We start from the raw sequence: 219,998 nt of genomic DNA on the forward strand, positions 1-219,998 counted from the left end.
CTTATTTATCTCAAGTCTTCTTGTACTGGTTGCTTTTGGACCCTCTTTGTAACGTGAATAGAAATAAGATGTTATTCCTGAAGTACGCCTATTTCTGACTATTGAAAATTTTAGCTGTCTCAGGCACAGCCAAATCCAGGCCAACCCGGACCCTCCAGCCGCCTGTTGCCTAGTAACGACCGCCCTGGCCCCGCCCCGCGCCCTGGCCCCGCCCCACGCCCTGGTCCCCGCCCCGCGCCCTGGCGCGCGATCTCACAGCCTCCCTCCAGGTCCCGCCCCCGCGGCGCACAGTGGTGACGTACAGAGTCCGAGACACTTCCGGCGCGCTCGGCCGCCGGCCCCGTTAACCGGCTCCGTGGGTCCCGGGCGCCATGGCTTCTGTGGGGGTGTCTGTCGGCCGGCAGGCCGAGGATGCGCTGCAGCCACCCGCAGAGCCGCCGCTGCCCGAGACGAAGCCGCTGCCGCCTCCGCAGCCGCCGCCGCCGGTCTCCGCGCCGCAGCCGCAACCGCCGCCGAGGCCTCCGTCACCGGCCGGCGTGAAGGCGGAGGAGAACTGCTCCTTCCTCCCACTGGTTCACAACATCATCAAATGGTAAGGCTCGAGGGGGGTCAGCCCGCAAGACCCCCGCTGCCAGTCACGTTTCCGAGCTCCGGGGGCGCCCCGCGGTACAAAGGAGGAGGCCGACCCGGAGGGGAGCGGCCTCGCCGAGACCACCCCCAGTCGTCCCAAGAGTTCAGCAGACTCTGGCCCTGGGAGTTGCCGGGCCCCGTGCTGGCAGGCCCCGCTACGGTCAGACCACTCGTGTGCAGCCTGGTGGCCTGAAGCCAGTCAGGCTTCTCTGAGCCTCTTTTCTCACCTGTCATTAGGGGTATAGTACTCACTTCGGCGTCTTTCCCAACAGATCCAACAGATGTGTATCATATTACGTGTGTGGCACACTGCTAAGTGCTGTGGGGTGTACAGGTGAAAGGGCAGACTTTTCACCCCCACATTGGTAAGCAGTTAGAAGGGAAAACGTCGTGAGAGAGAATAACCCATAATGCAAAGAGATTATAGGGGTGATGATGGGAACATTACAGGAAACGGGTGCTGGCCGTCTGCCAGCGCTTACGGTGCCCTAACATGGGGTCACGGGGTGATTGTCTCCTTTTGGCCAGTCTTCAGGTTACCTAACTTTTCAAACTGACCCTTAGAAGAAACACACACACACACACACACACACACACACACAAAATCTTCCCAATCCCCACATTTGCCCAAATTATTTTTTTACCGTTATTTATGATAAACAAATTGTAAACCCCTGGGCTTAAAATTTTTATTCAGCCATTAAAAACCAAAACAAAGTAAATTACAACAAAGTTACTTTTACAGTAACATTCAGGTGAACATCAGTTGTGGTCCTGGATGTTTTGCTGAAATGGAATTGCTACTCACTACATGAAAATATTGTTACTGGCCCAGCTTGTTTGTTTGTTTGTTTGTTTTTGTGGTACGCGGGCCTCTCACTGTTGTGGCCTCTCCCGTTGTGGAGCACAGGCTCCGGACACGCAGGCTCAGCGGCCATGGCTCACGGGCCCAGCCGCTTCGAGGCATGTGGGATCTTCCCGGACCGGGGCACGAACCCGTGTCCCCTGCATCGACAGGCGGACTCTCAACCACTGCGCCACCAGGGAAGCCCCCAGCTGGGTTTTGCTTTTTTTATTTTTTGGTTGGGTTGGGTCTTCGTTGCTGCACGCGGGCTTTCTCTAGTTGCTGTGAGCGGGGGCCACTCTTCGTTGTGGTGCGTAGGCTTCTTATTGCAGTGGCTTCTCGTTGCAGAGCACGGGCTTCTAGGCACGCAGGCTTCAGTAGTTGTGGCACGCGGGCTCAGTAGTTGTGGCGCATGGGCCTAGTTGCTCCGCGGCATGTGGGATCTTCCTGGACCAGGGATTGAACCCGTGTTCCCTGCATTGGCAGGCGGATTATTAACCACTGCGTCATCAGGGAAGTCCCTCTACCGCTTTTTAAACAGCTGCAAAGCATTTGTTCTCACAGTAGATCTTGACTTCATCTGGCTTCACTTGGTGCGAACATACTGTTTATTGAGTAAGGCAGACCGGTCTGTCCTCATGAGCCTGTGATCATCAAGTAGCACTTCTAGGCTGCAGTGACATAGCAAACACAAACGCAAATGCAGACCCTGCAATCCCAGGGCAGTGCTTGATTATAAAAGCGTTATCCAGACCAACCCAAATATACTTATTCTGGTTTTAGGGAAAATATGGAAAAATGAAAATACATGGTGTATATTCTTGCACGCTGATAGAGCAGTTGGGTTGGGCTGGACTCAGAGATCGAGAAGTAACGTACACGAGAGAGAACATGGGCTTTGAAGTCAGATAGCCTTGAATTCGGGTCTGCCCGCTGACGCTTGCTTGCCTTGTAATCTTAGTAAATACGTAGCCTTTCTAGACCTTAATTTTTTTATCTCTAATATGTGAATAATAATAATAATGAACTTCAAATGGTGGGTTCAAATGATAGCTTTATGATGTACTGACCTTGGTGAAGCAGCTGCTCTGAGCCTCTTTTTCTCTTGTGAACGGGGACTAGTAATACTTAAGTCATAAGGTTGTTGTGAGGAGTCTCAAGAGCATCCTCCTGTGAAAGGTGGCGGGTTGGCCACATATGTTTGTCTCTGTTCCCTCTGAAAGCACAGTGAAGACTGGTTTTAAAGCATAAAACCGAAGAGGACGGGAGAGGAGATGATTGCCATAAAGCGATCGCCAAGGGCCAGTCCACCTCCCAGTGCCAGGAGCAGCCCGGAGCAGCTGCCTTTGGCCGTGGCCCCCTCCAAATCCCAGGAGATGGCACTGCCAGGGACCCCTGGTGAAGGGGGACTTAGAGCAGGAGGATTACCTGAAAGGCCGTTTGGACATGGACCCCCTCAGTCCGCTCCCCGATGCAAGCACACAGTGACGACCCTTCCACCTCAGCAGACAAGTAAAGGCGCACACTTTCCCAAGGTGGTTTTTAGGAAAGAGTCAGCTGGAGAGTGTCTGGACTGCGGGACACCAGGCGCACTGCAGGACCTGAGGGAAGGGAGCCGTCCTGAGGAGAGGGCTGAGAGCAAGTCTACAGACTGGGTGTTGAGACCCAGCCCCCGCCTTCACCACCCCCACCCTCGGCTTCTAGACTGGCAGCCAAAGAAAACAGACTCTCCCGGGTGTCCGATCCCGACACACAACCCCAGAGACATTGAACTTAGTTCATTGTAAGAAAGTAGATCATCACTCATACTCAAGAGTTTCCACTCAGCCTTTTAGTGTTTCACTGTTTGGGTTTTTAATATTCTTCAGTATTTATTTATACCCCATTTTTTTACTAAGGGATATAAAACAGTTATATTTTCTGTTGCCTTCAGCTTCCCCCTCCCCATCTGATCCAAATTGTAATAATCAGCATTTTCCTTATTGTAAGGTTACATCTTTTTCTTCCTTCACTCAGCATGGTGGAAGCAGTGTATTATACATGTAACCCAAATAGTGTTTACTGTTAAATCTTAAATATGTGGTTGGACAGCCAAAGCCACTAAGCATGAGAAGAAAACCCCAAGTAGGGGCTTCCCTGGTGGCGCAGTGGTTGAGAGTCTGCCTGCCGATGCAGGGGACACGGGTTCGTGCCCCGGTCTGGGAGCATCCCACATGCCGCGGAGCGGCTGGTCCCGTGAGCCGTGGCCGCTGAGCCTGCGCATCCGGAACCTGTGCTCCGCAACGGGAGAGGCCACAACAGTGAGAGGCCCGCGTACCGCAAAAAAAAAAAAAAAAAGAAAGAAAACCCCAAGTAAAAAGGACGGGACTGAGCAGCAGAGTGGAAATCCAATGCGCACAGAGAGAAGGGAGGTGCTGTGAGCCTGAGGAAAGGCTGGGATCTGATTTTAAACACTGTGTCTCGGCATTTGTTTGAGCTGCTAGGCTACTGAGGGTCAGGGCAGTGAGGGGGAGGAGGCCTCGTGGAGCCTGGAAGCGTCAGAAGGCTTGTTGGGGGAGATGCCAGCTGCATGTCTAGAAGTATGAAAGGGAGGGGAGGTGGGTGGGGTAGGACAGGCTGCCGAGAAACATCCCTGACCCGTGGGGGGTCCGCGGTTGGTTTGGTGGAGCTGGAGCATAAATCCAATGTAGGGAGGGAGTCGTGGTTGTCAGGCTGGTCTCACTTAGTGGAATTACCCGTCACCACGGGTACTTAAACCTTTGCAGGTCCCCCCGGGCGTGTTGGACGTGGCAGAGGAGGGTTGGGGGGCCTCACGCTAGGTCGGCCTTCACCTTCATTTGGGGCGCGAGGCTGGAGCTGGCCCAGGGGTCATCGAGGCCGGTCAGCAGGACCCCAAGCCCGCAGGGCCTCTTCCCACACATGTGCCGGTTCCAGTCCGCCCAGCAACCCGCCAGCCGCGGCCTGGCCTTGGGTCCTGATGGCCAGGAGGTGACCCCACGACTCACCTGCAGCAGCTCTGCCCTTCCTTGTCTTCTTCTTTGCTGAATCCGAGTGAAAAGGCCAAGTGCCCAGATAGGGATTGTTGGTAGGCTGTTTGAAGGAATTCTCTCTTGGGAGGAGAGCACGGAGCCCAGGAGGTCGGAGACTGTTTGTGGGTGGTCCTGAGGTTGTGCGTACACACACACGCACACAAACACAGAGTGTGAACTTGCCTGGGAGCCGAGGAGCCATCTGAAGTTTTTGAGCTCAGGCCTGGGTTTTGTAAAGCTAGATGGGACAGAGGGTTTTAGAAGGGGGAAAGGACTGGGTCCACAGGAATAGTGGGAAGAGGTGCAGGGGTGCCCTGAGGGGGGTGGCAGGTGGAGTGGCTGTGCTGGCGGGGGGCGGGGGGCGGTGGGGCACACGGCACACAGGGGTATAGGTGTGGGATGTCATCGCCGTTTGGATTGCAGGCGATCAGTTGCAAACACGCGCATACCTATCAACAGCCAAGTCATCTACCGTATAGTCGTGTACATCTTAGCATGGACAGACACCCAAGGTGCATTCTACATGAAGAAAGCGAGAATCAGAACCATGTGTGGAGTGTGGCCACATTTGTCAAAACAAACTGAAAAGTATGTGTGTGTTTGTGTGCTACTGACTATCTTAAAGCGATGTTAACAGAGCTTACCTGGGACAAGGGATTAGAGGGACTTCCCTTTTGTAAGCCTTGGTTGTCTGTCATTAAACATTCTTTTCCCTCAAGCCCTGTAACTGTCGTAACTTAAAGGCCCTACTATTTTAGAAAGATGCCAGCCACTGACGTTAGTGTGGGAAGAAGACTGGTCCCAGGGCCGGTCGGCGAGGAGGACATTGGGGGTGTGGGGACATGGGGCCGAGGGGGTCGGAGGTTTTGAGGAGGAAGAAATAGTTTCCCATTTCTTTCCCGAGTCGGATGCCACCAGGAGATCAAAGAAATGCCTCTCGGATTTGGGAGGACCTGACTTCAGTGACCTGGTGGTTCCTTCTGCTTCTGAGTCACCAGTGGACACACCTGCCCAGCTGACGCCAGTTTGCACCTGCAAGTGAAGCATCGTTCTTAGGCTTACCCGCTAGAACTGTGTGGTGTGCCCAAGCCCGTGTCTCCCACCGGGCGCCACCACGCATCACCCGGGCCTGCCCAGAGGACCGGCAGGAAGTGGCCCGTCACTCGAGCCACGCGGTGGTGTCCTGAGCGCCCTCACCTTGCCCTGGTTTGTGGATTTTGTGCTTCTCCACCCAGCCTGGTCTCCTTTGTTTCCTTCTGAGTCAGGTGCCGACCAGCACTGGCCACAGAGGCAGGCCCCCTGGAGCTCCCGCTTGCTCTCTGGTACCCAGGCCATCTCTTCTCTCGGCTGGAGTCAGGGTCCCGCTGCCTCCGCCTCAGGCAGCCTGAGAAGCTTGCGCAGCCGCCTCCCAGCTCAGCTTCCCTCTGGGTGGGCTTTATAAATAGCTCCTAATTTCCTCCCCTCCCTTTTTTTTTTTTGCATTTTTTTATTGAAGTCTAGTTGATTTACAATGTTGTGTTGATTTCTGCTGTACAGCAAGGTGATTCAGTTACACATATATGTACATTTTTTTAATATTCTTTTCCATTATGGTTTATCATAGGATACTGGATATAGTTCTCTGTATTATACAGTAGGACCCTGTTATTTACCTAATTTTTATTTTATATATTTTTGTTTGTTTTTACCTTGTCCTTTGAGACTTGTGTGATGTAAATCAGTTTTCTTAAAACTATATTTTAATTTCAAAACTCCCTTGGGACTTAAATTCGTAACGATGTGTTAGCACATATGCCATCCAAGTGGAATGATTTCAGAAGCCCAAGTGGTGTCTGTCCAGGGTTGTAGATCTGAGCTGAGACATAAAAGAATTAGAATATAAGGTGCTCCCTCGAAGCTGGGGTAAGGTGTACCACTGATGGTGTGTGCAAATTGAGGGCCTCAGATGGCAAGAGGAAATGTTTGGTTGGCCATTCATTCCCTAGAATAAACTATTGATTCTCCAAATCTTGCTTCCAAGTTCAAGCTATTGATAAATAGTGAGCAGGCCTGGTGCATCTCATTTGTCAGGAATGAGCTGTAACCGGCGGATCGCCAGGAAAGATGGATATTCTGTCTGCGTAAGCAGAGAAATGATTAATAAGAAACATGAACTGGCACCATCTGGGTTGAAATTTCCCATCAGGGATGAACGTTTATTAAAAAAAATAAACGATCATTGACAGTTTTCCCCTCTCACGCTACTCAGTGCGTGACTTTGAAAACAGCCTGTGAATCAGCTTTTAGATTTTAGTCTCAACTGCCTTGTTTTCAAAAGCTCATCCATCCATCTACTAACTTTTAAAAAATTTATAGGAGCAACTGACAGGCCGTTTCTTTGATCGTAGGTGAAGGTTTTTGTTCTTGTTGTTTGCTTTTAATTTAGTCATGACAGGGAGCATGGATCTCTGGGCAGCTAGTAATAGCTGTGAGGTGAAGAGTACGATCCTGCCTTTAAAATGAGCGTGACCGGAAGGCGAGGAATTTACACGAGTGTGGTGGGAGAGGACGGGTACCTGCTGAAAATTTTCCAGTAGCTTGTAACTAGTTTAAAATTTATGAATAGCTCTGTGGAAATTAGGATGTAAACAGGTTCAAGCATCTGAACATCAGCTAAAATTATCTTTTGCTCGTTGATAGTCTCCTGATTGGCCTGGAATGTCTCAAATTAGAAATGTGGTATTTCAGCAAGTGTTACTTGCTGTTTGTTACATGACATTGGTAAGAGTTTTTCATTCATTCAGCAGACACTTAGGAACTTATTTGCCAGGCGTCCACTCTTTCAGCAAATGTTGCCTCAGTGTGTGCAGCGCCCATGGCCCGGGCTGGGGAAGCAGCTCTGCGGGAGGGCTCAGCGTCCGGCGGGCACCTGCTGGGGGCTGGGGTGCCGCCTGCACTACGGCTGCACAGGCAAGAACCCGCCCCGTCCCCCGGGCGCACAGCCCAGCCCAGCCGGGGACACAGGCGACAGGCATTCTGACGTGGGGATGCGAGGATGGAGCTGTCTGGGCTGATGGTGCTAACACCTGCCCTCTGCCTCCGCAGCATGGACAAGGACAGCCCTGATGTCCAGCAGGACCTGAACGCCCTCAGGACCAAGTTCCAGGAGATGCGCAAGGTGGTCGGCGCCATGCCTGGCATCCACCTGAGCCCCGAGCGGCAGCAGCAGCAGCTGCACCGCCTCCGCGAGCAGGTCCGGACCAAGAACGAGCTCCTGCAGAAGTACAAGAGCCTGTGCATGTTCGAGATCCCCAAGGAGTAGATGAGCTGGCCTCCGGGACGAGGCGGGCACAGGCCTCCTGTCTTCCAGCCCTGTGGAGGGGGTCTCTGGTACTGCCTGCTTAGCTGAACGTGGCCCTGACTGCGGAGCGGTTGTGCGTGCTGGCCTCCCTGGGCGTCCTTGTGTACTGTCCCCACGGTCCAGATGCATAATGACTGTGTGCGTGCTGCCGGATGGAGGAGGGCTCCTGAGGCCGGAGGGGCGGGGCCGCGGCACGGCCTTCAGGCTGGGCTGGCAGATCCCGGGGAAGGGAGGCGGCTGCCCTCTGCCCGTCCCCTCCGCTCCCGGCCCAGGTGGTGGGTATCCAGGTAGCCAGTGTTGAGTGAGCAGCAGGGTGCGTGGAGTCCACTGGACAGTTAGGCCTGCACTCACATGGCAAGGGTTTAGGATAGAAAAAGGCCTTGGGAGAACGGCACGGTTCCTAAAGACTTGAGGGTGGCTTTTTGCTCTGGAATATTTGTTTCCTTCTGTGTTTGAGGGGTGGGTGTCACCATCCGTGGGCTGCCCACCCAGGGCCCTGCCGGCAGCCCCGCCTCCAGGTTTCTGCCTCCCACGTGTGGGTGGGTGGCAGAGGCTCTTGCTCCTCTGTCCCTTGTCACCTTCAGGCAGCTCGTTTAGCCATTTCATGCCCAAGAATGGCCAGACCGCCTCAGGCCACGTGGTCTCCAGGTGAACAGACCCCTTCCAGCTTCTCAGAGTCCTGTTCCTGGTTTAGCGCGGCTTCCCCTCTGGCCTCACTGCGCGCAAACAGGCGGCCATGATGTGCTCTCCGCTCAGAGCCCCTCGGGGTGGGGAGAACTCACCTGGCAGTCGTGCGGCCAAGGCCTGGTTCATAGATGCTTATAAACACCTTTGTTTCACCTAGACGGACGTTGTGTTAGTGTGACCAGACTGAGGTAAGAGCATCTCTTTCCTTCGCCTCTGAAGGATGCGGGACAAACGGGCTCATAACCTGTGCTGACCGAGTCGGGGGCTTAACAGCTGCCTGCCAGTTGGCAGGAATGTAGGTTGAAGATGTTTTGAGCAGGGGTTCTGTCCATGTCAGGCGTGCAGGGGGGTGTCAGGTTTCAGCGGCCTTGCCCAGAGGCGCAGGCTCTGAATTTAAGTGGGTGTCACCTGTTAGTCCAGCTCTACCATGGGGCTGTTATCAACTGAATCAGTTATTTTCTTGACGTTTCAGAGTAGTGTGTGGGCCGGTTTTAAGGCTCCGACCAAATACTGTGGGACACGAAGCTCAGAAACACCAGGCGGCCGGGCTCTCCCGGAAGGCTGCGGCGGACACGGGCTCCTCATGGGCCTCTCCTGTGCTCCAGAGTTGTGACTTGTGGCACTTTTCAAGCGTGTGATTAAAAGAACTTGTGCTCTGCTGTCAGGATGTCTTGGGTTTGTACTGAGAAATTCACAGTAGGACCTCCCCTTTGGATAGTGGAGAGGAAAACCTCTGCTTTGCTCGGAGGAGACAGAAGGAACTGTGGGCACCTCCACTCTGTGCCCCCGCGCCAGCCCCCAGCACACACGGCCACATCAGCTAGACCAACATGAACATGGGCTGACCCTCCCGGGAGTGGCATCCATCCCCAGGGTGCAGCTGGCCCGGGGGCCCCTGGGGCTGCCATTCCTCTTCTCAGAGGTGGGTTGGGCCCTGGTGGGGGGCAGTCCCCCAGAACGGTTGAAAGCCCTCCCCGGGACAGCATTGACACCTCACTTGGATGCCTGTTGGTGGGCACCATGTAAGACGTCGCCCGTGGCCCTCACAGCAACCCCAAGCAGAGGCGTCTGCTCTCTATTTCACGGGCGGAGAATTTGGGGCTTGGCAGGCGTCACTTGCCCCAGGCGTGCACAGTTACTAGTGGCGGAGAGAGCTGGGTCCCGAGTTGGGACTGCGTGCCCTCAACTGCTGGGAGAGGGGGTGCTGGACCCCACGTGGGTGGCGAGCGCTTCCTGGAGCCGGAGGGGCCGGGGCCGCTCATTGTGACTGGATCCAGGTGGCTACGTGGCAGAGCCTGAAGCCGACTCAGGATGAGGGTCCTGCACAGAAGAGGGCCCGAGGGACCCCTTGAACCGTCTGCGGGTTCCAGGTTTGGTGACGCTTTGTTGCCCTGGGCCTGTGCTGAGTATAGGATGGCGCCGGCCGGTCCCGGAGGCCCTTGGGGCTGGGCTAGTGGGCAACCTAGGCAGGTAAACAGCTGGAAAGGTGCATCTCTAGGAAGGACCCTGAAGTGCTTTGTTTTTGTCCTGGCGTTCTGAGGAGTGGCTCCCCAAACGGAAAGGCATCCAGTCAGCTGGAGCTTTTGTGGAGCCTTTTCTCCCAGGAGGGCTGGAGCTGTGTTCAGAAAGCCAGGATTATTTTCGAGCTCTGGGGAAGGGGAGTCTAATTCCACAGAAGTAGAAACCCGCCTCTCCCTTCTCACCCTTCCCCCTTCCCCCTATTTCTAAAAGCAGAGGAAGCATGGTTTTCCATTTTAAGTTATTTTATTTTACATTAAAAAACCAGTAACAAGACTAACTTCAAAGGTAAGGTTTTGTTCACGTCAGGTGGTGACACCAGAGCCGCCATACAGTGCAAGCTCTCTGTTTTGCTCTGTGCAGTTGCACACACGTGTAAACAAGGCACTCCCTAGACCCGACCCCGCCCGCAGTTTCAGGCCAGCTGTCATGGCAACCCCCAATCACAGATAATGCCCCGTTTTGTCCTGGCCCTCCAGCTGGCAGGACCCATTTCTGAAAGCCCAGTGGTGGCTGATTAACTCCCATTCCCACCCCCATTCTTAGGTCTTTGTGAGAAACAAGGCAAATTCAACCTCTGCTGGGCGGGTGGGGCTAGCGGGCGCCTTCGGGGGATCGGACGTGGGGGAAGCCCGGGCTCAGCTAGCTCTCTTTCCTTCCGGAGCAGATAATGGTCCCTTCTCGGTTTCTTTGAGTCTCCCCAGTGAACAGGCTGGAGTGCTGGGAAGGAAGACGCCCGTCCGCGCTCGCGCGCACGCGGCTCGGGACGCACGGCCCGGACACTTGACTCTTGGACAAGAGGGTCTTCTGAGGCTCTGCGTCCGCGCGGGGCGGGAGTTCCTAGCTGATAACGCAGCGTTCCTTGTCCTTGGTCTGGCCGCCGCCGCTGGCCTTCTCGCGGATATACATGAGATCGCTGTGCACGCTTGGCCTGCGCGCCCAGGGCGCCAAGATGCCGAAGGCGTCGTCCTGGTCGCCGCCCGCTCGCCGCAGCCTCTTGCCCCGCAGCGCCTTCTTGTGCAGCGCCTCGCAGTGCTGCGCCGATACCCGGCGGTGCAGGTCCGGGCTCATCTCGCGCGGCAGGTTGGCCATGGCGAAGAGCGCGTGGAACATCTGGTCCAGGCGGCTGTTCCTCTTGGCCGAGATCTCGAAGTAGGCGCAGCGCTGGGGGTCGGCGCCCACCAGCTGCTCGATCTCGCGCTGCTCCACCTCGCGGTAGAAGTCCCGGTCCCCTTTGTTGCCACAGATGACCAGGGGCACGTCCACGTTCTCCTTGGTTTTGTTCTTGAGGCAAGATTTGGTGTCGAGGATCTGCCGCTTGAGCCTCTGCACCTCCTCGAAGGAGTCGCGGTTGTCCAGGCTGAACACCAGGATGAACACGTCTCCTACGGGGAGCAGAAAAGGAGAGGGTGAGGGCAGCCGCCAGGGGACAGCTTAAGCGGGCTGACTTCGGGGCCTCCCGACGCCGGGGCTCCGGCCGCCGCGAGGGTCGCGCCGAACTCTCCGCGGCCGCGCCTCCAGCGCAGGCGTCCGGGGACGAGGGGTCCCCGGCACTGCGGCGGCGCGCTCCCTCCCCTGCCCGCTGCCCGGCCGTCCCGGCTCACCAGTGAGGATGGAGAGGCGCCGCATGGCGGGGAAGGGGTGGTTGCCGGACGTGTCGAGGATGTCGAGCTGGTAGATCTCGCCGCGGATGCAGTAAAACTTGCGGTGGAAGTCCTCGATGGTGGGCGTGTAGGCGTCCTCGAAGCGGCCAGTGAGGAAGCGCGACACGATGGCCGTCTTGCCCACCTTGGACGAGCCAAGGACCACCATGCGGTAGCAGTTCTTGGCCGGGATACTCAGTTCCGAGTCGCTCTGGCACATCTTCTTGATCATCGCGGCCAATTTCATTGAGCAGAGGGACCGCGGGGGCGGGCGCGGGGCCGCGAGACGAGTCGACTGTGGCTGGGGGAACGGGGCAGAGCTGCGCGGCTCGAGCTCGGGACGAAACCTCTGCCTCTCAGCGTCCGGCGACTGCCCTTATATGCAGCCCGCGTGGCCGCCCCGCCCCGCGCCCGCCCAGCCTCTGCGCGTCACGGTGCGCACGCTCGCGGGCCCCACCGCGCGCTCCCTCCACCTCCGCGGGCCGCTGCCCGTTCCCGCCCGCGGGGCTCGGGAAGGAAACGGTACAAGGTCTGCCTGCGGCTCCGGGCGCGCGGACCCTTCGCTTCTCCGCTGCGCGGGGCTCAGCGGCCCTAAGGGCGTCGGGGACACAGTCCCGGCTGTGCCTCTGGCCTAGGGCAAAGAACCCCCCACTCCCCTGCCACCGCAGCACTCACACGCGCACACACTCACTTTCTTTGGGACGCAGCTTCGCCAGAGAATAACGACACTGGGCAGCGTGATGGCATGTGCTTGCCCGGTGCTAGGCACCGCGTCCGGGCTCCGCCCATCTTCTCGCCAGCTCTGCGAACTGGCCCAGCGTAGGCCCCTTCGCGTCCCAGGCGGGTTTTGCTCCCGGGCGGCCGTGCCAGCGCGAGGTGGGCGCCTCGCGCTCCGGCCGCCAGAGTGCAGCAGAGGCCCCGCCGCCGGAACGGGGAGCCGTGAGCGCCACGCTCAGGGCTGGAGTCAGCGCAGCCAGAGCGTCCCGACCCCGCGTTCTACTGCAGGCTCAGCTCCTTTCTCCCAACCAAAGATCCGCTGGATCCTGGCAGGGGTTTTCAGCCAGAGGCTGTCCCGTCATCTTCCTGTCGGAGACTGGAAGGACCAGAGGTTTGCCCTTAGTCTGAGGCCAATGTCCCCTCCCCTCCCCATAGCATTTTGTGCCTCTGGAGTCCCGTGGGCCAACATTCCCATTTTTATAGTTGGGGGAGCTGGTCTCGAAGCCAGAGTGAGCCTGAATGCTGTGTGGGCATCACAGCAGTCTCCGGCCTTCTCTGGACCTCGGGTTCCTCTTCTGGAAGATGGCGGTCTGGCTCTGACTGGCTGAGAACTTGCCAACAGTGTAGGGGCAGGACCTAGTAATAACAACAATAGCAAATGACCCACGAGGCTGCAGGACAAGCCGGGGGGCGGGGGCAGCAGGCAGATCAGTAACCAGGAGTGGGCTGCTGCCGAAAGGCTGGGGAAGAGGCTGCCGGAGCTGGCCAGCTCTGGCCTGGAGCTCATGGAAAAGCCATCGCTCCCCGTGGTGACAGGCGAGGCACTCTGATTTGGGAGAAAGCCAGGGCTGTTAGCTGTTGCCACCCACCCATCCACGCATCCACGCAGGTCGGAGCTGTGGGCAATGCTGGGGTGCCAGCCCGCACCCCTAGCTGTTTACACAGGGCCTCTAGACTCTCATGGGCTTCTCGGCCAGCCCTCTATGACGAGGATTCCAGCAGAATCTCACACCCTCTGCAGGGGGGCCAGGAGAGTGTTTATTCCACGTATTCCATGCCAGGCATTGTTCTTAAGTCCTTCCTCGTGGCACCCGTGAGGGGTGGGAACTATTACTCTCTCCATTTTACAGGTAGAGAAACTGAGGCAAGGAAAGTGACTTGCCCAGGGCCCACAGCTAGTAACTGCAGGGTCCAGGGTTTGAACACAGCTCTCCCTGGGGTGGTCAGTGGGCCAGGACCCAGCCTAGGGTCAGAGCCTCCCTCCCCCGACCCCAGGTCCGGCCCCTTCCAGCTGGTGACAGTGGTGGGTACTGAGCCCAGCCTGGGTTCTCAACCTTCGATTCCTGGCACCTGGGCCCATCCCCACCCACAGATGCCGGGTTCTAAGACTTGTTCTCCCAGGTCAGCCAAGTTCATTAGGCCCTGAGCACACCTGTCGTTCTTTCCCCAAAGTGTGCCCCCTCCCTCCCACCATTGCATTAGTTCTAGGTTGTCCAGGTTTACGATGTTACCAGTGATCTCTCCTCCTATGCTTGAGCGCCTGCCTGTACCATTTCCTTGCAATGAAGCGATTTTCCAGCTCAGAGTGGAATGGGGAACCCAAACGTTGGGGGTGGGCTGGGGTCGGACAGCTGGACCCCAAGGCAGGAAGTGTCCACCACAGCCTGGTCTGCTGGCACAGAGTGGTTTAGAAGGTTCTTGAAAGCCGTATTGAGGAGTGCCGGGCAGGCCACGTCAGGGGGCGTGTGGATGGATGCTGTGCTGAGCGCCAGCCTGCCGCCCGAGCCCACCCCCAGCAGCTCCTCGCCCAGAGGGTCCTGTGTCACCCCGGCCCACAGCCACACCTGACGAAGAGGGCAGGGCTGAACGGAGCTGGGTTTCCCCTCTGACCTCGCTTCCTCGGCAGTTCCCTCCTCAGCTGCGGGCTGCTCCCATCACAGCTGACCCTCCCCACTCCGGGCCCACCCCTCACGGCGGCGTGACCCGCGGGTCAGAGGCCCGGAGGTGCTTGGTCTTGCCCTGACAGAGGGAGGGCTTAGGCCATGGGGGCCAGCATGTCCTTGAAGGCTAGGGAGGATGTGTGTGCAGCGGTGCCCGCGGAGGGGTGAGCTTCCTGTCCCTGAAGGTATGTGAGCAGAGGCGTTGGGTAAGATCAGCCTCTGTGCCTCCTGTGGCCCCTCGAGCCCGGAGACCTCTGGAGCCCAGACACCAAAGGGCACCCTTGAGGCGCTCCATGGCGGGGTGGGGGCCCAGCAGCTCCGGTGCCCAGGGCGGGCACGGCTGTGGCAGCCACTTCACAGGTGAGAACGCAAGGCTCAGGGCCAGGCGCACACAGAGTACACCCGTCTGCCATCCTGAAGGGAGGAAAGGCGAGTTCTGTGCCCTTGGAGGGCTGGGGGCTGTGCAAGGGAGGCCGGGCCCAAATGCGGGTCCTGCCCCGTCCCTGTGGCTCTGTGGTCAGGCCCGGCAACCGGCCCCGGATGGCCCCACAGCTGCTCCTTGTGGCCACACGAGGTCCACGAGGGATTAGGAGAGAAATGTCAGTACCCAGAGACACCAGGTTCAGCAGGGGGATGGGGGAGGGCCCAGTGCTTCCGACCCAGGAAGCCGAGGCAGGGCCGGTCCCGCTGGCCCCCCCCCAAGGGGCAGAAGTGGGGTGAGGCTGGTGGCACAGGAGGCCCAAAGGCCTGGGCAGTCCCCCCCATTCGGCGTGGATGGCGGCGCCGCTCCTGGCTCACGGACCCCCTCCCAGACCCCAGCCTGCCCCTCCCTGGCCTGGACAGACAGAGACCAAGGAGGGGCTGGGGTCAGGTGCCTTTATTGGTCAGGATGTGGTGGGTGGCAGGGGGCTCTGGGGCCACACGGCACCTTCCAGGCCCCCAAGCCACGTTTCCAAGGCACTGGACGGCCCAGGCCAGGCACCGCTCTCCCCCTCCCCTCGAGGGGCGTGTGCTCGGGGCAAGCCCGAGGTGGGGACCCCCACGGAGTGGCTGCGGTCCGTCAGCTCCTCTTGTGGGCCTGGGAGGCTTTCTGCCGGTAGATCTCAGCGGTGAAGGGCCTGCGGGGGTGGGAGAGAGGCTCACTCAGCTGGCGTCGAGGTTGACGCTGCCACCCAGGCCCCCCACCCGGCGTGGACAGGGTGAGGGGTCCGTGTGGGAGCAGGAGGGTCCAGCACCACCTGCCCGGCACCCGGGCCACCCTGTGCCCGCTCTCAGCTGCTCGTCTGCCACCCTGACGGTGACTCGGCGTGGCCAGCTGCCCAGGCCCCAGGAAAGGCCTTGGAGGGAGAGGCAGGGCTGGTGCAGGTGACGCGGATGGTACACGGCAGCCCTGGCCCGAGACGGCGCCTACTCACTCCTCGTACAGGATGGCGACCGTGTAGGTGAGCGCCACCACCGTGGTCAGCAGCAGGCCGGCGGGGCTGGCGTGCCTGCGGGGAAACGCGGGTCAGGGGCAGGCCCGGGTCCAGCCTTCTCTCGGACCGGGGTTCCACGGTCCAGGCCCTGACCCGGGGACTAGCTCGCCACTGCCCGTCCAGGCCTGGCTCCTTGTCCACAGGCCTCCAGCACCAGTCAGGAGCTCAGAACAGTGATGTGGGGAGGACGGAATGGCTGGCCTCCCCAAATCACTTGAGTGGTCAGCGTGTCTTCTGCACAGGAGGCTGTCCCGGGGCAAAAAACGCTCTCCTTGCCCACCAGAGGTGATGTTCTCAGGCTATTTTCTAGAAGTGGGTCCAGGGCCGCCAAAGCCAGGCGGAGCGTCCCTTGGGCCCCTTCACGGGCTCTCTCCTGGTGACTGCTGTGGGGGCTGAGCCCCTGCATAGACAGTCGGGGAGGAGAGAGGTGGGTGAGCTGGCTGGTGGAGCCCAGGAGCCAGAGGGGAACGTGAGCCCCAGGCCAGGGGCCCCGAGGCACAGGGGCTCGAAGACACACGAATACCCTTTGGGGACCCTCTGCCCTGCCTACTCCCCTCCCGCTGGGACATCACACTGTCCATCTGGGGGCTCCAGCAACAGTGAAGGGTAAGTGTCCCCTACGAAACCGCCAACTCCCGTTCCATGGGCTCCATTCAAATCAAGCTTGAGAGGCGGACCGGGCCGCTTGGCCCTCGGCACTGCCACGTGGAGATGCCAAGGCCACAGATGCTTTGGGGCTGAAATGAGATCTGCCCTCCTGAGGCTCTGCTCACTGGCCCTGGTGCTGTTTCCTGAGTGGGCAGGGCTTCCCCCGCACAGCCAGGCAGCCCAGGTGCTGGGGAGGGGCAGGCTGGACCCCCCCAGGGGACCTCAGGGCCAGGGCTCTGTGGCCACTGTATCCCTAAGGCTGACGGCCCCTGCCTGGGAAGCAGAGTTAACTAGGCTCTACGGAGGCGAGGGTCGGGGCAGCCGGTGCCTGGTCAGCCCCGACATGGGCCCTTCTCCGTTCCGTCCACGTGAAGTTTCCCACCTTCCAAGACCTGTCGCACCTAACAACCTATGTGGAGATGATCATCCCACACTGCAGATGAGGAAACTGAGGTCCACAGTGACCCACATGCCAGAGCCCAGGCCTGGCCCCGAGCCTAGGGCAGGTGGGGTTGGTCCCAGGGACCTGGCTGTGCATACTGGGGAGGGCGCGTCTCACTCGGGCTGACAGGCCCAGAGACAGAAGGCCCGGTTCCTGGTGCCCCCAGAATCTTGCTGCTCTGGGCCTTCTGGGGCTCCCACACACCTGGTTGCTTGGGTACCCGGAAGGCCCACCTGTGGGGCTGCAGGTCGGGGACAGATGGGCTGCGGAAGGCCTGGGGCAGCCCTGCTGGGTCAGCGTCTGGCGCCCCGGGTAATGGCTTGTCTCTAATGAGCTCTCAGACAGAGGGCTCCATCCCCAGCACAGCCGAGGCCCCCTCCTCATCACCGCATGGCTGCTGTCCTCCTGAGGGGTCTGTGGGAGCCTGGCCCCCCTAGGATCCCTCACGTGTTCCTGAGAGCCTGGCCTGACAGCGCTGAGGAGGCAGCGACCTCTCACTTCTGGGTGCCAGGCACTGCTGGGGCACAGAGAGGACCCAGTGTGTGGCTCTGCCCTTGGAGGCCCCGTCTGAGCACAGAGAAAGAACGTGAGTGTGTGTGAGTGTGTGTGTGTGTTGGGGGCATGTGGTCAGGGAGGACTTCCTGGAGGAGGGGACATCTCCAGTTGGGTTTGGAAAGACCCAAGTGGGAGGGAACATTGGGTGTGCTAGCAGGGCAGGCTGCAGGGGGACCTGCATGGGGTTCACCCTGCCAGTCTCATGTGGGAGATGCTCTGGGGAGTGGGTAAGTCAGGGATGTGAAGCCTGCCCCACTGGATCCCACTGCCTGAGTCCAGGTGAAAGGGGCCAGGCTGAAGGCAGGTGGGCAGGGGCTGCCTGGTCTGAAGTGGGACTGGGGTTGGGGGGTGTCCCACAGACCCACACATGCCCCTCTAGCTCCTCGTCACTCAAAGCCCAGTGATTGGATCCCGGGCCACCCCCGAAGGTGGGGCTGGGAGGGGACGTCTCGCTCGCTCCAGGCCTTCCACCATGGATTCATTCCTTTGGGTCCTGTCGCCCTTCTGGTCTCTGGGAGCACTGGTAACCTTCTAGGTAAGTGGTTTTCAAGCAGAACACTTTCTACAAAAACAACTTTCTATGGAAGAAGTCCTCATCCAGAAAATGGACGAACGGGAGCTGCTCTGGGGGGCGAGCGGCGTGATGCCCTGTGCCAGCCTCTTTGACGGCGGGCCGCTTGCTGGCATCCACAGCTGGCGACGCAGACGGAGGTCGGCTCGGGGCCTCATCCGCAGGGCGCGGATCCCTGAGCCTGGCCGTGGGCAGGGAGCCTCCCAGCCCAAACGTTCCAGCACCGAGTCAGCAGCCTGCAGGCCCCGGGCCAAGAACAACTTTTACAATTTTAATTGTTTTAAAAAATCAAAAGAATATTTTGTGACTCGTGAAAATTACGGGAAATTCTAATTTCAGTGTCCATGAACAAGGCAGTGGGGCCCCCAGCCACGGCCATTCCTTCACCTGCCTGCAGCCCGGGGACCTCCCACTCTTGTAATAGGGAGTTTACCGACCCCAGTTCTAGGAAGGGGACCCTGACCAGTGCCCTGGGCTCCACGGAGGCACGAGAGCTGACCCATCGCCCAGGAGGCACAGAGGGAGCCCGGGACTTACATGATGGCCCAGCCCAGGTAGTTGGCTGTGCTGCCCCAGTACATGGGGTTGTCCAGGACGCTGAATGGGAACGTGGTCACTCTGGTCTCCTTCAGGATCCCGAAGTAGTCGCCTGTGCACAGGGTGGGCAGGACGGGGGGGGGGGGGGTCACACCCTGGCCACCCCATCCCAGGCGAAGGGGCCTGGGGTCCCCAGGGGCCGCGGCACTGTGAGTCTCCACGCCCACCTGCTCCTGCCTCTGTGCCTTTGCACACGCCCTTACCCCTGCCTGGGGTGCCTATTGCCCGCTCCCTGCACACCTCTCCTCTGCCATCTCCCTCAGCTCACATCCCCTCCTGTAGACCCTTCCCCCCACACTGTCCAAGGCAGGCCTGCCTGCTATTCGCCGTCTCTGCCTCCATCTCCGCCCCCCGCCCCGGGCCCCACCAGCCGGCCTGGAGCCGCTCACAGGGGAGCCGCTCACAGGAGGCCTGGGGGAGCAAAGGCGGCCTGGAGCTGGTGGTAGCCGGGCCCCGGCCCCCCGCCCTGGGGGTCTTACCTAGGAAGGTCCCTGTGAAGCCCAGAGCCAGGAAACTGGAAAGGACAAACACGCCGCCCACTCCCAGGAGTGCCAGGCCCATGCCGTAGGCCAAGGGGTTGTCCAGGCTCTGCATCCTGGGCTGGCTCAGCATGGCCTGCGTGAAGCTGCGGGGCAGGGGACGGGAGAGACAGGTCACTGCTGTGCAGAGGGGCCACCCTGCCCCTCCCGCCCCCACCCCCTGGGGTCCCCAGAGTAGCCGGGCCAGGAGTGTCGAACTCGGTGCAAGGCGGGTGCCGAAAGCGAGTGAAGTGGGCTGCAGGGGGGCCGCCCGAACTACATTCAGCCCGTGGAGAACAGCGGCGCCTCCTGCCCCGAGCATCTCCCTGGCCCCAGCCCACGCCAGGCAGAAGGGGTCCCAGTACGTGTTCAGTAGCCAGAGGAAAAGCAGCCCCCTCCCCTCGCCTCCTCTCCCCGCAAAGGAAGAAGGGGGGCAGGGAGAGAGGGAGAAGCGTCTGTTTGAACAGCAAACAGGACGCCGTGGGCAGAGGCCTGCATGGTGACCTGTCAAACAGTGGCACACATGTGTCAGGGCACACCTGGCCACCGGTCATGCTGCCCACACCCCCTGCTCTCCACCCACCCCTCCTGCTGCCCGGGCTCAGGGTCACCCTGCAGCTCCAGGCTGAGCCGCTGGGATTGGCTCAGGGCCGCGCACACGCAGTGTTGTGCTAGGTGGCCGAGCCGTGCCCCCCTCCCCACCCCCAGCTCTGAGAGACCAGCAGCCTCCGCCCCTCCCCCTCTCCTGTCTGCAGGCAGTGGAGTGGGAGGGGCCGGGCGTGGGCAGCAGGTGGGCCCTGGCCCAGCAGAGCCCACCTGCAAGCCCCTGGCTCCTTGGCCACCAGAGTGCTAGGGACCACGCGGCAGAGCGAGTGTGTGTGAGTGGGGTGGGGGAGGCGCTCAGGCCTCCACGCGGATGACCCACTTCCGCTCAGCCCCCGCCCAGGCTGACCCCCGACCCCCAAACCTAGGGCAGCGAGGCATGCCGGGCCCCCCCCCCGTCCATCGCTAGGCCGCCTGCGGCCCCAAGTTCTAGTGGGGGCACCGCATGGCGACCCGATGGAAGCGCCGTGGGCTCAGGCAGAAGAGTGGCACTGGGTTCAGACAGGCCTGGGTGCCCCAGGCTGTTTTCACCCCTGTGATGGTGACACTGGGAGGTATGTGACCCGCTGCGCTCTGCCCACAGAGCTCAGGGACAGGGGAGTGAACTGAGGGTGACACCATGAGACGAAGCAGGACAGGCACGCTGGGCGGGGCCCGAGCTGTGAGCCCACGGAGGAGACGCGGTTTCTTTTGGGGTTTTCTGCGCTGGGGGTGCGAGTGGAGAGCCTTATCCATGTCTCTAGTTCTGCTTTTAAAACCTGGACTGAGCTTTTGGTCACCAATGTGACAAAGCTGTCTGCATTCTGCTCCCCAGAAATCCCGGAACATGGGTGGAGATGGGGAGGGGTGTCCCACTTGGTGCCCATTTCTATCCGCAGCCGATAAGCCCAGGGAACCCCAGCCGCTCGGGGACGTGGCTGCGACATCGTCTCGGGCTCGGGGCACTAAGCTCCCGGTTCTTCAACCCACACCAAGCAAAACTGTCCACGAGAGTAGCATCTGACAGGCTCACTTGTGTTTTCTAACACACATTAAAATAAGCATACAACCACAAAACCAAAAAAAATGTTCACATGGGTAACATTTTCCACCTGTGAAGAATCATGTGGAATTTAGGGCTCCGATGCTGTACTGATTCTGTACACTTGATCAACACATCACCTTTCCAAAGTGTTCCCCAAACCCATCACAGCCAAGAGAGGGTCTGTGGTCTTACAAATCCGCCCGGTTGGGGAAAGGAAGGGGGAGGAGCCCAGGCTGATAACCAGGCTCACCCTGCTCTGCATAACCCCACAACCCCTCCCCTGGAGGGTGGGCTGCCCTGTGAACACCAGGGGTGCCAGTACCTGGTGGTGCGAGGTCAGGGCATTTCACCGAAAATGTTACCCTGGGGCCCTTTCAAAGAGGCTTTGGAGGTCAGAGAGACTCTCCCGCTGGCCTGGAGGAAGGCGCCCGCCCTGCTGTGGGGAGGGCACAGACTCCAGGATGAGAGCCTCGGTCCTGCAGCCACAGGAGCTGAGTCCTGTCCCCCGCCCATGAGCCTGGGGGAGGCCCCACCTGATCTCTGTGTGCTCCCCCCGCACCGGCTGCCCGGCCTGCTCTGCAGTGAGCTGTTCCCGTCTGTCTGCCCCATTCACTGCTCCTTCGTGCGGCCACTCAGCCATCAGGCCTGTCCTGACCGTGTCCTTGAGCAGCTCCAGCTGGACTCTGATGCAGCAACGGCTGGCACCCAGATGGCCACAGGGACAGAGCCACCCGTGCTCACACCCCGCCAGTGCGCCGGTCCACACGCAGGCCCCTGCCCTCAGGCCACGAGCACACAGGTGTGGGGGGAGGCTTGCTCCCCCCAGCACAGCCCGGCTCCTGTCCGCTGTGCCTCAACCCGTGACTGACGGACACCCATTCACACGGTGAGGTCCTGAGCACCACAAAACTATACCTTAAGATGGCTGAAACGGTCACTCACACACACACACACCCTGCAGGAACCACACACACACACACACACACACACCCTGCAGGAACCACACACACACACACACACCCTGCAGGAACCACACACACACACACACACCCTGCAGGAACCACACACACACACACACACACACACACACACACCCGCAGGAACCACACACACACACCCTGCAGGAACCACACACACACCCTGCAGGAACCACACACACACACACACACCCTGCAGGAACCACACACACACACACACACACACACACACACACCCTGCAGGAACCACACACACACACCCTGCAGGAACCACACACACACACACACACACACACCCTGCAGGAACCACACACACACACACACACCCTGCAGGAACCACATAAAGCGACAGGTGAAGGGTGCTAGGGAAGGGGGCAGGACTCCCACAGAGCCCCTCCGCAGAGCCCCAGCCAGACCACCCAGACCTGTCAGCAGGGGGCAACCGGGAGGAGGACCTGAGAGGGGAGAAGAGGAAACAGGCCTGCGGGGGGCGGGGGGGGGGCGTCCTTTCTCTCCCCCCAGATTCCCTGGGTGGCCAGCTCAGCCAGACACCAGGCCTGGCCGGCACTGACACAGGGGCCTGGACGGTGGGGAGGGCGCTGGACCTGGGGTCACTTCCTCCCAGGCCTCCTAAGGGCCCAGGACACAAGAAGAAACAGGAGGGACAGGAAAAGGCCGTCGGCCCTCGGGGCTTGGCCCTCAGGGTACAGAAGCAGGACGGACAGGGAGAGGGGCTTGTCTAAAGCCACCTGCCTCTGCGGAGCGCTGGCAAAGGGGGGGCTTGGGTCGGGGCCCCAGGGGGCCCCCTTCAGCCCTTGGGCCGCCGGGCTCTCCATCGCCTCACCCTCCGCCCCTCTGCTGCCCCGGCCCCCGCCTGGCTGCCCACCTGGGCGCAGCCCACCTGCAAGGCGGGAGGGACTGTCAGCCTCCACCCCCCAGAAACAGCAGCTGGGGCTGGCCCAGGGTTCTGGGCCAGCAAGTACCAGGCCGAGGAGAGCCCGATTAGGGTTTTCTCTTTACATCTTGGACTCAGGAAGCCAAGAACGCAGAAGTCTAGAACCGGAAACAGCACATTCTGTTCGGGGAAAGGCAGCAGGTCCTGCATCCTAAACAGACTGATGTTTCGGGAGCTCTAGATGCCTCCTCGGTGACTGCCAGGAAGAAAGCGGCCGGCGGGGATGGAATGTGCCCACTCGGGCACTCACGCGTTCGCTCACCCGTTCATTCATTCATTCACTCATTCAGAAGGGCCAGAGTGTCTGCAAAGGCTCGTTAGGGAAGAAAACAGGAAAAAAAAAAAAAATCAATCGAGCCGAAGGGTAGCACCTGGGCTGGCCTGCAGCCCAGGTGGGGCCGTTTGGGTCGCCTCTCCCCCCAGGCTGAGTTTCTAGAGAGTAACTAGGGGAGGAAGGCCGGAGTGCAGCACAAACGCACCAGCAGCCAAGCCCGCGGGAGGGTTTCAGGAGCCGACACAGAGCCCGCCGGGCTGTCCTCTCCCCCACCCCCCGAGGTCACTGCTCGCTGCCCTCCATGCGGGCACCTCTCAGCCAGCAGAGCCGCGCGGGCGAGGTTAGCCCAGCTCAGAGCAGCCCCTGCACAGTGAAAGCCAACAGTCCATCCGTTCGCTCCCTGGTCGTCATCCCGTTTGCGCCCCCCACCCCCCAACAGCTCGCGGCTCCCGTTTTCCTTCCACGTCCCGGGTGCCGCCTGACCCCCCGCACGAGCCTTCCCGGGCGGCTGGGACTCTCGTGGAGGGGACGGGGTTCCGTGCGGTCGGGCTGCCCCTCCCGCAGGCGCGGGGGGCGGGGGCCTTACCAGTGGGAGCGCAGCACGTTGAGAAGCAGGATGGCGCCGCCCAGGGTGCAGCAGGCCAGGTGGGGGGACCCGAAGGCCCCGCTCAGCTTTCGGGTCTTATGTTCCCATCTCGCGACCTACGCAGCGGAGAGAGAAGTAGCCTGCGCGTGAGGCCTGCGCGGAGGGTCACGGTGCAGGGCGGGAGCGGGGTGGAGGGGTCAGGAGGAGGGGGGATGGGGGGATGCGGCTGGCAGCCGGGGGTTCTCAGCCCAGCCCCGTGGGGCATCCACCCTGCGAGTCCTGTACGGACGGACCACAAGGTGCTCCCGGAAGCAGCCTCTCCCGGCAAACACGACAAACACGGGGGCAGGGGAGGCCCTGAACCCGCGCGGCCCGCTGCCGCCCTGGCTTCCTCTGCCCACGGCCTGGCACACACTCGGGTCGCCCACTGCATGACACAGGGGACCGCGGAGGGCAGGGAGCCTGCGGACGTGGCCCAGCGCCACCATCCGCGGGGCGCTCCCACCGGGTCCGGGGCCCTCAGCCCTACCCCCCAGTGCGCCGCCAAAAACAGACTTTCCAGCTTTTAACTTTTAGCCACAGAAGCCTGCCTTTAGTTTTTCAAGCTCGTCACGCCTGAAATCTCGACCTTCGGCATCCGACAGCGGAGCCAAGTTGAGGGCGGCCCCTCAGCTCCCTCCCGCCTCTGCCGTCTCCACGGCTGCCTGCCTGTCCCTGTGGCACGAAAGCCAGCCGGGCCAACTTGCTCAAAGTCGCGGGGGCGTCTGGGTGGTTGAACATGGATGCAAAAATCCTCAACAAAATACTAACAGACAGAATCCAGCAGCACATTATAAGGATCATACACCAGGATCAAGTGGGGTTTATCCCAGGGATGGAAGGATTCTTCAATATACGCAAATCAATCAATGTGATACACCATATTAACAGACTGAAGGAAAAAAACCGTATGATCACCTCAACAGATGCAGAAAAAGCTTTCGACAAAATTCAACACCCTCCAGAAAGTAGGCATAGAGGGAACCTACCTCCACATAATAAAGGCCATATATCACCAACCCACAGCCAACATCGTTCTCAATGGTGAAAAACTGAATAGCTGATTCACTTTGTTATAAAGCAGAAACGAACACACTGGGACTTCCCTGGTGGCGCAGTGGTTGAGAATCCACCTGCCAATGCAGGGGACACAGGTTCGAGCCCTGGTCCGGGAAGATCCCACATGCTGTGGAGCAACTGAGCCCGTGCGCCCTAGAGCCTGCGAGCCACAACTACTGAAGCCCGCGGGCCTAGAGCCCATGCTCCGCGACAAGAGAAGCCAACGCGATGAGAAGCCCACGCACCGCAATGAAGAGCAGCCCCTGCCCGCCGCAACTAGAGAAAGTCCGCGCGCAGCAGCAAAGACCCAACGCAGCCAAACATAAATAAATAAATAAATTAAAAAAAAAAAAAAAGAAACTAACACACCGTTGTAAAGCAATTATACTCCAATAAAGATGTTAAGGAAAGAAAAGAAACAAGCCTGGGGTGGGTGGGATGAGGTCCGTTTACATGTCGGGAAGACGGGGCCCCTCAGAATTGACTGGGTGGGGGGGGGTCACTCAGCCACAAAGAGGAGCACCCGAGCGACCCCGAGACTCCGGGCCCAGGGTCCCTTCTATCTGAAGGGGCCCAGCTGTCCTTCAAACATGCTGTCTTTGTCACAAAACCTTGTTCCTGGTATGGGATTTCAAGATGCAGCTTTAAAGGCCGTTGATTTTTCCTCCCAGCTGACGAGCTAACGCTTTCAAAAGGACACTGAAATGGGTGGGAAACCGCGTAGTACCACGTCCTCACCCCTCCTGCAGGCCCGGTGCGGGAGCACAAGCCCCGGGGGCCAGACCCAGAGCCCCCCGCGTTTGTCGGTGCAGGCATGTTCCGCGCTCTCCCCCCACCCCGAACCGGCCACCCACCGAACGGGGCACGTGGACGAAGTGTGGTCCATCCAGAGGACGGCTGTCATCGGCTTCATGCAGCGCAGGAGGAGTCTCCATCCTCGCAAAGGCCTGGAGGGCAGAGCCCACCACGGTGACGAGTCAGAGCCGCGGCGGCTGGGCTGGGGGTCTGACTAGGAAGGGGCGGGAGAGGACGTCTGGGGAAGGAAGGGTTAGGGTCTTGATCAGGGCGGTGGTGACACAGGCGTATACATCTGTCAAGACTCAAACTACATAAGAATGTGTTCATTGTATACACACTCTAGCTCAATAGAGCTGATTCCTGAACATCCCGTCCCTGTAGAATCTGAGCTCTAGGGACAGATGAGAACGGACACACACGTCACCCACCCGGGCAGACTCTTCTGCTCACGACACGCCGGGTCCCGCCCCTGAAGGAGGGGCCTCTCCCCTGTATCCAAGGGGGCCGTGACCGGCTGCACCCCAGCCCAGAGCCCTGGGCAGCGGAGGGGGCCGAGCTTCAGCCGAGCGAACCGGGCGCCGGGACCTCCGGACTCCGGGCTGGGCCCCCCGCTGCTTTGCGGACGGTGGAGCGTCTTTCCACCAAAGGCCCTTTGGGGACCGCTCTGCCAGCCTTGGCCTCCCAGATGGCCCCCCAATGCCTGCTCCTTCACCTGGGAAACGGCGGGGTCATAACTGCACTTTCTGAGCAACCCAGAGACAAAAGGTGGGAGAGGGAGGAGGGGAAACAGCGAATCCGATTCGCCAACAGCTGTCTGCCTCCAGGCCGGCCAGCCTTAGACGGGTTGTTATTTCAAGGCAATCAATAAAGCAGCTGCCAGGAGCCTTGCTGGGTCCGAGGTTAATGTCCCGCCTGGCCTTCCTCGGGGCCCAGCTGCACACTTCATCGGATTAGGGGCCTGGAAGCAGGCAGTGGAGCTGAGCACAGGGGACTGGCCACCACGGGCTGGGCCGTGAGATGAGGCGGGTCAGCACCCCGGGGGCCGAGTGACTGGTGCGAAGCGGGATGACCAGACGCTCTGCCGTCACCCTCCTGACTTGGCGTGGCTTCTAGGTTGCCAGGACCCCAAAATGGAGATGCCCTGGCCCAGCCCCTGGCCCTACCCCACACTCACGTTCCCTCTCCCGAGGGCTGCCGGAGAAACACAGGCCCCCAGGTGAACCTGGATCTCACATAAAGAACAAATAATTCAGTACAAGTTGCCCCAGATGTAGCTCCCTTTTGTTGTTTCCCTGAAATCCAAGTGAACTGGGCTGGTTCTGCGTTTGCCACCTTGGGCCACCTTGCACGCACCCCGGGCAGGGTCACCAGCTCACCTCTGTAACGGGTAGGCCTCTTCCCCAAAATGTTGATTTTTTTTTTTTTTTTGCAAACCTCTCCCACAGAATCTGGGCCAGGAAGGAGGCTGCCGGGGCAGGAGGGGACTGGGATGGATGGAAATCAGGGGAATTTGGCCCTGACCGCCAGCCGCCAGCTGTACATTCCGTCAACCGAGTCAGCAGGGAAATGCGACAAACGGGCCAGTGACTCCTTATCCACCTCCCAGTGTGCGGGGAAGAGCCAGCGGGCGATGGATGGCCACACGCCAGCACCAGCGCCTCGTCCGGGTGGAGAGGGCCCCTCCCCCAGGGGCCCTGATTCCAAGAGCAGCCCCTGCGTCTTGGTCCCCTCCGGGTCCCACTCGGCCACACTGATGGTGCTGGGTCTGCCTGTAAAGGAGGTGGCTCTGTTCCCCACGGCAGCCCGGGGCCCGCGTCCTGGGGCTCAGAGGGCGTAAGGCGTAGCCCAGAGGTGTTTTGGTCAAACCCACATTATTTAAAAATATCTGTCCATCAACAGAGGAATGGATAAAGAAGATGTGGTACGTATATACAATGGAATATTACTCAGCCATGAAAAAGAACGCAATTGGGTCATTTGTAGAGACGTGGATGGACCTAGAGACTGTCATACAGAGTGACGTAAGTAAGTCAGGAAGAGAAAAATATCGTATATTAACGCATATACGTGGAATCTGAAGAAACTGGTACAGACGACCTTATTTGCAGGGCAGAAACAGAGACACAAACGTAGAGAACAAACGTATGGACACCAAGGCGGGGAGGAGGGGCGGGATGAATTGGGAGACTGGAACTGACATATGTACACTATTGATGCTATGTGAGAACCTGCTGCATAACGTGGGGAACTCAGTGCTCTGTGGTGACCTAAATGGGAAGGAAATCCAAAAAAAGGGGATATATGTATACGTGTAGCTGATTCACTTTGCTGTACAGTATAAATTAACACAATATTGTGAAGCAACTATACTCCAATAAAAAATAAATAAATAATAATAAAAAAATATATTTGACCCAACAATTCAACACCATTTAGAATTTCCACATTAAAACCCAGGCATCTGGGGCTTCCCTGGTGGTGCAGTGGTTAAGAACCCGCCTGCCAGTGCAGGGGACACGGGTTCGAGCCCTGGTCCAGGAAGATCCCACATGCCGCGGAGCAACGAAGCCCGCGCGCCACAACTACTGAGCCTGCGCGCCTAGAGCCCGTGCTCTGCAACAAGAGAGGCCACTGCAATGAGAAGCCCGCAAACAGCAACGAAGACCCAATGCAGCCAAAAATAAATACATTAATTAAAAAACAAAAACCCAGGCATCCAATTTGAGGTGAAAAATCTGGACACTGAGGCTATGGGGGCTTCCACCCTGCACGGCAACCCCGGCCGCAGCCACGCCCGGGGTGGGAGCAGGCGTCCCATGTGGGGTCGGGCTCCTGCAGGCTCATGCGGGGGGGCGGCAGGGAGACAACAGCCGCATGCCCGCCGGATGGGCAGCCCCGTTAACTGCAAAGCCGACTCGCCAGCGTCCACAGGGAAGGAGAAAAAACACGTTCCCAAGACACGCGAGGCCTTTGAGCTAGGAGCCACCAGCTTCGCAGGGCGCTGTGTCCCAACACTCAGAGGAGGCCTGCTGGGTTTGAGGCCCAGGGATCAGAGTGTTGACGGGTAACGTCATTGACTCAGGACCTGGAACTCCTGTGTGTGAGCCAGGGGGGTCTCCGCGGGCTCAGCAGGCCTGGACCCTGGCCAGTTGTCGCAGACTGTGTGCCCGTGGGCCGTGTCCTCTGCCTGAAACACCAGTGGTACTGACCACAGTCACAGGGACCGCATGCTCGCCCAGGGCCAGGCAACAGTGTGTCCCCTGGGACACCCTCACACAGGGAGGCTGACAGCCCAGTGGCACCTGTTAGAACCAGGACCCGCCAAGCATCCCGCACTGTCCGAGCATCTCACTGGGGACACAGTGAGCGTGGGTGACAGCAACTGAAACGACGGGGCATGGAGGTGAGGCCACAAGGACAGAGGTGGACCCTGGGGGGTCTTTTCAGGGCCTGTGGTCCACAGAGCAGAGAGTGTCCAGCGCTGGAAGCATGACAAGTCCTTCCTCTCGATCCATCCACCCGCCCACCAAGCGCCCATGTATCTGTACGTCCAGCTCTTACTGGGGGCCCTGCTGCAGGCCTGATGTTGTGCTAGAGTGTTCTCTTGAAAAGAAAATGGGGAAAAAACCCAGGAAGGAAGTGCTTGCTTTGATTGGTACATGTAATTTAACAGTGGTAACTCAAAGCCCAGATGGCTCCACGGGACAAAAGCCAGGGCAGCAGGAGGAACCTGTGCCCTGAGCACCTCTACAGCGCGGCGGGGGGGGGGGGGGGGGGGGGGCGCTGCTCTGGACCGCCCCCAGCTTCTCAGACGCCCCACGTGTCCGTGAAGTGAGGCAGCGGTCCCCACGCTCCTTAAAGGACTGACTGCTGGGTGGGGACCCAGCGCCCGGAGGACGGCAGGTGGGCTGGGTGCCGGGTCCCGGGTCCCGGGTTCGCCCACGAGCTCCTCTGCCTACCAGCCGTGTGACCTGGGGGCGTTGCAGCCCCTCTCTCTGCCTCAGTTTCCTAACCCGGAAGAGGGAGCCAAGCAGCGACGTCGCACCTCGTAGCGCTGCTGTGAGAGTCCGGGAGTTGACGCGTGTCTGGAGGAGACTGCGGCGCTGTCTGCCTCCTTCTGGGGGGACAAGCGGGGGCGGCGGGGTGCCGCCCACAGGTGAGGAAAGCCTGCTATGCCCGCGTCCCGGGCGGTGAGGGCCGGCAGAACTGGGACCACGCGGGCACCCGTCTGCCAGAACCTCCCCCTGCAGCCCCCGCGGCCCTGAACCCGGCAGGAGGGAGGCCGGCCACCGTCTAGTCCGGGCTCTCCACCTGGGGGCCTGGGCGTGTTCCGGGGCTCAGTAAACATCCCCAAACGGAAGCAAAGGCCGAGTGCTTTTGCATTTGTAGCTTTTGCTGAGAAGGAGTCAGCGTTTCCTTGCGTTTTTCAAAGGGGCCCACAGCCCAGAAGCACGAACCACCTGTGCACCACCACCCCTCCCGCTCGGGTGGCAGTCCCCTCCCGCCAGACACACAGGTGCTCCAGCCTTCTCGCCTTCTTCTTCCTGCCTGCGATGCACGCCACGAGCTGCCCTGGACCACCCAGCACAGCCAGAACCTCCCGCTCCCTGCACCTGGCTCCACCGTCAAATGACACCCCACCTCTGTCTGTGCTCAGTGTCATATCCGCACGCGATGCAGCCAACAGAGGGGGCCCCTGCGAGCGCTGATCTCCACGCGCGGGTGGACGCGGGAACGCACGACAGCTCAGCGGCCTCCCACCCAGCCTGCTGGGTGAGGGGCTTCCCTGCAGCGGGGCTCGGTGGGGCCCGCCCAGCTGGTTCCATCTAAAAGTGGGCGACGGCCTGGCCTGGAGGGACTGGGAAGGGTGGGAGCTGGAGGGCTCCGCGAGAGGGAGTCCCAAGCTGCGCCCTGTCGCACAGGGTGGCGTCCAAGAGCTTCCCCCAGCCGAACTGCCCCTTCACCACTGTCCATGAGCTCGCTCAGCCATCACCTGCTCACTGGACACCTTCCACCGGCTTGTCCAGGGAATACATCGACGCTGAGCAGCACGCAGTCTTCCCCCAGCAGTGAATTCCCATCTGGACTCGACTGCCTGGGAGACGGTCCCCAAATCCTACTGCCCACCCCAGACAACCTGAAAGCTTCCCGACACGGCATGACGGAGCTGAAGCGTCACCATCTGCAACTCCTAAATGAGGACCAGGAAACTCTATCATCAGGGACAGGGTGGAGAACCTGGCCGTGAGGGTCAGGCTGACCTCCTGAATCCACTGGTCAATCTCAGTGTCATGCAAAGTGGCGCTTCCTGACGGGCTGGGACAGGTAGCGTGACGTGGAACGTCTGGACACGGCACTTGGCAGGGCAAATAATCAAATACTGGCGATTTCACATCCTTCAACCGAACACGCAGCACGTTTACGAAAAGTTCTTTATAACTATCAGGTTCAGGAAATATAGAGGAACACGTTAAAAAGCATCACAAAGATATAATCGCCCAAACTCAGAAAATTCTACTGGACAAGTGATTCAGTTTCTTCCATAAGTAAATGACATGGAAAGAAGGGGTGGGACACTGGTCTGGGTAAAAAGGGCTCGGGAATCACATCGACTGAATGCAACGTGTAGACCTTATTCAGATCCGGATTCAAACACACCAACTGGAACAAGATACTTTTGAGACAATTGGGGAAAATTAAACATGGGCTGAGTACTGAATGGTATTAAGTCATTACTGCTGTCCTTTCTACTTCCAGCTAAGACGGATGAAGCTTAGCCTCTCACCCGAAACCACCCAAAACGGACAAATATACAAGGGCTTTCCAGACACCAGACATGAAGGAATGGAGGACGCTGATTTAAACCTAACCCCATCAATAACATTAAATGCTAATGGCCAAACATCTCAATTTAAAGGCAGAGATTGTCAGGACTTCCCTGGCGGTCCAGTGGTTAAGGCTCTGCACTTCCACTTCAGGGGGCTTGGGGCTGATTCCTGTCGGGGAAGTTCCACATGCCATGGGGTTCAGACAGGAAAAAAAAAAAGAAAGAAAAAGAAAAAGCAGAGATTGTCAGATTGGATAAAAAAGCAAGCTCCAACTGCATGCCGGCTCCACAAAATACACTTTGCTTATAAAGATACAAACCAGATCAAAGTAACAGGCTGGCACAAGAGACATCCTGCTAACACTGGTCAAAAGGAGAGTGAGTGGTTACATTGATTTCGCACAGAAATCAGAGCAAACATTATTACTGGGATAAAGAAGATCGTTTCATGATTATCCAAGAGGACATAACAACCCGAAACATCCATGCACCCGATGCCTGAGCTTGTGGTCCATGAAGTAAAACTGATAAATCTGCACAATAGAAATAGTTATTTCAATGCCCCTCTCTCCATATTGATAGAACAAGTAAGGATATAGATTTGAATACTATCAACCAACTTGGTCTACTGACGTTTATAGAAGACTTCACTCAACAACAGGAGAGGGACTTCTCTTGTGGCGCAGTGGTTAAGAATCCGCCTGCCAATGCAGGGGACACGGGTTCGAACCCTGGTCTGGGAAGATCCCACATGCCGTGGAGCAACTAAGCCCGTGCGCCACAACCACTGAGCCTGCGCTCTAGAGCCCGCGAGCCACAACTACTGAGCCCGCGTGCCGCAACTACTGAAGCCCACACGCCTAGAGCCCGCGCTCCGCAGCAAGAGAAGCCACCGCAGTGAGAAACCCGCACACCACAACAAAGAGTAGCCCCTGCTCGCCGCAACTAGAGAAAGCCCGCGCGCAGCAATGAAGACCCAACGCAGCCAAAAAATAATTAATTAAAAAAAAAAACCGGTAGAAATTAGTTTCAAGTGCGCACAGGACATTTACCAAGATAGACCACGTGCCGGGAAATAAAACTAGTCCCAGTAAGTTCAAAAGAATTATACATCACACAAAGTGTGTTCTCTGACCACAATGGAGTTAATTAGAAATTAGTAACAGCAAGATCGCTGAAAAAAATCCCCAAACATCTAGAGACTAAGTAACACATTTCTAAAAAAAAAGCAACTCACGGGAAAAAGAAGAAACAGAAAGGGCAACTAGAAGGATTTTGACTTGAACAAAAATGAAAGCACAACATACCAGCGTCTGTGGGATGCTGCTGCTTGACAGGGTTTATGGCACTGAACACCCACAGGAGAGAAAGAAGGAAGGTCTCCCATCACTGGTCTCAACTCCCACAAGAAACTAGAGAAAGAAGAGAAAATGAAACCCATGTAAGTAGAGGAAAGTTTGAAGTGGGAATCAATGATAGAAAATAGAAAAACACTAGAGAAAAATCAATGAAACCATGAGATGGTTCTCTGAAAAGATGAATAAAACCTCTATTCAGACTGATCTGAATAGAGATCAAGGGAAAAAGACACAAAGGCAAAAAAAGGAATACGTGAACAACTTATACCAATGAACTGGATCAAAGCTCACTCAGGAAAAGAAGCAGAGTCTGACCAGCACGCACTATACCCATCAACTATTTTAACATATAGTCAAAAACCTTCACGAGAAAAAGTTCCAGGTCCAGACGGCTTCACTGGTGAATGCTACCACACATTTAAGGAAGGAATAATACCAATTATGTACAAACTCTTCCCAAAAACTGAAGAGGAAGGAACACTCTCCAATTCATTCAATGAGGCCAGCATTAGCTGATACCAAAACACTGCAAGAAAACTAGAGAAAAATACCCCTCCTGAACAAAATGCAAAAATTCTAGACAAAATGTTAGCAAATTAGCAAACAGAATCCAACAACATACTAAAAGGATAATACATCATAACCGAGTGAGATTTATACCAGGAACAAAAAGTTGGTTTAACGTTTGAAAACCATTCAATGTAATTCACCACATAAACAAAGTAAGTAAGAAAAAACACTACGATCGCCTTAATAGACATGAACATTTGACAAGAATCCAACATACACTCCTGACAGAAACTCAGCACATGAGGAGTAACGGGAAACGCCCTCGTCCTAACAAAAGGCATCTGTGAAAACCCTACAGCTGACATCACCCCGGATGCTCCCTTAGACCAGAAAGAAGGCATCATGTGAAGTGAACTGTGACACATGGTCACCTACATAAACGCTGATGAACCTGACAAATAACGCCGGTCTGGCACCCCGAAACCTGTGAAGCTTCGCCAAGAATTTAAGAAAAGACCTCAATAAACGGAGAGATACAGAGTGTCCGTGGGTCCGGAAACTCAGTACTATGAAGATATCAATTCTCCTTGACTGGTCTACAGATTCAACGCAAACCCAATCAAAACCCCAACAGGCTTTTTGCTGCAAATCGACAACCTGAATCTAAAATTCTCATGAAAATGCAAAGGACTTAGAATAGGCAAAACAACTGAAAAAGGACAAAGGGAGGCTAAGTCGACAGGTTTTGAACCGTATCATAAAGCCACTGTGACCAGGACTGGGGTGCTGGTGCCAAAGTGGACAAACAGACCATCGGAACAGGACAGGGAGTCCAGAAATAGACCCACGTGTGTAAGGTCCACCGATCTGTGATGAAGTATAAAGGTCATTAATTCAGGGGGCAGGGGACAACGGCACTGGGTGTCGTGCGCAGAACTCAGACCACGTACAAAAATTAACACAAGTGGGTTATAAATCTAAACATAAAAACTGAAGCTACAAAATTTTTAGAGGAAAACAAACTAGAAAATCTGTATGACCTCGAGACACGCAGTGATTTCTTAGATACACCGCGAAAAGCACAATTCGTAGACGCGGAGATGTGATGAATGGTTGGGTTCCGGCTGACGGCTGGAGGGCTGGGCTGTTGTCGCTCTCCCCGGGGGGCGGGGAGCAGCCCCCAGCGCCCACACCAGCTGCCTTCCACCTGCACAAATGCCCGCCAGGCCCCCTCAGCCCTCCGGCGCGGCCTGCGGCATCCCCTGCCACCTCCTCGGCCTCCCTTCACCCACGAGACCGAGTCACAAGACCCCCTCCTGCTCCTGGGCCCTGGGTCCCCTGCGTCTCCTCGCCCCTGCTGACACCCCCGAGGGCAGATCCCGTCCGGGCAGGTCCCCAGGCCCCTTCTGCCCAGGGCGACCAAGGTCACCTCATCAGGGCAGGACACAACTGCCCCGCTGCGCCGGCCCCCCAAAGGATCACTGTTGTGATGTCGATTACTCACACTCTGCCCCGTGGCCACCTCCCCCATCCCTGATGTTTGCCTCTGCGGGAAGGAAAGGGACCCGGAGGCTCTGCCCCCGTGGAGCCCGCCAGCCTCGGACGGGCCAGCCCTGGACCGGGCAGGTGGGGGACAGACGGCTGGTCCAGATCCTGGCTCTGCAGCGGGGCCTCGGGCCAGGCACTACTCAGGACGTGGCGGGGCTGGCGAGGGTCCCTGCCGCCACCCGGCCTCTGGGCGGCTCTGGGCGCCTTTGTTGACTCGGAAGGTGATCACAGCTGTGACTCGGGTGGGACCTCGTCTTGGGGTCCAACCTGCCAATGCAGGTAGTCCGGGAAAGAGGCCTGGGAGCTTTCCAGCAAATCCATCAGGGGGGACGGCTCGGCTGTGAGGACCGCTCCCGACCCACCCCACCCCCGGGCAGCCCATCCTGTCTGAGCTGCTTTCCCTGTGCCTGCGACGGGGCAGTGCAGGAGGACGCCGGAGGGACCCCACCCATGCACATCTGGAGAAAGAAGGGAAGCTGCCCAGCCCCCCCACAAGAAAGCCCATCACCCCCTCAATAGGCCATGCGGCGGCCACGTGGCCCGAGAGCCCCAGGCTGGGGCAGGGGGCACCCGTGGACCCAGCGACACAGTCCTTAAGCAGACCAAATACCTGTCTTTTCAGTTTTACATAATACACTAACGGGGCTGGGAGAGTTGACTCTTTTTTCTTTTTTTGTGGTACGCGGGCCTCTCACTGTTGTAGCCTCTCCCGTTGCGGAGCACAGGCTCCGGACGCGCAGGCTCAGTGGCCATGGCTCCCGGGCCCAGCCGCTCCGCGGCATGTGGGATCTTCCCAGACTGGGGCACGAACCGGTGTCCCCTGCATCGGCAGGCGAACTCTCAACCATTGCGCCACCAGGGAAGCCCGAAAGTTGATTCTTTATTGAAAGATCCGCTCGCTCGGGGATTCATCTAAATGTGCTGGTTTTCCCCCTACACTTACAATGTTTGAGTTACGCACAGCTCTTCAGGGTCTTTTTAAAATTTTAAATGAAACAAGGCCCACCTGTAGGAAGCCACTGGGAAAATAGCCGTGGAGTGAGTGGCTCTTCAACTACTAACCAAATACAGTACAAAACCTGGTCTGCCTTATTTGGTCAATATTTACACGGACTTCAGCCTCGGAAAGAAAACTGGGCCGTGCTGGCGCTCAGCTGGGGAGCTGTCTAGATACGCGGGTTCGATAGGCAGCTGGGCCCCCTCTGGCATCACAGGCGGGCGGGCGGGACACGCCACCAAGACCAGTGCCAACACCAGTGTCGGCACAGCATCCGCACCTGCGGCCAGACGGCTGTTTCTCTTTTTTTTCCTGAGCCAAGAGTAGTTTATTTTAGAAGGGGAGACTATTTTCGGTCAGCTTTAGAGGTAAAAGTAAAATTCTGTGAGACACAGGACACTTCCCGTCGCCCTGGAAAGCTCCCCGCGCCCCCGAGGCCCCGCCCCACGGCCCCTGACCTGGTTTCTGCCCCGTCCAGCTTTCTCCAGCGCGTGTGGCCACCAGACCGTCCAGGGAGCTGTGCGTGGATGGACCATGGCTGGCTCACGCACCCCAGCTGGGAGCCCTGCGTCACGAGCTCTGCTGGTGTCAGCAGAGCTGCTCCCAGGATTGTGTGCACGCACGTCTGCTGGGCTGAGGGAAGCGAGCCTTCAGTGGTCTGGACACCTGTGCCCACCCAGCCCGTGTTGTGCGACCCCAGGAGGGTGGGCTGGGAAGACTGACCGGGCAATGGCAGGGGACCCTCGGGGGGCACCTCCCACAGTGCACAGCCCGAGGCCCAGGTGGGGGCAGGACGTGGAGCCGACAGCGGGAGCGAGGAGCCAAGGCCTGGGGCACAGAGATCCCTTCCTGAGCCTGGACAGAGTCACAGGAAGGAAGGGGGAGGAGTCACGAGACACAGGAAGGAAGCGGGGAGGAGTCACGAGACACAGGAAGGAAACGGGGAGGAGTCACGAGACACAGGAAGGAAGCCGGGAGGAGTCACGAGACACAGGAAGGAAGCGGGGAGGAGTCACGAGACAGGAAGGAAGGGGGAGGAGTCCCGGGCAGGGAGGGCGGGAGGGCTGGGGGTTGGGGGGGGGCTCTGCAGGAGGGCGGGCCTGAGCCCCTCTGCCCCAGACCGCTTTCATCTGGGAAGCAGGGAGCAGTGCGGAGCCCCCCTGTAGCCTTCCCGTCACCCGCTGAGCCGGGTGGGTGAAGACGAGACGTCTGCCCCCTCTCGGCCCTGGGACCCCCCAGGGGGCGGCAGCAGTGGGGTGTGGCGCCTGGTCCCCAGGTCCAGAGAGCAGACAGTGGTGGCATCTGTCAGGAGGCCACCCACTCGCTGGGCTTGAAAAGTCAGCCCCAGACTTGGGCTGCGTGGCGGGGGAGAAGGCAGATCAATATTTCTACAACCACATTCCAGGTGAAAACTGCAGTTCAGAGAGGGAAGGTAACCTGCCGCGATGCACAAAGGCAGGGCCGGGACTTGTCGGGGGCTCTCCTTGTGAGCCCCCTGCCCAGAGAGGATGGGCATGTGCCGGAGGGCTAGTGAAGCTCCACCAGCCAATGTCACAACACTGGTGCCGGAGCCCGAGGGTGCAGCTAATCCTCTTATCCTCCAGGGCAGGAACTGCGCTGAGGAAAGTGCTTTGCCTAATTGTGCTCCCTCACAGTTAATCCAGAAAAAGAGGCCCCGTCTGCATGGACTGGCGTGACACGGCCCGCGGGCCCCCCGGCTCGGGACGGAGATCACCAGCTCCGTCCAAGGGTGCTCACCTCGCTGTGGCCCAGACCCCAGCTCACCTCCTGGTCAGGCGTCCGGAGCTGGGAGGGGCCCATCTCTTGGCCATCACCAGCCTCCCGGAGCGAGCTGGGCCACAGCAGGGACACGACCTGGCCAGGGCAGGGCATCGCGCTTTGGTGGGACTGTCTTTCGTGGAAGAAAGTCGCGAGTGTGGTCTGAACCTTTCCACCAGGACAGCACCCACTCCTGAACCTGTGTGGCATCCAGGTGTGAGCGGGGCTGAGCCGGGCCTGGGGGCCCTTCCTGCTGTGCAGTCAGTAGGCCTGAGGCCACCGGGGCCACGATGCCGTCCCTTGGGGACGCTGCCCCGTCTGGGGGGACCTGACGCCAGGAGGGCTTGGGGGCGCGGTGCTGCTCGCTCCAGCTGCCTTCCCTCACAGGCTGGACTCCTCGCTGCCTCTAAACCTGTTCCTCAAACCCAGAGTGGTCCGCAGACCGGCCGCTTGGAAGGCTCTCAGGACCTGCCCCAGACCTGCCGAGTCAGAATCTGCGCTTTAACCAGACACCCTGGGATGGCGAGGCAGCTGTGCTGCTCCAGGACACGGTGGGGACCCTGCAGCCGCTTGCTCCCGACGCAGCTCCCCCAAAGTTGGCTTCGGGCTCCTCTGTGCACACCCACGACCCTGCTGCACACTCGACTCCTCGGGCGTGCTGGTGTGTGAGCCTCTTTCCCGTCTCCCCACCCACGGGATGACCCCTGGAAGGTGCTGTCCTAGAAGCAGCCACAGAAGGCATCACACACACACCCCTTGGGCCGTCTGGGGCTCAGAGTACAGCTGCAGGCAGACGGCAAAACCAAGCTCCCGCCTTCCTTGACCTCTCAGCTTGACGGGGCACGCGACTCTCTGGGGACCCTGGTGGCCGTCAGGTCCTTGTAACAACAGGCTTTGCGCCTCGGAGGAGAGAGCTCGCAGATGGAGCTCCTGCTTTGGCGAACCTCGGGAACGGCCTTCCCAGGAGAAGTCAGCACCTCTCATGATGGCTGGATGGGATCAGAGCACAGCAGCTACTGTGTGCAGCGCCCGCCCGGGGACCTTCTCAGTCCTCGCCGCCACCCACGAGGAAAGCACTTCAGTTTACACACAAGGGAAAAGAGGCACAGAGAGGTTAAGTGACTCACTCAAAGCCACACAGCTGGGAAGTGGGAAAGCCCAGCCTTGAACCCAGAGCCTGTCTCTAGCCACTAAGCCCCTGGGCCTCCGGGCTGTTCCCCCTGCCCCCCACCCCGATCTGCTGGCACCGATCTCCAGACGGGCTGGACTCCAACAGCCCCGCCAGCCCCGACGCCCTGCAGGGCTGGGCACGATGGCTCGGGGCCCAAGAGCCCTTTCCCACTGCACCAGGAGCTTCTGCCACGTGAAGCCTGGACGGAGACGCGGGCAGTTTACGGCCCCCCCCCCCAACCTTCAGTGTTTCTGTCGGTGGAGCCAGAAACACTCGTGGGAGGGAGGGGAGGCCGCGCTGGTGACGGAGGTGACGCTCCGGTGCCCCTTCCAGAGCCGCCACGGCCCCAGGCCCTTGGCCTCACCCAGCGTCTCCCAGTTCTGAGGGCCACCGGTGTCCCCAGCTGCCCCCGGGCGGCACGTCGCCGGATCCCCGCCCAGGCCCCACCCCTCAGAGCCTGACCTCTCCTGGGCACGTCAGGCGGGCCGGCCAGGACCACCGACATGGAGCCCAGCCCTACGGGCCACCCCCGGGCAGCCCTGCTCCGTGCCGGCGTCCCAGGCCACCCAGCGGCCACAGGCCCCGCGTCCCCTCACGTCCATCTGCCTGGACGCCACAGCTTCCCGCACGTCCCGGCCATCCGGAGGGGCTGCCCGCCGCCCTTCGCCTGCTGCTGGTCATGCTGAAGACCCTCCTCTGGCTGTCCCTCCCACCTTGTCCTGCATCCTGGGTCCAGGCCTCACCTCATCCAGACCCTGGACCCCAGGGCCTTGACGGCCTCCCCTGTCCCCGGGGCCAGGGGCGGGTGGCCAATGCCATGACTCACCCGCTCGTTCCAGAACACAGAACAAACCCTGCTCTTGCTTCCAAAGTTTGCTCACAATGTTCTCTCTCATGATAATGAGGTCCTGCTGAGGCAGGAAACGTCCTTAGCTTTGGGGATGCAACGACGCAGGGGCAGCAACCGTGCAGGATGTCCTGGGATCCGGGTGACAGCAGGCCCGTTCTCGCCACTGTTCCACATACTTAAAATTTGCAAATTAAAAAAACAGTTCCCTCTGCCCAGGAGCCTCCCGTCCTCGGGGGTCTCCACTCTGTCCCCTCCATCCCCTGGGCCACATGCCGTCTTCCGAGTCCCGGAGTCTTTTCTGGAGGCTCCCCCCTCCTCAAACAGCCTGGGAACCCCAGGGGGGGGCCTCTTCCTCTCCAAGCCTCCCGGGCGTCCTGCGCTCGCGGACACTGGCCAAACCCCCGACCTGCTAAGTGCCCACGTCCACAGCCGCCTCCGTGTGGGCGGTGGGCGGGGGCAGGCAAAGCCGTCGCTCATGGGGAAAGAGGGGAGCAACAGCGTCGGGGAGAGCGCGTCCCGCAGCCAAGGTGCGGCAGGAACCTGCAGGGCGCCACCCCGCCCCAGCCCAGCAGCCCAGAACCCACTGGACGCACATTCAGATGGCCTGGGTGCCTCACGGGAGCAGCGGGGCTTTCTGTGCAGAAGCAGATGGGGCCGTGCACACGCGGCCAGGCTCCTGCGGCCAGGCTCCTGCTGAGTCTGCCGAGGACGCGAGCCTGCGGGGCTGCGAGTAGCAGCCTGGAGCGGCCCGTCCCACACACGACCCCGCCGGCCACCGCCTCTCGCCCAGGGACCAGCACAAAGATGCTGGGAGGCCAGTGCAGCCCAAGGAGGGGGCGACCCCACCGTTCACCCCAGGCGGGGTGGGAATCAACAGGCACGCTTGTCACTCCAGGGTCTCAGCTAGTAAGAGGGGAAGAGGGGCTGCCATTCCAGGGGAGGGCTGACCCCGCCTGTGGCCCATGGCTTATGACCTGGAGGCCACCACCAAGTCCCAGCGAGCTCCTGATAATTGCTGAGCTTCTGTGCCGACAAACATGCTTGGTGTCCTCACAGCCGCTGAACTCAGCGCTGAGCTGGGATCATTCACTTTGCCGCACGCCGACCTGGGCCCTGTCCACTGGGCTCCATTTGGTTTCCTCTCCTTTTAAAGGACAGAAACGAGGTGGCCAGGGGCTGGGCCTCTGCACAAGTCTACATGACCTTCAGGACTGAGCCCGGCGGCCCGTTGAGGCTGGGGGGCCGTGGTTTCTCCAGGACCGGAGCTGAGCACCCCCCTGCTCCAGGTGCTGGGGGCCAGGCACGGCCTCCTGGGGCAGAGGTTCAGGACAATTAATCCAGCACCGAGAGGGCACCCGGGGGAGGTATTTACAGAGCAGCCGCGGCCAGGCCAGGCCAGTCTCCCCGCGCTGCAGGCCTGCCCCCCCGACCCCGGCAGCCAATGGGTACCGAGGAGACCAGGCCAGCGTGGCCTCTGCCCTCGGGGCCTCCAGTGCGGGGCAGATGTACTGGGGATGTGATCGCCAGAGAAGGGTGCTGGGAGGAAGAATAAATTGGGGTAGGGCCGTGGGGAGGCCTCTCTGGCAGGTGACCCTCACTCGAGGCCTGAGGGCTGAAAAGGAGACCCACACAGAGCACAGAGAGATGGGTCCTCCAGCAGGAACCTGTGGCCTGCAACGCCCCAGGGTGCTGTCCGGACCAGACCAGCAGAATCCCGTACAGCCGGCCAGGCCACGTGCCGGCCTGGGGGGTGGGGGGTGGGGGGCGGAGTGGGCCAGGGTTCACCAGAAAGCACCAGAGGCGCAGGGAGGGACACTGCAGGTGACAAAGCGAATGGGGGAGGAGCCGGCGGAACGAAGGAGCCAGAGAGAGGAAATCCGAAACCCCAGATGCCTGTGGGATCACTGGGGTCGAACAAGGAACCCCCGGCGGCCAGGGCCCACCGGCACCACCTGCTCCTCGCAGGAAGCCCGGCTGATCAGGACCCGCCGCCCACAGACCAGGCTCGAGGGCTGCTGCACCGGCAGGGAGCAGGTACGAGGCCAGGGGCCGCGCGGAGGGGCGCCCCACGGCGGAGGAGCAGAGCGGCGTGGAGAGGGCTGGGGGGTCATCTCGCCCGCGGCCCCCAGCGGCCCGGATACCCGCGGCCAGCGGCCAAATGTGTGGATGCAGGCCTTGAAGATGGGCGGGACGCACAGGTGCCACAGGCCGCGCACACGCCCGATCTGGGACATCCGTCCAGAAGTCTCCTGGACCCAGCACCGGGCCCAGCCCTCCGCAGTGACGGCAGCCTGGCCTTTTACTCTGGAATCTAGCGGGTTCCCACGACAGCTGCCGAGACAGCGCGGCGGTCCCCGTGTCCTCCGGCCGCCCGCCGCCTCCCAGACCCACTGCGCACTCGTTGGAGCCACAGCCGAGACAACCCACCCCTTTCCCGGGCAGAAGCCATGCTGTTCTGCCGGGTCTCAGGGCTGGGAGGTGCGCGTCCTGCTCACGGCCACACAGCTCCCAGAGGCTGTGACGTCCTCACCGCCCCCCACCCCGCCCGGCAGCTGAGAAACACAAAAAGGCTGCGTCCTGATGGAAACACAATCCCCTCGCAGAGCCCTGCGCCTGGGGACAGTCTCTCCTCACCGAGTACAGCCTGGGTCAAAATACCATGTTCTGTGCTAATCGCCACGCTTCCCCCACCGCGGGAACATTCTGGGGCCCTGAGGGGGGGCTTGTGGCTCTGTGTCCCCCGAGGACGCGGCAGACAGAACACAGAACAGGACGGCCCCTGCCCGCAGCACAACAGCATGACAGCATGCTCTCTCCGGAAGACCCCGCACAGCCTCCCGAGCCGCTGCTCAGCCCGGCTGAAGCAGGAGCCCCAGGGGCCTCGTGGATGCACGGCTGGGGCGGCTCAGGGACTCCTGCAGCACCCAGGGGTCAAGGGTCGCGCTCAAGCCACCAGCCAGTCAGCTTCGGGATGTGGGGCCCTGGGCCTCCCTGCCAGCTCCACCAGTCACAGCCACACGGTCCGGTGACCGGAGGTTCCGGGGTCCAGAAGCAGATCCTGGCCGTGTGCAGATAAGCAGGATGAAGACGTTTACTTTAGGGCTGTTTATGGGGCAAAGGGTGGCATCAGCTGCTCGTCCACTGGTGGGGCCTGCTGAGCGAATGACAGGACATCCCCACAAGGGGCTGAGAGAGTGCAGAGGCCTCTGGGTGTGAAAGTGAATGGCCTCCAAAATCCACTCAGAGGGGCTGTGAGGACAGGGCCCAGAGCTTAGGGGACCGTAACAAAGGCCAGTTCCCACCACTGCCCTAAGACCAGCATCCTCTGCTTTCCCGAACGAAAGGATGAGGGACCTGCAGGGGCTGCGGTGGGGGCAGGTGGGCAGGTGGGCATCTCAGGGCACGTCCGGGGCCCGGGGCAGGGCTCAGACAGCCGTTCTCACCATCCGCCTTCCGCAGACGGTGGACGGTGCACGTGCGTGGCCAACATTTAAACCTTCAACGTCCTAAACTGCAGAGAGACTAAAACAAGTGGCCGCGCCCAGGGGGAGGGGCAGACGGCAGGGACCCTGGGGTTGGGGGGGGTGGCTGGAGCGATCGATCCTGCATCTTCGAGGCCGACCAAGGGGAGGAGGGTCACGCCGCTCTTCCCAGGTGCCCCCCCGCGGGGAACGGTAACTCCCGCCTCAGGGGACATGTTCTCCCTTCACGCACGATCCTAACAAGCCCCGAACAGCAGGCAGGTGGCAGGTCAGGAGGGAGACGTGGGCAGGGGATGTGACAGCCGGCGAGGGGTCAGAACCACTGGACAGCCCAGGACCTGCCTCCCAGCCCCGGGGCCAACGAGCCGTCTGACCCCTGAGAAGGCCGGGGACCTGTGTGAGCTGAAAGCTTCCCTGCACACCAGCAGGTTTATTGCCCAAAGCAGGTTCCTCCCACGGTGCTGGACAAACGCACCTCTTCCACCCCATGACTTGCTCTGCAGCGTGGAGGCCTCTGCCCACCTGCTGGTCCGGCCCGCATCTCCGCTGAGCTCCGCCCGGGGAGGGGGGCCTCCTACCCGCCCCCCGAGGCCACGGGCAGCCCTGTCAGGTGGCAGGTGATGCTCCCCCAGGGAACGTGCTGGCTTCAGAGTTAAGGGTTGAAGCCGGGCTGTCCTCGTTCTCTCTCTCTCTTTAATCATCCTGCTGTTTTGACATGCACGCCCAAGGTCTAAAATTAGGCCACTGGATCTCACACCTGACTTTCCAAGCTCCCTGTTGGGGGGGTGGGGGTCAGCACTGACCCGGGAAGGTGTCAGATCCGTGTGGGGGAACAGTGTTTTCTCAACACGCTGTCCCAGCCCCGCCTGCTGGAGGGCTGCCCGCCTGTGCACCACGGCCCGCAGGGATCCAGCACCCCCACCCCACCCCCGGCCGCTCACCACTTCCACAAATTCAGGCCTGAAGGCGCCTGGCAGGCGGCGGGGTTAGAAAGGCTATGAGGTCCCCACCATCCCCACCGTGTCCTCGGGGCCGAGTGCTGAGACCCTCTGTGCAGGCCACACTCAGACGTGGGCCAGAGAACCAGGATCAGGGCTCCAACTGCCCCCAGACGGGGAGACCCGGCCAGTGTCCTCCACCTGTCACCTGGCCACGGGGTCGCCGTCTGCGCTCCGCTGCGGGAAGGCAGGAAGCACCTGCCCTTTTCCCTTCCTTGCCCATGAAGGTCCCTGCGACTTCCCCTGTCTCCTGAGGACCGCCCCCATGCCGGAACGCCTTCCCACGCCGGAACGCCTTCCCACGCCATCAGGGTTTGTTTCGGAGGGACCCGAATTCTGCACCCGTTAAGCCCACAGTGCTCCCGGGAAGGGCCCTGCCCCTGCTCATGGCATCCGTGTGGCCACCTCCGGGAGGACCACGGTCCTGCCAGCCAGGCAACCCCGGTGCTTTCAACCACACCCCTTCCTCTCCCCTCGTCTGTTTCTCGGGAAGCAGTTTGTGCAGGTATTTGGCCATCAGGACAGGGAGACAGCATTAGGAGATCGGCTCCCTTCACCTCCACCACCAGCCGAGGTGTGAGATCTGACCTCTGTCCTTTAGCGAGCAGCCTGACGGTCGATGGGGCCGAAACTTACATGCTCCCCACCCTGCTCCCGGGCCACCTGCCACGGGCACAGGGGCACTGATGCGGCACCTGGGCACGGCTAACGTGGAGCACCTGTCCCGGCAGGTATGGTGAGGTCAGCAGGGTGGGGGCCTGCCCCAGGCTGGGCCGGCAAGTGTAGCCCTGTGACTGCAAGACGGCATCACTGCCCAGGCAGCCCAGCCACGAGGAACGGCCAGGGCGAGGCCGACAAAGGGCACCAGGTGGCTGGAGAGGAAGGAGGGGCAGCAGCTGCCGGCCGGCTCCAAGCGAGGTTCTGTGCCTTTTTACAGATGAGAAAACCAAGGCTCAGAAAAGCGAAAAATCCTGCCCAGGTCCCGGCCAGGAGGCAACAGCAGCAGGACAGGCTGGTGTGCTCAGAGGCCCACGCCCCTCCCCGGGCCGCGAGACAGGCAGGGAGGACTCGGGGGCGGGCGGGGGGCACGGCTGCACCGGGCTCCTAGGGCCAAGCAGGCCAAGGACGGGCCCGAGGACATGCAGCCGCCCCTTCCAGGTGGCTGCCCCTCGTGGGCGCCCCACACACGGCCCTGCCCACAGAAAGTCCACGTGCCGTCATAACACTGACACAGGCGGGGCGGGGTGCACACCAGCCAGGAAGCCGGCGCGGGGCACGCTCGTGCACCCCAGGCTGCAGGGTCGTGAGGGCCTCTTCGGCCGTCAGGGCCCTAGGTCCTGCCCAATCTGGGCCAGGCCAGGCCGACACATAGGGCTGTGTCTGCACCAGGCAGGCCCTCCGGGGGGTGGGACGGAGGCGGGCATGATACACAGGAGCGGAAGCCGCAGCTCCCAGGCCCAGCTCTTGCTCTCACAGCTGTGTGACCCAGGCAGCTCAAGCCACCTCTCTGGTCCTCAGCTGCTGCTTCTGAAAACCCTGGGGTTGACCCGCCCCCAGCCCGGGTCTGCACATCAAATCTGTTGAGGGGTGGTGACAGTAATCCTCACTCCCAGGACGGCCATCACCGAGTGCGCCCCACGCCCAGAGCCCCCAGTCCCAAGGCTGTCCTGCCCCTGTCACTGCCGTGCAATCCCTCAGTCCCCTCCCCTCCCCAGGGCTGGTGGGGAGATACAGAGCAAGGCACCACACCCAACAGCTGACTGACCCTCGCAGGCGCCCACGCCCAGCCACCTCGCTCATGACCTGCAGGACAAGGGCTGGATTCTTCTTACTGTAATTCACAGAACCCCCTTCCCACCCGTTATTCACCTGGAGCCCTGTGGGTGGACAGGTGGGGCGCCAGGCGAACAGGTGCCCGTTATGTGCCAGGAGCAGGCCCCTGTATACACACCTGTGGAAAGTGTATGCTTCCCAGGCTATTTTTCTACCTAAGCCGCAGGATGACCCTGAAGGAGGATAACCTTGTCCAGCCAGGGGGCTGAGGGGCCCTCACCATCCTCACTGCGGTCCCCTCTGCCCACAAGCACAGCCCTGGAAGGCAGGAGGACCTCGCATCCCTTGTGCGCCGTCTGGTGGCCAGTTGGGGTCAGTCCGACGTTGAGCTGCAGTGGCCCTCACTGTGCTGCAGAGCCACCAGCCCCTGGGCCACCTGGGACCCTCTGCAGCAGGGGCGGCTGGACAGAGCGAAAGGTAGCAGAGGTGTGTACAGGCGGGGCGACCCTCGCTCCCTGCAGAGGCTGGTACCCAAGTACAGGGGCTGCCCTCTGAGGCTGGCCAGAGCCTCAGACGATAGGCACCGGAGCCGGAAGTACCGTCGGGGGAGCTGTGCAGGCTCCGCCCCGCCCTCTGCTGATTCCCTGCTGCATCCGGTGGCCTGGTTCTCCGTCCCTCTTTGCCCAGGACCCCTGTGTTCTGGCCCCCCGACTCTCGTGATCTCTGCCTCCCCAGAGCCCACACTCCAGGCTGACGCCTCTTTGGAGAAACTACAAGAATCTTAGATCCGGCAACATGGCGAGGCCAGGGGCCTGCCCGGAGGTGCTGTGGGCATCCATCGCCAGGGTCTTTGGGCCAGCACTTGACCACCTCGCTTCCTAGCCCTCCTGAGGCTCAGGGTGCCAGGGCAGGGGACCAGGAGGCGGGATCAGAGGAAAGGTGGCAGGAACGGGGCTCCCCGGGCCCCAAAGCGGGCAGCGGCCAGACACCACGGGGAGCCCACGGCACTTCCAGGCGCTACGCGGCCCGGCGTCGGCCAGTGACAAGCACACCCATTGCCCCTGCATCTCAGAGCCTCTCCCAGGCCAATTCCTGATTCCTGGAGGCGAGGAAAGGGTCACCAGCTACAAAACACTCTCCAAGATGTATCCCTAGGCCGTGGAGCATTTCTGGGCATAAGACTCTGCGACAAGTGAGAGCACGGGGCCTTCAGCTCAGGCAGCAGCTCTGGGAGTTTGCGCTGATGCAAGAGCCCTTCCAGACGCACCTGCACCTGGGACGCGCCTGCACCCAGGCGGCTCCCATGGCTGCTTCTCCTCTGGGCCAAGTATGCCCGGCGCTTCCAGACCCTTTCACACCCACTGCCCTCCCCCCACAGCCTGGCAGCCCCCCTTGAGAAAAGCTGGGCAAAGGCCACTCCTCCAGAACTAAGATGAGGCAGCTGAGGCCCAGGTCAGAGCAAGTCAGCAGGAAAATGAGACAAAAACCCAAGCTTTGGACATTTTCCCCGGAACGTCAGCTGGCCTCAGAGGAAGACCAGGGAATGGGGCAAAGCCAACGGCACAGCCAGCTGGGCACCGTGCGGCCAGCGAGAGGACCTAGCACCCCTCTACCAAGAGGAGGAACTGCCTGGCCCACGGCACCCCGGGCCACTCTGGGCTCACCTGCGATCACACTGGGCCTGCCCTTAACTCCAAGGCAGGAGCCCTTGGTCTAAGGTAGGAGGTGAAACGTAAACTCGCGAGCAACAGCGACCACAGATCTGCGGGTCAGGGAGGCTGGAAGGGAGCTGGGCCACGTCTGCTCGGGGCCAGGGCACAGGGAAGGCCAGTGAAGGCCTGGGAGGGAAACAGGAGGCAGGTTGGTGTGGCGGAGCCCTTCTAGGAGGGAGCAGCCCGTGCAAAGGCACGGGGGCACGAGGAGACCAAGCCTGCTGATGGCAGAGGGCAGACACCAGAGCTCCAGGGAAGGTCACAGCAGACACCCTACGGAGGTGTGGACGGGCCCTCGAGGCTGCGGGGCCTACAGGAAGGTCGAAGCAGGAGGGCTGATCTGTTGGGAACCCCAAGGGGAGGCCAGGTCATCAAACTGCCCCTCGTGCGGGAGGGGCCCGAGAGATGACCCACCAGGAGCCCTCCCGCCACTGCAGCCACCTTGTCCCACCCAAGCTGCTGTGCAGAGGCCGGTCGTGTCCAAGTGAAGCGTCGCAGGAGGCGTGTCCTCTACCCACACGGCCCCCAGCAGGACTCGTGAGGAAACTCAGGCTGCATCCCTGGAGCGTCAGAATCCGGGAAGGAGAGGAAGCCCAGCTCAGGTGGGGTCTCACCGGGGCTCCGGGTGGGAGAGCCTCCCGCCTCACCCCCTCAGCCTCCGCACGGTCCCGGCAGAAGGCAAGTTAGCCACGTTCCAGCCGCCACGTACGCTTTACCGCCACGCTCCTCGGACACCTGAAGTTAGCGCAGCTGCAGCCCGTTGCCCACAGACGACGCTGCTGCCTGGCACGGCTCTCCCTTCAGAGGGATGGGGCCGAGGGGCGGGCAGGGCTGCCTGCACCAGAGGACACACGCCTACTCCTCGAAAAGCACACCCACGCACACGCCACAGGACATCCTGCGCTCGAGCCGACGTCGCGGCCAGAGGAGCCAGCACGGGTCCTAGTGACAAGGGGCTGACTGTCCCCACTGCAGAGCCAAGGCCAGACACCCATCAGCTCTGCAGGAATCCAGCTCTGAGCACAGCTCGGGCGGACAGGGGAGCTGCTGTTCCACGGCGTCCTGGGCGACATCGGTCGGAACGGACGGCGGACGGACGGCCAGAGCCCTGTGCTCCCAGAGCCGAAGTCTCAGTGAGGCCCGGCCGGCCAGCCGGCTCTGCTCAGAGGAAAGCCCTTGCTGGGCCACGGGCCCTACCAGGAAGCCCCACTCAGCATCCCTGCAAACGCAGGATGCGCCTCGTCTAGAAACTCGGCACAGAGCCAGTGGGTACGTGGCCGTGCCCTCGGAGCCGAACTTCTGAGCCAGACGGGAGCAACGGTGTCACACAGCCTGTCCACACCCGGCCCAACTCCCCCGCACTCACACGGGCACACGCGTGTACACCTCGCGCACACCCGTCGCCGCCGGCTCCAGCACACAACCCGGTTGCAGGCCGGCACTCAGGGCCCTCCCGCAGGGGACCGGCTGGCCTGTCCCGTTCCCCACCTGCACCGCATCCCAGCTCCTCCAGCAGCCCAGCCTCCGGCTCATCCCCTCGCAGCCCCCAAGCCAAGGAGCCGCCCAACCCCTCGCCCTGTCTCCTGGACAAGCTCCAGACACCAGCTTCCTTGTAACCAACTCCGACGTTTGGATTGCAGGTCTGATGCCCAGTCTTACCTCGCTGCCAGCTCCAGGAAGGCACGCCGCCCCCTCCCAGGGGGCCTGCGCGGGGTCACCCCAGGGGGGCAGGGTAAGCCGAGTGGCTGCGGTGCTTCAGAGCCCAATGGGCCTCCATTCACAGATGGAGAAACCAAGGCCCAGAGGGGGCGTGAACACAGGGGCTGGGACCCCAGCCTCTGCCCTTGCTTCAGCATCCACAGCGTCAGCTTCCCGGCCCCTGTGGGGGTCCCCGGGGCAGCCGAGCCCACCCCACAGTGGCTGACACCGAGGCAGACACGGAAGCCACGCAGCAAACGCACACAAGGTTGCGGGGACCCCCCTCGCCCTGGCCTTGCCCACAGCGCCACCTACCGTCCTGCTGCCCCCCCCACCCGCTCCCTCAAGAGCCCGCGGCCGCCAGGACTCAGCCGGCAGAACGCCCCTGTGCCAGGGCCCCCCAAGGCGCATGGGGAGCGCCCCCCTTTCTGGGGAGGTGCGTCTCCCTGCAGACCAGGTGACCTAGCAGGACGAAAGGCTCTGGGCACGCGGGACACCCAGGGATAAAGCGGGTCAGCCATACCGCTCACACTTTGTCCTAGAAGGCGGGGTGCGGGGCGATCCCTGGCCCTGTGTTTGCGGGGTGAGAGCACGAGCGGAAGGTGGAGAGGAGCGGCTGGTGGGGCCACGCTGAGCAGGGGGACGGAGGCGGGGCGTGGGCAACCTCGAGCAAGGAGGGCAGGCTGGTCCAGACCCTGGCACAGGGCGGCCTTCTCCTGCAGGTGGGGGAGGGCGCATGTCGGGAAGATGTGGGCCAGGGCCAAAGAGCGAGCTCTCTGCGGGGTCTGGACGTGCCCAGGCGCGGCCGAGCACCGGGACGCAAGGTCCTGGCACTGAGGAGATTCTGGGCCAGACAGAGACACAGGTGACAAAGGAAACGCCCCAGCTGGTCCCTCTGCAGCACTTATTCTTCCCAACATTAACCCATCCGTGCACCTCGTGGGCTCATCCCCCCGCCCCCGCGGGCCACTCAGCACCCCAACAGCGGGCTCCCCAAGAGCACTTGTGGGGTGAGTGAGTGAAGAAGAGGAGGTCATGGCAGAGACGGGGTCAGGGACACCCCACGAGAGAGGGCGGGAGGCCCCCTGCAGGCACAGTAACAGGGGTGCTGGCGCCAGGTGGGCAGGCAGGGCAGCGCGTCCAGAGATGGCCCAAGAGCTGCGGCCCAGCCCCGGGCAGCCACTCCCCAAACCTGGCTCCACCTGGAGGCCCTGGGGCAGGTCTGCGCTCCCCACAGCCCTCGCCTCCACCCTGCTTCTGCACCAATTTCCACGGGAGGGTCTTCCCCATACGTCCGAACGATGCTGACATCAGCCGGGTGTGCTACAATTCAGCTCAATTCCAACACTCTCTACCTGGCTCGCAGGCCTCTGGAGACCAGCTCACCCACTAGATGACAGGTGTGTTAGGCAGGAAGCTACAGCACACAGACCCACAGCCAGGAGAGAGGCCTCGGCGGGAGGGGGCCTGAGGGGACGGAGCAGCTCTGGGGGGCGGGGGACCGGAGCTCGCTTTGTGGGGAAACATCTTCAGGCCTCCTGGGGAGCTCTGGCCCCTCCTGCCTGAGTGGCCCTGACCTGACACCGGCCCCGGCCAGAGCTGGGGTGGCCCGCGCCTCGCCCGCCCCACGGTGATTCTGCTCTCCCCCCACCCTCCCCGCGTCCCACCAGTGCACCTTCCCCTCCCGCAGCACCAGACAATGAAGGGTAAAGGGTGTGGCAGCTGGAAATCAGGCTTAAATGCTGTCCACGTCCTGACCTCAGAACTGGTGGAGGTTGCCTGCCCAGCAAAGAGGGGGCTTAGCTTGCGTTCAGGGTCTTGAGGTGGCAGTTGTCCTGGGTCGGCGGGGCCCTGACTGCTGTCCCCCCCCCACCGTTTCCCTATAGGAGGGAGGCAGGTGGGGGGAAGATGCTGGCCTTGAGGACTGGAGCCGGCTCTCCTGGAGGGGACCCTCCCCTGGAGCTGGGGGGCGGACAGCCCTGCCCACACCTGGATCTTGACCAGTACTGGTTTCAGGTTTCTGGCCCCCAGAGCCAGGGGAAAATATATTCCTGCTGTTCTAAAGTCCCCAGTCTGTGGTCATTTGTTACAGCGGCACAGGAAACCAGCGGGGCGTATGAAAAAGGCCGTGTGTCCATCCCGGAAAGACCAGTCAGTCTGTCAGGAGGGACGGCGTGTTGACTGCAGCCTCTTTGAGATGAGCAGCCTGCCCCCACCCTGCTCTCCCCAGATGAAGAAAAGGCCTAACTCGTCAACCAGATGCAAACAGGTCCGTTCTGCCCCAGGGACCGAGCGGCCACCTGAGAGGAAGACAGCTCGGAACGGCGTGTGCTGACGCCCGCGTTCAGCAGGCCGCCCTCGAGGTGAGCACAGGACGTCCACGCTCTGCATCGGCAGACGCCTCGGGGGCGGCCCGGGGAGCACGTCTACCGCCCCTTCCAGCCCACCAGAGATGCTGGACAGCAGACCAGAAACCCCAAGGGCTTCCCCCACATCCTGACAGGGGAGGGATGTCTCCGAGAAGGGCTGGCAGGAGGGACTGCTCAGAGCCCACTCCCCCCTACCTCCCACCCGGCCAGCCCTCCAGGCCCCCAGCCTCCGTGCGGCCCCGCACCCACAGAAGACCTGGGCGCAGACCTGCCTCCCGTTTCACTTGCTGTCAGCTCCTTCCTGCCCCCAGCACCCCTCAGCCCGAGGGCTGCAGATGACCCTGCAGGAAGCCTCGATTAGGAAAAGTGATGATGTTTATGGAGCACACCTGCTGCGGGGGGCTCCTAGGAAGGCAGCTGCCCTGTGTGTGTGGCAGGAGGGGAGCAAAGCCCCGCAGGGACCTGCTGTCCGCGGAGGCCAAGATGTCGTGGGACCCCGCGGTGAGGGGCTTCCCCGGTCCATGTCCTCCCTGGGTGCCGACCTCGATGGGGAAGCAGGACGATGCTCCCATGCTGGCCAGAGACAGACGAGCAGAGGGAAGAGCCACCCGTCCGTCCACCCATCCCTCTGCACAGCCTGTCCTGCGGCACTTACCACGTTCCAGAAAAGCGGATTGAAAGCGATGGTGAGGACTGCAGCCACAAAGTGGGGTTCTGAGGGGTCCACGTAGCCCAGCAGCCGGGTCATAACGCAGAGGTCTGCCTGCAGGGACAGAGCCGGCGTCAGCGGGAGACCTGCCTGCCCTGCGCCGCCCCACCTGGACAGACACGGGAGCGAGTGACAAGCCCCAGAACTTGGAAACAAAGTTACCCTCCAGGAACAGGTCAGGAGGCTTGGGCACGTCCAAGTCCAGCAAAGGTTACTACAATGTAATCTCATAAAACGGAAGATAAAAGCCGAAACGCAACCAGCCGTGTCGTTCCTGTTGGAGAGCGGCCGGGCCAGCAGCGGAAGCACAGAGAGGAACCAGCAGCTCTGAGCATGGGTGCCCAGCACGCTGGCGGGGCAGTGACCCCGCCGGGACCCGTGTCTGCATCACCAGGGTGACCAGGACCCAACAGAGGTGTTCAGAGGCCCCAGAGCCAACCCGAGGGGCCGACATCCGTGTGAAGATGCTCAGCCTCTGAGACCCAGGAAAATGCAGATGAGCTCTTCCCAGCCCTGGCCGGGGCACCTGCCCCGAGAGCTCACACACAGTGCACAGCTGCTCCTATCGGCAGCCCCTGGACCGGCGCTCCTGGGCATGGGGGCTCCCAACCCCGGCACCTGCCCCGAGAGCTCACACACAGTGCACAGCTGCTCCTATCGGCAGCCCCTGGACCGGCGCTCCTGTGTGTGGGGGCTCCAAAGCCCGGCCCCTGCCCCGAGAGCTCACACACGGTGCACAGCTGTTCCTATCGGCAGCCCCTGGACCGGCGCTCCTGGGCATGGGGGCTCCCAACCCCGGCCCCTGCCCCGAGAGCTCACACACAGTGCACAGCTGTTCCTATCGGCACGCGTGGAACAGGTGTGCACTCCGGGGGCTCGGGTAAACCAGATGCGCCGTCCCCAAAGCAGCTAAACCAGTGAACTGAAACAGACCAGGTCTGTGTCACACTGCCATGTTCTCAAACACATGTCAAATGGACAAGGACGCTGCAGAGCACCCTGTACCCACCACACAGCGCGGAGTGCCCCTCCCGTATGTGCAGAGGGCCAGCTTTGAGCCCCAGATTCATTGCCCCCTGTGACCGGGGCGGGTCTCCCCACCTCTGCGCTGTCGACCCTCCGGCCGGTCACTCTTTGTGGCCCCCACCCACTCCATGCCGGCCGTCCTCCCCAGCTGTGACAACTGAAAATGGCTCCAGACGTGGCCCAGATGTCCCCGGGGACAGAACTAAGACCCTGCCTCTAGGGACAAGAGGAGGAAACAGCTGGCTGCCTCCAATGCTGAGTTCCCCCTTTAAAAACCGTGAGACACTGCTGACGTTCTGCGTGGTCAGTGTTCACTGAGTCCCTGCATTACTCTTTGTATTTTTCTTTTTCTTTTTAGAAATTCATGGCAGCTCTCCACATGCAATTCAGAATAACAATAAGCCTCAACTGGAAGGTAAGTCAAGTCTTGGCTTGGGGTGGGGGGGTGTGGAATCCACTCCAGGCGGGCCAGCCGTGCCCAGGGTGCAGACCTGGGGGGCAGCCGGGTACATAAACCATGCTTCCTGCCAACGGCCCCCAGCCCCCGCCTGCCAACTGAATCACCACATCCAGCTTAGGGCCGCCCACAAAACATGCTTCTCACCAGTTACGGACTCTGATGACAGCAACAACTCCCACGGGAGTTGATATGGCATTTCTGCAGACAAGGGTGTCATTGTCAGCCAGACTCCCTTTTTTTCTTTTTCTTTTTTTTTTTTTTTTGCGGCACGCGGGCCTCTCACTGCTGTGGCCTCTCCCGTTGCGGAGCACAGGCTCCGGGCGTGCAGGCTCAGCGGCCATGGCTCACGGGCCCAGCCGCTCCGCGGCATGTGGGATCCTCCCGGACTGGGGCACGAACCCACGTCCCCTGCATCGGCAGCCTCGCAGGCGGGCTCTCAACCACTGCGCCACCAGGGAAGCCCCAAGCTCCAGATATTTTTAAGAATTCCACTGCTCGTCGTTCAGCAGACGCTGAGCACCCCGGGAGGCTCCACTCTGGGGGTCTGCGAGCTAAGCCCCTGCAACAAGGCCAGTGCGCACCTATATAAGTTCTCACACCTCACCTTGGGCCACCAGCCAGCAAGACGAGCGCCGCTGTCGTGCCAGCTCAGAGAGCCAGAGGCTCCCGGGGGCCAGGCCAGGCCAGCGCTTCTGGATTCCAGATTCCAGATTCCGGGTTCAGGCACTGGAGTGAGGATGAGTCCCGAACACTCCCAAGGAGGCCGGGCAAGTGAGCGGGAGAGAGACTGCTTCTTCGCCTTTAGGAGAGCAGAGGCGGAGGGGAAACTGAGGCACAGCGGTTAAGCAGTGACACTGGCTGAGGTGGCCAGCAGCAGACATCCGGCCTGGGCTCCCTGTTAGGGCTGAACTGGTCAAAACTGGAACCTCGGCCCCCGCCCAGGTCCCAGGGCCCTCGGTCAACCTCTCATCCAGGAAGTATCCGGTCACCTTGAGGGGGGATTTGCGTTGCCCAGAGAAGGGCCCACCGAGCAGGAAAGAATGACGGACAAGTCAGGTGGCAGCAGAGGGCCCCCTCCTGGCTTCCCGCTCCAGAGGCCTGCAGGTCCCGTCCTGGTTGCTGTCACCCCCAAAACCCGCTGGAAAGGGTGCCCTCCCGGGGCAGGCAAGAGCAGAGCAGGAGGGTCCCAGACCCCCGTCCCGTCACCCTGTACCCCTGTGGGCCACCTCGACTAAGGGGAGGGGCCCACCGGGGCCCACCCACCCTCTGCCCAACCTGATTAAAGCAGCGGAAGTCCTGGCCTTCTGCTCCCGGTAACCCTAACAACAGAGGCCCCCTCTGGCTCCAAGGCCGCGGAGTCCTGGCGCTGGAACAGAGAGGAGATGGGCTACCTACCGCTGCCTGGGCAGCGCTCCCGCGAGGGGCTCAGCAGCTAGAGCCCGTGCCGCTCACCGTGCGAGGGTCAACAGCACCCAGGGTCACATTGTGACATCCAAACAAACAGCAGGGGCCCAGGGAATCAAAGTCACATCGACCGCAGCTGGGACCCACGTACCGCTCACTGCCGGGGGAAGGGGACGGGGTGGGGGCAGCGGGGCGGGCCTCCAGCTGGACCCTCCGTCTCCGGGCCTTCTCGGTGATTCAGGAGACATTTACTGGGAAACTTCTGCTGCAAGCCCCGAGCCTGGCGCATACAAGAAGGAGCGGCCACGACCCCATGGCGGGGGCACCAGGCGCAGAAGGTCTCTGGGCAGCGGATAATCCAGGCTGGGCTGGGGGCTCCCCCTCACCCTCCAGGACGGACCACAGGAAGCTCCATGACCCACCTCCACCCCGGGGGATGAGAGGGGAAAACAGGTGCCAGGATACAAGGGGCAGAGGGTGCTCCCTGTGCGCCTGATGCCAGCGCTCAGACATGCTCTCTGGAGGGGCCCTCGGGGAATGCTCCCTTCTTAAGGAACAGCCAGCGAGGGGTGCGGCCCACACGCTGGGACGGGGGGCGAGACAGCACTGGAGACCACCTGAAGGCTCTGCTTTCCTACGGTACAGACAGCGGCCAGCGGCTGCCCCGGTGTTCCGAATCCATGACTCCTTCCAGGAAGCTGATTATTCACACTCTTCCTGCGATGAGCCTGTCCTGGGCCATGCGCCGCGAGGCTCTGAGGGCCCGTGGGGTCCCGCGTCCATGGGGCAAGGTGGGCCCTTCCTGGGAGTGGGTCTGGGGCCTCCTCTCCTCTGCGGGGGCCGTAAGCCGCAGACCTCTCTCTACATTCGCCCTCAGGGGCCCCGGACAGGCCCTGCTACGCTGGTGCCTAAGGCTATTTACCTAAGGACGCAGTTCTGTGTCCAAGGCAGTGGTGACAGGAAGCCAGCTGACCGAGCCCTGGGACAGGGCTTTGCAGAGGCGACAGCGCCTGTCCTGAGACAGGGCCCGATGCCCTGTGGGAACCTGGGTAAACTTTGACGGGGGTGGCCCCTCCTTCCTGGGACCATCAGGAGGATTAAGTGAGATGATACAGGAAGCTCACTTATTACTCTGTGACTGAGTCTGCCCACAACCCTGTTTTTGCCCATTTTTCAGACTAAAAAACTGAGGCTAACACGTGAAGCCAAAACGGGTAGGCAGAAAATCGGTGAGGACAAGGTGGGCCAGAGCAGCAGCCCCCGTAACAGAGGCGGCTCATCCCTCGCAAGTGCCCATAAAAGAAAAAGAAAGAAACAGTAAAAGTGTGTGTGTTCTTGAACCAAAGCAGAATCAAACTAGAGATCAGTACCAGAAAGATCCTTGTTAAAGACCACAAGTAGGGGGCTTCCCTGGGGGCGCAGTGCTTGAGAATCCGCCTGCCAATGCAGGGGACACGGGTTCGAGCCCTGGTCCGGGAAGATCCCACATGCCACGGAGCAACTAAGCCCTTGCGCCACAACTACTGAGCCTGCGCTCTAGAGCCTTTGAGCCGCAACTACTGAGCCTGCCAGCCACAACTACTGAAGCCCGCGCGCCTAGAGCCCATGCTCCACAACAAGAGAAGGCACTGCCATGAGAAGCCCGCGCACTGCAACAAAAAGTACCCCCCCCGCTCGCCGCAACTAGAGAAAGCCCACGCGCAGCAACGAAGACCCAATGCAGCCAAAATAAATAAATAAATACAATAAAAATCAAAATAAAATAAAGAACACAAATAGGGACTTCCCTGGTGGTCCGGTGGTAAAGAATCCGCCTTCCAATGCAGGGGATGCAGGTTCGATCCCTGGCCAGGGAGCTAAGATCCCACATGCTGCAGGGCACCTAAAGCCCGCGCAACAATTACTGAGTTTGCATGTCTCAACTAGAGAATCCGCGTGCCGCAAACTACAGAGCCCACGCGCTCTGGAGCCCACACACCACTATTAGAGAGAGAAGCCCGCACGCCACTACTAGAGAGAAGCCCGTGTGCCACAACAAAAGATCCCACATACCTCAACGAAGATCCCGCGTGCCACAACTAAGACCCAACGCAGCCAAAACACATAAATAAATATTTGTTTTAAAAAAGAAAAGAACATCCATACTGACAGACGGATGAGTAAAGCCCCACGATCACCTCAACAGAGGAGAAGAAACCGAGGTTCTGCCCGCTTACGTGACTTGCCCAAGGTCTGGACTGTGACTCAAAAACACTGAAGACAAAAATTATGTCCTTGAGAACTTCACACAGTAAGTCGTCCAGAGAAACGGCCTGCTGTTTATTCTAACTAATGTGATAACGCCAAAAGAGTTTGAAAAACAACTCAGTGCAGCAGGCAAACATCTCGCCCCGGAAGGCAGCTCCTACCTGCCCCTGGGATTTGCCTCCCAAATGGTCACAGATGAGTCACAAACAGGGACCGCGCAGCCCAAGGGGCCTGTCGCCCAGCATGGTCTCGACGCTGCCTGAACACAGCGGCCTTGCCTTCTGAAGAGCACCCACCCTCAGGTGGGCTGCACTTTACAGCTGACAAAGGTCCCATCTCACAGAGCAGGTAACTGAAGGGCCCCTCTTGACACCTACACCACCCATCGCTCACAAGGGCTGGAGAACCATCTGGATATGGGCATGAAAGGGGCCCCCCGACTGTGCCCTGGCAGCCTGTGCTCCCAAAGAAGCCAGCACCCCGAGGCCCCACTGGAGCCCTTCAGTCTGGCTCCATCGCCCACCAGCCAGCGGGCTTCCCTCAGCTGCCCAGCTGAGGAGCCTGGCTGAGTCCCGGGCAGGGAGAGCCTCGGTCGACGAGGCTGCAGCGGGGACGCGCCTCAGCCCAAGGGGGGACTTTCTAAGCTCAAAACAAAGCCCAAATTCCGCACCAGCTGGAGCAGGCCCAGGAGCTAGTGGTCAAGGGCACCGTGCCCATGCTTGCACGTCAGCATACGTGTGGCTGCTGAGGACGTGCGGTGCCACGTGATGAAATGACATATTTTACGTATTGGGTCAAATATATTGTCAAAAGTGATTCACCGATTCCTTACTCTTTCAACTGTGGCTACTAGAGGAGTTTAGATTCTCAGCGTGACATATTACCGCCAAGGGACGGCGCGGGGCCAACCCGCTGCCATCATGCAGCTCAGACGCCCAGCTGCAGAGAAACCATCCCGAGGATGACATCCCTCAAAACCAGAGGTTTTCACTGAGGAGGGAGGAGGGCTGCCAAGTAGGACAAATACACAACGTTCAGCGTTGTTGGCAACAGGAAGCTTAACTGTACCAATAGGGCTGCAGGGGAAAAAACGGAATGTTAGCCAACGAGGGTCACCCTGACCTGTCCCCTGAAAGGTTCCCAGATCGCTCCAACTGCACAGCCCCACAGGGAAGGGAAGAAGGGCAGAAAAGACCTTCCCCCCAACACCCAGGAAATCTCCCCCTCCCTCGCTGCTAGGTCTAGAACACAGGCCTTGCCTAGACCTGAGGGCAGGACCCTAACCCTGCAGCGGGGCCCACTGCCCCCTTGATTTCCACCAGAAGCCCCGAAGGCTTCCCCACTTCCAGTTAATGGTGCCCCATCCTTCCCCCATAGGTCTCACCCATGAAACATCCACCCCAAGCCAGGCAATGCCGAGGGTCCCCTTGGGCTAGGCTTCTCTTTGTTCTTGAACAGATACTCCTCCTCAAGGCCTTGGTCTGCCAGCCCCCCACCAGAGCACCTGGGCCCCCACCCCCCCAGGGCGTATCACTCAGGGCTCAGATCAGAGGTCACCTCCTCAGATAGGGACCGGCTATCTCAGGATCTCAACCCACCTCCCCACAAGCCAGTTTCTAAAACATTGACCAGTTTTATCTCCGGCAGAGAATTTTCAATTTCCAGCCTCAGTGGAGTGAATGGTCAGTGAGAGCCGACAAAGAATGCCGCCTGCCATTCCGGTAAACAAGGGAAGTCGCCCCCCATCAAGCCATCGGCTGCTGCTGCCAACCCCACAGTGCACCCTGAGGGGGGATTCAGGATGGAGAAAAACAGGAGACAGGCCCCAGGCAGTTAAGATGCAGTTCTGAGGAATAATTTCAAGGAGCCCAGACTCTTGCATCTTCCCACAAATAGAAAAGTGCTAAAATCCTGTACAAGATGTCTGCTTTTTTGTGTTTAGCAGTAGTCTTTTGATGTTCGATGTGGGTTTTCTTCCAGCAAAAACTCCTATATATCCTGGCTCCCCCTCAGAGCTACTGAGAGGCTCTTTCCTCGGCTAGAGTCCTCAGTAAGGTCCCCAACAGAACACAACTCGCAACCATTAGGTTGTGCGTTTTTCTTCAGTGGACACCTGCTCTCGATCGGTACCGGCTGTACCAATGAATGGACCACAAAAGGCGGCCTCGGGCAGGGACCTCTTGGGAGCTCCACGGGGAGTGGCTGACGCCGAAAAGGTTAATGTCTTGTCTCAGAGGAGACTCTAAGGGCCGGGGCCAGGGGCCCGGCTGGTCTTCAGAACCAGGTCCCGCCTGGCCCATTCCGGCCCGGCCCGTGCGGGGCTCCGCAGGCCGCGAACTCCCCGCCAGTCCACCCCGGAGGAGGCCTGTCCTCCGGCCTCAGCTCGGGGCACCTCCTCCCCGGAGCCCAGCGATCCCGTAGGTGCACACGTGTACGCACTCCCACGCGCGGTTACGGGTGCGGACACGCGCACTCGCACTCACACGCACGCAAACGCGGCCCCGCCCCGCCCCCGTTGCCTGGTAACGGCGGCACCGCCCGCGGGCGTAGGCGGTGGCACCGCCCGCCGCGGACCCAGCAGCCCTAGCGACCCCCCTCCTGGCCCGGCTGCCGGCGCGGTCGGTACCTTCCTGAAGTCCAAGTTGCCGAGGCCCCCGCAGCAGTCGGGCGCCGCCACCGAGCTGCGCATGGGCCCCGCCCGGCCCGGCCCCATCGGCCGCGGGCCGCCTTGCAGGGACCAAGCGCGGGCCTCGCGGCAGCCCCCAACCGCCAGGACCGGCCCCATCACGCCCGGGAAGCGCCGCCGGACGCGGCGCTTTCCCGGTGACCGCGCTTCCCCGGCCTTCTGGGAAATGTAGTCCCCGTCCCCGCGCAGCGCCGCGCTCCCGGGCTCGCACCGGCCTCTCGCGGAGCCGAGAACTACAAGTCCCAGGGCCGCCTGTTGCGGCGCCTGCCAGTCCCGAGTAGGCCACGCGGCTGCTGGGCACCCGCCCGCCGGACCCCGGACCCCGGCTCCCCACTCGGTCCGCCAACTGACCTGGTGTCCCTGTTCTTGGCCGGCTGCGGTGGGTCGTAGGTTTAAGTAGCGCGCTGCGCAGCCCCGCGGACCTGGACTTTGGCCGGCTCGGCCCCCCGCCCCTCCTAAGGCTGCCTGTGGCGGGGGGCGGGCACACCCCGCAGCTCCCGCCCCCCCACCCCGTTGCGACCCCTTCTCCACTGGCCCTCGAGCACTCACCGGGGCTGCCCTCACTGTCCCCTGGGAGATGAGAGCCGAGCAGCACAATAAAGGATTATAGCTTGATGCGGGCTGGGATGGCAACACGGGGGACACTGCCCTGGAATGCTCAGGGAAGGGCCCGAGGGAGGCCTGTGCGCAGGAGAAGGTGGCAGACATGCAAATTGCGGGGGTGGGAAGAGGGACCACCTGTGCAGGTGCCTGGAGACCGGAGGAGTTCTCAGTAATCCGGAAAAGGCTGGAGTAGTGGTGGAGGGGGGACAGCGGGAGGGAAGGGGTTTAGAAAAGTAGGTGGGATTTTAGCTGGTTGGGTCCCAAGAGAGCCCCTTTGGTAACTAGGTGTCACATACCTGGGAGCCCTGGCAGTCCCTCTGCTTCCTGATTCCGGCCCACTTCTCTCCCCCTTGGCCCTCAGCACCTACCAGCCCAGAGCATTTGTGAGCTGCCACCGTGTGCCCACCCTTGTGCTGACCACAGCCTCCCTAGGATGGGGCAGGCCCACCAAGAGACAGGAAGGATGCTGGCACCTAGCTAGCTAGGTGCACTAGCTCTGTGGTTGCAGGCAGCTTTCGTTTTCTCAAAAGTAAAAGGGAAATAGCTGCTGGTAAAACCCACTGCACAGGACCTGACCGTGGGAAGTGCTTGAGAACCGCTGGCCACGAATGGGCTGGGTGCACAGCAGGTGCTGCAGGGCTGGTTTGCCCACTGACCACCCCGTCAGGGTGTCCAGGCAGGGCCTTCCGGAACCAGACCCAATTCTGGAGAGCCCGCCAAGGGGGAGGGCCCCCAGGGAGCACTCCCCCCCCAACTACAGTCTGTTTCACCCAAGCCCCAGTTTTCTCCCCACCTACCAGGCCACTCTCCTCCCCCCCACCCCCCATTCTTTTATTAAGCCAGGAATATTAGTTTTTGTGTGTTTGGTTTATCTGGGAACAAAGAAAGGTAAATGTCAGAGGTCACACCATAGCTGATGCAACTAGAGGAATCCACTCCTCCACCGCTAACCCACCCCCACCACTCTGGCTCCATGAAAGGAACACACCCAGACGTGCAGAAGCCAAACTCAGCTTCCAGTGTGATCGATCGGGACTGTTCAGATCAAAACCCTCCTGCTGAAGAAATCTGGGGGCAGAAGTCTTGCCTGGCCCTTTGAAAACTCCCAGGTGTGAGCTTGCAGGGGTGTCCCCAGGCCGACCTCTCTCGGGGGAATATGCCTTTTCCGGCAACCCTGGCAAACAGAGAAGTCACTTCTGAGGCAGCGTGCTGCTCTGTCGGACAGGATGTTTGCTCCAGACACCGACCCAAAGTCCCTCTTGCTGCAGCTTTAGCAAACAGCCCCTTTCTACCCTCAGGGTTATCTCTCTTTGCCCCTTGATAGCTCTTCAGATATGGGAGCCATTTATCATGCGTGTCTCCCAGTCAGCTCCAGGACAAACATCTCCAGATGACCTCTCTGGCCAGGAGTTTGACCTTTGCTGGGAGGGGATCAAAGCTAACAGCCATTTCTTTGCCGTCCTCCCTCCCCCAGTGGCCCTGGATCTGACTGCCTGGCTCCCAGCAATCACCAAAAGCAGCTTTTATTACTAAAATTAACATTTGCTTATTGAGTGGCCTTGGGTAAAACCCAAACCCTCCCCTACTCTGAGTCTCTTTTCTGTTCATAAAATAGCTACGATAGCATCTCCCGATAGGATCAGCCCGGCATGCAGTAGGTTCTCAACAGGTGCCTGTCTCCCTCCTTTCCATACAATCAAGACTTGCCTAAGATCATACTCCTGACGCACCTGAACACGCTGCGGCTTAGGACTGCCCATGACGGGGGCCTAGCGGAGCCGGGTACTAGCTGGGAGGCCTGCGAGTCCCCGGGAGGACGTGGGTGAGGAGGCAGGCTGGGCAGCGTCCCCTGAGGGGTGGGAAGCAGGGGGAGGCTGGGGCGGTGGCGGGCACCGCAGGTCACCGGAAACCAGGTCATCGCGAGTTCTTTAAAACCAGGAGGGGACTGAGGGGCCGCGGCCATGATGCCCAGCTCCCCTCCTACATCCAGGCCTGATTGCCCCCACCCTAACCACGGCAGGTTCTGTAGGAGCCGGGTGGGAGCTGTGGCAGGGCAGCACCGCTCATAAAGAGTAAACTCTCCCTTCCGCCGGGGCTTGGGGAGGAGCCCCTTCCCCAGCGACCTCTGTTGCTGGGAGGAGGGCTTCGCGGCAGATTCACCTGAATTCAAGGCCCAGGAAGCACCAGCAATCGCTGCGGGCTCTTTGCTGGGCCTGGAGCACCCCAGGCACACTCTCACCTCAGGACCTTTGCACACGCTGTGCCTTCTGCCTGGAATGCTGCTCCCCTAGATGTCCTAAGAGCCCCTCCCTCACCTCCTTCAAGTCAAGGGCCACCTTTCCGCTCGACTGGACTTGTCAGCCTCCCCCCACTCTCCTTCCCCTTCCCAACTGTATTTCTCTCCAAAGCCCTTGTCGCCACCTAACAAATGTATTTGGTTTACTTATTTATTCTGTGTAGCATCAGTCACCCCCAGGAGGATATGAGCTTCCCGAGGGCAGGGTTTATCTGTTCCTACACCACTCTGTCCCTGGCACCTGGGTCACTTCTGGCACAAAGCAGGCACTCAATAAATAGTGAATGAGTGAATAGTTCTGCCACTCCCATGTTTGGGGCATCCTTGGGCAAACCACCTCTCTGGGCCTCAGGGACCCTGTCAGTGGAATGGGGAGGGAGAAGGATACTGGCTGTGTGGCCTGGGGCAAGCGACTTACCCTCTCTGACTCTCAGCAGATGAGAAAATCCTAACCATAAAAACAAGAGCTAAGATGTTTGAACTCTTGCAAAGCTGCAGGCCCAGCGCTCAGCACCGTTTTCTCTGGGCCTCATAACCACCCAGTGAAGGAGAGATGGCAAGCTGACTCATGTGGAAGGGACCACAGTCACACAGCCAAATGAGTGACGGGCTTGGAAACTGCCAGCCTAGAGCCAAGCCTGGTCTTTACCACCAGAATGGAGCAGGTGACCCAAAGCCCAGCACAGGACCCACTGCAGGAGCCAGCCCTGGTTCAGACAGTCAGTGCTCAACCCCACCAGATTTCTGCCCCCTTCTCAGCTTCTTTTCACCACATGCACCCTTCACGGGCCAGTTAAAGCTTCGTCTTTTCTGAGAAGCCTCACTGCTCCTATAAGGACGAGGGCAAAGCGTGATTCCTCGCCCACAAGGTCCCAAGTGGCCCAGGTGCAGCCGCCTCCCCAGCCCTTCTTGCTCCCTGTGCTCCAGCCACGGGGCCTTTGCACATCCCTCTCCCTCTGCCAGGCACACACTTCCCTCTCTTCTTGGAGAGCAAGGGCGTTTCCTGCACCTGCACACACTCAGACCAGTCAGGGCTCATCAAATACTCACGCAACAAACGAATACACAAGTGAACGACGGTCAAAACTGAATTTCAGTCCAGTGAAATTGTCCCTCAGAAATGGAGACAAAGTAAAGGTGTTTTCAGACAAAGGAAAGTTAAGAGAATTCATCCCCAGCAGGCTGGTCGGGAGCCTGGGAACGCTGGAAGGAGTGAAGAGCACTGAAAATTAGCCGTTAAAGCTAATCAATATTGGACGTTTGTAACAATAGAAACATCTTGTGGGAGTTAAAATATTTATCTTGGTCACTGAGAGAAAAGTCAGGGAAACCCCCATAGGGTTTGATTCCCCACAAAACCTCCTCCCATTAGCGGCAGAGTATACGTTCTTGTCAAGGTCACGCAGAGCATTGGCCAATGTCGACCACGTGCAGAGGCACATAGAGCAAATCTCGATAGATTTTGAAGGATTGCGATCACGTAGTTTATTCTCCCAAACACAGGTGGATTAAGCTAGAAAACAGGAAGGCAACTACCGCAGCCCCCAACATTTGGGAAGTACCCAAAACATTTTTTTTTAAACCCCAGAGACAAGTTCTAGCTGCTTCGAGTTCCCTGGACCCACCAGGCCCTTTACCTGGCTGGAGTGGGTCAGGCGGGGGACACGGCTTCGAGGAGCCTCTTGGAGGAGGGGCCTTTCCCGTTTAATCCCAGGTTCCAGGAGCGGAGGAGAGGGCTTGGGGTGGGGCGCTGGGTGCTCTGAGGGCTGCGGGGTGTAATAGGGGCTGAGCGTGTGCACAAGAACCAGCAGTCCTGGCCCAAAGCTCAGGGCGAGTGGAGTCTCAGCAGGTCTTCAGGCTGAAGACTGTGCAGGCTGCCCCTCGGGCACAGCCTGAGCAGGAGCTGGAAGCGACCATGATCAGCGCTGAGGACGGGCCAGGGCCTTGCGCACAGCGTCAGCTCCACGTGCAGAGTCTCGTTTAGGACTGTTGCCGGGAGCACAGAGGATACAGTCAGCCCAACCTCTTTCCACAGGTTTGTGCCTCACTTCCTCACCAGCATGGGATCTTATTATTCCAAATATACTTACATTAATTTAATAGTTGAATAATTATACCTTATTTAACTTGTTTTTTCCCCATTATATGTGATGTTGGACGTTTTCCCATGTGCTTTTCTTTTTGATCAGAATAGTGTTTCATTTGCACTATTTAACAGTGCACCTCCTGGGCTTTCTTTCAGAAAGAACTGTGAGCCTCAGTCTTAGCAATCTCTTGAACTTCTTAATTAAATGAATGGGGCCGTTGTAACTCTTAAGTGATTAAAAATTTTTTTTACCTTGAAAATTTTCCAAGCCACAAAAAATTGGGAAGAATTATGCAATAAACACCTCTATACCCTTCACTAGATTGACCCATTTTCATTCTCCAGCATTTGCTTTATCTGTTTATAAGGAGTTTTATTTGGGGGGGTGGATTTTTTTTCTTGGCCGAGCCACAAGTGTAGCATACAGGATCTTAGCTCCCCAACCGGGGATTGAACCCGTGCCCCCTGCAGTGGAAGTGCAGAGTCTTATCCACTGGACCTCCAAGGAAGTCCCTATATGGAGGGTTTTTTTTTAAATTTTTTAAAATTTATTATTTTATTTTATTTATTTTTGGCTGCATTGGGTCTTCATTGCTGCACACGGGCTTTCTCTACTTGCGGCGAACAGGGGCTGCTCTTCGTTGCAGTGCACGGGCTTCTCATCGCGGTGGCCTCTCTAGCTGCAGAGCACTGGCTCCAGGCGCGCGGGCTTCAGGAGTTGTGGCTCGCGGGCTCTAGAGCGCAGGCTCAGTAGCTGTGGCGCACGGGCTTAGTTGCTCCGCGGCATGTGGGATCTTCCCGGACCAGGGCTCGAACCCGCGTCCCCTGCATCGGCAGGCGGATTCTTAGCCACTGCGCCACCAGGGAAGCCCTGGAGTTATTTTTCTATGAACTATTTGAGAGCACGTGCAGACTCGTCACCCCTAAACCCTCCAGTGGATATTTCTCCTAGGAACAAAGACATTCTCCTGGGAAACCTCAATACCATGATCAGAATCAGCAGGTTTATGGTGGATACAGAGGACAGCTAACGCTGAGGCCACGTCCGAATTTCACCCGCTGTCCCGTTGAGCAGACTGGCCCTCAAGTGGGTTTTGTCTGGTGGTCTCGGGGCCAGAGCGTCCCCTCAGTGCTGCGACCTCTGAACCTGCTTCCAGCTGCCCTTCCCGGTGCCTGAGCTCGACCTCTGGGCATGGGCCTCTCCTCCGCAGAGATGCACGGGTTCAGCTATTTCCTTTCCTCTGTGTTATCTGCTCGGCCATCGCCCTGGCCTGTTGTTCTTACCAATTCACAAAACTCCTGGGGTTTCATAGTCCAAGTCAGGAGGGCAGCTCAGAGGCAGCCAGGGTCCAGGCTGTCACCCCAGCCCCTGCTGCCTGGTCCATGCGTCCCTGGTATGCTGGCATCTCCGACATCTAAGGGGAAAATCCCTACGGAGGAGCCAGTGTCCCAGCAGCCAGCAGACCCGCTGGATCTGTGGGAGATGCTGGGCCTCCTCCTGGTACAGCCTCTGCCCCTCGCAGGCCAGACAGGAGATGCCCGGGTCAGAACCTGCTCAGGTTCCTGGACAAGGGCAAGTGGGACAACGCTCTGTGCTGTGGGCAAACATGGGCATCCCTGGCCCTCACCCTGGAAATACACTCCCAACCCGAAACGCCCCACAAACCTTTCCAAATGACTCCAAGGAGGGGTTTGTGGGCCCCTGTTGAGAACAGCTAGAGAACACTATGTATTGAGGACTTCCTCTGAGCTGGCCTTGAGCCAAGCACTTGAGACACTTTATCCCGTTTGTACTGCCCAACTGTCCACTGTACAGATGAGAAAAGTGAGGCCTAGGAAGTTGGAGCCGGGACCGTGACCCCATAGGCCTGACCCTTGTGTCCCCCCTGTTCCCGCTGTCCACAAATGGAGGCCACATCACATGCTCGTGTGGCCCCAGGTTCTGAGTTAAGCCCAAGCAGGAGGTTGGATTATCGCTCAGCAAACACTGGCCCTCACGCTTCCCCCCTCACTGAGGGCAGAGCGGATGTCCCCGTGCCATCCACCTGGGCCTGGGAGCTGCTTGGGCTGATGCAACCATAGCGGGCAGGACATACAGAGCCGTTAGATGAGGCGAAGGCCCTGAATGTGGCCCATGTGATCTGCTCGGGCTCCTTGGGCTCCAGTGACCAGTGCGAGAAGCACATGGCCTGGACCTCAGAGCAAACACCCCTGGACAAGGCCTGGACTTGGCCAGGTCAGGCAGCACCGCAGCCTGAGTGTAAGTCTCGTGGCCGTAAGGCCCTGGTGTGGGCAGTCTTTCCGCAGCATCACTGCAGTAGTAGCTGACAGACACAGCCTGGCTCCAGGAGCATCTTGGGCAGGTGTTTCCCATCCGTGTGAGAGTCAACGACAGAACAGACCTTATAGGTTGTGGGGCGGGTGGGAGGGGCTTGCGCTCTCAGCGCAGGGCCCGGCGCACACACAGCATTTAGTAAACACTTGTCCTGCGTGACTACCGTCACTAGAGCCGCCGCTCGTACCGTTGGCTGTGCCGCCCGGGGTCCAGTGAGGAGACCCAGGCTCTGCCCTCGAGGACTCAGACCGTTGGAGGTTTAATGAATTGGAAGCAGAGTTAGCCTTCAGCTACAGGGGCAGCTCTCGGAGCACCCTGCCTGGTCCTGGAGTTGCCCCTCCCCTGATCCCAACTTGCCCAGAGGCATCTAAAGTGGGCTGCCTGGGCCCCAGGTGGCCACGTGCCCGGTGGGGAGGACCGGCCGGGTGACAGTGACCCACAGACCACGGGAAACTCAAAGCCAGCCTAGCCCCACCCCACCCCGACAGGCTTCCCCCTCTGTCAGCTCAACTCTGGGCCCAGGCCCTCGGGTGTGTGTCATGTGATGGTAGCGTTTGGGTCTGTTTCAGTGTGCGTGTGTGTGTGTGTGTGTCTGTGTGTTTCCAGGCGTGTGCAAGTCTGCTTCAGCATCCACGCGTGTGTGTGAATGGGTGTGTCAGTATGGTCTGTGTATGTCGGTGGGAGTGTACTTCTGTGTTTCCAGGGCCATGGCTCTGTATCTCTGACTCAGAGCACTGCCATCCAGATGCCAGGAGCTGACCGACAGCAGCTCCCCTCCTGCCCACGCGGGGACCGGGCACACCTGGCGTCTGCCCAGATGTGCACACATGCACTGACTGATGCCAGGCGGATGCCTTTACCTCTCTGGGCCCCCAGTTCCTCATGAGCTTGTTGTGAGTGTCAAAGGCAGCAGCCCTTTATCCAGCTCCGGGCAGATGGCCTCTGAGGACCATGCGAAGCTCAGACTTCGCTCAGGAAGAGGACGGGGTGAGCTGGGGGGCTCGGGAGGCGCGGGCGGCCTTGACGACCCTGAGCACACGAGGGGGGTCCCAGTGCCCAGAGGCCTGCTAGTGGCACCGCGGGGCCCAGGGCCACAGACTGCACCCTTCTCATGGCCACTTCATGTTTTATTCTGCTTTTTTAATTAACAGACCTTATTTTCAGAATACTTTTAGGTTTATTGAAAAATTGAGCAGAATGTGCAGAGAGTTTCCATACACTTAAAGAAGTTTTTGTACTGATATAAAATCAATCATTTTAACCGTGCTAACGTGTACAATTCAGTGCTTTTCAGCACATTCACAATGTCGTACGACCATCGTCACCAGCTCATTCCAGAACACTTCCGGCATCCACGTGGAGACACGAGCCCATTGGCTCCCACCCCTGCCACCTGTGAGCTACTCTCTGTCTCCATGGATTTGCCTGTCCTGGAAGTTTCATATAAACAGAACCAGGCGACAGGTGACCTTTCACATCTGGCATCTTTCACTGAGAGCAACGCATCTGAGGTTCTCCCACGTTGTAGCAGGTGTCAGTACTTCCGTCCTCTTTACGACAGAATGACATCCCACCATGTGGAAGGACCACGCTTGTTCATCTGATCACCTGCTGATGGACACCGGGGTCGCTTCTACCTTCTGGGGGCTGTGAACAGGGCTGCTGTGGACATTCACGTGCAGGTGTGTTTTTTTCATGGACACTTTTTTTTTATTTCTCCTGGCTATTCTCTAGCAGGGAAATTACGGACTCACATGGCAACTCTATATTTAGCCTTTGGAGGAACTTCCAGACCGTTTTCCACAGCAGCTGAACCACTTTCCGCTCCCACCGGCAGCACACGAGGTTTCCAGTTTCTCCACGTCTTCCACACTTACTTCTCGGTTTTGTGATGATGGCCATTCTCACAGATGTGAGGTGGTACCTCACTGTGGTTTTGATTTGCATTTCCCTGAAGTCTAATGCTATCGAGCATCTTTTCCTGCGCTACTGGCCTTCTGCACGTCTCCTGTGCAGACACGTCTGTTCGGATCCTTTGCCCATTTTACTTGGTTATTTGCCTTTATATTATTGAGCTCTAAGGTCAAGGGTAATTACACACCAGGAGTCTTTAAAATGGAAGGCGGGACATAGCTTCTCACAGTTGTCAGCCCCATCACTGGACACTAGCCCCTGTTGTGCGTCTCCAGGGAGGACGGAGCACGCCTTCCCCTGGGAGGTTGCTCCCAGGCAAACCCAAGGCCTTCCACCCAGTCAAGGGCTCTTAAAGTGTTTTTCCGGCCAAGAGCTGCTCTTCCTCTCAGCATCAGTGCTGCTGCCACCTCGTATGAACTGAGAAATAGTTACTGCCCGCTTCTTAAAAATAGAATTACATGCGCGTTTTCTCTGCCCGTCACTACACATGAATGACTTCTAATTTTCCATTTCTCGTTTGACTTCTCTTCCAGATTCCTTCCACATGCTGAACTCCTCCCCAGCGTCGGTGGGGGGAGCGGGGGCGGGCGGGGGGGTGTCTTCCAGGCACCTTGCCCGAAGCCCTCTCCGCTCCCTGGTCCCCGACCCAGCGCCCCTCCCCCTCGCCCCCTCCCTCCCCACCACAAGGAATCAGTCCTCAGAGTAACTGTTCCTCTGAGGCTCAGGCCTCATCAGCTCCCACCTGGACTATCAAGGTACCTGGCCTCCCAGCCTCCCCCGTTTCCAAAGCATCCTCCACCGACAGCAGGTGGCCCCTGCTCAGAGCCCTGCAGTGGCTCTACTGCCCAGACCGAGACCCAGTCCTCGCAGGCTGGCATAGGAGACCCTCCCGGAATCAGATCCTTCGCTCGTTGGTTCATTCATTCAGTTTTCTGAGCACCTACTGTGTGCAAGGGACTGGGACACAGTGAACAAAGGACAGGGCTTTGAGGAGGAGCAAGCCTCACAGGGTGGCCAGCGGTGCAGTGGGCCTGGGGGCGACAGTGGGGACAGAGAGGAGGGGACCAGACCCAGTGAGCAGGGGGCTTCCCAGAGGGGGCAGCTCCCCAGTACCCACTCCCGCTCCTGCCACTTCCAATCACCTCCAACTCCCAGAATGCACCTGCCGTCCTTGCAAACCCACCAAAGCCACCCCCCACCACCCCCGGCTCCCCACCCTTTGGCAAACTCTCCCAGCCTTCAGACCTAGTTGAAGTGACTCATTTGCCGAGTCCCCCACCCCCTGTACGGAGCTGATCCCTTGGTCCTGCCTTTAAGACACCCCCAGCCCCACTGAGACCCCATCACAACGTTGATCTCACCCAATTATTATGTTAGCTGTGACGTTCTGGGAACTGAATCGCCGTCTTGCTGTCCTTTTCTGCTGCTAGAGACACAGGGAGACACAGCCAGTCCCCCACCCCCCACCGAAGTCCAGGGTTCTCAATCAGGTGATCTTGCCACGTAACCACCTCCCCCAAGGACCCTGGGCGCCGTCTGGAAACACCTGTGGTTGTCACAGTTGGGAGGTGCTGCGGACATCGGGTAGGGCGAGGCCAGGGACGCTGCTCAGCCTGCTACAGCGCGGGGTCCGGCTCCACAGCCAAGATCATCCCGCCCAGGGTGTGATGGTGCGGAGGTCAAGGAAGCTTCTAACGCCGGGACAGCCAGGTGTGGTTTGGGGGAGGGCAGGCCTGGGGTCAGGTGGGCGTGGCGCTGGGAGACGCTGGTGCATCCAAGGCCCCGGACGGGGGGTGGGGGTGGAGTGGGGTGGGCACGTGACCGTGTCCCAGCCAATGAGCGGGAGGAGGTGGTGCCCTGCTTGCTTCCGGCCTGGCCCGGGCGCCCAGCTCAGTGTGACCCTCGTGCAGCAGCTGACTCTCCGGTCCCGGCCCGCGCGTAGGGAGCCCCTGAGACGCCGGGTGTAAACCAGGCCCAGACTCGGACCCGGACGTTCCTGGGTCCGCGGGGGTGTCAGGCGTGCAAGGCCAGGTCCCTGGGCTTTTCCAGCTGAAGCCCCCCACCCCGTACCCCGTGTTGACCATGAGCAACCCCACCTCCCTCATCACATTCTTGTGCAGTTTTTCCAACCCTGCCACATGGTCACGAAAGTAGGGTTCAATCTGATTTTCAGAAGAAAAGGGCTTTCCTGCACCCCGAGAGCTGGCAACAGTTCTTATCAGTTACACAATTTGTCTGTCGTGTCTTTCGGTGGACTGTGACCCCCTGAGGGGAAGGTCTGGGCCTGATTCACCGGATGTCACCAAGGAACAGCAGAGGCCCCAGCACAGGGCAGTCCCAGGAGCTGTTTGTGGACCTCTGAGCAGGGATGGCCCTCACAGCTGCCCACCCTGCCTTCATGTCTGTATCAGTTAGGAACACATTTACCTGCAGAACACCAAAATCCAACCAACAGAGGCTTAAACAAATTGACAGGAGGTTCGTTTTTCCACAAAACACAACTAGAGGCAGGCAGTTGCTAGCACCAGGGACCCCGACTCCACCATCCCTAATAAAACTGACCTCTCAGGCTTATGCTTTGGCCTCATAGTCACAAGATGGCTGCCATAGCTCTAGTCATCACACTTGGCTTCCAGACAAGCCAAAGGTAGGGGAAAGGTCAAGGGCCACAGTAGCTGCACCTGTCTCTTTTCATCAAGTGAGCGAAAGCTTTCCCAGAAATGCCCTGCAGCAGACTTCCACTTTAGGACTGATTGGCCAGAACTGGGTCACACAACCAGCATGACACACTGGGAAATTTGGTAACAAAATGACCATGACTGGCTTAGAACACCATATCAAAAACGAATGGAGGTTTTGTAAGCACAAAAGGAATAGGTGTTAGGAAAGAGGCCAACGATGTCCTCTTCTCCTAGGATCCAGAGGGCTTCCACGCCTGGTCTTCCGAAGGCCTGAGGCTCTGTGGGGATAAATCCGCGGGACCCTCCCACGTCCGCCCGCAGCTCTGTCCTGGTGCCTCTTCCCAGGAAGCCTTTGGTGTAACCTCTACAGCCTGTACAGATGGGCTCTCCCAGCAGAGACTATCCCAGTCACTCAGCAAAGCTGGACTCCGTCCCCAGGAGATGGAAGGAAAGTCCGTGAGTCATTCCCCCAGTGAAGGCGGTGGCTGAATCAGTGGATTCTGCAGAATAAACACAGCATTCTCAGTTACTCCTATCTGAGGGACTGTCACAGCGCTCCACCGTAGCTGCAAATAACCACTGGGCTCACAGGTAGAATCCAGAATTCCGAGGAAATGGAACTAAAAATAGCCGGAGGCAGGAGGATGTGGTCCCAGGCAGACAACGTTCAACCAAATGTGGGAAACAGAGGGAGGAGTCCGGGGCTGACAACAGGGTGACAACAGCGAACTCGGACCAGGCACCTACTGTGTGCCAGGTACTGAATGGGGCTCGTCCAGGCATCAGGGTCTCATTGGAGCCTCCAGCCAGCCCAAAGAAGTTCTGTCATCTCCCCCATCCACAGACAGGGACACCGGAGCTGTCAGGGGTTATGATGTGAGCTCTGTGTTCTCCCAGCTTGTGGTTCCCTGGCTGTACCTGAAACCCTTGCACCTCAGTTTCCTCATCTATAAAATGGAAATGATAGCAGTACCTACCTCATAGGCTCACTGGGAAGACTCGCTATATTAACACAAGTAAAGCTCTCAGAAAAGGGCTGGCAGGAGATAAGCCCTTGAGCTACATGACTGGAGCAAATCCCTTTAAACCTCAGTTTCCTCAACTCTTATATGGTGATAATACCTCCATTCTCATGGGGTTATTGTGATAAGACGGTCCGGGTGAAGCGTGAGCACAACTCCCAGTGGCTGGTTTATGAGCCCTGAGCTGCTCGTTCCCACCCATCGCTGGGCTTTGCAAGGCTGTTGTCTCCCACTCCACAAGCTTCCCTTTGACGCCTCCAAACCATACCTGTATGACAAGCTCCAGCTCTGGGTTGACCTTCTTGAAGAAACAAAAGAAATGTTTAAACACACCACTGTTGCTGGGAAGAGGACCTGCACAGATGCTCGCTGGGAGGTGGGCCATCAACCTCCACGTCCTTTTTTGTGGGATGTATATCAACAAGAAGGTAAGCACACCTGCCCACTCACAGCTTTAGGGGACCCACTCACCTGTGCACCTAGTGGAGATGTTTCTGGGACTCAGGGCCACCATGCCCAGTTGCACAGGTTGGGCACTGTGCAACCCAACAGGGGTACATTTGCAGACCTGGACATGACTGACATCCTCCCTAGGGTTAGGCGGTGCACAGCTTGCACAGTGATGCCTGGCAGGCGTGGTCAGTGTGGAACTGCTGTGTTTGGAAGTAAAGGAGTTTCCTTGAGAGATGGGAATGTTTGTGAGAAACAAGACAGTTTTCTCTGCTTCTGAAGGTCAAGTGAACTCTGGCATTTAAACACAGCTGCTGGAGTCACCCTACATTCTGTGTTTTCCTCCTAAGAAGGAAAGCTTGGCCAGGGAAACGTCAGCTCTGAGGTCCACGCCAGCCTCCGAGGAGCTGTGTTGCGTCGCCCTGTTCACCTGGGCGGTGGGACCCCCCCACCAACCCCCCGCCTCGTGCATGCAGGACCTGACTCCTCACAGGCCAGGCAGGCCCCGCCTCGCTCGGCCTTGGGACTGCCGCGCTGGGCCGCGCGGGCTGTGCCCACACATCAGGAACCTGCAGTGGGCACAGCGCCCCCCGGAATTGTGCAGACACGACCTGCCCTCCAGACTTGGGCTGGAATCCCAGCTCCACTGGGGCTGGCTGTGAGACTTCTCTGAGCCTCTGTCTTCCTCTGCAAAGTGGGAACTAGAGATGGAGCTGCTGGAAGGGATGGGGTGTGCGCGGGGGGCCCTGGCCGGCCGCAGGAGCTGGGTAACCGTAGCCCTTGTCATGATCCCTGTACTCATTCTTGGAACAGGTGGGAGACACGAACACCGACCCGCACGCAATCCCAGCCAGGCTGCACAGTCCTCCGAATGCCCTTGCTAAGCCAGCACGTCTTACTGACTCTTTTGTTCTTCCTTTGTAAGAAAAACACCTAAAATGCAGGAAAATGGAAAGAATGATAAACAGCCAGATTTCCATCACTCAGAGAAGTCCAGCTTCCAGGCAGGCAGCCCTCAGTGGGGGGACCCGCTCGGATAGAGGCAGTGCTCCCCTGCCTGCCCACCCAGCTTCCCCTGGGGATGGCCTGGGTGAGATTCGGGGGCCGGCGCTGCAGGAGGCAAGGGGGCAGCCCCCCTGGTTAATCTCACAAAGACAGAAAGGCTGGACAGCATCACGGAGGTGCCGAGAGGGTCATGCCCTGTGGTCCTCACGCCACCACCGTCAGCCCCCTTGGCCGTGACGGGAGGCTGTCCGGGCAGGAGAGCCCTGCAGGCCGTGTCCACCACTGTCCCCGGATCAATGCCAAGTGTTCGTCCTGTTGCTGCTGCAGCCCTGCGGGCAGCCTCTAGCAGCCCCTCCCATCCTGGGGGTGGGCGGGGACCTAGCAGCCCGAGGTGATGGTGCGGCATCACTGAGGGGACAGTTGTGCCAGGCTGGGGGCCCGATGGACCCTCGAGGGCAGGTGTCTACTGGGTATTTGGGTAAAGGAGGACCCTGGAGGGGTAAGTGAGGCCACGTATGTGACTGGCCTGGCCCACATGGGGCTCAGCAGTGTCTCAGGCTGGGGTCCCCTCGGAAGCAGACCCCAAGACGAGGGCTCCAGAGCAGTGACTTCTGTGGGAGGTGACCCCACCCCAGAAGCAGTGGGAGGAAGGTGAGGCGAGGAGGGAGTGCTGGCCACGCCAGCAGCTCTGGGGGTGAACCCAGCCCCCGACACTGAGCCCCAGGGGACGAGCCTGCACGGGGGCCAGGCAGGCCCAGCCCAGTTCCTGACTCTGCCGCCTCCTGGCCACTCTCCTGGGCTGGTTGCCGAGACTCTTCCCCTCGAAGGTGAGCTCAGGCCTCGTAGAACAGATGCGAGGGCACGAGGGGAACCACGCCAAGTGCTTGGGGCAGAGCCGGCCCTCAGGACGCGCTCAGTGGACACTCCAGAAACCCGTGGCGGGTCAGCTGTGATCCCAGGTGCCAGGGCGGGACCTTCCAGGCGGGGTTGGAGGCCAGCAGGAAATGCATTTCAAGTGCAAACCCCCTGAGGCCCGGTCCTGGCTGGTTTCGGCACCAGGCTCAGCGGGGGTGGGGGGGGCAGGGAAAAAGGGCCAGGAGACAGCGGTCAGAGTCTGGCCTGGCCCCGCGGCCACAAGGCCGGTCACCTCCCAGCACAGCCCCAAGCCCACCCCACCAGTGTCCAGAGAGCAGGTGGCCTCGAGGAGCAGGGGGTCCAGGCAGTGAAGCCTCAGGGAATCGGGGCTGCGGGGAGTCCAGACGGCAGGCCCTGAGGGAGCCACTGAGCCCTTGGCCCGGGAGGGGTCGGCACTAAGTGATGGGGGAGAGGCTGTGCCGTGCCACTCAGAGGACAGAAGCCAGCCTGCAGCCGGGTCTGCATCCTCGCCCTTGCCTCCATGGGCAGGTGCACTGTGGGGCCCGCAGTGGTGGGAAGGGGCCCCAAGCTGTGGACTATCCCGTTCTGACGCTCAGCTTTGCCAGAAGATACAAGCAGCTGCACATCCCTGCTGCTGGGACCTGCATCAGGTTCAGTGTGGAGCTGCAACCACACTTACGTGCTCAGGACGGAGTGGCGGACTGCTGTTCATTTATTGATTGAATGGTGAACCGGCCAACTGGGCGGCTACCACGGGCCAGGCTGGGGCCTGCTGGACGCCCTCACCCGCCGCCTTTAGGCCTCTGCTTCAACATCCCCTACCTGAGACAGCACCTCCACCCTGGACACGTGCCGCAGCTGAAACACGCCCCAGACACATCGACGTCCTAACCCCCGGAGCCTGTGAATGTTCCCTTTTACGGCAAAAAGAATAAATAAAAATAAAAAATAGAGGTTTCCAGGTGTGACTAAGTAGAGGATCTTGAGATGGGAGTTGTCCTGGGTCGGCGGGGCCCCGCCTGCTGTCCCCGGTTTCCTTATAGGAGGGAGGTGGGGCGGAGGGGGGTGAGATGCTGACCTTGAAGACTGGGGGGGGTGGACACCACGGCCAAGGGGGGGTCAGGCGCTGAAGCCAGAGCAGGTCTCCTGGAGGGGACCCTCCCCTGGAGCCTGGGGGCAGGCAGCCCTGCCCACACCCGCATCTTGGCCCAGCAGTACTGGTTTCAGGCTTCTGGCCCCCAGAGCTGGAGAGAATACGTTTCTGTTGTTTGTGTCCGTGAGTTCCAGCGGGAACAGGTACTCTCTCTGTCTCTGATTCCGCTTCCCCAGCTTCCAGCTCTTCTTCATCTGCAGGTCTCCTCCCAATGGGGGCTCCACACCGAGTCCCCTGCACTTGCCGTGGACTTGGGGCCAGGAAGCCCACAGTCCCCGCCATTGAGGGATTCGGGACCCTCTATTTTATCAACCAGACAGGTAGGGAAGGCAAGCCGTGAGGGGAGGGGAGCATGGATTTTCCTAGAAGACTGGTTTCCTGTGGGGTGAAGGCCGGGAGCAGATGTGAAGAAAGAGGTGGCCCTGCAGAGCTGTCATCTGAGTGGGGCTGCAGGCGGAACCCTGGTGTCTCTGGCCCTTTAGAAAATGCAGAAGGGACTTCCCAGGTGGTGCAGTGGTTAAGAATCCACCTGCCGATGCAGGGGACACGGGCTCGAGGTCTGGTCCGGGAAGATCCCACATGCAGCGGAGCAACTAAGCCCCTGTGCCACAGCTACTGAGCGTGCGCTCTAGGGCCCGCGAGCCACAACTACTGAGCCCACGTGCCTAGAGCCCGCGCTCTGCAACAACAGAAGCCACCGCCGTGAGAAGCCCGCGCACCGCAACAAAGAGTAGCCCCCGCTCGCCGAAACTAGAGAAAGCCCAAGCGCAGCAACAACGAAGACCCAACGCAGCCATAAATAAGTAAACAAATAAACAGATGAACAAATAAATTTATTTTTTAAAAAGGATAAGGGAGGGAGTCATTGCCAGGGGAGCAGCGCCACCTGGTGGACTGCGGGGGCATGACCAGCACTGCTCTTTGGGCGGCCGGTGGAGGTTGGTCCCTGGTGCCCCAGGACGCCAGCCTCGCCCAGGCCACCGACACTGTGGCGCTGGTTCCTCTTTTCCTTCCTCCTGACGGGGCTTCCTGGGTCTCTTCCCCCACACGGCCACCACCCCAGGTCCCTGTCTGGACAGGCCCATCCAGCTCCGAGCGCCTCTGACAGGTGGGTCCCATGCTGCCCCCTCCCCACCTGTGCTGACAACCAGGGCCAGGCGTGTCACCGACGAGGACACGGGGCAGCCACGCACCTGTCCTTCCTTGGGCCGGCCTGCTGACACCTGGCACCCTGCCCCCTTTCCCTTCCGGAGGCCCCACGTGGACGGCCACTCACATAGGGGTCGGCAAACCTGTAAAGGGCCAGTGAGCGGATGTTTCCGGCTCTGCATCCCACACGGTGTCTCTGGGACCACTGGGCCCGTGTCGTAGCCCTTAACCCTCAATTTGGACTTGGTTCCATCCCCTTACAGGAATCCCCAGGCCTGGGAAGCCAGTATTCTGGAAGAATTCCTCAGTTTCCCCTCAATTCTGCCGATCAGGCAGGTGACCCCTGCTCCCCGGGGACACTGACCCGGCCATGACCGGGAAAGATGGTGACCACGGTCCTCAGCCTTCCAGGTGACTCTGTGTAGCATCTCCCCCTTATAAGGACACCTGTCATTGGATTTAGGCCTCGCCCTATATCCACAATGATCTCACCTTGAGATCTCTACCTAAGTACATCTGCAAAGACCCTGTTTCCAAAGGAAGTCACATTCTGTGGGGCTAGGTGCCCATGACTTTGGGGGGAATGCTCTCCGGGACCACAGCCAGGATCAAACAGTAATCCATCTCTGGACCCCACCCCACCCCTCCCCACCCCTCCCCACCCCTCCTGCCCTCTCCAGGGCCAAGCTTCGCCCTGCCCTCCCCCCAAGCGCCCTCATACTTTGCCACCTGCCCATTCAGCCCCCTCCCCTCCCACCAGCCACCCCTAGCCTCTTCTGTTGGCAGCAGTGCTCCCTGGCCACCCCTACTGTGGGCCACAGCCAAGTGGCCCTCAGCACCCATCCCCCATCCCCACCTCCTTCTCCGCCCCCCTGGGCAGCGAGGCCAGAAAGCTGAGTCCCCGTTCCCGATCCCCTGCGGCCAGCTTCTGGGTTCGATATTGCTCTGGCCGTTCAAAGAGCTGATCCCCAGACCGGGAAGGAGAGGGAGGGAGGGGCTCCTCCCTGCCTGGGGGCGGGGTGTCGGCTCCAGGATCCAACGCTGGGGGCTGCTGTGGTGGCAGCGGCATCCTGGCCCAGCTTTGGCAGGGGGCGGGGGGTCCCCGACTCCCCACTGTCTGGATTGTAGCAGAGCTGGACGGTCTGCTCTGGAGCCTGACTCTGCAGGCCAAGCGACAGTCCTGTTCTAATTGCTGCATTAGTTAGGACACACGAGGTTATGCTGCCGTAGCAAGCAGCCCCGAAACCTCAGCGGCTTTTAAGCCTTAAGAGAACAAAGGCTGAGCGATGACTTTTCAGATACAACACCAAGTCGTGATCCATCACAGGAAGGATCGATGAGTTGGGCCTCATTAAAATTTAAAACCTCTGCTCTGTGAAAGACACGGTCGGGAGGATGAGAAGGGCGGAAAGGACGAAAAAGAAAGAAGTGATTTCTCGCTCACGCTGCACATCTGACCCAATGGGCAGGGAGACACCCCACGTCAGAGTCACCCAGGCTGCCGAGGCTCGATCTTGGTGAGGGTGGGCAGGTTCGGGCAAAGGGAGAGGGAAGAACTGCAATCCCTCTCTGGAAGCTGCTTCCTGGAGCGCGATTTCATTGGCCGGAGCAAGTCTCCTGCCACCCTGACTTCAAAGCGAGCGGGGGCGTCGTGCCACCGTGTCTAGTGCCAGGAGGGGAAGCAGAGCGCCCGTGGTGGTCACAGACGTCACGTTCTCCGGGGGGCCACACGGAGCCCTGCCTCATGCACACGACACACGCACGCCCACCTCCTCCGCACCCCCTGACATTCCGGCGCGGCTGTTCCTCAGCTGTTGAAAACAAGGGCCCTCAGTTTGGGGAGGGAATCGTTTCCAAAGCAGTCAATCAAACCTTCATTGAGAATGTTTGGTTCTGCTCTCACAGCCAGATGAAGGCCCAGGCGGCCGAATGGAACGGGGCCGAGAGTGGTGTCTCCGGAGGTCCCTCCATGGCTCTAGTGGAGGGTGGGAGGTCATGAGCCCCAGGCTTTGCGGCTGGATCAGTACAGTGTAATGACATGCAGTTAAACTGACCGGTTTTTAGTGTACACTTCTGTGAGTTTTGACAAATATGTAAAGCCGTGTAACCACCACCACCACTGTCACGACACGGAACACTTACCTCACCCCCAGAACGTTCCTGGGTGCCCCCTGGGTTGACCTTCTCCCCACCCCCGGGCCCTGGCAGCCACCGGTCCATTTTCTGTCCCCGTCATTTCCACGCTCCCAGAACGTCACGTAAACAGAATCACAGTTTGCGGCCTCGCGATCCGGCTCCTTCCGTGCGGCGAAACGCGTGTGAGATTCACTGATGGCTCTGCCTATCCCGCAGTGCATTCTTTTTTATTGCTGAATAATATTTCACTGTAGGGATGTGTCGCATTTGCTTATTCATTCATCAGTTGACGCACATTTGGGTTGTTTTCAGTTTGGGGCAATTATGAATAAAACCGCCACAAGCATGTGTGCAGACATATGTTTTCCCTTCTCTCGGGTAAACACCTAGGAGTGGAAAGGCTAGATTGTGTGGTAAGCGTATATTTAACCGTATAAGAGACTGCCGGACTGTTCTCCAAAGTGGCTGTGCATTTCACATTCCCACAGCCTTGTGTGAGCGCTCCCCCGGTCCCGTGTCCCGGATCCTCCCCTGAACTTGTGTTACCGTTTTTCCCTTGTAGCCGTCCTGGCGGCTGTGATGGGCATCGTCCCCTGCGCTCACCGTCCCTCTGTACCTCTTCTGTGCGGAAGTGTCTGCTCGGGTCTTTTGCTCACCTTGATTGTGTTGTTTGTCTTCTTATGAGTTGTGAAGGTTCTGGGTTTGTTTTGCCGAGCAGAGCTTGCAGAGGGGCCGGAGCAGAGTCACTCCGGGCAAGAGGAGAGGGGAGCTGTTTGCCACCAGCAGACAGCTTTGTCACCCACCTCTTTGTCACCCACCACTTGCGTCTTCCACACCAGTCCCCAGGCTCACTGGGCCTTTCCAAGGTGAAGAGCTGTCCAGGCTTCCTCGGCCTTAACTAAACCCCCTCCCCAGGCCTGGCATCCAAGGCCCGGCCGGCCCGGCCCTGTGGACAGCCCTGGTCCCTCTGTTCCCTCCCATCAATGCCGGTGACCTGACACGCCCCTCGCTGTGGAGCCCACACTGCTCCAGCACATCGGCCCCGCAGCACCTGAACCTCAGGGCCTTTGCACTTGCTGGTCCCTCTGCTTGCATGTCCCTCCTTCCTCTGGCCTCTGCTCACAGGCCTGCCCCCTGACCACCCATCACGCACTGTCCTTATTGGCTGACTTGCGTGTTGTCCATCTCCCATCAGGCTGAAGATTCCCAAGGGAAGGGACTTTGATCGCTGAGTCCACAGGGCCTGACACACAGTCAACCCTCAATAAAGACATGTTGAATGAATAACGTTGCCGTCCCTGGACTCACGTGAAGATTATGTGAAATATCGGGTGCGATTGCCTTTCACAACCTCCTGTGTCCACAGAGGAGGAAACTGTGGCTCAGAAGGGGTGCCCACGAGGGCCGCAGCCAGACACTTGGGCCACCCCTCGCCCACCCGGCCTCAGGCCAGAGACACACGCTGCGCACACGCTGCCCACATGTCTCCACGTGTAGATTCGTGCAGCTTTGCACACAGGTGTGGTGCACACACACACACGGGCGCACAAGCCACTCACGCCCGCGTCCCACAGCCCAGGCCCAGGTGACTGACAGCCCAGGACTCCAGCGGGCCTCCATCGCTATGACAACGGACAGTGCCAGCTCGGGCTGTGCACAGCGGCCAGGAAGGATTCAAACCATGTGCGTCACGGCTGTGGCGATGCTCCTGGGCTCCCCGCAGACCCCTGGTGCCAGCCCTTCCTGGCCGTGAGCTGACCTCTCAGACGTGTGTGGAAACTGCGCTTCCTCACCCACCTCGGGGACGAGGCTCCAGCTCCCCAGGGTCTCTGCCGGGTGCGGCATGGGCCCAGCGCTTCACACACGTTTTCTCCCTGCGTCCTCAATGTCCTCCAGATGAGCACTGCCAGGGAACCCATTCCACAGGTGGCAAACTGAGGCTCAGAGAGGGCAAGTCTCTCGCTCAGGGTCACTCAGCAGGTAGCCAGCAGGGCTGAAAGCTGGACCACTGCCCTGGGCCCCATCTCAGCAGCATGGTTTCTCCAGCAGCAAGCAGTCTGGCCATCCTTTGGAAGGTAGTGAGATCCCCCTCATGAGCGGCATTCAAGCAGAAGCTGTCAGAGTTCTTACCGAAAAGGATCTGGCTTCAGGACCAAGGGGTTGGATGAGCCGGCCTCCCATTAGTCTTTGAGTTGCAAATGACAAAAAAATTATTTGCTGAATGTAACTGGAAAGAAGCTAGCTTCGGACAGAGCTGGATCCAGCTCTCAGACGTCATCAGGAGGCTTCCTCTGGGTTTCCCTTTCTGCTGGTTTACTTCATTCTCTCATCAGCTTTCCCTGGCCTGCATGACCCCCAGAGCTCCAGATTTATATCATATGAGCTTAGTGCCCCCCAAGAGCAAGCCCAGTAAACGTTTGTCAAGTGAACGCTAAAGCACGGATAAGGTAGGGGTTTGAGTCCAGTCGAGTCCCAGCCCAGCCTCTGGGGGAGGAGCCCGGCACCCGTGGTCACTCGGACACAGCGCAGGGCCTGTTCCTCTGCGCGGAACACCACCGTCTCTAAAATGTCAGAGCACGGACATGGTGTTTGCTGCGCACCAGGCTGTGTCTTGAGCACTTTACAGATATTAACCTATAGAAACGGCGTGGCAGCCCTGTGAGGCTGTCACAGTCCCCATCTCCTGGAAGGGAAACTGAGTCACAGAGAAGTGAGGTGGCCAGCCCAAGGCAGGGCTGCAGCCACAGGGCCACTCAACATGCCGGGCTCGGGGGGGCTCCACCTCCTGCAGGGGCACGAGCGCTGTCCTGAAGCCCTCGTCTGCCCAGGGGTGCAGAGGACAGCACCGACGCTCACTCTGCCAGGCCGTCCTGGGGTTACTATGGGATGGAGCCTGGAGGAGCTGAAGTTTCCAGCAGCTGAGAGCTGGGTCTGGTCCCAGCCTTCCCGTCTGTAAAACGGGCAGGCCACTCCACTCAAAAGCGCGGCTCTCGTGTCACGCTGGACCCCCTGCTTTCCGTGATGTCCCCCGAGGTAGCCACACGTGGCTTCGAAAACCTGAGCTGTGGGTGGTGTGACCGAGAAACCACAGAAAACCTTTTTTTTTAATCTCCTTTAATTAGTGGAAATTCAAACAGCCCCACGTGGCTACTGACACCTCTGTGAGCAGCCACCTCCAGGGCTCCAGACGGTCGGTCGATCGAACGTGGTTTTTCATCTTGGTTTTGTTCTGTCCGCTAGTTACCCGCCCTGCCCCCACTCCACCAGGCAGGTGGCCCCGCATATCCTCTCCAGGGGAGTTTTGCTGGTGTCTCTCCCGGCCAGGAAGAGGCGGTCACCTGTCCTGACCCACAGCCCTGCCAGATAAGATGGCCAGACTCAGAGTGGCCTGAGTACCTTCGCGTCACTGAAGGGGACGGGAGCTCCAATGACGGCTGGGATCTAGTTTCCCGGCAGCCAGCTGGAGGCGGGCTTAGCACAGGATTTAAACTGATCTAAAGACAGGAAGGAAGCCGGCTGCCTGCGGCACACCTGCATTTTCAGCTGGGTCTGTACCAGGTACGCACACCTACTCCCTACCAGTGTGGGAGCGCTGCGCATCTGTGCCTCACACCCCAGCACGCACACTCACACACACACACGCCAGCGTGGACCCGGCCCTGCTCTGTGGGCTTCCTCCTGCCGAGCTCCCGGCAAGGGTCGGGGGTAACGACATCCTGTGCCCTCTGTTCCGAGGCCAGGAGGAAGCCAGCCGCCTTCTCCAGGGTGACCCCAGCGGCACCCTGACACCCAGGAGCTGGGCAGAGGTCAGGCATCCCCAGGAGCCCAGGCCTGAGCTCAGGGTCCAGTAGCTTTGGGCCTCGGCCACCTCCCTCCCCTCCAGCTGTCCCTGGGGGTCTGCAGGAGTGAGTGACCACCCCCTGCCCTACACACTCACCTCCCAGCTCCGAGTGAGCAGTGGGCAGGGAGGGGGCTCAGAGTGGTAGCCGAGAAGTCCTAAAATGTAAGAGGATTCGCTTCCCGTGGCCCCTGTAACACAGGCCTACAAACGTGGTGGCTTAAAGCACAGACATTTATTCTCTCTCGGTTCTGGAGGCCGGAAGTCCAGAACCAGTATTGCTGGGCCGAATCAAGGTGCTGGCGGGCACACTCCCTCCTCTACCAGCTTCTGTGGCTTCCTAGGCCCGGGGCTGTAGCCCCGCCCCCATCTTTGCCTCTGTGGCCGCGTGGCCTCCTCCCCGGCGGATCACATCCCTTCGGCCTCTCTCTGAGGACACGTGTGTGGCGTTTAGGGCCACGGGCATGATCCAGGACGATCTCCCCGCCTCAAGGTCCTCAGCTCAATCACGCCCTCAAAGACTCCTTTTGCTGTTTATATAAGTGACATCCAGGTCCCAGGGGTTGGGGCGTGGGTGTCTTTGGGGGCCGTTTTCAATGGGCCACAGAGAACCACGCGGGGTCTGAGCCGTGCCCGCTGCTGAAACTGGCTCTGGCCGTGACCAGTGCATGACCAAGGGGAGCCGTGTACGGCGACAGACCCCGGATCCTGTGTGGTACCAACGTCAAGGGCCTCAGGGGCCTGCGGTGCCTGCCTGCGGGGACCCCCAGAATGAAGGGCAGGGGGCAATGGGGCCGGGGGTGGCACTGGGGGGAGTGAGCACGGGGAGGACACCCGGGCCGCCTCCTACCTTCCCGAAGCCCCCTTGACGGGTCAGAAACTGGCAGGACCAGGCCACGGGACAGGCGCCACAGCTCCAGGTCCAGAGGGGTGGACGCAAGGTAGACCTGCCCCAGGACACATGGCAACAGGTGGCAACAGTGGGCCCCTCTGGTGACCCGGGCCCCGCAGTCCCCGAGCCAGGCTTTGAGCTGGTCTTGGAGGCTGGGCAGGATGTGGGGAGGAGGGGAGTGGAGGAAGCCTGAGAGCTGAATGGACCCATGGGTGCTTCCTGACTTCCAGAGGGAGAGGCCCGGGGTGTGAGGGCTCGGGGGGCAGATTCCTCCTTTCGGGGCCCCAGGACGGACCCCAGCAACCCCCGGAGGGATTGGATCCACAGTGCCCATGTTCACCCCACGAGTGTTTCTTGAGGGCCTGCCGCGGCCCCTCCCGGCCTGTTCCCTCTGCCTTTCGCCAGCTCCCAGCCCCCAGGCCCTGGGGGCTGCAGAGAGGAGGTGGGCAGGGATCTGCTTGGCTGGGGCTGGCGCCCCACCTGGGAAAGCAGGAGGGGTGGTGGAAGGAGTGAGAGCCCTGCCCTGGACTCTGAGGGCACATGCTCACAGCCGCGTGTGCAGACCCACGACCCCACCCTCACTCACCTGGGCCTGCGGACCTCAGACACCCACAAAGAGCGGGCCCCTTGCCTAAGGCAAGCACGAGGACAGTCGCTCAGGCCAAAGCCCCCGAGTGCCCTGGACTCCTCTCTTTCTGACCCTGTCAATTTTACCTTCAGAATATATCTGGGATTAGAACTTTCACAACCCACGGCCCACACCCTGGCCAGTCCTGTGGTTGCCCATCTGGACAGGTGTTCCCCTCACTCAGCGTCATTGCCAGAGGTCTCTCCGTGGCCACCCATGCCCTTCCTGACCGCCTCTGGCCCACAGGCCTCCTCCCATCCCCCTCATTCCGGCCTCAGGGCCTTTGCACCTGCTGTTCCCGTGGCAGGGCAGGCACTCCCCTCCAGCTCTCCACGACTTCCTACTTAAGTAACTCAGAGCCAGCTCCTCACAACTAGCCTGTGTATTTACTTATCTATGTCTCCCCCCACCCCCCAGAATGTCAGCTCCACGAGGACATGAATTTGTGTCTGTTTTGGTCACCGTTGCTCCCTGCCCAGTCCCACTCCTGGCACAAGGCAGACCCTACCGCCTGTGGACTGCAGGAAGCCGCAGATGCAGGTGGACACCCATGGAGATGGTACATGTGAACAGCACTGTGGCCCACCACGCCCGCCGGGCCCCAGCCCCTCTCCTCCCGTCGTTCAGCCCTGACACATCACAGCCGGGAGGGACGCGGGCAGCCCAGGTGCGGCTGCTCCACCGAGTGGAAGGGGAGGCTGAGGCGGGAGGTTGAAGCCCAGGACGTGGCTCCCTGCCCAGCCTGCCCCTGCTGGCTTGGCCACCTCCCAATCCGACTCCGCAGCCCGGGAGTGTGCAGTCACCACGCACGCTCCCACCAGCCAGGCCTCCAGCCCCATCTTGGCCGGAGGAGCTTATCACCGATGACTTTCCAGACAGAAATCGATAGAAAACGTTTTATCTCCTTCCCCAGGGGCAGCCGGGCCTGAGAGCAGAGCTGGCTCCGTTACTATGGTGACCCTCCTGGACCTCCCCACTCCCTCCCCTCCCCCTCCTCCACTCCCTCCCCTGGTGCCCCCACTCCCCTTGTCCCCTCCCCACAGCTCCCATCCTGCTGCCTGCTGGCTGCAGCATTGCCATTCTGTGGGCCTGAGAGGGAGCGGCCTCGGGGCCCCTCAGTCCACCCGAACGTGACCTTGGGGCCCTCTGCTTCCATACCAAAGTGTGGCTCTGGAGGCCAGCTTGGGCCTCATCCCTCTGCCAGGCACTGTCCTCCGTGTTGTGACAATCCTCTGATCATTCAGCTCAGTTTCCCCTCTGTACAATCAGACGGGGAACAGTTCCTCCCTATAGGGCACTATGGGCACCCTGGGCGACTGGACCTGTAAAGGCAGGGAGCACAGGGCTTGGCTGTGATCAAGAAACGCCAGCCACTGTAGATAAGCCTCGATCTGCACATCTGCAGAATGGGTACACGAGAGATTACAGTTGTCAAGTCTAAATGAGACAGGAAAAACCGTCTGGCCCTCTGCCTGGCACGTCCTAAACGGTGCATTCTCTGGAACGACCATCGTCCAGGCCCTGCTGTGGGGGTGGGAGGAGGTGGGAGGGACAGCAGTGCCCCACCCTCCACGGAGGCTCCCTGGCCATGGCCTCCACGTGGCCCGCCGTGGACAGTGATGCCTCACGGGGCCCACAGAACCTGTACTCTCCCTCCACCCACAGAGCTGTGTGGATTTTCTCCCTGCCTGCAGGCTGGGGTCGCGTTCCTCCTTCTGCCTCGAGTGCCCTGCCCCACGCGGTCCGCTAGGCCACACACCTCCGGGATGGGAGGCACCACGTGTGGCACAGAGACTGGAGCCAGACCAGCGGGGGTGTCTCAGCTCTGCCGCTTGGATAATGGCCGCTTGGCCACACTTCTGTGGCCGCTGGATAATGGCCCCAGAGATATCCACACCCCAATCCCCAGAACCTGGAGTGTGACCTCAGATGTCAGAAGGGACTCTGCAGGTGTGATTAAAGATCCTGAGATGTGGGGATGATCCCACCTTATGCGGGTGGGCCTTACACGTCATCACAAGTGTCCTTCCAGGAGAGAAGAGGGGGAGAACCGACACAGGCGAGGAGAGGTGACGATGCAAGCAGAGAGGCAAGGAAGCGGCCACGAGCCGAAGGGCGCAGGCGGCCCCTGGAATCTGAAAAGGGCGAGACACCACCGTCGCCTGGAGCCGCAGGGATGCTGAGCTGGACTCCTGACCTCCAGGACTGCGGTCTTAAAGCAGTAGGTCAGCGGCAGTGGTCACGGCAGCCCCGGGAGATGCCCTCTTGGTGCCTCTGCAACTGGAAAATGGGCTGATGCAGTGCCCCCTCCCTGGGCTCTTGGGAGGCTGACCGGAGTGGACAGTGCAAAGAGCTTAGAAAACTGAGAAGGATTGTTTTTAAAATGACTGTGCAAAAAGCTGGTCTGCCCTAAAGAGGACAGCACTCCTGCCCTCCAGGAACTAACTCATGACCTGGAGCCAGAGACTTACAACGAATAGTGATCTCTGGGAATGTGACAGGAGGGCCTCAGGGGACCGGGGAGGTCTGAGAGGGCTTCTTGGAGGAGCCCACTCTTTTTTTTTTTAAGATTCAAAATTATTTATTTATTTATTTATGGCCCCGTTGGGTCTTTGTTGCTGCGTGTGGGCTTTCTCTAGCTGCGTTGAGCGGGAGCTGCTCTTCGCTGCAGTGCGCGGGCTTCTTACGGCGGTGGCTTCTCTTGTTGCGGAGCACGGGCTCTAGGCGTGCGGGCTTCGGTAGTTGCGGCTCACGGGCTCTAGAGCGCAGGCTCAGTAGCTGTGGCGCACGGGCTTAGCTGCTCCGCAGCATGTGGGGTCTTCCCGGACCAGGGCTCTATCCCTGTGTCCGCCGCATCGGCAGGCGGATTCTTAACCACTGCACCACCAGGGAAGTCCGAGGAGCCCACTCTTCATTTGAGCCTGGAAAGGTGTGGAGGGAGAAGCCACACAAGGCAGAGAGGGAAGGGTGTCTCAGGCAGAGGTAGTGGCACGTGGGGATGCTCAGAAGGTAGGAGCTGAAGCAACTGAGGGACCTGTAACAGAGGGACCTGTAACAGAAGGTAGGAGCTGAAGCAACAGAGGGACCTCTGCAGGGCAGAGCCGGAAGGATGTGCAGGGGCCAGGCCAGCCCTGGGGTGTGTGTGGGGAGTGCAGGCCGGGGAGGGACACAGCGGAACAGAACAGGGCCACCGTGAAGAGGGTGGATGGGGGTGTTGAAACAGGGTGAGGAGACAAGTTACAGAGGCCGCGACCAAGCAGGGAGCAGAGTGTAGAACTGACAGGATTTCGGGACAGCCTGGACCAGGCGGGTGAGCAGGGGAGGGGCCGGAGAGCTTGGAGCACTTCGCCCGGACAGCCATCGTCCTAACTAGCGCCAGCACCTGGCTCTCACCACCTACACGCCAGGGGACGTGCCAAGTGCTGGATGTGCCTCATCTCAGCCTCAATCCTCACAGCCCTGAAATTGTGATTGGCCACAGTGTGCAGAGGGGAGACCGAGCCCAGACACAGAGCAGGGGGGCGAGGGGGCGGGGCGTAGGGGCTGGGAGGGCAGGGGTGGAATAGCTTTCATATAAACTCGGTAAGAAATGGTTTGGGGACTGCTTCTGTAATAGGTTTTTATTACAAGAAAGAAGTAAAGAAAGAAGGAAGGGAGGGAGGAAGGAAGAAAAATATTCATGTTTTATTAGTACCTAAGTGCTTTCATTTTCACCACTGGTAATAAGAAAAAAGTCTGTACAGCCTGAAAGTATGGCAATTCAAACCTCTGTTAAAGAAAGACCTGTGACCTGCACAACCCTTAGGACGGTGCACACGTAGTAACAGCTTAAAGCTGGAGCGGGGGGTCTATGACCAGGAGCTCAGCTGTATCGATGAGGTTTTATTTCTCGAGCTGACACTGGTGGATGCAGGGGTGATCACTGAATATTTCTTGTACCTTCTTGACTATCTTAAATATTTTACAATTAAACATTGGGAGTCATTGATGATCCCCGGCTGTCCACTAAAGCTGGTCTGAGGTCCCAGCTCATATCCATCTGATGACAGGACCGCTGTCCTTGCAGCCAGCCTGAGTCCCCTCCACCACATCCTGCCTGTTTGCACAGCCCCAAGGAGGGAACTTCCTCTGTCCTGAGGCAGTGCATGGTCTCCTCTGAACAGTTCTTATTGTGGGAAAGTTCTGCCTCATAAGGAGTCAAAATGCACTCGCTGGAAACCCACAACCTGCATGTGAGTACACAGGGCCAGGGCAGCCCTTCAGATCTTTGGAGAAGTCAGTCCCCTCCCCTCCTCACCCTCATTTTTCTTCTCCAGGTAAAGCAGCCTTAGTTCTCTTTGAGACAAGCGACAGAAAACAAACTTAGGCTGGTTTAGGTAAACAGGTAACCTTACTGGCTTGCGTGTAATGAGCTTCAGGTGTAGCTGGATCCAGGTGCCCAGCTGGTGTCTCTACGTGTGTTTTGACACTGCTCTCCTACATACTGGCTTTATTCTCAGGCCCACAACCAACCAGCTTAACACCCCCTGGAGGTTCCAGCAAAGCTCAATGCTTCCTGCAAAACTGCCAGTGGCCTTGGGTCATGTGGCCATCCCTGAACCAGCCACTGCAGCCAGGGAAATGGGGCACTTTGATTGGTTAAACCTGAATCCTAGGAACATCTCTGTGTACCGGAGGTAGCGTCAGCCCCGGCTGAACCACATAGGCAGATAGTGGGAAGGAATGTTCCCCCAGGAAGTCAAGGTGTGATAACCACCAAGAGACAGGTGTGTGAGCTGGGACAAAGGTTCTCTGTTGCAGAGATCCACAACGGCTGAGACAACGTCGGACTTTAGCCCTCCCTAATGTAGCTTCCTCAGGTAGGCAGGCTGGCTGCGCAAAGCTCAAGCTGGGCCCTCAGACGCACCTGCAGCCCACTCCGCACGCCCCACTCCAGGTGCCTCCCCTCCCTGTGCTTGGTCTTCCGTGTGACAGAGGGGTGGGGGGGGGGCTCCTGAACTGGGGATGTCCCCACGGAGGCGAGCCACCAGTAAGCCAGTCCCTCAGGGTACGGGAGTCTGTCCGGAGGTGGATCCCCCTTCCCTGTCTTCCAGCCCCGGGGACCTCTCTCCCTCGGCCGGGAGTCATTGTCTCCTTTTGGCCTAGGAGAAAACCGAGGGGGAGTTCCAGGCCAAGGCACAGATGCAAAACTGAGTCTTAAGACCCCTGGGGAGCGGGGAGGATATCTCAAACCCAGTGCCTTTGGGGGCAGTCGGTGATTTAAATGTCGGTGTGGGTAGTGGTAGGGCCGCAAGAATTTATAGTCCTTAAAGGTATTTCAACTCCAAAATCTTTAGACACTTTTCTCTCCAGTCAAAATAAGCCCACAGCCTGGATCCCACCTCGAGGCTGCAAGTTCGACATTTTGTAGCAGCACTGTCTTTACTGGGTGTCTGTGTTGGGCAGTGGGCCCACTCCCACCTTACCTCCCACCGCATCCCATGAGAGGTGACTAGTAGCTTCTCAGCAGAAGTCTCCCGGGGCCTGGCTCTGCTGACCAACCCCTGATGGTGCCCACAGCAGACTGAGCACTCTCCTGCTCAGAAGCCTCCCCTCCCTAAATTGGGCTACCCAGCCTTCTGAAGAGGCCTAAGGATCACCCTCCAGATCTCAGCTCACAGGTCACCTCCTCCAGGAAGCCTTCCCTGAATTCCTCAACAGGACCAGGTCACGACACTTTGTGCCTGGGCTCCACAGCACGTTTTTCACAGGTAGCTCTTACATGGCAACCCAGAACCTAACCCAGTGTCTGACCCACGGTGGGCACTCAATGAATATGCATGGGAGAGGTGAAAAAGCTTACCTGCTGTGTGACCTTGGATGAGGGACTGACCTCTCTGAGCCTCAATTCTTTCATCTGTAAAATGAGTTGTGATGAGGGAGCACTGAGAGGATGCATGGAGTGTGAGGCTGAATAACAGCTCACAGAGATATCTGGGTCCTGATCCCCAGATCCTGTGAATGTTCCCTTATGTGGTAAAAAAAAAAACAGGGGGTGGAGGGTCCTTGTAGGTGTGCTTAAATTAGGGTCTTGAGATGGGACAGTCTCCTGGGTTATCCAGGCGGCCCGAATGGAATCGCAAGGGTCTTATAAGAGGAGGCAAGAAGGTCAAGGGAGGAAGCAGGAGCTGTGACAACAGAAGCAGTTATTTCCTGCCTTTTCTGGTTCCTGGAGGTCACCAAGGGGGCACGAGCCATGACATGCACGTGGCCTCCAGAAGCTAGAAAAGGCAGGGAACGGACTCTCCTGTTGATGCTGATTTCGGACATCTGCCCTGCAGAACTGCAGAGAATAAAGTTGGGTTGTTTTAAGCCACTCAATGTGTGGTCATTTGTCGCAGCAGCCCTAGGAAACTCACACCCACGGAGAGCATCTGGTGCACAACGGGCCCTCAGAAAGGCAGTGGTTAGTGCCTAGACCACGCCATCTCCTCCTCCCCCGGGACACCCCCTCTTCTCACCGCCCACCGAGGTCCCTGGTGCCAGGCCTTCCCTGGGTTCTTCCCAGAGCAGGGGAGGGCAGGGAGGGCAGGAGGCTGGACATGGCAGGGGGTAGAAGCCCCTGGATGTATGGAAGCCCCGTTGCCCCTCCTCTACCTCGTGACCTAAAGCACTAACAGTGTTCACGGCCTCCAGGCTCCGAGCTCGACGCTCCACACTCCCACCTCCTTTAGTCCTCAGGAACCCGGGAAGTAGGTGCTACTCTTACCCCCATTTTACAGATGAGGAAATCGCGACTCAGCATGTCAACTGGTTTTTCCAAAGCCTCCCAGCTGGGCCCAGAGAAGCCAGACTTAGAGACGAGGTCTGTCTCCCCCAGAACCTGTGCTTAAAGCCACGCTGCGCACCCTCTTATCCCGCTGCTGTCCGGCTCTCAAGCTCGCCCTCGGGGGTGGTGGCTGAGTTGGGTGCAGGTCTTGGGTCTCGCTTGTCACCTTAGCTTGAGACACTGGACAGATGACTTCACTGCTCTGTGCCTCAGTTTCCTCGTGAACAAAAGCGGTGGGTTTGCCTCCTGGGGGGCGAGGGGGCCGTGGGTGTCAGGATCGGATGAGAGGACGTGTAAACAGGGGGACAGTCCTCTGTCACAGAGTAAGAGCACCGTACCCACCACCTGGCCTTACCTACAGGTGAGGAGGCTGATGTTCCCGGGACCCTGGCTCCTTGACAGCCGTCCCCTGCTCGTGGGACCAACAGACCCCGGAGGCTGGGTGGGAGCAGGAGGCCTTCTGCCTCGGCTGTGGCGAGCGGAGGCTTTGGGGCAGGAAGTCAGGCAGTCTGTAAGCTCATAATAGGTTCACTCACCCATTCATTCAGCATTCCTCTGCCCAAGCTCTGCCGATGGCACTAGAATTGCATCCAAGGTCCCCACCAGGCCCTGGTAGTGCTGAAGACCCGGGTCCTCCCTACGGCTCTGCCTGTCACCCTGCTCTCTCCTGCCTCGGGGCCTTTGCACTTGCTCCTCCCCCTGCCAGGAACGGTCAGTTCCGTGCTCACACCCAGCTAAGTAGCCCCTGTTCTTCACGTCACTAATGACTAGCGCTCATTTGTCCCTGGAACGATCTTCCTCACGTGTGGAAGCATTTGTTTGCTGTCTGTCTCTGCCCACCAGGGTGCCAGCCCCATGACGACAGGACCACTTGTCTCTGCTGATTTGGCGTCCAGCGAGGTGCCAGTAAGTGAAGAAATCCATGCTCGGCGGCCTACTGAGCTTAGAGGTCGGAACGTTTCCCAGACTGTGAAGGGGAGGTCACGGGAGGGCTGTGGTGGGTGAGGGCGGGAGCCTGGCCCAGGGACCCGGCCAGAGCCTGGGAGCATCTGAAGACCGGTGCCGGTCCACGTCCTCCGCCCGAGGTTCCGGCCCCGACCCCGGCCCGCGAGTGCTTGAGGGCCCCCCGGGTCCCCCCGCCAAGCCCCCTCCCCCCAGGCCCGCGGCGGGCGCTGGCCGCCAGGGGGTGCTGTCGGGGCGCGCGGCCCACCTGGCTCCCGGGCGGCGAGCGAGCGCAGCCAGGCGGCCGGGAACTTTTCTCCTCGCGCTCTCGCCGCCTTCTCCCCCCGCGCGCCGCCCGCCGCCCGCCGCCGGCTCTTCCTGCGCGGAGGGGACCGCATTTCCCCGCGGCCCTGCGACGCCAGCAGGCCCGGCGGTGCGCAGCCAGGGCCCGGTCCCCGCGCCCCGGGCGCCGCCCCTGCCCGCGGCTGTGCTCGGAAGGCGAGGTGCGGAGCGAGGCGCGGCCGGAGCGAGAGCGCGCCGAGCAGGCCGCCCAGCCCGCAGCCCGAGCGCCGGCTCGAGGAGGGGGCGCCGCGGCCCACCCTCTTTCCTGCCTGGCTGCTGGCCGGCCGGGCCGCCGCGCCCCGACCCCCATGGCCGCCCGAGTCTCCAGGCAGCGAAGTCGCAGCGCCAGAACCCGGGCCCCCGAGTGAGCGCGCGCTGAGGTGAGCACCAAGCGGCGGGGCGGGGGCGCGGGGGGCCGCGGGGAAGTGCTTTGTGTGCGGGGGGCGCGAGGTCACCGGATGGCCGTCCGGGGGGCTGCGGGGTGCGGGCGCGAGGAACGAGGGTCGCGGGTGCGGGGGTTGTGCGCGCGGTGGCGCCGGGGGTCAGCCGAGTGCGGGTGGGGACCGGGGCGTTCGCGCGGCGCCGGGGCCGGAGGCGAGCTTTGTGAGTGCGTCCGGGTGGGGGGTGGGGAGCCGACTTCTCCGGGGGGACTCGGGGCCTGGTGGGGCCACGGCGTGGGAGCCAGGGCCTCGAGAGACGGCGAGGGCCGTGGTGGGGAGGGGTGGCGCGCGGGGCTCTCAGCGGAGCCCGCGGCGGTGCCCCCTCGCGGGCGGCGGCGCCCGGGCCTGTGCGCAGGCCGCGCGACCCGGCAGGAAGCGGCCCCGGAGGCCGGGGAGCTCCGACGCGGGCAGGCCCGGGGCGCGCGGGCCTTTCGGGGTGACGTCACAGTGGGGGCTCCGGCCACGCGAGTCCCGTGTTCCCGGACGGACGGCTGCGCACCGGCCGTGTGCCTGGCTCCGCGGCTCCGCGCCTGGGAGGCAGGGGACCCGGGAGGAGGACGCGGGGACCGGGCGCAAGGCAGTGTCGCCGAGCGCGGCGGGTGGGGGGGTGTTGCAGGACGCGGGGTTGACATTTGGAGCCTTGGTCGCCGGGGGTGGCCGAAGAGGGGCGGAGGGGAAGCGAAACACCAGACAGGCCCGAGGCCGCGGCGGCCCCAGCTTCCTGGGGCGCCCGTTTTCCCAGCGAGCTGTTTCCCTTCTTGGGTTCTGGGTCGGCCTCAAATCCACGCCAGGGGCCGGAGTGCGGCCCGAGCCGTGCCCTGGTTCGGGGAGCCCCCGACGGGCGCGGCGCTGGGGCTCCGGGCCTGAATGGAGACGGCTGTCGAGAGTAACAATGCGCTACTGGGGGGCTGGGGGAGGGGAGACAGCGCGCCTGAATGGCGACCCGGGCCCCGGGCTTCCCAGGGTTTCCGCAGGCTCCGATCCGGGACCCGTGCGGGACCCTCACGGTTCCCTCCACCCAGAGTGCCCCCCCCCATTTGTCTTCCAACGCAGCGGCGTGTTGAGGATTCAAGGGCATTACATCTGGTTGCAATCCAGTTTCATGCCGCTGTTGGGCTGTTAAGACCTCGCGCTGACGTCAGAGCAGGGGAATTACTTCTTTTTATTTTATCTTTTTTTAGTTGTCTGCTGCCCGGGGAGGGGAGGGGAGGCGGGGTGGGTTAGGCGAGTTCTGATGTGGAGGCGCCAGCGCCGTGGGAGCCCCAGGCTGGGGGCTCTGCCTCTCTCCCCACACCGCATCCTTCATTCAGACCTGGCTCTGCCTGGGGTCAGGCGCACCCTGGGTGGGGGCAGCCCTCGCTGCAGACTCAGTGGAGGCCCCTCCCGACTGACCACACAGCTGCATTTCCAGAGGCTTCCCTGGGACGTGGCCTCAGGATCTGGAAGCTGGAAAGGAATCTTCTAGTTTCCCACCCCTCCCCCTTGACAGTGAGGGCCTCAGGAGTGTCCAGAAGGGAGTCCTTAGGAAAAGTGGCCTTCTGGGTAACACAGAGGAGGGGACACAGACATTCTGGTTTGGGGGAGGCTCAGCCCCAAAACTGTGGCAAAGGCTCTCACAGGCAAGGGGCTTGGGAAGGAGAATGTGTCCAGGGGTGATCCCGGCCCCAGAAGCCGCGTATGGAGTGGGCTGAGTGTGACCCTTCCCAACAGCCAGAAGCTTCAGTAGCTTCCTAAACAGAGGGGGGGGGGGTCACCTGCCCCGTAACGGTCTTTCTCTCCCCGTTGACCAGGAGGCCCCTGCAGGCAGGGACCCTGCTTATCCCTCCTTAGACTCTTTAGTCTGGACTGTGGCTTCCAAACCCTCCGCTGTGACCTATAGTAAGAAATGCATTGTAGGTCACAATTCCATTCACGCCCACTGTGTGTAACTGGAAAAAAAAGTTCAGTGACATAGCTCTTTACTCTGTTATGTACCCTGGTCTGATACTTTCTGTTCTAGTCTATTTGGTTTTTGTTGTTTTTTTAAATTGCTTTCTGTGACCCACTAAATTGATTTCACGATCCACTAATGGGTCCTACCCAGAGTTTGAAAAAACAGGCCTAGGAAATGAGTCTGCCTTCTATTCATTCAACAAACATTAACTGAGGCCCTGACAGTTTCTCTCAATTTCTTCTTTTTGAATTTCTCAGGTAGGACATGGGTTTGTTCTCATTGTGAACAATGCAAATAACCCGGAAGTACGCAGAGTACAAGTGCCCCCCAGGTAACCGCAGTTAACACCTCGAATATGGTTCGCTCTTCTCTTATGCATACGTGTATCATGTACACAAATACAGAGTTTTCTCTTACCCCAGACGAGACCGCCCCTCAGGCTCTTAGTGTCAGCTCCCTTTTCCTTCCTGTTGTCTTGGCGGGGTCACAGGTGGGGTGCTCCAGGGCAAGGCTTTGGGTGACTCCTGGCTCCATCACGTCCTGAATGAGTTGTTCACCTCTCTGTGCCTCTGTGTCCCCATCTGTGCAATGGGGGTAATAACAGTACCAGCCTCAGAGGACTGTGGTGAAGCTTTGACAAGTGAGTGAGTCCACGTCAGCCTGTGAAGCTGAGAACAGTACTTGTCCCAATAAACGTTAGCTGCCACTGTCACCATTACGATCACCACTGTCTTCCCATGGCCGTCCACGTTTGCACCTCGTTGCTTTAATAGCGCCTGTGGCTGGGCATGGATGTCCCGCCAGCGACGTGTGGCTCCGCAGGCAGGCCCTGGCGGAGCCCTGCACGCCGGGCAGCGTTCCTTCGGGAGAGGCACCGGGGCTCACTGGCCCACCAGGTATTTTCCAAGGGCCCACGGTTTCGAAGTTCTGTGCTTAATGCACCTGCCTCCAAGGTCACAGCCCAGGGGTGAGAACCAGATGGTACCCAAGGGGACGAGTGGGAGGTCGCGCCAGGTCTTGGCAGGAAGCAGGGCCTCGCGTGGAAGCACTGACAGGTGTTCTGGGGACAACGTGGGAAGGAGTGGGTCGGTGTCTTTGGCGGGACTTGGGCACGCGGGGAGGGGCAGGGGGGACCACGGAAGCCAGTTCCAGGATGGTGGGCAGGTAGCCTGAGCTTTAGGGTCCAAGGATGAGTATGTCCCAACTTGACCAGGGTTGGGGCTTTGTGGAGGTGCAGCTCCATGGCAGAGGGGGCTTGGAGCAGGTGCTTGGAGCACAGGTAGGTGATGAGGGGGCGTTCCTGGCAAAGGGAACACACCAGCGATTCTTCGGCAGCTGCAGCGGACATGGCCGGTGTCCTATGGCCAGGAGGCAGGACTTGGCTCAGAAAGAACGTGGTGGGAGAGGCTAGCTGTTGCCGCGGCCTCCTCACCGGCCTCCCTGCCTCCATCCTGCCCCCTCCCAGCGTGGGCCACACTGCAGAGCGACCTTTCTCAACCACGGCGGTGACTCCCCGGGGCTCCGGCTGCGCTCTGAATCAAGATCTGCTCCGGAGTCCCTCCCGCGCCGTGCGGGCCTTTCTGGTCCTCGCCTGCTCTGGTCCCACTCAGGCCCCGTCCCCTCCTGCCACAGCCGAGCCCCCTCCCAGGATGCAACCCTGGCGTTACTGCCTCTGTACGTTGGCCCAGGCTGTTCCTTCCACCTGGGCTGCCCTTCACCTTCCTCCCTGCGTCCCGAGACCCAAACAGACGTCCTGTCCCCTCCTTCTCCGACCTCCACGGCAGAACTGAGTCATCTCCCTTTGTCTATGGCTGAGGCATGGCGTTTATCACAGAATTATCGGTAATTCTGTCGGTGTCTGTCCTCCCCAGGAGGCCGGGGCACCCAGGCCCAGAGCTCGGCTGCCTCGTCTGTGCGGCCCCAGCTCCAAGGGTGAGGCCGGGGGGCGTGGGGCGCTCAGAAGTCTTCCCGGCAGGAAGGGCCGGGCGAGGTGGGGTGGGGGAGCCCAGCATTGTTTCGGGGGCCCCTGTGGGATCTTGGGGATTCTTGGGGAGCCAGTCAGGGGATTCTGTTCATCACCCTCAGAGGAGACCGGCAAGGCCAGAGAGGGGCCCCTGCTCCTTCTGGGGGGCTGAGGAGAAACTGGCTCGTCCTGTTTCCCGGGATTGAGGCAGAGCCGTGCCCCGTGCCTGGGTGGGTCACCGGGATCCGAGACTGGAATGTGACACCAGGGTGGGTGCCAGCAGCTGGAGGTGCAGATGGGGCTCGGCTGCCAGAGGAGAGCTTTTGCTCTACTGGTTCTCGAATCTGTGTGGATAGCGTGTGTGGTGGTGGGACACCGGTGGGGCTGGTGGGAAGGAGGAGAGGGCGACGTGGGAAGGACGCCTAGTCAGGAAGGACAGAAGGACAGGCCAGGAGCACCAGGGCTCTGCTGTGACCACCCGATCGTCGCTCACCCAGCAGACACCCCCTCCCCGCCACGTTTCTTCCCCTTGGCCCTGGGCTCGCCGGCCCCGGAGATGAGATGCTCAGGGCCAGTGGACAGCAGGCGTCCAGTTTCTGCATGGTGATCGGCCTCAGGAGGAGGGGGTCCCGCAAGCCCGGAGGGGAGCTGTCGGGAGGTGTAGGGGCCCAGTGGGGGGGCTGGGGCCCCTCAGGGTGAGGACGGGCCCCAGGCTGGGGGTCCCAAGGGAGCTGGTGCAGGCTACGCCGCATCTGGCCCCCCTCTCCTCCCGTCCCCTCCCTGGAGACATGCCTCAGTCCAGTCTGGGCAGCACGGCTGAGCAGGGGAGCGGCCCTGGGTTTGGAATCGGGACAGGGTTTGAGTTCCAGCTGCTGCTTCAGGAAAGTCACGCCCTCTCCGTCCCCCCTTCCCCCGTCCCCCGCCCCCACCACCCCAGCACATTTCCCCTCCTGTCCGAGAGGGGGCGGTAACTGCTGCATTCAGTGTGCCCTGTGATCTGGAAAGCATGGGGTCAGAAACACAGGCCAGCCCGGGTTCACATCCAGGTGCCACCGTCCTTTCAGGGGCTCCGTCTCCCCACCTTTGAAACGGGCACAGTCACAGGCCCCGAGTCACTGGCTGCTGGCCCGTGGGCTCGGCAGGGACCAGTACTCTTCCTGCTGAAGGACTTTGGGGGAAGAGGTCGCTGTTGTCACTCCTCCCCTAGCCTTCCCTGCGGTGACGTTGGCCAAAACCAGGAGTTCGGTGCCTGTTCCTTCCCCAGCCAGGCTGAGGTGGATGGATTGCGTGTCTCTGTCACCCGGTGGGGCAGGTGAGAATTACCGTTTTCCGGCCAGTTTCTGTTTGCAAAGAGGCTTTGCCCCGATGCTATAGGTGGACTTGGGCAGCAGTGTGACCACAAACTCATTCATTTCTTTGTGCATTCATTCATAAATCACATACTGAGTATCTCCCGCACACCAGGGTGCTGGGAACACAGCCGTAAACACAGACTTTTTGGCCGTGAACACCTTTCAGAGTTCAGCTGCCTGGGTTCGCATTCCGGCTCTGCCGCTTGCAAACTCGGACAAGTTACTTCTTTGCTTTACTCATCTGTAAAATGGGGGAAATGGCAGAGCTTGCCTCAGGGCTGTTGGGAGAACTAGTGAGTTGATGCAGATAAAATTCTTAAGACAGGGCCTGTTTTAATACCTAGAAATACACAGAAGGTGCTCGAGGATGGTTGTTTTTTATTCCTGCCCTGAAGAATCTCAGCGCCCGCTCGGCACTGAGGGAAGACGGTCCAGCCAGGGCCTTGCGGAGACGGGTGACACCTGGGAAGGGGGTGGCAGCCCTCCGAGCCCCGCCCTCGAGCCCCGGCCCAGGCGGGCCACTGCACCAGGTACCTCTGCAGTCAGACCTTCCGTGCGGCCCTGGGGCCAGGTATCTGCAGCAGGACCCCAGTGGGTGAGGCCTGTCCACCTGGGAAGGTCTAACTCTGCCTGCACCGGGCGGGCTTCAGACTTCGAAAAGTAATTTCAATATCAAGGGTTGAAGCTGAGCAGGTTTTCTGATTGGCATCCTCAGTTGCCAGAGGCCAGCAGACCACCTCTGGATGTCCTCAGGCAGGTTCCCCCAGCTCCCTGGGCCTCTCTTTCCTCCTTTATAGACAGCAGAAACAATAGTACCGACGTCATCGTTTCCCTTTTAAGAGGATTGAATGAGATGATGCCTGTGAAGCGCTCAGCTGTACTTGGCACATAGCAAAGTGCTTAATGATGTTGCCTATTAGTAATAATAATTCTCAGAAAATGTAAATTAAAAACCATCTGAAAGATTTCTTCTTGGGCACTACAGCTCCTTGGAGGTGTGACGTCGTCACCCTCCCACTAGCTAATAGGACAAAGAATTGTTACAGTGATGCAGAGACGTTGAGGCCCAGACAAGCTTAGCTGCTGACGCAAAGTCACACAGGAGCCCAGGGCAGGGTGTGGAAGGGGGAGCAGAACTGGGTTTTAGTCGGGTGCTCTCTGATGCTTTGAGAGTTATTCCTGCAGCAAAATGGTAACTGGTGATCAGCTCTGATATACAGCTGAGGTCCAATGGGCCTGTATTCTGGAAGCTTCTGGTCTGATAGGGAAGATGAAATTTGTACATGATTATGGTAAGAGGAAAAGAGGTAAAAATAAAAAAAATAAAAATCACCTGTTCTGTTGGGGGCAGAAGGGAGAGTCGTGCATTCACTCGTTTTGGGGGGCGGGGTGCCAGGCCTCAGAGCAGTGGTTCTCAGTTGTGGGTAATTTTGTCCCTCAGGGGACGTTAGGCACTGTCTGAAGGCATTTTTGGTTGTCTTCACTGGGTGGGGGATGCTGGCATCTAGTGGGTCGAGGCCGGGGACACCCCCCCAACAAATTACCGGGCCCCAAATGTCAACAGTGCTGATGGGGTTTGAGCAGCCTTGCCCTGGAGAAATGGGTGACTACATGACGGCCGCCCCTCCCCTTTTGAAGCCCACAGTCGGGTAGGGGAGTGGACCTGAAAGACATGATTCATAGATGTGGATTCAAATGTGGTCGTGTTGCAGCTAAGAGGGCGCTCCTCGCAGGGGAGGCCTTGGGGGAGGGCTTCCAGGCTGGGGGCGCGGGTGCAGCCCAAGCAAAGGCAGAGAAGCAGAAAGGCAAAGGTGTGTGGTGGGAGGGGCAGACGCCTGGTGTGTGTCTGGGGCGGCAGCAGACAATGACCCGGCCTCAGGGCTTCCAGAACCGGAAGGCCGGAGGACTTCTCCGCTTTGCCTGGTTTGAAGCAACTTTGTCTCCTAGCCTGCTGTGCTCTGGGGGACTGGTTGTGGGGGGGAGGAATGCTGCCCTCCGAGGGGTCCCAGCTCTGCCCCTTCCCTCATTTGCATCCATCTGATAGGTGGGAAAGAGAAGCAGGATAAAAAGAAGAGGAAGAACGATACTTTCATTTCAAACACAGATAGGGATGGGGAGATGGGAAGGAATTCGGTTTAGGGTACCTTTGAGAGGAGCACAGAAAATCCCCACCATGGCCCAAAATAGCACTAAAAACGGACGTTTTGCCAGGTCAGACTTAACCGAGTGGCTCTCTCTTGTCGAGTCCAGCAGGACGTGGACGGAGCTGGCTTTGTTCCCTTGGGGTGACATTGACCCCTGGGGCCCCCTCCCTGGCAGATTAAACAGAGAGGCCCTGGTCTCCTGGACAGGACAGGAGCCTGGGGAGCTCAGCTTGAGCGTTCCAGAGGGCCAGAGATGGTGACAGGGGGCACGCCCGGCAGCAGGGCCAGATGGGGGATGGTTCCTCTAATAAGTGTATGCCTGGCTCTCTGGCTGCCGAGAGGGATCATGGAGCAAAGCCGTCATTTAATGAGTGCCTGCTTTTCTGCTTGGCGCTGGGTGGTCCTCTGTAAGCCTTATTAACCGCCTCATACAGATTATCAAGGAAACCGAAGCTCAGAGAGGTTAAGTGACCTGCATGAGGTCACACAGCGACCAAATGCGATTGGAAACCACATCTCTTGGGCACCAAAGCCAGGCCCTGCCTGCTCCTTGCTCACTTCCTCATGGTGGTCACTCATCCAGTCAGCAGATAATCTCTGACTGTGAAATAGTACTGTGACCTGGTGGGAAATTTTAGAGTCGGAAGTGGGCTTGAATTCTGACCGGAGCAGTTTTAGTGTCTGGAAGTTGGAGCCTCCTTTCATCTGTCAAGCGGGCGTAACCATACCTTTATCCTGGAGTTGCTGTAAGGGTTAAACTCTGCATGGAAGGGGACAGGAAGGGGAAGAGGGAGGCCCGGGGAGGTTAGGACCTGCCCTGGGCCACCCAGCGTGGCAGGGCGCAATAAAAGAGCCCTGGGTAGAAGGAACCAGGCGAGATTGTGGTATCTCTGTGCATCGGTGTTGGGTTTCTTTATTTGAACCAGGAGAGAGGGCAGCCCCACTCTGCAGGTAGAAAAGGTGGTGTGGAATGCGGGTGTTTATTTTTCTTTGCCTGTGAAAGCCTTGTTTCAGCTCAGGCCGATAGGGCTTCCCAAGACACTGCAGAGGGTGCCTGCCATGCTGAGGGGTCTGCTCAGGTGCCTGCCTAGGGTGGGCACTGAGGGGGCACCTACCAAGCCAGGCTCCCAGTGCAGCCTGTGGACCCCCAGAAAGAGTGAGGGTGGGTGAAGACCGTGAAACCGGGGCGTCGCTCTGCCTCCTTGAATTTGGCCTTCCTGGTCCCATTCATCTCCTTATCTCTGACAGCCCCCTTGGGTTGCTGGGAAGTCAGGGGCAGCCTTCCTGATTGACAAACAAAACAGGCCTTGCTCACAAAAGGAGAGGGGAGGTTGGCTGGACCGCTCTGGCTCCCCTCCCCCTGTCCCAGCCCCTGGCTGCAGGCATCTCTCCTGCTCCACCCAGAAGACACCCTACATTCTGAGAGGCAGTGAGGGGGCTGCAAAGCCATTTTCAGTCAGATCGCCCTGGCTGGTCCCCAGCCTCCAGCAGTAAGGAGGTGGATTCTCGGAACGATGGGGTGGCCGCGAGACAGGGCTTGCTGTATGGTCGGCGCCTCCTTCCCTTCAGCAGGCTGGGAAGGCAGCTTGGAGAGGAAGCCAGGCCGGCAGGTAGCAGAGAAAGACATCGGATCCAGGGGGAGCAGCAGAGAAAGCAAACAAACAGGGCTTTGTGTGGTTGTAGATCGGCGGCTCAGAAGGGAAGCCGGCTGGTGGGAGGGGGAGGGGGAGGGGGAGGAGGGGAGTGCAGGCCGGGCCAGTGCTCTGGGCAGATAGGTGGCCGGACCAGCCCAGGCTGGGTGGCCACGGAGCAGGGAGTGCCACTGTGTGTGGACAGGCGTCTGGAGTCAGCCTGGCCGAGTCCCAGCCCTGCCACTTCCCTCCTTAACAGATCTGGGCTTGTTTGCCCACCTACCCGGGCAGAGCCACTCACACAGGACTGGGGAGATAAGTCATCCGGCCCGACTGGCCTGGCCTGTCGTGTGAGCCCCCACCCTATGGGGATGCAGGCCAAGAAGGGGTCAGGGTCTGCCTGGCGGGCTGCCAGCTTGGCTGGGTCTCCTGGGAGGGCACTGCGGGGGCCTGGACGGCAGCCGAGCAGAGGAGTTTGCACTGTCCAGCAGCAGATGCCTGGCGTGTGGGTGGGCAGAGGCCAGCATCTCGGGCCCCCGGCCCTGGCGCGGAACGTCTGCACTGTGGTGGAGGGGCCATCTCGGGGCCAAACCCTGGATCCTAGCGGGGCTGGCCCGCCTGTCCAGGAGCGCGCAGCTCCGCCTCGGGGAGGGCTTGGCAGGAGCGGGCAGGCCAGACACGCAGGCAGCTGCATTATCGCCTCCGGGGCCATGTCGTCTCCTCCCTGACCTCGGGAGGGCAAACGCCCGCGCTTTCTGGCCTCCCTTCGCTCCCGGCGGCGCCCCCACCGCGGCCGCGCCGGAGCCTCCGCGCGTCCGAGCGGATGAGCCCCGCTGGGGCCGAGACCGCGACACGGGGAGGGCGGGGCGGGGCGGCCGTTGCGTCGCCATGGCAGCGCCCCTCCCGGCGTGCCCCGCGCCGCCGCGGGGCGGGGCTTCCAGGCCCTGCCCCTCACCTCGCCAACCCGCGGCTTCCGGGAACCCGGGGCTGGGGGCGGGGCTTCCATGCCCCCGCCCCTCATTGCCCGCGGCTTCCGGGAACCGGGGCGAGGGGCGGGGCTTCCGGGCGGTCTGCCTTCGGCCGGGTTCTGCTCCCGCGTCCGGTACCGGCTGCCGGGGAGCTGCGGCCGTGAGTCCCGCGCTGCTCTGCGGCGCGGGCCTGGGGTTACCTCTGCCCCTCCCCCGCCAGCCGCCGCTCCTGTTTGGCGCGCCTTCGGTGGCCCGCTAGTCACTCCCGGGCTGCCTTCTCTCCCGGGGCACTCGCTGAGCTCTGCCCAAGCCCACCTGGCTTGGGCAGGCCGCCGGACGTGGTGCAGCCTTGGGCCTTGGAAGGAAGGGGGGCTCTGGGCGGGGGCAGTCGTCCTTGGCCTTTCCCGAGCCTCGCCCGGGGCACGCGCACCGGGAGGGTGAGAATGGGCTTCAGCAGCTGCGGGAGGGACTTGATACGGAAAAGAACTTCTCAGGCCTGAGCATTTTGTTAATAAAACCACCAGGTTATAAGCATGTTGATTTTAGAAAAACCTAAAAATACCGTAAGACAAGTAAAAATCTCCTATAATTCTACCCCCAGGACACACCATTGTCAACATTTTTTCTCTAGGCATGTGATAAACAACATGATAAATGTAATAAATATAAAATGTGGAATTATGCAATATATTTGGTTTTGTAAGGCACTTGGTGGTTTAATACCTTTTTTTAAATCACTATAGAGGGAGGACAGGCTTATTGTAGACTTTTGGAAAATAAGGCAAGTTAAAAGAAAAGCAGTTCACCCGAACTCCCAGTCTCCAAAGGCAGGTGCATTTGACTTTTCTTCGCACCCACCCCCACCCCCGTTCACGGGGTCTCTGTTTAAGTATGCTGCCACTCCTCCCCTGTGTCCGTCTGACATCCTGCTTTTCTCCCCTCCTGTTGTGGGACCTGCTCCTTTTTATTGAGTCTGTGAGTCTGGAGGGAACTGCAACCAGGTCTTGGGAGAGCTTCAGACAAGAGTCGGGCTGGGGGGCTGCTTCCTTACTTAGTTCGTCTTCTCCCCACCTGCCGACCCCAGGAGCCCTTCCCCACAGCCACTCACTCTGATCGGCAGCTTGGGCAGGGGCCACCCAGCCTGAACAGGTACGTTGAAGACTTGTGGCCCTCTCTGGGACCCAGGCTCCAGCCGCAAGGCCACACCGAGGTCTCAGACCTCAGCCTCATCCGGGGCCTCCTTTGCTCAGCACACTCGGACTCAAAGACCCCTTGTTGGTCCTATGGCCCACCTTCTGCTCCCTCTCTGCCTCCTAGGGGCAGGTTTCTGCGGCCCTGGGCTCCTTAGCCTCTCCCCGGGGGTGTGTGGGCCTGGCACCAGGCACAGCCTCCCTCTGCCCAGCTGCCTCTCGAGCTACAAGCTGCCCTTGCCCCTATCCGTCCCTCCTGCCAGGCCTTCTCTTCCCCATTCCTCAACAGTTCGATTCTAACACATCCCAGCCCTGTGTGAAACAGACCTTGGAAAATCAGAGTTGCCAAAGATGGATTGGCATTTAAAAGGCATCCAAGGGTTGGGGGGAAAAGCCGGAGAGGCAAGAGAGCACAGGGCCCTGTCCCTGAGCAGTAGCAGGATTTAGTGGATGGAAAATCACAGAACGCTCCCTTCCCTGGAATAACAGCCTAGGCAGAGGGGCGGCGGGTAGGGTACCAGACAGCATGCCCCACTGGCCACCACCTGCCGTCACTGCCGTGTGCTCTCCGAAGTGAAAAGATGCGGGAGGGATGTTGGGAGCCTGCAGCCAGTGGCCCTGTAAATTGTATTCTTTTAGCAAGTTTATTCATGTATAAAATATGTAAGGCCTGCTTCACCTCACCTGTAGCAAGGAGGCGGCCGGGTTGGGGCTGAGATTGATGCGCTGAGCGGTTTACTTATCTGGAGCTGCCCTTCTGGGCTGGGCACTGCCTGCCATGTGGAATTTAACCAAGTGGCAAGATGGGTGTGTGTCTGTTCCTGGGCTTGGGGGCTGTGTGTATGTGGCGTGTGTCTGTCAGTCTTTGGGGGGCTCTGTACATGGAGGGTGATGGTTCTCGAGCGGTTGCTGCATCCAGGCATGTGTGTGAGTCTGTGTGTGTCGCATTGCCGAGCGTGAGCTCGTATGTGTGATGTGTGTGTGTGCCTGTGCGTGTGCGTCTCGGTTGGGAAACGAGTTAAGGGGACAGGTTTTGTGAGCGTGTCTTGGGCGCTTACATGTGCGGTGGCGTCCACGACGTGGGGGGAGGACACGTGCTCCTCTGTGTGTCTGCATTTGTGAGTGGGGCCCCACGTGTGGCTGAGTCTGTCGCGTGTATGTGCGTCCTGTTTCCGTGTGCACGTGCGGTGTGGTGCAGGACTGTACGTCAAAGGCAGAGGCAGTGCCGCCGGCTGGGTTGTGGAGGACCGGCTTACAGCCCTGGGCACTGGGAGGGATTGATGCCTGGGGCACCTGTGTTCTGTGACCCCTGTGTGGCTGGGCCTCAGGCTCCAGGAAGGACTGGCCTCGGGGACTCAAGGGAGGCTGACGCCCCTGGGCCTCTTCCAGCAGAACCGGGCCTTCCCTGCCCTGTGACTCAGAAACCAGAGGGAACTCCAGGGTCAAGGTGGTCTGGGCCCACGTTAAACTGATGGGGAAACCGAGGTCCAAGGGCACACAGCCTGTGGTGGCCATGGCAGCCCGTAATGCCGGGCATGGCTCCGGCAGCACACCCCCACCCCGCCAGGCTTAAGCTTCCGCTTCTGTGCCTGGGGGCTTGGTTCCCAGCCATGGTCCTCTCGCACAGAGGCCAAGGCACAGAGCAGGCAGGGGTTCGTCGGGGGTCACTCGGCAAGTCGAGTCCAGCCTGGAGGCAGGCAGCGAGAACAGCAAGGAATGATGGGGAGACCCGGCTCTGGGGGCGGCTCTGCACCGAGGCGGCGTCGCCGTCCCTCCCCTAGCTGCAGCTCCCGGCCCAGACGCGGCCCAGTGGCATTCTCCTCAGCCTCGTGACAGCCCACAGCCTCCCCCACCTCAGCAGCTAACGCGTCTGTCACTACTTTCCTAATGAGGCTGCCGAGGGCCCCCCGGGACTGATGATACCTTTGCAGGCCAGCCGGCAGCTGAGAGGGTGGGCCGGCCTCGGGTCAGGCCCGGGAGGGGCAAGCCCCTTTCCTGCCTTCAGCCCCAGCCAGGAGGGCATCGAGGTCCGTCCAGGCCCCTGAGCCTGCTGCTTGGGGGCGGGGGGTGCCCGAAGGCTCTGGGGAGGCAGGAAAGCCCACACAGGCCACATTTTTCTTTGGCGCCGCGACCGTTTATAGTAACAATACTTCATCCGGCCGGTAGGTGTGTTTGCGGGCCTACTGTGTGCCGGGGCTAAAATCATCCATCATCTGGCTGTTCGTAAGCCCTGCCCTTGGGGAGCTGTGGCCAAAGCAGGAAAGACAGTAATCAACTGAGTTGTTTGCATCGTTACGCATTCCCGTGTGGGGATGCGCCTTTGTCACGAGCCAAGACAGAGGCATGGACCAAACTTGCAGAGTTTTTCTAACAGAGAGCAGGAGTCCTGTGCCTAGGCTGGGCCACACCGGCCCCTGCAAGGCTCAGCTAGGACTTGAATGAGTCAGGGGACTGAGACCCTTGCTGTGTGGCCCCAGGCCACTGCCCACCTTCTCTGGGCTCCCTAGGGGCTAGAAGTTCCCTTACGGCTCCATCACCTCTGACTGGAACTCAGGCAGCGGTGTCTCTTTGCCCTCCCCGCCAGGGCCCTCAAGACATCTAAGCTACAGCCTTGACTTGGGAATGCCAGAGGCACTGCCCCAGGGGACCCGGGAGCCTGTCCTCAGGCCCCACCTCCTTTTGCTCTCACAGAGGCTGTCCCTGGGCTGAAGGAAGCTGGGAAGAGACGCCCGAGTGTCAGGCCCAGCCCCTCTGCAGCAGAGGGAGGTATTTGTTCATTCATTCACCTGCCCACGAGTGCCTTTATTTTTTTATTTTTGAAAATTTATTATTTTTATTTTTGGCTGCGTTGGGTGTTCGTTGCTGTGCACGGGCTCTCTCTAGTTGCAGCGAGCGGGGTGGGGCTACTCTTCGTTGCGGTGCGTGGGCTTCTTATTGCGGTGGCTTCTCTTGTTGTGGAGCACGGGCTCTAAGCGTGCGGGCTTCAGCAGTTGTGGCTCACGGGCTCAGTAGATGTGGCGCACTGGCTTAGTTGCTCCGCGGCATGTGGGATCCTCCCGGACCAGGGCTTGAACCCGTGTCCCCTGCATTGCCAGGCGGATTCCTAACGACTGCGCCACCCTGGAAGCCCCTGGACGCCTTTAATTGCCGGGCACTGTGCTGTGCATGAGACCAGATGCCACACTGGTTGTCGTCTTGCCACATCTGGCCCCCAGACCCACCTTGAAGGCCCACCAGTGTTTGGGGGGGGGAAAAGCAAATGAGTTGCCAGGGAGCAGCCCTTGGGAGATGTCACGTCCAATTCCAGCTTACAGCTCACCTGGATTATTGCAGCCTGCTTCCCTCAAGACCACGCTTGGTGGCCCTCCTACAGCCTGACACCCAGGAGGGGTGGGATGGTACACCTCCTCCTAGCCACAGCCCCCCCGCCTCCCTGGCGTCCTGGCTGTGTTGCCCGTGGTGATGCAGCTTCCTGGTTACGAGCCCAGCCTCAGGAGCCAGACGGTCGCCCTGTAAATCAAGTCCCTGTCTAAGCCTCAGTTTCCTTCTCTGTCAAGTGGGGTCACAACAGTAAGGACCCACGAGCTCCTGGAGTCACAGGAGGGATTAAAGGAGAGAATTTTTAAGTGCTTAGAACTGGCTTCAGTGTTGGCTGCTGCCCTTGTGTCCCTTGCTGGGGACCCTGTGTGGCACGCGCACCTCCAGGCTTGTTTCCCCAGGTGTTTCTTTGGGAGAGAGACACCTGCCGTCCCCGTTGGACCTCGTCCCTCACCGTCCAAAGACCTAGTCTTGGGACCTGGACTGGGCCCCTGGGGACCTGGACCCCCACCCCGTCCCAGGCGGGGCCCCCGTGGGTGGGGCTTCACTTGGGACTCAGGTCCCGGCAGCCCTGGGGTCCCGTGGCCCTTGGAGGGTCTTCTCGTTCTTCTGCTAATGAGCTGCATTAATGCTTCGTGGCCTCGAGCATGGGTTTAATTGCTCCTGTCGGGTTGCCGGCCTGCGTGGCCTTCATTACCCGGAAGGTGTGCGGGGTCGGGGCGGGGTGGGGGGTGGGGGGAGGCTGGGGGGTGGGCTGGACCAAGGTGGGCTCAGGCTGCGTGCGGGTTCATGTAATTGATTCGCTGCCACCCGCCCGCCCTTCCAGCGCCCGGCCAGCTCTGGCTTGGCGTTCAAGGCCCTGCGGGACCGGCTGCTGCCTGTGGCCTGGCCTCACCCTCTGGCACCCACAGTAACAACAGTGGTCGCTCACTGCATGCCAGGCACCCGGTGGGCAGTCCGTGTCACCTCTCGGAGGCCCGACACCTCCCTCTCGCACCCTCCCTGACCATCCCTGCCCCTCCCAGGCGAGCCTCTGCGCCCCAGGGGTGGTCTGGTCCCCCTACTGGGGGTGGGGCAGCCCAGGGGGAGGGGAGTCAGTTCCTTGAGGCCGCCTGGTCTGGCTGTCCTGCCCCCGCATGGCACCTGGGGGTGGCACAGGGCTTGTGGCTGCGGTGTTGCCCTAAGCCCTCTGCCCGGGCTAGGGGCCCCGGGGTCGTGGGAGCAATGGAAACCTCCCAAAGCCTTGAGGCTTAAGGGGGTCCCTGTGGGACCTGCCTCTGCTCCTCCGCAGCCCGCCAGCTGAGCTTCGGGGGTGCGCCCCAGTTCAGGGCAGCTCACGTCCCCTTCTCCCGCTGGGTCCTTCCCTCCCACCCTCTCCTCTCCCTCGGGGGGAGGGCGAGAAGGGAAGCGGGAGCGGGAGAACTGGTCAGCGGTTTCCCCAAGCTGGCCTTCTCCTCCCTGCCCCTCCCCTTCCCTGCACCCCAGCCCCTCCGCTAGGCCCCCTCCAGCCCACCCCCTCTGGTCTGCACCACCCGTGTCTCCCGAGTGCGCTCCTGCGCCCCTCCCCCCGTGCCACCTGAGAGACAGAAGCATAAGGGGTCACGCAGTGCCCCCCTGTGGACACCGACCCCGGCCCTGTCAGGTTGGGGCTCTGCCTGCCAAGGATCCCTGTCTGGGCGGGTGGCCTTAGGAGGGAATCCCTGTACTGCAATGTGAAAAGGACCAAGTTGGGGGAAGCAGAGAGCGTCTTTGAGCCCAGACCTGGAAGGTCAGGGGAGGCTGCTAAGCCCGGCCTGGAAGGATGAGTGTGAGCTCCTCAGAGAGGCTGGGAATAGCCCTCTAGGAAGGGGGCAGTTGGAGCAAAGGCCTGGCGGACGGTTCGGGGCGGGGGGTAAGGGATGAGCACGCGAAGCCCGAGCGCACAGATGGAGGTGAGGCCCGAGTCTGGAGATGTGGGCAGAGGTCTCTTTGCCACTCGACACTCTTAGTGGCTCCCTGCTGCCCAGGGGGCCAGATGCGTCCCTCTGAACTCGGGCCACCTCATCTCAGGACACAGCCTGGCCTCAGCCTGATTCCTTCCACCAGCACAGTCCTTGGTGTTTATTGTGGGCCGACTGTGTGTGTGCAGGTGGTGGTGGGCGTGGGGTGTTGGCAGTGACTCTGTGGCTCTGGGGCAGTTGGGCCTGCTGGGTGGGCCTCTTCTGTTTTCCTGGGGTCCTGGCACAGCTGGCCTGCAGCCAGGACTTGGCCTGCTCCATCCTGGCCCCGTGTCCTTGCAGACAGGATGGAGGTGAACGGGCAGGCTGCCAGGGGCGTCAGGTGGCATCCCAGCCGGGCGGACAGTCCTCCCTGTTTAATGAGGCGGTGGAAAGCCGGAGGGCGGTCTCCGTTGGCTCTGCCCTGGCCTGTCTAGGGGAGACATGAGGCCTACGCGGGTTGAGCACCTACTGTGTGCCAGGCTCTGCTTGAGGCTCGGTACCACCCACGCGGCAGATCATACTCCTGTCTCCTGGTGCAGATGGAGGCGCTGAGGCTGGCGGGGTGAGACAGCGGCCAGAGGCACTTAGCTGGGGGGCAGGTCTGTGCGCCTTCAAGCCCGTGTGTGTTCCCACGGGTCTGTGCAGCTGGACCGTGGGCTGGCGGGGAATGGGCCTGGCCGTTCGCAGCTCTGCCTCTCAGGGTGGACGGCACGCAGCAGATGCTGCACAGATGCTGTGGGCTGAGGGTTGGGCTGGGGAGCTAGGCGTAGGGTTCCTAGGTGCTGGAAGGTTCTGCCGCCCCCCCCCCCCCCCCCCCGCCAGCAGCTGGCGGGGCGGGGGCTTAGTGGGTAAGGGGACTCGGAGACTCCAGCATTCCGGGCAGAGGATGAGGCTGGGAAGACGGCTGGCCTCACTGAGCCAGTGACACTGCTTGGGGCGTGGATGCCGGGCGGGGTTTGGGTACGGGTGGGGGCTCTTTCTGACCTAGCTCCTGGGCACGGAACCCCTTTGGGAGGGACCAGGTGAGAGGAGCGCATTCTAGCGGCAGCCAGGGCGAGAGTCTGCACCCGTAATCTTTCTGGTGTGGGACCCCTGTAGTTCAAGAAATAAGTGAATCAAGGTCTGGGGCTCAGGCTGATGGGGGGCGTGGTGGGCAAAAAAATACCAGTAACAACCATAACGGCCACAGCGTTTGTATCAGGTATCGGGTACGTCATCTGTACTCCCGCTCACAACCCCATTTTACAGATGAGGAAACGGAGGCTTGGGGAGGTTCAGGTCACAGAGCAGAGCTGGGATCTGACTCCAGGTGGGTCTTTTCTCAAACTCCACTGCTCCCTTTTCTTTTGTTCCTTGCCACTCTGCACAACCCCCACCCCCACCCCAGTGTGGCCTTCTGAAGGTCACCAGCCTTGTTTTCAGAAGTCCTGGAGGTGACACCTTGGAGGAGAGACTTGCCTCCGTCTGTCTCTCTTTGGCCTCCGCTATGGGACTGTCCCTGGGAGCAGGTGCCGGCTGCTCAGCCCAGCTCCTCAGAGAGCGGCCCAGGTGGTCAGGGCTACAGGCTTGCTGGCCTGGAACTGGGGACACTACCTTAGTGGACCTGCCTGCAGGAAGGTGGAGTGTGTATCACCACCCTCACTTCTGAGGGTCCCTGGTTGAGGCTGTGGGTGCCCGCGGGCACCCAGTGCTGTCAGGGCAGTTGGGACAGTCAGGCCACAGTGGACAGGGACTTGCAGCCTCGTCTCTGCCATGCATAGCCCCACGGGGTGACCTTGGCCCGGTCACCCCTCCCTCTGGGCCTCCATTTCTATCCGTGAAATTTGGGACCAGCATCGGGGATGTCTGGTTATGGGACATGGCAGGGCCAGGAGGCTCTTTCTGGTGGGGACAGTCATCCGACCAGTGCAGTCCTTGCCCACAGCTGGCCTTGGTGGAGGAAGCTGAGAGCCTGTGCCCAGCAGTGGGCTCCATGGGGGAGTTCGCGAGGTCCCGGAATTACCCACGTGAGTTCTGACCTCGGGGTCCCCACGTCCAAGCTGGGTGATCCCGGTGAGTCAGTCACTTCAGTGTCTGGCCTTCAGTGATCTCATCAGGAAAATGGGGCTCTTCATGGCACTGGCCTCAGAATAACGCGTGAGCATTAAGGGAAATTCCACTTTGGCCCTCAGACCAGCATCCAGGGCACAGGAAGTACTGGATGAGTGGCCTCTGCTGTTGGTATTGGTGGCGGTGTCATCAGAGGTGTCAGTCGAGCTTTTGGTCCAAACTCCCAGTTCCCCATCCTCCCGAGCCCACGGTAGGATGAGCTTCTGGGACGGCTTGTGGTTGGTTGGGGTCATGTGACCAGGTCTGGCCAATGAAACGTGTGTCCCTCCCTAGCTGGGGGTGTCACTGCCAGGGCCACCAGCCAGGCCTCTTTCCCTTGGCCCAGGTGTGACGACTTGGTGAGCAGGAACCTCCCTGCCACCCTGCCGGACCTGCAGTGTGAACGGGAAGTAAACCTTTGTCATTTTGTTTTAAGCCCTCGAGCTTTGGGGCTTTTGTTACAGCAACACAGCCTAGCCCATTCTGACTGATGCACCGTGACTGTCGTCAGCATCGTGTCCAAGCGTGCCCCCTGCCAGGTCTGTACCGGAGAACTGTGCGCCGTGGAGGAGACCTGGCAGAAAGTAGAACGTGATTGCTGACCTGTTGCCAGAGCCTTTCCACTCAGACTCTCACTCATTTATTTACCTTCTCGCTAATTGGTTCACATCATTCATTCATTTATTCAGCAGGTGTCCCTTGAGCACCTGTTCACTGGCCTGAGGGAGCCCATAGGACGGTGGGGAGCTGGAGATCGTTGTGCAGAGTGACGGTGCCCGGCCCAGAGAGGGCCGGGTCCCCTAAGGGGCTAGTGGTGGGGGCACCCTGAAAGGGCGGCGGGCAGCAGACTTGCTGAGCCGGGCAGCGGGCGCTGCTCCAGCAAAGGCTGAGGGGTGACGAGAGACCTGGGCGGTTGGGTGTGGCCAGCAGGCCTGGGGCCAGGGCACGGCCAGGCTGGAGGGAGACTTTGGCCTTTGGTGCAGTGCTCTGGGCTGAGAGATGAGGCTGAATCACGGGTAAGACAGAGGCCAGCACTTGGAGAGGGAGACCAGGTAGGAGCCAGGCCGTGGATCCGGGTGGGCAAGGGCCGGACAGGGGTCTGAAGAGGAGAGACAGGCACAGGGAGAGCCTGGAGGACGGCCAGTGTTCCCGGGGGAGTGGTGGGTGGGCAGGGGCGCCCTGCACAGGGATGGGGAAGGTTTGGGGGGTCAATGCGGCCAGTGCCTGAGCAACACCCGGGGGTGACATCTAGGATGCAGGGTGGTCAGCGGACTGAAGGAAAAGGATGACCACCCTTCCTGCCCCAGATCCAACCACTGCTTTGGGGGTGGGCCTGGGCTGGGAGGGGTGGCACGTGTGTCTTCTCTGTGCCGTCTCAGGAGAAAAGAGAATTGAAACTGCGACAGGGGGAACGTTATAAAGATTTCACCATTCAAGTGGAGGCTCTCCTGTCTCAGAGAACAGGGTGTTGTACCCATTCCCACGCATTACTGAGCCCCTGCCCTGTGCCGGGCGCTGTTCTGGGTGCACGTGGATGAACAGAGCAGAGGTCCTGCCCTGCTGGAGCGTCTGCCCTAACGGGAGACGGTACCACAGAGGATGTTAGAAGGCGATAAATGCAGCGAGGAAAAAATAGCGCAGGAGTCGGGGAGCCGTTCACAGCTTTAAATTGGGGAGTCAGGAAAGACCTCCTGAGCAGGCGACTTGAGGGAGGTCGGTGAACCTGGGGGACATCTGGGGGGAATGGCCGTGCAAAGGCCCTGAGGCAGGAGCGTGCTGCACATGTTGCAAAAACAAGCGAAGGGACCAGTGTGACGGGTGGAGTGGGGGAGGGATTGGGAAAGGCCTCTGACCACGGCCGGACTTGGCTTTCACCCCAAGAGAGCTGCCCTGAGCTGATCTAGGAGCTCACAGGCTCCCTGGGGACTTGAAGGGCCAGCAGAGCTCAGAGAGCAGGAGAAGCTTCCCGGAGTCCTCAGGCCCTGCAACCTCATGGGCCTCAGAGGCTACTGCCCACCCCATCTCCCAGAAATAGAGGAGTGGGTACCCCGCCACCCTCGTCCCCCTCCCCCTCCAGCTTCCCTGCACCCCACTCTCTGCCCCCTTTGCCCTCCAGGATCGCTCAGCCTGCAGGCCCGGGCCCTCTCCCAGTGTATGTGACCTGGAGGAAGCAGCAGGAGTGGGGGCTGCCCTCCAGGGGGAGACCCCTTGGTGGATGTGTGTGCCCGCGGCCCGGATCGAGGGCTTGGCTCCCACGTCCTCCCGCCCGCCCCTCTGGCTGCTCTCCCTCCCGGGTGAGGCTGGGGGACCAGGTGGAATCCTGAGGTCTCGGCGCTCCTGGGCGGGATCGGCCTCGGTGGGTCACGACCTCCTGCATCTTGCACGCCTGCTGTGACGTCCCCAGACAGTGCATCGTCTGTCACGCTTGAGACCCAGGGAGACTCTGTGTCCCCGTGTCCCCGAGCCCCCATCCTTCAGCGGTGGCCGTCTCCACCCACACTCTCCTTATTGTAACCGAGGGGTTCCAGACAAGGTGAGGGACACAGAGCAATGGCCCAGAGTCTGGAGACCAGGTCCCTGTCCTGGGCTGGGCACCAGCACACTGACCCAAGCCTGTCCTGTACGTGCTGAAATCCTCTAGCCTGGGTGGAAGCGCCCACAGCATCCCAGCTCGGCAACTGCGGGGAGCTGGGGGGTGAGTCCCGTGCCCCGCCCCCAGCTCCAGGCACAGAGGGGAGCGCACTCAGGGGCAGGGTGGGCCAGGGTGCCCCTTTTACAGGCGGGGAGACTGAGGCCCAGGGAGAAGCAACTTACAGTGGGAGCAGGGCTGCAACCCGGGGGTCTCCTGCGTGGTCGGGCAGCAGCCCGGGAACCGCTGCAGTGCCAGCCCCTGGCCTCCACCTGTGAGGAGGACGGTCCACGTCCCAGCCTGGGTCGGGGCAGAGCTGGGAGCCCCCGTCTTGTCCTGTGTGGCTGTTCGTCTCGGTGGCCCCCATTTGGTCTCTCCCACACGCTCAGAAACCCCCCTTCTCCGCCCATAGCCTCCACTTCCCCCTCATCACCCCGGCCTCCGGGGGCCCTGCTGGTCTCCTGGCTTCCAGCTCTCGTTACCCCTGTTCCGTTGTGCCTATGAGCTGACCCTCCCTTGTCCCAGCTGGGAGCAGTGGCTGAGCACCCCTGGCTGCCCCCCAGGGTCTCTGTCCCGCACAGCCCTGGGTCTGCTCCCTGCCCCCCGTGCCCTTGCAGGCCGCTGACCTCCCTCCTCTGGGCCAGGATGTGGCCTCGAGGCCTGACCCAGGACCTGCTGGGCCTTGGGAAGGTGGGCGGGCCCCTGCCCGGGCTCCTTGCACCCTAATACCGGGTCCAGAGTCCGTGCTCAGTGCCCAGGCACGTGGCCGGCAGCATTCCTCTGAGTGTCAAGGGGCCCCCAGATATGAGCCCCGGGCCGGGGCGCATGCGTGGGTGCAGCTGCCGGGGTTGGAAGCTGCTTGTTCTGGAGCCGGAGAGCAGGAGCCTCGAGGGGCAGTCCCTGGAGTCGTGCCTCGGGAGGAGGTCCTCCAGCTGGGTGCTCACCCTGGACGCCAGCCTCCACGCTGTGGGCACGCTCGTGGGTGCTCCCAGCCCTTCCACGGCCCGCACAGCCTGCGTCTCACACACACACACACACAGGTGTGCCAGCTGGCCTCGGACCAGCCGGACCCCGAGGCACAGATGGACATGCGGACGAGGGCGTCGGGCTCCTGCACGTGCTCCGGTCAGAACTGGTGGCCGCAGTGAGGGCGACTCAGCTTCTCACTGAGAAACAGCCACTGACTCCGGGGGGAGTCGCTCTGTTGACACGCACACGCGTGCGCGCACACGGAATGACGCACGCAGACGCAGCCAGAGACTCACTTCCCGCTGCTGCTGTGGGGACTTTTCCTCTTGGCTTAGGCGGTGTCCCATCCCCCACCCCAGAGCTGGGCTCTGCCCAGAGACCCCCCCTCTCTCCTGGCGCCGCGGGGGAGGCCTGCCCAGCGCCCTTGGTGCAGGGGATGGGCCTTCCGCTGGAGGCCCCGCCGGTCCCGCGGCGGGCGGGCGAGGCAGGCCTGAGCCCTGTGACTGGCACAAGCTGCTCTGCCAGCTCCTCGGCCCCCCTGCCTACTGAGGCTTTGCCCTCCTCACTGTAGAGGTGGGGAGACAGAAAAGGAAGTGGAAAGAGCCTCATCGGGGACCCTGGGCACACCTCCCTCACACCCTGCCTCCTTTGTGACAGACAGCCCCTGAGGAAGCCCGTGCATCCTATAGCTGGGGACCTTCAGGGCTATCTTCTCCAGAGGCCCAGAGAGGGCAAGGGTCTTGCCCAAGGTCACACAGCAACTCTACGGCACAGCTGACCAGACTTACTCCAGAGCTCTCCTGGGGGCCCCGCATGTGCATCGGAGGGGGTGTGGAGGGGGAGTGGGTGGGAGGCAGAGCTGGGTTCACATGGAGCCTCTCCTCTTACCCTCCCCTGCTCCCTTCTCTTCCTCAAACGGGTTTGTTTGGAGAATGACTCACAGGAATGCAGCAAAATCCTGATGGATGAGAAGGCAGGGCCGCAGTACCCGGAAAACCTCTCCGGGGAGGCGGGACTGAGCCGTGGGGCCAGGGAGCCTGGCAATCCAGGGAGCCCTGCATGCAGTGGGGGGGAGACCGAGGCCCTGGGAGAACTCCAGGCTCTGCCCACCGTGGAGCCTGCTATCGTCAGCGTGAACGCGCACACGCACATGTGCGGGCCCTACTGCAGCGGCGCATCTGGGCTCCCGCTCTCCCACCTCTTCTCTGTACCTGACCCCCTACCCCCACCCCCACCCTCCAGGGCTGTCCTGGGTTTTCCATCGCTGTGTCTCCTGCCAGCGCACAGTAGGTGGTTGGCAAGTGTGGGCACTGAGCGTGACCCCAGCCGGACTTTTCTAGGTGCGTGCACGTTCCAGTAGATGCCTCAGGGCGGGGGCCGTTCACTCAGCCCCTTAACGCAGCTTCCTGCCTCCTATGTGCCCTACTGTATGCTGGGCGCAGCCAGGGCCAGGGGAGGCTGGGAGGGAGAGGGTGCCCCCTAGCTCAGTCAGAGGGGGAGGTGGGGGACACCCGAGGGGGCAAGTGAGGTGGGGTCCCTTAGCAGGTGTGGGACCACGGCGAGAGCAGGCACCGGCTGCAGCAGCTGCTAGGGTGGTGGGAGCTCCGGTGCCTGGGGAGGGGCCGGGCTGTAGCTGGGATTGGGCGGGGTCGGCTGGGCCTTTGTGGGAGCCTCACCGCCTGCTGACGTCGTCGTGCGGCTGTGCGGCATGGATGACCAGATCCGAGTTTTCAGAACTCCCCCGGCAAGGTCTGGAGAGGCGCCGTGTGGCTTGCACCTCGCATGCCCACAGGCAGAGGGGCGGCCGGTTACAACGGCTCTGTAGGCGCATGGGTTTTGCATGTGCTCCTTTACATTGCTTGTTCTATTGGAAACAACCCAAATATTCACTGAACTGCAACTCAGTGCTAGGTGCGAGCTGCCATATTAGTGGAGAAGATGGGACAGAAAGAATGTCAGGTGATGTGTCCTGAAAAAGAAAGCAGAATTACAGGGAGTGGTGGGGAAAGTTGAGCCTAGCAGAAGCGTGTTCCAGGTGAGAGGAACAGCTGGTGCAAAGGCCCTGGGGCAGGACCATGCTTGATGGAGGCCAGCGTGCCTAGAGCAGAGGGAGCGAAGGGGAGGGTGGGAGGAGGTGAGGCAGCAGAGGTCCAACTGCACGGGACTGTGGGCCGAGGTGTAAGTGAGGTTGTAGCTCGGGTGAGGTGGGAGCCGCCACGGAGGGTTCTGAGGGCGCGTGGGCAGGTTATGATCTGACCTGAGTTTCAGCAGGCTCCCTCGGCTGCCAGAGTGCTGAAGGGGGCCGGGGTGGGCACAGGGAGGCCGGGAAGAGGTGCTGCCCCGGCCCCTAAAGACGGAGAGCAGATGAGCGGTTGACAGGCGCTGTGGTGTGGGGGAGACTGGGGTGACTGCTCATGGGTACAGGTTTCTTTCTGATGAAAATGTTCTGGAAATAAATAGTGGTGATGGTTGCACAACTCTGTGCATACACCAGAAACTGCTTTAAAAGGGTGAATTTTATAGTATGTGAATGGTATCTTAATGTTTTAAACTTTAGAGCACACGAGGATTTCTAACCAAAACTGATGTGTGTAGAGAAGATTGGAAGGAGGTATTAGTGGTCACTGTCCCAGGGCGAGGGGAACCTTGGCTTTTTCTCCTTTCTACTTTTGTATACTTTCCAACTTCTAAAATCAAAAGTAGGCATTTCCCTCTAAAAGTTAAGTGCCTCGTGATGTGGGGGGTGGGGGGGCAGGTAGGGAATCGATCGGAGGGCTGGGCCCCTTCCTCCAGCCCGTTTCCGATGCCGTAGGTGGGTCTGCGGGCTTTCACGTGGCAGCTCTGGCCCCCAGCTCTGACCTTCTGGAATTCCGTGCCTGCTCACGTGGCCTCGGGCAAGTCACAGGACCAGAGGTCCCCGCGGCCCTCCCCCGGCCTGCATGCGAGCCGCCTGCGCGGGGCCCCCGCCCGGAGACCCCCTCGTCTGCTTGCTCACCGTTAGCCACAGGCCGCTCACCACCTCCCCGGGCGGCAGGCTCATTCCATTCCTGGGCAGCTCTTGCCTGTGAGCAAGTTCTTCCTTATATGGAGGCGAAAGCTGTCTGTTGCTTCTCCTTCTCCTCACCTCCCTCTCTGGGCCCTGGTTTCTGGGTGCGCGGCGCGGGGCTCCCGGCGCCTCCTTGCCCTGCGCTTGGCTGCTGGGAGGCTGTGGAGGGATCTGGGGATTAGCAGCCCAGGGCGGTGTCGGTGGCCGTGCGGTTCTGGGACGAAGCGGGTCTGGGCCTCTGCCCCAGGAGCACGGCTGAGGAGAGTGACCACATGCAACATTCAGACCATCGCCATGGAACTGGAATTTGATACTCATCCCAGAGGCTGAAAACTCAGCTCTCTCCGTAGACCAGAAGGGAATAACCCTCCTCAGAGATACAGCAGGCAGATCGCGCAGTGACTTCCACGTGCTAATTTCCATTCATCAACACCCCCTTTTAAAGGTGAAAAAACAGGCTGAGAAATGCGATGGGGAGCCGCTGAGTGAGTTCTGTTGCCTCAGGTCCCGGGAGCGTGTGGACCGTGCAGGAAGCTGACCAGCAGTCGGCCTCTCTGCCCAAAGCGCAGGGGAGCAGCTGGAAACGCTGCTAGTTGTGGCTGGTTGGACTTGGCTCTTGGCCCTGTCAGCTCGTCCAGTGAAGGGTCCTCACATCGGTTTTGGTCCTGGGTTTGGGAGGAGTCTCCTGGTCGCACACTGTGAGCTTCTTGCTAACTTTGGGAGAGACCTATTACAGCCTAGAAGCCTGCTGTCCAGCCCGTGTCCGCCCCACTCCCATCCCCCACCACTGTCACGCACAAGCCGGAGCAGACGCATTATCCCTCTTCTCAGCTGTGGAAACCGGGCCCAGAGAGGGTGTGGCGCTGCCCGGGGACACACAGCCGGGATATGGCAGAGCTGGACTTGCTCTGGGGGCAGGTGGGGGCCTGCCTTTCCTGGTTCAGGGTGTCTGGGAGTGTGGTGACCTCAGCTCCCACTAACTCTCCTGGAGAGCCCAGCAGGGCGTCTGAAGCCAGGGTTGGACCCTTTCTTCCACACGTGTGCCGGGTGGGCTGCGCGGGGCCGGGGCCTGGGCGTAACAGGTGCATAAGAGTGGCCCCTCGAGAAGCTCTGGGGACGGCGCAGCGGTTCGGGCTGGACCTGAAATCACCCAGGCCTGAACCTTGCTCCTCTGCTCCCCCAGCCCGTTTTCGCGTCTCTAAGGTGGGTTGAAGACTCCTACCTCCAAGGCTGCTGGGACGGTTGCCGGGGGAGCGCTTGGTGGAGTTGACGCCATCTCCACCCGCCACCCCTGCCCCCACCCATCACCTGGTTTCCACCGGGGGATTTGGGATGGAGCCAGACTAGGAGGCGGGGCACGAGAACCGTGATTCCCCTCCCCTCCCCCTCCCCCATCCTCGCACACTCACACTCACGCAGCTCCCCAAACGGCCCCCGCCCACACCCTCCAGCAGTTTCTTCTCCATCCTTCCAGAGGACATTCTTTGCAGATCCAGGAGGCCCTGAATTCAGGCTCTCGATGTGAATGTCCTCGGGATTCACCTGCCCCTGGAGAAACTGGGCCCGGGCCTCGCTCATCCTGCCAGCTGGGTCAGGGGACTGGGTCCCCCTTAGGAAGAGCGCACCACAAGCAGCCTGGGGCCAGGCGGGACAAGGTCAGGAGGACTCTGGGTCCTCAGGTGCCGGGGGCTGTGGGCCAGGAGAGTCCCTGGGGGCCGCATCCCTGGAGCCACCAAGTCGAGGGAGGGCAGAGGCCCCAGGAGCTCTGAGCGGAGCTGGGAAGGGGCTGGAGGGGTCACGTGAGCCACCAGAGGTAGGGGCACCGCGAGCGCTGGGGTCGGGGAGGCAGGTGTGGGGGGTGTGTGTGTGGCGCTGTCACAGAGGAGTCTCTGCGTGTCCTCACCCTGTGCCCCTTGCACGTGCATACACGCCCTGTGTGCATCTCCTCGCCTGCATATGAGTACGTGTGTGTCTAATCGGGAGTGTGTGTGTGCACGTCCTGACCGCCTTGATCTGCTGTGTGAAGTGGGGGGAGTTTGGGGGAGGGAGCAACGCTCGCCCTCTTGCTGGGCTCCCTCCCAGGCGGGCAGAGGAAGCCACGGGGCCCACGGAGGGGCCGTGAGGAAGTGGAGGGCTGTCTGTTGTCGCTCCCATTGTCTGATGCCTGGGGAGCCCCTGGGCCTGGGCCGGAGGGGCTGTGTGGCCCAGCGAGAAGGGGCCGGGGGCAGGGGGCACAGACAGTCTGCGTGTGCACACGTCTGTGTGCTGTGCCCTGGGGCCTGGCTGCGTGTGTGCGTCCAGCCTCCCCAGTCACCGCAGGCCTGAGGCCTCTGTGGCCACTGCGGGCTTGCTGGTGCTTCTTCCCTGGGGGGTGAGTGGCCCTGAACTGGGCCTTCTCCCTTCTTCCTACGTGGTCCCCAGAGGAACATGTCCACAGGATGGTCACCACAGTAGGCCTCTGCCAGCATCAGGGTTGAGGCTGGGGCCGGGGTCAGAGGTCAGCCTGTGGCTAGAGACTATGGCTGGGGTCAGAAGTCCAGCCCCGGCAGAGGGCGGGGGTCTGTCTGTGGTTGGGGTCGGGTCAGGATGCTGGCGCACTGACTGGGATCAAGGGTCAGTCTGTGGCTGGGGCCAGGGGTTCATCCGCATTGGTGCAGTGGACTGGTTAGGCCTCAGCCCCACTGTGGCCCCCAGCCCCTTGGTGGGCCCTGCTGGGCACCAAGCAGGCGTGTGGCTGCCAGGAGCTGCTCCCAGGGCCAAGTCAGGATCGCAGCCAGGCCAGAAGTGCTGGGAGTGGGTGGCCTTGGTCATAGCCAGGAACCGAGGTGTGCCCTCCGGTCCCAGGAGCTTTCCAGAGAATGCAGAGCGGGAGAGGCACCGGGGGACCCCTGCCCACCCTCTCCTCCAGGCTCCCTTCTTTCCTCCCTTCTGCTCCCATCTCTCACCTCCTTCCTTCCCCCCTGCCCTTCATCTGCACTTCCCGTCTGTCCATCTGTCTTCCTTCCCTCTTCTTTTCCCCGCACTGATCCGCTCTCCAAATCTGGGGCCTTGCAGTCTCCAAGCTCAGGGACAGAATCCAGCACCTTCAGGTGCGCTGGGACGCTGAGAGGGAAGCGATGGCGGGGTCGGGGTGATGGGGCTGCACTGGCCTGGATCCCCCAGCAGAGGGAGGCTGCAGAGGCTACTGGCAGGGTGAGTGTGTGAGAGAGAGAAAGTTTGGGACCTCCAGGCCAGGTCCCACACCCAGGGAAGAGGGTCCCCTAGAGGGTCCCCTAGAAGGTGGGTGTGCCCTATCTGAGTCTGAGTTACATGACCTCATCTAGTGGCCTCCCACCAGTCTAGAAAGGAAGGATGGACAGACAGATGGCAGAGATCAAAGGTCTTACAGACCAAAGGCACAGGGAAGAAGGACTGGTCTTGGCCTGACGTTCAGCAGGCACTGTGAGTGGACCCCAGTGCAGCCAGCCCCAGGGCCACAGGCCAGCCCGGGTAGGAGAGGTGGGCGCCACGCAGCCCTGCTCCTGCCTGGACTCTGAAAGAACCTAAGTGAGGAGACCCCACACCTTCCTGCAACCTCTCCTGCTGGCCCCTGGGATGCGGGGGAGATGAACAAACTGAAAATGTGCCCCAAACTTAAGGGAACTTGGGCATTATACTCCTGATTCCCCGCCCCTGCCCCCAGCAAAAACATCAGGTTCTTTGCCCTGAGTCCACATTGTGGCCCAGCTCTCAGGAAGTGCTGGGCGTGAGAGGGTTTGGGGAGAAAAAGGAGGCGGGCGGGAGCTGTTTGCTGTCCACGTTGGCCCGCGAGGGCAGGGTGCGGGTCTGCCTTGTCCTTTGCTGTCTCCCCGGCTCCCTGACAACACCTGGCACCCGGTGGACACTCCAGAAACGTTGGGCCAAGGAGCGATCCGTGGGGCAGGCCTGCCTGCTGGTCTGTGAGGTGGACGGGAGCCGCAGGGAGGGAGGTACGCGGCCCTCGGCTGCTGACCTGGACCCACAAGTGCGTAAAAAGGGGAAACTGAGGCTCGGAGTGGACTCAACTTGTCAGGTCACCAGAGCTGACCCAGGCGGGCACGGCTCCTGGCACATCTGCTAACAGTGGAGGCATCTGAGCTGACAGAGTGGACGTGAAGGTCACAGACCTGTCACAGGCGCAGGAGGGCTGGGGGAGCCCGCCCCACGTGCTCACCTGGCTGCCCGCACCGGCTAATCCTGTCAGCCCCGCCTCCAAAACAAACCCAGAACTGGACGCCCTCTCGGCTCTCCCTGGTCCCCGTCCTGACCAGGCCACCTCCCTGGGCTCCCTGTTCCTGCCCTGGCCTCACCCCTGTGAGGACCCGTGGAGGTCCCTGGCCTCCTTGGCTCAGAGCGCTGCAGGGACACCTCATCTCGTGCCCCGCGAGAGCTGCAGGCCTCACAGACGTGCACAAGGGCCTGTGGGTGGCTCCTGTCCCTTCTCTGTCCCTGTTCCCTCCCACGTGCCCCATCGCACCTCCACTCCGGCCTCTGGGCTTCCTCCGCCCTCGCTGTCCCCTCTGTCTGCACAGCTCTGGCCCCGGTAGCTGCCTGCCTCACCGCCTTCATGTTTCAGGTCTGTTCTCACCTGTTTCAAGTGCCGGTTCCCTGGCCAGTGACAGGAAGACAGCATCCCCGCCCCGGGCTCCCAGCCCACTCCCCAGCTTCATTTGTCACAGCACACCTCCCCTAAATGTCACAGGCCACGGAACTCGCTCACTCATGCAGTTTCTTGACAGTGTCTTGATGAGGACGAAGGGGAGCTTTGTCTTGTTCCTTGCTCTGAATCCTCACGTGCAGAACGGTCCTGGAACATAGTAGGTGCTCAGTAAATATGGGCCAAGCAGTTGGGTGACGGTGGGCCAGTCAGCCATCTGGACCTCAGGGACCCTGTCTCCGAGATGGGGAGGGTGGCCGAGATGAGGGAAAGATGGAAACTTGAAACTGCTGGTGCACCTCTGACCCCAGGCCTGCGCCCCTGCAGGCCAGATACCTGGTGCTGCATCCTCTCCTCGGCAAGCTGCAGCCGCCCTGAGGCCAGGAGGCCTGGGGGTCACCAGAGCAGGGCTGAGCTGGAACGAGACTTCTGGGTCTCGGTAGCACCCACCTGGCCTGGTGTCTGGAGCGCACGTCCCTTTTCTCCGCCTCTCGTGCCCACCAGGGTGGTGCCTGGCTCACCCCTTCCCTGATGGCCTGTCAGTGAGCCCAACATCTGGCAGCCCCACTGACCGCATTGCCTGCCTGGGGTCCCTGTTTATTATTTCACCCTGGACAGCATTTGGACACAGGCTTTGCAGGAAGGTGGCTTTGCAGACAGTGCTGGGAGAGTGAAGGGCCGCCAGTCCAAGCCCTGGCTCTGTGACTGCAGCCACGCCTCCCCAGGAAGCAGCGGCCCTTTGAGACCGTGAACACCCCACCCTGGCCCACGGGACTCTCCTGCCAGCCACGTGAGGGCATCCCCTGTCCCCGCCGAGCCTGGAGCAGGACGCACATGGTGAGCCGTGGACTTAGACCCCTGGCCGGAGCAGGGAGCTAGCCAGCCTGGCAGCCTCCCCTCAGTGTGGACAGAAGACCTGCCGTGTGCTGGGCACGGCTGCCACAGTCCCGTGAATCCTGCTAGTAGGGTCTGATGGGACAGGCGAGGGGTTGGGGGCTGTGCAGACCTAAGTCTGGATCTTGGCACCGTCACTTCATTCATTCCTTTGCTAAGTGCACACTGAGTGCGCGCTCTGGAGACTTACAGTCGGGTGGGGATCAGCTTGTCCTGCTGTGTGTCCTTGACGAGTCCTCTGATGGCTCTGAGCCTGGCTTCTCTCAGAGATTGGCAGATCCCTTCCATGAGGGGCTGTCCTCACCACCTTCCATGACGACACTGGTGGGAGGACCCTGGCCAGGTAGGGGGTCTCTGTCCTTTTTGGCGGGTGTGACTCTGGACCCTCAGCCATGCCCTTGTCCTCCTTTGGGATGAGCCATGGCTCACCATCTCATTCCTCCAGACTCTCAGGACTCGTGCTGGGAATCCAGAATCCATGAAGGGCCCTAGAGTGACCTTGGATGAGTCATACCATCTGTCCTTGCCCCGCTGTTTTCTGTCCCCTCCCATTGTTCTCCAGAGGGGCCCTGTGTTCAAAGAGAAAGCCCTGGGCTGGGTCAGGCTCAGTCACCAAATACTTATTGAATGTGTGCCAAGCACCATTCCAGGCACGGAGGATACACCAGTGAGCAGACAGACAAAAATTCCTACAAAATACATACGTCAGTGAACTGTATGGTACGGTAGAGGGTGGGGAGGAGCATTCCAGGCGGAAGGACCAGCAAGTGCAAAGGCCCTGAGGTGAGAACGTGCCTGGTGAATTCAAGGAACCGCAAGGAGACAGTGGTGAGGGGCAGGGGGCGCTGATCGTGTGGGAGCTTCAGCCACTCTGAGGACTTTTTCTTCTGATCACTCTGAAACCAGGAAGGGGAGGGAGCCTGTGCCTGCCCCCCAGGGGAAGGGGGCATCCACTACCAACCTCATTCTCCCACCTGCCGCGTAGCCCGTGGGTGGCTGGAGGAGGTGGCTGAGTCAGAATGTGACAGGGACAGTCTGAGGCTGTGGGTCAGGTGGCACTAAGGCTGGGTCGGGGGTCCCAGCAGGGATTGGGACTCTTTTGTCTCATGGTGCACACAGTGGGCCTCTCCTGGCTCGCTGAGTGGCCTCGGGACTGAGTGAGCCTGGTTCCCAGGCCAGATAATTGAAGACGGAGCTTAAGCAGTCTGCATGTTAGAGGTGGGGGGTGGGGCTAGAGCCCAGAGCAGGGAGAGGCTGCTCAGGGCCTGCTGGTGGGATCAGGTGCCTGCAGTTGGCATCTCTTTTTTCGGTGCGTCCTTCCCCGGTGAGTCTGGGGTCAGCCTAGAGGGTCCATTTCTGGGAGCAAAAAGGGCTGCTCTTAGCGCCGGGCGGCTGCACTCAGGACTGGGCAGGCTGTAAGATGTTCCAGGCCAGTGGTTCCCAAGCCTGGCTGTGAGATGCTGATTCCCAGGCAGAGGGAACAGCCTGTGAAGAGGCTTTGGGCACTTGGGTTGATGAGGTCTGGGCTAGAGCCCAGGAACCTGTTTTTTTCATCCCCAGTTGACACCCTACAAATGGCAGGTTTGGGAGTGACTGTTGTGGTCACTGGTGTCCACATGGCCCCTGTGCCACCAGGACCTGGGGGCAGAGCAATCCTTCATAAGCCCCCCCCTCGAGTGCCCCCATCCCCAGCCCAGAGAAGGCCGGGCTGAGGAGGCCCTCCAGCAGCGGTGTGATGAGCTGCTGGCTACTGCCCTCACCAGGTCTCGAGGAGGGCGGGGAGAAGGCAGGGGTGGGTGTAGGCTGTATGAATCCGTTAGTGGGGGGGGGGGGTTAGTAGGCGGGGACAGGGGTCCCCTGAATCACTGAAAAGCAAAGCCCGAGTGTGACACGGCGTGGGGTGCACTCCTCCCTCCTGCCAGGCAAGGTGGCGGCCGAGGAGAACGGCAGGGACAGATTGGCGAGCAGGAGAAAGTGGAGAGAGCCAGCTCTGACGCGTCAGGGTGATCCCTGGCGCGATAATCGGGCGGACGGACGATAGGCCGGACACGTGTATGGATTGAAGGTGGGTGGATGGAGAGAGGATGGATGAATGAATGAATGGCTGCGTGGGCGGTGCGCTGCCGGGCGAGGGGCGGGCTGCCGAGCGCTCAATCACGGCCCCGGGGCGCGGCGCCCGCCTGCTACGCTCACCCCCGCCCCCCACCTTGGCCCCGCCCGGGGCGCGTAGTTCCGCGTCCCTGGGGCTCTGGGGCCGCTGCGGCGGCGGCCCCGGGACTGGAGCGAGGAGGGGCCGCCCCTCGGCCGCGGGGGAACCGGAGGTACGGTCCCGCCTCGAGGCCCCGGCCCCGCTCTTCTTTGTCTGGGCCTGGTCCTCCGCCGTCTCCGGACCGCGACCCGCCTCTGCGGGCAGCCCTCGCCGCGCGCTTCTGGGCTGCTCCCGGCTTGGGTCCCCGCTAACCCCCAGCCCGTAGGCGTCTTCCCGGGCCGGTAGGGTCCTCCAAACCCGGTGCCTCTAGGACCGCGGGGCTGGCCAGGGCCAGGATCTCCAAGCTGCGTCTCTGGTGCGGACGGGGGTGTGGGGTGGGGGCGGGATGCGGGCCCCCGGGTCTCCGCCTTCTCTTTTCCGCCACCACTCGTCTCGCTTCGCCCCGACCCCAGCGCGGCCTGTTCGTGCCTCAAGCGCCTCTTCTGCGGCGGTGCGGTCCCCGACGCCACGCGGACCCCCCCCCACTCCCTCACAAGCCAGGCCTCGGCCCTGCGCGCAGAACACTGCCCCGCCAGCCCCACACAAGGCCGCCTGCGGGCGCACCCCAGCCGTGCACGGTCCCTACAACCGCAGCCCCACGCAAACAAGCCCCCACGGAGACACGACACCCCTGAGACACACTCGAGCCCACGCAGACACAAGCCCATAAACACACAACCTCACGCAGACACGGCCCACACAGGCGCAGTCCCGCAACCGTCGATAAACAATCGCACACAAACAACCCCACGCAGGCACCGCATCACTCCGTGCCCCCGAGACCCAGAAGCACATTCGCAAGCTCGCCGCAGGCCCCCAAGCCCCGTGATATTCACACGGAAGACAGACCGGAAACACACAGCCACACTGATACACACACGGGCCCAAGCGCGCAGCTAGGAGCTCATCCACGGGCTCGTAAGTCACTGGGAAAATATTAAAGCGTTCCCTCCCTCTCTCCCTCCCCTTCCATGTCTTCGTGCGCGCGCGCGCGCGCGCGCACGAAGACACTTACCCCCACCCCCACCCCCCGCCCGGTCTCTAATCGCCTCGGAGCCTCCTAGCCGTTGACCCCGAGCCCCTGCGGTGAGAGCCGCGGGAGCGTCTCCCCGGCGCCCCCTCCTCCCGCTCGCTTCACCAGCTCCCGCTCCTCCCCCGCCTCCTCCTTCCCTGCCCCCTCCGCCTCCTCCCCTCCCCCGCGTCTGGGGCGCGGGCTGCGCGCAGCCAAGCCCCCTCATCGCGCGCCCCTCCCCGCGCGCGCCCCGTGCCCGCATCGCGCTCGCCGAGTGGATGCGGCCACTGGGCTGTCTCTACCTCCTGCCCCCGGTGGCCCGTGAATAATGGCTACTGAGGGCGCTCGCAGGGTCTGCTGAGAAGGAAACGCGGGGCGCTAGAGGCGCGGCGCGCGCGGGAGCGCGAGGGAGAAAGGAGCGAGCCCCGGGCCGCCGCGAGCGGCGGGCGGAGAGAAAGGAACCGTGCGAGCGCTCACATTTTTTTCTCCCAAGGATCTCATCCGGCCGCCGCGTTCTGGAAGAGACGAAGGGAGAGCGCGCGCGAGCTGAGGAGGAGGAGAGGCGGCGCGGGGAAGGGAGGCGGCGAGACGCGCAGCGCTGGCGCCCGGGAGACCCAGGAGGAACCCGCAGGTATTGTTGGCGGCGGAGCTTTGTGTCTTCGGGGGGCCGATCCGGGCGCGAGGGCTCTCGGGGCTGCCGGCGGGGGTCGCCTCCCGCCCCCGGCACCCCTCCCGCCGCGCCGCGATCTTGGCTAGAGTTGCAGATCTGCCTGTTTGGGGTTTTCCACACCGGTTGAGGAAATCGGGCTCAGAAGGAATTTCTTTTTTCTTTTTTTTGGCCGCAGTTTGGTTGTGCTGGGGATTCCTCCCTCCCCTTTTCTCCACCATACATAGGTGAGGGGTCTTGGCGACAGCGCCACTGGCCTAAGGCTGGGGTCTGAGATGGCGGGGCTGGTGGCCGCGGACGGGAGGGGAGGGACGCGGGGAAGGAAGGAGTTTGCTCAAGTTCGCAATCTGCGCCCGGGAGCTGGTCAGGCGGGGAGGGGTGTCTGCGCTCCCAGTCCTGCTCCGGGCCACTGGTGGGAAACTTCCCGAGAGCGCAGCCTCCCGGGGGACTCGGCGCCCCCGACGCCTCGGGCGCTTCCTCCGGCCGCCACGGCCCCTCCTTGCAGCCCGCGAGCGCGGAGGTCGCGCACTCCCCGCCCCCGCCTTCCTTCTCCCCCGGCGGCTTCCGGATCTGGACAGAGCGAGAGGAGCTGCTCTAAACACTTCCCCTGGAGACCCCTCCCCACTGGCCGCGATAGCTCCCCTGCCCTGCACCGCCGCCTCGCGCGCGCCCCAGTGGCCAGGTTGACAATGAAACCTCGCGCCTGTGCGGTTGCGGGGGGAGGTGGGGGGGGGCCGAAGCTCGGTCTCTCCGGGGGCTGCTGACCCTGGCCAGGGAAAGGGGGAGGGGGACTCCTTAGGGGGAGGGGCTTGTTTGGGTTAGAGATGTTGACGTCGGAAGGGTCGGGCGGGGTGGGGTGCGCAGTGGAGGCCCGAGGCTTGGGTTCGGGGCCCGGGTCGTGGGTTCCAGCCTCTCTCGGGCTTGGTGATTGGCTGGTGACTCCAGGCACGTCGAGGCCCCCCACCACCAGCCTCCTCCCCTCGTGTACAATGCGGGCTTCAGAGGTGATCCCGAGGGTGGTGTGTATGTGTGTGTGTGTGTGTGTGTGTGTGTGTGGTGTGTGTGTGTGTGTGTGTGTGTGACGGAGTGTGTGTCTCCTGCGATCCACAGTAGACGCTGCTCCTTGACCGGAGATCCGGACCCTCGCCCCTCCCCTAGGGGCTGGGGGAGGGGAGAAGAGGGGTGGGAACTTCTCCTTTCCCGCCTGGGCCCTGCGAAGGGAGCGCTGGCCCGGAGAATTTCTGGGGACCGCTGTCCTGAAGGGGGGCTCGACTCAAAGTGGCGGCCGCAGGGTCAGCTAAGCGCTCGAATTCCTTTGCTCCTTGGGGGCGGAGGGGAGGGGTGAAAGGGGTCGGGGCTAGTTGGAATGGGAGAGGGGGTGAAGGAGAGTCCGTGAAATCTGCCTTCGTTGGGTTCCAGGCAGCGGCGCAGGGCGCTAAGGGGGGCTCTCCCCTTTTTCTCCCGAGGGTTGGGCCCAGCAAACCCGGTCAGGGGAAGGAAATCCTTCTACTTAAGAAGGCGTTCCTGCGGGAGGGGGGCAGCTGTTCTGTGGCTCCGTCCAGGTGTGGGAGGAGTTAACCCTCCCGGGAAACCTGTCAGCCCCAACCTGGCAGGCCGCAGTGTGGACCTTTGACGTGCTGTGCTCCCGCCTGTTGGGGTGGTGCTTTACTCAGGGACCCTGGGGAGGTGGGAATCTGAGCCCAGAGAAGGTGCCCGCAGCCAGGTAGCAGCTGTGTGGCCTCAAGGGAAAAGGGGTTATGCCTACTGCCTTGGGGCTGTTGCCGTGGACGTGGGGTGGACGCGTTCCCCCGGTCCCCATTCCCCGGCGTTAAGCGTGGGTTTCTGACCCGTAGGCTAGACTGTGAGGCCCTGGCAGCTGAGGGCAGGCCTGCCGAGGCTGCAGGAAGGCAGGACCTGGCAGGATCGATTTCTGCTCACCCGAGGGCCAGATACAGCACAGGCCCCTGGTGTAGATCCTGGGGTAGGGGGGCGCGTCTTCCCTCCCCCACTGGTTTCCCTTTCCTGTAAGTGAGAGCCCATCCTGGCCATGATGAGCCGTGGGCTTTAGCCGATGGACACAGGGTTGAATGCATCAGTCATGAATGAATGAATAAATGAACGGTAGGGGAAAGTTTCTCAATTGGAGGCGTTCAGTCCTTGTTTTTTTTTTAAACGGTATCTTCAATGTATATGTTTTAAAATACGGCTAATAGAAAAATGTGAAAAATAGAGAAAAATAAAAAAGGTTACAGACAGCCTCGGTGGGCTGTGACAATTTTAGTATTTTGTGGTCTTTTTCCACGGTCTTCTTGACTCGGCGGTTGGTTTGTTTTTTAGAGACTTGTCGGCATTCTTTATGTTCAGACGTATATCCTGCACTTCGTTGGCGCTAACGGGAGCCTTTTCCTGTTTTGTAACCAGCTCTTCATAAACAGCGCAGCTAACGTTTTCAGGCTTTTCCAATTGGATGGATGTGCCACCGTTCACTTAATATTCCCCTTTTGTTCCACGTTCTGGATGCCCCGATGAATGAGGTAGTGGATTTATTTGTGTGGAGAGCTTTTTTTGACGTTTAAAATGATTTCCTCAAAATGACACTGCTCCCACCTGCAGCGGGAGAAACGGGCTCCTCGTTTTTTCCCTGATAAGTGGAACACTCTTCTCCTTCCTCCCCACTATCTAGAACCTTCTCTCAGAGCCGAAAGAGCCTTGGCAGTGAATCGCCTGTCTGACCTCCTTCCTTTGACACAGGAGGAAGCGTGAGCCCAGAGAGGGGAAGTGAATTCCAAGGTCACACAGCAGCCGCTGGGCCTCGTAGCGGCCACGAATGGGCTACTGACCTGCCTTTTGGTTTCCGCATCTGGGAAGAGTCCCTAGGGGTCTTCTAGGCTGACCTTGGCCATTTCACAGATGGGGGCACTGAGACCACAAGAGAGGAGAGGCACCTGGCTGGCCTATCACGTTGGCAGCTGGAGCACCAGACAGGCTGCTCGGCCCGTGTGTGTCATGCACACTGGCTGTGGCCACGATGTCCACGGCACCTGGGGGCCACCCAAGGTACCGGCCTGCCACTGGCCCGCCGTGGATTCCCTGTGGCCCCTCCACACGGCTCCCCCTCCCTCCTTGCCATCCCATTTTCCAGGAGGAAAAGCCAAGGACCCAAAGCAAGTGCAGAGAGACGGTGGGACTGCAGATGTCAGGGGACCCCAGGGGTCATGCCCCTTCCCCCAGGCCTCCGTTTACCTATCTGGAGACCTAGCTCTGGGTCTTTTCAGTGGCTGGGAGTGGGTATTGGCACAGACGGCCACTGCGGGGCAGTGGGGAAGGACCAGCGACATCTCACCCACTCCCTCTGGCTCAGCTTGACCCCAGGAGGCCCCTGGGGAGGAAGGGGAAAGAGGGAGGGGAAGAAGGAGGAGACAGGGAGGGAAGGCTGGGAGCAAAGGCACACGGAGAAAAAGGGATTAGAAGGGGGGTAGAGGCAGAAAATGGGGAAGGAAAGGACCTGTTTAAAGTGAAAAAAGGAGAGAGGAAGCCCCCGGCCCCCAGCCTCATTGGGCACCCGAAGGAGCGGCTGGGGGCAAGGCTCCCAGTGCCGGCGGGGACTGGCCAGACCTGCATGGCCCGGAAAGGCTGGACCTTGGGGTGGGCTCGCTCAGGGCAGAGTGGGACAGCTGTTCAGGGGGCTCTGGAGATCAGGAGGACCCAGACCAGGTGGGTGGCAGGGAGGCAAGACCTGGGCGGTGGCTTCTCTGTTCGTGGGTCCCTGTGGGGCCCCCTCAGGTCCGAGGTCAGGGCCAGGGTGCATGCGGGGGCGAGGCGATTGTGGCTCGGACTCCCCACTGCAGGACAGGGGCCTTCTATCCCCGCTGTGCGCAGCCCTCCCACGATTGTGGGTATTTGGGCCTTTCTGTGGTGTCTCTGGGCTTGGACGCCTTCTCGTGTGCTTGCATGTGCACATGTCTGTGTGTCTGATCCTGTTTGTGTGTTCTTGGGGGTCGGCGTGCCTGCCAGCCTGGGTGTGCGTGCCCATGTCTGCGTGCCTCGGGCCGTTTGTACATTCTTGGGCACGTGTGCGTGCGTGCATACCTGTGTGTGTGTGTGAATCTGTGTGTCCCCACGTGTGCCGTGTCTGTGGGTCTCTGATCCCATTCGCGCATTTCCAGGGGGAGAGCGCGCCCTGGAGCTTGGGCACGTGCGTGTTTATCTGTGTGCGAGCACACACTTTCCTCCTAATGGCCCCAAGAGGGATCTAGGCACCAGGCTTTTGTGCTGCTTTCAAGGTTGCGGCTGGGGGGTGAAGGGGGGCGGCCTTCGACTGGGAGGGGGAGGTGGGGGGAGGCAAAAGAAAATCTTAAAAGACCGTCTTCCCTCTGGTCTCCAAGGAGATCAGCCTGTGAAATGATCTGCACGTTAATTAAAAACGATTATATCCTGATTGAGCCATTTCTGCTCACATCCCCCAGCCGGAGAGAGGATGGGGCTGCGGCCAGAGATGTAGGATGGGGCGGGGTTCCACTGCAGGGCAGGGCCAGCTCGAGACCCGGCCCCCAGAGTGGAGCGGACCTGGAGGTGGGGGCAGGTGGCGAGGTGTTGGGGGTACGTGTCCACGGTAGATTTGAGCTTCTCCTTTGAGTTTTGAAGGCGCCCCACTCCCAGGTATGTTCTCTGAGGTACAGACAGCTCCATCCAGGAGGTCGAGGTTGAGAGCCACCCTCCCTCGAGTGTGGGCATTTGGGCACTTCTGTGCTGTGTCTTTGTGCTTGGGTGTGTGCCTGGGTGTCGGGGTGGCAGCCACCAGGCCCCATAGATGCCCACTCATATGCAGGGCACTGGGCCTGTTTGCACACATCCTGCGAGTCAGCGTTTGTGGTTCCAGTTTTATAGAGAATTGGCATGCTTGAGGTCACGGAGTCAGAGGTTGGGGACCCCGTCCTCTGATCCCGAGGCCCAGACTCCCACGATGAGGGGTCCTCCCTCTGCAGGACCCCTGGGAAGCTTGCCCTTGCAAGGGCAAGCCTTGTCATGCTCACAGCACTTCTGAGCTTGTTCGGCTCTGAGGTCCGAGCTGCATGGGGTGTAGGGCTAGGGTGCCCGCTCACGTGGGGAGCAGATGGCTCGCCAGCCCGGAGCAGCTCCGGTCTCAATCGTGTTGTGTTCATCAGCCTGGGCAGGGCCTGGCCAGGAACCGCTGGCCACCGAGGAACCACACTCCTGGGTCCATTGCCACCAAGACCTTTCTGGAGAAGTCTGGGCCAGGTCACACTCTGCCTGGCCTGGTTGTCTGGCCCCCAGTCAGCCCTGTAAGCCCTGCAGTCATGGAACGAGTAGCCGTAATAACAAGAAGCCAGGAGACCCTCAGCCTGCATCCCAGAATCAGGTGTTGTCGCGGTCTGTAACTGGGAGGCGCTCGGGCGAACCGGGTCACCTCCCATTTGTGGGGACCCGACTGTCCAGAAGGTGGCCCACTGCCCTGCCCCTTGCACTGCACGCACTCGGCACCGGCCACGAGCATGGGCCTTTCATGCTTCCTCCAGCCTCAGTTGCCCCTTTGTGCTGTGGGAAGCACAGCTTTTTCCTGACCGGACTGTCGGGAAGGTAAGGAAAACCAGGTCCAGTTTGTTCAAGGGCCCGGTTGCATCCGGACGCACAGAGGCTCATTAAGCGTTTGCCTGCGCGTCTGTCCAACCAGGACACCTGTGCGCTGCCACGGCAGGGGCCCTGGGTTTGCTGGCTTCTGGGAGGGAGATGCGCTGTTACTCCTTCGGTGCTTCCGGGGGACATTCTGGGGTTGAGGTGGCTGTCGTCTCGGTAGGAGCCTCCAGGGGACTAAGGAGTTCACTGGGCCCACCTGAAACTACATTATCAAAGGTAGAGTGTCTGGAAAAAGGGAGGGGATGTACCTGCTGGACCAGATCCCACATTCCTAGGGGGAGCTTGACCCAGGGGAAGGTTCTGGGGCTAGAAATGGTGTCATGAGGAACTAGAGGTGTCGATGGGACCAGAAAGGTCCTCTGTCCATTCCCAAGGGCAGCGCTAGGAGAGAGACAGGCAGATGTTGGCTTCTCCCATGAAAAGCCCTTCGCACTGAAGCAGGCAGAGACCCTGCCCGCCCGGGCCTGCAGGGTGCCACCTTCCAGGAGCACCTTGACCCACGCGGTATCGGCCTTCTTGCCTTTCCCAGGGCCGGAGAGGCCTCCTCTCTCCTCCCACAGAATCCTGCTTACACAAAGGCGTGTGGCCCAGGAGTGACCCGGGATGAGCTCGTGTCTGCACAGCGCAGGGCCAGCAGGCATATCTACCGAGGGTAGGGGGGCCGCGTGGTCCTCGTGGGGGGCAGCAGCTCAGCTCTGCTGGGTGGCATTTGGGGATGTGGCCCAGGTGCCGTTACCCGCCTTCTTAGGAACTGGTACTCAGGTGTTTACGTGACATCTTCTGGTTAGGGTACGTTGTCACCTAATCCGGCAACTCGCCTGTGGCCAGATTGAGACCCCAGGCCGCAGTTTGCAGCCTCCTGGCTAAGTGGCTGTTCCTCAGGGGTCACTGTAACCACCCTCTGTGTCCAGCCTTGAACCTCAAGTCTACCAGCCTCATGCATGTCTGCACTGTCCCCAGCCCTGTTCGCCGTCTTGGAGGTGAGGCTGTGGGAGCAGAGAGCACACCCGGGGCTGCCGGGACCCACCTGAGCGCCAGCCTGCCCCGTCCCCCTGTGTGCACAGCCGGGCGGGGCGGGCATCTGATGGGCACCGGGGTCATAGGTCAGGCTCATTTCCTTCAGATGTTTGCCGACAGCACCCTGTCCCTGTCCCAGGGGAGTCAGGGTGGGCCTCCCAGAGGAAGAAGGGCACGGGCACACCTTACAGCAAGCCTGGAGGCGGGAGAGAACCTGCAGGGCTCTGGAGGTCAGACGGTGGGAGCAGGAGAGGTAGAGGCAGGGGTGGAGGCTGAATGGAGTCTGGGCCATGACTGCTGTGAAGGCAGTGGGAAAAGAAGGGTGCTCTGGGCGGGGAGCATGGCTGGAGCTGCGGCTTGGAGGTGGGTGCACTGGGGCTGACGAGGGAGAAGTGGGAGGACCTGGTGGGCCAGCGTGACCCTTCAGGGCCTGAGTTTGCTCCCTGAGAACGCCCGCCTCCTCTGATTGTAATTGGTGGCACGTGGACTGGACAGCACTCAGACCTGGGGCGCCACTCGAGGGCGAGGCAGGGGCCTGCGGGGCCTGCAACTGAGCCCAGCCCCCAGCCAGAGGGATTATGACATCTTGGCTGGGGAGAGAGACGGCGGGCCACGGGGACCAGTAATTAAAGCCCAGCAGATTGTAATTCCCAGAAGGAAGCTCAGCATGGAGAGGAAGGACACCCAGAGAGGGCAGGAGGAGGGGCGGTAGGGATGGGGCAGGAGGGGGGGCGGTGGGGATGGCAGGGGGCAGAGGACTGGTACCTGGAGTCCTACTGTTCAGAGCATCCTCTCTGCAAGACCTCCTGCTGCTGGGCCCCCGAGCACTTATTTCCTGTCTTCAGACCCCCTGTGAAGGAAAGTCTCCTGTTGTCCCCATTTTACAGATGGAAAAACTGAGGTTTGGAGGAGTCAGGCACCTGTGGGTCAAGGTCCTCGGGGACAGTAAGACGCTCAGCTGGGGTGACCCAGGGCAGGCAGCGTCCCAGGCAGGCAGGCCTTCCCACACCATCCCTCTGTCTGGGGAGGGGGCAAGGGGAGCTGGCATCGTGGCTCGCATTGTGGTGACTGGAGGCGGCCGGCCACGCAGGGCATCACCTGCTGTGACACGAGGCAGGGGCGGCCCCTCCCAGGTGTCTCCGCACCTGCCCGGGGTTCCAGTTATCTTGGGGTTTCCTGTAGCCTGAGCAGCGGGGATGGCCGATAGGGCAGAGACCCTGCCGGTGAAGGGAGCTGACCTCTGGGACTTCCTCCTCCTTCCCCGCCCCATCCTACGGGTCCCTCTGAGCCTCTCGCACTGGGGGCTTCGGCCATCACCTCCGTCTGACAGAAGAGCACCCGAGCCATCTCCTAGAGAATTAAAACACTTTCTGCAGTCCTGCCCTCTCCCACTCCCCCACTTCACTCGGGGGAGAAACTTCTGTCGTGTCTGCCTTTGGCTCCCTTGTCTGAGCAGACCACCCTCCCAGGAGGGGCCAGAGACTGGGCGGGAGACCTCAGGCCAGAGGTTGTCCACTGATGATGCCTTCGGATGGGCGCTGTGTGGCCCACACAGGGTTTAAGAAATAGCAGATTTCACATAAAATTCCCACTTTTTGCTTCTCTTACAACTGGCAGGTCCTAGCACTGCAGGCAGAGCCGGGATCAGGCTGCCCACCACCTGGGCCTCTGCAGTCCCTGCTCAGTCTAGTCTCCCCCCCACCCCCCAGCTTACGCCTGAGTTCCCATCCTGGCACCCCAGCTTTCGGCACCCCAGCCTTTGCTGATCTTGGGCAGATTACGTCTTTGACGCTCATCTGTAAAATGTCACAACTGAGGAACCGATTCAAACTGGGTCTTGAAGAAATTCTCCAGCCAAAAGTAAATAAAATAAAAGGAAGGAGGGGGCTGCGTGGAGAAGAGAAGAGGTGTGGGAAGGGGCCCGGGGTGCCTGGGGAGCATCGCCGAGCTCTCCTGCCCTCACGCCTGCTGGGCAGCACCTGGACACTGCCCCCAGCCGGGCTCTGCTGGTTCCACATGTGACCGTGATGCGACTGCTGGGTCCAGCCTCACATCCACCGTCCCGGCCTCTCTGATCGAGGGAAGAGGGTGCAGAGAGGTGAGGGACTGCCGGGTGCCACCCAGTCCAACACCCGTTCTCATCTCAGATACTGTAAAATTGGCCGCGTTTTCCCTGTGCATTAAAAAAAACGCTCTTTTGGTTAATATGTGGGAAGGATTTTGATGTTCTCACACATAACCTTTTGCTGAAGCGACAACGTGCAATGAAAGGGTCCCGGGAGAGTCGGTGTAATTTGGGCTATGAGGGACGGAGAATACCAATGCAGACGCCTCCAGAAAGTCTGCGGCCCCGGAGCTGAGAGCCCGGGGGACACCCCACCCGCCGTCCCACGCGAGGCCTCGCCCCCTGCTCTCCGTCCTGGCCCCGCAGACCACGGTCCATTCAGATTCGGCTTTTCTCTCTCCCGTTCTTTGAGTGGGGACGTGAATTCCCAGAGCGGGAGGTCTCCATGGAGAGAGGATGACTCTCTGGGACGAGAGAGATTGAGGGGGACAGATGTGGAAGCCCCCTTTCTGGGCAGGAGCTGGCCAGTGTGGTGGCAGACAAAGGGGCCCACGCCGAGGGAAATCGAAGGGCACCTTGAAGGTGTGTCGTGTCTGCCCTTGGCCCCAAAGGATCAGAAAAGGGGGCTCGGGAGGTTCCAGTTAATTGAGGCTGAGTGTAAATCGGGAGGCCTAATAAATGGTAATTATCTTCCCGTGGGAGCAGACCAGAGCTAACCGATGCCACCAGGAGCGGAGACCGGATCGGGCCCCCTTCCCCTCCTGCCCACCTGGAGGCTCTAAGAACGGCCGCCCCGAGGTCTGAGGGACCACCTCCTCCCTTCCCGGCTGCGGGTCCAGGGCCTGGAGGTGTACTGCATGCCTGCCTGTGTATCTGCACGTGAGGACACACGCGTGCACCTGCCGGCACACTCGCCCTCCACCCAGGTGTCTCCAGGCCCCTTCCTGCAGAACAGCTGACCCCTTACCTCTCCACGCTGTCTGGGGACAGGGAGGGGGGCATCTCCTTGTGAAGTCTCGGTGGGACACAGGCTTCGCAACTCCAGACAGCAGTGCCGGGCCATGTGGGCAGAGGTGACTTCGTGGAGTTTCAGTTCCACCCAGAGAGGAACTTGCTGTCGTTTCCCGTGGCCCGGAAGCAGCGGGACTGCGCTGGGGCCCCATCCTAGTAGGTATGCGAGCAGGAATGCACACCCTCATCTCCCTTCTGAGCCCAGAGTCCCGGGCCGTGAATTTCCCCCGATGACACATGGCAGTTACTGAGGCCGCCCTGTCTGGTTGGAGGGCCCCAGCAGCGGCCTTCTGCCCCTCGGGGTCCCCAGACCTGCCCAGAGAGGCGGGGAGCGTGGAGGAGGGTGGGGACGTGTGTTCTGTGCGCTGCCCGGGTGGGGCTGCACGCGTGTGTGATTCTGAGGGGTGGGAGGGGGGGCTGTGAGTGCGGGCACCGGGGCCAGTGGACGCGTTTGTGGTGATGGGGGGGTGCCAAGGCCCCGCCCACCCTTCCTGGGCCAGACCTTCCCACCCGGGCCCCTCACTGCCGCTGCCCCCGGGTCAGACCCGAGAGGGTCCGTGCTTCCCCGCTTCCAGGGACCTCGACACCTGCCAGCCCACCTCTTACTTTATCCTTGCTCCTGGGATATGAGCAGGCCCTGCAGGTGGCCGAGAGATCCCCGGGAGATCCTGAAGGAAGTGGGTTCCTGAGTTTCTGCAGCATCTGGGCCAGAGGGGGAGACCCTTGTGGACACACCGTGAGCGTTTCCAGATGCAGAGGGAATATTTCCAGCAATGGAGTGTTTTTAGAAATGAGACATGGCGTTTCTGGAGAGAGGATGAGGACGTTTCTAGAGACGATGCAAAGTTTTTCTGGAGGAGGGGCATGAAGATAGAAGGTGAAATGGGGGCATTTTGGGAACTAGAGGGCATTTTCTGGGGTGAAGATGAGGCCTTTCTGGATTCCAAACATTGTTAGAGGCGAAACATCTCTGGAAATGGACTATTTCTAGAGACAAACTACGGTACTTCTGGAAATGTGGAATGTTTTTGAAGATGATGCTGGAGTATTTCTGGACATAAAATAGGGCACTTCTGGATCTGAGGTATTTTGGAAGCTGAAATGAAACATCTCTGGAGACGGGGTGTGATATTTCTGGAAATGGAGCGTTTTTGGAGCTAAGATGGAGCCTTTTTAGAGAGCGCTGGCATTTCTGGAGATGGGCTATATTTGAAGATGAGAAAGGATATTTCTGGAAATCAGATGGAACATTTCTGGAGATGGAACATTCTGGATTAAACAGAGGGTTTCTGGAGAGGAAATGGGTCATTCTCAGAGCGGGGACGTGTCTGGAGAGGGAGTTTTCTGGAGATGAGGGTGGCGTAGTTAAGGCTGGCTGTGACTGCTTCTTGAGGCGTAGATGGGGGGTGGCCTTGGGAGCCCAGGAACAACCCCACCTGCGACCCTTGCTTTGTGGGGTGGGCCCAAGGCCTGGAGGGGTGGTTCCTGCCTAGGCCCACCCCTCCCCGAGGGAGGCCGGAGCCTCCTGGTCCTGCTCCTGGGGTCCCCAGCCCCTGCCTGTGGGACCCTGGCCGCCTCGGGGCTCACTGCAGGAACAGGCAGAGGCTGAATGGTTAATTTCCCTTGATGCAGCTCCCCGGAGCCATCGGAGGCTCACTCCCCTGCCCCCCTGACAGGAGCTCCCACCCTCTCGAGCCCCCCAGCACCCCCTACTTTTGAGCAGCCCTGAGGTTGGTTTCGGTTCAGCAGAAGGGTTGCGGGGTTCAAGGCCAAAAGTGGGGGAAGGCCAGGTGCCTGCTCGGACCCAGGCTGACCTCGGGGTCCCGGGCCACCTCCCCCCCACTCCAGGGAAGCAGATTTCGAGGACTGTCACCATTTGAGCTGGCCTGGAGCCCCGGAGTAATTATTTCTCGTCCTTAATTGAAATTTCAGCCTCAGTGATCCTGCCTCGGGAGCACGGGGCCGGCAGAGACCCCGCACCTGGTGGGGTGGGAGAGGGCAGGGAGCCCCCCACCCCGGAAGGAGGGAGCTAAGGGGGCGCCCCACGCCCCGCATGCTGGCGGCGGGCATGGGGTGGAGGGCTGCGGTTCAGGGAGATGGGGGTCTCGGGCAGTTGTGGGGACACTGCAGTTAAGGGACGGACCCTTCACCCCTCACGGTTTGGGGAAAGGTCAAGAGCTGGAGGGGGGCTGGCCTGAAGCAGGTGTGGATCCGGGGCAGCCTGTGTTGGGGGCTTCTCAGCCAGGGTACCAGGGGGGCGGCCAGGGGCTCTGGCTCAGGCCGAGGCGACCATGGCCGTGGGCCCGGTTCCTGGTTCAGGGCCCGGGGAGGCGCTGGCCGGGTGGGCTGGGCTGGGGCTGGGCAGGGGGGCGGGGCGGGCAGCGGGGGCTGGGAGCCTGTTTTCCCAGCTGCGGTCAGCTGGGCGGAGCGTCCGGTGGGCTGGGTCACCGCACACACACACACATTCGCTCACTCTCCCGCTCTCTCTGCCTGGGTGGTCCCTGCCGCCCCATGGGGCCGGGGGGGGGGGGGCCTGTCTGCTGGAGGGGACAGAGGACCCCAGGGGCAGCAGGAAATGGGGAGAAGGGTGGGCTCCAGCAGGCCTCCTCAGGCTGGGGGCGGGGAGCGGCTCTGAGGTTCGGGGATGCAGGGGGACCCTGGGGGTCTCAGTCTTCCCCATCTGGGAAGTGGGGTTTGTGGGCGTTCTCAGGTGGGGCTGTTGGCGCGCCGGGTTGGTGCTAGGGGTGTTTTCCTGGCACCCAGAAACGCCTGTGTGGGGGCCCTGCACCCGGGGCGCAGGCTAGGACAAGGGACGGTGGGGCCGTCCGGGGCGAGGGCGGAGGGCGCTGTGTCCTCTACGCACCCTGGAAAACCATTACGATGAGAACTGCGCGCGGCAAGGCTCCCTGGAGCCCTGGCTCTAGGAGCGCACAGCCCACCTCTGGAGGCGGTTGGGTGAGCTATGGCTGCCCTCCAAGGGTGAGGGGCCAGAGATGGACGGGAAAGGACAGGCCAGCCCTGGGCGCCGGGGAAGCAAAGACGGGGGTGTTTTCGGGGCGGGGATGCGGGTGCAGACAGAACCAGGCAGCAGGGGGCCGGGCCTGGGGCCCCTCCACCTGCAGAGCTGGGCGGGCGCGCTGCCCTCTCTCAGCCGCAGACCGTCCTGCGCCTGCCCCCTCCCCTGACCTCCAGCCGCCCCCCACTGGCCTCCCCTTGCTTGGGGATTTTGAGGCTTAAGCCACCACCTGCCCTGAGCTGGGCCCCATCCTCCCTCGGGTGGGGGGCCTGGAGCCCCAGAGGCTGCCTGTGGGCTGGGTCCCAGGCGCCAGCCCAGCCAGCCGGTCTGCTGCTGGGCTGACCTCCTCACCTTGGGCCCAGCAGCAGCGCCTCCCCCGAGCTGGCGGGCTGACTCACCTCACCGCCAAGGGGGAAGGGAGCCTCCTGATGCTGCAGCCTCCCCCCCCCGCCCCCCCCCCGCAGGGACTCAGAGGCCAGGCTGAATCCCCTTCTAAGCACGTGGCCCGGGGTCCAGGCATCAGTGCTCCAGAGCACATGGGGGTTGCTCATCTACGCGGGCCAGGCCCCATGCTGCAGCCTCAGGCTTGGTGCCCTCCTGGAGCCTTGGGACCTCGACGTTGCGGGGAGTGGTGCACACACGGAATGCAGATCTTTGGCACCTGGGCCAGGGCCCCTGCCTGCCCCTAGCTGCTGCCATGGCCTCCTTTTGGGAGGACCCTGGCCAGGGATCCCAGCGCCTCCTCCACCCAGAGAAACCCTGGGTACCAGGGTCAGGGACATGCCCTCTTCCTCTGAAACCTCCCAGAGGCTCTGGACCCCGCACAGCCACCCCTCCCCAGGGGAACTGGTGTCACTGTCACTCCTGTTTCTTTCCACACTCCCTCCCGCCCCATGGGAAAGTGACTCCTCCCATCAGCCCAAGAGCTGGCCAGGTCGGGGGAGAGACCTGACACTGTGCCAGGGGCTTCCTATGGTTGTCATGAAAGGCCAGCAAGCCAGGCGTGGAGAGCGAAAGAATTTGCCCCAGGCCACGGGGCAAATGTGGTCACTAGGCTGGGATCCGACCGGACTCTGCTGACCAGAGCCCTTTTGGTGGTGCTTCCCTGGACCACGCATCTCAGGCAAGAGGTCCAGGCGGCGCGGACCTGTGGGATGCTGCTGCTGCTTTTCGTGTTCCTTTCTGACCCCCACCCTGGCGGGCCCTGGGACAGACCTCCGTCTTGGTTTTCCCCAGAACAAAGCGGTTTTGCTAGACATGCCACAGCAGAGGCTTCAGTCAGAGCAGGTGGAAGGGGACTCCATCTGCCTTTTGTTACTCCAGGAGGGAGTGAGGGGATGGATTTGCCCTTGAACAGGGAGCAGCAGAGTGGGGAGGGGTGGGGACGTGTGGGGAGGGGGCCGGGGGCAGACATACCTGAGACAGACACCCCGCCCCCTACTCCCACCCCCGTTGGCACCCCAAGAGTGTGGTCACCATTTTTGCATTCAGCGCACACGCCTGCGCACACACGCACGCTCACACACACACACACACACACAGGCGCACACGCGCGTGCGCGAGCTCTCACATGCGCACGCACACGCGCTCACACACACGTCACTCCCAGCTTTCTCCACCCAGCTCTGAGGTTCCCTGTAAACCAGGGAGGTAACCTCTGACCGGCAGAGAAAAAAGAAAAGGAAAGAGGAAGGGAGATTAGTGGAAGAAAAACCCGATCCTGGAGTTCCCTAGTTCCCAGCTCTAAAGACTCGTGGGGCGGCGCGGCCACCTTCCTGTGCGGGAGGACCATCCCCCGGGCCCCTCCGTTGCCCCATTAATGAGAGTTCTGCGGCAGAAAGGGAAGAATCAAGGACTTTTCAGTAAGAGAGAACTCCCTGGGTGGCTTTTTGTGTGGCCGCGAGGGACAGTCCTCTCCTCTCCTCGCCTCTGCCCTGGCTTCCTCCTGCTGTCTGGAGCTGCCACTCCTGGGTCTCCAGATGGACGAGCTCCTTTCTCAGGAGCCCAGTCCTTTATTGTTCCTGCCTTTCCCTCCAGACACCCTCAGCTTAGCGGAGGCCACGGGCGCCTTTGCATCTCAGGAAAGCAAGAGAATCCCTGAGATAATTCTCAAAAGGCTGGCACCTGGGGAGTGGGGCTCCTGCCCTGTGCCAGGGGCCAGAGGCGAGCCCCCCACCCCCGTGCCCAGGTGCTGGACCTGCGGGGCCCAGGCCAAGCCGTGGAAGGGGTGGGACTGGAGGGAGGGTGGGCCCAGGGGAGGTGATGGTGGGAAAGGAGGCAGACAAGCAAATCTGTTTCATTAGATGCTGCATATCTTAGGAAAGCACGTTTCAGCTCTTCTGGCTTTTGGCAAGCTGGCCCCAGCCTTTAATTTTCTAATAAAAAGGAATTATGTTTGCTGAAAAGGCAGTAACCAGCTCATGCCCGTGTCTCTCCCAGAGACCGAAGTTCCATCTTGGGCGCCTGCCGGCTTGGGGGTGGGGGGGGTGGGGGCTGGGCTCCCGTGGCCGCAGGTGACGCCGTACAGGGGCCAAGGGGCGGGGATGCAGGGGGCACACGGCAGGAGGCAGGCAGGGGCCTGTGCACCCCAGCCCGGCCCCAGGCCACAGCGCCAGGCCTACCACAGAGGCCCGGAGACTCACGGCAGACACGTGATAAATATCTGTGAATGAATCAGTGAATGAATGAATGAATGGCTGCTTGCTGCCAAGGCCTGGGGTAGCTGGCAGGCAGCTCGGAGGGGCAGGTCTTTGCCTCCTGAATTAATGCCTGTGCGCACACGTGTTCCCCAGTCTGAAGTCGCCTACCCCGGAGGGCCTGCCAGGCCCACAACCCCCCACCCCGGGCACCGATTCACTGGCAACTTTGCCAAAAGTCATATCCTTTAAAAAAATAATAACGTGCATTCATTGTTTGAAAAAAAAAAAAAGACAAAACAGAAGCGTGTGAACTCATAAGTTCATGTTCCCAGAGCTCCAGGCCCAAGCCGCTGCCACCCCCCACCCGCTGACCCCGGGTCGCATCCCGTCGCCGGGAATTCTGTGCGTTTCTCATGCCTCTGGGGTTATACTCCATGGGACCCTTCCGCACGCAGTGCTCTGCAGCCCCGCGTGCCCCTGCAGTGTCCCCTGCCTACCACGTGAACGGCTTTTCTGCTGTTACAAATTCCTTCATTCCAGTCCCAGTTTTATTATTTATTATTATTATTATTGGCCTCGCTGCTCAGCTTGTGGGATCTTAGTTCCCCAAGCAGGGATTGAACCCGGGTTCTCAGCAATGAAAGTGCAGAGTCCTAACCATGGGACTGCCAGGGAATTCTCCCAGTCTGGGTTTTAAACAAGGTCATATAGGCAGAACGCTCGATAAACGGTAGCCTTTGCGATTTGGAAGGAATCTGTACTCACTTCCATGCCCGAGACATTTCTCGTGTCTCTTCTGTGTGCCGGGCCCCCGGCCGACGGGGAGGCCCCTGAGCGGCGTCCAGGGGCGCAGCTGCCCCCCACCCCTTGCAGTTCATCACCGTCGGCGCCCAGGCACCACCGGCCTGCGTTATGGTACCAGCAGTGCTAGGGCAGGTGGGCGGCACATCTCACACTCGGCATTCTCTCTGGGGCCGCCCCGCATGCCGCTCGGGGCGCCAGGCTGCTGCTCGTCGGCTGGCACGCTTGGGAGCAGCCTGGGGCTCGTCTGGTCGGGCGTCTGGTCAGCACACCGTCCCTGACCTTGGCCTGCCTGAACCACAGTTCCCGGGGTGGCCCTCAGGTGCCGCTGATGCCAGCCAGGGCCCCGTCCGCTCAGGAGTGCCCTGGCTGGGCAGCAGGGCAGCCAGCGGGCTTGGGGCGGGGAGGGGACATACGAATGGGAACGGGCGGTGGGACCAGTTACCCGTGTCCCCTGCACAGTTCTGGGCACACGGGGCCTAAGAGATGGCTCGCCCACGTGAGTGACCGCGCAGAGGGTGGCATTTGGACACGCCCACTGTGGGGTCCCACGTGCTGCCCGCACCCGCCCCTCCTTCTCACTGAACCAGCTTGGCTGGGGGAGACCCTGGGGCCGTTGCACACACCCCTTCATTGAGCACCTACTGTGCAGGGAACCCTCATCCTGCTGGGGAGACTGGCTGGGGCCGGAAGGGCGCCGCCTGTAGGTGCTGGGGAGGCGTCACGGGGAAGGGCCTGCTGGGAGACAGGTCGGGGCATTGTGGGGCTCAGGAAGGGCCCACGGGTCCCCTCGGGCCGTACAGACTTCAGAAGTGCAGAGGGGAGGAAGCACGGAGGGCACCTGGACCTGGATCCAGTTTGGGACCCGTGGCCCCTGGGTCCCCGCGGTTCTGCCGGGTCAGGCCCTCTGCGAGCAGCCCCTGGGAGGACAGGCGGGCGGCCTCGGGCCCTGCTCTGTTCTGAGCGACAGGAGCCACGACGGCCCGAGCGGGCCAAGCTCCGGTCCCCTGTGGGTGGGAGCCGACCTCCAGTACAGCTGTGGGCCGGCAGGCGGGTGGCCGGGGGCGGGGGGGGGCGTGGAGGTCTGGCCTCCATCCCAGGCCCCACTGCCCGGCCCCCATCCTGGGCGGGATGCCCCCTGCCAGCACCTGTCACATCTCGCGGCAGACAGCAGTAGGCGATGACCGAGCGCCAGGTGCCCCGCTGGTGCCCCTGCCCCCGCCCGCCACCCTCTGCTGCTCCCCAGAAAGACAGACCTTGGCACAAAGCGGGAGAGGGAGCGGACGCGGCCCATGGCCCATCTGGGAGCCGACGTTATTTTCTGATCCAAGGAAACATGTGTTCCTGCTTCTCCTTTCAGAGCAGGGCGGGCAGCAGCCCCAGGACCGGGAGCCCCGCCCTGCACTGGGCAGGGAGGTAGGGACCTGGGCTGAGCCCAGAGCCCCTGTTCTCTGCCCTACTCCCCCCGCCCCCCTACCGCCTGTTCTCTCTCCAGGGACTCCTGGCCAGGTGCTCCCGCGTCACGCCCCCCCCCCCCCCCCCCGCCAGAAGATGCCCGAGGCTGTCACTGCCGACCCCCAGGTACAGGGGCTCCTGGGGCACACATGGTAGCCTCCCCTGGAGTGCCATGTGTGTTTACTGAGGGGCCCCCCTCCGCTGTTTCTCACACACAGGAGCCGTGTTTTTGAAAGATACGGCTGCCAAACAAGCTGCATTTATTACATAATGATTAATTCATTGCCCCCATGTCTTATTAATCAAAGACATCCATAACTGCCTCCCCGAGCTTTGGGTGGGGGGAGATAGCCAGCGGGGCTGTGAGCTGACAGCTCCTGGCCCAGAGCAGGGCGCTGCTGGATTTGTGTCAGCGTGGCCTCGTCTGGGATAAATGCATAGTGCCCCTGAGCTTCCTGGAAGAAGTGGAGACAGCTCGGGGACCCCACCCGTCGCTTCCCTCAGCTCCTGGGGCCACCTGGGGTGTCTCATCACCCCTTCTCCAGCCAGCCCCGAGCTCAGGCTGGCCACTTGGCCACCGGCTGACCGGCAGCATGGCAGAGGATGAGGGAGCGGAGTGGGCCCATCCCCATCTCTGGGAGCTGCCGTCAGCGGCTGCCTGGGGAGGAGAGTGGGGGCCTGGGCCGAGGTCAGGACTGCTCCGAGCGGAGATGGACAGCAGCCTGGCAAGCTGGTCCCGAGCACGGAGGCTGAGAATCCTGGGGTCCAGGGGCATCTGAGATGCCTGTCCTCTCACCTACCAGGGGCCAGACAGAGGAGGAGGCTGAGGTTGGGCCTGTGCCATTCACCCCTTCTTGCAACTTCTTTGTCTGACACTGACTGGGGCCTGGCACCCACCAGGAAAGTCACAGTCATTGCTGCCCCGTGTGGTGCCGTGCCAGGGGTTGCCCAGGGAGGGAGGGACCAACAAGAAGGCACTTAAGCCAGACCAGGGGGTGTGGTCAGGGAAGGCTTCCCGGAGGAGGTGCTGCTGCAAGAAGTTGGTTGGTGTTTTTTGAGGTGGGGGGGCTACTTTTTAAATAACTACTTCGTGCTGTTTGCCATCAGGTGCTTTTCACAGACGCTGTCGTGTTTAATTTGCACCAACAATCCTGTGAGGTAAGAAATAGCTTCCACATGTTCTCAATGAGTAAGCTACGGCTTGGAGGGGAAGTTGCTTGGCCACCTCACTCAGCCAGGTTTAGAACTCCAAGGGGTTCTTAAAAAGATGATAGAAAAGATGTAAGGGGATGGGAGGTGAGTCTGGCACGCCTGGCGGAAGAAACAGTGGACGCAGAAGCACGGCAGTGGGAGCAGCTGTGGTGCAGAGGTGTGCTGGGGTCTGGAGGAGCCTTGATGCTCTCAGCAGACAGCTGGGGAGCCGAGGCAGGTATATGAGGGCGGGAGTGACGTGGTCCCACTGCAAGTCACTGGGGGCTCCAGCTCCTGGTCGGACCTCCCCTGGCCAGCAACCTCCTGCTTGCCCGGTGCCCGGCACGCCTCCCAGATCTGCTGTGTCTTTTTCTGCTCCTTATCTCAGGAGACAGCAGCCAGGCTGGCATGGGGCATCAGCGAAGTGCTCAACGCATCAGCCCCCAGGGACCTCCCAGATCTGCCCCCAGATCCTCCGCTGCCCGTTTCCCTGTCCAGAGGAGACTGAATAGCAGACAGCATCTGCCTGTCAGCAGAGAGTTCCCGCTCAGCCCACCCCCCCCCCCAGCCGCCTCCCCAGAGAGCCAGCAGCACTTCCGCTGCTGCCTAATAGCTCTCCCGGCTGGAGACAATCCTTGATGTGCAGCCTGCGTGCACGAGCCTGAAGAGCAGCCGCCAGCCCTCCCTGCCCAGCCCTGCTCACCTCCTGAACCGACGTCCCCCACCTGCACCGCACAGGCGGCCGGCAGAGGCCTTGGCTCCCACTCTGGGTGATGTCGGGATGAAAGGGCATCCAGGAGCGTCGCAAGTGGCGTTCTCTCCCCTGCGATCCAGAGATGCCCCGAGAGGCAGTGTTATTAGTGTCGCCTTCGTTTCAAAGAGAAAACGGAGGCTCAGAACGGGGAGGTGATGAAGTCGGGCCACTTCGGCTGCATCTTTCCACCTCTGGGTTCCAGGAGTGGACCGTGTTCCCTCAGGCCGAAGGACCTCCACCCCTGCGGCCTCTCCCCTTCTCTGCCCTCTCTTTGAGACCCCATCTCAGGGAGGCCTTTCTGCCCCAGTCCCCTGCCCTGAGCACTTACTGAGGATGGCCTTTGTTGACACCTAAGCTCCAGGAGGGCATCCCCAGAGCCCCTCATGAGTATTTATTGAAGTGGTAAACGAGGAAATGGGTAAGTGGATCCCTGAGCTAGTTAGGGTAAGGCTGGTTGCAGTAACAGACAAACGCTAACGTTTCCAGAAGTTCATTCTTCACACATGAGGGCAGCAAGAGTTTCTGGCCGAGGGGTTGCTTCTCCTGTGTCGAGGCCCTGCCTTCCCTTGCGGCCTGGGCTTGGTCCCCATGCCTGGGCGGGGCACCTCACCTGCCCTCACATGCCACTGGCTGGAACTCAGTTATGTGACTGTCCCCAGTTGCAGGAGAGGCTGGGAGATACAGTCCAGCTGCGGCTCCAGGGAGAGGACGTGGGTTTTGTCAACTTCATCAATGTAGTTTTCATTGCGGCCCCGTAAGACGGGGATTACTCTCAGCCCCTTTCGCACACGAGGAGACTGAGGTTCAGATGACATGTTCCGGCCAGAGCCGGCCCGAGGACCCGTGTTGTCAAGTGCTGCCCTGCCCTGCTTCCTAAAGACCACCTGTCCAGAGTGTCCTGCTGACACTCTCACCCTGTCTCAACACACCAAACGCGTGGGCAGTTAAGGAGGCGGCCAGTGTGCAGAGCCGCAGGGGCTGGCTCCCCCTTTTCCTCGTCTTATGAGGGTTTGTTCTCACCTGGGGGCGGGGTATGTCTCTCCATCATTTTAGCTGTCCATGTTTGTTGGACGGCTTCTGTTTGTTCCTGAGTCACCAGCTCGGGGCCCCTGCGGGGATCCTGTGCACGGAGGCTAAGGCAGGACTCACCCTCCCGCACCGGGGGCAGTAGTTAGTGGTTGGTAGGCTCACGCGTGCCCACTAACCACTGGCCATCGACTTCAGGTTCTGTCTTCCCCGTCCCCTGTGATTGACAAGTGCTCTCCTGCTGGCCTTTCTGCCCCTTGGCAGCTGGCCCCTGCCTGTCACCCACGCAGAGGAAGGACAGATGCCCCCGGAGGGAAAGCTGCAGGAGGGTAATGGTCAGTGCTGTGATAGCGTCTGGATGGAGGGTAGTTCCAGGAGTGGTGCCTCACCAAGCCTGGCTTCCGGGAGGAGGTGACACTTGACACGTTGACAGGTGGGAAGGGCGTGCCAGGCACAGGGAACAGCTTAGCAGAGGCTGGCAGAGCCTGGCCCCTGGCTCTGCCTCAGCCCCAGAGCCTGGTCTGCTGCCCAGACCAGTAACCCAGGTCCTTCCTATCTGAGCTGAGGGAGTAGTCTAGTTCTAGTTGTGGAGGAGAGAAGGCCTGGGAAGAGAAGAGGAAGAAGGACAGCAGGAAAGGAAGAAGAGGGGGACCTGCCGAGGCCCTGTGCTGTCACCTGTCAGGCCTGGTCGCCTCTGCTCCCTGTTCTCAGCTACACACGCGGGGCCGCCTTGCTCCCCGCCCCGTCGCACTGGCTCTTCCTCTGGCTCCAACGCCACACAGCTGATTCCTCTCCCTTTAGCCTTCCCTCGGTGTCACCTCTTGAGGAGGCCGCCAGATCACCCCGTGTAAGGCTGCGGACCCTGACATTTCCCATTCTGCTCACTCCAATCTGTGTTTTCCCCGAAGCGGCGCTTAGTCACCTCGCCCTGTAATTTGCTTACGTTTATGCTCGTTGGTTGCGTCCCTTCCGCACCCTGCCTCCCGGTATAAGCCACCCGAGGGCAGGATTTTGTTTGGAGTCTGACCTGTTCGGTGGCGGATCCCTAGCCTCTGGACACAGCAGGCTTTCAGTAAATGTTGAATTAAGGAGCGAATTCAGCCCTGGGCAAAACGTGACCCTATTTCTCAGTGGACGAGGGCGGGAGGCCGAGCGCACCGCGGGCGAGACCCCCCACCGGCCCCCACCCCCGGCCCGCGGGCGCGTCCCCGGCTGCGTCCGGGGCGGTGCGAGGGCGCCGGTAGTCATGGTTACAGCGCCGGAGACTGTGTGGGTTTCTGGCCTTTTGTGTTCGCACGGGCCCCGCCCCCGCCTGGCCACCGCCCCTGATTGGCCGACACGCTGCGGAGAGGCGGGGTATCCCGGGCAGGAAGTGGGCGGGGCGTGTCTCCTCTGGCGCGCGCGCGTGTGTCTGCGGCTGGAAGGGGCGGGGCTTCCGGGACGGCCTCCGGGGGGCGTGGTTGGGGGAGTGCGCGTGGATGGCGCCCAGAACAAAGGCCGCCTCGACCTGGTTCCGTCTCTGGTCGTTTCTTCTGGTCCCCGGGGTCTGGCAGTGAGAGGCCCGACTTGGCCAGTGCCTCCTAATCCTGGTACGCGCACTTTGTGGTCCACCTCGCCAATCTGTCCCCGACCGGCCCCTTCCTGCCACAGGGCCTTTGCACGTGCATTGCCTGTTCCTGGTCTCCAAGTCCCTTATCCTGGCCAGTTCCTCACCCTTCCTCTGGAAGCTTTCCTAACAGACCACGTGCCTGCACCGCTTAGGCCGTGTCCCCCGTGTGGTTGAACCTTTAATCGTGCATCCCCCTCCCACACCAGATTGCCGTTCAGGCAGGGTCCTGCCCGTGGCCTGGCACACAGTAGGTGCTCAGTTTATATTGTTGAATGAATCCATTCATTTGGCTGCCTCCAAGGCCTCCTTGGCAGGCGGAGGGTTGGACGCTGGGGCTTGGGAGAAAGGGAGACAGATGTCCCTTCACTCCCAGACACAGAAGAGCTTATGTCCAAGGCCAGGCCATGGGGTGAGCATCTGGCCTGGATGCCAAGCCGGAGGAGCCTGGCTTGGCGTGTGCCCGTGGTGAATGGCCCCCTGTTCTGGCAACGTGGGGAGCCGTGGGGTGGCCCCACCTAGGAGGCACACATGGTACAGAAATGGGCTGGTGAGGGCTGTTCAGCACACCTTGGGGACAGAGACCCTGGGAGGCCCAGTGGCCCACTCACTGTGCCTGGAGTGGGAGTGACAAAACTCCACAGCCCCTGCGCCCACGGCACTCCCAGTTACACTGTTACGCACAGATGCAGCTTTCAGGGTTTGAATGGGCTCTGGGGTACATACGTTGTTCCCCACCAACACCAAAAGCGGAAATACAATGCTAGGCAAAGCCAGCAGTAACTCTGCATAACATCAGAACTTTTGGAGCTTTGGCCGGTTTGATCGAAATCCCAGAGTTTGTACCACCGAGGATTTCTGGGCTCAGGCCACCCGCAAACTACAGATCTCAAGGGAAACAACTCAGGAATCTGCCTTTTTTCGAGCCTGTGTGGTGTTGATACTCAGAACCTTCAGTGTTTGAGAAACAGAATATCAAAGGTTTGCATCCCCAGGCTCTACTAAGACCCGTCTAGCCCTCTCCATCCCAGACCCTGGGGCCAGATCCAGGTCTAGACTGCAGGGACTCTGCACCCTATGGGAATTGGATAAAAGCTCTGCACTCGCTTTAGAAAAACGTGCTTGTGCGTGTGTGTGCACGCACGTGCACACACACACGCTTTGCATTGGATTTCAGGCTGCTCTCACACCTGAGTTCAGTGGTCTGAAAGGCTTGGGAGGCCTGTTTGGGGAAACGCCTCCATGCTGACACTCACCTAAACCTAGGGCTCAAATGTACAGTTGTATAGGTTGTATACTGCACAAGAGTTCCTGGCAGAAGTCCAGCCTACACTCCACTGGACACGTACAGCCTTGCACCTGGGGTATCTTTTCCTGTCTTATGCATAAGCATCATATGGCCTGCCCCCAACCCCTAGCCACACTCCTACCTCTTATATGATAACTCGGGTTAGCAGCACTAACGAAGTTGCAGAAATCATGTGTGCTATCACTGATCAGCTGGCCTTCCATAAATTCCCTTATTAAAGGCATGATGGACGACTTGGCAGCCCTCATCCGCTAACACTTGGTTCCTGGTGCTCCCAGAGTCCTGGGATTGTATTGGGCAGTGGCTGGGGGCTGCCCACAGGCCTTGCTTGGGATAGGAAGATGGTCCAAGAAGCTGGTCTCTCGGCGGAGAGTGGGGAGAAGATGAGTATTTATTTGGTTGACATGAGTGATTCACTGGGCCCATTTTATAGATCAGGAAGACTGAGGCTTGGAGGGCTGGGCATTTGGAGTGGAGAAGCCCTGCCTGTCTGGGAAGACTTGATGAACAGAAACTTTGCAGTGGGACAGGGAGGAGGGCAAAGACCAGGAGAGGAAGTAGCCAAGGCCACACCCCACAGCACCTCACATCACGCAGCTGATGAGTCTAAGTGACGCCACCTCGTGGAAGCCTCCTCTGATCTTTGGGCTGGTTAGAGGCTTCTGGGCTCACACAGCCTGGGCTTTTCTGTCACAGTGCTGCCACCCTGGTGTATGCACCGTATCTCCACAGCCTGGCAGCACCCAGCGCTGGGCAGTGAGCCCTAGACACGGGGCCTGGCACCCGGTGTGAAATACAGCATTGTTGAATGAATGAGGGATCAGTGGCTGGTTAAGTGGGCTCTCGGCTCCAAGCTTTGCCTTTGGACCACCACAGGCAGAGAGACCTGAAGTGGGGTTGGTGAGGCTGGGAGTCCCGGGCCACAGCAGACAGGAGGGGTGCAGGCCTGGGGTGGACCTAGAGGCCAAGGGGAGTCGGCACTGGAGCCGACTCAAGGGTGAGCTGGCATTTCCTGTTTGCCGAGGCCTGGCCTGCCGGCCACCCTCACTGCCCTCCCGTCCAGCTCAGCCAGGCTGAAGGGTGGCAGGGCCTGGACGGTGACGCTCCAGGGGACAGAGGCTGCCGGACGCTGGGGCAGGGCTCTCCACCCGGGGGTCTCTGTCCACCGGAGATCCTCAGACCCTCAAGAGCAACGTCCGTCCCACGCGCAGGCTGGACACAGCCCCCTGAGGGACCCCTGCCTCTGTGGAACGAGGATCCTGAAGACATCGGGGGGCCACAACCCTTTAAGCCCCCTCCCCAGGCAGCACTCTCAGTCACCATCAGCCAGGGTCCCCCCCGCCGGGGGTGTTTCTCTGAGCCAGAAGAGGGGACGTCCCCCCGACCCTCGGCCCTGGCTCAGCCCCCCGGCCTGGGCCTGGCCTCACTGTCTCCGATCCCTGCACCCTCAGGTGTGACTGAGCTGCCGTGGCACCCGGCGCCCCGCAGAGCTGCTCCCCACACTCTCGTGTAGATAATTAGTGTGTCTCCTGGGGTGCCCCCCAGGTGAGGACCAGGTCGGATTCCCAAATGTCCCCAGCGTGTCTCCACAGGGCGTGGCTCAGAGGAGGGCCTTGGAGAGTATCTGGTGACTGAATGGCTGAGTGAACGAGCGATTCTCGCAGTTCCTGCAGGAGCCCCCCCCCCCCCCCGAGGCAGGACTTCTCTCCCAGTGGGCAGGGGGCCTGACCCCCAAAGGCCTCCTTCTTGATTTAAGTGCCCAGGGCCCTGGCAGTACCGGCAGGGGCTCTGCAGGCCCAGGGCAGCAGCCCTCCATCTGTGGCTCAGGGGGTATTCAGGGGCCTGCTGGTGGGTGTGTGTGTCCTGGTCCCGTAAGTGCCCGGCTTGCGCCTGGCATAGGAGTTCCGGGATGCCCGAGCCCGGCAGTGGACAGCGGCGAGGGGAGGGGGCGAGCCATGATTACATCCAGCACCGGCCCCTGCCTGCAGGCCGGTCAGGAGGGGCTCAGAGCACACCTGGAGAGGGGACTCACCACTTCATGCCTTTATCCACGCAACCTGCCACAAACACCCATTGAACCCCTACCGTGTGCTCTGGGCAGGGCGGTGATCAAGACAGACAAAGACCCGGTAGTGAAGCAGGCGGGAGGGGGCCGGGGGGCTACTGTGGGGTCGGAGCTGTCCTCCCAAGGCCACGGTTCTCCTGCCTGTTCGTGGGGGCGTTGTGCCCACCCGGTGAGAATGGTCCTAACTATTGTGTCATGGCCACTAGCGGCGTGCCCACAGCCCTTTAGAGTTTGTGGGCCCTCACGCGCAGCCCCAGAGGGCGGCGGCGGCGGCGGGGCAGCGCTGGTGAGTCCACAGCAGGCTGGTGTGGAATGCTGGGCCCTGGGGCCTGGGTACACTTCACCTGATCCCCGAAGCAGGAGATGAGGGCCCAGGGAGGGCAGGGCTCTCCCATGCGTTTGGAGCAGGGGTCGCCAGGGCTCTTGGGTGTGCAGGGCCCAAGGAGGGAGGCAGGAGGACCCTGAGCCCGACACACCCCCATTTGTAAGTGGGAGATGCCGTGACTTTTGGGGACAGCTGTCAAGGTGAGGGGTTGCGGTCTGGATATTGGGGTGCCCGGCCCAGGGTCCCGTTTCTTTGGCCCAAAGACTGGGGTCTTGGGGATCCGGGGAGGTACGGGCCTGTCTGAAGACCTCCTGGCCTGGACGGAGAGGCTGAGGAGGGTTGGGGGAGGCCGGGTGGGAAGGTCAGGGAGGGCACCCTCCTGAGGAGGGCCCCAGGGGAGGCGTCCAGGCCAGCCCCTCGCGGAGGCGGTGGGACCCGGCCAGCAGCCCTGCTTCCTGCCCACACGGCCTGCTCCCCACGGAGGACTTTCCGCGCCTCGACAGCGGTGGTGCTTGCAGCCGAAGGGAAGTTGGGACTTGCATTTGTCTCCGTGGAGCCTGTAATCAGCCCTGCGCAGCCCCCCACGGGCGCCATCAGCGCCGCTTCCCAGAGCCTACTTGCGATACACCTGCTCGCGCTAAAAGGAGAAGCAGGGATCCATCAGAACAACCCAGGGCGGGCGGGAGGGGCCGAGACCCTGCCTCCCCTCCTGAGGATGGGGCAGCCCCTGGGGTCCTGGCATCGGAGCCATGTGGCTCCGCCGCTTGGCCTCTGTTTCCCCGTCTGGCCAGGGTGGCGGGGGATACGCTCCCAGCTCGTGCCTCTGGGCCTCCTCCCTTGCCCGCACCCTCTTCCCTCCCTTTCCAGAGACATTATAAATCAAACGGCTCAGAACGTAAGGCATCAAAAATTCTGAAACCTTCATCTATTATTAACGCTGACAGTAAATTCCCCCTCCAAGCGTTTTACATAGCAACTGTTACCAAGACTCGCTGGTGGGCTGCAGCTCCAGCCCACCGCATCCCACGGCTCTAGGCGGGATGACAGGGTGGCGGCCGGTGCCGAGCCTCTACCCGGCCAGGCTGCCACCTGGGCATCCGCCTGGCTCTCCCCAGCGGTGGAGGGTAGGGAGCCCTTTTGGCAGGGGAAACAGTCGGCTTCCTGCCGAAAAGGGGTCCAAGCCGCTCTTGGTGAGCCTGCCAGAGGCTCCCGGCGAAGCTCAGCTCCTGACCAGGCAGAGGGAAAGGACCCCAGGCCCTTCGGAGGTGGCGCCTGTCATCAGGGATGGGGTCCGGGGCCTTCGCTCCCCGCTGCCCTGTGGAGGAGCCCAGTGAGACAGAGGACGGGAAAAGGCTTCGGAAACTGTAAAGGGCCGTGCAGATGTTGTTTACCGACTCACCCACCTGTCAGCTAGACATTCCTGAGTGCCTGTTTATCTGCAGGCGGTATCTGGGCACTAGGGATTTAAAACAAAGACAAAAGGCCCGGTCCCTGTCGCGTCCGGTTTGGTAGGAGACAGACGCGTCAACCCCTAATTGCATTGAGTGCAGTGATCAATGTGTACAGACAGACTCAGGAGGGAGCCGGGCGGGTAAGGGCCTGGGGGAGGGGCAGGGATCAGGGAGCCTCTTCACAGGGTTTTGAAGGATGAATAGGGGCAGGTCTGCCTGTTCTGGACAGAGGGACCGGCGTGTGCAAAGGCCCAGGGCTGTGAGGCAGCCCCGTTGGCAGCTGGGCTGTAGGCTGATCTGTTTTGGTCGGGGAGGGGACCTGCAGGAGGGAACAGGGGTCAGAGGGTACAAGACCTTGGATACGAAGCTGGCGGTGGGGGGGGGGGGAGGGCAGTGATTTCGGGACACTGAGGGGGCTGTGGAAGGTTTTAAACTGGGGAGGAGCAAAGTTGGATTTGAGTTTGCAGAAGCGCCACAGATGTTGTCTCTGGTTGCAGCATTTCGGGACCCTGGGCTGCGGGATAGCAAACAGCTATAAGCACTGGTATCAGCCCCCCTTGGCCTGGAGCGGGGAGAACACCTGCATGGTAGAAGGCAGGGGAGGCGGCCGCTCTCTGCGAGCTATTATTATGCACTTGCTGTATGCGCAGCCCCACGCTGCACCCGTGGTCCCTTCCCTGGCGACTTTGCCATCACAGTGAGGGCCAGACCAGTACAGACCCCACGGGGGGACAGCATGGGCACGGTGGGGCCAGCAAGGGCCCAGGTGGGGGTCTGGAGAAGCGATGGGGTCACAGGGCCCACCCACGAGGAGTCGTATCACTCGCTTTCCGCTGCCTGGCAGGCAGGACACAAACGAGGACACGGACCAGGGCTCAGCCTAGCAAAGGCGTCGATTGGCAGACTTTCCCCCCTTGTGACGAATAACACACGTTCACTGTGGGAAATTCAGCAAATAGATAGCGGCCCCAGGAGGACGACCCCGCCCCGCCCGGGATCACACCACCCACCAGCGACCTGGCCACATCTTAGGTCCAGTTGCTCCAGAACCGGGCATGGTCATACGTTTTTTAAAAACAAACGTGGCGTCCTCTTCTTCTGCATCCCCGGTGACCTGCTGGTACTGCTGAGCGAGTTGGGAACAGCTCCCCATCTCCCCATGTATCCGGGGGGAGTTTGCCAAGAGCTGAAGTCCCTGGAGCGGGCCTGGCTGATGTAGAACGGCCAGCTCTTCTTTGGGGGCTGGAGGCTGGGGCTGTCCTGCTCCTGCACCCAGCGCCCAGCACGGAGGCTCGCACCTAGTAGGTGCTGTGGGAAGTGAGCCCTCCGTCCCCAAAGGTGAGTGAGCGGAAGTTGGTTGGAGCCCACAGGGATGCTGTGATTTGGATCTGGGGTTAAACTGAGCCTTGGGGTGAGATCTCTGCTTAATTACCAAGGGTGCCCGGTGACCAGAGTGGAGGGAGCAGGGTGTTCAGGGTGTCCTTCCTGGAGGAGGTGGGCCATGGGACATTATGGGAAGACAGTAAAGCATAGGATCTGTTTGCTCGCCTAACGGATATCCACTGAGGGCCCCTTCCTGGTCAGAGCCCTGTGTGTCAGAGCCCCACTCAGGGTTCTGGACCCCCAGGGCTGCCAGAGACTTGGGAGAGACAGACAAGTGCCCAGGACGTGTGGGTGTGTGTTCAGAGCTATGATGGTGGAAAGGGGGAGAGGGAGGGCCCAGCGACCCAGGGTGGGGGCTTGGTGTCTGGGCCAGAGTCACACTGACTGTCACCCAAAAGGTTGACCCAGTCCCGTGCCCCCTGGCCTTCCAGGAGCTCCTGGATGCTGGTGCTGATGGCAGCTCAGTTGGTGCCCAGGGCCCACTCCCAGAGCCCCACACCAACATGGGCCCCAGCAGCCATGCAGCTTCTCAGAGTAGAGCTGGGGCCCAGCTGGGGCCCAGCTGGGGCCTGGGGACGTCCCCCAACCTGACCGAGCCTGGGTCTCCTCAGCTATCCATGGTGGTGCAGCCCACTGGGCCCACCCTGCCTGGCCCGGGCCACCCAAGCCAGGCTGGGAAATGCTCCCGGGAGGGCCGCCACCTCCCAGCCAGAGGATTTGGGGATGGACTCAGGAAGGAGCAGTCTGGCAACAAGGCCAGGCTCTAGATGGGTGGCGATGGGGGAGTTTGGGAGGGACGCCTGGCAGACGGCCCCCTCTCTGCGGCCCCCCAGAGCCTCCTGGAACTGCGTGCTCCGGGGACCACAGCTCCTCTACTTCCTGGCTGTGTGACACTGCGCTAGTTCCTTGTCCTCTCTGTGCTCAGTCCTCCTCTGTACTTTGAAAGGTTGTCTTGGGGCTGGAAGAGGTGATCCCTGTGTGAACTCCTGGTGCACAGCGAGCGGATGAAAGCGGCTGCTGTCGTCCTGGCGCCCTGGGGACGGGTGGCAGAGCCCCTGCTGGTCTCTTAGAGGCTCGTGTTCAGCCCACAGCTTCGGCCTCTGGAATCACACGGCCCCGGTCCATTCGGCAGCCACATCGCTCGCTTTCTCTGAGCACCGACTATGTGCTGGGCACTGGGGCACCCTGGGAGGCAGACCCACAGCACGGTGGGCAGTGAGGGCGGGGGCAGGGAGGGAAACCAGGACAGACGACTGTTGGGACGTCACACGAGAGCCGAGAGGAGGTGACCCTGAACGTCTGCGAGGCGAACTAGGGAGAGGCGTACCCTAAGGTGATCGCACCCGGTATGTGCAAGGGGCGGCACGAGACAGCTGGTAGGTACAGGTAGCACCCTGTGGTTTAGCGTTGCTGGGCGTGAGGTCTGGGAGCTGGGAAGGTGGGTGGGGGTCACCCCTGGATGCCAGCCTGGAGAGATGGACCGGGAGGGGTCCGAGCAGGGGGCAGGGCTGGGAGTGAGGGCCAGCAGATGCAGAGTGAGGAGAGAGAGTGCGGCCTGCGGCTGGGAGGACAGCCTGGAACCTGGAAGCAGCCGCAGCCTGGCCATTCAGCATGACAGACGGGACCCAGTGCTTACAGCTCACCGCCCATGGGGCAGACAGACGGAAGGGAGTCAATGAGTACACGAAAGATGTGACTGCAGAGGGCGGTGAGAGCTGTGGGGACCAGGAACTGGTGATCCAGGAGGAGGGAACGGCGTGTGCAAAGGCCCAGAGGTGAGGGCCCAGCACGTCCGAGGGGCCAGTGTGGCTGGAGAACGTACAGGGGAGAGGGGTGGGAATTGAAACTGGAGAGCAGTGCAGGCCGATCTCAGGGACTCGGTCTGAACCAAGGGGGAGGTCTACCCCGTGGCAGTGAGGGGGGCCCCCAGCAGTCAGGAGAGCGAGCCCCCAGCACTCGCTTCCCTGTGTGGCCTTGAGCAAGTCGCCCGCCCTCTCGGAACTTCCGAGTTCTCCTGTGTGGTGCTCAGAGGCCTCCCTGCTGTGGCCGCTGCCATCACTTTTGCTCCCACAGACCCCTGCTCTGGGTGGGGAACTTGCGGGGCGCAGGTGGGACGGCTCGGGGGAACCAAGAGCCCCGTGGACACGGGGGCCCTGGGACCTGTGCCTAGGCAGCCAGTGTGCACCTTGATGCGCCCAGAGTCCTGCCCACACCCCCCACCTTCGGCCCTCCTGCCACCACGACTGGAGAGTCAGCCGAGGCCCCTCTGAAACCCTGCTGCTCCGGGAGGGTCCCCGGCCACTGCTGGGAACTTGTAGCTGGGAATCCAAGGCCGTGCCGAGCTGAGATCATTTCTCACATGGCCTTAAACGGAGGCCTTTCTGGAAGAGAGATTCTTTTCCTGAGACTCCAACCAGTATCGTCTAAGATAGGCTAATGGGTGGTGCCGCCTCCCCGAGTGCCCCCAGGTCCTGCCTTGCACCCCAATTTTCCCCAGCCACTGAGAGGCCCTCAGGGTGGCATGGCAGCTCTCAGACACCAGAGGAGGGAGGGTGGGTTTAAGACAAGCCGTGTTCTGAGCACGCCAGCCAGCTCTGCAGGTCTGGGAGGGTCCTAGAGCTTGGCCGGGGGGTCCACAGCCTCCTGGGCCGCCCTTGGCTTTGTGATCAAGGGCAGGGGCCACCTTTGAAGTCCCACCGCAGCAGCTGGAGGCCAAGCCTGTGTGTCTTTACCCCCTGCTGGTCCTGTAGGAGACGACGGTTGCCTGACTACATGCCTGCCCTCACGGGGCCTCTGAGAGGAGCAGGCAAGGGCGGTACGGGCTGGGCTGCGTGGTCCAGAAGAGGGAGCGGCCAGCTCCACCCGAGTGCCTAGGCAGCAGGTGGCAGTCCTCCTGGGAGATGGATGGAGGCACAAAGGCCCAGGACAGGAAGGAACCAGCTGGGTCTGAAACAGCTGAGATCCCAGCATGCCTGGGGCAGAGACCCCATGGGGCTCAGGGCCAGAGTGTTTCTGTTTTGCAGAGCCAGAGAGCTCGTCAAGGACCAGGCCACAGAGAGCCTTGGAAGCCTGGTGTACAAGTCAGGACGGACAGGGTTGCTGCATAACAAGCATCCCCCAAAGATCAGCCCCTTAAAAACAGGGTTTATCCCTCCCTGGTGCTGTGTGTTGTGACTGGACAGCGGAGGGACTGCTCACTGCAGCCACTCAAGGACCCAGGCTGACAGCAGCAGCCTTCTGAGGGCTGCACATCCCGGGGTGTGGGGGTCGGGGGAAGACAGAGGCACCTGGGCTCATGGAGCTTCTGAAAGCAACACGTCACTTTCACTCAAATTCCGTTGAACAAGGCGGGAGCCATCCTTCCTCCTTGCGGGGGAAGCGCACACTACTATTGACCGAGGAGCAAAGCGAGTATCTGGAGGTGGGCTGACCTTGACCCAACGGGCTGAGGTGGTTCCCATCCTTCATTCCGAGCAAAGTGAGGAGCCTCGGGAGGCCTTGAGTAGAGAAGGCTGAGGTCTCGATGGCTTTACTTTTTAACTGTTTATTGATCCCATGCAGAGAAGGGCATGAATCCTGAGTGAACAGCCAGTGAATTGCTGCAAACTGGACACTTGTGTCTGACCAGCACGCAGGTCAGGAGAAGGCATTACCGGCCGCATGTCCCCGTGTCCCCCCCAGGCCTGGCCTGCCCAGGGTCCGAGCGTCAACTTGTGAACTTCATCCGTGTGGTCTCTCGGGTCCAGCTCTCTGACTTGCCCAGGCCGCCTGCAGCCGGTGTGGGTATTTCGATCGTGCTGTCCATCCGTGCCACCTCTGAGAACATCCCGTCCGTGTACAGCTGGAGGCTTCTACGACTAAGCCTGTGGGGAACGTTCAGGAGCACAGGGTCTGGTGCCAGCGCGTGGCACTCGCGTTGGCTGTGTGTCTCGAGGTGGGATTGCCGTGATCTCGTGGTGTTTAAGAAGGCCCCCCTGGACTCGGCGGGGGAGGGGAGACCAAGGGAGCAACCCTGGCCAGGGCCAGGGGTCAGGCCCTCGGAATCCAGAAATGTCCCTAGCGCAGTCTTATCTCCCATGGGACTTGGAAGGTGACGGTCACACAGAATCAGTGCCCCCCAAAATCCCGTAAAGCAAGACCAAGACGTGGGGCTGCGTGTTCAGCCCCAAATGGTGACAGCACGTGCTCACGTGCGGGCAGGGAAGGTCGGGTATCTTAACGCCTAGAACTCACCGGTGCCCGGCACACGTGTGGGGACCGCTCCCGAGCCCGTCTGACACTTGGGGAGACCGAGACCCGCCAGGGGGTCGGCACAGGGGCGACTTTGCTTGGCTGAGCCCCACTCTGGGCGCGTGGGACGAAAGTCGGGGGTCATGGCTCCCAGGGTCACCTCTCGGGGTGTCATTTCTTAATAGAGGGGCCAAGGGAGGGTGATTCTTTGCCCAAACCGAAGCCAGGAGTACAGGGTTTAGGCCTCGGCTTTTGGAAGACGGGACGCTTTGGGAACCTCACCTGGAGCCGCCCCGGCTCTCGAGGCTGGGGGCACTGCAGCGGGGGCCACGTGCTGGGCCCGGGCGGGGAGGCCTGGCTCCCAGGCCCGGTCTGCAGCGCTGGTAGACTTGCTCGGTGGGTCCAGGGTGCGCATGCGGCCGCTGCGTGCCTAGCCCCTGTCCTGCCGTCTGAGGCCAGAGCAAGGCTCCGCTGAGATCCTCAGACCTCTGGGCCCAGGCACGGCCCTACCCCCGAGCCCTTCAGGGTTGGTTGTTTTTAGTTTTTATTTTAATAGGCGTGGCTTGGTTGTTCCTTCGGCTGGCCTCCCCCAGCCCTGTGTCTGGGTGACCCAGGTACGGGGTGGTCCCTGAGACCCCTGCTCCTGCGGAAGCGGGCCAGGCACCAGTGGGGGCATCTTGGGAAGCCGGGTGGGCCGGGGGCCGTGGCCAGTCACGAGAAGAAACGCATCTTTGTTGCGAGACACATGTAGGCCTCACAGGAAGAAGAAAAATGGGGCTTTGATGTGGGCCGCCTCTCGGCCAGCCGGGCTGGTGCGATGTCACGATGTCACTCAGGCGCGTCTGTGGCAGCTTTTATTAAGGAGCTGTCAGCTCTTCTCAGGACGGAGACCCAGGGGGATCTCGTGGCAGGAGAAGGCTCCAAGCTGTCTGCCCAAGGCCCAGCATCCACCTCCGCGGGGCAGAGGGGGCCCAGGCGGATTCCCTGGGTACTGTGCCAGGCCCGGTGGGCTCAGTGGGGGTGACCCGGTGAGATGTGGTCCACCGCGTGGCAGGGAACTGGGAGCGGCCCCTGCTCGGGACTGGGGGGCAGGTAGAGGCGGTGCTCTGGGCAGGGTCTGCACAGGCATCCAGCACTGTCCGGCCCCGGGCGATGAGGCTAGAAAGGGTAGCAGGGGCCACATTCGGGGCGGGGGGGAGTCTGGTCTTGTGGGTACTGCAGCGGTGGGGATCCACTGGGCTGTGAGCAGGAGAGGGTGGGGTGGTGTGCGTTCCAGGGGGGCCTCGGGGATGTGGGGGGACAGAGGGAGGTGGGGACCAGCGAGGGCCAGAGGGGAGGTCCAGCAGAGGACAGCACTGCCAGTGAACACCAGACCTGCCTCCTGACCAGCCAGGGGGGACAGCAAGACTTGCAGCGCCCGGAAGCCCTCCCGGGGCCCACGGCATCCTGAGCACTGGGACTTCCCCGGAGAGCCAGGCAGGACCCGAAGCTCTGGGTAAACCCCGCTCCGTATCCGTGGCAACTCTTTTAAACAGGGCTCGGTTCCACAAACCCCCTTCCTCATTCATTCCAAAAACTCCGAGCTGTTGGTCTTTTTAAAAATCTCAGCTCACTGGAGAAAATACAAAAAATAACCAAGAGTGTAGAGAAGAGAAGTCATCGCCTGGCCCTCTGATGAGTAGATGCTGATGTGGGCATCTGTGTGTCTCCCGTCGCGTTTGCGTCCTGCCCTGCACCAGATCGTGAGCGTTTGCCTGCGTCTTTGGAAACAGGCCTGTTGAGGACCGGGATCGGGTCCTGCTATGCTGTGTGATCTTGCAGGAGTCGGACATCCTCTCTGAGCCTTAGTTTCTGCATCTCTGTGGGGAGAGTTTAGGGTGGGTTCTCAAGGCTCCATTCAGAGCCGACATCAGGGGTCTCGGCGTTTCAGCGGCGTGTGGTTCGGTCAGGAGCCCTGACACCCCAGCCCCTGGAGTCTGGGCTCATCCTGTCTCCAGCAAGGGACCCTGGGCAAATCACATTGCCTCTGAACACCACCGCCCCCCACCCCACCCCCGCCCGCTGTAAGCTGTAGAGTCCGTGATGGTTTTCTGACTTAATATGTACAGAGCTCTTAGCACAAAGCAAGTGCTTGGTCGATAGGAACTGTCGTTACGGGTGTGACCGCTTGCCGCGGGGTGTGGCGGCTGGCCCGCTGACCTCCTCTGGGCTGCGCCGGCTTTGTGGGCCTGTGGCCCTGCGGCCAGGCAGGGTCTGCACTCAGAATGTCCCGTGCTTGGTCTCGTGCTGCTCTGTTGCCATCCGGAGATGAAGGTCCTCTGAGCAGGGTTCCCCATTTTCATTTTGCGCTGGGCCCCTCAGATTACAAAGCTTGTGCTGCTCTTAACGATAGGGTTGCTGGAAACGGGGCATAGGATGGCCTGGCCGGCACCCCGCGCGGTGCTCCGGGGCTGTGTGTCAGGCGGGGGCGGGCCAGGACGCCCCCTGCCCGGGTCACGCGGAGGCTCAGGCCGGGGGCTGCCCGCGCGGCCGTGGAACCTGCCAAGGGCAGGAGGTCTGGGTGGGAGGCGGGCGAGCCCGGGCAGGGGGGCCTGCCGAGCTGTGGCCAGACACCCTGGGAGGCGGTGGGCGACGAGGTCGGAATCGACTGAAACTGAGCCGAGCGCCCGTGAAGAGGAGGACGGGGTGCAGCGCTGGCACCCTCGCCCCGTGGTCCCCTCCACCCCCTCCTCCGGACGAAGGGAAGGCCCGTGCATCCCCTAGCGCCCACCATGGGGGAGGGGCGGGGCCCCTGCCACCTGGCATCCGGAGGCTGGTGACAGTGCCGGGGCGCAGTCTCGGCCACCCGCACGTGAAGCAGCTCCGCGGAAAGGAAAAGCGGAAATTAAAGGGCCGAGAAGAAATGACTGCCTGGGGCGGCGCAGGTCTCCCCGGAGGAGCCGGGCATGGGGGGGTATGGGAGGGGTAGTCACTCCTTCCGCTGCCTCACCCCCGGAGGGCCGTGTGCCCAGAAAGAAAGGGGATTCGGGGGAGGCTCTGCCTTCCGACATCCCAGGTTGGCCTGTGCGGTGACTCTGGCCTAGTGTGGGCCCCAGGGGGACACTGCCCCATGCTGTGGTGGGGAAACGGACTCCAAGGGGCACCTCTCTGCCCCGGGGCACCCAGGAAGCCAGGGGTCCAGGCTGGCGCGACCGGGGACTCCAGGAGCTGTAGGAGCCATGGGAGGGGACCGTGGCACCCAGAGTCAAGGGAAGGGCTGCTTCCCGCTGAGGAAGTCCTTCTGCCTTGTGTTTGGGCTGCAGAGGGGGGGACGGGCGCCCCGGGAGGTGTGAGCAGGCCTGCTGGCGGGGCAGCCCCTGCTGGGGACACCCGAGGTCTGATCTCAGTGGAAGAGGGCAGGGCGTCGGCAGCCGGCTCTCCCCAGGACGCGGGGGCTGCAGAGTTCAGAGCAGCACGCTGAGGATGGGGACTCAGGTAGGTGAAGGTGATGGGGAGCCACTGAAGGCTTTGCAGCAGAGGGAGAGCGCCCTGAGCCCAGCTGGAGAGAGGCCACATGGGACAGAGGCTAGATCTGGGCTGTGGTCGTGAGGAAGGGAAGGGGGGTGCCCTGAGGACTCGGGGGCCTCCTCAGAGACAGCCCGTGGGGAGACTGGGGCAGAGGACAAGGTCTGTGGAGTGGTGCGGGGGGGCCTCGGTGCCCTGCATGCGCTGGATCTGGGGGTCTGGAGCAGAGGGAGTGGGGGGGGCGGGCTTTGTTCTCAGGAACAGCCGAGCCTGTGGGAGGAGCAAAGTTCACCGGGGAAGAGAAGCCAAAGGTTGGGCCCAAGGGAGGGCGGGCTGTGCCAGGCGCTCCAGGACCCCGGAGGGTCCCGTCTCCCAAGACCTGTGCCGAGAGGACGAGGGAGCTGGAGCCGTGGGGGGGGGGGAGGCGGCATCCAGAGGGGCTCGGCCGAGGTCCTCGTCCACCTGCCGGCGGAGGACAGCCCTTCTCCCAAAGGGCGGTGGGGCTGCCAGGCCTCAAGGACAGAGGCAGGGGGGGGCCGGGGAAGAGCTTGTGGCTGGGAGCTTAATGGCCCCGAAAAAGCCCCCATAAAACTGGAGAATTATGGGGAGACATAAACAGAGCTGTCAGGCATTAGCTGCAGGGAGACGGCTCAGCCCGGGAAGAGATGCCGGCGGCGGGGCTGGATTCTCGCGTGTGCACAAAAAAGACGGGAAGTTATCAAAGGAGGGAGATTAAGAAGCTGCCGCCTCCGTGCTCTGGCCGGATCTTTTCTCACGCCCCGGCTAAGGCCCCAGCCACATGCTGACCCTGGGGGCCGGCCCACGTGGCCGGGGGGCAGGGGTGGGGCCTGCCGGTGGGGCGGGGGCCCGGCCCGAGCACGGAGGCGGCGCCAGCCCCACACCCGGTGGCGCTCACACGCCCGCCATCTTCATTTTCACCGTTGCTGCTGCTGTCATTAGCCAGGCTCTAATGGGCTTAAATTTCACCTTAAACCATCCTCACTGTCCCCACAGATGACAGACGTCCTGCTCGCTCCGGCTCTGCAAAGCTGCCGGTCGGGTTCGCCCCTCCCTCGTGTGCCCTTCGGGCCCCAGCTCGAGGCTCCCAGGGACTCTGGCCCTGTGGACGCTTACAGGTCAGGGGGACGCCCAGGGGCCTCTGGCACAGGGCCCAGGAAAGGGGGGCTTCTGGGTGAGCTTTGGAGGCCCTGAGATGACGCAGCACGGGGAAGCAGGGGCCCAGGATCCAGGGCCCCTCCCTGGGCCCCTCCATTTCGCAGCCCAGGCGTCATGATGTGTGGTTGCGTGGTTGCAGAGGGGACCCCTGGGACCTTGGGAATGGCCTGCCATGTTTGTTTGTTTGTTCCCTAATTTTATTTTTTGCTGCGTTGTGTCTTCATTGCTGCGCGTGGGGCTTTCTCTAGTTGCGGCGAGCGGGGGCTACTCTTCGTTGTGGTGTGTGCACTTCTCGTTGCGGTGGCTTCTCTTGCTGCGGAGCACGGGCTCTAGGCGCGCGGGCTTCAGTAGTTGTGGCACGCGGGCTCTAGAGCACAGGCTCAGTAGTTGTGGCGCATGGGCTTAGTTGCTCCGCGGCAGGTGGGATCTTCCCGGACCGGGGCTCGAACCCGCGTCCCCTACATTGGCAGGGGGATTCTTAATCGCTGCGCCACCAGGGAAGTCCCGCCTGCCATGTTCTTAAAAGCCTTGAGGAAATCTTATTTTGCTCAGGCTAAAAAAAAGTAGCAGTGGCTTTGCTTGGGGCTGGAATTCCACCCACCCATCCGTCTTTCCACCCACCCATCCATCCGTCCATTCACTCACTCATTCATTCAACAGGCACAAGGCCCACGACCCCCGGCTTGCTCGTGTCCATCAAAGTCCTAATTTGCCGTCCTTTTGCACCCATGAGAGAGAACACAGGGTGATCTCTAAATGCAGTTTATTTGGGAGACAATCTTTACGGCGCTGGCCCTGTGGGTAAAGGGGTAGTGGCAGGGGAGCTCTGGGGCTGTGGGGTGTTGTGTGGACCTGCGGGCCCATCCAGTTCTCGAGGGTCAGGTTTGCCTGAAAAGGAGGGGAAAGGGATAAAGATGGAGCCGCAGCAGAAGGAAGGCCAGGACGGGCTGCCTGGGGTTCCCTCTCACGTTTGCACGTGTCCTGGCCTCTGCCCCGCAGCCTTTGTCTCCGCGAGGGGCAGGTGCCCGAGGAGCCGGCTGGAGCTTATCCACCAGCCGAGCCAGCCTGAAGGGGCTGCTGCTGGAACCACCCCTTTCCCATGGGAATCTCACGCCCTTCTGGGTACCAGTGGCCCTTCCTCATATGCTGGGAGCTGCGTGCCTCCCACACCCAGACAGCAGCGCCAGGGAGGCCTCAGCCAGAGGGAGGCCGCTGCCCCCCAGGCCTCAGAATCACACGGCCTCGGCAGTGGGACAGGGAGGGAGAAGAGGCTGGTGCAGGCCTGCAGGGGAGGGGGGGGCGGAGATGGGGGTGCGGCTCTGAGCCCCTGCGCTGCGCGGCCCCCTGCGCTCGCTGGGCCTCGACGTGCGATCTGCCGCTGAAGGGCGCTGACCCGCTGGCCACTGTGAGCCAGACAGGAGCTGGTGGATGCGCGCGGGAGGGGTGGGCGTGGCAGCCCTGGGGGGCTCTGGGGAACCCCGAGTCTGTCACCCATTCTCCCCACCAGCGTTTGGAACTGCCTGCTGAGCTCTGTGGGCGCTTGTGCCTGACACTTCCAGACCCCACCACGGCCCGCAAGGTCTCACGCCACTCGGACCCGGTGAGGGCGAGCCTCCGGGAAGCCCCCTCTGAGCCCCTGCTCCCGCTCGGGTGTGATGTAGGGCCCTTCCGCCCCGCACGTGACCCCTCTGGGCTGGCCAGCGCTGCCTCGGGAACAGCCTGAAGCTTGCCCATCCTTGGCCTGACCCACAGCCGTGAATTATAATAATAATATCATCCCTCACGGTACTTTCCTGTCACGGTGCTTCTGCCCCTCGCAAGCTGTGCGACTCTGGACAAGTGGCCTAACCTCTCTGTGCCTCTGTTGCCTCATCTGTAAGAAGAGTTAAAAATACGTTGACTGCTTCCTAGAACAGGGCTCTGCACACGTAAGCATCATGTTAGAATTAGCTACGAGGGTGATGATGACAAAGCACTTTTATGTCCGTTTTCTCATTGGGTCTTTGCTCAACCCTGTGAGGTGGGCACTTATCACTTGCCCTGTCTTACGAGCGAGGAAATGGAAGCCCAGAGAGGTGGGGTGACTCACCTGAGGTCACACAGTGAGTCAGCGGCAACCTTGGGCACTCGATGCTCTTTCCAAAGACACGGGAGGCTCTGGTCTGGAAAAAACAGCCTAGAGAAGGGCGGACACAGGGGCCTTTCTGAGACCTCTTTCCATGGGCCTGGGGCTGCAGGGGCTTCCAGCCAGCCGGCCAAGTCTGTTCTGCCCAACGTGCCAGCTTGGGAACCCAGACGGCCGGGCCCTGCTCCGGCTGGCCACTGCCCGCCGGGCCTCTGCCGGCATGGCAGGCACCGCTGCTCTTGTCACCCCGAGGAGCTCCCCACCTTCTTGGCCCCAGCTCTGTAGCCAGCACTAGGACCAGTCAGGGATTTTCCTGAACTTTCCCTCTGTTACATAAAATTATAGAAATGTTTACCTTTCAGAAGTAGCAGTTTGCTTGTTGGGCCCTGCTCTGCCAGGCCCTGTCCCTTGACACATCGCCCTCTGAGGGACGGACCCCCACTCTTCCTCACAGCCGGGGAAACAGAGGCCCAGCCCCACGGCACACGGGTGGCTCAGCCGGGAACTGGCCCAGCGTTCCTGGCCTGGGTCCCCATGAGCCATGCCCTCACAGCCCACAGTCGCAGGGCCCCCGGAGCCAGAGTGGCCTTTGCCTCTGAGTGTTTTGATGATCGAAGGGAAGCGCGGTGCTGGGAGAAATGGAGTGGGAAGTTCGGTGGCCCACTGACCAGGAGCGGCCCCCGTGAGCCCCGGGCCCCGTTTATAAGGGCCCTGGTGGCGGCAGCTGCCTCCGCAGCTCAGGGCTTGACCCAGTCCTGGCTTGTGTGTCCCCAAGGCCGTGCACCAGGAAGCGGGAGGACGTGGCCTCTATGGGGGTTCAGGTGGGACCTCGGTTTTCTCATCTGTAGGATGAGGGGATGACCCCTCTGCTGTCCACTTCAGGATGTGGACATCGGCTGCTGGGTTCCTCCCCTCCTGCTGCTGGCCCCTGGGCTTCTGCAGTCCAGCAGCTGGAAAGCGGCCATGCCAGATGGGAGCCCGACACCAGGCATGCTCTCCAGCCATCCTGCAGAGCCAGCCCGGAGAGCAGATACGTATCCACAGCATAAGTTTTAAATTCTCTCTCGCTCTTTTTTTTTTTTGGCTGCTTCGGGTCTTAGTTGCGGCACGCAGGATCTTTCGTTGCGGCGCGTGGGCTTAGTTGCCCCGCGGCATGTGGGATCTTAGTTCCCTGACCAGGGCTGTAACCCGTGTCCCCCTGCATTGGAAGGCGGATTCTTGACCACTGGACCACCAGGGAAGTCCCAAGTTTTAAATTCTTAAGTTGGTGTCACATGCTAACGGTAAAAAAAGAAAACTCAAATGCACTCTCCTCTTTTGTACAAATGGGGCATCTCTGCACACTTTCTACGCTGCGCTTTTCTCGCCCGACTTGAAGGCGGCACCCTATTCACACACGAAGCCCTTCCTCACTCGTATCCACTGTATGGAATTCCCCACGTGTGTTTCCCTCAGCCCCTTCACAGGGACATTTAGGGGATCTCCGGTCTTTGGCCTTTACAAACGATGCTGCAGTTAACCTGTGCAGATGACTCTGGGCCTGGCTGTAGGCAGGACTGCTGGGTCAGGAGGCACGTCTAGCTTCCATTTGGGTCCAGATTGCCAAAAAGCTCTCTAAGAGACCGTACCAGCTTACCCACACATCCCTAACTAGAGCAGGGGCAGCTGCTGGCCAGGGGAGATGCAGACGCCGCATGCATACCTGTGCTGGTGGGGCCGAAACAGGTGGTTTCCCCAGAAGAAATCCTCCAAGGTCTGGCGCGTCTGGGGGCCAGGCCGGGGAGAGCCAGAGTCCAGCCCCTGCAGGCCTGTTCCCTCCTGCGGGGTATGGTCTCTGGGCTCAGTGCTGTCATCTGTGAAACAAGAACGATCATGCGACCCAGCCCGCGGGACTGGCGTGAGGATGAAGTTTGTTGGTGAAAGTGCTTATTAGGTCAGCGCCGGGCCCGTGGGGCGGTGAGAACAGTGTGGGTGAGCCCTGTGCTCCCAGGACTGCAGCCCCTGGGGTCTATGCTGGGGTCCAGATATCTTGGCCCCTCGGAAGGGGTCAGGGAAGGGGAGAGTGTTCAGGAACCATCAGGGGAAAGGGTGGAATCAGGCCTGGACTTGAAGTGACAGTGGGTTCAGCAGCGTGAGCTGCCCTTTCATCGCTGCGTCGCTGCCAGGAAACAGGGCTGAATTCAGAGTCCCGGGCTTGCCCAGGCTGCTGCAGGACCCCGGCTCTGAGACAGAGGGCTCGGGAACGCCGAGCCACAGCCTGGTCCCTGGTCCTGGACGGCCCTCCTCGGACAGGACGGGACCCGGAGCCCCTGGCTGAGCCCGGCCTCCCGGCCTCCCAGGCCTGCAGAGACACACTCGCCTGGGAGCTTGTTAGAATCACTCTGGACCCAGCTCAGCAGACGCCATCTCGCTAAGACACGCCCTGCAGCGTAGGACACACATGGGGACTCCAGCCAGGAAACAGTCCGTGGGCAGACCTTAACCCGCAGTCCCGGAGGCCCTCCCTCACTCTGGGGCGTTAGCCCTCCCCGGGCCCTTCCCGAGGACCCGCTCTGGCCCCCCGCTTTGCTCCCCAAGAGGTAGAGGTAGAGCAAGGTCCGGCCCTCGCCCCGTGGATGGCGCTGGGGCGCTGGAAGCTGCTGCCCCTCCTGAAACCTCCACCGGGCACCAAGCACAGCGTCTCCGCCAGCCTTGCGGCCCGCCCCCCCCATCAGGTGGGGTCAGAGCAGCTCCAGCTGAGGAGCCTGAGGCTCAGAGAGGTGAAGTGAGCTGCCCAAGGCCACCCAGCAGACAGTGTGCAGAGCTGTGTGGCATCAGGGCCTAGGTATTGAGAGTCAGGGTGGGGATGGAGCGGGGGCAGGTGGTAACTCCCGGTGCCCCAAGGCCACACAGCCAGCCGCCTGTGAGCCATCACCATTGGCTGGCCTGGCCAGTGTGAATGTGACATCTCTCTGGAGCTCTGGTCTGGTCTCGGGAGGAGACTGCCACTCTTCCACCGCAGAGCCAGCCAGGAGGGATTCTCCTGCAGCTTTCCAGAACCAGGCTCTCTGGGTCGGGCCGAGTTAGCTGTGTATAGCTGGGAGAGGCACTTTCCCCCAGATGCTGAGGAACCCGGAAGCTGGGGTGGGGAGGGAGATCTGGAAGGGTCTGGTTTAGTTGGAGGTGAGGCCCGAGGGGGCTGGGCCTGGGAAGAGGGAAACTAGCCTTTAGCTGCAACCAGCGTGCAGAAAACGGGCAGAAAGTATGAGAAAAACAGAGCGCTGTTCAGAACGGCTGGATGCTGGACTCAGATAGCTGCCCTCACCTCATTTCTACCCTCCAGCACCTCCACGTTTCAGGGCTGTGTGGAGGAAAGTCAGCCAGGACGAGGCGGCAGCCGAAAACCAAAGGCAAATATTTTCCATCCTGAGAAGAGCGGTCCCGGGCCACCTCCAGATCAGCGCTGGTGGTGTGCTCTCCCCAAAGGCCAGTGCTTCTGGTCACCAGGCGACGTGTCTGGGGGCGCTGCCCAGGATCCACCCCGACCCTGGGAGAGGGATGTGTGCAGCAGGCCATCCATCCAAGCCACGCCCGGAAATGGAAGCTCCTTTCCCAGCAGAGGGGGCGACGGGGAAGTCCAGAGCACAAGGTGGCCCCAGCTGTTCATCTGGCAGGGCTCCCCCCACCCAGAAGCCAGTCTGGAGATGGAGACCCCCTTTCATATCAAAATCGGAGCTGTCCGTTGTTTGGGCAACGCAAAGCTGCCAGGCCCTGCATGGAGTTGTAGTGTGTTTGTCGTAACTACAGCTACACACGTGTAAAGAGCAGTGGTACACGGCCTTGTGACGTTTATATTTGGGCGGCAGATGAGGCCCTGCCTGAGCCCATCAGTAGGGCCTAGTGCCTTGGTGGCTGGTTCTGCGGGGGAAGGGGGGGGACGTGGGTGGGGAGAAGGCAGTGTGACTTCTCTACAGCGCTTCACCACACCAAGCCCCCTGCCCCTTCTTTCTCCCAAGAAAACCAGTTTTCTGAAATTTCCGAAGGAGCGAACCAGGGCTTCACTGTCATACTTGCGCCCTGGAACAGGGAGGGCCCCCCCTCACCCCGCCACGGCCCCTGTCCCGCTCTGCGGCTCAGTCTCCACATCTGTGAAATGAGAGGTCACGTTGCCTCCTAGAAGGGCAGTTTGAGGGTCAGAAGTACAGTCTACGAAGGCCACAGGAGGGGGCCAGGCACGCCGTGCCGCCGCTGCTGTTACACCCACTTCCACCGTCTGAGGGTTACCGAGAACTTCCAAGATCTGAGGGAGGCCCCGGGCCCTGTGTCCAGGCTGGTTGAGGGGAGAAGCCCCTGGAGAACCCCCCTCTGCCCTGCCAGCCCCTGCGTGTGCTCAGGGGGCCCCGCTCTACCCGCAGACTGCCTCCCCTGCAGGCCAGGCTGGGCCTCCCAGCTGGCCCTAGGGTGTCACCAGACCAGCTGTCCTCACATCTGGATTCCACAGGCATCCCCCTGCCTCCACCCCGGCTGGCCAGGCTTCCCTCTCTGCAGCAACCCTGGCCACTGGCTGCTTCCTCGGGGTGGGGGTCTTGGGCTCCCCCACCCTTCAGCTAATCCGGGGAGAAACCTGGCCCCCGTTCCCAGATAGGCCCTTTTCTTTGCTGCCACTGGGCCAGGCAGCTCCCTCTCTTCCCAGCCCCTGCCCTCCAGTCCCCACCTCTGTTCTGCTGCGGTTTTCTCTCGCCCCCCACCTCGTTCAGGAGGGAGGTGGTCGGGGGTGGTCTGTGCCTGGGGGTCTCCAGGATTGGGCCTGAGCAGAGTCTGCAAAATGTCAAGTGACTGGTCCAGTGGAAGCCCTCAGGGGTTCCTGGGTTCAGACGGCTCCTCTGGGGCTAAGGACAGGCTGGGGTTTGGATTGGGTGGCCTTTCGGAGAGCAGGGTAATGGGAGTGGACGTGAACTTCCTGTGCCTCAGGCCTCTGAGTTAGGGGTCGGGGTCTGAGCTGCTGGGCCTCCTGGGGAAGGGGCCGGGAGGGAGGGACGAGGCGAGGGTGGGCCTGAGGGAGGGCAGGCCCGGGAGGAGGCCTCGGTGCGTCCTGGCCCGGCCGGCGGATCTGACTTGAAGGTGTGGGTGTGCAAGGCCGCTGCTGTGTCAACGGTGTGTGTGTTTGGAGCGGCTTAGGGAGGGGGCTGGAGATGGGGCAGGCGGCGCACCACTTGGCGCCGCCGCTGCCCGAGGGTCCGCGGGTTAGAAGCGCCAGCTTCCTCGATGACTGAAGAAGGGTGGGCGTTAAGGAGAGAAGGGCGAAATCCAGAGGGGGCTCGGCGCCCCGGCCCGGCCGCCCCGCATCTGCGGAGGGAGAGCCGAGCCGCCTCGCCGCCTCGCCGCCCAGGCGAGCGCGGAGGGAGGCGAGAGGACTAGCGCGCCGGGCTCCCCGCCCCCAGCCCAGCCGGTTCCAATATTTCGCAGAAAGGCACGCGGCTGCTAATCGGTCCTTTCCAGGCTGAGATTCCGCCGCGCTATGCCCGCGCAGAGGCGGGGGCCGCGGGCCGGGGGAGGCGCTCGGAGTCCGGAGCCGCTGAGCGAGGTGAGGAGCCCGCGTCCTCGGCTGCTGGGGGGGCGGGGGGGGGGGGAGGCGGGCGCGCAAACCCGAGAGGCTGGAATGGAAAGGGGAACAGGTTAAAAATAACCCTCTCCGGCTGGGAAGCTCGCGCGCGCTCTCTCGCCTCGTTCGGTGCCAGAGGACTCCAGGGGAGGTGGCGGCGTTGGGGAGGGCAGAGCGGGATTCCCCCTCCTCGGCGGGCGGGGTGCCCGCCTGCGCGCCGCGGCTGCACGTGTGCGGGGCCGCGCGCCCGAGCCCCCGTGCCCGGCCGGGGCGCCCCCTCCCCGGGACCGGGCGCAGCTGGCGGCGGCGGCCCCGCCCGCAGCCTCGCGCGGCCGAGGGAAGCTTCGCTCCATTATTCATTATTTACGAGCGTTAATCGGTTTGAGGCGCGGGGGTGGGGGCGAGGGCGCGGTGGGGACCGAGGCACCGGGGGCCGGGGTGCGAAGGGGTGGCCGGGCGGCGGCGCCACCGTGAGAAGGGGGGTCTCCGCCTGGGCCGCGGTGCTCGGGGTGCACCTCTCCGCCCGGCTTCTCTTCGCCGGCGCCGGGGCAGCGCGGGGCGCCGGGAGGGGAGTGTGGGCCTTTGATTTTGCACGTCGCCGTCTGTCCTTCGCGTCCTCGCCCTTCCCGGAGCGCGGGGAGGGGGTGCGGGTCGTACGCCCCGCCCTGCGCGCCCCTCGCGGCGGCCGCCGCGTCCCCGACGCGGCCCGGGCCTCATTTATCATCATCTTTGGTCAAGTGGAGTGTGCAAGGAACAGCTGCTTCACTCGGCTGACTTCCGAGGGCGGCTACAGCGGGAATCAGGGAGATGAATGATGGGGGCTGGAGGGGCGCAGCCCCCGGGGTCCCAGCGCGGGCAGGAGGGAGGCGCGCGGCGTCCACCTCGCCTCCGCCTCGTGGCGAGAAGAGCGCCCCTTCCTTGCTCCCGGCGCCTACGATCGCGGGACCGCGGCCGGGGGCGCCCCAGGAGGGGCCCGCGCGCGTCTGGCGGAGCCCGAGGTCGCCGCGACCTTGCTGGGGTCAGCGGGTTGGGCGGCGGAGCCGGCGGCGGCGCGGCGTCTTTGGTGGCGCTTTCCGGATTGGCGCAGAGGCCGGGAAACCGGGCGGGGGCGGGCGGGGGGAACACAAATAGAAGGTGAAATTTTACCTGCCCCTGAGGGAGTCCTGCGGATTTTCTCCCGGCAGCGGCAGGCGCTCTGCCTTTGTCTTACACGCCTGAAACATCTGTTGCAGGGGGGCGGCGAGGCCGCAGACGCCCCCGCACACCCCGCGCGGCTCCCCATCCTCGTTCCCATCCCCCGCTCGGCCGGCGCCCGGCTCTCGAGCCGCGTTAACCCTGCCGGCGCTGGGGCACACGCCGGACGCCCGCGCTCCTGGGGTGCGTGGGAGCCGCGAGGGCGGGGGCGGAAGGGTTAACGGCCGAGGCGCAGACCCTAACTGTCAGACCCGGGCCCCGCTTCGTTTCAATTACCCTAAGTAGAGGCTGAATGCGCAATTAACGGAGTCAGCTTGCCAACTGGAAAGCCGGCCCGCTTCCACGTTGAGAATACTCCACCAGCTGACTCGGACTAAGCAATTTCCTTTCCTCACTCCCTTCCTCTCTGTCTCTCCTATAACCCCCTCCCTCTTTTTCTCTCTCCTTAATAATAAAATTATACCAAGCAGTTTGCGGTGTGGCAGGCGGCCAGAAAAGCGTTTCTTTAAACGCCGCCTTCTCACAATTAGGCAGCAAGAGGATTTGACACGCCGTGGCGGCCTGACAGGCCGCTTCCTCCCCTGGGGGCTGGGGGTGGGAGGGGGCGCCGATTCCCCAGCTCCCCCAGGTGGAGGGGGGATGGGAGGGGCTGTCAGCATGCTGCAGAGAGGGAGGGGGTGTCAGAGGCAGGGAAGGGAGGGGAGGTTCCCGCCCGGGCTGAGGAAGGGGGCCGTTCCCTGGCCCCTGGGAAACTGGGTGTCCAGGAAGAGGATCTGAGCCCCCACTTTAGGCCTCCAGCTCAGAGATCATTTTCTGGTGGACAGAGGGGCCATTCTGGGGCACAGAGCACAGATCTCAGCCCTGCTGGGCCTTCCGGACAAGTCACTGCCCCTCTGTGGGCTTCCAGTAACCCTCTGCAAAACGAGGGGGGAGGTTTGACCTCCGATATGCTCTGCAGAAAGTGGCTGCTGGTGGCTCACTGCTCTTAGCGGCTGGCCCTGTCGGCCGGGCGGTGGGGGGGCATGCAGGCACCCCTGTCGGAGACAGGTCGGAGACCCCACTCCAGCTCCGGCCACAGACCAGTGGGCCTCCCAGAGTGGGGGAGAGTGGCCCTTCCCCGGGAGCAGTGATGCAGGCAGCTGACAAATGGGGGTGACTTTGCAGGATTGCCAGGGATTGGTACCATGAGGACAGTGGGCATCTGACCATTGGCTGCAGCAGCCAGGCCACCTGAGGTGGGGGAGGGGCGGTAACTGCAGCCACCGCACCTGCTCAGTCCCCGCCCCACCTCACTCAGGCCGATCCTCCCATGGGGCGGGCCCCCTCCTTCCAGCCTGCCCTGACCACCTCCTCTCCCGGCCCCCAGAGCCTCGTCTGTGTCTGTCTGCCTCAGGAGGGCTGGAGCCATTGCATTTTCCGGTGTATCCTCAGCGCCCAGGTTGGCCCCTGTGCACACTGTAGGCTAAGTGGAGACGGGCTTGACAAGCGAGTGGGCTCGGGCACGGAGGGCTGTGACCCGGGGGCTGTGGAGGGCAGAACATAAGCGCCATCTTCCCTTCCTGGTTGGCTGTTGCGCGTGTCCTGGCCTCCAGGCCTGCCGTCAGGGCTGTGGTGAGGGTCAGGCAACGCACCCTCACCCATCTGTTCATCCACCCACCCATCCAGGCAGCATTTAATAGGCAGCTACTTGGGGCAGTTTCTAGGCTTCGAGCCTAGGACCCAACAGATGAAGCCCCTGCCCTCATCAGGCTGCTTTCCAGTGAGGGATGCACAGGTGAACCGGCTCATTAGACCATTCATTACGTAATTACCACTGATGAGGGCCACCAGGGACCCAGCAACGTGGAAGGTGGGGCGGAGCTCTCAAGGAGGCTACGGGCTCCTCTGTGGGCCTCGGGCCTTCCGCCGCCCAGCCTTTGCAGCCCCCGTCGCTCTGGCCCCATGGGACCGCCGCTGCCCAGCGCCGCCCTCCCGCAGGCCCCCAGTGCTTCCCCTTTGGTTCCATCCAGAGCTTAACTGGTTCGTGCTGACCTCAGGGCTTCTCCCAGAGGCCAGGGAGAGTTCGGGGTGGGGGGGCTCCTGCTGTCACTCCTTCACACCAGGCATCCCCCAGGTGCCCAACAAGGCCCTGCCTCACTGGGGCCAAGTGGCATCTGCATTTGACCCCAGGAGCTTGTGAGCAAGTACAGCCCGAAGACCAGTTCTCTTGATCTCCGGGGTGTTAAAGGTTTTACTTGGTTGATAACATTTTTTAAAAAATTTTATTGAAGTCTGGTTGATTTACAATGTTGTATTAATTTCTTTTGTACAGCAGAGTGATTCAATTATACCTATATATATTTTTCATATTCTTTTCCTTTATGGTTTATCAAGGATATGGAATCTAGTTCCCTGTGCTATACAGTAGGACCTTGTTGTTTATCCATCCTATGTATACTGGTTTGCATCTGCTAATCCCAAACTCCCACTCCATCCCTCCCCCATCTGCACTTACCCTTTGGCAACCACAAGTCTGTTCTCTACGTCTGTGAGTCTGTTTCTGTTTTGTGGACATGTTCATTTGTGTCATACTGTAGATTCCACATATAAGTGATACCGTATGCTGTTCGTCTTTCTTTTTCTTGCTTAGTGTGATCATCTCTAGGTCCATCCATGTTGCTGCAGATGGCATTATTTCATTCTTTTTCATGGCTGAGTAGTATTCCTTTGTATACATGTACCACATCTTCTTTATTTACGTTGTTTCCATGTCTTGGCTATTGTGAATAGCGCCGCTGTGAACAGAGGGGTGCGTATGTCTTTTCGACTTATAGTTTTGTCCGGATACACGCCCAGGAGTGGGCTTGCTGGATCATATGGTAGCTCTATTTTTAGTTTTTTGAGGAACCTCCATACTGTTCGCCATAGTGGCTGCACCAACTTACATTCCCACCAACAGTGCAGGAGGGTTCCCTTTTCTCCACATCCTCTCCAGCATTTGTTATTTGTAGACTTTTTAATGGTGGCCTTCCTGACTGGCGTGAAGTGGTCCCTTGTTGTTTTGATTTGCATTTCTCTAATAACTAGTGACGTTGAGCGTCCTTTCATGTGCCTATTGGCCATCTAGCTGTATGTCTTCTTTGAAGAAATGTCTTGTTTAGCTCTTCTGCCCAGATAACATTTTTTGAAGTGAGAGATTCCTCTTTCTATGAAACACGCGGAGGCTGTGGCCCCCTGGGCCCCCCTTCCCACTGGCAGCAATCGGCTGGAGCACTTTACCTCCTTTCTCACCCTTCACGGGGGCATTACCTGCCAGGCCCGAGGGAGATCTTCTTTGTCAAGTGACTGAGGAGGAGCTGTGGCCACAAGCCCCTCACCCCCACCCAAATGTGCTCTGCACCTCCACTCGACCTTGTTCTGGGGATTTTCATAATGTGACATTTTATTTATTTTTCAACAATTAGACTTTGGATTTTATTTATTTATTTATTGCTGCACCGTGCAGCATGGAGGATCTTACTTAGTTCCCCGACCACGGATCGAACCTGTGCCCGCTGCAGTGGAAGCGTGGCGTCTTAACCACTAGACCACCAGGGAAGTCCCACGTGACATTTTTATTTATTTATTTATTTTTGGCTGCACTGGGTCTTTGCTGCTGCGCGCGGGCTCTCTCTAGTTGCGGCGCACAGGCTTCTCATTGCGGTGGCTTCTCTTGTCGCAGAGCAGGGGCTCTAGGTGCGTGGGCTTCAGGACTTGTGGCTCACGGGCTCTAGAGCGCAGGCTCAGTAGTTGTGGCGCGCGGGCTTAGCTGCTCCGCGGCCTGTGGGATCCTCCTGGACCAGGGCTCGAACCCATGTCCCCTGCATTGGCAGGCGGATTCTTAACCACTGCGCCACCAGGGAAGTCCCCCATGTGACATTTTAAACAATATACATTCAACAAACAGTTATTGTTCAGGGACTTGGGGATATGGCTGTGAACAAAACAGGCAAAATCCCTGCTCTTGTGGAACTTACTTCCTGAAGAGGAGAGGCAGTAATTAAGCCAGCCGGCCAGCCAGCCATGTGACTTGTTACCTTGGAGAAGTGGGGGGGGGGCGGGGGGCGGTGGACTGTGGGTTTCCAACAGTGGTTAGGGTCGGCCACCTGAGGTGACGTGAGCAAAGGGGAGCCCAGGGGGCCAGAGGAGCCGCGTGGTACCTGAGAATGGCATTCCCAGCAGAGGAAAAGGCGGTGTAAAGGCCCTGAGGCCCCGGGAGGTGCCACACTGACCACCAGCTGGGCACCTTGGTACGTCCTCTTCCCCGGGAAGCCACGGTGGGTGGGGCACGTGGGGTGTCCAGGACAAGACTGGGGTGAGAGGTTAGGCTCTCTCCTTGCCTTCTCTGCCTCCCCTGAAAACCAGCAAACAGATCCTCTGTCACCTGCACTGTGCAGTCACCCGGGAGACCAGCGGGGCATGGGGCAGCTCCCCATGCCAGCCTCTGGACCAGCTCCTTCACCTTGAAACTGGGGGCCGCTGACCCCAGCCCTCTTAGCTGTGTGCCCAGCACCAGCCCCATTTTCTTTTCCTCATTTGACAGAGTTGGGGAGTGGTGGATAAAATGACGTAAAAGCAACCACTGTCCACGAGAGACTGATGGGCGTGGAGCCGATAGCAGGGTGGGCCCCCCACCCGCCAGCCTCCCCCGGAGGGCTCGTGAGTGCCAACAGCCCGGCTGCGCCGAATGCTTGCTGCCCCACACCTCACGGCGGGGAGGGGTCCGGCTGGCCATCTGCCCTCACCCCTTGGGCCGTGGGCCCCTCCGGCTCAGCTGACCCTCACATCCCAGAAACTGCACTATGGGGCAGGGGTGAGGCGGCCGGGCTGAGAGCTCCGCAGGCGGCGCCCGGATAGTGCCCAGGACAGCGGTGATGCCCGGGGCGGGCAGCGCCTCCTCCTGGTGGGTTGACCCTGAGGGGAGGCTCTCTTTCTGGGGGCTTAGTAGGTCTTGGCTGCCTCCGCCGCTGGGTCCTTGGAAGAGGCAGCGTTGGTGGGCTTCGAGGGGAGGCTTTCCAGACCCCTGGAGAGACCAGAAGCCTCTGCCCCCCCATTCACACGTCCTCCAAAGAGCCCCGGACCTCCCCCTGCCCCGCGGTCCCTAGCCTCAGCTAAGGAGCCCGGCTGTCTTCCTGCTTCTCCCCCTCTCACCCCATAACTTGTCTGAACATTCAGGACCTCCAGCCCTGCAGAGAGGGGTGTGCTGGATCCTTGTGGGGTTCTCCCGTGGGTGCCCGTGAACGAGGATGGTTGTTGCCCACAGAGGGTGGTCTTGAGACGCCGTACTTTGGGGTGGGGGCTGCCTTGTTCTCTGGGATTCCTTATGCCCGGGATGGGCCCCCTCTGCCCCAAGCTGACCTCTCCTGGTGCCTGTCCCAGAGGCCTGGGGGCCCTGGGCTCTCTTGTCTTGGGGAGTCCTTGGAAACACCCCTTCCCCCCATTTAGGCCAGGCTCTTGGGATTCAATAGCCCCCACAGAATAGCAGTGGGCCTGACTAATGATCGATCGTTTTCATCAAGGTGTCCTGTTTAGTATCCATCACCCACAGCACATGGGGAGGCACAAGGTGGTCCCACCATTCCGTTCCTCCTGGGACACCCCATCCCCGGCCTCCTGACTCAGGTAACTTTCCCCTCCTTCCTCGTTCCCAGGCCTTGAGTGGGTTGGGTTTTAAAGTTTTTTCCCTGCAGCTGCAAATCAGAAAACCAGGTCGTAAAAGAACCTTGGGTGAGCATGGCCCCAGGGCCCCCGCTGGGGAACAGAAGCTTCCTCCTCGCCCCTCCCTCCCAGGTCCCTGCGGGAGCTACAGCAGCTCCGGCCCACGCTGGGCCACTTCCCTGACCGGGGCCTGACCCTGGGGGCTAGAGAGGCTGTGGGCCCAGTGAGTTGTCTCTGAGGCTGCCCAGGGCACAGCAGGCAGCCAGGGGCCGCCACTGCCCACTAGTAGATTCCCTACAGTTGGGTGGGGCCCGACCCGGCTTCTGGGGCCATGCAGGTTGCAGAGGGGACCTGGGCACCCCCATTTCCTTATCGTGCCCCAAGGGGCCTTCCTCTAAACTGGGAATTCTTGGCGAGGGCCGTCCATGCCGCTGCGGCATCCATCACAAGGAGCTGCCCTGTGGGGGGCTCACACTCAGGTCCTCGCCCCTCTGAGCCTCCCCTTTCTCTGTAAAAGGGCAGAACAGTCAAAGCAGTGAGTGTGCAGACACGGGGTGGGCACGCACCGCGGGCAAGGCTGCCCCTGCCCCCCACCCCAGCGGGGACCGCAGAGCCGTGCTCTTTGCCTGAAAACACGGCTGAGCCCTCGTTGCCCTGCTGCCGAAGGCCTTCGGGGGCTGATGGCCTCGTGCCTGGGGCCTGAGGGTGTCTGTGGGGCTCGTCACGCCCCCTTTCATGGCGTGGGGAGCAGGGAGACCCGTCGCTGAGCTAGAGGAGTCCTGGGGCATGGGCGGGCCCTGCGGCCCGGCCCAGCTTTGCGCTGTTTCTGCCTGGGCCAGGGGCCCGGGCAGGCCGGCTCACAGGAGTCGCCACAGAAGCACTGACGGATCTGGAGCTCAGGACTGACTTCCTCCTCCCTTCCTTCTTTCCTCTTTTTCCTTCTTCCTTCCCTCCCAGTTTGGCTAGAACCTGAGATGTGGCCTTGACCAAGTGTCTGGGGGGGGGTGGGGGGAGGCGGGTCTGGACCAGGAGTCGTCCTGTGAAGGTATGTTACTGGGTGCCCTCCCCTGACCCCCACCCCTTCTCCCTCTAGCAGAACAGAGGCCAGACCTCCAGCCTGCACCCCTCCACTGCCACCTCTCCTCCCGGGTTCAGAGGTCACCATCTCTCTGCCCAGCGAACCTCTTTCCGCCCCCTCCTGATGCCGCCCACCCCAGCTCTCAGCCTGCCTCTCTCCTGCCTGTCCTTTTCTAGTGCTCTTGAAAACTAATCATAATCATAATAATTAATAACAACAGAGCCTGTGGCAGGCCTGAGGCAGCTCTTAAAGAGGCCGAGCCCCATTTTCTCCCGGCAGAGCTGGCGGGGGCCGGGGACCTGGTGGCTCTGAGAGGTGGCCTTTGCTCCTGCGCCCCCCTCCCCTCCCTGGGCCTGGGGTCGGAGGTGGTGCTGGGAGGCAGTTTTGCCTGCCTTCTCCACCAGCCACTGGGCTTCGCGTGTTTTAATTGAACTGTCTTGTCTTAGAGATAGATGCTTTCACCGCGTCCAGCTGCTCCTGTGCATTGGAAAACCCGCTGTAATACGGCTCTGCGAAATTCAAAGACGCAGCAGCTGGACTGATTAAACAGGGAAGGGGACACTGGCCAGAGCACTCTTTTTAAATAATGTTTCTGGTAACGCATTTGTAGAGAATGCGAAGAAATATTAAAAAAAAAAAAAAAGCTGTAGAAATGTTAACGATATCCACAAGACGCTCAGCGGGAAATGAGAGCAATCTGGGTAATAAAAGCTGAAATGTAATTTGTGCGGATATGCGACGCGCGGCCTTCAGAGTGGGCCTCGGTTTGCGGATTCCGGGCTCATCAGGGAGGGCAGAGCGCGGGGACTGCAGAGGACACTCTGAGCAGAGGCCTCCACCTGCCGGCTCAGGCCTGGGCCAGAGGGAGTGCCCGTGTGCACTGCCCAAGGGCAGAAGGAGCCTCCCCTCCCCCGCCGGCACCCCCCTCCCGGAGCCCCATGGGGGAGGTGCGGGCTGCCCACCTGGCGGGGAGCCGCCCCGGAACCAAGGCTGGGTCACAGCAGGCACCTCCTGTCGTGTTTGACTGCAGCTACCAGGATGGACTAAACTGGGTCAGAAGGGGGTCTCCTCCGTGTCGGGGCGTCTGTGATGAGCCAGGGAGAGTACATGGCATGGGGCTGTGACCCGTCCTGTGGGCAGGGGCCGAGCCCTCTCCAGGGTCATGGGCTTCAGTCCCTGAGTTCGGGCAGCCGACTGCCAAGGGCAGGGAGGTTGGCCTGGGCTGTGCTGACAGGGTTTCTGGGGTTGCCCGGCCGCCCCAGGCTTGACCCCTCCCTGGTCAGCGCCCCGCCCCACCCCCCGGCCACCGCATGAGGAGAGCATGGAGGTGGGATCTGGGTGAAGAAGGGGTGAGCTGCACCTCTTGGGGGAGCCCCTCCCTCCACGTGTGCCTGTCCCCCACCCCGTTCTCTGCGCTCCCCCCGTAGAGCCCTGGAGGCTCGTAGCCCATGGCGAGCCACCCCTTCCTCTTTGGGGTTGGGAACGGGCACTGCGAGGTTCCCTGTGCCCTCCTGGGGGCCTGGGCTGTGCAGGCGAGCATGGTGTGTGTAAACGCCGTGCCCAGGGACACAGGCTACCGCCAGCCCTCGCCATGAGGACTGCTGAGCCTGGGGCATCCTTACTCCTTCCTCCCTCCTCCGAGGGGCTTGGGTGGCGGCAGGACCACCATTAGCCTGGACGCTGCAGCTGGCCTGTTATGTGAATCCAGTTGTTCTGCCCTGAAGGCCCCCCACCCCCACTCCAGGGTCACTTCCTGACCCCCGATCCTGCTTTGGGGCAGGTCGGACCCTGTGCGCGCCGGCCCCTAAAATCATAAACAGATGGGCTCTCGGCCTGGCCCTGACCCCGTGCAGGCCCCGCCCACCCAGGAGGCCCAGCGCTGCCTCTCACGTGGAGGGACCGCAGCCCTGTCCCCCATCAGCATGTGCTACCTCTCTCCGGGCCACGTAATCTGTTTACGTGCCTACGGTATGAAAAATAGGAGGCAGGTGCCGCCGTCCCGCGTTCCTGGGAGTCGAGGAGGGGACATTTTATGCCTACAGTGGCTCGGCAGCCCCTAATCAGCGTCTGCTGGAAGGAACACAGATTCCAGATGGCACGGCAGTGATGGAGGAGGTGTGTGTGTGTGCGTGCGTGTGTGCGCGTGCGCGCACGCCAGGCCTCGGTGAGTGGCTTCTGGGGCAGGGCAAGCTGTCCCCAGCCCCCCGCACGCTGGGTCACGCCTGAACACTGCTGCACTGGGGCTAGCTTACCGGATCCAGCAGCCCCAGGGGACAGGGGAGCGGGAATTGCCCTGCTAAATGATTCTGAAATGGCAGGGAAGGGCTGTGGGGGAGGGAGGGGGGAGCCGGCTGGGGGAGGGGGCAGCTCCCCAGTGACCTGGCGCTGGGCAGCCGGGGCGCACCTCCCTCCTCGGTGGCCTCCCTGTACCCATCCCTGTCGGAGCGGGAATTACAGAGCACACGTCCCTGACACAGAAGTTGTCAATATGTGCACAGCTGGTGGGGAGGCTGCGGGAGAGGGCAGGGCCGGGAGGGGGGGCCGGCTCTCCGAGGGAGAGGAAATGGCTCGTCTGAATCGCTCTCCCTCTGCCCCTCCCCGCCCTCCCTCTCGCCCTTTCTCTTTTCACAGATAACCAGCCCGAGTCATGCAGTCTTTTCGAGAAAGGTGTGGTTTCCATGGCAAACAACAGACCTACCAGCAGACCTCACAGGAGACATCTCGCCTGGAGAATTACCGGCAGCCGAGTCAGGCTGGGCTGAGCTGCGACCGGCAGCGTCTGCTGACCAAGGACTATTACGGCCCGCAGCCCTTCCCCAGCTACGAGGGCGGCGCCGGCACGCCCGCCACGGCGGCGCGCGCCAGCAAAGGCCTGTCCTCTCCGCAGGCCCCGCAGGGGAGGCCGTCCTTCGCGGGCTACGCCGTCCAGGACGGCAGCCCCTACCCTGGCCGCTACTCGGGGGAGGAGGGCCTGCAGGCCTGGGGGGCGCCGCAGCCACCACCCCCGCAGCCGCAACCCCTGCCAGGGGCGGTGGGCAAATATGACGAGAACCTGATGAAGAAGACAGCAGCACCCCCCGCCCGGCAGTACCCAGAGCAGGGCGCCCAGCTGCCCTTTCGGACTCACACCCTCCACGTCCAGCAGCAGCTGTCGCAGCCCCTGGCTTACCCCAAGCTCCAAAGGCAGAAACCCCAGAACGACCTCGCCTCGCCCCTGCCCTTCCCCCCGGGCAGCCACTTCCCCCAGCAGTCCCAGTCCTTCCCCGTCTCCTCCACCTACTCCTCCACCGGCCAGGGTGGCGGACAGGGGGCCCACTCCTACAAGAGCTGCACGGCCCCGTCCACCCAGCCCCACGACAGGCCGCTGACCGCCAATGCCGGCCTGGCCCCAGGCCAGCGGGTCCCGAGCCTTCACGCCTACCAGCCTGGGCGCCTCAGCTACGAGCCACAGAAGCAGCAGCAGCAGCAAGCCCTCCAGAGCCGCCACCACGCCCAGGAGACCCTCCACTACCAGAGCCTCACCAAGTACCAACACTACGGGCAGCAGGGCCCCGGCTACTGCCAGCCGGACGCGGCCGTCAGGACCCCGGAGCAGTACTACCAGACCTTCAGCCCCGGCTCCAGCCACTCGCCCGCTCGCTCCGTGGGCCGCTCCCCTTCCTACAGCTCCACCCCGTCGCCGCTGATGCCCAACCTGGAGAACTTTCCCTACAACCAGCAGCCGCTTGGCCCTGGAGCCTTCCCCGCCGGTCTCGCGGACCACAGCCACTTCCTGCCCCTGCTCAACCCCTCCCCGACGGACGCCGCCGGCTCCGTGGACGCCCAAGCCGCCAACTGCAAGGCCCTGCAGAAGGACAAGCTTCCCGAGAGCCTGCTGTCAGACCTGAGCCTGCACAGCCTCACGGCGCTGACCTCGCAGGTGGAGAACATCTCCAACACTGTGCAGCAGCTGCTGCTCTCCAAGGCGGCCATGCCCCAGAAGAAGGGCGTCAAGAGCCTGGCGGCCCGGACCCCGGAGCAGCACAAGAGCCAGCACTGCAGCCCCGAGGGCAGCGGCTACTCGGCCGAGCCGGCGGGCACGCCGCTGTCGGAGCCGCTGAGCAGCACCCCGCAGTCCACGCACGCCGAGCCGCCCGAGGCCGACTACCTGAGCGGCTCCGAGGACCCGCTGGAGCGCAGCTTCCTCTACTGCAGCCAGGCCCGCGGCAGCCCCGCCAGGGTCCACGGCAGCTCCAAGGCCAAGCCCGAGTCCGTGTCCACCTGCTCTGTGACTTCGCCCGACGACATGTCCACCAAGTCCGATGACTCCTTCCAGAGCCTGCACGGCAGCCTGCCGCTCGACAGCTTCTCCAAGCTCGTGGCTGGCGAGCGGGACTGCCCGCGCCTGCTGCTCAGTGCCCTGGCACAGGAGGACCTGGCCTCCGAGATCCTGGGGCTGCAGGAGGCCATCAGCGAGAAGGCCGACAAGGTCTGGGCCGAGGCGCCCGGCCTGGCCAAGGACACCGGCAAGCCGCCCTTCTCGCTGGAGAACCACAGCGCCTGCTTGGACCCCATGGCCAAGGGTGCGTGGCCGCGGCCGGGGGAGCAGGACGCCCTGCCCGAGGCCCTACAGCTGGAGAAGGGCGGCGGCACCAAGGACTTCGGCCCGGGGCTGTTCGAAGATCCCTCCGTGGGCTTCGCCACCCCTGACCCCAAGAAGACAACTGGTCCCCTCTCCTTTGGTGCCAAGCCCACGCTGGGGGCCGCCGCCTCGGACCCCGCCACAGCGGCTTTCGACTGCTTTCCAGACACGACCGCCGCCAGCTCGGCAGACAGCGCCAACCCCTTCGCCTGGCCCGAGGAGAACCTGGGGGACGCCTGTCCCCGGTGGGGGCTGCACCCCGGCGAGCTCGCCAAGGGCCTGGAGCAGGGCGGGAAGGCCGCCGACAGCGTCGGCCAGGAGGACGCCCGCGAGGCTTCGGCCTGCCTGGGCTTCCAGGAGGAGCAGCCCTCGGCGGAGAAGGCCGTGGTGCCCCGGGACTCCCAGCAGGAGGAGGGGGGAGGGGTGAAGGAGGAGGCGGGCGGGCTGCTGCAGTGTCCCGAGGTGGGCAAGGCCGACCGGTGGCTGGAGGACAGCCGGCACTGCTGCTCCGCCGCTGACTTCGGAGACCTCCCGTTGCTGCCGCCCGCCGGCAGGAAGGGGGACTTGGAGGCGGAGGAGTACTCGTCTCTGTGCGAGCTCCTGGGCAGCCCCGAGCAGAGGCCGGGCCTGCAGGACCCGCTGTCGCCCAAGGCCCCGCTGCTGTGTGGCAAGGAGGAGGTGGAGGAGGTGCTGGACCCCAAGGCCGGCTGGGGCTCCCCGTGTGCCCTGTCTGGCGAGTCCGTCATCTTGCTGGGCCCCACCGTGGGCACCGAGTCCAAGGTGCAGAGCTGGTTCGAGTCCTCCCTCTCCCACATGAAGCCAGGGGAAGAGGGGCCCGAGGGGGCGCTGGCCCCAGGGGATTCCACCGCCCTGGCCCCGGAAGCCTCCCTGACCCAGAAGCCGAACAAGCCCGCTGTGCCCGAGGCGCCCATCGCCAAGAAGGAGCCTGTGCCTCGCGGCAAAAGCTTACGGAGCCGGCGGGTGCACCGGGGGCTGCCCGAGGCCGAGGATTCCCCGTGCAGGGCCCCGGCGCTGCCCAAAGACCTGCTGCTCCCTGAATCGTGCACGGGGCCCCCCCAGGGACAGATGGAAGGGGCGGGGGCCCCAGGCCGGGGGACCTCGGAAGGGCTCCCCAGGATGTGCACCCGCTCCTTCACGGCCCTGAGTGAGCCCCGCACGCCCGGACCCCCGGGCCTTCCCACCACCCCTGCCCCCCCAGACAAGCTGGGGGGCAAGCAGCGAGCTGCCTTCAAGTCGGGCAAGCGGGTGGGGAAGCCCTCCCCCAAGGCCGCATCCAGCCCCAGCAACCCGGCCGCCCTGCCCGTGGCCTCCGACAGCAGCCCCATGGGCTCCAAGACCAAGGAGACAGACTCGCCGGATGCACCAGGCAAAGACCAGCGCTCCATGATCCTCCGGTCCCGCACCAGGACCCAGGAGGCCTTCCACTGCAAGCGGCGGCGGGCCTCGGAGAGCCGGCTCCCCAACTGCCGCGCCGCCAAGAAGCTCCTCGCCAACAACCACCTGCCCGCCACGTTCAAGGTCGCCGGTAGCCCCCAGAAGGAGGGCAGGGCGGGCCAGCGGGCAAGGGTCCCCAAGCCTGGTGCAGGCGGCAAGCTCTCCGATCGGCCCCTCCACACCCTCAAGAGGAAGTCGGCCTTCATGGCGCCTGTCCCCACCAAGAAGCGCAACCTGGTCTTACGCAGCGGCAGCACCAGCGGGGACACGAAGGAGGAGGGGGCCGAGGGCCCTCCCACCCTCTTCAAGAGGATGACGTCTCCCAAGAAGGCCAAGCCCACCAAGGGCAACGGTGAACCCACGGCAAAGCCGCCGCCCCCGGAGACCCCTGACGCCAGCCTGAAGCTGGCCTCACGGGCGTCCGTCCAGGGGGCCATGAAGACCAAGGTGCTGCCGCCCCGGAAAGGCCGGGGCCTGAAGCTGGAGGCCATCGTGCAGAAGATCACCTCGCCCAGCCTGAAAAAGTTCGCGTGCAGAGCACCAGGGGCCCCTCCCGGGAATCCTCTGAGCCCATCCCTCCCTGAGAAGGACCGCGGGCTCAAGAGCGCAGGGGGCAGCCCGCTGGGGGCAGAAGAAGGTCTCTTAAACGTGAGCGCTGGGCAGAAGTTCCCAGCAGCCTTGGGGGCCGATCCGTTATGCAGAAATCTGACCAACAGATCCTTAAAAGGCAAACTCGTGAACAATAAGAAACTGTCCTCGACCGACGGTTTCAAAACTGAGGCCTTCACATCCCCAGAGGCCCTACTGCCCGGGGGCACTGCCCTGGCACCTAAGAAGAGAAGCCGGAAAGGCAGGGCTGGAGCCCTCGGACTCCCCAAAGGCTCCCTGGAGAAGAGGCCTCATCTCGGCCCAGCTCTGCTCCTGACGGCCAGCAGCACGCAGGGGGGCAGCGAGGACAGCCCTGGCGGAGGAGGCAAGAAGCCAAAGACGGAGGAGCTGGGGCTGGCCTCCCAGCCCCCTGAGGGCCGGCCCTGCCAGCCCCAGGTGAGGGCACAGAAGCAGCCTGGCCACGCCAACTACAGCAGCTATTCCAAGCGGAAGCGCCTGACGCGGGGCCGGGCCAAGAACGCCACCACCTCACCCTGTAAGGGGCGTGCCAAGCGGCGGCGGCAGCAGCAGGTGCTGCCCCTGGATCCCGCAGAGCCTGAAATCCGCCTCAAATACATTTCCTCCTGCAAGCGGCTGCGAGCAGACAGCCGCACCCCTGCCTTCTCGCCCTTCGTGCGGGTGGAGAAGCGGGATGCGTTCACCACCGTATGCACTGTTGTCAACTCCCCCGGAGACGAGCCCAAGCCCCACAGGAAGCCTTCCTCCTCTTCATCCTCTTGCTCCTCCTCCCTGGACGCGGCCGGGGCCTCCCTAGCCACGCTCCCTGGAGGCTCCGTCCTGCAGCCTCGGCCCTCCCTGCCCCTCTCCTCCACCATGCATCTGGGGCCCGTGGTCTCCAAGGCCCTGAGTACCTCTTGCCTTGTTTGCTGCCTCTGCCAAAACCCAGCCAACTTCAAGGACCTCGGGGACCTCTGTGGGCCCTACTACCCCGGACACTGCCTCCCCAAAAAGAAGCCAAAACTCAAGGAGAAGGTGCGGCCAGAGAGCACCTGCGAGGAGGCCTCGCTGCCTCTTGAGAGGACACTCAAAGGCCTCGAGTGCCCAGCTGCCGCTGCCGCCACCACCACCGCCACCACCACCACCGGGAAGCCCCCCAGGCCTGACGGCCCAGCCGATCCAGCCAAGCAGGGCTCCCTGCGCACCAGCGCCCGGGGCCTGTCCCGGCGGCTGCAGAGTTGCTACTGCTGTGACGGTCGGGGGGAAGGTGGTGAAGAGACAGCCCCAGCTGACAGGAGCCGCAAGCACGAGTGCAGCAAGGAGCCGCCGGCAGAGCCTGGCGGGGACGCACAGGAGCACTGGGTGCACGAGGCCTGCGCCGTGTGGACGGGCGGGGTCTACCTGGTGGCCGGGAAGCTCTTTGGGCTGCAGGAGGCCATGAAGGTGGCCATGGACATGGTAAGAGGCCAGCCCAGCCGGTGGGGACCTCGGGTTCTGCAGGCAGGCAGGCCATCTCTCTAATGCTACAATCTGGCCCAAACACACCACAATCACAAATGAATACGCGGGGAGCCTAGCCACAACATGGAGGCACGCTCCAGGCTGAGGCAGGACACATCTGCCCAGCCCTGCCCCAGACCTCCCACTGTGGCCCCTTACTGCCTGCTCAGCCCTGTACCCACCACGCACGCACTCGGCCCCTTCTGGCTGCAGCACACCCCCACCCAAGCCCCCAAGCACCCTGCTCACCTCATCAGCTGAGATGCTCAGGCCCCAGAACCGCACGTCAGGGGGTTGCCTCCGTGGCCTCAGGGGCAGCGGGACCTGCGGGGGAAGAGCCTCTCCAGCACCAGGTGGCTGGACTGTGAGCCCTTAGGGGCAGGTGGTCCAGGAACCTTTCCTGCGAGGCCCTAAAACGTCCCCTGAGGAACACAGTCACTGAGGGCTTGGTTTAGGTCCCAGCGCTGCCCCTTGCTGTGTGTCTCCAAGAATATAACCTAACCTCTCTGTGCCTCCGTTTCCTTATCTCTAAAGTGGGCATGATAGTCCCCTGTGGAGGGGCCCTGAGGATTATGTGAGTTCACACCCATAAAGCTATTACAGCTATGCCTGGCCTGTCCACATGCTCCGTGACCATCTCCTGGGGCCAGTGACAGTGGCAGCCACCTGGATGACACTAGCATGTTGTCTCAGCAGTGTGACCATTACTCCGATCACCGAGGGGACCCCCGATCCCCTCACTCCCGGGGATGGGGTGGGACTCGGCACTCTGTCCTGCAGCCCGTGCTCCTGCCCCCTCCCCAGCCCTCGGGGCCCCACCGCCCTGTGCCCACCCCACCTGCCCACCTGTTCCCTCTGGGTATCCCCACCCCGGCACCAGCCACGCGGACAGCCCTATGCTGGGCAGGGGGGCGCTACTGGGCTGCCCACACCTCCCTGTTTCCGGCGCCTGACCCTCTCTGTGCGGGGTCCTCTAGCCCAACAGCAGCCCCAAGACCCGGAGCCCTCACCCTTCCTGCCTCTGGTCTCCTCCTCTCCCTCCTCACTGCCTCCTTCCTAGCGGCCCTGAAATAGGTTCAGGTGTCTCCCGCCATTAAAAGATAATACCAAACGCTCAGATCACCAGGCCAGCTAGCGGCCACCTGTGGCCTCCTGAAAGTCTCCCCGGCTTGCTCCGCCCCACTGGGCTGCACTGCTTCTGCACCTTGTCCAAGCACAGGGGCCAACCCCCCCTTTCCCAGGTCACCTGTTCCAGGCGCTTTGGTCTCACCTCACTGCACCAACCTCCTGTTGGCCTGGGGAGGAAGCCGGGGGGCCAAGTGGCCTTGCGGTTTCCTGGCGTCACGCGGCTGTTACGTCACAGAGCTGGAGCTTGGCCCGGTCGCCCCATCTCTGCCCGCTGTGCCATCCTCCAATAATGGTCCAGCGGCCTCCCACCCTGGGAGCATCCCTGGGAAGGTCAGAACACGGGTGGTCACCGGCCGCCCTGCCAGAGAGGGTGTCCCGGGCCAGGCGGAGCTCATTAAAGCAGCGCCCGCACCTGGAGAGCACCCTGCCTGCAAAGATGGGCGGGGTCTGGGGTTTCCCAGGTCATGGTTCAGCCCCCTGCCCACTGACAAGCCCAGACCTCCGTGGGCCGCCCATCCCCCCAAGACCCTTTCTGCCTCCGAGCCTTGGAGTCGGGCAGACCCCGGTTCCAATCCCAGCTCTGCCCCAAGAGCCAGTTCTGTGACCCCAGCAAGTCACCGTCCTCTGTGAGCCTCGGGGCGCCGAAGCCCATCAGCAGGGTGGGGCTGCGGCGACAGCCGGACCCCGGCCTTCACGCCTATCAGCACCCTGGCTCTGCGGGAACAGAACTTCTGCACAGGCCTAGGGGCACCCCTCTTCCTTCTGTGTCCCTTCCTGGGGGCCCCTACACACCTACCCGCCCTGAGCCGTGCTGTGCCCACCTCCAGGGACCTCAGTTTCCTAGTCTGCCCAGAGGCTGCCTCTCCCCACAAACTCCCAGGCCCCCCATCACCCGCCCAGGGGAACAGCTCAGAACGTGGGCGCTGGGGTCGGAAGGGCCCGAGGCCTCTCCGTACCTCCATTTCTCCACATCTGAGATGCCTGTCTCAAGGGTTTGGGGGCCTCAGTGCAGGCGGGGTGGCGTGAGCCCATCACCAGAGGAGCCCACTGTCGCTGTTTAGCCATGAAGGGTCACTTGGGCCTGGTCTGGGGGCCCACTCCTGCTCCATCACACCTTCGCCACAGAGCCCTAGGAGGCTCAGTCCTGAGCAGAAGGAGACTGCCGTCCCGAGGCAATGGATGTTCCAGACCGACCCCCAGCCCCCACCCCAGCTCCCCACCCCAGCCCCCACCCCAGCTGGGCTCCAGAACGCGCATGCCCAGGCACTTCTCAGGCTAGGCCCAGGGAGGGCGTGAGAAGACTCATTCCTGGCCTCCCACCCGCTGGGGGTGGGGTCCCCATCAGTCCCTGGCATGGGAAGGAGCCCACCCCTGCCCCCCACCCCGAGCAGTGAGGCACCATGACCGCCAGCCTGTGCTCCAGCGGGGTTGCTGGGCTCAAAGCCCGTCCAGCTGCTCTTGAGCTGTGTGCCCTTGGGCAAGTTACTCGGCTTTTCTGAGCTCTCATCCCTCACCTGTATAAAATAAAGTGATGCTGATGCCATCGGGGTGTTCTCAGGAGGCGGCCTCCACGTGTGCCTGGTGTGTCACGAACTGCAGTTACTGGTTTCAGTGGCTTAGCCTCCGCGCGGGGGCCTGCCCCCCTCCCCAACCTCACTCCCCTGCTGCACAGGGGGTCTGCAGGATCTGGGGACCAGCCTGTCCCTCCCCAGGCCTCAGGTTTTGCTTCCAAGGGTCTTCTTGGCATCGCCATCCTGTCCTGGCACATCCCCCTGCAGGCAGCTGGGCCCAGCCTGGGGCAGCCCCCAAGCTCAGACCACGGCTTTGGCTTTTGAGAGGCCGAGGGGCCAGCTGCCGGCCGGCCGGCGTAGGCTTTACGTGAACCCCGCGTGCAGGCAGTGGCTGTTTCCTCCTCGTGGGTCCTGGGCAGGGTGAGCAGCCTCTCTGAGTAGAGCACCGACTCAGGGTCCAGTGCTTGTTCTGACCCCGGAAAGGGTAGGAAATGATACTTATCATCTCCGCCTGGAGCGGGGGCCTCAGCTTCACTGTCTGTGAAGTGGCGTCCGTGAAGCTGCCCACCCGGAGGCTGTGGGGGGGAGCTGGCAGGCGAGGGCACAGCCGGGCGGTGACTGGCCCTGTGCGTTGTCGTCCGCTGGGCACACGGAGTTGCTCATTTCATCTTCACGACTCTCCCGTAAGGCAGGCGCCGTCCCCCCGTATGGAGGAGGCGGGAGGAGCGGAGTTGCTTGGCTGAGGTCGCGCGGTGCACAGGGGCTGAGCCGGGGCTCGCCCGGGCCTGCGGGACGCCGAGGCTTATCCACAAGATGGTTGCTTTCCCGCCCTGAGAGCTCCCCCCGCCCAAGGTGCCGGGCTGGCGGCTGCCACAAAACCAACCCTGTGGACGTCCATCCTGAGCCTCCCTCCAAGCTGCCTGTCCAGGGCCCCCTGGGAGGAAGGGGTGGGGGCCGGGCCCCTCGACTGCAGACTCACCTGTCTTCCCTCTCTCCTCGCCAGACTTGTTCCAGCTGCCAGGAAGCCGGGGCCACCATCGGGTGCTGCCACAAAGGATGCATCCACACCTACCATTACCCATGTGCCAGCGATGCGGGTAAGAGCCAGCCCAAGGGGACCGGAGGTCGGGGGACGCAGGCACAGCTCCTCGAGCTGACCCCACTTGACCCATCGGCTTCCCTCTTCTCCTGCCCCAGCAATTCTTTACCTTCTCATGTCTCTCGGCTGGGCCCTGAGCTGGGCAGTGCTGGTGACAAGGAGACACGTCCGTCCCCAGCCACCTGCTGGAGGAGGGCCCAGAAGCACAAACTACAAAGTGGAAAGCTGTATGTGAGCTGCCGTTGCCGAGGGGTGCCTACAGCTCGGGAGGGTCTCGGGCCTCCAAGAGCAGGGCTACTGGGCTGGGCCTTGGAAAAAGGCTGAATAGGAGTTCACTGGGTTGGAGAAAAAGGAGAAAAGATAGTTCAGTAACAAAAACTGAGTGAGACGGAAGAAGAGGAAGTTCAAGACAGACTCCCCCTGGCTCCACGGCACAGCTGTGGAAGGTTTAAGCAGGACGGTGGGCCCTGGAGTCAGGACCAGGCTCCCCTGCACCTGCCCCATTCTCTCCACTCCCCCACTCACTTGACCCGCGGGCATTTATCGAGCACCTACCATCACCAGGCAGGTGGCATACTGATGGCCTGGGCCAGAGAGCCCGGAGCCCCCAGTCCTGGTGGCATGCTTCAGGTGTGGACTGGGTGAGTCCACCACTGTCTCTGCACTCGGCTCCCCATCTGTAAAGCTGAAGTTAGAGTCATTTCTTCTTTCTGCAGCCGTCTGGAGCAGGGAGTGAGATCACAAGCACGACCCGGAAAGGGCAGCCCCGGTCCGATTTGGGGGCCAGCCCCCGCAATCTCTGTCCCCCGCCCCCTGCTGCCCTGGAAGAGGGTGAGGTTATCGTGACCCTGTCGCACGGCGGCAGGGCAGAGGCATCTCCTGGCAGGACCCTTGCTGCTCCCACAGCCCAGGGACCCCTCTTCCCACCTGAATGCCACTTCCTGGCATCAGCCCGCACCGAGCCGCCCCCAGGAGCACACACGGGACTGAGCGGTGATGGTTCCTCGGTGAGGGCTGAGGCGCTAGCTCCTCAGGGAGGGAACGCGCTGGAGCGGGACATGGGGCCGCTCTGGCTCCACACCCTGCCCTGAGGGCCGCGGGAACCAGATTGTAATGTGGACTCCGCCACTTCACCAGACCCCGGGCCTGACCTCCAGGAACAGGTGCCGCGGGCTGCAGCTCTCCTCCCGCAGTGACTAGGTTTGCGCCTGCGCTCTGCCAGCCCCGTGCCAGGCCTTGCACTGTCTCCAGCGGCACCTTCACAGACAGGCTGTCTTACCCGTGGCCACAGCACTGCAGGAACAGGACCAGGGTGTGACTCACTGTCTGGCCGGCTCCACGTCCTGCGCGCTGTCCTCTCCAGTGTTGCAGCTTCCCAGCCTCCTTGGGGGCTCATGTCTCAGTGGGACAGACAGGAAAACCGTGATCCTTGCCTAAAGTTACGGAGACCAGACAAGGAGAGACTGTGCTGAGAGATCCATCCTGAGTTGGGAGGGAATCCAGGAGGGCTTCTAGGAGGAGGTGACATTGGAGCCAGTCCTCAAGAGGTCAAGGGAGGTGGGCAGGAGCTGGCTTGTGGTGGGACATATATACCAGGCTTGGAGCGATACAAACTGTTTCCAGTGATATCTTTAAGGGATTCCCCATCTAGTAGGGCTCTCTGTAGGGCCGCAGGGGGCAGATGAGATGCTGGCCTGAGCAGACCTGTGACGGAGCCCTGCATTCCGGAGAGAGGGGCTGCAGGTGCAGATGGAGCCTGCGCCTCAGAGGCTTTGCACGCACAGGAAGCCGGGCCATGCTGGGAGGAGGGGGGAGTGGGAGGTGGCCAGCGTCCCCAGGTCAGTGAGCAGGCCCGAGGCATGGCAGGCTGTCCCACTGGTGTATCAGCCACCGGACCTTCCAGGCCCAGCCTCCAGCACATCTCAGGAGGGTGTGTGTGGGCAGGCGGGCCCTGCCGCATGCCAGATTGAGCTCACCCAGGTGGCCGTAGTCAGCCGGCAGCTCAGCTGAGGCTGGTGGACCCAGATGAGCTGGGGCCCCAGCTGGGCAGCTCCTCTCTACTCTGCATGGCCTCCCCGCTCCACCAGGTCCAGCTGGGCAGCCCCCTTTCTCCTTCACAGAAGGGCTGTGCAAGGCCGGGTGGGGGGGGGCGGTTAATCCCCACACGTGCAGCTCCCTTTGGGGTTGAACTTGAGGCATCTGCCTAAAGGTTGGAGAGTTTGGCAGAGCCCGGAGGGGGCGGTGTGAGGGAGGGGCATGGAGGGGGTACAGTGGCCAGAGAAGGGGGCAGGACTAGTGAGCCTAGCAGCCAGAGGGGAGGGGAACCCGGCTCCAGGCAGCAGGGGGGCGCGGGGGGCACCCAGGGAGTGAGCTGGGCAGGCAGGAGCCCCCCGCAGTTACCCAGCCCCTGGTCAGCACCTTGCACCTGCCCGATCTGGGTCTGGAAGTACGGTCCTCCGTGGGGCTCTCCAGGGGTCTGGGCCGGACCCTGAGACCGCAGGGCACCAGAGCTGCCCAGGCCCACTGACCCTGCGCCCTTTGTTAGGCAGCCCACATTGGAGCTAGCAGAGCGAGCACCAGGCCCCAGGCCACTTTGTCAGCGGGGCCCTGGCTCCCCAAGTGCAGATACCAGGAGAGGGGCTGGGGATGGGTGACTGGCCCTGCCTCCCCACGTCCAGAGTGGCTGCTGGGGGCGGCTGAGCATGGTGCCTCCGGAAGTGCCACCCCAGCCCCAGGTGGTCAACACACGCTCACTGCGCCCCCTGGGCGTCAAGGCCTACCTAGGGGCTGGGCCCGGACCACAGGACGGAGTGACCAGTGCGGCCCAGCAAAGCACAGCGGGGGAGGGCGAGGGGGAGAGTGGGGACGCCTCCCCATGACCAAACGGGGTTCCAGAGGGAGGGGAAAGGAGAGTAAAGGACAGATAGGCCAGCGGGGCTGGAGGGCTGACGGAGTTCGGACTGGGTCTGATTTCAAGCAGAGGCTGACTTACTCTTTGAAATAAAAACCTGCAGCTGAGGGCGTTCAGGGCGGTGGGCCCCCCTCCCGGCCGGACAAGACGCCGTTCTGACCGCACGAACTTCTCTTGCTCACAGGTTGCATATTCATCGAAGAGAACTTTTCTTTGAAATGCCCCAAACATAAGGTGGGTGACCGCGAGCCTCCCCTGGAGGGGCCCAGGCTGGAGAGGAGCCCCGGCGCGGGAACGCCGGCTCCGGGCGGACCAGGCGGGGGCGGATCAGCACGGGTGGGCCCCGGGCCACTTATACAGCCCGCACGTGCGGGAGGCGGGGCCAGCCCAGGGCGGGGCGGGGCGGGGCGCGGGGACTGGCCTACGGGCAAAGCTGCAGGTGGGGCCTCGCTCTGGAGGAGCGGGCGGGGTCGGGGCCGAGGGGCGGGTCTGGAGGAGTTGACTGCTCGGCAGGTGCCCCGCAGTCAGTAACTAGCCGCGCGTCTCTTCCCCGCAGAGGCTGCCATTGTAATCCACCCCCGGCCGGAGGAGCCGCCGGATCCCACCCGCCCGCCAGCCCGCCCGCCCGCCCGCCGACGCCGCCGACGCCGAGGAGAGGAGCCGCCGGCGCAGCCCCCGCGCCTTCGCGCTGCTTCCGGCGCGGGTCCAGAGCCGATCCTTGATCCGGAACCCGGATCTTGGATCTGGCCTCCTCGGGCGGAAACTAGTGGTCCCCGGTCGGGAAGAAAACAGGTTCCGGATCCGTCTGCTCCCGGAACTGGACGGCACAGGGCCTTCTCGCCCCCATCCCCCGGCCAGGCTTGGAGAGGGGGAGCCCGCGGAGCGGCCAGACTCCTTGGAACACCCAGGCTCCGGCGTGGGTGGGAGGCCTTTAGCCTGGGGATACGCTTCTCCCCCTGGAAGTTTCAGGACGACGTGGCACACAGTCTACGTGGGTCGGTAGTGGCACGCAGCTGGGCACCCTGGGAGTGGGGTGGGGTCCGAAGAGGCCGAGGCTGGCTTCCCTCCAGGACGTGTCTCCTGGAACGAGGCTGGGGGCGGGGGGGAGCCGAAGCCTGTCCGGCGCAGGAGGGGCCGGAGGCTGTGCGCCCTTCCTTCCCAGCCTTGGCCAAAACCTTCGTGCGGGTCGGGAGGGCCGGGGGCCTGGGGCCCGTGCTCAGGGGATGCGGGCTCCCCGGGCGTGGGCCGGACTGGCTCCCGCTGGCTTCTGCTCGTCTCCCTTCCAGTCCGCCCCGTCCCCGGAGCCCAGCCTGGGAGCGCAAAACTAAAAGTCGCGACCAGAGTGCACCCCCGGCAGACGCATGACCGACCCTCTGCACGACCACCGTCTCCGGGGGCCGCAGCGCCACTCGCACGGGAGCGGAGACAGCGCTAGGTCCATGTACACACCTGTGTGCCCCTCTATATATATGTCACATAGAATGTATATATGTCGGGAACATGCTCGCTTCGCCCGTGTGTCGCCGCCGTGCGTCGTGTGCCCCTCAGCACGGGGCCCTTGCTGGGAAGGGGGCTCCGGCGCTGCCTCCTTCCCCAAGCAGCCACCACCGCCCGGGCCAGTGCCCGCCAGTTCGTCCGCCTGTCTGTCCGTGTCCTCAGCTCTGTCCACGCTTCGATAGGCCTGATGCAGCCCCAGCCCGGGGCCGCCCTAGAAACTTCCTGTACATATGACTGTAAAACGGTGAACGTGTGTATTATATCCGGCCTCGTTATATAGTGTATATATATGTATACATATACATATATATAATATATATGAAGACTGTAAATGTTAAGACGACTAGTGTTCTTATTAGTATATTGCTTCACACTGAAGATTGTGTGTATCGAGCTGTTTCTAAAAGATGTTTATTTTCCTTAAGAGTAAAAAAAAACAGTCATTGCATTCATAAAAAAAAAAAGTCAATAAAGATACAACGATTGTTTTGGAATTCTGCAGCCCGTGGATTCTGACCAGATTCTGCTGGGAGAGGGGCCAGGCTCTGGGGGAGAGGTTGGAATGGAGGGGAGGGGAGGGGAGGGCTCTGGGGACCTTAATGCAGGTACAGGAAAGAAGCCCTTGCTGCCCAGCCACACCCACGTGACCTCCGGGAAGGGGACAGGGGTCAGGCAGGTGAGACTGACACCCAGACACACAGGGAGACCCAGGTTGTAGCTCCTGCTGTCCCAACAGATCCCCAAAGACATGGAGCTGTCCTCCCATGTCATCCCGGGACCTGAAGGGGGCAGAAGCTGGGAGAGGAGGCAAGGAGACACAGCTGAGACCATATGGACCCTAAGGGTTAGGAGATGATATAGCCCAAACGCGCGGCCCCGTGATCAGTGGGACCCAAGTCAGCTGGAGGGAATAAAGCCGGGCCTCCCAAACCGAAAGGCAGGTAGGGATGGGAAGCATTTGCCTGGGTGCTGGGGGGACGGATGGCCCAAAGGATCCCCTCTGGTTGGCACACACACCCCTCCCCAAAGGAGCAAAACCCAGATTATAAATAAGTTCATTTTTTATTCTCTGTATAAAACTTCTCAACCTATGAAAATAAAGTTTGCAAAAGGCAAAGTAACACTTGGAACCTCAGAGGCCAGGAGGCTGGCGCACCACGATCTACACTATGCACAGGTCTCCCCAGACGGGAGGGAGGCGCCGGGGGCAGGGCCCTTCGGCTCAGTGAGACGCACCCCTCTTCCCTCTGGACGGAGAGGGAAAGCCCAGGATCGGCGGCGGCGCGCGTAACAGTTGACCCCCGGCAGCGGCCAGGCCCCGGCAATCCCCCGGCCGGCCACCAGGGGCCAGCACCATCCCGGCCGCCGCTCATCGAGGGCTGGAGCGGGCTGGGGAGGCCCCAAGGTCAAGTGCGGAAGTCCCCGAGGGTCTCCAGCCCTCCAGGGACAGTGCACTCCGTGGGCGAGCCTCGGACCCCGGGTCTCCGGCGCTGCCCTCGGCCGTCGAGACAGAAACAGGGGCGCTGGGGCTGGGCCGCCAGCGGGGGTCTAGCTGGAGGTTACGGTGGTCCCGCCGCCCAGGCGCATGAGCATCTGCTGGCAGTCATGCAGCAGCCGGCGGTCACCGAGCTTCTCGAGCGTGCGTGCCGCCTCGGCCAGCATGCCCACTCGCTGCCCAGGCGCCGACAGGAAGCCGGGCGGCAGGTAGCAGGAAGCCAGGAGCAACGCCTCCGCGTGCTCCCGCCTCGTGGGCCGCGGCTCCAGCTCCGCCGCCGTGCCTGCACACATGCACAGTGGCATGTCAGGGGCGGGGCCGCGCCGGGGGTGGGGCTCGGATCCTTGCCCCGCCCCCTGGACAACCGGCCCCGCCCCAGGCTAGTCAGCACCCGCCCCCACCCGCCCCCCTCGGTCTCGGAGGAGCACGGAGCCTCGCCCCTTCCGCGCCTGCCCCTGGAGCACAGACCGCGTACCCAGTCGCGTGTCCTACAAAGGACAGTTGTCCCCACTGACTCTCAGGTTAGGCCTCCCATCAGGAAGCCACCACCAAGTCCCTCGGCCTCTGTGTGTCTCACACACAGCCTCCCTCTGCAGCCTCCACCTGGCGTGTGGCCCCTTCCCACCTGGGCCAGCTGTCCTTCTCACCTCCTTTGCCGCAGGGACCGGCCCTCCTCCTCAGGCTGCGGTCCAGGAGCTGGTGTGTCCGCGCCGGGCTGGCCCCTGCCATCAGCCGGGCAGTGGCTTCATGCAGGAACACCTGGGCAGGAGGGGCCAGGAGAGGTTCCAGCCAGGCCCCCGCTCCCTCCCGACACCTCACATACATCCCCATTGCAAGCCAGAGCCCCATGGGCACTCACCCTCCGCATGGCAGGCCGGAAACTCTGTGCCAGACGCCTCAGACCACTCAGGTCCCTCTGGAAGCCACGGAGCTCGAGGGCAGAGGCCTGGGCCCCACTGCCCGGGCCCGGCGAGGCCTGGGAGGGTGCCGGCGGCTTCTGCCGCTGCCACAGGCTGGTGCGCGCCCCAAGGAGCAGGTCACACAAGAGCAGCTGCATGACCTGGGGTGGTGGGCAGGGCAGGGGTCAGGGGGCTCTGGCTCTGGGAGGGAAGAGTGGGGGCCCATGGTGCCAGAGGCCGGCTCCGGGCTGCACTGCCGAGGCACTGCACCCGCCTCACACGTGCAATGCAACAGCAATGCACCGCGGGGCCGCCCGCTCTCCAGGCCCTGCCACACCGCTCACCCCAGCCGTCCTCCGGGGGTGGGGACACTGAGGCCAGAGGGGGGCAGCCACTCTCCCCTGGACCCAAACCTTAGCCCCCAGTCCTGTACTGTTGGGCTGACCCTGCAGTCTTCTGCAGCCCAAGGAGGACCGTCCGGGGAGTGGAAAGGCCAAGGCCCCCAAGATCCGCCAGGCCCCTGGCCCCAGCCCTCACCTTGTCAATGGAGCTGCCGGCTGGTGTAACGGCCAGGCTGTCCTGAAGGTACCCACTGGCCTTCTCACACATGGCCAGGCTGGCCGGGCCAGACTCTGCCTTCCCACGGCCCAGCAGGGCCCGGGCAGCCTTGAAGGTGTGCAGAGCCGCCCTGGGCAGGGGTCTCCTGTTGGGGCCAAGGCAGAGGTGTGACGGTCAGACCAGGCCTCAGGCCCTCGCCGAGCTTCCCCTGCCCTGGTTCTGGCTTCCCGGGAAAGAAATGACGGGACCCCAACCGCACAGAACAAAGCCGGGGGTCGGGGTGGGGGCACGAGCACGCAGCCTGCGCTCACTCAGACTCCTGCAGGGCGCGGGGCAGGTGCTCCACCAGCGGATACAGCCGCTCGGCCGCTGCCTCATCCCGCCGGAGCCAGTGGGTCACCACAGCCGTCAGCGAGGCCCACCACTTGGCCACCGGGTCTGTGCCTGCAGGAAGCAGGGCCAGAGGGGTCCCTGAAACTCGGCCACACCACACCCAAGGCCAAGCTGCTGTGGCGCTGAGCCCGAGGGTGTCACGGGGCGGGGAGGCCTGGGGGCTCACCGGCGGTGGCAGCCATGCCGGAGCCGATGGAAAAGCTGCAGGCAGGAGCCCCGGCCACGTCAGAACAGCTGTTCAGCAGCTGCAGGTACCCGAGGGCATCGGAGAATTCCCTGTGGCAGGAGAGGACTGGCCGTCGGGACAGGTGGCAGGGGTCCTGAAGCGGACGGCCCTCCTCACCTGCCCCCACGGCACAGCCTGGCTTCCTGGCTCCTCAAAGCGCGGCCAGCCCCTGCCGGGCTGGTGGGGAAACTGAGGCCACGGTGACCCGGCTCTGGCCACCGACACGGGTCCCTGGACGTAGCCTTTTCCAAGCTCCACTGGCCGGGGGTGGGGGACCTGGCCCGCTGAGGCGCAGAGGGACACTCACCTGTCCCCATCGGCTGATCCGGGGCCGGGGCTGGGCTGGGCCAGGCAATGCAGTGCTCGCTCCAAGAGATGTTCACGGAACAGCTGAGCCACGTGGGCCAGGGGGTCCACTGTGGGGAGGAGAGGGTGAGTGGGGCGGGGGGGAAGGGCCCCACCTCCCCGCGCACAGGCGCTTCCCTGCACCTAGGACTCTTCCCTGGGCACGGGGGGGCCTGGCTCTGAGACGGATGAAAGCTGGGCGATAAATATTCTGCCTCCCCCACCCCGTGGACAGGATAACCTAGCTTGGGCACACGCCCTTCCTGACCTCCTCACAGCACAGCGGTGTTGCCTGGGAGCACCTCCCAAATCAACCACCTGCCCCCAAATCCCTCTTCCTGTTTGCCTCTGAAGAGCCCCAACTGAGACAGAGCCAGCCTGGCCTCCCTGTTCCTGCAGCCCCCGTGGCGACAATGGATGGTGGGGCAACAGACCAGGGTGGGCAGGGGACAGGGGATGGGGGACAGGGGACAGGCGCAGGGTGAGAAGGCACCTGGGTCCCCGGCCACGCTGTACAGGCTGTGCCGCGGAGCGCTGCACACAGCCCAGTCACCATCCACGAAGAAACGGTGGCCCGCAGGGTGGCAGAGCCACTGCATGGCAAGAGGCACTGAGCCGCTCTGTGCCAGGGAGGCCTGGCGGGCGCTGCTCAGGAAGAAGCGCTGTGGGCGAGAGGGGCGGGCTGTCACCCCAGACCCGGGGCTGAGACCCCAGAGGGCCTGGAGCCCACCCCATAACCAGCCGCCTCTCCCGGGCAGCCCTCAGCCCAGGGAGACCTGAGCCCCGTCCCCCACCAAGCCCACCACCTACTCACTGTCAGGAAATGCAAGGCCCGGGGGAGACTGGTCTTGACCCTGAGCGCGGTGGCCACATAGATCTCAGCCAGCGTGGCCACGGACATGGCCTCCCCCGCGCACTCGGCCAGGTTCAGGGCACTCAGTGCCAGGTTGGCGGCAGCCAGGTGCCCGCCCGAGTACTTCCCTGGAAAATGGGAGGGCATGAGGCTGGGCATGGCGCAGAGGTGGCGGGACGCCCTCAGGCCCAGCCCTCGCCCGCCATACCCATGGTGTGCAGCTGGTGCAGCTTGTGGTAGACGAGGGCCGCGTCGCGGGCACTGGTGCGGGCGTCCACCTGCAGGGCACCATCCCTCCGCAGGCCCCCCGCCCGGCCTGCCAGCCAGCGGCCCACCCAGAGATGCTGCAGCAGGTGGCGGATGAGGCCCCAGAGCAGGCTGCAGGCCAGGTCCAGGTGGGAGGTGGGCAGGGGTCGGCCCAGGGCCCGCAGGGCCAGCCACAGCTGCTGGGCAGCCTGGGCGAAGTCCCCCTGCGGAGGAAGGTTTTCCAGGTGAGAAAGGCGGGGTCAGAGCATCCCCGGCACGTGCCACCCCTCTAGCCCCGGAGAGCCCTCCATCTTGGGCTCCCCGCCACGACCCCACCAACCCCAGCAGTGCCGGCTGGGCCCCCGGGGCTCCGTGGGGGTCTGAGGGGGAGACAGGAGTGGAGAGAACAGGGCAGATTCACGGTGTGCCCGGCACCTTCCCAGGTGCTGCTGAGGGTCCCAGCCCTGCCCGCCCTCCACACCCCCGGGGTCCGGCCGCTTACCCGGGCCAGGTCCAGGTCGGCCTGCTTGCGATGCCTCCAGAAGTGCACGGCGGGGCCCGAGTGGGGCCGCGTGACCGGCTCTCCGTAGACAAAGAGCAGCGCCAAGGAGGACAGCACCAGCAGCCCGTTCATCAGCCAGACCAGTGGGGGCAGCAGCCACGGGGCCCAGCCAAGGCTGTCTGGGGGCAGACACAGGCTGGGGACATGCCACCCGGGAAGTCCAGAGCCCCAAGCCCACAGGCCCGGGATCTACGTCCCCAAGAGTCCCCCCTCGCACTGCCCAGGCTGGCCTGTCCTACCTCTGCCCTCAGCACCCAGCATGCTGCGCCCAGGACCGTGGTAGACACTGGTGGCATCGGAGGGGCCAGCGGGAACCCGGCTGCCCAGCAGGGAGGCCAAGGGGTTGCAGGAGACACAGAGGAAGACAAGCACACACAGGGCCAGGCGGGAGCGGTCCAGCATGCCCCGGCTGTGGGGGGGCGGCAGCTGCTCTGGCTTCACCTGGCGGGGTGGGCGGGGCAGTGAGAACGGGGTGAGCACAGCCCAGAGAGCTCAGCTCAGAGGAGGAGGGATCAGCTCTGCCCCCAGCCTTACTGCGGGACCCCTGCCCAGCTCCCCGTCTCTAAAACGGGAGGTAGGACACGCCCCAGTCCCGGAACTCAGAGGATGTCGCTGGATGACAGGGAGGGGGCAACGACGTGCAACCCAACCTGGCTGTCCTCAAAGACTGGGCTGTCAGGCTCCGAGTCACTGCCACTGCCACCACTGCTACTGCCCCTGCTGCCAAGGGACAGTGGGCTGCTCTGGAAGGGCGAGCCGGCGTCCGAGGGTGGCGGGCTCAGGGTGTCCACCACCTCTGGCTTCTCGCCCTCCATGGGCACGTCTGTGTGGCCTCCACTGCTGCAGGCTGACACCAGGTCCTTCAGAGATTCTGTGGGCCAGAGAGGAGCTGGGCTGGGGTGAGGGCTACACACCCTACCTCGCCCCAAATCGGAGCTGAGGGCCACGGGAAGGCCGACGAGAGGGTGAAGGGCCCTCGCAGGGTGAGCAGGCGTGGAGGGGAGGAAAGGACTCACTGCTTTTGTGGGCAGCGGTGCGCAGATTCAGGTTCTCCTGCTTGAGTCTCTGGTTGCCCTGCTGAAGGAAGCGGATGTAGTCGATGGCCTTGCGCAAGACAGCAGATTTATTCAGCTGCAGGCGGTAGGGAGGAGACACAGCACAGGTGGCCGGTCAGGCCGGACAAGTGGGCGGACAAGTGGGCGGCTAAGCGCAAGGGGTGGGACTGCTCTGCTACACAGTTGCCTCAGGGCCTTTGCACCTGCTGTTCCTTCTACGCGGAATGTTCCTCCCTAGTAGAACCCTCCTCCCAAGTAAAATGCATACAACAGCTTACGGCTAACCGCTGTCACCATCGTTCCACCTCCATGCCTTGCCCCCTCGCCTCCTCCAGGCCTCTGTTCACATGTGGCATCACCTTTGCGAGGCCTCCCCGACCACCCGATTCAGATCTGCGACTCCCACCGTCCCTCTTCCCGCCCCGTTTTCTTTCATGCCACCTGGCAAACCCCAGCAGAGATCTGTCCTGTCTGCTGGCGCCTCGACAGCCCGCCAGCAAACCCCAACACGGATCTGTCCTGTCTGCTGGCGCCCCGACACCCCGCCAGCAAACCCCAACACGGATCTGTCCTGTCTGCCGGCGCCCCGACACCCCGCCAGAACGTCAGCTGCTCAACAGAACAGCAGTCTGTCTGTTCACTGCTGAATCCCCAACACCTAAAAGAGCCCCCACCGCAAGGGGCCTCCATGAAGCTCAGCTAAACAGCCGCCAAGCCCGAGGAGTCTGGAGCCCCAGGCCTGTCTGTCCAGGCTCAGCCCCATCCTCCTCTTCCCCCCAGGTGCCTCCTCTTCCCCTCAGGTGCCTCCTTCCCCAGGGCCACCCCATCGGGGCCTCTGCCCGCACCTTGGCCTCTGTGCCCACCACCAGGTCCTTGAGCTCGACGATCTTGTCATTGATGGAAGAGCGGTAGCGTTTCTCAATGGCATTGTGGGCCGTACGCTTCTCACCTCGGCTCTGGGCCGAGCCCGGGGCCTTGCCGCCAGCTGCCAGCCGGTTGATGGGCAGCTTGTCAGCATCCACTACCAGCGGCACAGTCGCCAGGATGGTTCCGCCACTCACCAGGGTCTGTGGGGCCAGGCACGGTTAGCAGGTGGACATGCATGCATACAACACCCCCGCCCCCCTGCCCTGCCCAAGCCGCCCACCTGCAAGGGCGCTGCCTGCACAGCCATGCCAGGGGCCAGGGAGCTGATGCCTGCCGCCTTCATGGGGGCTCCCACGTCTGTTTTCACAGTCGTCAGGAGCAGCGAGTCTGCCTTGATGAAGTGGGGCTGCAGCAGGACCTAAGGACGGGAGGGGGCTCAGCTGTGGGCTGTGGGTCGGGGCCACCACCTCCCTGAGGCCGGGCCAGACCCTCTCACCGGGACCTGCTGGACCTGTGAGGTCACAGTGGTTGTTCCAGGGGCCACCGTCGGGGTGGCTGTGGCCGTCAACAGCTGCTGGGGAGCCGCACTCTGGACCTGGTTGTGCAAGGAGACGGGCGGGACCCCTGGAAGGGCAGCCAGTGGCAGGCCAGGCAGCGACTGCGCGGTGCTCCCCGGGGGGGTCCCTGCAGAGATAAAGGCAGGAGCTGCGGACACAGGCTGCCCTAACCCACTTCCAACCCGCCCGCCCGCAGGTACTTATCACCCTGTGACCTTGAATGAGTCGTTACCCTCATGGCCTCAGGTTACTATCGGGACAGTCCCTGCCTGGGGCTCTGATGCAAGCCTGCTCGCTTCCCAGCCCAGCACCTATCTGCTGCGGACGCTGGGAGGCTGGGAAGCGGTGCTTCCTGAGAGCTGCTGGTGACGGGAGCACCTCCAGCAGCACAGCAGGGACCCGACTTCTAGAGCCTGCAAATTCCTCTACTGAGACCACAACAGACCCTCCTCCTGGTGCTCCTCCCTCCACACGCCCCCCTTACCTGTGGAGAAGCCTCCAGGAGGGCTGGGATAGCCCAACACAGGGGCAGAGCTGAACTGCGGTGGGGCTGGGGCCGGAAGACGCTGGGGCAGGAGGGCCCCCGGCAGCGGCTGGAGGGTGGTCTGGGGTGCTGGTTCCTCCTTGATAGCAGGCCCCGCGGAGAAGGCAGGCACGGAAGGGTACATCTTCAGGGGGGTGGGTGCAGGCTGGGGAGGGGACAAGGGTGGGGTTGTCGCCTTGGTCCCCCCCAGGAAGCCTTCGAGTGGGGAGCTCATCGTGGAAGGAGGCGGGGACAGGCTGCCTGGGGAGCTGGCATATGGACTGGCGGGCTCTGTGCCCCCTGCTCCGCCCCCAGCGTAGGGCGGGTCGAACAGGCCCGGGAAGTCGCTGTCTTGGTTGTTGATGAGCTGAAGCATGTCTGCGGTAAGGAGGAGAAGCTGTGTGAGCAACAGGGGGCAGGTGTCACGGATTTGCACGCTCCCCCACCCCCACCCCACAGTGTACCTGTGGGACCAGCGCCACGGAAACAGAAAGCCACCCCCAGGAGCCCCCACTCACAGACACCTGTGACATCTGGAGCTCTGCCAGGTGCGTCAAACGGCCTTGCAACACCGGACGAGCCCAGCGCCCCCCTGAGGCCCACCGACCTGCCCCAGGACCAGGCGAAGGCAGAACTGAGGCCTGGGCCCACCACTCCCGACTTCAGAGCTGCCTTCGCCAGCCCACTCCTCTGTGGGACAGACCGAGGCTTCGGGCAGAGCCAGCCGCTGGCCAAGTGTGTGCCAACCAGAGTGTCCCTGTGTGTTCTGGGCACAAGCCCAGACCCCGTCTGCAGCCAAGCAGCCTCGGGACCGGCCATTCAGGCTTCAGTCTCCCCTCGACAAAAGCAAACGCCGTCTGTCCTCTTTCCTCCTCGTACAGACTGGACACACTGCCTGCCGCGGCCCCAGCCTGGCCACAGGCCCTCTTCCCCAGCTGGCGATCAGCAGCCTGGCTGGGTCAGCCTAGGGCCCTCTAACCCACTGGGGGAGCCACCCACTGGGTCAGAGTGCTCTGCAGGATCCATGTGCAAACCCTGGGAGCCCGAGGTGTACCCCCGGTCCCCAGCCTGCTAGGGCTTCCTCTCACTGGGCCTCGGTTTCCTCATCTGCACAAGACAGATGAGACCCTTTGTGGCAGGATGGCCGCACGGAGGGGAGAGTCAACGTCGCCTGAGTCCCTCCTACTGACAGGTGCCAGGCAGGAAAGTGACTGCAGGGGACCCTCCCTACGGCCTCCAGGAGAGCGAGACGGGGGTGCCAGGCTCAGCCTCCTGGTCCTCAAACAGAAACACGGGGCGGGCCCTCCAGGTTTGCACAGGTCATGGGGCATAGAGACCTTTCACCTTCAGGACCTGCTCGCTCCCCAGGCTTCATGAGCCCCTTTGACAGATGGGGAAACTGAGGGCCAGAAAGAAAAACTGGCTGAACCCAGGGGGCCACTGTCTAGCAAGTTCAAGAAGCCCTCCAAACTAGGAGCCCCAGGAGACAGAAGGACAACCGGCCCTCCTCCCTGCGGAGCAGAGGATGTGGGAAGGCCACCCTCTCACGCCAGACGTGGGGGTGGGGGTGACTACTGAGGTGGGGGGGGGGGTCCGCCAGCTCCCCTGAGAGCCGGGAGCGCGTATACCTCCCCTCAGGGCACCGGGGATGAGGACCCCGCGATGCAGATGGAAACTGTAATAAAGAGGTCGGGTCCTCCAAAAAATACCTTCGAACGTGCAGTCCATGGCTCCGCGGCCTGCGCCCGCCGCCCTTCGGGGGGTCCAGGCGGCTGGCCTGCCGGTGTCCGCGCGCTGACTTCACCTGCGTGGCCGGCCGCGCTTTAAAGCTGCCGAGCGCGCCGCCGGTCCCGCCCCCGCTGGCTCCGCCCCCGCCGAATGGCCACGCCCCGCCGAATGGCCACGCCCTCCCGGGGCCGCGGCCCGGGCATGGGGTGAGCGCGCGCGGCCAATCAGCGGCCGCGCCACCGCCTCCTGGGGCCCCGCCCCACCCCCGCGGCGCGCGGCTCGGTTTGAGCCCCGCAGGGCCGGATGGGGCCGGGGTTACTCGCGGACGCCGTCCCTCAACCCGCTCGGCGCCGACGTCCGCAGGGGTTACTGGCAATCACGTCCCCTGCTCCCACCACCTCCGAGAGCGCGGCGGAGCGGGCGTGGGGCCGGCCAGGGGTGCCCCAACTCCGCATCCAAGCCTCTGCCGCACCCAACCGCATGGACCCCTGACAACAGGTCACTGTTGGGAAACTGAGGAAGGGAAACCCCTACCCCAAAGTGCCCAGCCAGTAACAACCAGAGCTGACGCCCCACACAGACATCCCTTTGCAGAGAGGCCTGGGTCTGGGATGGGGGTCGGTGAAGGTCTCACCCCCTCCCCCACCCGACTAGCAGTCTCTGGGTGAAGCCTGATTCACTCACTTATTCACTGTTGGGCCGGGGAGTCCAAGAGGCAGCCCAATCCCTGGGACAGAAGGTGAGGAAGTCGTAGGGTGACAGGCTCTGGGGGTCTTTGGAGGGGTACCTGGGCCTATCTCCCCTTCTGGGTAAGGTCAGAGTTCCACACACACACATGAACATAGCCTGGCCAGCAGCCCAGGTTGCCAGCTCCGGCTTTTGTGGCCAAGCAGACCCCGGGCTCAGGCCAGCCTCCCAACTGTGGCCAGGCCCACCCCGGTACCCTCTCCTGGTCTCCTGCAGCCTCCGAGGGTGTTGGGGTACTGGAGAACCCCCGGCCCGGATGGCCCTCCCTCTCCAGGAGGCTAGCCAAGGTAACGCCCCCCCATCCTCCTTTGTCCGGGTCCTTCCATAGCCTTGCAGGGGGTGCCAAGGGCAACAGAATTCTCTAGCATCCTCAGCTCCGTCTCTCCTCAGCCGGTGGCTCTCACACCCTCCCTCACCCCCAAAAAACAAACAAGACACTGCTGTTGGGAAGGCTCCTCCCTCACCTCAGTACCTTGAGGCTGGAAGACACCGAGGCCTGAATTCCAAGGCCCACACGCAGACACTCGCCTGCGACTCCGAAGGGCCAGGGCCAGGGCCGACCGCCCCGAGGGGTCCAGTCCTCCCAGCTCCTGACCCATCCTTCTGCCCTTCTCCCTTCTCACTCCCCTTCTCTGAGCCTTCACTCCTGGCCTCGGAGTAGGGGATTCCAGGAGGCAAGAGAGGTCCCCAGCGTGCACAAGTTAAGGAAGCGCCCCCGCAGCGGGTCTGAAAGGCTGGCCCCTCCGTGGGTGAGCTGAGCACTCGGCTTCCCGCATGAGGGAAGACTCAAGGCCCACGTGGCTTCTGCATGCACTGTCTGCACACTGCACATCGGGAGACCGGAGGCTCAGGCTCGGCCTCAGTGGGCCCACCTGCCGGCCCCCAAGCCTGGCTCCTTTTGCTCTCCTTCCTCCTAGCCTGCCCTGATCCTATCAGGACCCAACAGGAAACCTGAAACCTCCTCCCCCCTCCCTGGCTTGCCTTCAAACCTCCCTCTGGAGGCAGATGTGGGGCAGCCTTTTATTCTCCTGCGTGTTTATTCGGTGAGGCCATGATGCAAATCCTGGAGGGGCCCTGCACCACGAACCTACAGGAGCCCAGCTCTGACCGTCACGGAAGCCTCCGGCCCATCCAAACTGCACGAGGCCTTGCACCCTGAAGAAACCCTGCTTGCACGCTTCCTGGGACAGGGAGCTCACCACCTTCCCTACACAGCCTGGCCCACGAAGTCCAGATCTGCTTCTGTGGCAATACCTACTGCCCTTTCCTAAGTGTCTACTAAGTGTACCAGGCACTAGGGTGCTGGAACACAGCACGAAGACGTCCCTCGTGGAGCTTCTGTTCCATCTGTAACCAATGGTCTGCAAATCCACGGAGGAACAGGGGTACTGGTGGTGATGAGCACCATGAACAAACGGAGGCGGTCAGGGCAGGCCTCTCTGAGGAGGTGACATCAAGACAGCGAGGAGGCCGGTGTGGCCGGAGCAGAGGGAGTCAAGGGGGTGGGGGTCAGGGAGACAGTCAAGAGCTGGAGTTCCAACCCACGTTCGTCTCTCACCTGAGCCAAGGAGACCGTTTCTCAGGGAACGGGCAGGAAAGGGATTTGCAAGCAGGTCACAAAGTCTGCACAGCTGTGAAGAATGGCAAATGGTGCAAAGCAGCAGCCCCGTCCCAGCTCCGCCCGCTCGATGGAGGGTGCAGGGCAGTGGTGGGGAGGGGGGCTGCACCCTGCCTGCCACCCACCCTGCTGCTCTCTGAGGAGCCCGGTTGGCAGGCTCACATGTCCACAGCCGGTGAGTGTGCAGCAGGGGCACAGGCTGCCCTTTGTGTGCGCAGGGCTGCCCGGGGGTGCAAGTGGGTGCCGGCTCTTCCTGGAGTGGGACGGGCCCGGGGCTGGAGCCCCAGGGGAAGCTGGGCGTGAGCCCTCTAGACGGACGAGGTCACTAAGGCTCAGAGGGAAGCCACAGGCCCCAGGTCCCCTGGCTGCCAAGTGGACAATCTGGGACGCAAACCCAGGCCTGCCAACCCCCAAGCCCACAGCCCTCAGCCCTGCCTGCCAGGGGCAGGTGTGAGCCCCAGGGCCAGCCTGGCTCTGTCCCACCTCGCTGCCACCACTCACCCCAGGTCAGGACGTGTGTGCTGCGTGGGACACGGAGGCGAGGCAGCGCGAAGGTGCAAGGAGGAGCCCCAGCACCACCTCCGCTGCGAGGCCTTCCTAACTGCCCTGAGAGGAGCCCCTAGGGCGGGGTCAAGGCCTGAGCCAGCTGGGACACGCAATCACTCAGCACGGGGCTGAGCACAGAGGAGACCAGATCGAGGGGCGTGTGCACTGCCAGCCCCACCCCTGCTGGTCCCTGGCTGTCTGAGTCCGGTGAGCCTCACTCTCCTTGTCTGCTTTCAGAAGGCTGTGTGCTGGCCCAGCCCGTTCCCTCTGCCCCAAAGGCCCTTCCCACTATCCTGTGTCCACCTGCAAACTCCTCCTCTCAAAAGCTGCTCTGAGGTCACCACCTCGCACTCTCCTCTCATCAGTGCCGCTCCACATGCCGCTACCAGTTACATGGACCAAGTGACCCTGAGCACGGCCACTGGACAGATTGGCCAGCACCAATTCCAACATCCTGTCCTGGGGTAGAGACTCCTTCCAGCAGCTGGGAAACAACCCATGGGCCTGACGCAGCGGCAATGCAGGGGGCGGTCCCGTCCTGCTGAGCAACGTTCCAGTCTAAATAGTGCTATCCACTCCTTTACATTAATTATATTTCCCCCTTCCCGGTTGCCTCACTGCAGCTGTTTTAAACCTGCAGTGGGTGTGTTGTTTCAAAGGCAGCGTGCTGCTTCAGAGCTGCCAGGCTGCTTTCTGGAAGGATAAACCCGTCTGCACTCTCCCCTGCAATGCTTCCCATTTCCTCGGAGCAGCCCCAGCACTGGGCTTTGTCGTTTTACCTACTTTTGGTCGCTTTCCTTAGTCCCCACAACTGTGTGACTGGAATCTCCCAAGTGCTTCAGTTTGCATCCCCAAGGCTGCCTGGAGGTGCTCTGCCCAGCAAAGCATCAACTATGGCTGGAGACTCGGAAACACCTGCTGTGCCCTGGCCCTCCTCCGCCAGCTAGAAATGGTCTCCAACAGGTGCTTGGCCTGGGAAGCAAGCACCGCGGGGCCTGGCCTTCCTGCCGCTGCTAACGCCCTCGGCTGCCGTACAGGCTGGGCAGCTGGGGGGCAGTGGAGGCGTCTGCTCCTTGTCTACACACTGGGTGAAGAGGTGACCATGGCATTTCTGAGGCCCTCCCCTCTCCCAACACATGTGCAGATGGGCAGCCCCACTCAGGTCCCGGGGTCAAAGGGCACATCCACAGGGCCTGCGGCTGGCAAGACACAAGGACAGAGACGCTTCCTCTGGCCGGCGCAGTCATTCTCACCTGGCCTGCGCTTATCAGCTGGGCAAAGTCCGGATCCCAGGCCCCTGCCTGGGGCTGACCAGGTCACTCAGGATGTTTGTGTCCAGTGACCATCGGGAAAGAGGGAGCTCCCGGCACGCTCCTCTCCGTGCCCCTCAGAGGCGCGAGGGCTGGAACCACCCCCATCTACAGCCTCACCCCCTGCTTTCCAGGGGAGCCGCTGCAGCCGAGAGGGCAGCAGATGGCCACGCTGGGGGGTGCCTTCTGCTTCCGGTCACCAGGCCGGGTACCAAAGGCAGGAAGAGGGATGGAGAGCGGGTCGTGTCTGGTGGAAGAGGCCTCTCCCAGGCTCTGCCGTGGGGACGAGGCGGGGGCACCGCACGGGGGCAGAACATGGCAGCGGCGTGGGGGCCTGAGGGGTGGGACCTGGAGGGACGGGAATCATCACGGAGGGCAGGCTTGGCCCACCGTACAGGTCTCGAACGCCATGCTGGGACAAGGGGACTTAGCTCGGGGCACTGGGGAGCCATGGTTGTTAGGGAGCTGAGGAGGTGCGCGCCGGGGCCAGGAGCTGGGCTGTAAGCCACCGTGAGCTTGTTTCCTAAGGAGGGCCCGTGCTTGGTGGGGCCAGGCAGACAACTGGGCATGAGAGACCGTGGGGAGAGGCCTGGGGGCAGGGTGGCCCCCGTGTGTCCTCTCCACCAGGCTGGCCTGGACCCCAGGAGGCCTGGCCCGTGCAGTTGATTCAGGTACTGGGCAGAGTGGTGGGCAAGATGCCGTAAGGCAGACACCTGGGGTGCAAAGACAGAGTGAACTTGGGGAGCCCAGCCAGAGATGACTACAGGCTGTGCGCGGGAGCCCCAGGCGCACCCGCGGGAGATGCGCGGGCCCCGACAAGCAGTCATCTCCACTGTCTCTTCTGCACTAAGCACACGTTCCAGGCCTGGTGAATTAACCAGCAGGGAGGTGAGGACTGCCCCGGAACCCACAACGATCCCAACGCTCGCGCGGGACAGCTCTCACGTGCCCTCTGCCCACGGCCACAAAGGACCCCAAAGCAAGAACCACAAGAGGAGGCCGGGAGCAGACTGACTCACCAGGAGCCACGGCGCACTGTGGCGGGGGCAGTGCCTTCGGCACAGAACCTGAGACTCCTGGTGAGAGCGCCACGCCAAGAGCTGGTCACACGACAGAGTCTGGTCGAGGCAGATGCCCGGCTGGGCGGGGCGCAAGGCCGGTCCTCAGTCTCATGAGTCAAAGGCTCTCGCCTGGGATGGGGAGGTGGCTGTGTGACCTATGACCCCTCCCCAACCCCCAGCATACCTCCATGTGGAGTAGCCTCCTGGGTCCCCTGCTCTATTGCCCACCCCCACACACACATGCACACACTTTTAGGAGCCCAGCGGTTAAGAGCTTGGGCTCTGGAGCCCACAGCTTGGGTTTGAATTCTGGCTCTGCCATGCTCTGGCTGTGTGACCTGGGACAAGTCACTTAACCTCTCTGTGCCTCAAGGCCCTCATTGGGGCTGTTGGGAGGACTCAGTGGTCAGCACAGTGCCTGGCATACAGTAAGTGCTGAATGAGTCTTCTCTACTCGTTCTGTGATCATCCACTCCAACAGCTAGAGGGAACTTCCCGTACAGAACCCAAGCATGGCATTGCCCTGCCCCAACCCCTCCCCCAAGACTCCCCACTGCCTCTGGGATCCAGTCCAGCTCCCCATCCTGGACTCGAGGGTTGCCTGGCCCTCCTCTCAACCCTCGTTCCTCTCAGGGGACCTGGCGACTCTTGGGCCCTGCCAGCTGGGTTCATCTGCAAGGCTGCAGTAAGGCAGGAGTGGGTGTCCGTTTTGCTAACCCCAGAGTGGCCACAGGCACCATGGACGTGTCTATCCAGGTTGTGGGAGGTTTGGGTCCTGTGCTCTTGGCCTGTTTCCCCATCAGCCAAGTGCAACACAGCAACCTCGGAGGCAACTCAGGGCGGCTGGGATTTGCTGTCTGCACAGTGGGCAACAGCCTCCTAACTGGCCCCTGCTTCAGCGTCTCCCCCAACCCCTTCTCTGTAGAACAATCAGAGCGGTGCTTCCACAGGTGTAAGCGAGCCGGCGCAGCTGCTCCCTCCTTTCCCTGCCGACAAGGGTCCTCGGTCTGCCAACCTGCCCAGCCTCACCTGTGAATCTCCAATTCCTCGCCGTGCCCTCTGCGGCGAAGACATCCTTCCCAGCGGGTCCTGGGGCTGACTTTCAGGTCTCACCCCACCGCTCTACCGGAAGCTGTCGCCCTGCCCCGGCTCGACCACAAGGTGTAACTAAATATCCGTTTGTGGGTTTCCTTGGCGATTTTTGTGCTTCCAAGAAAAGGGGAGCCCAGGTCTGTCTGTGAACCCCTGGTGCCTAGGACGGGGCCTAGTAGATGCTCAGTAAATGTGTGCCGAACCGATGCCCGGCGCCGGCTAGGAGAACCGGACCCTGGGGGGCAGGGGCTGGAGGCGCCCGCGCGCCTGCGCAAGAGCTCCTGCGCCGAGCTGAACTCTCGGGCCGGAGGGAATGACCGAGAATAACCTCCCGCTGACGTCAAGGCCGGAGCGGGGGCGGGGCCTCGGCGATGCCCGGGTCCCAGGCTCTCGCCGCAGCCGCCTAGGGGCTGAGGACTCACTGGCAGCGGGGGGCGGACCGGGACGCCCAGAGGCGCACGTGCCCAGCGCCGAGCCTCCAAGGACCCGGAGCGGCGTGAACAGCCAGGGCGGGCGCGGGAGGCTCCGCGCGGACAGGACAGCGAGGCCCGCAGCGCTCGGCGCAGAGACGCGGGGCGCCCCGCGCGCCCCGCACGGAGCCAGCGCCAGCGCCGCGCCCCGCCCCGCTCCGCGCCCCCCGCCGCCCCGGAAGACAAAGGCCGGCGCCTCCTGCGCGCCCCACTCGCGCGGAGCCCAGTGGCCCTGACGCACCTTCGATGTCGGTCAGCAGCGCCGCGTCCAGCTCGCTCGGCTCAGCCAGCGCCTGCTCCAAGGCCGCTTCGCTGAAGTGTGGCTCGTCCATGGCGCAGTCGCCTCCTCCCGGCGGCCCGCTCGGCCCGCCGCCGCTCCGCGATTTCGCGTCACGCCCTGGCCTCAGTGGGGCTCGGCGCCCGCGAAAAGTTCCTCGGCAACTGGGCTCCCCGGCAGCGGCTCTGCGGGGTGGGCGGGGGCGGGGAGGAGCCTTGCGGGGAGCCCCGCCCCCGGTGGACGGTCCCGCCCCACCTGGAGAGCGCGGGGCCGGCTCGGGTCTGGCCTGCACACCTACCCGGCCGGCCCCTCCATCCAAGTGACGACTGCTGCGGGGCTTCGGCAGGCCCTGGCCTCTCCAGCACCAAGCAAGGGGGCCGAGTGGAAGACCCGGACTGGGTCCGTCTCAGAGGTCTCTGGACTTGGGGAGGGAGGTGACCCTACAAACACTGTTCCGAGAGTTGGGTCTTTAGGAGACAGACCCGTCCAAGACCTGCTGTGTGGCCTCGGGCCAGGCAGCGGGCCCCACTCTGTGCCTCATTTACCTCAGCTGCAACGGGACTTGATGATGCCTCCGCATAGGTGGCCCGGACGTTAGTGACCATGGCTGGCTGGGCCTGTGAGATGAGCCTGACCCTCCTCAGTGTCCAGATCAGATGGGCCTCTTGAAGAGCCTGGAAGAGGCTGGAATTTCCCACCCTGACTTAATCTGGTTTGCTCCCAGATGCAGCTGTGGGAATGACAGAAGGGTTGGCCTCCACACCCAGGAGGACAGGAAGAGCCACAGAGTTCAGGAGCTAACCTGCACAAGGCCACACAGCTACTTGGGCCGGCAACAGGGCTGGGCCCCAAGGCCATCTGACTCCCATCTCCCATCCAGCTGATCCTAGGGAGAGACTCACATCTCGGTGTCTGTCCCTAGGAGCAGCTGGGATGAAGGAGCAGACTGTGCTTTAGACCTGGGCCACCTTGCCCTGGATCATGACAGGCTGGGGCCAGGTCAGAGGAGGCAACTAGGCTGGGGAGAGGGCTGGACCCTGGACCCTGCGTCCTGTGGATTGGAGGCAGAGATAGGTGGCAAGGGAGGGGTCTAATGAGGTGGATTGAGATAAACCAGAACTAACATCAGGTACTGAAAGTGGGAAAGCAGTGAGCTCCCTGTCCCTGGAGGTATGCAAGCAGAGAGGCACCCTTGGTAGGGGCAGCCAAGGAGACATCAAAGGCCTGGATCCCCAGGCCTCCCTAGCCCCCTGCCTCAGTGGATCCAGCCATCCCGAGTACTGCTTTGCTCAGGCTCCAGATATAGCCTGTCTGGCCACACCCTCTGACAGAGTGAAATTAGTGGCGCACTTTGGAAGGGGGTTGCCCAGGCCAAGAGAGCCCTTGGAGGCCCAAGTCCCTGAGGCTCAGCCTGGACACGCAGGGCTCTTTGTTCCCCTCCCGGAAGTGGCTGCTGTGGAAAATTACCCAGAACAGGGGTGGCCAGGACCCGGGGGCCTCCAAACCACATCTGTTCCCCAAGTGGCCCTGCTCAAAGACCCCCCCCCCCACTCAGGGCCTGGCCCTCCGGATGAACTTCTGCTGGGGAACAGAGGGATCCCCTTTCTCAGCCCCCTGCATCCTGACGCCATAGACCCCTCCACCCCCCAAGTAGGAGCCAAGCACCCAGGGGGCCTTGGGAATCTGGTGGCTTCTCTGAAAATTCCAACAGCTCCTCCCGGGGAGAGGAGGGGGTGCTAAGTGAAGACTGAAGACCACCTTCTCAGAGTCAGGAAGCAGGTCCGGATTTTTGCCCACTTGCTGTGTGACCTGGAACCATTTACTTCACCTTTCTGAGTCTCTGTAAAATAAGAACACCCCTTCCTGCTGTGGGAAGGTGTATTGGAGTCACGGTCACGACAGACCTGCCTGACTGTCCTTTAGACGCGTTTACCGCATATGTAAAGAGCACACTCAGTCAATATGCACACAGAACTGCAGCAGCTCAGGAGAGAAGGTGAGGCAAGGCCCACGGAGACCTGCAGCCTGGACTCGAGCCGCCAGTTGCAGTGAAGCCTGGCTGAAGCCTCCTGTAGGGTCCAGTCGTGGGAGGGGGTAAGGATCTGCCACCAAAGAGACCACACTTCGCTGAGCAGCCTGAGACCAGCCGGGCAAGCGTCCAGGGGAGGGCCGGGAAAGCAGGCTGGGGCTGCGGCTCTTCGGGGAACCTGCTCCTCTGCGAGCCCCTACCCCGACCCTCCTGGGGGCTCTGCGCTCGCACCGCGCCGCATGCCGGGGCTGCGCGCGTCCGCGTTAACCCCTTACTCCCCGGTAGGACGGCATCCCATTTCACAGGTGAGGAGAGCGAGGCCGCGGGGACGCGCGCCGGGAGCGGCGGGGGCGCCGGCCGGACGAGCCCCGCCCCGGCCCGCGGCGCAGCCAATGGGCGCGCGGCCTCGGGTGGGGTGACGCGGCGTCAGCGCCCGGCTCCCGGCGGCCGGGTCACGTGCGCCGCCTGACCGACCCGGGCGCCCCGCCCCGCCCTGTGGCCCGGCCCGGCCCAGAGCCGGCGTCCCGCCCGGTCCCCGGTCCGCGGCCCACCCGGCCCCGTGTGCCAGCTGTGAGGCCGGGCTCACTTCTGCCCTGGGCGTCCGAGAGGCGCAGGGGCATCTTCTGTGGGTTCAGAGCCGTTTGGGCAGGTGTCCAGCGCGGGCAGGGCCAAGCCATGTCCTCGCTGCCCGAGCTCAGGGATGGGTGGCGGGGCAGGCACGGGAGTTGCCAGGGCTGCCGGCACTGGGCGTAGCTTCACAGGCTACCGAGACCCCTCCCCACTCCTGGAGCCCCCTTGCCACCCACCTGCCCGTTTGTCCTTCATTCTGCAGCAGCCGAGCTGGGACCTGCCCAGCCGTGGCCGAGGCTGCACAGAGCCAGCAGGGAGCCTTGGGTTCCCCCCACCCCCGCATCAGACATAATGGAACCACATGGCCCTTGACATGGATGATTCTGGTCCTAGATGACCTTGTGTTCTCATGCCAGCTTGCCCTCTACTGTGCGCTGTGCAAGTCATTTCTAGCTCTCTCTGAGCCTCTCTGGCAGTAAACCCTCCACAGAAGAGCTGCTTGAACCCCGAGGTCTGCAGCACAGTGAGGGGTGGGCCTTACAGACATGGAGAGTGAGGCATCAGCTGACCCCCATGGGCCACATCCAAGTATACACGGGTTGTGATTTTGAGTCCACTGTCAAATGTTCATTTCACCTGAAGGCTGGATTCCTGGCTTTTCTTGAAAAATGGGACCATCTGGCAACAGCAGGCTACAATGGCCTGTGAGCTTCCCCAGTCCCCTCCATCCCCGGGGTCCACCCAGGCAGGGCCCTGGAGGCATTGGGTTAACTACCCACGACCCCATTTCTCACATCATCCGGAGCTCAGGGACCTGCCCCAGGCCTGCAGCCCCAGGCGGGGGTGGGGAGGGAATGGCACGTCCCATGGACTCCCTGGTGCTGAGGGCCTGGACCCCCTGCACAGACCCCCTGAAGTCCACCCAGCAAGAGCTGGCAGGGGCTCCTCTGCAGCAAATGGTATTTCTGGGTGAGTCGTGCCTGTTCAAGTCCTCTTGTCTGCCCACCCTAGCCCCTCAGGACCCCAAAGAGAACCTTTCCTTGCAAGAGGGGTGGTTGTAGAAAGACTCCTCCTCAGATGTTTCAGTGGGGGACTGGCAGGCAGGAGGCCATGAGCCATGAGCAGACCCACGGTGCTCCCACACTGCCCCCGTCTCCCCAATCTCTGGCTGCTCCCCCAGGGCCTCCCTGCCCTGCAGGCCCTGGAAGAGGGCTCCAGGGCTTCCTGGCTGCAAAGTGTCCTTGATTCTGGGAACTGGACAGGCTGCAAGCTCCCCGAGAGCAGGACCAGGCACCCCGCAGGCTCTCAGGAACACGGGCTAAAGCCCGTGGCGTCGTGGCAAGTCCACGATGGAGTCTCAGGGCCAACTCACTGTGCACGGGTCAGGGACACAGCGCCTTGCACAGGGGACATGCCTTCCATTCACGGGGATGGGGGCCCACACTTCAGAGGCCGCTCCCAGACTCCCCGGGCACAGGGCCTCTCTCTCACTCCAACTGAGGCCCACCTGAGCTGGCGGAGGTCTGAACGTGGCCCGTCTCCTATCAGCAGGCATGGCAGCCCCCTCCTGAGCTGCCCTCCCAGAAGGCCTGGTGTGGGGGGCAGGGGGCGGTTCCCTTGCTGGCCATGGCGACGGAGACAGTGCTCTCCCTGCCCGCTCCTCCGCGGCCCTGGTCTGGGAGGTCCAAGGGCTGAGCTTGAGGGGGTTCTGCTGCTGATCCCAGGCAAAACGTCCGGGCCTCGGTCTTGTCACCTGCATGAGACGCGGGCAGATGTCTCCGCATTTATTCCAGGCTCACCTGGGGGCTTGATGAGTCCATCCCACTTGAGATGCATCCTTGAACCCTGGGAGGTGAAGGGATTAAAGGGCTCCCCACCTCCCCTAAGCCACCTGGAGAAGGCATAGGCCCCCCACGGCCCCTGAGCCTCAGGGAG

The 219,998-nt window shown here is 61.7% G+C and overlaps 5 protein-coding genes across 19 annotated transcripts; 2 read left to right on the top strand and 3 right to left on the bottom strand.

Annotated features, from left to right (window-relative positions):
- The first annotated feature begins 332 nt into the window (after positions 1-332).
- MED9 (mediator complex subunit 9) lies at positions 333-9,184 on the top strand. The gene is made up of 2 exons (XM_079905689.1): positions 333-592; positions 7,588-9,184. The coding sequence occupies exons 1-2, from the start codon at positions 372-374 to the stop codon at positions 7,802-7,804; spliced, it is 438 nt and encodes a 145-aa protein (XP_079761815.1). The 5' UTR covers positions 333-371; the 3' UTR covers positions 7,805-9,184.
- Positions 9,185-10,764: 1,580 nt separating this feature from the next.
- RASD1 (ras related dexamethasone induced 1) lies at positions 10,765-14,981 on the bottom strand. The gene is made up of 3 exons (XM_079905992.1): positions 12,383-14,981; positions 11,653-11,992; positions 10,765-11,433 (listed from the first exon to the last, which is right to left on the bottom strand). The coding sequence occupies exons 2-3, from the start codon at positions 11,936-11,938 to the stop codon at positions 10,889-10,891; spliced, it is 831 nt and encodes a 276-aa protein (XP_079762118.1). The 5' UTR covers positions 11,939-11,992; positions 12,383-14,981; the 3' UTR covers positions 10,765-10,888.
- A 216-nt stretch (positions 14,982-15,197) lies between these two features.
- On the bottom strand, positions 15,198-60,637 carry PEMT (phosphatidylethanolamine N-methyltransferase). 8 transcript variants are annotated; one of them, XM_079905998.1, is made up of 7 exons: positions 60,623-60,637; positions 52,197-52,304; positions 23,574-23,689; positions 19,116-19,261; positions 18,577-18,688; positions 15,764-15,838; positions 15,198-15,466 (listed from the first exon to the last, which is right to left on the bottom strand). In XM_079905998.1, exons 2-7 carry the CDS (start codon positions 52,287-52,289, stop codon positions 15,409-15,411), a joined length of 600 nt encoding a protein of 199 aa, XP_079762124.1. In that variant the 5' UTR covers positions 52,290-52,304; positions 60,623-60,637; the 3' UTR covers positions 15,198-15,408. The 8 variants fall into 8 exon arrangements, with proteins under 8 accessions (XP_079762124.1, XP_079762123.1, XP_079762119.1 ...); XM_079905997.1 differs by lacking the exon at positions 60,623-60,637 and adding an exon at positions 60,425-60,533; XM_079905993.1 differs by lacking the exon at positions 60,623-60,637 and adding an exon at positions 60,014-60,280.
- Positions 60,638-93,169: 32,532 nt separating this feature from the next.
- On the top strand, positions 93,170-198,478 carry RAI1 (retinoic acid induced 1). 4 transcript variants are annotated; one of them, XM_079905334.1, is made up of 5 exons: positions 93,170-93,609; positions 184,340-189,848; positions 193,533-193,626; positions 196,724-196,773; positions 197,096-198,478. In XM_079905334.1, the coding sequence occupies exons 2-5, from the start codon at positions 184,356-184,358 to the stop codon at positions 197,108-197,110; spliced, it is 5,652 nt and encodes a 1,883-aa protein (XP_079761460.1). In that variant the 5' UTR covers positions 93,170-93,609; positions 184,340-184,355; the 3' UTR covers positions 197,111-198,478. The 4 variants fall into 4 exon arrangements, with proteins under 4 accessions (XP_079761460.1, XP_079761457.1, XP_079761459.1 ...); XM_079905331.1 differs by having other exon boundaries at positions 196,724-198,478; XM_079905333.1 differs by lacking the exon at positions 93,170-93,609 and adding an exon at positions 128,319-128,339 and having other exon boundaries at positions 196,724-198,478.
- Positions 198,479-198,606: 128 nt separating this feature from the next.
- On the bottom strand, positions 198,607-217,883 carry SREBF1 (sterol regulatory element binding transcription factor 1). Of its 5 annotated transcripts, none has more exons than XM_079904377.1 (19): positions 215,429-217,883; positions 206,577-206,993; positions 206,047-206,219; positions 205,816-205,953; positions 205,514-205,735; positions 204,630-204,744; positions 204,264-204,484; positions 203,853-204,054; positions 203,554-203,732; positions 203,014-203,275; positions 202,767-202,933; positions 202,446-202,614; positions 201,915-202,023; positions 201,548-201,657; positions 201,300-201,432; positions 200,968-201,133; positions 200,391-200,591; positions 200,179-200,290; positions 198,607-199,814 (listed from the first exon to the last, which is right to left on the bottom strand). In XM_079904377.1, exons 1-19 carry the CDS (start codon positions 215,517-215,519, stop codon positions 199,585-199,587), a joined length of 3,417 nt encoding a protein of 1,138 aa, XP_079760503.1. In that variant the 5' UTR covers positions 215,520-217,883; the 3' UTR covers positions 198,607-199,584. The 5 variants fall into 5 exon arrangements, with proteins under 5 accessions (XP_079760503.1, XP_079760504.1, XP_079760502.1 ...); XM_079904378.1 differs by having other exon boundaries at positions 204,630-204,687; positions 206,032-206,219; XM_079904376.1 differs by having other exon boundaries at positions 206,032-206,219.
- Between the last annotated feature and the right edge of the window lie 2,115 nt (positions 217,884-219,998).

The sequence above is a fragment of the Stenella coeruleoalba genome, assembly GCF_951394435.1.
Source record: "Stenella coeruleoalba genome assembly, chromosome: 19".
NCBI lineage: Eukaryota > Metazoa > Chordata > Mammalia > Artiodactyla > Delphinidae > Stenella > Stenella coeruleoalba.

Excerpts from the sequence above, each read along its gene's own strand:
- MED9 (XM_079905689.1), top strand. The coding sequence starts at position 372 with ATGGCTTCTGTGGGGGTGTCTGTCGGCCGGCAGGCCGAGGATGCGCTG. Across the intron at positions 593-7,587 it reads GTTCACAACATCATCAAATG|CATGGACAAGGACAGCCCTG; the intron begins GTAAGGCTCGAG and ends CTGCCTCCGCAG.
- SREBF1 (XM_079904376.1), bottom strand. The coding sequence starts at position 215,519 with ATGGACGAGCCACACTTCAGCGAAGCGGCCTTGGAGCAGGCGCTGGCT. Across the intron at positions 205,954-206,031 it reads CACAGGTCCAGCAGGTCCCG|GTCCTGCTGCAGCCCCACTT; the intron begins GTGAGAGGGTCT and ends TCCCGTCCTTAG. Across the intron at positions 204,745-205,513 it reads TGGTGGGCACAGAGGCCAAG|CTGAATAAATCTGCTGTCTT; the intron begins GTGCGGGCAGAG and ends TACCGCCTGCAG.
- RAI1 (XM_079905331.1), top strand. The coding sequence starts at position 184,356 with ATGCAGTCTTTTCGAGAAAGGTGTGGTTTCCATGGCAAACAACAGACC. Across the intron at positions 189,849-193,532 it reads TGAAGGTGGCCATGGACATG|ACTTGTTCCAGCTGCCAGGA; the intron begins GTAAGAGGCCAG and ends TCTCCTCGCCAG. Across the intron at positions 193,627-196,723 it reads CCCATGTGCCAGCGATGCGG|GTTGCATATTCATCGAAGAG; the intron begins GTAAGAGCCAGC and ends TCTTGCTCACAG.
- RASD1 (XM_079905992.1), bottom strand. The coding sequence starts at position 11,938 with ATGAAATTGGCCGCGATGATCAAGAAGATGTGCCAGAGCGACTCGGAA. Across the intron at positions 11,434-11,652 it reads GCGCCTCTCCATCCTCACTG|GAGACGTGTTCATCCTGGTG; the intron begins GTGAGCCGGGAC and ends TGCTCCCCGTAG.
- PEMT (XM_079905993.1), bottom strand. The coding sequence starts at position 60,172 with ATGGGGCCGGTCCTGGCGGTTGGGGGCTGCCGCGAGGCCCGCGCTTGG. Across the intron at positions 19,262-23,573 it reads AACGTGCTGCGCTCCCACTG|CTTCACGCAGGCCATGCTGA; the intron begins GTAAGGCCCCCG and ends CCTGCCCCGCAG. Across the intron at positions 15,467-15,763 it reads GTCGCCATCCTGTACGAGGA|GCCCTTCACCGCTGAGATCT; the intron begins GTGAGTAGGCGC and ends CCACCCCCGCAG.